The sequence below is a fragment of the Peromyscus leucopus genome, chromosome 12 (genome assembly GCF_004664715.2).
Source record: "Peromyscus leucopus breed LL Stock chromosome 12, UCI_PerLeu_2.1, whole genome shotgun sequence".
Lineage (NCBI taxonomy): Eukaryota > Metazoa > Chordata > Mammalia > Rodentia > Cricetidae > Peromyscus > Peromyscus leucopus.
In genome coordinates, this window is record NC_051073.1 from 44,414,724 (window position 1) to 44,669,360 (window position 254,637).

Genomic DNA, 254,637 nt, shown 5'->3' on the forward strand with positions numbered 1-254,637 from the left:
GATGAGGACTGAGAGATGCACTAGTCTATGAGTGTGAGGATAAGTCATTAGTAGTCTAGTCAGTTTAATACAATGTACCTTAAACAGAAAAAAAAATAGTACGTAGTAGGATCTTCCTTAGTTTAGGGCAATCCATTTGTTTACTGTTGTACCTCTGCTTTTTAGCAGCCAAAGAGTTTTATATTAATTTTTTTAATTTTTATTTTTTCATTTTATGCACATGAGTGTTTTGACTGCCTATAAGTCCATGCACTGTGTGTATGCTGGGTGGCCTTTGGAGGTCAGAAAAGGGAGTTGGCGCCCCAGAGACTGGAGTGAGAGATGGTTGTGAGTCACTCTGTAGATGCTGTGAATTGAACCTATGTCTTCTAGAAGAGCAGTCACTGTTCTTACTTGATAAGCCATCTCTCCAACCCAAAATTTACATGAATTTTAAAAGCACAGATAAAATACAGATTTACCTTAAGTGGGAGAGTTAATCCTGATCAAGATTGTACAAATCAACTAATGGCTAGTCTGACTTTACAATGAATAAACATGTTAAAGAATCTAACACTGATCTAAGTTTAACATTTCAAAGCCCCTTATACATTATGAGTGGTTCTTGTATGTATTCATGTACAGTGCATCAGGAATCAATAATAGATTAAACATCATCACTATGGAAGATAATATATTATTATTTAGCAGTAAAATTTATTCATGAAACTGTGAACATTACATTTTGAGAAAATATATACAGTAAAATGCCTTTCTCTTTTGAAAATAGACAAAATATTTCTCAATGTTACTAAACAGTTTTTAATTCATGCTGAAGTATGTGTTTGACATTTAAACTAACATAGATATGGTCTTATCAAAGTGTGTTAAGATACAGAAATCCTTTTTAAAATCATGTGTAGATATTTTTCAACTTTAATTTTTTTATTGTTTGAAAATTTCATACATGCCTATAGTGCTCATAAAGTTCCACGCTTACCTAAGGAGCTACTGGCAATTGATGACTTCTGGAGAAGGAATAGTTTGTTTTCTTAAAGGTGTCTCTAAAAGGCTGCCTGTGCTACAGTAGATGGTTCAACACCCATATACATACAGGCATCAGTTATTTTATTTTTTTTCAATTAATGAGATTACTGAAAAAAAAAAAACAAGAAAGAAACCTAGAAGTTAGAAGATGCAAATGAGTATTTCATAAAAATTTTAAAACCTAGAGGAATAATATGCAAGTATTACTAGATGATTTTAATCCATCACTCATATTACATATGTACTTCCATTATTCACAACATTTTATACTACACAACTATTACTGAATTGGACTTGATGGCTAAGAACAGGCCTTTCTTTGGTTAATTTAATTTATAAAAGAATAAGTTACTCTTAAAGGGATTATAAACTAACACATTTATGTGTGACTTCATCTGAATTCCAATTGAGGTGCTGCGCCTCTAATTTGCCAATTATTTTAATTACATTTTATACTATTTTTTTTAACTTCCTTGAAGTCTTGATTAAAATATGGGTCTGGGAAGCATGAGTTAGTACACAATGGTCAAGATACATTCAATCCTCCTGTAAACCTACCTATAGTTATCACTAAATGACAGCCTAGAAGATTTGTTGAAATTGCTTAGACCTAGAACACTGTTGACCAAGAGAGAGCAAATCTGTCCATATTAACTTTCTTTCATCTTTCAATTAGACTAATAGAATTATGGCCATTTGCAACTGTAAATAAAATATTTATTTCTAGAATCATGCCAACCACAATTGGTAGTTGTTAAGAAATAATGTTAAGCTTTTGTTGCAGACAATCTTTAGACATGTTTCATAGATCATGTGTTGGTATGATAGCTAATCTTTCTTGTCAATTTAATGCAACTGGGGAGAACGGACCTCTACTGAGGAATTGTCTCCATCAGATTGGCCTGTGGATATGTCTGTAGGCCACTTTCTTGATTATTAATTGATATAGATAAGTCCATCCCAATATAGGCAGTACCATCCCTAAGCAGATAGGACTTGGCTATTTAAGAAACATAGACAATCCTGAGGATTAGATCAAGCTGATAATTAATGTTCTTCTGCAGATTCTGCTTCAAGCACCAGCCTTGAGTATCTGCCTTGGCTCCCCTCAACAGCGGTCTGCAATTTAAAATGAAATAAACCTGTCTAGCTCAGATTGTTTTCAGTCAGGTTGTTTATCACAGGAACAAAGATCTAATTCGGATAGGCATTGGTACCAGTAGAGTGGAGCTTTTATTTGAATGGACCTGATCATGGTGGGTTTTTGCAATTGTGGAAATACTTGGAACTTTGGTCTAGAAAACCACTGCATGATAAAACTTAACTTCTAATGGGAGCCTGGAGGATGAGAATGCTGAAAAGAATGCAAACAATATAAGCTTAGTTTGTGATCTTTCAAAATGAAGTGAAGATTCTATGGGAGCTGTCTCTGATACTTTGGATTAAGAATCCATGGAAGAAAAACCTTTGCTTTATTGGAAACATGACACTCAGTGCAGAAACCATGGAGCACAGCTGCTGATCAGCTGGGGTTAAGGAATAATCTGTGATTAATCAACATCACTGAGGCCAAGTCTGGGAATATTTCCTCAAAATCAGAAGAAAATGTGTAGACTATGGGGCCAAGGCTGCATCTCTAACAGGCAGCTTAATTTGGCAAGATCGAAGTCTCCTATGTACTACTGGTTTTGGACCCATGAGAGATGAAAGTTTGAGGTCTTTATGGGGAGCAGCTGAGTCCCTACACTGTGTGGTCAGACTGAAGTTCTTGAAGAGAAGGTGTCACTTCAGTTGCAGTGGAGAGCCTAGAATGTTTCAAGATGTCAAGACTATAGAATGGCCTTGAGGAGCGTAGGCTGTTGTGGAGAGGAGGTGACCTGAGGCTACCAGTTAAACTGTGTGTGCAACTGATAATAGTGCTGAAGGGGCTTCCCAAGACCTTGGAGCCAAGGAGATCTTGAGTGTCTCACTGATACCAGACATTGAAGAATAGGATTTGATTTGCAGTGCTGAATTTATGGGGTGACGTTGGTCTTGTTTTTAGACTGTGGTATATAATTTGTTTTTTGTTTGTTTTGTTTTATAAGAGCTGGCAATTATGGAACTTTGAGTTTTGAAGATAACTTGGGCTTATAAGTCATTGGAAAAAAAATTTTAAATCATGGAAATTCTAAAATCAGCCTGTGTGGTGGTATTATGTTCCCCAAAATATTGTGTACCTTAATAAACTTATCTGGGGTCAGAGAACAGAAAAGCCACTAGTTAGGCAGTGATAGCACACGCCTTTAATCCTAGCATTTCAGAGGCAGAAATCTCTCTGGATTTCTGTGAGTTCAAGGCCACATTGGAAAAACTCGGCATGGTGACTCACGCCTTTAATTCCAGAAAGCAAGCCTTTTAATCCCAGGGAGTGGTGGTAGAAAGCATAAAGGTATATAAGGCGTGAGGACCAGAAACTAGAAGCATTTTGGCTGGTTAAGCATTCAGGCTTTTAAGCAGCAGTTCAGCTGAGAGCCATTGGGATGAGGACACAGAAGCTTCCAATCTGAGGAAACAGGACCAGCTGAGGAATTGGCAAGGTGAGATAGCTGTGGCTTATTCTGTCTCTCTGATCATCCAGTGTTCACCCCAATACCTGGCTCTGGTTTGATTTTATTAGTAAGAACCTTTAAGATTCATGCTACAAGCCTGTTTTATTTTTTGTTACTTTTGTTTGTTTGTTTTAAAAAGTGATATTAACATGTGATCTTAGGGACTAGAAAAGGTCATAATTTAGCAGTGATGTGTTTGTATGTAAAGTTGACAAGGAGTAGATATCCAATGGCTAATCTTGTTGTCATTGTGATTAACCTGGGAAGAGGGAACCTCAACTGAAGAATTGAAGGTTTAGCCTGGCCATAGTTGGTAATAGCATCCCTAGGTAAATAGATGTGGGCCATATAAGAAAAACAGCTGAACCAGAGCCTGAGAGTAAGCCAGTAGCCAGCATCATTCCATTGGTTTTTGCTTCAAGCTCCTGCCTTGAGACTAGCCTTGACGTTCCTTGATAATGGATCATAACCTGTAAGATGAAATAAACCCTTTTCTCCATAAGTTGCTTTTGGTCTTGTTTATCAGAGCAACACCACATTTATGTGGAATGAAAATGAAGTATTTGCATAAATGGAAACCTCAAGCAGATGTATGTTCTTGAAATACAATGAATCTGAATAAATTATGTCATCTTTATGTGTCACAGAAGAACATGAACAGCATATGCATAGAAATTGGCCACGGTATAAAGTGAAAATACCATCTCTTCTCGAATCTGTCCTCATGTGTGTTTTACTGAATGTCTCTTCCATAAAGCTCTGGCCAGCATCATTTATCTGAAAACAAGTGTTGGCACACTCTTTACCACGTTGACTTCTGCAATGAATGGATAGAACATTAACTACAGAATTAGAAGCAAAATGAACCTATCCTATGCCAGATGATTTCCTATAAGAGTGTTATTGTTGCTTGTACATTTCTCTATCCACCCTGTCCTCCAATATCTTCCCATCAAGTCCTCACCCTATGTGTCAAAATTAAGTTTATTAGATTTGTCTGAATGAAATGCTTCCATTTGCATTAAACAGTTTTCATTTGTTTGTTTTGGCTTGAGACTCTGTGATCATTGAAAAATGCTAATGTCACATAGACCAGCCAAGTGCTTTTGCTCATAAATATTGGATGTGCTAGAATTTTGCCTGTTTTTCACTTCTTTGGAGCTTTAACACTTAACTGAGCACAGTATTATTTGCTTTCATTGTTCACTAAACTAGACACAAAGGTGAAAGGGATGATCTTGTTACTATGAAAAGAACTGTGTTATGTAATAGTCAATAGGAAAAAATATATAGTTTTCATTGTGCTATAAACAAGCAAGAAAGGCCTTAAAAAAACAAACAAGCCGGGCGTTGGTGGCGCACGCCTTTAATCCCAGCACTTGGGAGGCAGAGGCAGGCGGATCTCTGTGAGTTCGAGGCCAGCCTGGGCTACCAAGTGAGCTCCAGGAAAGGCGCAAAGCTACACAGAGGAACCCTGTCTCGAAAAACCAAAAAAAAAAAAAAAAAACAAATTGCACACTGACATTTAAATTGCCAAAAAAGCAAGTTATAGTGCTAATGATAGTACTCTTTTCCTTACTAAGTATTCTTCTGTTTGTGGGGTTGGGGCATGAATGTTTGGGAAATCCCTACTTTTATAGCCTAGCTTCCCTATTACCTACATGCCATGTCCCTCCCCCAAGTATAGTGTAGCTAGTTGCATAGTCTAGGCTTTGTAATCTTATGTGAAGCTGCACACACTCCAAGTGGCTGATAGTATCCTATGTTTTCTGTTGGTGTTCCAATCTGTGGCTCACATTTCAAAATAAATCTAAGTTGAGTTAATAAAAAAATCACAAATATGGATCATGTTTATAATCTGACTATAACAAGTATGCTATAAGTGAATAAATGCATAAATAGGCATACATTTCAGCTTTTTATCTGAATTTCCAAAATGTTTTCACTCTGATTCTGTATGTGCATATTTTCCGTTGATTTCTGACTCCCTATGAACTGAAAGCACTGTGCAGTAGTAACAGTAATGTAATGCTATAGTCTTGGAGTCAGCCACCTGGACCTTCATGGTAAATTATGTGACCAAGGTTTTTCAGGAGCCTTTTGGAGTACAGTTTTTTTTTTTTCAAGTACTGAGGAGAGGCCAGGAATAATAGGTATATATCTTTAATAATTGGATTTTACTGTGAAGTTACAGAAGGCAGTGGACAAGAATAAGGTCTAAACGCAACTGCATATGGTCCATGTCTGCAAGCATATTATGTAACTTCCATGAAGCACCATTTCTCCATCTCTAATGAAAGAGAAAAAAACTAGCATCTACTGAGAGTTTTCTGATAATTAAAAAAAATAGATGAACAGTTTAATTGATGTTATAGTTTCAGGAAATGCCAATTAGTAGTGTTTACCATTATAATAGAATTAAAGATGTGTACAGTAGTGTAAGTTGTGTGTCTGAAATTTAAGTTGCTAATCATCAGTTCAGAAACATTTGACATGTGTTTTTAAAATATTCACACACTTCTTCATTTTACTCACCTTTTTGGTACAGTTTCTTGATCATGTATTTTTTAAGTGCAAATGTAATAATAATACAAGGTTAAATGCATCAGTATGGTGCAGTGGGAAAATCATAGTTTCAATATCATAGGTTTGAATGCTTAATGTATCCTTTGTGCTGTGGTTTGGGATAAGTAAATAGTTTAAGTTTTAGATGGATATACTTAATTATGATGTATTAATGGGAATGTTTTAGAATTGAAAGTATTGATTTTTTGTATGGCAAATACTACTACAGAATAGAATAAGGATGAGGCAGAGTAAATATATGATGCAAATCATGCAAGCAAGAACTACTGAAGAAAGCATCACCATAAAGTCAATTGTCATTCTTTGTGGAATAAAATTAGGATTTAATAAAAGCACATGTGTGGTCAAAATGCCGAGGTAAATCAATTGAATTTACATGTGAATGGTCCAATGAAGAGAGAATATTCAAAGAGAAATGAATAAGGTATATAACTAATGGGAATAATGTGGCATTTTAGGATAGTCGGTTTGCATATGTGAGGTGTTGTACATTATCACTGCCTGCATAGGGAGCCTATGATGTATAGAAGGTGGGTCAAGATAAGGAGCAGTTAGATACAGGAAGAGTAAGAAAGCAACAGCAATTGCTGTTAAGGTGGAAACATGAGTATCAGACACAGGAGAGAGCAGCAGGATCTGAGCTCCACTTGGAAGCACATTAACCTGATGTGCTTCTTTACTGCTCTGTTTGGCTTGCAAAATTATTTGTATCTGGAAGTAGAATTTTAAAAAGAAGCTTATAAGAGCTGACTGAGAACCTAATCAGAGGCAGAGGACAATGGTGAGATTGAAGAGCATGATAAGGCTAGCTATAGATCAAGTTTGAGCATATTTATATTGATGTAATACAATTGGACTGGCCAATAGGATGCTCTTACAGAATTACTGTTATGAACTGGAGATACTTTGTATGTATAACCCACATAAAATCCACTAAGAGTATTAACTTAAATATTACTTTTGCATTGAAAAAATACAAATAATATGCTTCTGATTTGTGGAGAAGATGAAACAGAGGAAACGTGAGGGACAAAAAGAGAAGAGAGGAAGTTGGGAAGGAAATGAGGGAAGGAAGTCAAGAAGAGTAATGAGGGAAGGAAGGGAGGGAGGGAGGTAGAGGGGAGAAAATAAAGAAGGAAGATATGAGTGAAGAAAAGAAAGAAGGAAGGAAGAAGACAAATACAGAGCTTTCATAGAAACAGCATGAAAGAAGGAGGCAAATTTGTTTGAGTTGGGCCTTTGTTGACACCCTTAACTTGAGAGAAATAAGGATCAGGCAGGGCTATGGAGTTGATTCACACAATTTGCTGAGGAGAAAGCCTTACCATCAGAAACACTCTGAAAACGTCTCAGAGAAGACAGACAAGAAGAAAACAGGTAATAATTTTAGATTCGACAAGAAGGACTCCACCACATGGCCTCCGTGGACTAGGAAAGGCTGAAACCTCACTTAGAAACATTAATTTGAGAACTGGAGTTGAGGAGCTTGTTTCTGAAACAAGAGACCTTCAAACATGAGATCAGCTCCAGGTCTTCCAGGCAAATACAAAATAGAAAGTCAAGTACCTGCTCAGGTTATTTTCTGGGTATGGATAAGTCACCTACTACAGCTCTTCATAACACCCTCTGTTTTACAGTGTCACAGTCCTTACAGAGGGTCCACAATTTCTGAATACCAAAACTAACTTTTGTGAGGTTGCAGACAGTGAGAAAGATGCTAATTGTACTTTATTCTCTCCAGTTCACCATCCAGGACTGCCTTTGAAGCCTCTTGCTCTGAGCTGGTTTTACCTATCTCAGTGAGATAGCTTCTAATGCCCTCGGGGTAAAGCCTACAAAGCAAATTGATATCTGTGCTTTCAATTTCCTGAGTGAAAAAGAAAAGGTTGTACGATGATTTAGCATAGTAAAATTCAATATGAAATAATATTTGGACAAAATTAAGGCTGTAATTATTTTAAAAATCACTTCATGATATGATTCAATCTTTAAATTGTATGTTAGTTATTTTGTTTAGTTTTGCATGAAACACCTTTACTTTCTCATTTTCATCCATTCCTCCCTTTCAAGAATGATTTTCTGCACCTCTATGACACAGGATGAAATGATTGCCCCAGGCTCACCAATTAGAGTATGTTCACCGCATCACAGTGACATGTCCATCAGTCAACTAGTCCATTACTGGTCCAGAGTGCAGCCCCTAGTAGAGATGGATCATTTAAAGAACCATGAGGATTCTCCTTTTAGAGAAAAAAGATGGACATTTTTATGTTCTTTTAATAAACTATGAGGACTATGTCAGCCTTGTCACTGGAAGGAAATGGAAAATCAACTCTTAGGACTGAAAAAAATATGTCTAACAAAGTTGGCTGTGTTTTGTAATAGTCTCTATCATCTTTGAAGGGCTGGAAAGATAGCTCCATGCTTAAGAGCAGTGGTTGCTGTTGAAGAGGACCAGCACTCAGTTCCCAGCACCCACATCGTGGATCACAATCATCCACAAATCCAGTTCCAAGAGATCCTAAACTCTCCATCTTCCATAGACACTAGCACGTATGTGGCACGCATACCTACTTGCTAACAAAACACTCAAAGAAATACATAAACCTAAAAAAAATATTTGAATCATTTTTATTCAACCTGTCTTAGTTAGGGTTACTATTGCTGTGATGAAACACTGTGATCAAAAGCAGCTTGGGGAAAAAAGGGTTATACTTCCACATCACTGTTTGTCATCAAAGAAAATCTAAACAGGAACTCAAACAGGCTAGGAACCTGGAGGCAGGAGCTGGTACGGAGGCCATGGAGGAATGCTACTTACTGACTTGCTTCCCATAGCTTGCTCAGCAAGCTTTCTTATAGAACTAAGGACTACCAGTCCAGGGGTGGCACCACCAACAATAGTCTGGCCCCTCCCCCATTTATCACTAATTAAGAAATTGCCCCAAAGGCTTGCCTACAGCCCAATCTTATGAAGGGATTTTCTTAACTGAGGTTCCCTCCTCTCAAATGACTTCAGCTTGTGTCAAGTTGACATAAAACTATCTGGCCCACTACCAAGATTAACTGAATATGTGCACAGGAAACTCACGATTTGACAAGTTCTCTGCATTTCCAATAATACATAGGGCAACCTGCTTCTGAGAGCCAGTAGGTCACTTGATAACACAGGTCATGTCAAAGCCTGGTGTCTTTGGTTTCAGTGGTGTGTGGGACATAGGTTTTCATTTCCGTTTTCAACCTAACAAGAATGAACTCAATTGATATCTCTTGTGTATGATTTCCAGTTTGTGAGTTTGGAAACTGCAGGGGGTAAAATTCCAAAATGCTGTCCAAAAGAGTATTCCTCATGTTCTTAGTCCCTCAGAGACACATCACTGCTTCTAAGATCTCTTGTCTGGGATATCCCATTAATTTATATATATATACTGCTTAATGGTTTAATATTAATGGTTTCTCAAGAATTGATCTTTTAAAAAGGAGTCTTTCAATGCTGTGGTAATACAACTGGGATTTAATTGGAAACGATTATGAAGATTACCTCGGTCTGAAAGAGTTTTTCAGACCCATTGCCATCATCGTACTGATGTTGAGAAGCAAGGCCAGCGCTGCACTACTGAGCATCATTGATCTTCTGAGTGAGCCACATAATAGTGTGCTCATCACAGACACAACCTCACCCGTAGTTCAGTATGCTAAGCTGAAGGAGTTTTACTGTAAATGATAACATGGGAAATTCTGAAATACATCATAGCAGTCAAAAAAGTGTTCTTAAATACTTTTTAAGTGACAGAAACTGAAAGAGTAATCACAATTAATTAACATTAGTTCCAATACATTTTAAATCACTAGAACATGACAGAATACTCAGGCACAAAAATATATAGCCTGAGTATTTTCCTTTAGAGTGCTTGAAATTAACATCAATTTCCTGTCAGTAAAATCATAATGCTTCATCCGTTGTTATTTGCCATATTACAATTGTCATATGTGCCTCATTTTAAAATACAGTACACATTACTCTTTTGAAAAATCAAAAAGTTTCAAGAACTATAGAAATGTACTATAGGATGCATCTTTAGCAATATCTAAGATGGGATATAAAACCAGATATATTTCTGTAGTAAAAAAAAAATATATAGAATTGTATCTAATAATTTGGCTAGAGTCCTGTTTTCAAAAGAATGGGGAAACTGAGGATAATATAAAGGTTTACTTTATGGCATGATTCCTGTAAATATGAATATGAAAACAGGGAATGATGTATGAGAGTCGATTAAATTTCTCTAATTTAGTCTAGCTAATCAAGGTTGATTATCACCAATATATAAAGGATTTTAAGTAAAGGAGAAAATGTATGAATAAAAGTCACACATTGTTTTGATAGAGTAACTGGTAATTTATAACACCAAGTAACTCAGAGTAAAATTAGGAACCATAAAACACACCCAGATGTAGGTGGCTAGTTGTTCCCAATACCTGCTTCTCATTTTTCTTCTAAATATATTTGATTCTTTCTCTCTGTAGTACAGAAAATAATTTTTTGCGGCTACTTTTTTACACCAGGTAAAAAACCTATTTTCTGATTTTGTTTGTGATGATAGAAAGAAAGGGACTCAATCTCTCCTTTCAATTCCTTGATGCCTTTCTCCCTCACAAGGCACTTGTCGGGTAGACCAGTTAGGAGTCGGTTCTCTGACTGGCTCTTCCCAATGCTACAATGTCTTTTGCTTTATTGTCTTGGCAATAAAATACCTGGATAGAAGTTGTTTTCTGGGTATTGATACATCATCAGTGTCTTGGTTTGCTTCCTACTGTTATGAAAGAGACATAGTGACCAAAAGCAACTTGAAGAAGAAAGGGGTTTGTTTCACTTAACACCTTATACTACATCATGAAGGGAAGCAAGGGCAGAACTCAAGGAAAGAATCATGGCACAAAAGTGAAGCAAAGGTCCTGGAGGAACATTGCTTATTGGTTTCTTGGCTAGCTCAGCCTGGTTTCTTATAAAACCCAGGACTGCCTGTAGACTGATTTTTCTCTGAGCTGCCAGCTCACACAAAAAAAGATAAATAAATAACATAGAGACTTATTATCAATTATGAAAGCTCAGTCTATAGCTTAGGCTTGTTCCTAACTAGCTCTTATAACTTAATTAAAACCATTTCTATTAATCTACATCCTGTCACATATTGCCCATCCTGCTTCCTCCATGTTTCCTCCATCCTCTCTCTCAGGAGCCTAGATTCTTCCTCCTACTTTCTCTCTCTGTCCAGAAGTCTAGCCTATACCTCCTGACTAACTATTGGCCATTCAGCCTTTTATTAAATCATTCATAGTACTATATCTTCACATAGTGTTCAACTATCCTACAATAACTACCTGCCTAGAAGTGGTATCACCCACAGTGTGTTGGGCCCTCTCCCATTAGCCATTAATAAAGGAAAATGCTCTATAGGCCTGCATACAGGCCAAGATTATAGGAACATTTCTTTGATTATGTTTCCTTCTTCCCAGATGAAGGTCATGTATAGGTGACAAAAAAAAAAAAAATCCTAACAAGAACATTTGAACCTTTGTCAATTTGACACGCAAATAATATCAAATCAGTAAATTTCCTTTCAGATTGAGCCCCAAGATCTCATGTAAATATCAATATCTCAATATCAAAAACATTCCAAATTTTTTATGAGGCCCCAGGCAGTAGGACTGGGACCTGTCCTTGGTGCATGAGCTGGCTGTTTGGAATCTAGGGCCTATGCTGAGACACTTTGCTCAGCCTTGGTGTAGGGAGGAGGTGACTGGACCTGCCTCAACTGAATGTACCAGATTAGGCTGACTCCCCAAGGGAGACCCTGCCTTGGAGGAGGTAGGAATAGGGAGTGGATTGGGGGGAGGGCTAGGGGGTGGGAGGAGCGAGGACAGGGGAATCTGTGGCTGATATGTAAAATTAAATTAATTATAAAATAAAAATATTTATAAAAAATACACTTCCATAATTCTATTTTAATTCTATTTAAGGAGAATGAAAATTTCCAAATTCTCTCTAAAAGTCAAAAATCTCTCTACTGTGGCCCACTGTAAAATACAAAATAAGTTAAGTTCTTCTTATTCCAAGAGTGAAGAACAAGGCACAGTCACAATCAAAGCCAAGCAAAACCAAAGTCTAACAGTGTAATTTAAATCTTGCAGCTCAGTGTCTCGCAACTTGGATTCTCTTATGGTGTCCTGGGCTCCAAAGGGCTTGGGGAGCCCCACCTCTTGGGCTCTGGCATTTGCAGCTTGTCTCCTAGTTTCAGGCCAGCTCCACTCCACACCTGTTGCTGTCCTTGGCAGTCATCTCATGTCCTGGCAACCCCAGTATACTACTAAGTCTACACTGTAACTGGGCTGCACCTTCACCACTACCTCTCCTGGGCTTTCTTCAGAGATGCTACCCCTCACACATGGTGCTAAATTTCAGCTTCTCTCCATCATTTCTTCAATCATGGGATTTCCCCCCTGCAGCAGAGGCTGGACCTTCACCAATGGCCTCTCCTTACTTTTGATGGTGCCAAATATGGCTGATCTCCATGACACCTAAAACCTATAGCTCCCTGCTGCCAAAACCAGTAACGTGGGGGACTCTCACATTACCAAGCTCAGCAACCAGCTTGAAATGTAGCCTTGCCCCCACTGGCCCATAGCTTCTGTGTGATGACCCTGGCGAAATACTAATAAGAAGAATTTCCCTCAGAAATGCTGGGTTTTTCTCAATTATAGCTGATTTTTCAGCTCCAGCCAACCAGCATTCATAGTCTCAGTACAGTGAGTTTCACTTCAATTGTGCTTGTCTCTTCTTAATCATATCTGATTCTTCAGCTCTAGCTGACAAGAAACCACCTATTTTTAATTTAAAGCATCATATAAATGACTTTGGCAGTCTTTGAGGGACTTTCAAACTTCCTCTGAAACATCACAGGCCCTCTATGATCACTACTGCCTCAGCATTATCTTCCACAGTCCCACAACAGCGCACGAAGCTCTGAATACTCAAGAGCTTTTCTAGCCTGAAGTTTCAAACTCCTCTCACAATTTTCTCCCAGTACATGGTCATTTTTGGTATAGTAACTCCCCACAAACCTGGTACCAACTTCTGTCTTAGCTTGCTTTCTATTATTATAATAAAGACACCATGACCAAAAGCAACTTGGAGGAGGAAAACATTTGTTTTACTTCCCAGCTAACTGTCCATCACAGTGGGAAGTCAAAGAAGTCAACAAAGGCAAGAACCCAGAGACAGGAACTAAAGCAGAGCCCATGGAGGAATGCTGTTTACTGACTTGCTCTCTGTGGCCTCCTTTCTTATACAACCCAGGACACTTTACTCAGGAAAGGCACAATATACCCCATCAATCATTAATCAGGTAAATTCCCAGATGCCTGCCTGTTGGTCAGTCTGATGGGACACTTTCTCAATTGATGTTCTTTCTTCCAAGATGACCCCAGCTTATATGAAGTTGACAAAAAGAAGAACCAGCATAATCAACAACCTCAATTATTCAGACTTATTGACAAGCCTTTAAACACAATAATCCAAAATTTTTATTTAGCATAAGGATTTCTTTTTTAATTTCATTACAATATTCTGCTCATACTTTATTTGTTATATATAATCTAATTAATTTTTTCAGATATATTCCAACACATTAACAATTCCAATTGATATGTACCTACTCTTTCTGAATTTTCTCTTAACATTGGTTCTCAGTCACTCATTCAATATTGCATCTGCTCATTATCCAATATACCACCTCCTTTATACCTACACAAAACCAACTGGGAATTAGGTTTAGTAATTATGTGCTGCAATGACAAATTAACTTCTGCTTCAAGTCTTTTCCCTATAGAGTTATAATAATCTGATTACTGCAGGTGGGCTTTAGACTTTATATAGTATTTCAACCTGCTCCATTTACCTGAAGGGATATTCAGGTACCATATTTTTGGACATTGCATTATTGTCCACCTTGAATGCAATAAATTTTACATGATCATATTATCCATGTATGTATTTTTTTACTTATGGTTATAAAAAATGTTCAATTAAAAATTGAACAATTAAAAATTCAAGAAGTAATAGTTAACCTGGATTTGACCAAACCATCCTGAATATGCCTGAGCTCATCTGATCTCAGAAGCTGAGAAAGATCACTTTTGATTAACACTTTGATGGGAGAAGTACTTTAACTGTGAGAGTTTGACTGTCTCCCCCAACTCCTGTTGAAACTTAAATCTCACAATAATAGTAAGAAGCAAAAATGGCTTCAGGATGTATGTCATGAAGTCTCCAACATCACGAATGGGATTACTGTTTGTATAAAAGAAACATTACACTGTGTTGGTCTCATTCTTGCCCCCTTGCCATGTAAGAACACTGTGAACAGATGCCATCTTGAAACAGAGATGTCACCCTCCTCAAACTCTGGACCTGCAATTACATTGGTATTGGAAGTTCCAGCCTCTGTAACTATGAGAAATAACTATGTTCTGTGGACTAAGACACAACAAAATGCAACACAAACTCCAATTAAAGCCATATCATATGTAAAGAAAATTTGGAAGAGTAGTAAAGAGATCCTATTATTGTGCCTCTACTTGAATATTGGTTTCATTCAGAATATTAACTGAAAGGTTAAGATATGGTTTACAAGTAAGACTTGCACATAGACTTTGTTCTTGATATTCATCTATAAATCTATAATTCTCATTGAAATGGGTGATTTAGCATGGCATGTTAATTTTCTTTTAAGTATAGTGGATATTTTTCAAATATTCTAATCACACTAAGCAGTACAACTCCTGGAAAAAAATAATTAAAACACATCACAATAGAAGGTGTGTTTTTATAGCAATATCAGCCTCTTGTTTTTGTAGCCAAATGCTAAAAACATTTACTGAAACCAACTTAAACACTGAATGAATGAATATGGAAGAATGAAGAAAATGCTTCAGTGTGATGAGCTTTCTTTGCAGCCTACTGAGGTTTGATATCCTCATCAGGTGATACACTAAATTCCTACTTCAAATGAGTCCTGGGATGAACAATTCACATGTGTGTCAATACAGATAGGCATAGGAGGCTTGGGATGGGGTAAGAAAGTAAGATCTTGTTTCAGGAACAAAAATTCTAAGATTACAAAGCCTCAGTTATCACTTAAAATGTACATTTTTTTTTTTGGAGCTGAGGACTGAACCCAGGGCCTTGCATTTGCTAGGCAAGTGCTCTACCACTGAGCTAAATCCCCAACTAAAATGTACATTTTAAAGGAATATTTTTAAAGTCCAAATTATATACCCAATAATGCAATTTATTGGGAAAAATATCAATGAACAAAACATAAAAATATTAAATGGACTCTCCCCTACTACTTCATTAACCAGATGATACAGTGCACTGTGTACGTCAAGGGAAAAAACCAAAAGCAATGCCCAAAGTATGTAAATTTAGTGAAAGACAGAAGACTTGAAGAGGCACATTCCTGATCCTTATTACTCATACAATGACTTCTCTAATATGTACTTTTCCTTATGAGCTCTGTAGAAGACAGTTTATATAGGATGAGCAACCAAATATGGTGCCTTGTGAAGCTATGACCAACTTAGGAAAAAATAGCTTTTTTATGTCATTTACCATCTTCTCTTCCCCACTTGCCTTTTCATTCAATCCTGCCCTGCAATTATATAAACAAGGTTCTTAGTAGATTTGTTGCAACAGGGAATAAAAACTCAGATCAAAGGTAAGAAGCCAGCTCTTGCCAACATTTTAATAGCCAAGTGACTCTGACACATATGCTCCATTAGTGAGTTAGATCTAGAGTTCACTGCTTGTGAGCATTCACTATGGGGAACTCCACAACAGATGTGACCAAAAAGTTCTGAAGAAGGAAAAATAGCTACACATAAAGAATCCACAGTTTAAATATATTCCAAGAAAAGAAATTAGGAATGAAAAAAAAGCATGGAAAAGTTCATAGAAAAAAATTTATCCTGAGATTTATCATTCCGCATACCTACAAGGTACTTGCTTGAAATATGTTTTTTGGAACCTGTGATGGTTAATTTTGGTTGTCAACTTGTTAGGATTTAGAATGACCTTTGAAACAAATCTTGGAGCAATTCTGTGTGGTATTATCTATATTAGGTTAATTCAGGTTGGAAAACACATCCTCAAAGTAGGCTGTGTTGTTCCATAGATTGACTGAATAAACACAAGAGAGCTAGCTCTCTCTGACTCAAGACTGAAAATGTAGAATGGAACAGGCTGCCTTAAGTTTCTACTGCCATGACTTTCAAATCCTGATAGATTGCCACCACACGATGTGAGCCAAAATAAAGCCTTCCTTCTTTAATTTGAAGTTTGTCATGTATCTTATCACAGCAACAAAACAAGTAACTAATGCAGGATTTCATTACAGTAAGTTCTAAAATGAGGTTATTACAGTGTTTACCCCCACAGTATTACCTTCTGGCTTGAATAAGAGAATGCATGAAATATGCTGTTACAGAGCCCAGTCTCATTCAATACATCTACAAAAACACTCCCACACTTAAGGCTCAGAGAACATTGAGGAAGAGGGGAAAGAAAGAGTGTAAGATCCTGAGAATCAGGGAGTTTGCTGGGAGATTGTCAAGTAATATCAGAAGCTACACTCTATAACATGTCTCCCCAAAATGACTGCCCCAACCTGAACTGAACAAGGATGATACCAACAAGTTTGCTAAAACCTGGACTGGGAAAAGACCTACAACCTACAGCCTCAACTTTATACAAGAACTACAGGCAATTGAGGAAAGCTGGAAGTGGGAGAGGTGATCCTCCTCCACAGGAAAAAGCACATCAATTGGTTGTCCAGTATCAGATGGTTAGTAAGACTACAGGGATTAAAGAGGTCATATTTGGGAATACATATGTCTATACAAATACATATATGTGTGTAAAAACAACTGATGAAAAAAAAGGCCATAAACTTGAGGAACAGGAAGGGGAGTGTGAAGGGAGGAAAGGGAAGGGAGAAATGTTGTAATGAAAATGCAATCTCAAAAATACATTTTAAAAAGCACTTAGATAAATGTCTGGCAGATACTTGAGTGCCTTAGACACTGTAACAGTCCTGTTTTCAAAGGAGCTCACCCCATCTAGTCCTTTCCATTTCTAGATAAATTGCATTACATGTTAATAATTTGAACTGTTTTAATATGCATCTCCATTTAAAACTGACTTATAAATATCTGTTGAACTGCCTAGGAAATGGACTTTCAGAAATGAACTAGTGATTCAGTTTAATAATATTCAAAGAATCATATGGCTATCAAACCTCCAACTTGACAAAAATGAAATGTTTTTTGACATTTGTGTTTCTCCATTTTTACTTTTTGATTAAATATATCTGTGTTTGTGTTTTATTAAATACTGAAAAAACCACCCATGAAGCAAGTCTGTACTCTCCTCACTACCTTTAAGTGATAGTCTGAAATTATTTTTAGCACATACCTTATTATTTATTTTGTAAAAGGAAAATGTCAAATAATTAGTATTATTTTTCAACAATTTTTTACTTCAAATATCCTTAATAAATTATTATATATATACTTTTTTCTACTACATTATTGTATGTAGCATCAACATAATTATGAAGAGGCTTTATTTCCTCTAAATATTTTTATCTTCGTTACTTCATCAACCAAAATTAACTATGAAGATCAGTGGAAAGTATCTCTCAAAAATATTCATTGCTCCCTATTTTCTTTGTTTTTTGAAGGATTATAACCTTATTTATGGAGTCCAAATGATTCAAATGATACACAGCTGTCCACAAATCAGTGCAAAAAATAAGATTTTAGAGTTCAAACTAAGATACAACAATGGAATGAATTGAAGAAAGTTGACTCATGGAATATGAGCAAATATAGTTATAAAAGTTATAGTTACAAATTAGGAATACAGAATATCTGTCAGATCATTATTGTCTCTTTCTCTCTCTCTCCACACACACACACACACACACACACACACACACACACACACACACACACACACATATATATATATGTATATATATATATGAGTGTATGTATATATACATAGGTATGTATTTTATATATGTGTATATATGTATGTATATATGTATATATATATATCATTGTGTTAAGGTGAAACTCAACAATATATACAAGTGAACTGGTAATAACATTGGGCAATCCATGTGACATAAATATTTGAAAATCTTCTGACTACAGACATTCTACTATTAGTATCTGAATTTATATAAAACCAACTAGCAGGCCCTTAAATAAATATGAGAGTTTGTGAGAAAGAAACTAATTTTATGAAATATACCTTGTGGTTTAGAAGTCATCTTTCTTCTCTTCTTTTCCTCCTATTGATTTTTTTTATTATATTAATATAAGGAAACAAGAATAATACACAATCTATAATGGGCTTAATTTGTAGATCTTTAATGTGAATTCTAAATAATCTGTGCTTAATTTTTTCAAGAATTAAAAAACAGTAATAAACACTATAAGTTTTTTTCTAACATTCTTATCTCTACCAGTCATTAAAATCAGTATATCTAAAGCAAGTTGCCGTATTTGCTCCTATGCTATAATAACAGGTATCTGTAATCACAGCTTAGAGAGTTAGGAAAGGATTAATGGGATTTTTAATTTCAATGAAAATTAAATTTGGAATATTCTACCATTAACTATATTTGACCGATCTTTATATATTTAGTTTTTTGTTCCATTTTTTCTTTTCTTCCTTCCTTCCTTCCTTCCTTCCTTCCTCCCTCTCTTCCTTTCTTTCTTTTTTATTTTCTTTAGGTAGAATTGACTCCCATTTGTAGATTATATAGAGACAAAGCATTTTCTGATCATAAAGGGCTCTTCATTCCTGCTCTCTTACTGACCAGCTTATCATTCAGACCTAGAGGAGTAGATGAACAAGACAGTGAGCTCATACTGTTATCCTAAACGAGATCGTCTTACTTTACTGTTATTTGCTCTATGATTCCCGATTCCCTAAGTTCTTAGGTCTGACCTTCCTCATCGAAAGATGGTTTGTGAAGTTTATCTGAAGATGTCATCACAACATGGGTCACAGGATTTAGTAGAAAGCATAATGTCATATGCCATTGGCACAGGGTTTAGCAGGATGCATGACATCATCATGTCACGTGGCACAAGACTGAGAAGAAAACATGATACCAAAAGAATTTTAAACATTATAACTTTTCCCCAAGTGTTATTCATTCCAAAGCTGTCTTTTATTATTATGAACGCCTAAGTAATAAACAACTCAAGCAAAAATAAAACAATTGCCTTTTATAAGATACTCTGAAACATAGCTGAGTAACCTTAGTTTAAACCTTTTCTTAGTATAAATATAACTCCATGCATATTAAGATTAAGGCTGTTTTTCTTTTAAACATTATCCAAGCAGCAACTTCCTTTATATTGGAGTAGATGGTTGAAAGATGAGTAAAATAAATAATGGAGAAAACAACATAATTGCTTGAGAGAGCATATTCATGAACACACTAATTTTGACACATAAGAGGTCTCAACTTACAGTGATTTAACTTTGATTTTGCTGATAGAAGTGAGATATATTTAGTAGAAGCTGTACTTTGAATTCTGGCATTTTTGCAGGGTGGACAAATGCGGTACAATATACTCTTGAGGCCCTAGACAACAAGAGTGGACCTCAGCTCCCAGTTATCCATGCCAATGTTGAATAAATAAATAAGTGGCACTCTAGAGAGGATGGTATTGCTTCCGAGGGTCATTAGGTTAGAGGTATGAAATGTACTTTCAATTTACAATACTTCCATCTAACAGTGCTTTTATTAGAACATGCCCCATTTTGAATAACATAGCATTTGTGTTTTCAGATTAACTGCAGGTAACCAGGACGAACTGTCTTTCAATTCATTTACAATTCAATTAGAGATAGTATCAACACATAATTTAAAAAAAATATAGCCACTGTTGTCTGCTGTGGATATTGTTCTATATAAATAAAACACTGGCCAGTGACCAGGCAGGAAGTATAGGTGGGACAAGGAGAGAGGAGAATTGAGGGAACAGGAAGAAGGAGGGGGAGACACTGCCAGCCATGGCCAGGACAAGCAGCCTGTAAAGACGCTAAGCCACAAGTAAGCCACAAGCGACATGGCAAGGTATAGATTTATAGAAATGGGTTAATTTAAGATATAAGAACAGTTAGCAAGAAGCCTGCCACGGCCATACAGTTTATAAGTAATATAAGCATCTGAGTGATTATTTTATACGTGGATTGTGGAGCTTGGTGGAACCTAGAGAGAAGCCCTCCAGCAACAGTTGTCTAGTGTTTAAACCAGTATCTCCCTCCTTCTTGTTTATTAAATGAGTGTGTGACTCTCTCTTTGAGCAGAGCATACTGAGGATCCTAAACATCTGAAGATGACTGGAAGAAGGAATAGAAGTAGAATAATTAATCCCCAAATGATTTCCAAATTAATAAGAAAACTCCATAAAGAATTATCATTAACAAATTTTTTAACAGAATTGGTAAAGTAACTAGTTCTAACTGTTCTAAAGTAACTGCTCTAAACAGGATATTTGTGTAGCCTAGAATGACCAACAGCACTAATCTGAGAATGAAGTATGTCCATATTGATAGTAAGCTGAGAACTATTCTAAATACCTTGTAGATGTATCTGTACTTGATCCCAGGACATCTCTTATCTACTGTAAGGCAGAGGAGTAATACACAGTGTATGTTAGAGTAATATATCATATTTCCTTTCCTGTACCTGATAATCATTAGGGCTTATGATGATGTACTGTGAAGCTATGAAAACTTAAGCTTTGGGGCCCCTTGTGTGCAGAGGCCATCTCAAGACTCTATATTTAACATTTTATGTATAATTTTATGTTTTGTAATTTTAAAAGAGCATCCTATGTTACATAAGCCTTCGAATCCACAAACTCTGCATATGCCCTCTGAAAGCAAGCAACATCAGGATAGTATCAGCACTGGCCTCTATTCTAAAATGAGAAGACCACCTTGCCTAAAGGACTTACACATAGGTAAGCAAGAAATGAATCCACATGGTTTCAAGACCCTGAAATGTGGTGTTGTCATAGGAGCATAACCTAGGTTACCTCAAATAGTATAATTGGTTCAATAATTTCCTACAGAGAGGGAATACGCAGTCAGGTCAAAGCAAGCAATTAATTGGCCTGACAATTATATTTAATATATGAGTAAATTGTCTAGAAATTGATTTCATCGATGCTTTATAAACTTAAATAACAAGTAAATGACTCGGTGTCTAAGACCTTAAGAATTAAATCAAATCTGTAGCAAGGAAAGCTATGGCTTGATTATTGGAAACTGTTCAAGCTCAGTGGTTAAGAGCTAGAGTGTTGTCTTTGCCAGGAGTTCAAGTGAGATCCATCTTGAACAGTATCTAAGACATTAGAACAGACCCTATGCCTCTGACTCATTTTCTGTTCAATTTTATTACTTAAATGGTAACCAGATGCCAATTTCTATTCTCTCTCTCTCTCTCTCTCTCTCTCTCTCTCTCTCTCTCTCTCTCTCTCTCTCTCTCTCTCTCTCTGTGTGTGTGTGTGTGTGTGTGTGTGTGTGTGTGTGTGTTTTGTTGGACTGCATTACGTTAAATGGAATCAAATAGCACCAGTGGACTGCACTCTTAATTCAATCACTTCTTAATTGTGTAACCTAATGTAAATTGCTTTAGTCGCTGTAAGCTTTCATTTATTTACCTGCCAGTGAGGTGCATAATCTCACGATTTTGTGGCTGGAATAAAATGTGATCCTTTTAGTAAATAGAATGTATAGAAGCCATTTGAGAGACTAAATGTAGCCATTATCCTGCCCCGGAGCACATACACTGAAGTTGTTGGCATTTGTGGTAGCCCACCTCTACGGTGATTTCCAAAGTATAGTCTCCTCCTGGTATTCATACCCTTCTACAGTTCACTTTCCAATGACTAAGGCTTATCTGCTTGCCAATCCAGTGTTAACGAAGCATCCTTGTGATTTCTGCAGCTAAGCTGCAAATAGCATTACAGCTATCATCTCAAGCTCTCCAGTTTCTCCCTAAGAAGAAAGCCAGGTAATGAGGTGCAAGCAGCACAGAGAAAAGACCAAGAGAAGGAAAAACCGAGTCCGTCTCCCATCAACAAGTGCCAAGTTGTCAGTCACCTATGTGAGGCAGAGTTGACGGGAAGCGTCCAGGCCTCAGACAGCAAGCATCACGGGAGAGGAAAAGCTGCTCACCTGTGCCACTCTCAAACCATGACCTACAAAAGCAAAGATAACAAATGTTTGCTTTTCTTTTAAGCAACGATAACAATTACAGCAATTCTTGTGCACTGATAAGGAACTAATGCCATTCTGCTTTGAGTTTTGTTCCACAGGACTGACAATACAAACCATCTGTTGATTAAACAGCAAATTTGTATTCTCGGAGACAAGGTGATTGAACTTATACGGTCATCACAGAACAGTCTCAAGCCTACATCCAATAGGAGCAGGGTTCCCAACAATAACAATTTACTCAGCAATGAACCTTGTGATGGGAAATATGTGGGCAAGGGAGCAAAGGAAGGCAAAGGTCCTCCAAGACCATAAGAAAAGCTGTTTCGAAACACTTACCTTTGGCTATGGGGATCACTAGCAAGTGTGATGTCAGTTCAAGGTTGGACTGGCAGTTGCTAGGCAGACATCTTTGTAGACCCTGTTTCTGTTTTAATTTTTGTTAGGTTTACGGTGGTTTCCCTGGCAGTTTATGGCTCTGGCAGAGAGTTCTGTGATCGTTTTTGTTATCAGGCACAGGTACATGATATTCCCATCCCTCAAAGCCTTACATCTTTGTCTATTTTTGTTAGGGTTTGACAAAAGTCGCTCTAAGTTCATTCTGACAACGTCCATAATTTCCACACACCACTATCTTTAGTACAGCAAGCCAAGGTTCCATCACAGTGTCACCCAAGGTTCTAATTTAGTTCAATGTTGTCAGTAAATGCAGTATTACCTTTCTGTTTCCATTTCCTTCTACTTGTCTATTAGTATACACCAACTTTAAAACCCAGCACTGTGGGATGTTGCAGCTATGGACTTTGGTATCTCTATTTTAATGCATTTCCTCATAGCTTTAAAAGGGGGCTTTTGCTCAAAAATGGGGAAGCTTTTAACAACAGAGCCTGAAGCTGCATATCATTTACCATTCAGTTCTTTTAAGTTGAAAAGTAAGTGTGCGGGAGAGATGGAGTCCTTCAGTCTCCAAACGCCACTCTTGGCATAGTGGCCCTGAGGCCTCCAGCCAAGTGCTCCAAAATGTTAATTGATGAGTACCCCAGGCTCTGATTTCTCTTCCTAAACAGCTCTCCCTTTATTAGCCATTGATGGGATACACTGTTGTGTCAAATGCTGGGTTAAGCCTGTGACTCTGACAGTGCTTTGGCTTTCTTTTCCTTCATCGTCTTTTCCTTTTTTTTTTTTTTCTCTTTCTTGAAAGGGACCAGAGATATATTTTCAGATGTATGTAAATAACAGATACAGACAAATGCCACAGTCACCACATATAGCCTAGCGTTCCCATTCCTGTGTATTTCCTGCTACAATTTGAATGTGTGATCACATGACACCAATAGCCGGCGGTCACAATTAGTGCTAACTGAAGCTCTAACAGAGAAGTGGCAATAAGGCGGGAGTCCAGTGGCAGATAGGAAACCATCACTGCTCTGTGGCCAATAAAAGTAATCAATGAAATGAGCACAAGGTGGACAAACTGAAAATTGTGAAAGTAAATGGACCATAAATGTGTAAAAGGACTTGAAGAGATTTGTTTCTTATTACATTTGTAGATCTGAATATCTTATAAACAGGTGGGATTTTGTCCTTCTTATTTTTGCCAAACTAGGAATTCCATGTAATGCGCATTTGCAGAGTGATGATACTTCCATGTCTGTAAATATGTTGTGATTGCTCTATCAGGTTTCAGGCTTCCTCCTTGACCTGCAATAAGAAAGCATTTGTCTGTTGATGGGGGAGACATTTCTTAAATCTGTTGAATGGAGCATATGATTAAGAAAAAAAATTCAAGGCGGTTAGTTATCCTGTAAAAGCCCTTAACTCTCTGTTATAGATATTACAGACAGATATTATTTATGTTGCCCAAACTACCTATGCTTAATGTCCAAATAAGTGTTACCAGGACCATGAAATCGATTGTCATACTGTAGGCCAGCCTGTGTAGATGTTCAAAATAGTTAACAAACTGAATGGTATTGGTATAGACAATCAGAATTGGTACTGGAGATAACACAAAGTATTGCCCTGGGATAATCTGGAGCAAGTAGTTAGGTGATTGAACTAATCTTATGTGGGGGAATTGAAAGGAGTGGCTGTAGGTAATCAGCATGGAATTATTTTTGTACTTTAGTAGTTGAAATGGATGTGCCACAAGGAACTGTTGTCAACAGTACTTGGTGAGATGATATGTTGTTGCCATTATTTCAACATGTTTATTTTTGTTTATTTTATATAATGTTTATGACTGTTTGTACCACATATCCCTGGTTCTGGCATTATGGATAGTTATAAACTACTACATGGGTGTGGGGAATTGAACCAGGTTCCTCAGGAAGAGTAGCCAGTGCTCTTAATCACTTTACCATCTCCCCAGCAGCACCCCCTTTATTTCAGAGCTATTGTTCCTATCTGCACGATGTGTGGAATTCCTCTCTGCAAATGCCTTAAGAGACACTTTACAAGCCAGGCAAAAAGTCTCATTAATTTCATCACAACATTTTCTTTACCAAAAATGGTCTTATACAGCTTGCTCACATGCATTATTCAATACTGTTGGCTCTGAGAGGGTTTCAGCTATTTCCAAATATCAGACTTAAGCTGCAAAGACAAAGACGTGTTAAGCATGCATTTTATAGTCTTTGGTTCAGCATTTAAAGCAACTCCAAATGAGGAAAAGAAAAGAGAAAAAGAGAGTTAAAAAAATAAAAAGACTACGCTCTTATTATACATCATTACAGTACTGTAAGTTTGCATGCACTTATTTCATTGAGTTTCTATTCTTTTAATTTAAATCATTGATGACTTAAGTCTGAAACCCAGACAGAAAATTTTCAGAACAAATATCCACAGTGCTGTAAAGAGACTGACTATCTTTATGAGGATAGTCCACCTCCTAATTACAACTTCTGACTCTAATTACTAGATGCATAGATAATAACACATTGAAAGAAAACAGGGACAAAGTTTCCAAATACTTTAAAATAAAAGGAAGCTAAGATTTATTGCATGTCCATTGCATGCCAGGGCTACCACATGTCAGAGCTAGCTTTTGCACATATGTAGTAAATTTTAAAGGACTATATTTGGACAGGCAATGTGTTACATTTCTACATAATTTACTGTTAACTAATTGCTGGCTGGAAACAGAAGTTTCCATTAGTATGTGTTTTAACTTAACACCTTAGAGTCCCTACTAGTAAATATATAAAATAATTATATATTATTTTGTTTAATTCCCCCAATAATCCCATAATGTAGACTCTATTTAAACTCCCACTTTATAGATAAGGAAATGAGGGCTTTGTGGTGTTAAGATTGTTTATGATGACTAGAAGGGGAGTTAAGGTAGCCTTGTTGTGGAGCTACCCAACTGTGGTACATTAAAGGGATTAAGTATACTGACAAGGCTTGCATTGGAGAGTTGCTAAAACTAAATACACCACAAATTGGCTGGTTTCAAACAGTTGAAGTTCCTTACACTTTGGGAGAACTAGGAGTATAGATGATGCGGACATGAACCCCCTTAGGATAGCACCTTAACCCAACTGCAGGTGACATTAACATTGATTCTTCATAAAGCAAAAGAGAGCTCTGGATCCCTTCTTCTAGAAGCTCTAATCCTACTCAAGAGGGTTCCACCCTTGTGAACTAATTAAGGACTCCTCTTCAGATATAACTCTACTTAGATTAAAGTTTATGTAAAATTTTAGGAGACACACATTCAGCACATTATACAATTAAAATCAGAGGACCGGCAAGATGGCTCAGTTGATGCAGGCCCTTGCCACCAAACATGATGACTTGAGTTTTAGGCCCCAGGACCCACAGATTGGGAGGAAAGACTCCCTCAAGTTGTCCTTTGACTTCCATAACCACACCATAGCATGCTCCTCCCCGTCTCCCACATAAAGAGGTAATATACTAAAAAAATAAAATTTAGAACTGTGGTTTTATGTTTAGAATGGCATCTACCTTGTTGAGTGTTGTGGGTACAGGTGAGCACAGGACACTTATTCTGAAGACAAAACGGAAAGCAGGAAACGGTAGGTACTCAGTGGTAAAAAGAGCAGTCATTTCTCAGCATCTCCTAAATGTGTTTGCTGAAGTCTGAGTCTAGAGTGACTGGAAATCTCAACATGAATCTGTCTTCTTGAAAGTGCAAGAGTTGTGTTGTTTTTAGTCATATTATGCAAAGTAGCTATCACAAACAATTGGTAAACTCCATACCAGAAATACATGACTTGTTCTTAACTTAGTTTGTGCAAATGATTTTATTGCTCAACCTATATACACAGAAAACTATAGTGCATGGACAAAGTCATCTATTATCCATGTATGTATATGTGTACACATGTAATAATGCATGCATAAAAGTAGTAGGAACTTCAACACAGTTTTTAAAAAAGTATTTTAGAGTGATTCTTAAAGAGTCACATTCTTTCTTTCTTAAAAAGATTTATATTACTTTTCACTATGTGTATTTTTGTGGTGGGGAGGTGATGGGGCATGTGAACACAAGTACAGATATCCTTAGAGGCCAGCATGTAACATAGAATCCCATGGAGCTGGGGTGTTACACAGTTGTGAGCAACCAATATAGGGGCTGGGCAACAGATTGTCTTTTTAGGAAAACAGTATATTCTTAGCCACTGAACTGTTGCTCCAACACCTTCTTCATTTTTTAAAAGTTTTTAAAGCATGTAAAGCGTGTGTGTGTGTGTGTGTGTGTGTGTGTGTGTGTGTGTGTGTGTGTGTGTTTGCTGTGGGTCTGTGCATGCTGCCATGTATTATGCCTGCATGGAGGCCAGAGGACATCTGGAGGAGTCAGTTCTCTTCTTTCATCATGTGGGGCTGGTAATTGAACTCAGGTCTTCAGGCTTGGTGACAAGAACCTTTAACCACTGAGCCACCTCACCAGCTCTCTTCTGTAATTCTAACCCAGTTAACAATAAAGCAAGGACATTACTGCTGAATGTTTTTCTCCATGTTGGCTCCTTCTGTCTACCTGAGCGTCTGCTGCTCCTCATGTTGACATGTGTGATTTCATTCTCTTGCCTATCTTCAGTTTACCATTCACGCAGGTGTCTCTAAGATTTTGTATTTTTAACACAAATCTTGTTGCCCTTTTTAACTTTATGTAAATGGAGTCATTGGCCTGGTTTCTTTTAGAATATCTACAAAACTTGGCTATGTTGATTAGCATTGAGGGTTTTTTATTTGCAGTTATATAATATGTATAATCCATTTATTCCTTTCATTTTTGATGAACTGAATTATTTGCAGGCTCTTGGTCATTGTTGCTGTCAGTAAGACCATGGTGCTCTATTTCACATGGCCCTCATTAGAAACATTAGCTCCTCACCTGGAGTAAAATGCTTATGTCACAGCTTCTGGTGGAGACACTTCATTTCTACCCAATCCTCTTTCACTCTTTATAAAAAGAAGACCCAGGAAAAACATCCCCTGGACTTCTTGCAGCCACATGTTGCCATGTGACCACGTCCTTGATGAAGTGGAAATGCAAAGTGAGTGAGAAACCTACTCTTCTAGCTCCGAACTTTCCGGACACCTGTGCTCTCTGTGTACTTTTCTCCCTTCCCACACACTGTGACACTGATGTACCTACAGTTCAGCCGGAGGGTATTGCCGGATTGGAAAATAGCCTAAAATAAGAGACTGACCAAGTCATGAGACAGAAAACGTCACTGATCCTTAAATGAACCTGGGGAGGAAGTCACTCGCAAAACTGGAACCTTGATATAGAAGTGTATCCATAGCCTAAAACAAGAAACTGACCAAGTCATGAGACAAAAAAAAAAAAAAAAAAAAAAAAATCACTGATCCTTAAATAAACCTGGGGAAGAAGCCACTTGAAAAACTGGAACCCTGATGTAGAAGTGTAGCCATGAGATAAATACCACCATCGCTGTTTTCGCAATCTGAGCTTGTCTTTTGTAATGTGTTGGGCATGCATGTGTTTCATTTGAGTAGGTGTTGCCAGAATGTATTTCAAGGGGGTTTTGTCAATCTGCACTCCCACCACAAGTTACCACAACTGCACCTCCTAGCTCACATTTGCTCTCGTTAGTCGTTTTAATTTTACACCTCCTGTGCATGCCAAATGCTATCTCATTGGATTTTGCCACATTCCCCTGGCCGATTTGCTTGTGTGTGTGTGTGTGTGTGTGTGTGTGTGTGTGTGTGTGTGTGCGCGCGCGCATGCCAAGTTTAGCATGTGAAGTACATGCTAAAGGCTTTTGGTGCATTTCTCTGACTTTTTTTTCTTAATACTTTTCAAGAGGGTTTGATAACTCTTGAAAATAGGCTAGACTATTGTTAATCATATGTGTTGCAAATAAGTATAAACCTTTCATTTCCTTTGTGGCATCCTGATAATGTTTTTGTTTTAAGGAAGTAGCTGCCTCTAATTTTTACTTTATTATTTGTGATTTCTTTCTTTTTTTTATGATGGATAAGAAGTTCTCTGTCCTAATATCATGGAGATGACAATCCAGGCTGGTCTAAAAGCTTCAGACTCTGTTGCCTTTGGGATTTAGTTAACTGTTTACTTGCTCCTTTTCTGGTGTACTTTTTTCACAGAGGAGCAAAGAACAGGGGCACAACTGGTTGTTGTGACTCACAAGTCATCACAAGTGTGCCTGTGGGTGTTTCAACTTCGGATGCATGTCATCACTCCTGTGTACTGAGTGGGGAGAAATGTTGGGACTCACAGACTGAAGACTTTTTTTCTCCACAAGTTGCCTTGGCAGAATTTCAAAAAAACAAAGGTGAAACTTTTCTGTTGAACACACTCTTGTTTGCTTACCTGCAGAACAGGTTCAACCTGCTGTAGAAGGACTCATGTGCAAAAGACATGAAGTTCTGACTAGTGGTCAACAAGCTACACAGGAAACCGAGCATGTCAAAAGACTGTTAGAAATCTGAGATCTTAGCTTCCATTCATATGCCAAAGAACAGAAGCACCAGGTCTTAGGAAACACTATCTCCCTCTCTGGCTAGTACTCAGTAAACAGTGAGTAGATTATTGCAATTTAATTTGGAGGTATTTTTAAAGAGATACATGGGTAATAACAGGCAGATGTTGACAAGATGGGAAACCACCACAGTTGACAATTAATTAAAGAATTTGAGATGCTTAGATTAAGTAGATAAGATATGGATTATCAAATATCTGTGTGTGGGGGTGGGTGGGTATGGGTGTGGGTGTGGGTGGGTGGGTGGGTGTAGCATGTAACTACCAGAGATGATGACCAGAAGCTTTAAAGTAGATTTTTACTAATTACAAAGGGCCTTACACCAGTTGGACAGTGTATCTTCCCAAGGAACTGATTGACTAAAGAATGCAGAAGTCTCCTTCCCCAATACTGAGGACATTGAAATGGAATCTGAAAGATCATTTATCAGGGAAATTACCAGTAATGGCTAATATCTATTAATGCTTCTACTGACAAGGAATTATTCAATGTGCTTTGTCTGCATTTTCCTACTCCATCCTTACAGAGGCCCTACAAGACGTGAAAGATTTTTGTCATTCTCTAATGAAAGGGCTGAAGTATAGCGAGGTTAAGTAATTTGCCCAAAGTCATACAATTTGTAAAAGGCAGAAATCACATCTATCTTGTGTTCAGTATCTGGATTTGCACACCCTGCCCCACCCCGGCTTCTCACTTGTCAATGCTGTAAAAAGATTTCCTGCACCAGGACAGAAAGTCTTCCATGGGGCTTTCTGATTCTGAGACTACTTGGTTTTAACAAATTAAAAAAGTATTCCCCTTATGCATAAGACAGTAGAGAAAAGAAAAGCCAGGAAGAATGTGAAAAGGGGCAGGTAAAATTTCAGGAGGGAGGAAAATGTCTGGAAAGTTCTTACATGCAGGGCATTTGTCCAGAAAAAATACATTCCTGACAGGGTGTAGACAAAGGACACTTCCTGAAAGTTGTGCATACATGATGTGATGAGGGAGTAGGAAGTAGCAAAGGTATAAAACACACAAAATGTTCTTGCCTGGCAGAGGAGAGACTTGGTAATCTGAAATGAGGTTCCAAGAGTCACATGTTTTGTTACAAGTAAGAAGGAACTAAGAGAAACATAGCATTTGCCATCAAGTGTCAAAGGTCCTACAATGGTTTTACTTCAGGACATTTTTTTTTACAATTAATTAGCACTCCTCTTTATCAGAAATTAATAGCAAGAGGATGGTAATAAGATTCAAATGGAAATTTTTAGACATTCATTCACGAGCACATTCATGTCAGAAGCAATGACTGTGTTAATACTATTTGCACTTTTCTAGGAATTAGGGATAATGGGGTGAACAAAGGATTCCTCCCTATTCCTCACAAATCTGTCTTTACAAGTGTTAGTTATATTCTCTGCATCAGGAAAGCACACAAACTGCTGAGCTATGTAAAATCTAAGCTGTGGTAAGATAGCCAAGAGATGAAGAAACAAAGAAAGAGAACATAGAAAGTGAACGCATATGAAAAACTGTTGAATCTTCACAGAAGTTCAACTAAACATCTGAACAGAAAAGAAGGAAAACTGTCTAGAAAAGAGGATATGTTCCAAACCACGAGAGTGCAGTTCATGCTTCTGAGTCATAAGCACCGTGAAAGTCTCTCCACAATGTGAAGAGGGTGGTGGGCGAGTCACTTCCCTTCCCTTGACTCCATTTCCTCATCTCAGCAACGTCAATCCTAACATTAGCCCTCTTGGTCATCTGAGACATAGTTGTGCTTCAAATGAGCCACTGAACTTGGGTGTGGCCTTCAAAGTATGGCATCTCATTTTACTGTAAATATTATTAATATCCCCAAAAGTTCCCTCTAATTGTCTGGATCACCGATACATGCAGTCTTCCACACAGGGAACAGACACATATACAAAACTGGATAGAGAATTCTTCCGTTGAGTGTAAGGACATGTACACATTTGGGCCCAATCCAACTCTGATTTTATAAAATCAGAGTGACCACCTGACTGAAAGAATAAGTATGTCTGTGGTTGAAACCCAAGAACAGTGTACTAAAAAGCTCACAGGAGCATGTGCACAGACCTGGGTAATACATTTCCTCTCCATTCAGTCTCCCTGGGTTCCTAAAGCCCTAGTAAATCTCTCTCATTCACCTCCCCAAATGTGAGTTTTTCCTTCTATGTCCAGAAGACCCAACAACATGGAACTTGTCAACTCTGCTTATGGTAATAAATCTCTTTTCTGCAATTCTCCTGACATTCTAATGCCTTCTTGAACATAATAAAAAGGTCATTTTCCACCTGAATTCATCTTCTCCAAGCTGCCTTATATTTCTGCAAATCCAAGTTTCAACAAGTTAGATTTCATTCCATCTCGAGTATTTTATTTGCTTTAACCAAGTAAAAATCCCAACTGCTGCCTGAAGCTCTATTCTAATAGCTCGAATGGGGATTATATTTTATTGTCTGACTGTATAATGCAGGTACATTTTGAGAGCTGAACTGCTTCTTTTTTCTTGAGTGACAGAGAATTAAATGCCCCTTTTCAGATATTGCCCAAGGATTTCTTATAATTTTGTTTCCCACATCAACTCAATAATTTTTCTATGTATCAATTATGCCTCAGCCAACAATTCTCCTAAATTTAAACCTAAATTTAAACAATCCCCCAGAATCCCTAAGACCAAACATGTCTTTTACATTACAAAGTCACTCAGCCATACTGCCTTGTATTTTACAATCCTGTCTCTAGTTTCCCAAAGAATGGATTCCAATAGCAGCCTTTAAAGAGTTTCACATTCCTCCTAACTGAGAATTTCCTTCCTGTAAAATTTAATAGTGTCTCCTTCAGGTAGGTTTAGATATTGATTAAAATGTAATGGTCATTTCTAGAGAAGATTATCCAGAAGTTAACTTTTTTCCTGTTTTGTTTTGGTTTTGTTTTTGCTGTGTGGGGTATGATTCTCAGGGGCATCTCTAGGCATAAGTTTAAAATCTGGGAAAACCTTTGACTCCTTGTCCACAGTGTGGGAAAGAAAAGGCCTCCACTTGCTTATTTTGATGAGCAGATCTGTGAGCTTGTTTAAGTAGATAAATCCCTCCACTTCCCTAAAAATGATTGGTCAAAGCTTTGTGATTAGCAAAGCAGAGAGTGGGCTTTCCCGGGAGGGAAGACACCCCAGGATGGCTTGGGGAGTCCATACCATCACATGCTGTCTTCTGCATGAGGCAGGACACATGGTCCTCCTGGGGACAGGTAGTTCACCCAGCCTCCCGAGAAGCCTTGTCACTGTTAAGAGCAATGCTAACTTCTGCACTGTAGCTGCCAGACAATGTCTGGGTCAGTCATGGCCACGTCACAGCCGAGCCTTGTGCTCTGTATGCTTCCTGGGTGAGGCAGAGTGGTCTCAGTCATCAAGAAGAGGAAGAGGAAGGACAGTTAAGAGACACAGACAACTGCTCAGAAGTATCATGTTCCCCTCCTCCCGCTGCTGAGACAGCAAGAGACAGGCGGCCAGGGGAAAGTCAGGAGAAGAAGTCAACAGGGCAGCCTGTCAGTTTGCTTACCTGTTTGGAAACTGGCTCGATGAGACTCTGATTTGCTGAAGAGAAGCTGAGAGTTAGCTGCATGAGGCATGCAAGTATGCAGGGCTTTGAGTGTCAAAGGGCAACATAAACATCAGCAGTAACAAACCTTTGCCTGTGGCCTCCCACACTGAAGAAAGGTTCACTTTAAGGAACCAGGGTACAGAAAGACCAGCAAGAAGCCATTTTGTTGCTGTTGCTGTTTTTCCTTTGCTAAGCTCCACAGAGAATCAGCCAGAACTGACCTGGAGACCATATGCTATGGTTTTGTTTGTTTGTTTGTTTGTTTGTTTTTAAGTGAGCACGGCTTTTTCTTCGAAATTAAAACAATAGTACTTCCTTTATCCACTTGTTCTGGAGTCAACTGTTCCGTTTCTCTCTTAATTCATGCTTGCTCTTAACTGATGGAGAGAACTTAACTCAGTTGCTCTGCTCTGTGCATTAGGTATTCATCTTCGCAAATGCTTCCTGGGTATGCTATTCACATGAAAGTCCCTTCCCAAGGGACCTCATCCTTCTCTAGCTACTGTCTATGTCCCTAATATAGGTGAAGTCATTTCTTCCTCGATTCCTTCCATAAGAACACAGATTTTCAAGGCCTATCCCTTGCATTCCATGACCTGATTGAGTTGCTGTTTTGCCTTCAGGCTGTCATAGGACTTCAAAGGAGGCTAGCTTTGAATGCACTTAGACCAAAGTTGGTACATAAAGCAGGGCCACTTTCAAGACCTGAAAGCACACATTAGAAACAACAACAACAATACAATGTCAGCGTCTGCTGATAAAACCCATCAAGAAACCAAGATGTTGACACAAAGCTCTGAAAAAGCAAAGTGTGGCCAGTCTTCTGCACCCCTAAATAACTCTTACTCTTCCCCCTCCCTTTCCTGCTTTCTTTTCCTCATCTACTTTCTGCTCTCCACTAGCACTTGAGATTCTGGCATTCCAAATTGCATTCAATGCTGTTGACTCTGATATGGAAAAGGATCTAGTTTTAGTTATTTTGGCTTTGCTGTAAGGTCACACAAGGTACTACCAACCACTTGTTCTATAAGCAACCATCAAACACTTCTTAGGTGCCAGACGCTGGGAACTGGTCCAGGGGCTAAAAATATAAATGCAATGTCTTTGGCATCACCTTTCTTCTCCCACTGCCCTGCTTGCTATCGCCTCCATCAGACTCATGACCACTTCCATTAATATTCATGAATATATGTCAAGCATTGGGTGGGAGCTTTACATGTGCTTTGTCATTTTTGTTATTAGAAGGATCCTGTGAGACCAGTAGGATATTAGCTCCTTTTTATAGGTGAGAAAACTGGGGATTAAAGAAGCCAAGCAGCTGCCTCCAACTCATATATCTAATGTGTGTTGATGCAGGTGTTTGTAAACGAGACAGTCTGACTCCAGGCTTGTGGCACATCCCTTCTAAGGAGTCACTGTTTTAGTGGAGGAGTCAGACGTGTAAACAGATAAATATATCAAAGAGGTAAGTGCCAGAGCCGTAGAAATATAGAGGCAGCAATGACTAACATTGCCTAGGGGAATCAGGGAAGGCTGAACAGACAAATTGACACGGGAGGTGGGTTTTGAAATATGAGTAGGAACATCTCAAGCAAACAAAGGCCCCAGAGTGTGGGAGGTATGTTTCAGGCTGAGGGAATCGCATACGCAAAGGCATGGTTGAGAAAGACTGCCATGGTATGTTTGGGAAACAGTGAGTTCATGAGAGAATGTTGAGATGTGAAACCAAAGAGAGGCAGAGATAAAACTAGATGCAAGAATGTAAAAATGTTCAGAGTTTCACAGACATGCTTTCACTGGACTTTTATTGGGAAGGTACAATTACTCCAGCATAGGTTTCTGTTGTTGTTTTGTTTTTAGGAGACTATCAAATGAGTATGTGTGTCTCTCTTTTTTGTTTTTTGGTTTTTGTTTTTTCTTTTTGTCTGCCAACCTTAAGATGAGCAGAATTCTAGAGAAAGAAAAGAGGAACTCAATAGTATGACAATGGTTATAAATATGTACAAATGTATGAAATGACTGGGGTCTAAGATGAAAACAATATAAAAATGAAGGATTGTGTGCTCTAAAGAATATTGGCATTCCATCTGGTGTGAGATTGAAAAGCTGGAGAAACCCCACAGAAACTCATGCAAACTAAGAAGGCCTCTTGGTCCTAGGCCTCACTCATTGTCCCTCTCAGTTTTTGTAATGCTGAGGATCTCACACATCTTAACCACTGAGCTACATCTCTAGCCCAAGTTCTCCATGGGCTTTAGGGAAATGAAATCCATGCCTTCAACCACTGAGGAATCACTGCTGTCACCTTCTGTGCTGAGACCACTCTCCAGACATTATTGTCTGTAGCTAGAGTTTTCCTGCCTTGCCCACAGTCAGGACAAATCTTTGTCACCCGCCAGTCCCACAGCCGCTCAGACCAAACCAAGTAAACACAGAGACTTATATTGCATACAAACTGTATGGCCGTGGCAGGCTTCTTGCTAACTGTTCTTATAGCTTAAATTAATCCATTTCCATACATCTATACCTTGCCACGTGGCTGGTGGCTTACCAGCGTCTTCACATGCTGCTGGTCATGGCTGCGGCTGGCAGTGTCTCTCCGCCTCAGCCTTCCGCTTCCCAGAATTCTCCTCTCTCCTTGTCCCACCTACTTCCTGCCTGGCCACTGGCCAATCAGTGTTTTATTTATTGACCAATCAGAGCAATTTGCCATACAGACCATCCCACAGCAATTGTCCTTTAGTACTGCTGACCCACAGGATAACTTTGCAGCTGTCCCGCGCCCGTGCACGCTATGTGCTAAGATTAAAGCTTACCCACGGCCTGGGAGAACAGTTCAGTTGGTAAAATGTCTGCTTTGCAAGCACAGAGGCTGGAGTTTAATTCACACGAACTACACGAGGAACTAAATTTAAAGCACTGAATCCACATTAAAGGGGGAAAAAAAGGGGGAGATGTTGGCAAATGTTATATCAGGACTGCAGAAATGGGGGCAGGAAGATCCTAAGGGCTCACCAGATAGCCTAGGCAGACAACTTCCAAGCCAGTAAGAGACTCTATCTCAATAATCAAGGTAAATGGTGCCTAAAAAAAATTGACACCTCATGCTGTCCTCTGGCCTTCACATGTGTGTACAAGCACACATACACACACACACACACACACACACACACACACACACACCACATGCATGCACAAGCACATATGTAGACACATATGCACATGCATTAATAAAAATTTCAAAATTCCAGGCCTGGAAAGATGACTCAGAAGTCAAGAGCACTGCCTGCTCTTCCAGAGGACTCATGTTTGATTACCATCACTCACACATAGGAACAACCACCTGTAACCCCAGTTCCATGGGATCCAATGCCTTCTTCTGGTCTGTGGAAGAAATCCACACAAATGGTACACAGACATAAATGTAGACAAAACACCCATATATATAAAATATAAGCAAATACATTTTTAAAGTTAAATACCTTAGGCATTCTTATTCAGTCACATTCTAGTGCTGTCTTCAAAAATAAGTTGCCCTTATCTCTGCTCAATGTGTTCCAGTCATTACTGGCCATGAATTCCTTACTGTCAACCTATGCTAATAAATGGATTGAGTTTAGATTTTGTCCCTAAGAAACACACTAAGAAATGTACTACCATAACCACATTGAAGAGATAGAGCAATGGTTCTCATCCTGTGGGTTTTGACCCTTTCAGGGTTACATATCAGATATCCTGCATATCAGATATTTACATTACAATTCATAATAGTAGCAAAATTACAGTTATGAAGTAGCAACAAAAATAATTTTATGTTTGGGGATCACCACAACAAGAGGAACCATATTAAAGGGTCACAGCATTTGGAAGGCTGAGAACCACTGAGCTAGATTTTTATGATAAAAGGAAACAGGAAACATCTATGATATCCAAATGCAACAAGAGAAAAATGTTTTATGTTACTGAAGAAAAGTGACATGGGTAGTTGAAATAAGTCTCTTAGCGTTGCAGAGATCCTAAATGAACGAGTTGAACATTTACCTCACACCTGACTCAGGCTCACAAGCACTGCTTTGCTCATTAGTCAAGATAGCAATCAGTTCCACAGAAGGAGTCCTCAAAACTCAAAACAAAACTAAAAAACAACAACGAATAAAGCAGACAGCGACTTCGAAGTGCTCTAAGAGAGAAACTATGGTACGGTGTTGGTCTTCAAGCTGCCTGCAGGAGTGGAAGTAGCAGTGAGGACCTGCGTACACCTCCAGCTCTGGAAACCACTCCACCATGCAAATGGAGGAAGAGGTCCATGAGCAGTAGTTTTAGAGGCAAAGTGTCCAAGAACTGGGGTAATCTTTGTAGCCATAAAAACACGGCATGAAAGCTGGACTAGGGGTTCCTTTGCTACTTTCAGGAAGCCAGGCAGATGAGCCGGCTGCGATTCTGTGAAGTAGAAAGATGGGTTGAGGACAGTCTAGGCTGGTACTTCCTTACTATTGCTATTTTTGAAAGGTTGACAGTTTTTTAGAAGACAAATAATGACTTGTATTAAGAACGTTTGCCAAGTTCTTGTTTTAATGACTATTAAAACTGACAGCGTATGACATTAATCTAATCACAAGGCTAGATGAATCAAAAAGCTTAGCCCAATCTGAATTTATGTGGGTTTTTGTTTTTCTGCTTTTCTCATTCCTTCTGGCAAGGACAACAGAAAAAGAAAAAAAAAAAAAAACAATGAAGATAATATATTGATTAAAAATGTGCCTTAGGAAAAAAGTGTAGCAAATAAAGTTGAACGGAGTTACTTAGTTCTCAACCTTCCAAACCTACTTAACATTGACCTTGTATGCAGGAGAAAGAAATACGTTCCCAAATACTTTTATTTTGTCACCTTATTTCACATGTCTTAGAGAATAAAACAGTGACAAAGCTTCCTTATTGCCCACAGGATCAGTGCCTACAGCAGTGACAAGAGCAAACCACCGTAGCTGGTCCCTGTACATAATGCCTCTCCTCTGCACCATTAGTACGGAGGAAAAGAAGAAGGTAAAAGCAGGACTCCCCAGTTGTGCAGTATTTCTGTTTTGTGTTTTGTCTTTTGTTGTTTGCTTGTTCTTGTTACCTTGACCTGCTAACCAAAAGGTTCTGTGGTGCACAATCTGGATGGAAATATATATTGGGCCTTAAAACCATTGAAGCATAAACAGGAAATACATTTGATGTACCTCATTTTCCCTGGTTGGCCCACAGATCACCACACACTTGTTTTTCATACGTTCACATATAAACTACCATGGCTTTCTCATTGAACTCAACATGCTACCTCCCTAGAAACATACAAAAACATAACATTAAGTTGGAAGGAAAAGAAGGCAGAAGATATATTAATGGTTTTGAATTGAAAGGGCAAATCAACACCAGGAAAAAAATTATTTGAAATTTCAGAGCAGGAATTGGTATGGATGGAAAGAGCTACCTTGAGGTTAGAAAAAAGAAGCTGCTGAGAGTTTTCAATCCTTCTGTGAATATCTCAGAAGCTACAGAGGGTAGTCAGGGGAAAATGAAAATATGGGACTCAGTTCTGAGTGTGAGGAAAAGATCTGAGTAACTCAAATCTGTCTTTTTGTCATGCTGAGGGGTGTGGTCCCCTCTATACTCATTTCTCAACCTGCCCCTGGCTAATTCTTCACCTATACTGGGAGAATTGATAAAAATGAATGTTCATTTAATCCTAAACTCAATATTTACCTCAGCCTTAAAAATCTCAAGAAACAACTGGAACACACACACACACACACACACACACACACACACACACACACACTCCATTGAAATGTGCAGTCTTAAAAATTTGAGAAGTATATTTATTGAAGATTTTCTAACTGGCATGTTAATCCTTGGACTGAATTGTCAGCTTTATTAGTACTGTCATAGTTTTGATCAATGTGACTCAAACATTGACATTTCTGGGGAGACAAAACCTCAAAGGAGAATGTGCCTCTATCAGAAGATCCTATGGACATGTCTATGGGAAGTTTCTTTGATTTCTAATTGATGTAGAAGGGCCCAGCACACTGTGAGCAATACTGTCACTGGGCTGTGGACCTGGGCTGGGGAAGAAATGTAGCCAAGCAAATGAGAGAAAGGAGGACAGACAGCACTATTTTCCCATGGTCAGTGCTTCAAGTTCCTGTGTTCCTACCCTGGCTTCCCTTGGTGATGAATTGAAACCTTCAAGCCAAATAAACCTTTTCCTCCCCAAGTGGCTTCTGGTCAGTGTTTACCACAGCATCAGAAAAATAAATGATACCAGATGCCATTCTCTATAACAAGAGAAATCATTCTTAGGCCCAGAAATGTTTATCAACTAGTTAGAACAAAAAAATAAATCCATAGTCATTGGTCAAAGTTCCTATCCTCTACCTCCTGATAGTTAGCTAGACTAAATGACTAATTCTGCTCATGTCAATGAAAACATGTTCACATTTTTACATCTTTGTCTGCACAGCTGTTTTAATATGCACTGCATTTTCTCACAAGCTTCTCACCTTGAGGTACAATCATTAGGTGAATTTCCTGCCCTTACAAAGAAATATAAACATATTAAGTATCTGCAAGAAATCTTATAATGCTGGACAATAAGTTAAATTAAATATTTGTCCTATAGCAGTGTGAGCCGAATAGGTTATGAGTCATCTAAGTTTGTGGAATCCATTCCTCAGAATTATAACTGTACCAGATTTACTCCATAAAGAACACAGTATAAAGAACACCAAAGCTTAAAATCTTTAATGCTGTACTAAGTCTGTAGACCTTGCAATATTGGTACTGAATCCATAATCTTGCCTTAGTGAAATGTAATATGGAACATTATGCAGAATGTTTGCTCTGAAAAGAGTTTGGATAAATGTGCTATATTTAAAATTGATTAATGCAGTCTGATATACATCTTGATTTTTTTATTATCCTTGAAATTTAAACTTAAAAGTTACAGGATGTCTTATATAGTTCCTCTATTTGAAAGGGGTTCACTTGCATCTAAACAAGAAGGATAGAATACCCAAAGCTATGGAATTTCTGTTATATCCTTGACTCTTGAGACCTGTATTACCTCATCTGTTCTAAGAGCTACTCTAGAAAGACTAAGAGCAGTGGCTCTCAATCTGTGTGTCGTGACCTCTTTATAAACCTCTATCTTTAAAAATATTTACATTACAATTCATAACTGTAGCAAAATAACACTTATGAAATAGCAAGGGAAATAATTTCATGGATGGGGGTCACCACAATATAAGGAACTATATTAAAGGGCCGCAGCATTAGGAAGGTTGAGAACCACTGCCTTAGCGTGTCCACAAAGTGAAGTAAAGCTTCAGGCTACATACTGAAATTCAGCCAAAAGAACCCCACCTTCATCTGATTGTTAACTACCTTGCACAATGATTTATTTGTTCATCCACGTATTATTGAATTCATTAATCAAATAGTAGCATTTGCATTTGCATTCTCTATGCTATCTGTTTCAGACAGAAAATGAAACAGAAGCAAACCTCTCTGCCTTCCTTCCCTGAGCTTCACTGCCACAACAAGACAGACAATAACCATCAAAATATGTGTTTAATACAGTTTATACTATACGATAATAGAGTCTGCGGGGAAACATGAAGCAGGAAATACAGGAAATCAGTATCAAGGGACTGGGATTCAGTTGAAAGCTTTTATGGTTGTTATTGGAAAGCTTAACTGAGAAGGCAAAATATGAGCAGACGCCTCAAAGGTAGTAATGTAATGGTCTCCATCAACAGCTGTGGGAAAGATTTCCAAGGACTAGAAACACCAGCTGCAAAGGCCCTGGGGTGAGTGTGTGACTGCTATAATTAGAAGCAATGAAGAGAATACTCTGATTTGAAAGGCTGTAACAAAGGGGGAATAGGAAACTGGAGTTCAAAGCAAGCCTATATTAGAAGGAAAAGGCCCATTTATTTTATTTATTTAAATGTATTTATTTAAAATAAAATTTGAAGTTTGTTAAATTTCTTGAATGGCCCTGGACAGTATTAAAATTACAGTATTTTTACTTGAATTATGTGATCAGTGAGTCTTGATTCAGTATTACCAACCGGTTTTGATACTTAAAAAGTTTTTGCTGTTTAGAAATTATAGGTTTATCCAAAAATTGATTTTTAATACTCTCATGTAAATTCAAATATATTACTTATCATAGGGAAAACAGAATGGATTACCAAGGCTATTACTTAAGATGACTTTTCAGAAAGTCATGGTATCTATGGTGATTTGTTTGTTTTTAACAATGAAATATATATTATTATAATATATTGGAGCTATTATTTGTCTAACTGGTACTATTTAAATGAGTGATTGTATATAACAAAGGAAGGGTTTAGTACAAAACAAAGAAGTAGAGATGACTGTAGTGAGCTTCTGGAACTGAGTTGAAATTTCTCATCAGGCTTTATACTTTTGCACATACACTGAGTCACTTTCCGCATTCTCAAATCTAATAGAGCTGTTGATCTCAATGGAAAGTCTAAATCACCAAATGACCTTTGAGGAGAAGCTCTCACATTGTGTTAGAGTTTTGGATTCAGTTCTATGCACTTACTGAAAACACTAATGAGTTATGAGTATTTAACACACTGGGAGTTTCTAACATCCGTTTTATATAGTGGAAGTTCCATGGCCGAATGGCTTTGCTGGATTCTTTCTCCATTCCTCATGTCTGAGGCAGGAAGGCAAATGACTAAGTGGATTTGTAGTTGCACTGAAATAACTATGTGTGTTCTTTTGTACCTAACATAGAACACACTGCAACCTGAAATAACTGAATATTTACCAGACTTTGAAAGTTTTTGCCTTCCTGAGCTTTTATGGTATCTTTATTAATACTGAGGGTGTGAGCAGCTGCATCTTAATTATTTATGAACAGTGCTACTTTTAAAAAATAAAATGATGTAATAAGCCCATTGGAATGTGTCTTAGGAAGACAAATATCTATGTAATTTCAATACATATCTAGAGAAATTTGAAAAATAAACTACTTAAAAACAAAAACAACTTTGGATCCTGAAACAAAGGAGTTTTATCTTGTATTTAGGTAGTCTCTGAGATGCTTCAATTTTTTATAACTCCCAAGGGTTAATATAAATCCTACTTAGATTTCTGTATCAGTCTTTGCCATCAATGTATTGTAAGGAATTTACAATGGTTAGTGTGGTAGTTTGAAAGAAAATGGCCACCAAAGGGAGTGGCACTATTAGGAGATGTGGCCTTATTGGAGGAAGTGTGTCATTGTGGGGGCAGGCTTTGAGGTCTCTGTAACACAAATATCTAAATAGTCTTATTAATAAAAAAAAATAGAGCCAGACATTGGGGTAAAAACTGAGAGAGCAGAAAAACAGAAAGAAGACAGGCACATTCTTACCACTTGGAAATCCTCAGCCAAAGAGGCCTGTATACCCACACCTATATGCCTTTCTGTTCTGCAGTCTTACTTCCTCTCTCCACCCAGCTACATCACTTACTCTTCCTGCCCAGCTCTGTCACTTCCTGTCTGTCTGTACAGACCTCCAGACCTTTATGGTTAACTAGTTTTGGAATTTAAGATGTGTGCCACCACACCTAGTTCTGTTCCCAGTGTTAATCTGGATGGATCTCTGCCTCCCAAATGCTAGGATTAAAGGTATGTGCTACCATTGCCTGACTTCTATGTTTAATACAGTGGCTGGGTTTTTCCTCTGATCCTCAGATAAGCTTTATTAGGGTGCACAATATATTGGGGGACACAATCTATCACCACAGTTCTCTTTTTCTCAAGCTTCCCTCAGTAGGATAGCCGTCAACTTCCTATTGCCTGCAAGATGTATCACTCTCAGTTCCAGCACCACCTTGGCCTGCATGCTGCCATGCCCTCCTTCATGATCATAATGGACTGAACCTCTGAAACTGTAAAGGAACCACCTTCAATTAAATGTTTCTTTATAAGGGTTGCTGTGGTCATGATGTCAGTTCATAGCAATGAAAACCCTAAGACAGTTGCTTACTAACTCAATATCTGGACCCTTTGGTTTTATTGTCCTAGATAACGAATTATTTTTTCTATTCTTTTTCCCCCAAAGATTGTCACTTCATATTATATAGGTTGAGTATCCCTTATCCAAAGCATTTAGAACCAATAATCTTGGACTTTGGACCATTTTTGTCTTGTTTCAGAATATTTGCAGAAATAAGGAACTATTTTGAAGATGGAATATAGGTCTCAGCACAAAATTTATGTATTCATTATAGTTTATTGAAACTTCACCCTTACTTCTTATACATTTGATCCTATCACAAATGTCTTGAACTCACAGCCTGAAATAAGATTTAGATAATATTTTTGGTGCTCCTGTTTTGACTTTTACTTGCAACCTGAGGTCAGGCATGAGATCTACTATACCTGACATCATGTTTGCACTTAAAGAGGTTCATTTGTGTCAGGGGCATGTGGGGCTTTTTATTTCTGGTTAGGAATGATAAACTTGTAATTGGCTGAGCTTCCCTTGAGGTTAAGGACTTAGTGTCATGCTTTATCTGCATTCTGTAAAGAAAAACTCATCTCCACTGGTTGTCATTCATTCTCAAATATTTATAGGATGTACAGCCTATTGGAAAAATACACCTTGCCTTATCTAAGCTCCTATCCCTGTGATGAAACACCATGACCAAAAGCAACTTGGAAGGAGGCAGTTATTTCACTTACACTTCCATATCACAGGTCATCATCCAAGGCAGTCAGGTCAGGAACTCAAACTGGACAGGAACCTCAAAGCAGGATGCAGAGGAAATGGAGGAGTGCTGTCTGTTGGCTTGCTCGTTATGGCTTGCTCAGCCTGATTTCTTATAGCACCTGGGACCACTAATTCAGGGTGGCACCATCCACAATGGACCAGGTCCTCCTGTATCAATAATTAATTTTTTAAAAAATGCCTTACATGTCTTTGTATCACCTGATGTTTTAGAAACATTTTCTCAATTGGGGTTTTTTCTCTCAGATGACTCTAGCTTGTGTCAAGTTGACATAAAGACTAGCCATCACACACCTAGATATGTGGATTCACAAATAGGCTCTGTGGTGGTATTCTAATTGTACTGAAATGTGATTTTGATTGTATGTTAATAAATAAAGTTGCCCGGGGGTCAGAGCTATTAGAGCCATAGACAGAGTGTGGCGGTGGTGGCACACGCCTTTAATCCCATAGATCTCTGTGTGTTCAGGGATACAGCCAGCATTGGAGACATATGCCTTTAAGACCTAGGGGGCTGTACATTCAGACAGTGATGAGGCAGTCACGTGTTTGGGTTTACAACCAATGAGAAGGCAGAATGACTGGAAAATCGACTTACACACAGGAAATAGCTCTCTTTTTCGGGAAGCTGGGACAGCAGAAGGAAGGGTGAGATTTTAGCTCTGAGTTCTGACCTCTTGGCTTTCTCTTTTACATTGTTTCTGTGTTTCTTATTTAATAAGACTGTTGGTTACATCTACAAGGCTCCATACATCTTTGGCTAAAACATAGAAAGACACCCAAACCACTCTCATATACTAGAGTAAGGAACACATTTCTCCAGGTTCCAGACTTTCCTTGGTGAAATTTTATTTACAGCAAGAAGCAGTTTGATTAGTCAGGGTGTGTGTATGATGGAGGGAGTCCTGTCTACTCATTAAATTCATGCATACTTTCCAGGGAATGCTGGCACACAATGATGGGGTTGTGGTTTTTATAAAGAAAAAAGATCATGGCTTGAGTCTTGGAAGTGGGGTGCTGAGTTCTGATCTCAGTAGACTGTAAATAGGAAAATGTCTTTCGTATCAGATCACTTCTTTGAATACACTACCCTGACTGATGACAAAATATTTTATGCTCTATAATGCAAAGTTTTTCTTATGTTTTGGGCAACATGAAATATCTTGATCCTGGATGAGCTTTTTTCATTTTACCTCTTGCAGTAAGGAATACCAGTGAGGATGCTCTGAGCCAAGACTAAACTGACAAATATCATTGGGTGTTATTTCTTCTTGATCTTCCCAAAAGCGCCCTTGATCTTGATACAGCTAACAGTTTTCCTCTTAACAACCAAGAAAGGAGGTTCTTATGCCCTGTTTCCTAGATTCTGGAAGACAAATTCTCTCCTGTGATGGTACTAGTTTTAATTACCAACTCAATACAAGCTAGGGTAATCTGAGAAGAGTGCTGAGGAGGGATTGTCTAGGTTAGGTTAGGATTGTCTAGATTAGGTTGGGATTGTCTAGACTAGGTTGGGAATGTGTAGATTTGGTTGGGATCGTCTAGATTAGGTTACCCTGTGGGAATGACTATGGGGGAACTGTCATTATTGTTAATTGATGTGGGAAGACCCAAGTTATTGTGGCCAACACTATTCCTCAGGCAATGTTTCTGAATTACATAAGAAAAGAGAAATCCAGCTGAGCAGTAAGAATGAATGCATTTATTATTTTTTTCTCTATTCTTGACTATAGATGTGATGTAACTGGCTGCTTCAAAGTAGTGTTTTGACTTCTGGGCAATCAGGGACTGTAACCTGAAATTTTTAACTGAGCTCTTTCTCCCTGTTCTGTGTCTGCTATTTTACCACTGCAAAATAAAAGAAAATAGAATGCTTCCTACTGCATTACTTGTGGAGTTCACATTCTCTTGTTCACTTCTGACTCTTGTCTACTATTCATGAATGAGCATCAGTTCCTTTAGAAAAGCTCTCTCTCTCCCCACTTCTCACACAGGGCTCCATAGCCCAATCAGATAGTGCTAGCCCCCTTATTAATTTCCTCAATAAAAATGTTTGACTGTAGCAGACTTTATTAAAATTTTGAGAAGACGAAGAAATTTATGTTTAAGTGGAGACCTCCATATTCCCAAAGGCATAAAGCTATTTTAACACAAATTCAGTAAGCAAGGTGGGTAGGAATTCAATACTAGAATCAGAGGTTCACGTCTAGAATTCCAGCTTTGCTGTTGCTATAAATCATTGTGTAGCCTTGAGGAAGCTACTTCTTTTTCTGGCCTTCAGTTTCTTGCAAGTAAAATACTGATAGGGATTTTTTTGAGGGTGAATAATGTTTACTGATTCATAAAAATTGCTTGGAATTTTCTAACATGAGCATTCAGTAAAAGTTCCTAATTAACTGAGATAATTGTAAGGGCCTCTGATCATTTCCAAATTCCAGCTAATATAATCAGACCTTGTCTCTTCCTCTGTCCTTAGTCTCATCCCACACTCTTCTGCTAAGTTCCTATCTTAATATTTTTTTCTAGTACAGAGAAATGCCACTATTACTTTTTGTGGTCCTAGCTATGTATGAGCCATGGTCTTTGAAGTTATTATTTATTCCAATCAGTTTACCAAGACATTTTCCTACAGTAGAACATATTCCTCTCTATAGAAATTCTGAAGATAACTAACTATAATTCAAATATATATATGCATATATGTGTGCATAAATATGGTGTGCATATTATATGTGTGCATATCTAGTCAGCTGCTTCCAGAAATGTGTGCATACTTAATATCTGCAATTGATATATTTTGATGTATCTTTAAATGTGACTTGATGTGTCATCACAATTTAATTGTGTGTGAGAGGCTGACTTTTGATGAAGGTTACTAAGTGCAAATCAGGGTTCTCCCTGGGCTCTATCTGCTCCCTAAAACCTTCTACTATGCCTGACCAGTGTCCTATGCTGTCTCATTTACTCACAATCACCACTCCAATGATCCTGGAACGATGGATATCCCCTTTTGCAAGTGAGGAGACTGGGTTTTCGAGAGGTTGAATTGGCTATGCCAGGGTTCTGCCTTTTGCCATGCAGCTATATGCTATGATAACTTCCCCCTCAAAATAGTCTGAAGATCCAGCAGGAATGCAGGATGGTTTGTTCTAAAGCATCCAACTTAAGGCTGGCTACAGTTAATTCCCTAAAGGAATCTAGTAGGATTCCCACGAGTATGCCAGCAGTTTAGCTCTGTGCATGGAATACAGAGTTAAGGGGCATTTGCCTCCTAGCATTTAGCCTTCTGGTTGATTCATAAGATGCAAATGAAATGTAAATGTTAAAACCATATGGGAAAAACTACTTATTTTCCGAGGAAAAATATACGAGATCAATCCTAGAATACTGTAAAACACCGCGAGGAGAACTAGACAGAGAGGCGCTGGGGGGAAAAAAATCACAACTGAAGATGGAGCTTAATAATTTCAAGCACGAAAGGAAAGGAATTCAAAGAACAGTGTCTGTGCGTGCGCTTGCGCGCTCGCGGGTGTGTGTGTGTGTGTGTGTGTGTGTGTGTGTGTGTGTGTGTGTGTGTGTGTGTGTGTGTATACGATGCTTCTGCCTGCACACTCGGAGACCCCCATCTCCATTCGTAGGTGACTGGTGGTTCCCAGTCTAGTGAAGACCGAGCCCTGTGTGACTAGTTAGCATTCTCTGCTGGAGACTGGCTTCTCACAGGGGATGACCCTGTGATGCACGAAAGACTATTTAACCCTCGCGAGGTGGTTCAGGAACCAGAATTTTATTATGCTACCGGCATAAGAGTTGTAATCCCGCATTCCTGAGTTAGAGCCACTTAGGGCCCCAACAGCTCCACCCCGGTGTTTCAGAGGAAAATATTCCTTCATGCTTTCTGCCTGAACTGAAAGCGACACGGCTTCCTGATGCTAAGCCTGGGAGGTGGTTCGAGCTTTAGAAATTGCCTGAGAAGCCTGCCCATCTGCTGGGTGCCTCGCGTTCTGGAACGGACCAGGAGGAGTTGATTTTTAATCTGAGTAACTCTGGATTTTGTTTTGTAATTTAAAATCGCCGCCTAATTAAAAATAAAAGTGACACTTTTTAAAAAGGGACGTTAGGAAAATCCGTATGATGTGGTGTGGTGTAGAGTCCTAATGCTCACCGGGAGGGAGATGCGGAGTGGGGGGAGGGAGGGCAGAAATCTCTTTTGGTTTCTTGGTACTGGATACTTGACTAAATGTTCTGCTTTCGGGAGGTGTGCGGGAGCTGGGACTAGGGCTAGAGAAGATAGGCGAATTAGAGAAGGAAGGAAGGAGTTTATCCCTGGAGGAGAATTATCCTGAACCAGCCAGGGACTCTTTCCATCTTTTCCGCCTCCCTCAGTCCTGGTCCAAGAGGACCAAAGATGCTCTCCTCACCCCCACGGTGCTGCCCTCATAACTCCACAGAAGCCAAAGGCGCGAGAGGAGAAAAATCCCTAGGCGTGAGCCAGTGAGTACTGAGCTGGGCTTCCGAGTGCAAGAAGACAGCTATGTGACTAGGCGGGGCGGACAGCAGATGGTCACAGATTGTGTGTCTTGGGGGCGCTGAGAACCTCGTGGCCAGAGCCAGTCCGGGGCGAACTCAGCCCGCTGTGCCCGGGGGGTTTCTCAAGCCCGCTCCTTATTGGCGGGTGTGTCCTTGGGAGGCGGAGTCAAGGGCAGCCCCGCCCACCCGGGCGCAGGCGGGGAGGCGGGTAGAGGCGGGGGGCCGTCAGGCTCTGCTCCCACCCCGGGGCCGCCAGCTCCGCTCAGTTCCCGGACTCGGTCCTGCAGCGCCTCTAGGCTGCGGATCCGCGCTCCAACCACCTGCTCCGCGCTGCCGCCAAGGAAGCTGGGCGGGAGGGAGGAGCGGGAGGAGGAGGAGGAGGAGGAGACAGGCCGCTTACACACGCCTTCCAGCCCTCCACTCAGAGCAGCCCGAGCCCGCGGCCGCCGCCACTGCTCCAGCTGCCGCCGCTCCAGCCAGTGCCGCGGCTGCCACCTGAGGAGACCCACACGGTGCGAGCCCAAGGCGCTGCTGCCCCGCCGACCCCTTTCGAGGTCCCCCGTGATCCGTGCGCGCTGCAACTCTCACTGCTCTTCTTATCATCTCCTTTTTTTTTTTTTTTGCAAGAAGAGAAACTAACCGGAGATTGCAGCCAAGAAGAACCGCGTCCACCTGGACTGACTACTGAAGCGTCTCCTGGAATTAAGAGGGTCGGTCGCCCGTCCTGGGAGGAGCAGCCAAAGACACCGAGGGAGGGCGTCCTGGAGGGGGAGGGAGGAGTTGCGGGTGGCGCGTGGAGGAAAGTTGCGTGTGGTGTGGTCTAGACCCGACGGCGCAGCGCCACGATCCCCCGGGGGACCGTGTGTCTAGGAAAAAACGCCGTTGCCCCCTGAGTCGGGACCCAGGAGCGAGCGGGCCCCGTGGGCCCGGGGACGACGCCCCCTCCTGCGGCGTGGACTTTGTCGGTGGACCCTCGAGGAGGAGGAGGAATATGGCACCTAAGGTTTCTCCTTCTGGCCGTCTGGTTTTCTGCCTCTTGATCTCCGCCGCGGTCCTCAGACCAGGTAAGCAATGGTGGCCTCTGGGCAGCCGACTGTCGCGCTTGTGGTGGCCCGGGGGCGGTTCCCTGGGTGGCCTGGGACTGTGTGTTCCAGCGCGTGGTGGTTGGGAAAGTCAGGGAGCTGGAAAGGCGCGCGGGGACGCGGACCTGTCCCTGGGAACAGTCACTTGTGTCACACGTTTTAGGCTTGACTGGTCAGATCAAGTTTGGGCAGAGAGAGAGAGAGAGAGAGAGAGAGGAGAGCGAGCACTGAGGAAATCTCCAGGAACTTTGGATGAGGCTTGGCTTTGAGGCTGAGGAGCCCCCAGGATTTGCTCTACTCTCTCCCCAGCACGGTCCCTCCGGTCTCGGGGTGTCAAAGTCCACGTCACTGAACCCAGGGCAGTTTCCTTTCGCTGGGCTTTGAGCTGAAATAACTGCCGGTACTTTGTCATGATAAATCCCCTAGTAACTTCCTCTTGGTCATAATATGAAGACCTGGGAGGGAAGGCCGGGGGCAAGGGAGGGCTTTGCCCATCTCAGAAAAATAAATAAATAAATAAATAAATAAATAAATAAATAAATAAATAAATAGATGAACACTGAAACAGCAGCTGCATCGTCTGGTGGGTGGTGAGTTGTAGGGTTGATGGCAGCCGAGTCACGCAGCGTGGACTGGGTTAGCAGCCAGGTTTGTGAGCCCTGTGTGAGGGATTTCTTGATTTCCACCCACCCGGTGATAGCGCCTCAGTTCTCACTTCTACGCTGAGTCTTCGAAGGAAAATGATAAAATTCCCACCAACCAGAATATCTTGGGGGGGAAATCCCTTTGCTCACCCTAGGGGACATCCCTGGCCCTGGCGTCCACCAGCTGGCCTGCGGGCTGACACACCATAGTCCTGCCTTCTCGATATATGCTCTCCCAGTCTACTGGCCCAAGGGGCAGGCACTTTTCCCTGCGGAGCCCGAGGATCTAACCTTTTGAAGTTTTGATTTTCTACCCTTTAGTGGCTAGTTGGGGGTTAAACTACTATTCCCTGTTATTTTGGCTTCTGCCTGCTCCCCCCACCCCACCTCCCCTTTAGTTTTAAATCAAGAAGGAGGGGAAAAAAGGACTGACTTCCTTTTCGCATCTTTTATCCCTGTACACCCCTTCAATTGTTGGCAAGCTGAAGCCACAGAAGAGGGTTCAAAGGCTAGGAATCTTTCTCAGGAAAGAAGAGAAAGTAAGGAGGCCACAGGAGCCTGAGATTCTCCTCCTCCTTCTTCTCCTCCTCCTCCTCCTCCTCCTCCTCCTCCTCCTCCTCCTCCTGCTGCTGCCGCTGTGTGTGTGTGGGGGGGGGACGTTGGGGGGTTGTCTTCACCATATCTCTATATCAAAGTTGCATTTGTGAGGTAATGACTTTACTGTTTCTGAGGCTGGGAAAGACACCGGGTGGCCAATCTCAGGCTCTGGGGCGGGGACCCTCAAACCTGAGTAGCGCCGGATTTAAGGCAGGTAGGGCAGAGTCACAACACTCAGAAGATGAGCACCGGCCCTCCTCTCTTGTCTTGCACAATGAAGACTCACTTTTTCTGGATCCCAGTGTAGGATGGGGGAAGGGCACCTTGGAACCCTGGTGAAGAGTCAATAAGGGAGCTTGGGAGTCAGTGTGAAATGTGACAATACACATGCCTATGTCCGCTCTTGGCTTTAACCCTCTCACACCAGGCTCCGAGGCTGTCACACTTCCACCCCCGGACTGCAGCACACAGCAGTTAACCTTTCATGCGGTCGCGCTGGAATTTCTTTTCAGTTGGCCCCGTCGAAAAACAGGTTTTTCTTCACTCGGAACTGCCAAGGGGGGGAGAGGTTCCTCTTTCAGACCTGATGGCAATTCTTTCTGCACCGCAGGCTCCAGTCCAAGCCACCAGCTGTGCGCTTTCCCGCAGGAGCGCGCCTGCTGATCGGGGGGGGGGGGGGGGGGGGGATCGCAAGCCACAAACCCCAAAAATTCACTTTTCCCCTGAATGATAGCGCTGACGCAAACTTCTCCAAGGGACCTCAGAGTGCTTTCAATGGGAAGATCGTGGTTGTTGTAAAGGCACAGGGTCTCCAGCAAGTGAGTTCAGGACAGAGAGTGCGCCCCTTGCAGTGTCTTCTGCAGGGGGAGCCTTGAGAGTGAGGTACTGCCTAGCTTCATCCTTGGGGCTCATTTTCCTGCCTGCCTCATTTCTGAAGCAGTTTTAACAGTATGTGTCAGGTGCCAGAGGACAGACGCTGCTCCTGCAGGTCTTTTGCCTTGACGAGGACCACAGTAGTGACCCATATGTTTTAGGCCTCTTGTATAATCTGTTTTGAAGGAAAAGGGAGGCAAGACTTCCACCAACAAAATCTGAATGTGATAAAGGCAAGGAAGTGTGTGCTCAGCATCCTAGGTGGCAAAAATCTCATTATTCTTGCAGAAAGAGCGTCAGCCTGTGGTGACATTTTGTACTGCTTTAAAGAAAGCTTCCCTTGGTTGTTTGCAAGGAGGTGTGGTATGGCAGTTAACTGTTTCTTCACTTGAGCCATCTGAGCACAGCCCTCCCTGGGATTTTTTTTTTCCATTTTTCATGAGGATACAAGGTTCACTCTAAGACTTTAGGACGCATAAAGCTGTTCTCAGTGGGGTACCATCGTTTATCAGTTTATTTCATTAGTTCTGGGAGGGGGGAAGCAGCCACTGAAGTCATGTCCTTTCAGATCTCTCACATGGGATTATTAAAATTTATTAATTTTACAAATACAAGCTGCCACAATAGGTTGTTGTTTGCTTGGTTTATTTAATCCAATAGCAATTTACAATGTAATGGAGTACTGCTTGCAGCAAATTGCTTTTCTAGGCTTGGCTCAAAACCTAGGTCTACATTTGGGCGCTTGAACATGACAAGAAACCTTTTGAGGCTTCAGCTTTCTCCTGTGAAAAGTAAAAAAGAAAAAGGAACCATGAATCTATTCCTTGAGACTTCCTCCAGCTCAGACACTTTTTTTTTTTTTTTTGTATTGAGGTAGAAAAACATTTGGACTGACAGAATCATTTTCCAATAATGTGTTTCTTATTCTCTCCTTCTGGACAAAATTTATTGCTAGAAAGATTTCAGTGTGTATCCCTACTGATAACTTTCTCTCTTTTTCTCCTTTTATAAATTCATGAGAATGTGTTGTGCTTATTCTTCCAGGACCAATCAGGACAATCAAAATAACATGAGGCGGAGTAGGGATGGTGTGGGGGGTTATTAGTCTCCCATTCACCTAGGAGTGGGAAAGGTTTTAGACCTTAGAAAAGCCTGGTAGTGTAGCCATCTGCCTTCCTCTTAACTGTGTGTGTAGTTCTAGAATTAGGTATAAGCTGGCTGGCACTAAAATGCACATATAACAAAACTTGTTCTACTAACCTAATAGTGCTCATATGATACAGAGAATACAACACACGGAAACTTTCATGTCACTTTAAAAGCTATAGAAATCCAAGCTATTTTGCATTGCTAATTCCCAACTTTTCTGACATTTTAGGATATTCAAGCTCACTTTTTTTGTGATAGAAATTCAGATGGGAATGCATGTATGTCATTGACTTGTTAAGTAGGCAGTCAACAAGAGCCCACTCAGTACTCTTAAGTACTATTTATATTGAGGCTGGCATTCCAGAGTTCAGTTTCTTACCTATTGCATCTAAGAATGCTGTGGCATGACCTTGAGAGCTATTGTTCTGCCCCTGTTTCTCATCAACAGAATTTTCTTTTTGTGTAATTCATGGTTCTGATTGTAGTGAGATTAATCATTCCACAGAATTGCATTTTTAAAATGTGTAGCTGTAAGATGTGCTATATTAAAATGCAAAGATATTAACAAAATATTTTTAATCTATTCCACTTAGTTATCTCTTTATTGTTTTATTAAAAGGCGCCAAAATGTTTCTTTCTTTTCTTTTATCTTAGTCCCTTTTTTATGCCCCCAATTCTTATGCCATTAAACCCAGATCTTACCGGAACTGAGTGCTGATTTGTAAACATTTTTTCGTGTGTAATAGCAGTATTTTTAAGGCAGTGTTTTAAATGCTTTGTGATCATTATGTCTTATATTCCAGACACACCATTTGTTTAACATCAAACATGAAAGAGTTCTTTAACCCAAGTAGACACATCTGATTTATATCTGGGAATATGGAGAGGAGCCACACAGGTTCCCTATTTTAAATATAAAAGTGCATTCATGTCTTTGTGTGTACAAAGAGAATCAGTCACTTCAAAGTGTTAATTTTGTTCTTTGTTGTTTTCACACAGGTCCATGCCATTGCTGGCATAAGACTTTTGTGACGTACAAAGAATTACATCATTCACTGAAATAACAAAAACTACCAAGAATATTTTCTTAGGAGTGGTGATAAATTAATGTGTGTTTATTATTACTTTCAAATTTTAGTTCATTTTCTTCCCAACGAGAACTAAAAAGACTGGAAATGTGTCCATTTCTACCTTTATTTACTTTCTTATTTGAGTATTTCCTTTCCCTATGGAAAGCAAGGTGAAATTTGGAAGAATATATATATATATATATATATATATATATATATATATATATATATATCATGCCATTTGACAAAGCTGTAGTCTACAGTTATTCAAGTATTCTTACTATATGTAAAACGTTACATATTACTAGAGTTATAAATATTTTCATTCAGCTATTTATTTAAACGACAAATCTCATATTTTTTTTTAACTTTTTTGTTGTTGACTAGAGTAGCATATATTTCAGAAAAAAATGGTTCAGAAATGTTGTGATATTTAGTCATTGTCTTATGGTAACCTATTATCATTGCCCATTATTGTAGTGTGTGTTCCAGGAATGAAATTAGCTTTTAATGCTTCTTCTTATTTATCTAGTCAGTTCTCAATTACCCATTGTATCAATGGGAAAATCAGAGTTGCATGCAGTGCATAGCAGTCCTCATCAAAGGATTATTTAATGTGACTCTAAGTTGAGTTACTTAATGATCATGCCTGTATTTGGTCTTCTAAGGGTTGATTGTATTTAAAAATAATGAAATCAAGCTATGTGGGGAATAGATGGTTCAGAAACTGGGTATCTAACTTCTGTGTCTGGTTTCTCCTTTCTCCTCTCTGTTTTCTGTGTCCTTATGAAATCTTGGTCAAAGTAAGACTATAAGACTAAAAACATCATGTTTAGATGTAATTAAGTTTTTACAGTCTTTTCAAATAGTAGAAATGTCACGAACTCTTGACAGTCACAAGGAAAACATCCTATGGTTACGTTATTTCATCTAATCTTCAAATTTGTCCAGTCACATGTCAGTCACTTAGATGGGCAAAGTTAATACTTTCCAGATTGGGTAAGAGTTTGCCTTCCCTAAGCAACCACTTTCTTTGCAAGTTTGTCCCGTTATTTTATATGAGTTTCTATGAATAAATAAAGAGGTGGTTCCTTTTTTCTTGATGTAAGTTGGCTTGACAACTTGGTACATTGATTCCCCAAAGGCTATTTACATACCTGCTCTTAGTAAAAACAGTAGTACTTTCAGTGGATTTCAAGGTCATTTTAAACAGTGGCAACCAGTAATGTAAAATTTATAAATAACAGAGGGAAACTGAATTAAAAGAAGTTTATAATTACTGAACACACAACAATGGAATAGCTTTCTGCCCCAACCTCCTTTTCTTCTCCCTGGCTCATGGCATAGGCAGTTTTTTCCTGGTGTCCTCCTGCCATGAAGTACTGTGTCACTATGGGCCCAAAACAAGGGTGGCAATTGCATTCCAACTGGAAACTTCAGAACTAAGATTCAAAACCTTTTCTCTTTTTAAGTCGAGTTTCTCAAGTGTTTCATTATAGTAACAGAGAACTGCCAAGCAGAACATAATTATTACTAACTGTTCCATCTACATATTTACCTTCTAATACTTAACTATAAAAAATACATTTGTCATCCTGAAAAAGTCCATATTCCTAACATTTTAAAATTTAAATGTCAGTTATAGTGAAATATCATCAAGAGATCTGAGCTTGATTCTTGTCCAGTACATGAAAGATGGAGTTATAGCCTGCTTTTGTAGTGAGTTTGCTGGCTTAGATTCATAGTAAAAAAAAGGGGGGGGGGAGGCAAAAAAAAAAGTGTGTGTGTGTGTGTGTGTGTGTGTGTGTGTGTGTGTGTGTGTTGGGGTGTTTGAGAGAGACAGACAGACAGAGAGACAGAGAGGCAGACACATACACACACAGATTTACCAGGATCTTCCATTAATTTCTTACTCTTAAAATCTTAACCTATTGAATGAGAAGATGGAAAGTTTCATGTGGGAGAGAAAAAACAGAGATTGAGACCAAGACTCATGCTTTGGCATGTCAAAAGAATGGCATAGAATACTGTGGGACCTCTACATAAAGAATTTGTTACCAGTCAAAGGGCACATTGTTGGCCAATCTAAATTCAAAACTCACATGACTGCTCAACATATAAAACATTCAGTAACTGCTGAGTCCTCGGAGTGTGCAGAGCAAAGGGCTGTACTTTGGGATGAGGAAGTAGACTAATTACTCGACAGCTAAGAGGCCATCCCTCCAGCACCGTGTTCTCTGGGAAGCAGAAACTTGAACAAAGTGTGTGACTAGAGCTAGGGGGATTGCTAGGTGCTGCAAAAGAATAAAGAACAGTTTACATGGCAGCACCCTGATCTAGTTGGGGTTAGGATAAACTTGGAAACGGTTTAGCAGTGATAACTGAGGCATGTGCTGAGGAGGAAGCCAGTAAATCTATAGGGTCAGAGAGTAGGAGGGATAAGGAGACTGGGGGTGAGGGGAATGGGGCTCTGACTCAGAGACAAGTGGTACCTGTTCCTTTTTAACGAAACTAAACAAGCTCTAAAAGTGGTCACAGACGCTGGGGGATTCTTGAGGTTGTTTAATACTTCCCTGCTACCTGCTAATTTGCTTGCCAATGTGAGGCTCAGAAAAATCTGTTTCATTCAAGTACTCATACAGTGACAGATAATTGCACAAACACTTCTCTCCTTGAGGAGGAGTAAGGACTCATTATATCCACATTTTTGCAATTTTCCTTTTCCTTATCAACACAGTTTAGAGATGAAGAAACTGCCATATCAGAACATTTGTTCCACCTCACCTAAAACCAAAAAAATATTATGCATTTACTTAAATTGGGACACTGTGATGAACATTTTGCCATTCTTGGAAGTGTAGCTATTCCTGTATCTTTATTGTATATAGAGCAATGAACATTCTTTTAGATGCTACCTTCTATATGTACAATGATATTGGAAGGAAGATATGTTGAAAGTGAAATTCCTGAGTTATATAACATATACATTCATCATTTGAAGAGAAAGTCTAAAATTACATTTCAAAAACCATCCTCCTTCTATAATTGTGCTATTGCCATATAGCAAACATAAAGAACTGATTTCATATAATCAAAAGATATTGTAAAATATAGTTATGAGTAATGGACATGCATAAACAATGTACATATAGAGAGCAGAAGTTACAAATATATTACTGCCTGACTTCATTGTACACAGATGGAGCCATTGATGATGGGAAACTTGGTTCATATGGTTTTTTAAATTACCGTTCTTTACATATAACTTGACACCTAACTTCTAGAACACCTAACTTTTAGAACACAAGCTGTAGTTGGGAGCAATGTTTTCTTCCGCTCACAACTGTGGAATCAGATTGGCTGGCCCGAAAGTAGATTCAGAGGAAGCCACATGTGTGCCTTCAAAGTATTTGACACTGCTTTCCCTTACACAAGTGACTGCCGAATATTTGTATTCATTCCCTGAAGGTACAACATACACTGTGGTGATGTAACTAATGTCATTTGCAATGCCCCTGCAAGAGATCTTACTAAAGCAAACTTCACATATTTTTAAGTAAATCATATTTTGAACATTTCTTCCAGCAATTCTGTGGATCAGGGTCATCATTTAATTTTTTGTTAAAGCTGAAAAATAGCATTATTTACAAACACTTAAGAGGTTAATAAGAGTAAACACATTTCACCCTGTAATCTTTGGACCTATTAAGAAATATGGGAGTGAAATATACTTCATGATGACTTTTATATAGAAAGAAGCATAGCAATCTCTATTTGGAAAGTTTCCACCAAGAATATACTGAAGAAAACGTTTTTAAAACAAGGAAAGTAATATTCACAATAGAGTTAAGATGTAGTTTCAAGCTCTTTCTGCCTGTTATTTATGCTTTTATGTCACATTTATTAACTTAGTTAACGTGTGTGTGTGTGTGCGCACGCGCGCGCGCGCGCGCTCACAGTGTGAGGATGGAGGTCACAGAACAACTTGCTGGGGTCCATTCTCTCCTGCTATTTGGGTCTTGGTAATCAAGCTCAGATCATCAGGATTGACAGTAAGCACCTTTGCCCCCAGAACTCTCACTGAGTTCAAATGTGTGGCTGTATACTTTATTCTGAAGGCATAGTGGTGACATTTTAACACACACACACACACACACACACACACACACACACACACACACACACACACATATATATATATATATTTGATTTTGTTTTGTTTGTTTGTTTTTTAGATATGGCTTTCTGTGTGGCCCTGGCTTCCCTGGAACTTACTCTGTAGACCAGGCTGGCCTCTGACTCAAAGATCTGCCTGCCTCTGCCTCCTGAGTGCTAGGATTAAAGATGTAAGCCACCACTTCCTGGCTGACTGTTTATATATTTATAGAGTTAAGCAAGATTCTTCATAGGATAGTATTCTTGGTATCAGGTTAAGGAGAAAAATAGAATGGATATTTGCATTTATCCTTCTAGATAAATAACCTGTTTGACTCAGCCTCTGGATGACAACCTAGTTCTTAAATATAAGTTATTTAAGAAATGTCTGTTTAGTGAGGAACTCAATGTTTATATATATATATATATATATATATATATATATATATATATATATATATATAATTTTACAATACCATTCAGTTCTACATATCAGCCATGGGTTGCCCTATTCTCCCCCCTCCCACCCCCTCCCCTTACCCCCAGCCTACTCCCCATTCCCACCTCCTCCAGGACAAGTCCTCTCCCGAGGACTGCGATCAACCTTGTAGACTCAGTCCAGGCAGGTCCAGTCCCTTCCTCCCAGACTGAGCCAAGTGTCCCTGCATAAGCTCCAGGTTTCAAACAGCCAACTCATGCAATGAGCACAGGACCTGGTACCACTGCCTAGATGCCTCCCAAACAGATCAAGCCGATCAACTGTCTCACCTATTCAGAGGGCCTGATCCAGCTGGGGGCCCCTCAGCCTTTGGTTCATAGTTCATGTGTTTCCATTCATTTGGCTATTTTTTTCAATAATTGAGTAAAACTGAAATTTATTATAAGCCATAGTCATCCTAGGGACCTCCATGCTATATATATAGCCTCTATGGTTCTATGGGTTGTGGTCTGATTGTTATTATACTAAAATATTAAATAAGTATGTTTATGAAACAGACTATGAATCAGTTATTACCCCTTTGATGATAAGAAATGTCCCCCATTTTAAAAAACTACAAAATAGAGGGAGGGAGGGAGGGAGGGAAGGAGGAAGGGAGGGAGGGAGGGGAGAGAGACACAGACAGAGACAGAGACAGAGAGAGACAGAGAGAGGAGTTGAGATTCACAGGATTGTTTTGGAGGTATGATATAGAATTAATCCAAAACGTTCAGAGGGAAATCATTAGAACTCTTTAAACAGTAACTTCCTGTTGTAGGTTGTATGATACACACTTGGTGTTAAAACCTATTCTGTACTTGTGACAGCCATGACTTATGGCTTCAGGACTGGATGTCATTGAAAGAAGAGCTGCAGCTGTGCTCAGGCGTTTTTTGTTTGTTTGTATGTTTGTATGTTCATTTTTGTTGTTGTTTTCAGGTAGTTTTCTAGCACTTGTCTGTTTTCTCATTCATAAGTTGAGGATGATAATTATCAAATATATTTGATGTAAATATTCAAGAAGGTAATGAGTTCGTCTGGCATTTCCCCATGCCTGACACACAGTGGACTTTCAATAGTTAGGAATGGTTTGCATTCCATTTTCAGAAATAGTGTTAAAGCTATAATGAAAATTGAACATTATTCTCCTTTATTACTGGAATTTAACAACTGCTTCTACAAATACTATGCATTTTAAAACTCAATTAGTTAATAGGTTTTGTTGTGAACAACAAATTATCAGAGGAAATTACCACAGGTAATAGATAGGAAAGGTACAGCAATGCATGAAGATGATATTTATTTCTATTGACAAAAATATCACATGTCTTTATAATAATCTGTGATAAATAATAAATTAGAATATAATTACCTGAGTAATAGAAAACATGTTTTCCTACTCTCCTAGATTTCTACAAGACTTACAGTCTACTTGCTTCTTATTTTCTCTAAAATCCCCGTAATTCACACAGCTACAGCCATATTTTCACTCTGTGGAGTCTACCATCTTTACTTTGTAATTGGATTATAATGAAAGATATTACTTGTGTTTTGGCATGAAAATTTAGAATTTTTTTTCACCACTGAAAGTCTAATTTATAACAGATTTCTATAAAGTAAGTGCTCATTTCATTGTGTCCTCCATTATAGTTTAGAATTTCAGAATGTGGCTTCTCAGCTGTGAAACTTATGTCTCCATGCTTTGCTATCCCATCTGAGTGGAACAATTGCTTTGCTCCCATCTCTGAAACAGCCTATGCCCTGAGGATGTGTCTCCTGAAGTGAGGGCCACAATAGAGTTGTTGGGAATGAAAAGTCATTACTACACATAAACCTCAGTCAATTCTGTGGCTGCCAGAGCATCGGCTCTTAATAAATGGGACTATAATTTATATATTTTATCTTTAAACTTTTCCCTCCAAATATAATTGATATGCGTCCATTGGTTCAGAGAAGAGAAAACACAGATTCTTCAAAATTGTGAACCTGCCAGCTCTGGTGTCTCTCCACTTGGCAGATTGAAGTGGAGCACGGTGACGTGGCTATAAAAGGAAGCGAGGAAAACAAACGTGGTGTGACTTTCCCCGAGTGTCATTCTAACCTCCCTTTGATCAAATCCTCTCCGCTGCCATCAGAGGGATACCAATGTGAATCGAGTCGTGTAGCTGCCTGCTTACAATACATCCATTGCTCTTCTGTACAGTCAAGGTAAACTTGAGCTTTCAGTTTAGCATTTAAGGTTCTTAAAACTTTCTTGCACAGTCTTCCTTGGAACCCATGTTGGAGCTTTATTTTTAAATATGCCATGCCCTTTCCATTCTCTGGGTTGCTTACACACATCTCTGGCCTCTGTCTTATGCCACACTCTCCCCTCCCATCCTCCCACAGAACCTCTTTAACTGAATGAGTTGTGTTTCCATCTTTCGGAACACTGGTGAGACGCTCTTTCCTCCAAAGACTCCTCCCAGATCTTCCCCAGGCTCATTTCATTATTTCCTGTTGTTTATTTATTCTTGTTTCTCTTTCTCAAGAGTCTTTCTGTTCCTGGAGATAAGGACTATGATGTCCTAATCTTTCTCTACTCAGTGTATTCTGATCTATATTTCCTCAGTACCTGTGCCACTGTGTAATTGAATTAGTCAAAATCTCAATTCTTTGTAAAAAAGGGGGCATAATTTTATAAATTCCCATTTATTTATTTAGAAGATAACTCATGTATCATGGCACACATGGAGTCCAGAGAGCAACAGACAGAAATTATTTTTTTCTTTCCACCGTGTGGATCTTCAATATGGACTTTTGATCATCAGCCTGGGTGGCACATTCCTTTACTAGCTGACCCATCCCACTGTACTAGAAGTGTAAGATGAATTGCTAAACGGTCTTATTAATAATAATAATAATAAAAAACCCGGAGCCAAATATTGGGGTGAAAGCTGAAAAGCTGAAAGATCAAAGAAGCAGAAAGAAGCCAGCCACATTCTTACTGCTAGGAAATCCTCAGCCAAGAGAGATCTACTTTCTTTATGCTCATGCCTATATCCCTGCTGTGCCCTAAACCATTTTACTTCCTCTCTCCCCTCAGCTACATCACTTTCTCTTTCTGCCCAGCTCTACCACTTCCTGTCTGCCTGTATAGACCTCCAGACGTCTATGGTTAACTAGTGCTGGGAATTAAAGGCGTGTGCCACCACACCTGGCTCTGTTTCCAGTGTGGCCTTGAACCCACAGAGATCCGGATGAATCTCTGCCTCCCTAATGCTAGGATTAAAGGCTTGAGTTACCACTACCTGACTTCTATGTTTACTATAGTGGCTGGCTTTTTCCTCTGGTCTCCATACAAGCTTTCTTTATTAGAACACAAATAAAATATTACCACACAGAAGCATATTTTAAATAAGAAAATATATTCTCATATTAATTCAAAATAACCATAAATGAAAGTTTCCATTTCCTTTAAGAATTTAGGGGGAAAAAATAACCTTCTTTTAAAACTTATGCACAACTTTACTCCTAGCACTTTGGAGACCAGACAGGCAGATCTCTAAGAGTTTGATGCCAACCTGGTCTACATTGTCTACATAGAGATTTCCAGGACAGCCAGTGCTACATAGTGAGACCCTGTCCCAAACTAGTAATTAATAAGGTAAAATAAAAACAAAATCATTACCCTAGTCAAATGAAGTGTAAATATATGCAAATGAAGTATAAAAACAAATGGAACATTTGTCTATCTAATTGTTTTCAAGTATCAATACGGACTAACATAAAATAAAAGCATCCATAACTGGGAAATAGTCTTGAAAACTTTCTTCTGTTTTATACAGTCTGTATATTAATATGAGGTCATCTATGTCTGTAGGTTTCTGAAGATAGTCAAACTAACTATACTTCTGTTTCTAGTTAGTAGCACATACTCAAAATTGGCAATGAATGCTTGACATTACTCCTATTTTTTCAAGTGTTAGTTTGTATTTTCTTTGTGTGTGTGTGTGTGTGTGTGTGTGTGTGTGTGTGTGTGTGTATCTGCATACAAGTGCAGCTGCCTGTGAGGGCAACTTTCTGGAGTCAGAGATTTCATGAGCAAATTAATCAGCCACTTAGGCACATAAAACACATTTACCATTAATGCTTTTCAAAAACAGTGCAATAAAAAAGTTGGAAAAACACCGGATGTTCCATTTTGCAAGTGAACTGTAATGATGACTAGTTAACAAACCTTCAGAAAATACACAAAGTTGAGCATGCTGAGTAATGCCTATAGTTCCAGTACTGGGAAGACTGAGGAAGGAGATCAGGTACAAGGCCTGTTTGGGATAGGCAGTGGAGTCTTGTCTCCACAAAAAGATGATATTTGATTTTTACTGCAAAATAACCCTAGATCTGGCAGGATGGATCAGTGGGCAAGGATGCTGCTACCCAGACTGGTTAGGACAGTTGTCTTTGTCTGCTCTGATTTAGCTGCACAGTGGCTTAGGTATCCCTCAATACCAGATTAAGCAGAAGTTGGGGTCTGGGTGCAGGCTCCCTTTCTGGGATTTATTCATAAATAGAACTTAATTAAATCCATTCTCAGGAGCTTAGGACATTACTCCTTCCACTTATTTTTTTGTCAGACTTTTTCCCTCCCATCTGCACCCTATATTCTTCCCTCTTTCCTCTAATTCCCATGATTCCTATTGCTAAACTTTAGACCTTGCTTCCTCACAGGCCTGCAATCCCAGAACAAACTTCTGTCTCTGTTTTCCTGCAAATGGTGGATTTTTCTTTCAAAACTCAGTTTTATAAAACTTAAATTCTCTTCTTTATTATCAAGCTAGGCCCATGTATAAGCACACTTGTGGGCAAAGTTATACAGAAAGGACAGGTAAGAACTTACATCTTTCTACTCTTTGTCCAGCTCAGAAATGTCTCCGGTTCAGAAAGCTTTCCAATCCAAACTCTATCCTATAACTCTAAAGCAACCAAAGGTACGCTGAGCAAAAATACCTAAGCAACTTTGTTTTTCCAGGTTTAAATCTGTCTGTACTTAAAGTCATATTAATTGATGATGGGTCAAGCTGATGAAGTGTTAGTTTCCCTCTTATTTATTATTATTATTATTATTATTATTATTATTATTATTATTATTATTTACCACAATTCACTTTCTAAAATAGAAGTTTGGTGATTTCTCCATGAATAGAGAGAATAACATGGGACTAATTATGTTTTCCTCAGTGGTAGGTAGTAGTCACTCAGACTGTTTCCAAATGAGGCTATTACAGGAATGTTAAGCAGAAATAAAAATAAAATAAAGAATCCTTTCTGTCCACACACATGCACACAAACAATACAGAAAAGAAAATAAAAAAGAATGAAACCTTCATACATAACTCAAACTCTTGAGCTGTCAGATCTTTTATTTACCTTTTCTTGGTTGTTTATTTTGCCTTTCTGAAAATATTGCCCAACCTATTAGCTTTTCCTCTTTTAGATGTTTCAGGATACTTAATCTACTAGAAACTTAACTGCAGAACTTGTATGTGGAGGCCCACAAAGTTTTCCTAGTGAGATCTGAGTTTGCTTTACCCAGCAGGGCTGCATTAGAGGATTGCTTGACCGTGTGTGGTTACCAGGTGATTGGAAGGATCTACACTTGGCTGAGCTAGGGGGAGGTCTTTTGCCCTACCCCTTCGTATTCCTATAAATAGCCCTTTAGAAGAGACAGGAAGGGGCGGTGGATAAGGACCTGGGCCCTCCCGAGGCTATCCTGTGTTTCTGTTTCTCTCCCCTCTATCCGTCTATCTAATATTTCTTATCCCTCTGTCCTCGAGAGTTCCCTGTCATAAAATGTAGGAGCCAGGCTCCCAGCTGAACTCCCAAACTTGTGTGCATGTTCATGAACCACAAATCTATATTATTAACTGAAGTTTCTTCAAAAATAATAAAATGCAAGAAAAAAAAAAAACCAGGAAACTGACCTTATGCAGACATCCCATTACTCGGTGATTTAAGGAGGAAACATATGAATGTTGATTTGTCACTGTTGAGATTACAATGGTTCAGGATCATAGTTGTTCCCTGGCTACTCAATGACTGATGGGGCAGTGACATGGATGATTGGAGAGGGAACAAAAGACTTGGCTTCAGTTCTCTACGTAAGTTGGGTTAGTCACTGTGTATTTTGCTTCTCTAAGTATTCACTTGTTCAATGGTTATGTTAGACTACAGCCTAGTTGGCTCTCTTCCATGGTAATTGTATGATTTTGCTCTACTGCCATATAAAAATAATCACTTCATCATCTCTGTTCCGTATTATTCGTGCTTTATTTGTCCTCATAACTATGCATTATTAGGAGCTAACCATGTAACGCTTTGCAGATTGAGATCCCCAGTGATAGTGGACCATAAATAAAATAATTGAAACGTTGAAATAAAAAATATGATACAAGCAGAGTGTGAAATTAGGTTAGACAAGGAGCAGTGTAAGTTTTCCCCTATGCCATTGCTAAAACAAGGCTTCTTTTATGATTTGCCTTTTTTTTTTTTTTTTCTGTTTAAGACAAGGGCTTGTTATGTAGCCCAGGCTGGTCTGGACATCTTCTTGCCTAGTGTCCTTAGAGTTGCATTTACTGACATGTACCTCTAAGTCTAGCTAAACAAACTTTTCTTAAGACTGTAGTATAATGCTTTATTGAATGCTTTACAATTTTAATGAAGCTGTATAGAATCAGAATTGGCCTGCAGAGAAACAATACAACTGATTGATTAAACATATAGAGTACATGTCTGTAAGGAAAGAGAGCTGGAGAAGGAAGGGAAATAAATGGCTGCTAACAGATGAAAGGCACGTGGTTGCTGAAAGCAAAAGCTCATCCCCTGACTTTGTTGGTTTTCAAAGAAAGATCAGGCACCATTATTCCTGACAACATTGCAAAGATCTAGCCATTCTACTATTTGCAACTTTGATGTGTTAGGATATGCTAGATAGATATTCTCTGACCTTTATTTTCAACTTAAAAATTCATATGAAAGAAGGATAACTTTTTGATAAATTTACTGACAGGTGCCTTGTTTTCCTTATCCATAAAGCAATAAGAATGGCAGATTACAATTTCTAATTCTAGAAATTTTTTCTTGGATTTTGAGCCATTGAACCTAAATGTTTGTGACTACAGAAATACTTGCTAAAGAAAACTTACATTGAAATAAGAAACTATGTATTTCTTACTTGTTCTTTTTAGCTATAGAGTGAATTCACTTCTAACTTAATTATTATTAGATTCCAAATGGTTTTCACCACACCCTGTGGATCTGACTCTTGAGGATTTGAACTCAAGAGGCTTCATGGTAAAATTTCTAAAGAAAGGGATAAAGAAGGTGTGGAGTTGGGTGGGAGGGGGCAGTGGGGAGTTTCTGGGAGGAGTTGTGGGAGAAGAAACAGTCACCAGAATGTATTGCATAGAAAAACATTTTCAATAAGAAATACGACTTACTCATTATGAGTGAAATGACTTTATTAAAGATTTCATGAAAGAAAAGAAAGAAAAAAAAACCATTTAAAACAAGTTATGTAATTTGGCAGGTCCCATGCTGTCTCTAAGCCTATTTTTTATCTGCACAAAGAATAATAGTAATTACTGGAGACAGTTGTTGAAAGAACGAGGTGAGATAATGTTTGGAAAGTGATTAGCAAAGTGAAGGCAAGTAGGATAAGCCTGGGATTTCTGGCTATTGTTGTTTTTACTTTCATTGTTATTAACATCTTAAGGAGAATGTTTTAGCATAATAGACCTTCTAAAGAGAGGTTAGATATTCAATGTACTCAACCATAATAGAAAAGGAAGGGATCCATACAAAATAGAAAATTTTGTTGTTATAATTATGTTTGTCTTTGTTTACTAAGATATAAAAAAGTAAGAAAACAGAGTGGCAGAATTATGTGCATATATTGGATGGTAGCAAACAAAGAGTGGAATACATTCACAATCAAAGTCATTGCATGTTAACTTGTTCTTCCACAAATGCTCAAAATAGTTACTGTTATCTCTGTAAAGGATACCTGGGAGTAAGTATCATTTTTAACTCTAAAATCTCTGAATTATTGTTATGTTTAATTCTTTATTAATTAAATAAACTACTAATATCAAAATTATTGTAAAAGAGCTACCATCAAAACTAGAGACAGCAATATTGTCTCCAGTACTAATGTATTTATTCTGAAATAAGAAACCAGGACACAAGTAGATATGATTCTTTAAAGATTTGGTAACAACCATACACATTTTTCTTTGTTATTTTTTCCTTCCTTTCCCAAGACATGTGATAACATTCTGACTTATAATAAACTTAAGGGACAGAATTGAAGTGATTTTCCACTTTCATAGTATTCAAATATCAGTCACGTAGGATGAGGTTGCTTTGATTACTTTTGATTGGTTGGTTAATTGATTTGTGTATAAAAATTTAGTTGAAAAATATTACCAAACTATGAAGAGCAGAGCATAGATGCATTAATGGCTGAAGTCCATATGTGATGGTATACAAAAGACTTGAGAAGAAACTGAGAAATTGGGGCTTTAAGCTTTGTATCAGTGACTTCTGAGGCAAATATCAGATTGTGCTTAATGGAGTGGATTATTTTACAAGTTTCCATCACACTATTCCAGGAGAAACTTTCCCTCAATTCATGCAATCTTAATTATTAGACTTTGATCCAGTCAATTAGTAGACAGCATGTGCTTACACTCACTCTACAATTCTCAAATAAATTGAGTTCTGATGATTCCTGATGTAAGTATATTTGCTTAACATTGTTTAATCTTGTCCCCTAACTTAAGATATTCTGAAAGCCAGTGTTTGAGAGACACTGTTTGCAATGAACTATATTATACAACAAGATATGGTGTTCAGATTTGGGGTTATTTGGTTTCCAGTATCTTCTGGAACTATATTTCTGTACTATAAACAAAAACATACAGAAGATTGTTGATGTAATCAACAGTCTTATTAAATAAGAAACACAGAAACAATGTAAAAGAGAAAGCTGAGAGGTCAGAGCTCAGAGCTAAAATCTCACCCTTCCGCCTGCGGTGTCCCAGCTTCTTGTAGCTAGAGTTTTCCTGCCTTGCCCACAGTCAGGACAAATCTTTGTCGCCTGCCAGTCCCACAGCCGCTCAGACCCAACCAAGTAAACACAGAGACTTATACTGCTTACAAACTGTATGGCCGTGGCAGGCTTCTTGCTAACTGTTCTTATAGCTTAAATTAATCCATTTCCATACATCTATACCTTGCCACGTGGCTGGTGGCTTACCGGCGTCTTTACATGCTGCTGGTCATGGCTGCAGCTGGCAGTGTCTCTCCACCTCAGCCTTCCACTTCCCAGAATTCTCCTCTCTCCTTGTCCCACCTACTTCCTGCCTGGCCACTGGCCAATCAGTGTTTTATTTATTGACCAATCAGAGCAATTTGACATACAGACCATCCCACAGCACTTGAAGATCATAGCAACTAAAAATAAAACTACTCTTCATTTCCATAAGCAACATGACTTTCAATTTAAATTATTCAGGACCTAATCATAAACTCATTCAAGTACAGGCAATCATTAATTGTGGAAAAAGACTATAATAACATTATTATTGTTGTGAAAATTTTCTATTGAGTTAGATACCTTGTCCTTCCTAAATGAAGCAAGACTAAGGGTTTTCATGAATACACCTGACCACATAAGTTATAGAAAAATTGTATTGCCAAGCCATTTTCATCAATTACATACCATTTCAAAGTATAGCAATCTAGAGTATAAAACATTTCTGTTATTCTAAGTTACTGTATAAGACTTGGGAAAGTATTAAGTCTCATCTTTTTGTGGGAGATTCATGGCAGCAGTGTAACCGACTTAAACACCATGAGATCTAGAAATGCTTGTAACAACAATGTTCATTTTTATTCATTTTAAATTCATTCGAAATGTACGCATAACTCACAAAATTCAGAGAGGCTCCACGCTGCCTCATTCTCTGCATGACTATTGTCTCTGGAACCTTTTGAAAACATCACTCGTGAAATGACTCTCAGATGATAGGCTGCCTGGGTAAAGGCTTCATACTTTCAGAATTTACTTTGGCATTGAGAATTCCAAATTATCCTTGTTTCTAGGACTTCTTTTGTGTCTGACATTTTGTTCACAGGTAAGGAAAAGCTAATTTAAAAGATATTAGACAATAAAGTATATGTCAACATGTTTATAAAGAAACAACTAGGAAACAGGACAAAAAAAAATACCAGAAAGAAAGATGATAAAATGAAGACAAGGTGTAAACTTGTACTTTCTAAAATTTAGAAATACAACAAATACCTGCAGGGAGGTAATCTGCAATCCCGAGGTGTTTTAACTGACCTCACTCATCAAGTATTGAAGCGGGGCTGATTCGAGTGAAAAAAAAAATGCTGTCAGTTTATGAGCTGAGCTGCATGTCTTCCAAGGCGTTATGACTCTGTTCAAATCACAAAACAAGTCTAACTGCTGCCAGGGCAAATGGCACATGTGTTTTTACAAAGCAGATCAGTGTGTTTTCTCAAGAGTGCCATGCCAGTGGCCAGCTACTGTGCTCTAAGTAAATACACGAAGAGGTTACAGGTAAGCCATACGCAGGTGAGGGAATTCAGATTTTAATTCTTTGATAGAGGAAGCCACTAGAGTACAGAGCATTAGGGCTGTGTTTCGTTCCATTGTGTTTCTCCGTGATTGCCCATGATGCATGTCTCATTTCCTGTGTGTTGATACCTGAGATAGTGATACAGAAAATGGTTGCTGGGGGTGGGGAGCTAAGGGCAGCTTACGTGTCCTAAGACTTGTGTCTGCTCCAGTCTGGAAAACACTACCCCACAGTTCCGGATGAATATCCACTGCCCACACTTCTCTCCACCCGCTGTTCCCCCTGCAGCAGGCCCATGGACAGGTCTCTGCTTTGTTGGTATAGTTTACATCTACTGAGGTGTCAGAGATTTCCTGAGACTCTTTCATTCCATGGAGCTTGTCAGTATTAAAACACGCAACAAAAACAAGGTATTAAGCAAATTCCACAGTGTACACATAGAAATACCATTCCATATTTTAGAATTACAGGGTATGCACTTGGAACCACACTTCTACAGCTCCCTCAGCTATGTCTAGAACCATTATCAAAACAATATTGGCTTTAGGTAACGCCATATCTTTCCCACTTTAATATCAACTGCAGCCATATGAAAACTGCATCAAGCTATTTGCTATATTCTGGGAAAAAAAAGTCATTTAATATAGTCTACAGCTTACAGATACAGCCACTGTTTCTACTGGACCCCTCATAATGGCCTTGTGAGATCTGCTCTATGTAGTGGCACTTTTCATTAATGCAAAAAGTAGTAGTCATTTCATAATTGCTGAGGTAAATATGAGTTTAATATTATTGACCATGTTACAGTGATTTTTTTATAATTTGTCACTGTGATTTTGCTAATGAGAAACATAAGCAAGGGATGCTATAGAAGGTAGAAAGTCATCCTGGGACCGAATTAGAATGAGGTCGGGAGCAGCATCAGCTTCCTCTCCTCACCTTTTAGACTCTGTTCCCTTTATTCATCTGTCTTTCATCTGTTTATCTTCTATTTTTCTGCATACTATCCTACCTTGATCATAAGGGAATATGATAGCTATTCACTTCTAAATTTTGCTTTTAAAAAAAAATTCCACTCAAAAAAAGTAATCAGCATGTTTTTGCCTAGTTCTTATTCAAAATTCACAGGGGAAGGAGTCTCATTGGCTCATCTGGAGTCAGGTGTGCCAAGTAAGACCAAAGGACTAGGAACGAAGCAGGGAGAGTGGGCTGGTTTCTATGTAAGTCGAAGAAAAGTTCAAGAAAACCTAGAGAAAGACTGGGAAGGAAAAGTAGCTTAACTGGTAGTTCTGAGACAGTCACTGTGTGGATAAAATGCTGTAGGACTTGGGTCTGCTTGCAAAACATTCAGGAGTACAATATCTCAAGAAGCTGTGTATAGTAAGTAGCTAGGAGATTTTTGTACTTCTGGAATATTTAAACAAAAAATACGTATGGGGTGAAAATGAAACAAATGAGCTTGGAAATAAAGGAAGACTGATTAAGTCTGATAGGCAGGCAAAAACATGGTTTACAACTGTTTTGGGCTTAGTCCTCAGAGATAGAATCAAAAGACTGACAAAGAACGCAGTACAAAGGACAAAGTTAAGTTAAATTCACTTGTGGGAGACATGAAGTTTTGGATAATCACCAGCAGTATCCAGCGAACAGGAGTAAATTGACAGCCGGACTCCAACTTCTCCACTCTCCAAGCCTCACTTTGTGTCTGTTTCCTATCCTCTGTCATGCATACACGGGAAATTTTACCCTAACTGCAAGTAAAAATTCATTCAGATGAAACATTTTAAGTCAGCTGAAAAAAATTGTTATAAATGAAATTTATTTACCAGTACCCACAAAATACCAATAATGACTTGAAATACCTGTTGAGACTGAGAGTGCTTGAAATATTTTTTGAGTAACTTCTAGGATTCAGCCAATGTACTGGGTTAGGTTCTGGCCAGACATCAGTGAAGAATGTGTGTGTGTGTGTGTGTGTGTGTGTGTGTGTGTATCTTATATTTTGGTAGTCTGGTGGTTCTCAAACTTGGACATATATTCTAATGAATGCAAAGCTTGTTCAAATTGACATTTTGGCCCAACCCCTAGAGTTCCAGACTCACTATTTCTGGCATGGGAGTGGGGAATTTGCATTTCTAGCATGGTCCATATGCTGCAGGTAAGGCTTGTCCTGGTCACACTGTGAGAGAAGCTGTGTGAGGAGGGACAGCGCTGCTTATGTGTCGAGACTCTTGTTAATCTAGTCTCTACTGGCCCAAGTCAGTTTAGTTATTTTTTTATCCTGTTTAGTTATTTCCATGAAGAGAGAATATTTTCTATAAATCTAATCTGATTTCTGACTATTGTTCAGCTGTATAACTTAACAAAATTATTGATAACAAGGTCAAGTAAATACAATTTCCAAAGACTTGTTTATACAGTAAAAATATTTCTTCAGCTTTATGGCCTAATTTCTAATTTAATTGTTGCTTTATTTTTAACAGGAAACTTTTCTTTCTGATTATTGGTAAACATCCAGTCTTCCATACTCTTGTAGATAGCCAGTGGTTCATTTATTGCAATAATTAAGATGGATAACAGCATGCCAGCTGGAGTGACTGTGCTTGTGTTTAGTGTGTGAATGATTTCACTGGTAGGAAAGCCTCTTTTGCAGCTTTTGCTCCAGTCCTGTCTCTTGCATTCTAAGCCATTAGCCACAGCATGTTTTGGAAAGCTATTTAGAAAGAAGTTGGACATATTTACCAATTTTTGGTAACTATTAGTTCATATCTTCAGTTTTCTTGGTCCTGAGTATTGCCTCTCACTTTCATTATGCCAAGGAATAGGGTGAGAAAAAGAAAAGCCTTCTAGGATTTGTAAGTCTAATTTTTGTTTTCTTACATTCATAATTTTATCTTGTCCTAGTTCTCAACTCCCCAGTTTATGACTCTTAAGTGACTGTAGGCAGTTTACTCTCAATACCTACAAGTGCAATGCTAATGTGAATTTCTCATAAGATTCTGAAAGCCCATTAAAATGGAGATGGCAAAAGACTTGTAAAAATACTACTTGCACTTGGACACCATTTTTATTTCAAAATAAATGTACTTCAAGTTCTAAAAATTTTATTCAGATAAATTTTGGACAGTGGTCAGGTAATGTCTACTTCTATCTCTCTCTACATCCAGCATATTTCAGTAAATAATTGTTGACCTAAGTTTATTTTTCCAGTTTAACTTCAAAGGAAATTGAACTCCTGTTACCTTTCTGCATTAGAATAGTTTATTGTTCTGTGTTCACAATATGAATTTTTCCTTTTAAACATTATATATCTAAAAAATATACTATAGAAGTTGTCAAAATGGTACTAGTTAGTACCCATGTCAATAACTCACTAAAATACGCCAATAAACTTAATAAGGAATTTCCACAGGTAATGCATGCATACTGTTCATATTCTTATTAGCCTACTAATATTCATGGTCTACAATCCTTTAATTTTCTTACTGGGTTTCACTAGGAAAACAAACAAAAATCTAATGAAATAAACCAAAGACTCTATTGGGTTAATGCCTGTAGTATTTATTTGTATCATCATTATGATTTAATGTTATATCTTGATAGTCTTATGATTTCAGACTAATTTTTTAGGTTGTCTTTTCTCAATGACCCAAACAGTGAAAAAAAAAAAAAAACAAAAAAAACTGGTCTTCCCTGGAAAATATAAACGAGCTGCTTATACAAAGAAAACAAGACTCACTCTGTTTGCCAAACTTTGGCTCTTTTTCAGCATTCTCCATGGGCCTGAGAACACAGAGCGCTCTCACTTACCGGCTAAAATTAACTTGCTTATCAGACAGCCTGTGTTCCTTTGTATGAAAACTGTTCTGAAGAGAAGCTAGATTCGCCCGAGACCTCCACACCCTCTTCCTCACTGCCACTACTTCTTCTCTGTCAAAGACTTGTTACTATCTTTATTTTTATTCATCTACTAGTATTGTAGTGCTAGGAATAGAAGCCAAGGCCTGGCCCTTTCTAAAATCACTCTGTCAATTAAAAGAACTCCAACCTATTTTGTCGTTATTTTTTTTTCCTTTTTTTTTTTTCTTTTTTTTTTTTTTCTTTTTTTCGAGACAGGGTTTCTCTGTGTAGCTTTGCGCCTTTCCTGGAACTCACTTGGTAGCCCAGGCTGGCCTCGAACTCACAGAGATCCGCCTGGCTCTGCCTCCCGAGTGCTGGGATTAAAGGCGTGCGCCACCACCGCCCGGCTTGTTGTTATTTTTTATGGTGATTTTACATCTTCTTTTTTTGAAATCATAACAGTTGATAGGGTAACCACATTGTTCTGTATAGGATAACAAACACTCTATAGACAAATTTAAATAATGAAAGGAAGAATCAGAAAAGTAAATATCCCTATTTTGAATCCTCAATGTTATGATGGAGTGTATTTTTTATAGCATGTTCAGAGGTATTTGAGAGCTTCTATTCTGCTACTATAAAACAGACTTTTTGTTTTGTTTTTAATCAGGTTTTAAAAACTGCCTTTGAAGCCCAAGTATCTAAATATTCTAGATGCAATTTCATTTTTGAGTAGCAAACTAAAATATGTATATATATTACTGTTTTTATATACATATAAATATACATATATACATACATATACAAATACTTTAACTGAATTCTAAATTTTAATACTTAGAATGTTAAAGTAGTCTAGAATAATAGGCTGCTCTGACATAATGCATCATTTACACTTATATAATGAGTTTATTAATATCCTTCTGTAACATACATTTGAAACCATGATACAGAATGAGAAGAATGTCTATAAGTTCTTAGCCATGTTATCAGAGGTGAGCAAAAGGTTATTGGAATATATGCAGAGGGAAAGAATCAGTCCTAGATAGAATTGAAGAACTAGTTAAGTGAATGTTTCTATGTGGTGGGGTTGAATTTTCCATGGTCAAGCAGAGAAACTAATTTATTCATTTTGGATACCTTAAGAAGAAAGGGAAAAACTAACACTAAAGATGTTTGAGAGAATCATATGGAAACTGACTATTTAATAAACTTTTAAAATATACACATGCATATACACAAACACATACATATATGCAGACATACATACACATATATGATATACACACACATATAAACACACACATATCACAATTATTCAGAGTGCAGAGAAGAAGTGTCAGTGGCATACTTGACCATAAACGTAACATCTATACCACACTATCTGTGAGTATATGGGAAGTATAATTTGTTCTTGTTGGATTATAAAAACAGAGGTCAAGAATTGAGGTGTTGTGTGATGGATCTGGGTTAGTCAGAGGGAGAAGCTGGGTTTGAATATTGTATGTATGTATGAAATTCTTTAAAAAAATCAATAAAATGTTATATTCTGAAAAGTATTTTTTTACAAAGTATGCAAGAGCTATTCCTAAAATGTATTTTTTAAAGATTTTTGTCAATAAATTTAATCATTCATAATAGTGGGTTTCATTATGACATGTCCATACATATGCATAATGATTTTTATAGTATCAATCCCTCATTATTCTGTCTTATCCTCTTCCCAATCCTACTGAACCCATCCCTCTTCTGAAATTATGCTTTGATTTCTTTCTTTCTATGTGTCTGAACCAATAAGTTTAAATATGATTATTTGCAGGAACATAGATGAGGGGTAATTTACAGAATCAAGGGTAACTTACACATATGTTCACCACCAAAGAAAGTGACAAGTTGTAAGCTGATGACACAATGAATATGTTATAAAATATTTACTGATATGAGCTGGTACTCAGTAGGTACAGGCAATTGTCCCTAAGCCTAACAACAAGGAGAGAGAGAGAAAGAACAAGAGAGAGAGAGAGAGAGAGAGAGAGAGAGAGAGAGAGAGAGAGAGAGAGAGATGTGTACAGGTGAGTGTGTACATGTCATAGGGAACATGTGAAGGTCCAGAGTACAGATTGAGAGTTGGTTCTCACCTTCTACTTTGTGAGGCCCAGGAAGTGTGCCTAGAACTAGAAAGCAGGTCTAGTCGTTGACTTCATAGTTATTAACAATAACTCTAAAAGAAATATTTTTTTTTCAAAACACTCTTATTCTCTGGATGATATTGTTTATCTTAGATAGAAGAAATCAAGTAAAAATTTCAATGAACCCCACTTTTCCTGCTTTTGATTATGTGGTGATCTAGATGCCCCGAGGCACAGAAAAGGGATCTAATTCAGTGATTTTCAACTCTATCTATTCCTCATGATCATCTTGGCAGTGAAAATAAGAGTAACCAAGTATCACCAGTCAGTTATGTACTAATCCCCAGGTCTGGGACTCTGCCTTATGTCTTTATTGGGAAAGTGCAACAGACTCTAGAATGTAGCTCTGGTTAAGAACCACGACTTCAATGAGACAAACAGAGAGATGGTAATGACAATGTGATTCTGTGATGGGAGTAATGACAAATGTCATGAGAAGCAAGTGACTGTTAATAAGACCAGGGAACTTCACCAGACTTCCCCATTTCAAGTAAGTGCCATATACAGCAGGCAAGTAAGCAACTTCAGTTAGATTACCCGATGACTACATTTATACTCAACGGGAATTTTTTGTTGGGAAATATGTCAAACGATTTGTCACATTGATAAGAATTCCCTGTCCTAAGCATGAGTGATTATTATGTCATACAGTGTCAATGGGAACTATATGAGTGCAGTGAATTTAGGCCAGATCATTCTGTACTTTCAGTAGGTTCATTTTTTTAGTTTTAGAACTTTTAGTTTCACAGAAAGTGGTAACGGATGGTGCAAAGAATCATCAGGTGCCACTTTCCCTATCACACACCTGAGTTCCTCCACTGCCAACTCCCCTCTCCAGAATGGTATGGATGCTACAACTCAGGAACCCACATTGAAGCATCTATATCTCCCAGAATTGATAGTTTAGAGTGGTTTTCATTCCTGAGGAACATTTTCTGGATGTATGTAATGCATAATCCCATTGATATGTATTTTTTAAGTAGAGGTAGCCACATGATTTTGAATTTGACATTTGTAACCTTAAAATACTGGATTTATTATATCTTTGGATGTTATGGAGGTACCTGAGTAGCTGTACCACTGGCAAGTTCGGTCTCCAAGATTGCCAGTCTGGGTAACCCAGAATAACAAAATGGGAAAAGCTTGTTGGGCAGGTTGAGACAGAAACCACAAAAGACATGCTGTCTAGTTAAGAAAAGGAAGAAGAGTGTGATGTGATAGTCACTATAAAATCCATCCGAGGATTAGTTGGTCCAAAATTAATTGGGGCAGGTGAGTTTTTGTCCATTTTGAGTGTGTCAGTGTTATGTGTGTGCAGGGGGAGGGGGTGTATATGTGTTTTCCTACCCACAGTATTGATATCAGGTTCTGCTAACTTGAAGTGCTATCCACTGTTGATTCACTAATAAATATAAATGTTAACTCCTATATTCTGTTTGCCTGTCAGAGGCAGGCAGGCTTCAATTGGCCTAACAGCATGCTAGCAACTCCTAGACTGAGAAATCTAATTACATTTTGACCGTTGTTAAATTGCCTTATCTAAAAGCTTTAGGCTCTTTGTGTATGTTAGATGAAGACTTTCTTTAGCCAAGGGTTTTCTGTGAGGAACAAATCCTAAAAATGATTTCTGGGTACTTTAAAAGTTCAAGTTGTTATGAAAAAGTTAATTATTTTTCACTATGTCCATTGACATGTGTACAAGTAAAAAAAAAACTAATATTTTTCATTATAGAGTTGTTAACGGAATTTAACATTTTGTTTATCACTCAATTCTTAGTACTCATGTACCCTTCTTCTCCTAACTCAGTATTGGAGTTGGTTATCATCATACAATATTCGAATGATATTTCTGCTATATAAGCTTTCACATATCATGGTAATGGAAAAATTTAATGCATATCTTACAAGATGTCAGCCTGACAGAGAAGGATCTCAGGAAAGAGAAGGGCTAGAGACCTGTAGTCCCCAATCTGAAAAGTGTTGCAGTATCTTTGTCAAGTGGCTAATCTTTTTCTTAAAGATTTGGGATGAAGGAGAACCCAGCTGAACCACCTGTACAATTAAGAGGAATTGGGAGTACTAAGCAGGCATTTCCCAGTTCCACAAGGCATTCCAAATTCCAGTTCATTTGGATGTCCTGCTCAGTAGAAGAAAATGCATTAGCCAGAGTGTAAATAGAGTCATGGACAGCAGAAGAAGCAGAAATCATAGCAGCAGTGCCAGTAGTAAACCAATACCAGAGGCAGAGGCTTCAATAGCAGCCATAGACCACAGAGACAGGAGCCACATAGTAATCACAACTGGCCAAGGAGAAATAACAGTAGTGGTAGCTGAAGCCATGGATATGATCTATTGACAATTAACTGTGTGCCAGGCATCATACAAAGATGTCTGCGTGACGTGATTCTTTCAATTTTCCCAATGGTTTCTGTATCATGACACCCTTCATTTTAGGAAATATTTTCATTTGGAACATAGTTCATCAAACAACAAACAAACAAAAAACAAGCAAAAGGCCAATGGGCAAATATATAGTACTTATATGAGGTGCTGGCTAGTCACCTTCCTGGGGCTGGTCAGACTCTTCCTAGTGCTGCCGTCTTCAGAGGTTAGCTCAGCATCTGCCCGCAGAAAGCTTCTGAAACTAAAGAGAGGAACATAGAGATCGCTATGTAATACAGGTTTCTCAAACCAATAGAGGAGAGAAATAACAGCCAAAACAGAAGAGGAGAATATTTTTCACAGAAATATAGAAAGACTAAAAATTGACCTACTTACATATTAACGTCCATATTATGAAATGAGACAAGGGGGAGGTCTACTAGTGGTGAGGGTATCTTTATAAACTAAAACGAATTGCTAAAGAGAAAATGGAATCTTCAGCCCTGGAGAAATTTAATGGCAGAACTAATAGCTTCAGCAGCAAACGATACAGGTAAAGCCTAGAGAAGGAAGGAGTAAGCCTCCTGAGTATTTTTTTTTTACTATAATTTTATAAAGTAATTTAATTTTTTTATATCTAAGAACTGTGTTTATGAACAGAGAGAGGGATCTTTGTGTCCAAGTAGTTGGAACCTGTTTCTGTGAAAATTCATCTTAACGACCTTGAAGACTGTAACAAAAGAACATAAAGGTCAAAAAGTGTTAGGAGCCAATGCACTTCTCACTGTGAATTCATATGGTAGATAATACTTGAGAAGCATCATTATAATTAACTCAAAATGCACTGTTCAACATTGATGCAAATGAATTGCTTTAAAGGTTAGATGTAAAATGAAATACAATTAATTTTCTATTTCCACAAGACAAATTAATGATCCGTAGGTATCTGATTTAATGCATGTAAATATTAATTCTGTGGTATAATTTATGTTTAAGAAAGGTACAAGCTGTTGTTCAGAGTTGGACTTTTGAAAATCCTATATTGTTTCTTTTCCATTTGGGATGACTGACAGTCTTCAACACTATCCTCTTCAGACGGAAAGTGATTTACACATAGGGCTGAAGTCAGTATGAGCACAAAGCAAATGATGCTTTTATTTCACTGAGAAACTTTCCCTACCTCAATATGTTGGTAAAATATTATGAAAGCATATATATATGTATATATATATATGTATGTATATATATATATATATATATATATATATATATATTCATGTGTACCTGGTAGGTTTAAGTTTATATATTGGATCTCAGTCAGTACATATGTTACTGAGGTTAAGAACTGGAATTCTCCAAAGATATATTTCAAAGTAAAACCTTGTAAATTTCAAGAATAGATACTCCTCCTCATATAATGAACACTGATAAAGTATTTTCATAAATTTAGTGTTTCAAATATTTACATTTTGTTTTTCTATGAGTTCATGTACAAAATTAGGGAATATATCCTGTCTCAAACAAACCTTGTAAATCACAACTCTGCCACTATTTAACACTGTGAAACTGTTACCTTAGATATATATGATAGCTCTGTTTTGTGTCTTCATTTGTAAAATATGTATAAAGTTAACTCAGTGCTCTTGTGAGGATGAAATCAATCCACATTTTTACTGTTTCATAGAATGAATGATATGTGATATACATCAATGAAGATCATATTTTTAATGAATATCTGATGACAATATCATGTAGTTTAGGCTAAGAATTGGCTAGACAGTTATAAAGGAACACAATTTTCCAGTGTTTCTTTCTAGCATTAGTTTCTGCCTGGATAGACTGATGAACACAGATATAAAATTGTTTCTCCATGTTCTTTCCATACATGTTACATATCATTCCAATCTTTCAGATCTGGGGTGCCGTGTAGTACTTTAAAGTGTGTAAATTCTAAAATCAAACATATAATTTTTATTTTCTTCTATCGTAATTAATAGGAGGTTAAAAAAGACACTTAATCCACCTGTAGCCTTTGCTGTCATAATATCTGTCTGTTATATCAGAGAATTGATTGTTATCTAATATGTTGTATGGTATTATGGATAAAGTCAAGTTAGTGGTTTCTGTGACTAACACAGAACAGGCTTGCCATTGACTAAGTAATGTGTTCACAGTCCCTCTTTATTGCAATGTGCATTTGATCATTATAGGACTCCTAGTAATTACAATCTTCTCTTGAAGGAAAGCAAGAGAAACATGAATTGAACTTAATATACACTTTCTTTTTACTGAAAATTTGTACTTATTAAAAAGGCAAATGGCCTAGTAATTAAGGTGTTCATATACTTAGGCCTAGAATGTCACTCATTAAATATTATTTAGTTCAATTTAGGAGATTTAACGCCTACCTTATGCATAGCACCATGCCCAATATAGGCAAGAGGAGAAAATAAATGTAAATAAATTAGACACAGTTCTGGTATTTAATGGCTTAAAACGCAGTTGTTAACAGAGACACAGTTTAAGACGAGCAATGAGAGCCCTTGAAGAGGTATGCATTCAAAGTACTACGAGATTAGAAGAAAGAGGTTTCCTCTAAGAGGGATGAACTGGAGAGCCCCTGGCACAGTTTGAAGAAAAAAAATACAGCTTCAATCCAGTTTAGACTTGAGGATGCATAGAACATTTTCAGGGGAGTGAAATTCAAGATGCCTTTGTGCATCTTTGTTTGTGTGGTGTCTTTAGAAAAGACAGAGGTCAGTACAGTGGTAGACAAATACCACAGGTTTAAGTTATAATTACAGTGAGGAAAAGTTTGAATTCTAGGCCAAGGCCCTTTGAATTTACTTTGGGTATGTTAGGAGCACATCAATTCTCCTAGAGCAAAGGAAAGAAAAGATTTAATGTTTGTGTGAGAGAGGTGTCTATGATGCTGGTATGTCATGTGTGCATAGAATCCTTTGGGAGGCATAACACAATAGTGGGCACTAGAAGATGCATGGTCTAGGCAAATATCTACCAATGTCTCTTTATCTTTGCACCAAAGATATAAGTAACAGATAATTTGACATTCATTTATAAGACTACTTAAAAAGAAGAAAAAGACTTAAAAGATAAACAAAATATCAAAACAATAACAACAAAATTATTAGCTTCTGAAAAATATGTATAATTCCATCAGGTATAAGGAGTTGTAGTAAAATAAAAACTAATTTATAAACAGTCACTTTAATTCCAAGTGCCCATCCTTATGGTTTCAGGAGAGAACTCATAAATGTTTTCATGGCTAACCTCCCCATGGCTTTGGGGCTAGTCAGCTGGTTGTTTTCTTACAAAATAAAGATATCACTGGAAAAAAAATCCATTTCCTATGCCAGAGCTAGTCCAGACGAACTTGCTATCAGTGTTTCTTGTTTATCTTTAACTACACAGGGTTTCTGTTTTTCTTTTATTTACTCCCCAAACACAGGCTGAGGGGTATGTAGAGAATTTGCTGATCTCAGGACAATGGCATTTTGTACCTCAGGTCCACTTTTTGGAAGAACTACATCTCACCTAATGAATCCTAAAAAAGTGAAATCCAAAGTGAAGATCCATGAATTGAGCTCACTGGAAATGAGCATGGTTGGTTTGTTTGGTGGTGGTTGATTGCTTTGTTTCTAGCTTTGTTTCTAGCCTTGGGAATTCATGGTTAAACTTCCTCAGAACATTTTAAGAGCTGCATTTCTGTCTATTCCACGTGTGAAAATGAGCACATTGAGGCACCTTGCTTGCTTTCCTCAAATAAGCATGGTGAAAATGTCACTTGTCACATATTACGCCCTCTATAGAGCAAGCAACACTTTCAGGATCCTAGCCTCCATGTCATGCAAGATAGCAGACCAGCTGGCAATATGTAAGTGGTCTGACTGGTGTCAGTGCCCTGTCTGTGACATCTGTCCTTCAAAATCGTCTCACTACTGTTTTTTCACTGAGGAATAAATTGTTTGGAATGTCTTGGTGTGACTTTAGACCCTCACCAGAACACTTGGACATCTTCAAACACTGTGACGTTTAGTGTCTCCTTCACGCTTTCTTTCATACATTCTAGCCAGCTGGCAGTGTCATTAGCAGCTGTGTGATAGGGACAGAGCTACATGCTTTTCAGTTCTTATTTATTCCATTGGCAACATTGAGAGAGTCAGAAAAAATTAGATCAGAGGTGATGTTAAAAGGAAATTGCATAAATAGATACAGATGTATTATAGCTTGAATGTGTGTGTGTGTGTGTGTGTGTGTGTGTGTGTGTTTCACTCGGTGATCAGCTATTTACTGAGGCAGAATCTCTCAAGGGACCAGAGGCCTGCCATTTCCACCTTGTCTAGCTAGTCATCTTGCTCTCTGCCTCTAGGTGCTGGGGTTATAGGTGGCTACCAGATATGTCTGGCTGTTTAGGTAAATACTGGGGGTCCAAGCTTCAGTCTTTATGCTTGTCCAGCATGTGCTTTATCCATTGAGTCATCTCCTTGGTCCCATGTTCCTGTTTTTACCACATTTTTGTTTGATTAATTTTGGGATTATAATTTCATTATGTTTTGACCTTCCCTTTCCTTCCTCCAAACCCTCCTATGTACCCCTTCCAGCTCTCCTTCAAATTCATGACCTCTTTTTCCATTAATTGTTATTGCAAGAATATATATTTCTAAATATAACCTGTTGTGGCCAAAAACATTAATTGCATGTATGATTTTGGTGATGACCATTTGGCACAGGACAGTTAACAAATTGGTTATAATTGGTGTTCTCTTCCCTGGTAAGAACCCCTTCTCCTGGTCTTAGCTTTTCTAGGTTGCCTGTAGTTCCTTGGGTGACTTTGATGCCTCGTGGACTTTCTGCTGTCTGGTTTGGCATATTCATTTTTTTTTTTTAACCAGACTCATTTTTCTGTTACCTATCTGGAAAGGTGGATGGCACCACCATCCAACAATCTTTAGGCCAGGGTTTTATGATGTATTACAGGCTGGCCTGACCTTGAATTCACCTTCTGACTTAACCTTGCAAGAGCTGGGACTAGAAGCATGCAGGTGTGCACCTTGGTGGAGCAGTCTCTTAAATTATTTTCCATCTGCCTCCACCCATCATATCCTACACACAGTCATCCAGATACTTCTGCTTATTCTTTCCCTAGCTACCACTTGCAACTCCACACATTCACTTCGAGGTGAAGCTACCATCATTTCTTGAATTAACTACTTTGGTAGCTAGCTCTTTTCTCCACATTTCTCTTCCGTGATTTGTAATTAATAAATCATAATGTTTCTGGAGAGAGTTTTGGAAAATTCAAATCTGGTGATGTTACATCTTGCTTAAAAGGTTTCAGTAGCTTCTTACCTCTAGTTTAAAGTCTAGAATTATTGACACCAATTATATTAAAAACTCTGGCACTTCTTTCTCTTTGTTTAATTTCGTAGTGTTCATTTGCTCTTTAGCACCTCTGCCCCCAAGGATCATTTTACTGAACTCCCTTTGTTTCCTCCCAAAGTCACCCAGCCCTCTCACTCAAAGCCTCTGCCCACCTCACTTCAGCTGGAAGGCATCTTTGAGACCCTAGCTCATCAGGAGGCCTAGTAACTTTTTCTGAAGTTCTCCTGATACTCCCCAGGCTCTGAATCTCAACCGTGCTATGCTACTATTAGGTCCTATGGGATTTGATAGTCTAATGCCACATACATCATGTTTTACTTTCTATTTCAACATGGGATCTTTTTTAAAAAATGATTCTAAGATCTTTAAAGACAGAGACAATTTCACTTTTCTACTAATTTGGACAAAATATAAAAAAATGGCTGAAAATTAGTATAAAATAATTATACTTAAAGCAGTATAATTGTTGAGTGAACTGGAAGGACTTTAATGAGAAGATTGAATTCTGTCAGATGCCATCTCAGATTTCAGCTTGACCACTTCATTATTCTGCTACCATGAATGTGTGGTTTAGTCTGTTTGGTTTTTCTTAGATCAGGAAACAGTGAGACAATTATACTTGGTTCATATTCGTTGTGAGAGTTAAGAACGAGTAAGCATGCAAAGCAGTTAACTTTTTCAGAATGTGTTTTCTATAAATGGTACTTCTTCTTTTTCCCATTTATATGCACAGTAGTTCTGTTGACATGCCATCATTCTGACTGGGGTGAAAAGTCCTGCCACTTCATTATATATTCTCTTTCAACATATAGATCATCATGTTTCCCCCCTTTTTTGTCAGTATTTGAAAGACTGTCAATGAGTCATTTTAGTGTTGAGGAACTTACCATCACGTTTTTTTTCAGGGATAGTTTTTGTTGTTGTTTGCGATGGTTCAGCGGAATGGCTGACCTAATGTTTCAATGTGCCATAATATTATCATTTTGCTGCTGTGTAGGGCCTGACTGTTTACTGCATTTGTGCTGACACACTCAGACTACATACTGTGCTTCACTCTATGTGGCCCTGCACATTGTTCCACACACAGTTGAGTAAATTCATTACATATGATCGCCAGTGTAAACCCTGCATGTTTTAAAAATGTTTCTAATCTGTCCTTTTAAGGGTAAGACCCAGAAAAATAAGGTAGAAGGGGTTACTCTTGGTTTTAGTATTAAAATGCCATCTTCACCAGTTGTCCATTTTCAAATGGGTTTTCATTTTCAGTCATAGGGTATTTTGTGTGTCAGCTAGCTGTTTTGTAGGAATGTAAAAGTGCAAAAGGCTTTGAAGTTAGTTCTCTGTTCAGAAACAGCAGAGAAGTTGAACATGGTACTATATGTTTCTCCTTGAATCTGTAGTCAAGCAAATGTGCCTCTTCCTGTCAACCTCGACTCCCAACCATGAGATTGAAAAACAAACAAAAAAAAATAGTTAATGAGAGATCACATTTGTTTCATAAAGCCAAGTGTCCTGAGGCAGCATACCATTATGCTGAGGAACTAGATCACTTTTTTTGCAAGTTTGTATTTCTTTTGGCTTTATTTTGCTAAGTTAATTTGGTGCCTTACAGCTCATGTCCCTCATAATGTGATGGGGAGCTACCATTTTAAGACAAACCCCAGAAATACAAATGAGGGATTAAAATTGTGTTCGTAAAAAGGAATATACTTACTACAAAACCCAATATTGCTACTCTATTTCATTTTAACTTCAGCTTCCTCAGTTACCTAGATGTTCACTGTAGAAGGCAAGAGCTGCTAGTTCCAAATGGAATTTCCCTTGGGTTCTGTGCTTTTAAACACCAAAATATAAGACCTTCTGTTTTTGTTTTTGCATTTCTCAGATACCATTTATCCACCTATTCTGAGTATTTTTCCTACAAATATAACTCCTTTAGTGATTTCTTTACCTGGGTTTCCTTGAACAGTTAATACTTCCTACCTTCTGTTCTGATCAAATCCCAGAGCATGTATTGAGCCTCTGAGTTCTGTAATTATTGGAGATATTATTACATGGCATAAAATTATAACATACCTTTATATATGAAATAAATTCTCCTGCATTTTTCTCTGAAACATGACACAATGTGACTTTATAGCTTAAAATTGGTTTCCCTTACTGAATTCCTGGAAATTGCAGTGAGGTCAGGGCCACTGAGTTCAAGAACAACCTGCAACATGTGGTCATTTCACAGCTATGATTTCTGAGTCACATTCAAATTGATGCCACCTATTATCATGGAGGCACTTGAGTAAACACTGTAATAAGACCAGACTCGATAAGGGATGGCTGATAGACATGAAAACAAAGAGCGAGAACCAGGAAGGCACTAATAATTCTGGAGTACTAATTGGGAAAAGAGGAAGGATGTCCAGAGAGAACATCACTGTTTTCACCTTGGCAGCTGGTAAAAGCAATGTCCCAAACTGCATTATCCAAACTATAATAAGTCAATGGCATTTTGATGTTCATTTTCATAGGGAAAGTCCAGAGGCAAAGAAGGAAATGAGTATAAAGTGCCAGATTTTGTTAAGCCTTAAAATAAATAGTAATGAAATTTCCCGTAGGATTTTTTTTAAATAACAAAATAGAAATTATCAATCCCAGGGGCATCTTATTTTTCCAGTTGAAGTGCCTGTAACTAATCTGAGTTAGCACTATATTGTGTCCAAAACAAGCAAGTTGTTGTAAGAAATTAAATTTCTCTGACCAAAATAATAATAATAGTAATAATAATAGTGATCAGTAAGAATTTTTGATATCACACAGCAATGTTCTCAACACAGTCACATAATGAATCAGGTCTCAAGGTCATTCTTTCAAAAGAACTTTGCTTTTCAAATGCAGCTGTATGCCTGACACAGCTCACAGACTCAATGTTCTACACATGAATATGAGAGATAGATGGGCTTAAAAGGAGGTCAAGTCTTTAAGTATGTGTAGGCACAATATAACTGCACTTTTGGAATTGTTACAAAAGGATTGTAGGCAGAAAGATTAGCAACCATGGAACTCTTAATTGTGTTTTACTATAATGCAAATATTCCAAGTTTATCATAGAAGAGTTGCCTTGTCTCACATCTTACAGGGAATTTCTCTGGGATTCTCCCATTTCTCTCTCTTCTTTCTTCTCTGTCTCTTCCATCTTTCATTTTCACTTTTATTTATATTCATTTTTCATTCATATAAATAAGTTGAAATTACTTCCAAAATTAAACTTATGTCGAAAGTGTATTTTAAATATAAGACAACAGAAAAAAATCAGAAATGATTAGAAAAGAAAGCAGACACTATTAAATCAGGGATATGCATGAGGTAGTATCTGTTATTATTCATAAAATATATTGTGGGGCAGCATGGAATATTAGGAAGGAATTTGATGGTGTCTCAAAAAAGCTGCCATGATGAATACGAGCTGCTTAGCCACCAGGCCTCTCAGTAAAGTCATGTCTAAAGCAGGGTCAATAAAACATACTTTAGCATTAGAACAAGAGTTACATAAAACAAATATGTACAGCATCTTATATCATGTCCTACACATGCAAGCACTTATAATGTTCTGTTTACTTCCCTTACACTACTTTGAACCCAAACAAAAGAGAGTAATAAGCTGCTTGTACAGCTTCCAGCTTTAAAAATGTAAATAGGAGAGTATTAATTTAAAGACACTCTTCTTTATAAGACTTGGAGGAATGTAATGAACATAGATTTATCTGCAGCTTGACACAGAGGTAGATTCTTTAGGTGATCACATTTATTTTGATTCCCTTAACAACTGCAGAAGAGTCTGTTGGCATGTAACTGATTTTGAATCATGTTTGTAAACAGCTAAATTGAAGTTCCTACATTATTTTGGTGATCTGTCTTAATGGGAATAAGGGGGTCTCATGTGAACTCCACAGACAAAGTGGAGTGTCTGTAAGGTCTTTGACAAAAGTTATAGCGCCTGCTCGTCTTTAATTTCTGAAAACATTTTCATTTCCCTGTGCCTGAGGCGATGACTCAGTCACTAAAGGGTTTGCTGCACAGGCAGAAGGACCTGAGTTCTATCTTAGCACCCATAGATAAATCACCTGTGGCAGCATGTACTTGCAGCCTCAGCACGAGGGAGGCAGAGACAAGAGCCCTGGGGATTGCTGGCTAGCTGGTCTAGCGTAATTGATGAGCTTTTGACTTAGGGAGAGACTCTGTCTCACAAAATGGGGCTGGCAAGTGACTGACAAAAACACTAGATCCTGATCTCTGGCCACTGAGTGTACAAGCATACATTTGCATACACACCTGTCCCTGCAACACCCATATATACATCACCACACACACACACACACACACACACACACACACACACACACACACACACACCCTGTAGATCAGAAAGAAATGAAGTCAATATAGTCAATATCATGGAGAGCCCAAACGTGAAGATCCAGAAGGGACAGCTCACGAATTTCTGTGGCTGTCTTTGTCAAGTATCACCTTCTCTGCAACGCCATGGATAGGAGCAGTTGCAGTGTCATGCTTCCTAATAGCCACAGACATCCCCTTATCACACAATTAACAGAAAACAAATACAAGGAGGAAACACTACCCTAGTGTGGAGTGCATGTCGGCCTTTTGTCTTTGGTTTAGAGGGACAACTTTCTACTTTCCTACTCACCATATATGTAAAGTCTCCAATATCATAGAAAATCTACCTGCTTTTCTTTAAAATATAATTAATAAAGTGGTATAAAATTCTCAATGCATATATAAATAATGTTCTTTACTTCATTCTCATATTTTGAAGATGAAAAAGGTTTTGAAATCTATTTTCAATAAAAAGAAATCCAAAGACATGTTTAGTTCTGGCTTCTACTATTTAGAAAACTGGTTTGCTTCTGAGAATGTTTATCCTCTATATGCATCAGACAAGATGAGATAACTACAAAAAGAAGGTTAATGAATTAATTTACTGGATGTATTAAAAGAATTACATATCTGAATTTTGGGAAATGCATGTCCTATCAGATGACAAATGTCTTCATAATGCCCTCTATTTGTTAAGGCATGCATTATTCAGACAGATCCTACCATAATCCACACAAGTACCAGATTCTCAAGAGCCTGTGATAAAGCAAAGGGATTGTTTTTGTGTGATTGACAGGGCAGTAAAAGAGGACTTGTTCTCAACTAGTCATGATGCTCTGCAATTGAGGCCAATGGTGGAAATACTGCTTTAGGAAATGAAACAGGGAAGCAATACATTTGAGTAGAGGGGTAGAAGCTGTATTTATTTGCTCAAAAGAAGAAGAAAAAAATCAAAGAGCTTATCATCTCTAGAGGCATATAAGGAAAGAAGACCAGTGGTTTTAGGCAATCTTTGGTTGTATTTTAAGTTGAAAAATCAGTGATTGATTACTGGGAACCATATCAGAAAATTCTATTTTTAGGATTGATAACTGTGAACAAATGACCTGTAGCAGTGATTCTTAACCTTCCTAATGCTGCAGCCCTTTAATATAGTTTCTCATGTTGTGACAACCCCAACCATAAAACTATTTTGTTGCTATTTAATAAATGAAATTTTGCTACATTTATGAATTGTAATATAAACAACTGATATGCAGGATATACAATATGTGATCCCCATTAAAGGATCAGTCAACCCCAAGGGGTTGTAAGCCGTAAGTTGAATACCAATGATCTCTACTATATATAGGTGCCTGTTCCTCAGACTCTATACAAGCAGTGGTTTCAAGTATTTGAAGTTTTATTTCTGTCAAAAAAAAAAAGCGAGTCCTCTAGGGTCAGAGTCAGTTGCTTTTGTTATAGATGAAGAAATCATTTCAGAAAACCTGAGTGTGGGGTTCACCCTTTAATTATTGCCATTAGATTTGCTCTGTGAATTAAATGAAGGAGAGAGACATACAGAAATGAAAAGACAATTGGTGGTATTAATGAGAAAAGATAACAGGATCTGTTGTGATTTGAAGTCTATAATAAATCAGTTTCATCATTGTATTGAACATGGCATTAAAAACACCAGATTTCAATGACACTTATTCTTTTCATAATAAAGTTTCATTGTAAAGTACCAATGAAATTTGTAATCCCAACTTTTAAAATAAAAGAAGAAAAAAAGTTACTTTTAATAACATATTTTCTCCCACTCCATCTCTTCTATCTTAATAAAAAAGTGAACAAGGAAAGACGTTATGACAGGGAAACATGGAACTCCTCACTCATGGAAAACTGAGATTCTACAACATCAAGCAATCCATGGAATTCAGAATAGAGCTCCCAAATCCTGACCTAGTGAAAAACGTTCCAGAAACATTACTGTCCATTCTTGAGTCAAAAAGCTGATGTACTTCAATTTTGGGGAAGGGTTCAGTTTTGAACAACTTTCATCTAAGATAAACTTTAAAGCAACTACTGATTTCAATATTACTTCTAGTGATAGTGGTAATTCATTCAAGCAGAAAATTTGGTTGGCTTTCTCAATTTATTTGAATCAGTGCACCTTTGGAGTACCAATTAATAAATTTGATACTTACAAATGTTTTCTTTTTTGTGAAATAATTTGTAGACTTTTGCCAAAAGAAAATTGACTCTTTGAGATCATAAATGATAAATAGAGAAAACAGTATCTTTCCTCTGTTGTGTGGGCTGTAACAGTTACCCTAGCATGTGCAGTGTGTTAGGTGTTATCACATCATGTGTTAAATTGGATGTCTTTGGTGCATTGTGGAGCAGAATATTGAACAAAGACAAGATGGAGCATTTTTTTTTAAACAGCCTATGTTCGAACTACTGCTAATCATGAAATTATGCCAGATGAACTTGCTGTGTTCTCCAGCCACTTCTTCAAGAATTCCTGGTAGATAAAATATTGAGTGAAGAGAAGCATTAATGTCAGGAGGAGCAAGCATACTCATTGCACTAGGGAATGACGGTTCACTGCTGAATATTCTCTTCAGAAATGATTAAATTCATAACTAACAGTTGTATGAGTTGTGCTCTGAAAATATAGTAGCTATTTCATTTTACAGCATGGTATATAGTTAAGTCATATAATTTTACTGGAATCTTCTGGTATAAGTTCTTACTCTAAGCACTGAAAGAAACAACTGGCCACAAGGGCATTTTCTGAAACAGCAGGATAAAATAGAAAATTTGCACAAAATGTTCATTCCTATAATAGAGAATGTAATCAAAGTCTTTAGAGTGAGAATTTTATTGTTATAATTTACTGCCAACATATATTAATAACCATAGTTCTTTACTATAATATTTTTGGGGTTTTGTGTCTAAAATGTGTCCCTTACCACAACTGAATAAAAGAAACTAAAGCAAATTTAAGGAGATGACTCATCAGGTAAAGGAATTGCTATGCACACACAAGAACCAGAATTCAGATTCCCAGAGCCCACAGAAAAACTGAGTGTGTGTGAAACCCCACGTGTTATCCCAATTTACAGGAAAGCAAAATCTGTTCTGGCCAGACAAGCTGTAGCTGAGATCTCTGGCTTCAGTGAGAGACTCTGTTTCAGTGAATGAAGTAGAGAATTATTAACAGATTCCTCGTGTCAGCCTCAGGCATCCACATCTCCCCCCAAACAGACTTATGTGTATGACCACATAGGAGCAGATATGCACACATGCACCACACATATACATACATAATAAATTACTCTTGTATGTATGATAGAATGCTGTATACATGATACAGCCAAGGAAAATTAAATTTAGTTATTTGAGACAACATAGATGTAACATGAAGATATTTTGTGAAATATAACAATCAAGTCACAGAAGGATAGATGTCACCACACGTATATGTAGTGTCTTAAAAGGATGACCCTATTAAAACAGAGACTGCATACCAGAGGTTGCAGTGGAAAAAGAAGAGGAAAACGTGAGGAAGTTGTAGATGAAATGGTCTTATTAAATAAGAAACACAGAGCCAAATGCAGAGTTAAAAGCCCAAGAGGTCAGAGCAGTAGCTAAGAGCTGAGACTAAAACCACCTTCTTATCACTTGCTGCCACTGCCGTCCTTCCCCTCTTTTTATTGACTTTCTGTTCTGCCCAACCACATGACCTCCTCATCACTGCCTGTCTATACAGACCTCCAGGTCTCTATGGTTGGTATTGAGACTAAAGGCATGTATCTCCATGCTGGTGGTGTCCTTGAACACACAGAGATCTGCCTGTCATGTGATCGGGATTAAGGGCACGTGCTACCAATGCCAGACTTCTGCTATGGCTTGCTATTAGCTCTGACTCCCCCCAGGTACTTTTATTTATTAACATACAAATAAAATCACATTTCAGCACAAATAAAATATCATAGGAGGTGTTGATCAAAAAGTTCAAAGATGCAAAGTGGAGTTAAACCTTTTAGTAATCTATTGCACTGCCTGATGACCATAGTTAATGATAATGTACTTTAGGTTTTGCATATAAAAGTGCTAAAAATGAGTTTTGAAATACTCTACCGTCAAAAATGGTAAGTTAAAGATGTACTAGATAGGTTGATTACTTGGTTGAGATTTTCCACACAGAACAAAACATCACACTGTACCACCTGAATATGCACAGTTATTATCTGTCTATTAAAAATCATGACCTTCAGAAAACATTTATTGTTGCCATTTCTTGCCTTTTCTATTACCAGAAACTGGTGGTTGTCATTAAGAAAGACGGGAAGAAAGAGGGAACTGGGGATGGCAGAGCCCTGGTTTTTCTCAGTATCCATGGCTCTGCACCTGTGTTGCCTGGCTTGTCTGAAAGTTGCCTGGAGAATAATTTTTGAGCTCCTGGCCATCCTCACATGAATAACATGTTGTCCTTTTCTCTATGATATTGTAGGAAAGGATTCCATGTGTTTTAGATTACACCATTTTACTAGATTCTTAGATAGTGGACTTTATTTGCTTCAGCATGTCCTATTTGGAGTACTTTGGAAGTCTGTTGCTTCACTTTTCCTCTCTAAATCTTCATCAACTTTGACTTTGCATGTATGAGCTATGCTAAGTAACCTTATAACCATGTCCACAAAGGCTTTATGTGGATTATGTGGCCCCATGTTGGGAGCCATGTGTTGGCTGATTTTTTGTCCCACCAACCCAAATAACCACACAGAGACTTATTATTAATTATAAATGCTCGACAGATAGCTTAGACTTGTTACTAACCAACTCTTACAACTTAAACCAAACCATTTCTATTAATTTACATTCTGTTACATGGCTCATGGGTTGTTACCTCATTTTCTACATGTTCTGCTCCATCTGCATTTGGCTGGCAACTCTGCCCTCCTCCTTCCAAGCGTTCTCTCCATCTGGCTTTCCTGCATAACCTCTTTCTGACTAGCTATTGGCCAGCTGGCTATTTATTAAGCTAATGAGAGCAAAATATTTCACAATGTACAAAAGGATTATTCCATAGCAAAATACCTTTTTGTAAGTCTATTGTGTGTCAGTTAATTATTTCTTGATGTGTGGACCATTCTGAGAAACAAAGGTGGTCTAATACTGATATCTGCAAGTTGACACAGAAACTAGAAAGTGGTAGAAAGGACATGGGAGAAAATGATGTAGTATTTCAATGCACTGGAGTTGGCCTCCAGACTAGAACTGACATATGCTTGAACCCTTAAGAGAAGAAACCCATCTTTTATTTTTATGACTCAGTTATATTTCTTCACTTAGGTTGCACAAATGCAAAAGAAACATCATCAGCAAATTTACATTGGCACTTATATGAATTAGACAAATCCCAAACTAAATGTGATCCATCATAACCTATGGTTAGACTCTGCAAACAGAAGTTGTCTGAACTTAATACACAGAATCTCAAGGTTTCGCTGCTGATAATCCTAATTCTACCACAAAACTCTATTTATCCTCTTAGAAATTAACATTAGGTTTAGCCACAGTTTCTGTGACCTGTCTTTTGGTTGCCATGTCAGTAGACTCTCAATCTAAGAATTTCCCTGAAGCAAATACTCTGGAGTTCACTATCAAACAGAGTCCCAGGAAACCAAACAAAGAGTGTTCAAAAAATTAGAGAATTGTTTTATTAAATGTCATCTACACCTGTCTCAGTTATCATTCAGATATGTTTACCAATGCTCTGTGGATGCCCTAGGTTGTCTGAAAGCTACTGAAATGTGAGCTGACAGCTGGCTTGTGGCCATGCTGAAATTTTTTCCTATAATATTAAATACTACAAATAATTGCATAGTATTAAAATAATAATAATCCACATGCAAGAATCTCCATGAAAGGTTCTTGGCTGCAAGAGGTTATAGCTGGTAAGCAGATCTGTGCTATTAAGCTAGCACTGTAAATACAAAGCAGTATTGAAACAGCTGGTGTCTCTGTGGTCATACCATTAATCTTCTCCAGAGAGAGTGTGACAAGAAGTGATAGTCAATAATAATTTTAGAAACTGTTTGCAAAAGCCAATTGATGATGCAATTTGCATGTGATTTCAAAAACTGAGTGGATTCTATTCATTTAAATGCATCATAGAATTAAACTGATTTCATCCATGAAATTTACATTATGTTTTAAACTGGAATATTATTTTATTTACATGTAGTAATTAGTTGTCTGCTAAATTCGTTTCTGCATTGGCACTGTTAGGTAAATCAAATTTTGAAATTCTTAAAACGACACTGGAAAGTCCAAAAGAACTTGCTTGACAATGGAAGTGATGATAAACAAGAAATCAAGAAATCAACAGTGCATAAAAAAATTAGTCGAGTATAATCATCCCCTCAAAACTTTGAATCTACAGAGGTTAGTGACTATAAAAGTACATAATTTATTGTACATAGTTTCATAAACACTATAGTTTTTTTCTTTTTTATATATGTGTGTGTGCATATGTGTACACAGATGTGTGTTTGAACAAGTATGAGTGTGTGCATGGAGACTAAGGCTCAATATTGGATTCTTTCCTCTGTTGCTCCCCACCTTACTTTTTGAGGCAGAATTTTTCACTACTATCTGGAACTCTGTAGCTTGGTTTAACTGGTAGGCCAATCAACTTTGGAAATCTGACTGTCTATCATCTCCTCCACTCCTCAGTTTAGCTGAGAATACAGATGTGTTCTACCATGCCCAGCTTCTACTTGGATATTGGGGATATAAATTTAAGTTTTTGTGTGCATGCACCATACTCCATGAGCACCAGCCCCTTTGGACAATATATTTTTAGACAAAAAATTAACTTCATTATATTTTGTGGATTTACACAGTAAGACCATATTTCATTGTCCATAGCAAGTTTCTCCTACCACCAGCATCATTTTTATGGTACATTTATTACAATTTATGTGCAATACTTATGCACTTTATTAATGAACTAATATTTTCATTAATTAATTAGTATTGGTGAAATTAATACTTATTCACATTTTCTTAATTTCAAAAGAGACGATCTTTCTAGAGGACATTTAATTTCTTGTCTCATTTGCTGATCTTGTCACATTAGCTTCTGTTTAGATATAAGACTTGCTCAGATTTTTTTTTGTCATCTTTGTCATTTTGAGGGGTACTGGACAGGTGTTTGGAATAATATTCTTTTGTTGTGAATTTGTCTAGTGGTGATATTGGGCTTGGAGTAAAGCTAGTGCAGGAAAACCATGCAGGCTAAAATGGTATTCTTAACATATTATACCCAGTGTACCTAATCTCCCAGTCTCTGTGTCTCTCATTATGGTTGATACTAACTTAGATCACTTGGAAAATCAGTGGTTGTCAAAGTTCTCCAGTTACTCTTTTCTTCCATGATTTTCATGTACTTTTTGGAATGAAGTCACCACACAAAGCATATATATATGGTGATTGTATGCAAATCCCACACCTCCTGTCCCAAAAGCTGTTCTTTCCAATGGGTGAGGTTTCAGTATTTATATGCTGCCTCTTGGTAGGTAGACCATCTATTAGAGTTTTTTCCTGTGGAAGATCTATCAGTTCTCCATTTTAAGTCTTAATCATTTAGTGTTGGGAAGGGGTCATGGAAATTTAGTTACACTTAGGGTTTCAGTTCATTATTGCTGTGTATTTTGCTTTCTCAAGCATTCAACTTGCTGTTGGAAGGGCTTATTTGTAAGTGAAATTCCTGGTAGCATTACAAAAACATTGTTGGTATTCAGCAAATTATCATTTAAAGTAAATCTAAGTGTAGAAATGGGCTAGTAGAATTCTTCTTAATCTAAAAGAAGAATCATGCTCTATCCAGATCCACTGGATCCTTATTTGGAGATCACCAGCTACACTCATGTGGGAATGGGAGGAGGTTTCACAACAAGATAAAAGTATGAAACTTAGATAATGTCACAGTCATGTGGGATCACACGCAGCCATCAGTCTTGGTCCCAAGCAAAAAGGATCAACTGACCTGAGCTAGATCTGGTTGACTTTGCCTCTTCTTGCAGATATCTGTGTGGCAGGGACAGGATGGTGGGTTTGCAGTCAGGTTTAGTCACCTGTTCCTGGTTATGCCTTTGGTGGCATAGCATGACTCAGTCAGGGTCAGGATTGTCTCTCATCAGGGAATAGGCAGCCTGAGCATAGCTTCATGGAGACAGCCAAGAGCGCAACTGAAAAGAAAAACGTAAGTGATTTTCTCAAGCTGTGGTATCCAACATGCTTGCTAGCGTTCCTGTCAGCAAAGCAAGATGATCTCAAATTCAGGAGTGTTTTATGACTTGTGCCTCATCTCTTCAAGTGTGAGGAGAAACACAAAGTCTCGTGGCACATGTAGTGTATGTAGAAAGGAGTAAGGAATGGGGGTCAATGGAGATGTCAATCTATCATAAGTACATGAGGAAAATGCCTCATGTATTTCTCATGGGCATGTTCACTGTTTCTGAAACCAGTGTTCACTTCATTTTGTTATGAATTATGACAGCGAGTGAAATAACCAAAGTTATCATTAAACCATAGTTCAGGAGTTGATTTATCCCAACTGATGATGAAATCACTTCAAATGTAAGACAGTAATTTACTCTGCACAGTATAATAAAATATTAGCTAGTGAATACTTTTCATGGACATGTGCTCCCAATATGAATGAGTTCAAGCAACAAAATTTGAAATGTAATAATGACCAGGTTTGTAAAATCAAAGAATTGATTCATACTATAAATTTTGTCTATCTGTATTTAGACCAGATACATACAGAAGTGTTCCGTAAAAAGGAGACTCTTGCATATTGAGAGTAGCTTTCCAGGGAAATGCTTTTACAAATAGAATTATGGAGAATTGTAGAGAACACAAATTACAAAAACAGTTGTTTTAGGGTTTGTGTGAAGCCTCTATGAATTCATGCACATACAATTTTTTTTTGGTGTTATAACTCAAACTGAAAAGTTTTTCTGAAAATAATGTATAAAGTGTAATTAAGCATAGTTCATTGTTTACATTTTATGTTCTAAATACAATCCTGAATGAAACAGTGTCTACCACAAGACTCTTAGAAAGTTGCTTCTGAGTGAGGTAGTAGTTTGTAGTGAAAATGTCTGCAGCTATAGATTCAGGCAACTTTGGTAGAGATCCCAGTTCTCAGTCTTTTATAAGGTAGATGTAGATAATTTTTTTTCCTCACAAGCATTCAAGCCTCTGTCCCTCCTTTATGTACAAGAAGTAATATGTCTACCTCATAAGATTTTAATGACAATTAAATGATGAGTAAAATGCCAAACAGCCGTAGTGCTTTGCATACAACAAATTCCTTATTAATATTTTGAATTCTAGGATACCAACTTCTATTTCTTCAGCTAATGTTTTCCCCTCAATTGCTGCCTTTTCCATTCTAGAACACAAATGGTCATTTTACAGTGAGTACAACAAATGATTTCTCTGTAGTTCTTCCTGGCCTGAAACTTGCCTTGTAGATCAAACTGCCCTCAAACTTAAGAGATCTGCCTACCTCTGGCTCCCAAGTCCTGAGATTAAAGGCATGTGTCAGTTTGCCTGGCCCAATACATCTAGATATTAACTATGTATGTATGTGTATATATATATATATATATCAGCATTAAAAATCTTTTCAATTATATTAAGCTGAAGAACTTTGTTAACACTATTTCAAGACACTGGCCGCATGGGGCAGTGGACATTTAACTGTAGTTTACTTATCACCTTTTCATCTTGCAAAGACAGTGGAAACTTGTGTTTATAACTATAATGACCATGTCACTGTATGAGATAAATTCCTACAATCGCTATAAGTTTAGTTCTTCTCCAAACTCAAGATGCTTGTTGCAGATACTATGATCAATGACTAAGTCCTTGATGGCAAACTTAAAGATGAAATGTGCCAAATTGATCAATAGATGTTTAGTGTGCAGTTTTTCCATCAGAACATACCCTGAGTAAATCACTCTAGCAATTCAACAACTTGCTTTTCATGAGAACTTGAGAAGCACATTACACAGAATACATTCATAAGAACAATGTCCACCTGCCAAATTCCTTTTTTATCTCTAATGGATGGTGCTAAGAAGGCTGAACTTTTTAAACAGAGCTGAGTATTCCATTCATCACCTCAAGAAATGATATGCACAAGCTGACATGCCGAAAACTGAATGATAGGCAATGTCTTCAACTTGTGTGATGGACATCTGATGATCTGATTACTGCCCTTTTCATCACAGAACAAAAATGGTCTTTGCATAATATGAGCACAACAAATGGCTGCCACAAATTGGTGTTATTACAGGGATTAATACACAAACATATACATACATTTGTGTTTTGAGACAGGGTATCTCTGTGTTAGAGTGAGTCTAGAATTCAAGTCGTCTTCTTCTTCTTCTTCTTCTTCTTCTTCTTCTTCTTCTTCTTCTTCTTCTTCTTCTTCTTCTTCTTCTTCTTCTTCTTCTTTCTGGAGCTGAGGACCGAACCTAGGGCCTTGCACTTGCTAGGCAAGCGCTCTACCACTGAGCTAAATCCCCAACCCCAGAATTCAAGTCTTTATTCCACTTCATGGAAGTGCTTCTGGATCTGTTGCTAGGAAAGTGATTAATTAAGAACAATGGAAGCAGTTAGTTGGTACTCTGTTTCTGTCTCCCCAGATATCAACTACTTACTGTTTTTCCAAAGGAGCTACTCAGAAAGCTCTTAACTGCAAGGCTTATAGTCCTTAAATATAAGACTATGGTTGCATTCATATGAGGAATTCTTTATGATTCATATAGGCTTTTAAATCATGTCTAGTTTCTCCATGAAGTGAATTTCTCTTTAAATCCTTTGATATTCATGGGGTTAATAATATGTTATATTAACACCAAGTCTTTCATCCAGGAAACTTCAAAGTACTCTTTCACTGACATGCACTATGTTTATTTCGTATAGCTGCCAATTGTTTTTATGATTGATATCGAATGAGGAAACATTAAGAAAGATAAAGTATAATTTGGGGTAAATTTTCAAACACACAGCGTTTCATCTTAACTAATTATCTTATCTCTTTAGAGTTTGTGATAAATTAGAAGGAAATCTACTTCCACTTAACAGCTGGCTTTGTAACATCTGCTTTTTTTAATTGGACTTTAATGTAAAATAGCTTGTCTTTATTTTAAAAATATATTATAGGGAATATTTTCTCTCAGACTTAAGGTTCCCCAGTAAAAATTTCATATATTAATATATGCAAATATATTCTACATTGGCCTTTTAATCCTCTTGGGCAATTACTGAAATAATTCATAGACCTGTTCTTACCAGTAAGGAGGGATAAATTAAATTTGTCAGGACACCAAAGAAGCATTAGATAAATTATGTTCCATCAACCTAAAAGATAACTAATTCTACAGAAATGAATGTTTATGACTTAACTCTTGGATTAAGTTTATATTGGATTTTGAGGGTGCTAATGAATCCACTGTTTAGCCAGCTCTTATTTAGTGGAGCACACTGTAAAATTCCTTGCTACTCTGCTCACGCATTATCACAGGGATGGAGAAACTAAATTGGATTTCTACATGTGACTAGAAATCTAAGATCCAATCATCTTTTAAAATTCTTTTGTGATTTAAAAGCATCTCTCCAAGAAGCAGCATATGGGAACTAATAAAAATCACAATGTGCCTTGTCACATTACAGTATTTGCCTCTGCCACTAATCTTGACACTGCATCAACCTGTCCCTTCACTGCCTTTAATTGTAAAGTAAGGGCACGAATGAATACATTTGAATACTCTTCTCAGAAGTCATTGTTCTTTCAGGTTCTAAAACTTGCCATGGTTGTTTTCTATTGGTCAAACAAACTAGGGCTTGATCATAACTTACCTCACTGCCCGTGTCCACAACACTGGCAAGTTGCATAAAGATGAAAATACCACCCAAAGCTATTGGCAGGAAAATGAATGCTCTTCCTCCTTAGAAATTTAGTCGGGGTGAACGAGAAGGATGACACAAACATTGCAGGCCACTTCTGAGTGGAGACTAATTCTTCCCATCATTTCTCTCCAGTTGTTATTTCAGGACTCAGCATTGACCTGGTGCTGATCATTCTATTGTGGAGAGGGACAAAAGTATTAAATAAAATACTGGAAGAAGTATTTCCTATGGTCAAGTGTTGAATAAGAGGACTCTATTTCACACATGAGTATATGAAGGCAAAGTTTATTGGGTCACATAACTTCATAATAATAATAATTAATAATAATAATAATAATAATAATAATAATAATAAAGAGGCTATATCCTAAAATATAGAGCTTGCAAGATGGCAAGATAGGCTGCTTGCCACCATTTGGCCAGATTTTCCTTAACCTGGACAACTTTTTTTTTTCATGATGTTTTAGAGGGTCAGGCAGAACAAAAATTCCACTCAACCATATTTATACAATGCTATTTCTTTAGCAGTTAGTACAGAGTTCTTCAACCATCAGCTAGGCGTGGTGTTGGTGACATGTCCATCTGAACAGCAATGTAGTTCATTCAGTGAGACATAATCTACCCACGGAGCTAATGAAAAACATACTCAACTCTGGAGTTTATTGAGCTAGATGATGGGAACAGGACAACCTGCTTGAATTGCACACGTTGAGTATTAGGGAGGAAGCCTGGTGCCAGCAATGAGTACTGGGCTGCCACTAGTCATAGGTAATCCACATAAGACAAGAGCATCAGACAATGAAGTACTGTTCTTTCCTATTTTTCTTTAATTTTTTTGAGAATATTAAATACAAGTACTTTATTTTATATCATTCCCACCCCTTCCTCTCCACCTCCTACTCCTGCTATGTCCCCAAACTTCCTCTCAAATTATTTACTTCATTTTTTGTTTTGTTTTGCTTTTTTGTTTTTTCGAGATAGGGTTTCTCTGTGTAGTTTTGGTGCCTGTCCTGGATCTCGCTCTGTAGACCAGGCGGGCCTCGAACTCACAGAGGTCCACCTGGCTCTGCCTACTGAGTGCTGTGATTAAAGGCGAGAGCCACCGCCACTCGGCTATTTACTTAATCTTAATTATTATTCACACACACACACACACACACACACACACACACACACACACACACACACACACATTCCTATCACACCACCAAAATGTATATAAACCTAGTCCATTTAGTATTAGTCATACGCATACATATTTAGAAGTACTGCTCTCTCAGCATATTTTGAGAGTTCCTATTGTTCAGAGTTAAGGACACAGATGTCATACACAGGCAAAACTCCTGTCCTTACGTAGTTTACTGTATTGGGAGAAGCGGAGTCCAGGCAGTATCAGTGCACTATTCACAGTATGAAAATTATTGGATTCAGAATTTTCTAGAGACTGGCTTTGCTAGATTAATTCATTTCTGACTTGTAGACACCCTACTTTTCTGTATGTACTAAATTACTAGAGATTTCTTTTTTTAATTCTCCTCATAGCTGAATATTGCCTGTATTAGACACCAAATCTCTAAAGGTGTAGTTATATAATTTTAAAATCCTTATAATATAGATTATCAGTCTTTGGATTTCATTAGAAAAATGATGATATCTCATATGCCTTTTGAAGATTTCTTCAGCTGTTCTTTAAAAAACCCTTTCTTCCTTTCTTGAATGCTAAATGTTTCTGTGAGAATAATATGACTTTGTGGCAAAGATAAAATTAGTTTTTATTCTCTTTATCCTCCTACTCCTCCACCGCCCCGCAGTGCCTCATAGTCCCCACGACCAGAATGTTTGAAAAAGATGACTCCTTAGTGATCTTGTTAGTACCTAGGAGGATACTTTTTTCTCCTTTTCCGAGTGAATAAAAATAAAACAATTTTTAAAAATCTTCGGGCTCTTTGTGAAAGAAGCGCTAGCTGGTTCTTGCATGTTGAAGCATCAGGACACTTCATTCACAGTGGTTAGAAGGGAAGAAAGTTTTCAGGCACACAAGCATCCTGATTAACTACCCTGTATTAGATGAACCTAGTACTGCAGTTCGTAGATACTCTAATTAGCTATAAAATTTAAAGAGCCACTCTTGTAATAGGTTTAACACCTTCCTGGGATAATGAGCTCTTCCAGAATCCAATTTTTGCATCCCACCCACCTCCAGGAGAGGAAAAGGGATATAAATTAACATGAAAAAGATATGTTTTCTACATATTCCCTAAAAGTCTCTTACAATGCTAGGAAGGTGTTTTCAAATGGCAGGTGAATATAAAATACCATTCTTTAAGTATACTTAAATCAAAGCAACTCATTTGTACAGTTGTGTTTATGAATCAAGTCCTAAATGCTCATGTATTATAGTAGGAAATGCATCTTTAAAACAATTATTGTTAAATCCAAGTAACATACATATTTTCAAAGAAAATGTATGGTCTAAACTTAAAACTTGTTAGTAAATAAATAAAGATACCACACACCCCTTTATATAATGTGAAATTATCTTCATGCTGTAAAGTATACTTTCCATCTTTTAAAAAAAGCAATCTTCCCTCCAAGACAACCTGTGGGTCATGACTTTTGGGGGAATAAATAACCCTTTCACGGGGATAGCACAGCCTAAGACCATTGGAAAACACAGATATTTTCATTATGATTCATAACAGTAGCAAAATTATAGTTATGAAGTGACAACAAAATTTAATTTATGGTTGGGGTCACCACAACATAGAGAACTCTAATAAAAGGTTACAGATTTAGGAAGGTTGAGAACCACTGCCCTAAAGCATGAGTTTCATGTTGCAACTAAGGATCTATTGCTTTAAAAGTTGATGGAGAATCTTTTGTTTTCATAGTCTGTACAGAGGTTTACAACTAATTTAACATTTTTGAGTTTTCATAACTTCCACAATTTCTGATATAATTAACTTTCAACATTATAATGTTTTGGCATTCTACTTATCTTTGTATCTGAGAGACATGTTTCATCTTGTTTCGATGTTACTATAACTCAAAGTTGTTCAGAAAAGTGTAGCAAATCTCCGCAAATTCAATAGCATTTCTATGAATTTCTATGCAGTTTCTATGAGGGGGAAAACGAAAATGTTTTCTCTCCTCAGGGATTGATATGACAGTTAAGGTTGAAGAGATGGCTCAGTTAGAGAGGACTCAAGTTCAGTTCCCAACATCAACATTAGGCAACTAATAACTACCTGTAATTGAGCTCCAGGGAAACTGACACCGCTGGCTTTCATAGATACCTGCAATTGTTTACACATATCCATACACATACACACAACTAAAAATAAATTATTGAATATCACATGACCATGAATTTAAGTATTATACAAGTATTCCTTATTAGATACAAACATTATTATTCTTTGAATATTATCTTTCTGGTTAGTGCTGAAATGAAGAAAAATATTCAAATATATGTTCCTTTAATGAATGATTCACCTGGGCAATGATATAGGTAATGACACTGTGTAAAAACATATTGGAATAATGTTATAGTATGGCAGAGCAAGTTATGAGAATTGAATACACAGTAATTTCAAACTAGTCATTGACTTTGCTCCCATTGTCAAAGTGAAGCAGTTGAAGAAATGCCCACAGTGATTGTTTCAAGGAGAATAACTATCTCCTCACTTGCTGGAATCTAAGGCCATGACTGGAGTAAGGATAAATGTCATCAATCCTAATTTCTCACTAATTAGGCACCAAATAATTTTATAGTCATTAGTTTAGCATATAACAAATATATAGGTTTCATAGCTTTTATTTAGAACTATTTTTAGCAGATACATAGGCGTCAGTTTTTATTTAAATTATAAACATATATTAAAATCAATGACTTGTTGTAATAATTCAGTTGGATTGGAATTCCTGATTGGTCAATTGGATTATTTGAGTGGCTCATGGAATTAAAATATACTTTAGCTTGTTATCAACAAAGCATAAATAAAATAGGGTACTCAAATGCCTTCATATGTAGTAAATATATATGTTTTTCATGTATAGAAAATCAAATGGAATGCTCCTGCTGTATAAGTGCTCAGTAAATCATTATTACTACCACGGAGATAAAAATTCATTCAATTCTAAAATAAGCTTCCAATTCAGTTTGGAAGAAAGTAATAGCAATGAATGGAACCTGAGAATGTTGAGAGTCTGGGCTTAGCATGGAATTCTGAGGTTCCTGTGTTTTAAAGAGGGAAACTGGAGCAGTTTTGTTCTAGACTCACAGAAGTCAGGCACAGTGAGACCAGGAAGCAAGTGTTTAGGACACAAGAAACACAACCCCAGGCAGAGGGAATCGTTTCTGTGGCCCATTTTCCTTTTCTGAAGGAGACTTCTTGGCTAAAGAGCAGGACAAAAAGTTGTTTCCGGAGAATAGGCTCCTGTGGCTGCAGAACTTGCTACATTTCCTTCTGTAATGTGGGGTAAGTATGGGACTGGAGACATTCCAATTCTAATATATGGGAATCATCAACAATCAGGTCGTGCATATTATGATCATTCCAATGCAATAATTCGTTTTTCTCAAACTACATGTAGAATCGTTTCTCAATATCCCCAGGAGATTGGTTCTAAAAGGCTTCCAACTTAAATATCGAAATCCATGAACAGGCAAGCCTCTTATGTAAAACGACATGATATTTGCATGGTCTCTATAGATCCTCCTGTGCAGGAAAAAACATCTCTGGCTTACTTATAGTATTGAATGCAATGTAAATGATGTGTAAATAGCTGTTCACTGCTTCGGGAATAATGACAATAACACAGGTCAGGTTCAGTAGAGATGCAGCTTTCTTCCAAAATGTCTGTTTGTGGTTAGTTTAATGCACAGGTGCAAAAACCTCTGATCCAATGGCCATTGTATGGCTTTTTTTTTCTTTCTATGTGTTTGTTAGTCACAATATAGCACAAGTAGTCCTTATGTTTGTGTCTAACAATAATTCTTCTTGACTCTGAGATTGTATTAAATAAAATGTTGTAAAATTTTCTAACAATCCTTGTAGAGTATAATCTACTCTTCTTTTGTTAATTTTCTGTTTACCTTTCCTTTTTGACAAATCATCACAGAATGCATATCAGGAATTATGGCTTCATAAGTAAAAGATGTAAATTGAAATATAAGTTTCCATGGCTAAGAAATAATGAAAGTCAAATAAATAAAAAAGGAAATTAAATTAGTTTATATTTTTCATATCACTTCTAATTCTTTTTTTTGAAAAGAATGAGAAGAGATAGATGGATAAAAATAAATTTCATTTTACTTTTAAACATGAAAATTTAACATGAAAATTCAACATTTTTGTTTTAGTAAACTTTAAAAATCACTTTTGGCTCACTCATAGTAATTTCATGTATTTATACTGTACAGTGTGATGTCTAGATTCATATATACTTTGCACAGTGGAAAAAATTCCTGGTAGCCAATATAATACCTAAAGCATGTTGTTATGTACAAGACATTCAAAGTCTTCTTTTGGTATTTTGAAAGTGCAATAATTATTAATTCTTCCCACACTACTGTGCAACATAACATCAGAATTTACTGCCCCCTATTTTACTCCAACATCTTATCTCTTATTAGACCTCACTGGTTCCTCCTCCCACCTACTTTCCTTATCATCTGGTAAACGCTGTTCTACCTTCAACTTCTTTGAGGGTGAGCATTGTTTAGATTCCATACTAAAGTGCCTAGCTTTCTGTCTGTACCTGGATTGTTTCACTTCACATACTGACCTCCATGCCCATTTGTGGCAGGTAAATGGATTTTAGCTCTTATGACCTAGGACTCTTTTCTTACCTATTCATTCAAAGATGGACATTTAGGCTGATTCTACAGCTTATCTGTTACAAATAGTGCTGTGATAAATACCATAGTGCCTCTATCTCTTCACCACATTATTTTATTTCTTTTGAATAAGTACCCAATAATAAGATTATTGGATTACACATTACTTAACTTTAACTTCTTTTTGTTTTGTTCTGTTTTGTTTTGTTTTTTCGAGACAGGGTTTCTCTGTCTAACAGTCCTGACTATCCTGGAACTCGCTTTGTAGACCAGGGAGCCTCGAATTCATTGAGATTCACCTGCCTCTGCCTCCCAAGTGCTGGGATTAAAGATGTGTACCACAACTGCCCAGCCACTGTTTTTTATAGAAGCCTTCATACTACCAATTGTTATTGCTATACACCAATATGTTTTGGAAATTTTCTAAAAATATGTTTTTGTATGTGATTATTTGTTACTTTGAAAAGACTTTATTTCATTATCTTTTAAATTACATTTTCAAACCTTTATCTAAAAGTAATCCAATGAATAATCTCTAAATACGCATGGTGTGTTATTTCTTTCCTTTCATGACATTACCGATTTAATTCAGAACATAAGTCAATACTTTTTAACAAAAGGATCCAACTTGTTGCATTGACAATTATAATAATATTTATTTCCTCTGTTTAGCTTTAGAGTTCAATACAGCAAATGAAGCATACTACTGAGTTTAAGATGCTTATAAATTTTGCCATAAAATATGTAGAAGTAATTTCTTAATTATGTGATTACTGACACTTTAAACACAGGAGACACTGCTTAATGATGAAATTCATGAATGACTGCAGGCTGCCTATTGATTTTATTTGTAAATATGCAAGAATTTAGAAAATATTCTTTTCTACTACAGTATTTGTGAACATAAACATTAATGCCTCAGAGACAATTTTTACTTGAAGTTTGAGTAAATCTTGATTTATTTTCATTACCTAATAAATTAGTTTTCTTAGATTGTATATATTTGGTAATAACTTATGACTGGTCATCTTGCATCCAAAGTCATATGAAAATATGGGTTTGGATTAGATACTTTTTATTTCAAAGTACTGTTTATATACACATCTAATTTCTTATCTGTAGGAAACTGTCAGTTATTCATTATCAACTCAATGGTAAATAAAGGCCATTTGATATTTACACGAACTGTACTAGTCAATGAAGATAAAGTTGGCCAGACTAATAACATTCTTATGAAGATAAAAAGTAAATAAACACAGAATTAGAGAAACTCTGTGGGATGATTTAGAAGGGGAAACAGAATCAATAACCCTTGTGTGAAATGAGTGACAGACAGGTCAAGAGAGGACCAGAGAGGAGGGGAAAATCCCCCTAGTAAGAGTACCTGAGACACGAGAAATTATCGAGTCCTTGCACAATCTGAATTTGAAGAACAAGTTGTCTACTGTCTAGAAAAGTACAGATGAGCTTTGCTGGCTTGTTTTATTCTACTTATATTTTGGAGTGATGCTTGAGTGGGTGGGAAGATGAGCTCTGAGAAAATGTTCCACGCTGTAGATTCTCAAAGGCTAGAAAGAAATGCCCCTGGACTGAGAATATATCTTGGGAACACCAGAATGGAACCTTTCAGTCAAAAGCAAAAGTTGGTGTAGTTCCTGGCAATCTTTAAAGGGTGAGGTTTCTGTCTTTTATTTCCAGTGTGCCCTAGGGAAGAAGTTAGCAAAGAGCACAAACACTGCCATCTCCAGTTACTAATCAAGGTCTGTGCATGTTAATAATCCTTGCTTAAAATCAGTGCCGGGCGGTGGTGGCGCACGCCTTTAATCCCAGCACTCGGGAGGCAGAGCCAGGCGGATCTCTGTGAGTTCGAGGCCAGCCTGGGCTACCAAGTGAGCTCCAGGAAAGGCGCAAAGCTACACAGAGAAACCCTGTCTCGAAAAACCAAAAAAAAAAAAAAAAAAAAAAAATCAAAGAGGCAGGAGAGCTGTCCGTTCACTGTGACAGTACATCACCTCCACCAGGTAACCAAATTGCTTTTCGTTTTAATAATGGGGGGCTCTTCTGCCTTTGTGTATGTGTTTTGTGGTGGTGGTTGTTGTTATTGTTATTATTTGCGGAGGTGTGGCGTGAATGTTCTTGGGTATCCTGGCCCTGTAGGTTTTTTTATTGAATCTGGTTAATTGAGAATAGAAATGGTTGAGGACAGGGAAACAGAAAGGAAGGTGGCGGCAGAGGAGAAAGCAACCATGAAGTAAGACACTGTCTCTGATTTTTATTAGTGCTTATGGTATTTTTAACCTTTTCCAGAATGTTCACTATAAATTTTGTTTGAGTGAATGTAAAATAATTAGGTCTGGATTTTTTGCCTCGGTTCTGTGCATCAGTCATAACCATTTGATTATTAACAGAGGTGCAAGTACCATTTAAACATTTGCAAAAGGTTCAGGGGACTGTGCCCAAACACAGTGGAGAAGAATCTCTAAGTTCTCATATCACAGCCTTTTGAGGGTTTTTAAGCCTTTCCCTTAGCTCTGAGCTATTCACTTAGTTTTCTGTGTATGCATAACTTAGCAAACCCAGTAAACTATGTGACCCCCTAGTGTTGCTACCATGGCTGAAGTTCCTGGCTTAGATTATTAGCCCATGGTAAGTACTGATTGAGGTTCCTGCTCTGCTTCCTTATTACAAGAGAGGAGACTGAGTAGAGGAAAGCAAGGCCACCTTATTCATTATGTATAGCTCATTAGTTCCCTGTCAACTTCCCTTTCCCTTTAATCAATTGAAAGAAAACAGCCTTACAGATTTTTAGGAGGAAACACATGGGGCTGTAGTTCATCAGCACTGTGTGAAGTTAAATTTAAAGGTACAGGCGACCTCGACTCTGAGTTTTCGCCATGGTGCCTCGCATACATCCTGTGATCAATAAGAGGAATGGTATTCCACCCCCTCACAGCTCACCTCCTCCTGTCTTGTGCTTTCCAAACAACAGTTAGTCATCTCCAAAACATGTTCCCCTTGCAGTAGGCTCCAATCTTTGCTATACATTTCACAGAAGAAAGACAACACATCTCATTAGTGAAATATGCCTGTAAAATAATGAACTAATCAAATTAGTCATTCTAAAAGTCTGGTTGTTCTCAAACATCTGTGTGAATGCTGTATTGTTTTGAAGGGGTTGCCCTGAGGGAGGTTGTATTTATTGAGTGGGTGTTGCCTTTCAGGAAGGTTCTTTCTGTTATTGCCTTTGGATTAATATTGTTTAGTATTTATTTTAGAGAATTAGAACAAAATTAACAAACAGTGTTTGCCATCATCGCTATATTTTTTCTGTATGCATTTGTGAATATCTTGGGAAGAGTAATAAAAAAATACAAATAGGTTAATACTGACTTTGATACTGCCTATGATTTTATACTGTTCTATGAGGTTAGAATGCAGCCAGAAATGACCTATCTTGGAGACTGTAGCTCACTTCACCACAGAGATACAGATGTGAGTCATCAGAAACATCTTCCTCTCAGAGACTCTTTGGCTTAAGTAGAATAAACTTAAATGTTTTTTAAGTATATTAAAGAACTGCAAGATGCTGGACAACTAAATTTTCATATGTCATTGAAAATATCTCCTCTGTGTTGCTTAGCATAGTCAAGAGGGGAAGATGAAATATTTGGAAAAAAAAGATTTTTTTAATGCAAGAATTCTAGGAAAAATGAACAAATTATGTCCTCATGTAGGAAGAGGCATCCACTGTATCAGACATTGGTAAAGTAGACTTAGTGTCTCACACCTGTATCCAAGACTTGGAAGCCTGGAGAAGAATTGCTGTGGATTCCAGACCAGTCTGGACTCCACTGTGAGGCCCTGTCTCCAAACAAACAACATCCAAATGTATCATTATAGAAAAGACAAACTGCAGCTTAACACCAATGGATTCTTTCCACTTTAAAATGTTTTGTATTCATTTTCTGAGTGTAGTATTCTCAGACTTCAGACACAAAATTAAGATTTTTATGCACTATTCTGAAAATGAGATTAAAACATCCATTTATACACTAGTTCTCACATGAAGACAAGTACATGTCAAAGTATTTTCTAAAACTGTGTTTCTACCTCACTGGCCTTCTTCCAATTCCAGTAGGCTTTCCCATTTCTCCATTTCTATTGTGTTGAAAACCATACTTTGCAGTGTACAGAGATCTGAATGGAGTGGGTTGTGCAAGTTAGCTTCCTAAAGCTGAAAAATACTGAGAATCATTGAATTAAACTGTAGCTATTCGAAAGATATTGAATAACAATCACAGGTTTACAATGGATTTAATTGTCCATTAATAAAAATTCTATCCGGGGTTTTAAAAAAAATAGACATTTTAAACCAAGAAAAATACACATAATGAAGACAGCTGCTTTTGAAATGATGATAAAACAAAGGTGCACGTGCTTCTGTCTTAAACATTAGGCCACTCCATTACAAAAGCTCTTTGCTGTTTCAAAGGCACAAGCAGGCTTCACATATACTTTCGGACAAGCTTACTCTCAAATCAGGCCAGTTAATAGCTTCTTCATTCTTTGAACCAAATTCAAAACTCTTACTTTCATGGTATTAAATAGATAAATCAAATGTTCCTGTAACGCCGACTTTCCTTTAATCCATCCCCGCCCAAGTTTAAGGACTGCTGTCACAGTGCCAGAAGATGTAGACCATAAAGAAGACCTGGGGTAAGTTTTGTAACACAGTCTCAGTGCTGTGCCCATGGAATGCCTTTCAAGACAAACAAAATCATCTTTAGTTCCTTAAAGGACCTTTTGAAGATGTAAGAGAGTAAAATGAAACATACACCATATAGCAAGAAGTGCCACTTGTATTAAGTTTCAAAAATAGAAGTGCTTGTGTTTTCTTTTACCTTGCATCCACTTTATATGATGCGGAATACTGTGATTACCATCCATAAATAAGCAAAAAGTATATTGGCCAAGTATAAAAGTGATACAAAAGGGCCTCAGAAATCATCCTATTTCTCCTCAAATCCTCCCATTGTGAAAGAAAAAATGTTCCCAATTAAACCAAAACACTTAGTAAAGTTGTTAATTAGTTAAACCTTTAAAAAGTACTCTTCTATGTTCTTTATCTATTAACTCTGTTATCTTGATTAAGATATAAAATTTACCAGCTAAGCAATCCCTGATGCAGATTTAAATCACAATAAATTATGACACCAAGATGGATTCCCTCAACAAATATAAAGTTACCTTTCATTTGGAATATTGAAAGCATCCCTAGAAAGAAATCACATATACATGCAGTGTATTCATACACATACAAAGGTATAGTGACTTCTAAATCCAGTGTACCTACAGGAGACAATCACCAATTTAATCATATGTAATATATGAAACTATTTATCTAAATGAAGATCACTTTCCTTTACCTATAGGTTCTAAGATTGAGACTCCCACATCCTCATCCTTATTGTATCGTAACGTTCTCAAAGAGTGATAACTACAAAAGAATTGGGGGAAAAAATTTCACTGAGATCATCAACAGAATCAACCCATCACGTATTTTGTGTTTATTCAGGTCCTGTGAATGTTGATTATTTAAGGTATGCACAGGCCATTTTCTCTTAAAAATTTACAAAGGTTACCTAACAAGCCGATACTTTAAATGGAAAACAAACAAACAAACAAACAAAAAACCCACTTTCAGTGCAAAAGAGAGTTCCAGAATTCTAAGGAGACTATATTTTTGAAGACAAATTACCACCAGTCCTACAAGAGGATTATATTCATGTTTGTAAGTTTTTTTGGTATAATTCTGAAAAGTTTTGCATGCTTTCGAAAAACATTTTGCTTTTGTTAAAAAACTACACTGGTATTTGCCAGTGGGAGAAGGCCCAGTCTTTCTTCCTGTTGTCATGATGTCAGAATAAGCATATCAAAAGAATGAAAGGCTGTAATCATATTTTTTTCTTTTTAATGCCCTAAGAAATAGGTCAAATATATAAGGAGGAAGGTACTAGACATTTGCTATTTCTGTTAATTACATTTTTTTTTTAAATTAAAATTACCTAATTTAATCCTGGTCTCCAATTTTCCACAACTGTATTTTTAAGCCATGAACTAATAAAAACACTGCTCAAACCAACCAAACATAAATACATGACAATAAACAAAGAAAAATTCAAATGTACAAATTTGAGAGTTGGGGTAGTAGTGGGTGTACTTGGGAGGGTTTGGGGGATGAGTGGGAAGGGAAAAAACTATGTAAATAGACTATAATCCCCCCAAAAATTAAAACAAAGAAATGAAATTAGGATTTTGGTATTTTAAACATAGTTTTGAGTTATCTAAGTGCCTAACCAAATTATTACCATAAAATTCATAAGATCATTTCAGTCCTGACTAAATGTCTTTCTTTGATCCATTTAGTCTAATTTTCACTTATAGATTCTACCATATTTACACCACTTATAAAACCCCAACAATAAAAGACAAGAAAGGGTAACACGGATGTGAAAGGAGCAAAGTAGGTAACATATATGTGTGAAGGTGTCGAAATGAAGCCCGTTATTTGAATGTAGGTTTTAAAGTAATAAGAATCAATAAAGGCTATAATGGAGCACAGTGTCATTAGTTCATCAATACCTTTCTGGAACACCTTTAAACTCAAAGAAAAATAAAATTTCCTTCATTAAATAAAAAGCTCCCTTTTATTCTTTTCACATTTATTAAAAAATAAACCCGTAATCTTCTAAATCCTTTTCCACTGACAACCTGATAACGTCTGTCTCTACACATGTTGCAGCCCTTTGGTTGATTCCAGCTTAGAGTGATGAGTAACCATGGCTCCATCCTATTTTCCACATGACATCATTGGCAGAGAGGCATTCACCGGCCCTGTCTCCTGGAGAGCTCTCCCTGAGGTAAAACTGGAGTTTCTGTAAGAGTGTTACTTACAGGAATCCAGTCTGGACTCTACATTAAAGCTAGAAGCTGCCAGTGCTGTGAGGTTGACAAGACAAGGTTTCTTATCTCCAGGATTTTATGCCCTTCCCCTAAGAAGCTATGCTCCTGCTTCTTGGCAGGGAATCCATCTCTGGGCAAGAGGGTGACAGACCCCCTTTGATGATGGGCGCCCACAGGCACAGCGGGCAGGCTCTTGCTATTCATCGTGCTGCACAGCTGTGGCAGTGGCCTCATGTCAAAAATGGGGGAGGGCTTCAGTTTATGTGAAAGGGAAGACAGTTGAAGAGTGAACTGCTTTAGACTCTGGATTTCTGGCCTCTGAGAAGTCAGAGATTCAAGATCTAACCTCTGTTTTACTGAAACATCATAGTTATAATGTTGCCTCTTCCCTATAAGCTCACATTGAACAAAGTTCCAATGGCCATGTTTTTATGCTCCCAGGATATATTTGCACATATGACAACCTTCATGCTTCCTCAGTGTTGGTAGTTTTATCACTATCCTCTGCCTCCATCGTTCTCTCTATGTCTCTGTCTGTCTGTCTCTCTTATTAAATCCTATGCTCACCATGAAATAGTTTGTTGACTCATTTCCATTAGTCTTACATGCCCTGCTGGATTTCAGGGGCATCAATTTGGAAGATTTCTCCAACCTGAGAACTTGGGAACAGAATGTTCACACATGAAAGAAATGATCTGTTCAAATCTTGAAAAGTATGGAGGCATGTTCTCCAGACATTTTTACAGTTATTGAAAGAGAATCTATAGCTGGTGGCTATTTCCAGCCAGGCAGCACTAAAAGCACATAAGGAGTTAACCCAAGTGTATAAATGAATATGCTAATCAGTGCATAATTTATCTCTGAAGAAACATATTTATTGTGTCCGCTATTTGATTAGATGGCTTCAATGTTCAATTAATCAGTTGCCTTTCAATATCATTCTTGAGCTGTTTAATTAATCTGTAGCTCCGCAACCCTATTCATCCTCACAGCAGTTTCTTGCCCTGCTTCCAATGACAAAACCCAGGAACTGTGCCACATAAAGACTTTATGTCAATGTCAGGTGAATGTTGATAAGTAGCAGGCTTCTTTTTTCTCTATCAGGTTAATCAAACCAATCAGCCTTATAGGTTTTACATTTGTCAGAAAATTTTAATGGGTTGAAACTAATGAGAAATAGAAGAGAAAAACGAACAAGAGAATGTTGGCTCTGCTTGGATACCTCAAGGCGGTATACTACTTTTTATTAAGCAGGGTGTTTTCTCCTGATTTTCCAGATGAGGAATTTAAAACATACCACTGATTGAACCAGAGACCAGTTTCTGAGCAGCTTCTCATTAGCTAGTGAAATGTGATACAAACCCCCATCTTTGAAAACAACCTGTGATCTATGCACTTATTCCCTTCTGGGAACCATTTAATCCTCCCCTAATGCCATCAATAGTTGCAGTAGAAGTTCTATGAATGCTTAGTCCCTTTGAGGTGATCTATGCGTGACAGAAGCACCTAAGATATCCAGAATTTAAATCACATCTTCATTGGATCTTGATATCCTGATTTAATGCCATTACATTCAGCTATTAGAGGCCAAGATTCACAACAACAACAAAAAAACCAAAGAATGATGAAATTATAACTTTGATTTTAATATATATGTAATTCTGAAAACTGTAGCAGCCTTTTGACAAGTGGTTTTCCTTTCCTTAACAAGTAATACTTTATACAATATTTCCCAAATTTCACTCATACCCTGAAAAGATTACAGATTTTCTGAGATTATCGGGTGGTTAAGTTGGTCTCATTTTGTTAGCAACTAATTCTAAGCAACAAAGAGAGTGAATTGGCTTAGAATATTAGGAAGTATAAGGGTTCAAATCATCTGACCCACTGACTGACGGCACTAAGTATTGAAACATATCACTTTAAAAGTCATCTTTCACAATTGTTTTAATCATGTTTTCCTCTGTATTGACTTCATTTTTAGATGTGATCCGAGCAATGGTCTCCGAGGTTTAGAATGTAGACTCTAAGTCAATGTGCCTTTCTTTCAGCATAGTTCCTTCTCCTGTCAGCCACTTGCATCCAAATAAAGTCAGAATTCATTAATAAGATCATCCTCATTCTACACTAATAGATAGCATCTGAAGTTGAATAGGCACATAATAAATGCTCATGAAAATCTGTTGTAGTAATGGTCCACTATATTAAAACAAACCTTTGTTAAGTTGCTAAAATAAATAAAGGCAAATGCTTTCCTTTTATAGTACTTGAACTGAAGTACCATTCGAGGAGCCAGCAAGATGGCTCAGAAGGTAAGGACACTTGCCAACAGACCTGATGATTTGAGTTCAATCTCTAGGGCCCATGTGGTGGAAGCAGAAAAGTGACTCTAGCAAGTTGTCCTCTGACCTCCACATGTGCACCATGGCACATGTGTGTGTCTCGTGTGTGTGTGTGTGTGTGTGTGTGTGTGTGTGTGTGTGTGTGTGTACACATTAAAGAAGTGTAAAGTACTATTTTTGAACCTTATGATAAGTATATTGAGATATTTTTCCAAAGTCTAGTTTATATAAAGAAATATTTGTTAGAGATAATAGTTTAAAATATGAAAACCCAATGTTGAAATTGTCAAGTAGATAACAAACAAGGATGTATATGTAAAGTGGAATGTCTTACAGGACACAAATTATCATTATGAAGTTATTTGCTAAATTGAACTTTAAAAATAATTTCAGTGTATTAGGTACAAGCTTCCTTTCATAGCGTTTTCTGTGTATTTTTAGCAAAACTATTATCACACATTTGTAATGACTGTTTATACAAGCTTGAGTAAGATCTATCAAGCAACTTTGCATCACATTCTTGGACGTCTATCCATTTCTCCTGTGGAGCTAGAGGAAAGCGATATGCATTCAGGTGCCAAGAAAATGAGGAAACAAGCACATTAGTGCATGAAGGCAAATTGGGAAGATGTGTGTGTGTGTGGGAGTGCTGTACCAATGCGGTATGAAAACACATGTGACGAGTACCCCAGTAAATAGGGAGGTGTGGTGGGCTGCTTCTTCGATTTCAAAGATCCAGAAATCAGAACTCTCTGTTACTGGTGCTCTTTCCCCTGTCCTCACGTCTTCTCACACACTGTCCGCTCTTCCTGGAATGCCCTCGCACCCTTGAGTGGTGACTCAGAAATCCCTCTCGCATTCCAGGAGGGTGTTGTCAGGAGTGTCTTCCCTGTCAGAAGGCCAACTGAGTCGTGTCATTATCACCATACATACAAGCTTGTACCAAGAACACTTGTGGAGTCACTTTGAAATTTTAATGATAGTGGCTGTGTAGGGTCCATATCCATACCACCAAAACCTGGTAGAGTCTTAGGAAAATCACAGGTAAGCAATACATACAACTTGGATGAGTGAAAGGATTCTAGTAGATGCAGAAGAAACCTGCTAGACATACTTATTATATAAAAACAAATATCTTAGAGCTCTTTTGGGTTTTTTGAGACAGGGTTTCTCTGTGTAGCTTTGTGTGTTTCCTGGAACTCACTTTGTAGCCCAGACTGGCCTTGAACTCACAAAGATCTGCCTGCCTCTGCCTCCTGAGTTCTGGGATTAAAGGCGTGTGCCACCACCGCCCAGCCTTAGAGATCTTTTATAACCTTCTTTTCTGTACACTGAATTTTCACCCATGCATATGTGAATGTACACACACACACACACACACACACACACACACACACACACATTCGTGCATGCACATGTACACATTTGTTTGAACCAGCACAGTGTTTTCCAAAATCTCCAACTTGAAGACTTCCATCTAAGTCTAAGAAGCTTTTCAACACATTGCAAAGTATATGTTAGGCCGCAACAAGCTTAAGATTTCTTCAGGATTCCCTGAGCTCTGGCTAATATTTGGCTGTGGGTCTGCATCTGTTTCCATCAGTTGCTGGATGACAGTTGAACTAGACACCAACCTGTGTATAGCAGAATATCATTAGACATCATTATGTTGACTTATTCTTTTGTCCAGTCATGTTTGGTTCTATCCTAGGTCTCTGGGTCATCCAGCCTGTTGGTCCTGGTGCTCAAGGCAGTGTCAGGGGTGGGCTTACTCTCATGGCATGGGTTTTAGGCTTGACTGTTCATTGGTTGGTCACTCCCTCTATCTCTAGAACACCCTTTATGCCAACACATCCCACAGTCAGGACAGACTGTTGATCAAAGGTTATATGAGTGGGCTGTTTTCCCATTCCCTCCACTTTGTTTTACCTGGTCAGAAGGGCAGAAAGGATTGTAGGAACCAGAAGGGTCAAGGACACCACAAGAAAATTCACAGAACTAACTAACCTGGGCTGATGGGGGCTCACAGAAACTGAACTGACAATCAGGCAGCCTGCATGGGACTAATCTAGGCACTTTGCATATATGTTACAGTTGTGTAGCTTGGTCCTCTTGTGGCACTCCTAATAGTGGGAACAGGGGCTGTCTCTAACTCTTTTGATGGATTTTGGTCCCCTACTTCTCATACTGGGTCACCCGGCCCAGCATTAATATGTAAGGAGGAGGTGCTTTGTCTTACTGCAACTTAATATTCCATGTTTTGTTGATACTCATGGGAGATCTGCCCTTTCCTAAACAGAAATGGAGGAGGAGTGGATTAGGGGGTGGGAACAGAAGGGAAGAGTGGGAGAAAAGATAGGGAGGAAAGGAGAGAGGGGATGTAAAGTGAATTTAAAAAAGATTTTTTAAACTCTGGTGATTCCGTGTTACTCCTTCAAGTATAAAACATGAATGTTACCTGTGAGACTGGATAAATCACTGACTCTTCTTTTTGTTTGTTTGTCTGTTTGTTTGTTGTTTGTGGTTGTTCAATAAAAAAAAAAGGCCAGTCAAATCATGCACCTTTACACAGGCCAAGGGTAGAGCCTATTCCAGTAAGTACATACATAAAAATGTCACTAAGAATGCCAAAAATAAGGATTGCTTTAGATGGCTCTTTTGTGTTTGTTTTAGGGGATCAGATTTTGCTTTGGGGAATTAACCCATTGTCTGTCATGTGTGTTTCCTGGATACTTAACATACTCAAAATTTTAGTTCCTAATACAGATTGGATTGACAATTTGTAGTTTATTTCAAAAATTACCTACATAAAAATAAGGGCTACCTTCTTTTGGTACCTAAGGTCCTTCTGATGAGTATATGGTAAAGTGGATACTGGACATGATTTTTTCCCTTGCATCTATGAAAGCTAGCACTATCTATTCATAGCTGAGAAAATCTTTAATTTTAAATCTTCTTTTGCATCTCCTCATTCGGCTACCCAATACACTACATTTTACTGCTGAAATAGCTCTGCTGTGAGATTTCCAACTGTTCCTGTATCTGGAAATCATATTATTTCTCAGAGCAAATTGCTCATCTAGAAATGCCTTCCCTACTTACATACTGTTTAACCACAGTGCTTGTAATCATGCCCTGAAGTTACCCAGGAGATAGGTCACAAAGGATGTCATCTAGTTCATCCTATTTCAGTGATGAGCAGCAGATATAAAATTAATGATGTCTATTGAAGATAATAGTGAAAAACTCAGTGCTTGCTTTACATCAGGGTCAACCTGATGGAGGACCAAGATCCAAGCCGTATGATACAAAGTTGGGTCTTGGTAAAATTTTTACTTTGCCTTCCAATTATATCATAAGCTACAGAAGAAATAGTTTATCGCCCATGCGGCATATTATGCTTTGAAAATGTTTGTGTGTAGTAAGGACTCAGTTGGTAATTACTAAGTGTTAAAAGCACATCAACAAATTTTCCTGTGGCACATCAAAAATTTCAAAAATAGAGACCCCATTGTTGTATGATTATAAAATAGCTACACTGATAGGATGTATCAACTTCCTAGGGAAGTCTCTCTCCTCTTAGATGCTGTTCTCCTCCAGCTTATACAACACTCTAATTGATCACAGGGTTTGGACAGAGAAGAAATAGTATCCAGTGGGGGCAAAGGCTTACCTGGCAAAAATGTCATAAACACATTTTCAATAGGTTGTCTGATAGCGGAAAGGAGCATAAGAAAATCTTCTGGAAACTTAACTCAAGAAGCATCTTGGGTAAAAGAGGACAGACTCAAAACAGTTTGGGAAAAGAGCAACCAAGTGAGATAACTTTGATGGACCGTGGTGGGCACTCTCTTTGCCATGACTAATTGAGAATTGATTGGGCATGCAGAAAGGTTATGTTTTATTAAGGGAAACCTTTCTCCCTTTTGTCGTTATGAAATCCGCTCTTCTGCAAATGTTATTCCCTTCCCATACTAAACCCTCATTAATTTATAATTTACCACATTGCTTTAAGAGTGCTGCAGAGATTTCCTGTTTCTCTCACGTGTCCTGCCTCTAATAGAGAAAGTCAAGTCGGATACAGGTTAAAATGCCTCTTGTCTCAGGGGCCGCATGTCAGACATGCCGGTGCCAACACTTTTCCCCAACAATCTTTAGATGTTGTAAATGTTTCAGAATGCTGTGTTGCAGGCACCGTGAATGTGACTTGGGCTCTACGATTATTTCACTCCTGACTATAAATTGACAGTGGTTGTCAGAATCTGGAGTCCAAGAGAGACAGCTACTTAGGGAGTCTGTATTAAATTTGAGGACTAATCCTCATGGGGTGGGGGCTCACAATTTCATCAAGTATGGATCTAGGGTCAGAGGCAATAGAAATGGAGAACAGGAAATAAGCACTGTTTCCCTTCATAATTCTTCTCTCTGCCAGTGGATTTGACAGAATCTGGGAAATCATCAAGTAGAAAAGAAGTCAGAATGGCTCTCCCATTTCTGTTCCTTCAAAAGAAGAGAAAGGAACTCAGGAAGCAGGAGTTTTAGCATCCATGTACTTGGAATTCTAGTTTGCTAATATATAGGGAATAGGAGGATAAATCAGCAATGCAAACATTTTACTATTCTCAAATGTAAAATGCCTAAGAGATACATAGATACAGTTCTAAAATCTTTTGTGTGCTTTCAAATATATTTGGAATATGTATGCATGAGTGTGTGTACATTTGTGTGTGAGCATGTGTTTGTGTGTGCATGCTTTTGCATGTATTCATACATGTATATGTTTTTATTGACAATAGATTCTTTTCTCATACCATATATGCTGATTATAGTTACCCCTCCCTCTACTCCTCCCAGTTGCTCCCCACCTCACCTTTCCTACAGATCCACCCCTTTCTGCCTTCAATTAGAAAAGAACAGGCTTCTAAGAGAGAATAGTCAAACATGAAAAAATAAAATAAATAAAATGTAGCAAAAACATTCATATTGAAGTTGGACTTGGCAACGAAACAGGAGGAAAAAAGTACCAAGAGTAGGCAAAGGATTCAGATATCAACTTGATCTCATAGTCAGGAGTCCCATATAAGTCCCACACTAAGCTAATAGCTGTAATATACCTATGCAGAGGACCTGGTGTAGACCTATGATGGCCCTGTGCTTGCTGCTTCAGTCTCTGTGAGCTCATATGCACCTTGCTTATTGGATTCCAAGGCCTGTGTTCCCCTCAAGTCTTCCATCCCCTTTGACTTTTACAATTGTTCTGTCTCCTCTTCTATAGGATTCCCTGAGCTCTGGGGTGAGATATTTAATGGAGACCTATGATAGACTCTCTCTCTCTCTCTCTCTCTCTCTGCATAATATCTCGTTGTGGATCTCTGTATCTGCTCCCACATGTTGCCAGCAGAAGCTTCTCTGATGGTAACTGGATAAGACACTGATCTCTTAATATAGCAGAATATCATTAGGAATCATTTTATTGATTTTTGTTTGTTTTTAGACTAGTTTTGTTTGGTTTTACGCTAGGTCTCTAGGTTATCTAGTCTCTGGTTCTTGGTTACCTAAGCAGTGTTCGCTACGGGTTCCTTCTCACGGAGTGTGCCTTACGTCAAATCAGACACTAGTTGGCCACTCCCACAAGTTCTCTGCCACCATTGTCCTAGTGTATCTTGCCAAACAGATTGTAGACCAAAGGTTTTGTGCCTGAGTTGGTGTCCAGGTTTCGCTTTTGGTAGAGAAGTGAGTACTGCAGAGCACATTCCCACACCAAAGAGACTAGACACAGTGGTAAAAGGTCCATGTAGGCATCAGTTTGACTTCTCCATGTTCAATGAGTTGTGCGGTTGCTTTTATCAGCAATGGGGCCCAGCTGTGAGTATGTGGAGAGCATCACTTTGTCTTAGCATCAGCCTGGGTTGTTTGGGGAATTCCATGAGATCCCTTTGGTCGACCATTTAATTAAATACAGCTTGGTTCCTCCACTGAAAGCTTTGCCTGGCTACAAGAGATGGCCTGTTGAGACTCTCAACTCCCATTACTAGGAGTCCTCATTAGGATCACTTTCATAGATTTCAGGAAGTTTCCACTGTACTAGGTTTCCATACCACAATCCAAATGCCCCCAATTCCAGCCATCTCTCCCTGTACTCACCCTCCATCCCATCTCTCCCCACACCTGATCCCTCCCATTCCTGTTCCCCCCACTCCCAGTCCACCCACAGCAGCTATTATTTTCTCTTTCCAGGGAGATCCATGCATCCCCCCAGACCCTTCCTCTTTACCTAAACCCTCTAGGTCTATGAATTGTAGCTTGTTTATCATTTATTTAATGGCTAATATCCCTTTATAACTGAATACATGCAATATTTGTCTCTCTGGGTCTGTGTTACCTCATTCAGGGTGATTTTTTTTTCTAGTTCCATCTATTTGCCTGCAATTTTTATAATGTCATTTTTAATTAAATTAATTAATTTATTTTTACATCTTAAATGTTTCCCCTACCTGCTCTCCTTCCACCACCCCTCAACTTCCCCTCTCGTTTTTTAATAGCTGATTAATATTCCATTGTGTAAAGGTACCACATTTTGTTTTTCCATTCTTCTGTTGAGGGACATCTGGTTTTTTTTTTGTTTTTTTTTTTTCAGTTTCTGGCTGCTATGAACAAAGCCACAATGAACATGGTTGAGTAAGTGCTCTTGTGGTAGGATGGAGTGTCCTTTGTATATATGCCCAAAAGTGGAATGGCTGTATCTTGAGGTACATACATGTGTATGTTGGGTATATTAGTATGCTATATTATGAAGGGTTAAATCTTGCAGCTACACAAGGTCCAGAAAGATAACGTAAATATATGAAGGAAGCCAGATGTGGAAAGACAGTGCCCAGATCAATTCTATAGTATCTATTCAACTGAGGTTCATAATTGACAAATAAGAACACATGTTTAGTGTTACTTAACCTAGTACTTTTTTTCTAGGAAAAACTATAAAACTGCTTTTTTTTAAAAATTTCATGTGAATATTTCAACTTATTAAGAATAAAAGTTGTATGATGATCGAATTAAATATACATTTGATATAAATTTATTTTTACAGGCTGATAAAACCTCTGGATAAAAGACTTATATTAAGTAATTCAGGAGTAGTGTAAGCCATCATGTAATTGGATGTCAAAGTAAAGTGAAAGTCAGTGGGTGAACTGGTAAGTGTGCTGGACGAAGGAAGAAGAATGTTAGCAGAGTTTTAGCTAGAGTTCCGTGAAGAAGTTGGGATTACCCCGGAACCTGAAGGTTATGTTGTTATCAGCTGGAATAAACGAAGAAGAAATAATAGAGATAATAATGTAAGCAGAACATAAATGGCTTACCCTGAGCAAAAGAGTGGACTGGAGACTATCTACTCTAACTCAGGACATTGCTTTATCTCCTCCAACCTGGCTTCAATTTAAAAAAATACTGCATACTTACTTAGAAAATGTTTATTGATTACATACTATGTGCCTAGCATTGTTTCAAATCCTGACGTAGACATCAGATTGATTCTATATGTATGTTTTCTCTTGTATGCAAACATTTATTGGATCCAACTTTATTCTAAATTGACCACGTGATCAGCCTACTCACCATGCTTTACATATTCTAGAAAGAGATCAAGTTCCTTGAGAATTCCTGGAGTCCTAAGAAATAAACTATTAATTCTGTACCTTATCATATACTTGTTTCCAACACTCTGGAAGCAAAGGAGAATAAGGCAATGTCATAATTTATATAGTTTATATAAAAGTAGGAGTAGCCAAATTCATTTTCTATATCACTATGCAGCCGTTGAATGAATACTTACCAAACATACTAAAATCAGCATGGTAATATTTTAATAATTCATGGCTTTAGGTCCTATATCCATTTGTGTAGGGAAGCACATGGATATGCAGAAAGATAAATAGAGAAAATAAAAAAATGATTTCAGAAAAGCAATACTGCAAATATCAAGAAACACTCTTGAATATATATCATCTACATTTCATTTTATAGAGAATTAAAATTGTATCCATGTATATGCATCTTAAATGGCCCTTCAGCTACATCAAAGGCTTGCAACATTTTTTAAAGTATGACAGTCTAGTTTATAGTCAAGTACATTAAATAATCAAAGGACAATGGGTACATAATCCAGAGTGCACATCATAATGGGGTTAAAAGACAATAACTCGCCGGGCGGTGGTGGTGCACGCCTTTAATCCCAGCACTCGGGAGGCAGAGCCAGGCGGATCTCTGTGAGTTCGAGGCCAGCCTGTGCTACCAAGTGAGTCCCAGGAAAGGCGCAAAGCTATACAGAGAAACCCTGTCTTGAAAAACCAGAAAAAAAAAAAAAGGTAAAGACAATAACTCAGCTAACCAGTGAATGTGAGTTAGCACTTGGAAAAACTTAGCCCAAGCATTCATTGCCAATAGCACAGTAGTCTGCAAAATATAAAGTCAGCAAAACATCTATACTGATATCTCAAATCTAGTATTACTTTTAAAACACCATCAAACAGTTGAGAGTCATGCCAAAAGCTGGAAACTTCAGGCAAGTTAGTATAAAATATGGACTTACAAAGCTTACTGTGTGTAGCATTCCATTCAAAAATTGCTATTGCCAGCCTAATCTTGACATCTATTTCTCACAGATATCCTATCCAGGCATGTTTCCAAGACACACAGAATATAAGCTCTGCACTCTTGCAATTTAACTTGAAAATCAAGAAAGATCAGATCCATATGCACAAGAAAAATAAAGTGTCAGCGTGACCATCTTGAATATTCTTTTTCAAAGTGGCTTCTTCATAACTGGCATACTACATAACAATTATAATGCAATTTAGACTTATTTTGTTGCATACCTTTTGAAAACCATACTTCAGTCATGAAAAGGGATAAGAATCAATATTCACTTAATACATTTGACTTAAAAATGTATACCCAAAGGGAATTCCAGCCTCTGAATCTCAGTCATATTTCACTTCCCTCTGCCCCATTTCTTCTGCGTCAGCACAACATTATCTCAGGCCACAGCCATTAGGGTGGTTTTCTTTCTGTTGCTGACTCTCTCTTGCATTCATTTTACTGCCTGCTCTGATGGAATTTTTATCTTCATAAATGTGTTACCTAATTTGTCTATTTCTGTGCCCCATAAGCTTTAGTCTATATGCTAAAAAGATAAAGTTAATGTCTCTTCAGGTTATAAAACACCAAAAGTTGAATTTTCGACAGTGATAACTTCATGTACTTTATTGAGGTACTTTTATGAAAAACAAAACTTTCTGGTTAATTAGTTTATAATTTTTAAAAATGTGGATTTGAAGCGTATGAGGAAAAGAAGATTGTTCATGGACACCTGCATGACAAGGCTAAGCTAATAGATCCTTCTTAGAAGTTAACCTGTGTGATTGCTTTAAAAACAATCTATGCTTCACTTTTGGATATAATACAGATGAATCCTTCACTTTCAAAGTAAAGGTGTTATAACCTTCCCCTTGGAGTACCGAGGCCATGGATTCAGAGAAAGCAAAGCTATTCAGAAAATTTAGAGTTGCTATTCTTTTTATGTCTAAGCTGCTTTACCTGAAGCCATTTAGTCAATGGTAACATAGTTTCTAGGGGCAGCAAATTACTTTACGTTGATGGTTGACAACTTGTAAATTTGCACCCCTCATGAGGAAGGCCTTTTTAATGCAAAGATATTTTATTCATTGTGAGTGAAATGAATCAAAGTCTGAAAAATACTCGCCCGCCCCATTTATGGCTTGTGAACTGTGTTCTCACAAAACTGACCTGTTAATCTTCCCACCACTGCCAATGAGTGCATGAAGCTAGGACCAGACAGGATATAGATCTTGCATATATTTTTTCTTTTCCAATTATATTATTAGAAAATACTAATGAAGTACCTCATTCTTTTCATGAACATTTTCAATGACACCTTCTACTCAGAGGAATATTAGACTATGACATGAAGAATAGTGGAACAATTTTGAAAGCATTAAGAAGCTTTCATTTTCATATTATATATGATATCAATTTCAAAACAGGTATAATCTCTGTGTACAAATTTTATTTGTGGGAGACAGGTGAACATTTCAGAAAGGTAAATTGTCCACTTAGCACAGATACTTAGATGGCTTTCGTTTTCTCAAGACAGAAAAATCTCAATCATCAATACGGTTAGTGTCTTTGAGTGAAGAAACACAGAATTTCTTTATATTTTCTCTTTTGCAATTATAGGTACATTAGGAACTAACATTAACTTTTGACTTATAGGTGTCCTTAGAATAATGTGAAATATTTTATTCTTTGGAGGAATCTGTATGTTACCATCAAAAATGTCCCATCATTTATGGAATAACCCTTTCTAGAAGAGGTGACTTAATTTTCTGACTCAGTGGAATTTTATCATAAGAATTCTTTTTATTAGGCCCAGGTAAGAGGGCCTATAGTTGTTTGAGGGAGGAATGCATGTCACCATCTAAGAATGCTTTTTGATATCTGGTTTGCAATTTTTGAGGAATAGTCTCCATTTCTGTCATCAAATAATGGGTACCTATGTTCTTATAAAAGAAATAATGCCATATGTGTTTAGAAACATTGATTATTAAAGAAATGAGAAGAGGTAGCATCACATAATAAAAGAGATGCGGATGGTTTTGTCAAAGTGAAAAGCTACTTGAAACTGCTAAGAAGCACAGACAAAAAGAGGCTCTGAAAAGACGTTGAAGGTTTGAAACATGGCATACACAATGGAATAGTTTTCAAAAAAGGAGAAACATCTGAGTTGTTATCAGTGTTCTGAGTGGAAATGGACTTTCACAGAAGCATTAGTCAAAACTATTACATGACATTTTCTTCTCCAGAAAATTCCAAGCAGCTAGGGGCTGGATGTAGGGAAATCTGAAGAGGTGATGTGGCTGAGATGAGTCATGGGTACATAGATACAGCAGATGATCAAAGCGCAATGATAATTAGGGCAGAGAAAAGTGCGTAAAGAGAAAGTCTGCTTGCTGAGGATCAATGGGATGGCAGTGCTCTGACTAAGACACTGGTTGTTTTTTGATTGATCTGTTTGAATGTTCTTCTTCAGTTTTCACTCCACCTTCAAAGAAGGACCATGTTTTCATTAGCTGCTTTTCTGTGATAAAATACCTTAACAAAAGCAACTCAAGAGACAAGGGGTTTATTTTGGCTTACAGCATGCTGAGGACATCATGATTGCAAATACTTGAGGCAGATAAACACATTCACAGACAGGAAGCAGAGAGTGATGAATGCCAGCCCGTAACTCACTGTCTTCATCCTCTTCATTCCAGGACCCTCCACTTGAAAGTGGTGAATGGACATGGGAGGGGTTCAAGGGTAGTTAGGTGAGTGGAATGAGAGAGAAGAAAGAGGGGAGAAAGTGACGCGATTCTATTTCACTTAAAACATTAAAATAAATATATTAAGAAATAAAAGATGGTTCTTACTATCTTAATTAACCCAGTCTTATGGTGCCTCACAAACATGCCCAGAGGCTAACCTAATGCAAATGGAAGCCTCACAGTTTTGTCTAGAGCCTTGTCTCCTAGGTTGTTCTTGATCCTGTAAAATTGGCAATAATATTAGTCATGACTTTTCATCTGAATGCATGGGTGATAATCTTCAATGGGTTTAGGGAATGTTTCATTATAGTTTCTGCCCCAAATATTTTTCTTTTACTATTTCTTTTATTTTTGAGATTATAAGGTATTTACATTTTTCCCCTCCCTTTCTTCCTTCCAAACCCTCCCATACATCCCCCGTCCTCCCTTGACCTCTTTCCATTAATTGTAATATGCACATATGTATATGCACATATATTCCTAAATATAATCTGCTCAATCTGTATAATGTTACTTGTATGTATGTCTTCAGGACTGACTATTTGTTATTGGGTAACTAATTGGTGTGCTCTTCCCTGGGGAAGACCATGTCTCCTGCCCTCAGCATTCCTTAGCTGCTTGCAGTTCTTTGGGTAGGGCTGAACCCCCATGGTCTTTCCTGTAAATGGATGTTTTCTGTCCCAACCTCCCAGTCCCAAATAACTGACCCAGAGGCTGAATATGAATTATGAATACTCAGCTGATAGCTCTGGTTTCTTACTAGCTAACTCTTACATTTAAATTCACCCTCATTTCTGTTTACTCTTTGTTACATAGCTCATAGCTTGTTACCTTATTTTCACATGTCCTGCTTGCTCAGTGGCTGGCTGGACAGGTAAAGATACATCTCTTCTCACTCCACCCTCCTTCTTCCCATCATTCTCAGTTGGTCTTTCCTGCCTAACTTCCTGCCCAGCCACTGGCCTGTCAGCTTTTTATTAACCAATGAGAGTAATACATATTCATAGTGTAGAAAAGGGTTGTTCCACAGCACTTTCCTCTGTCCATTTTGGCAGGTCTATTGTTGCTGTTCTTTTTCAATTTATGTTTAAGCTACTCTGACTGTTTTATAGGTAAGCATTCATATACACTTGTTAATGAAATACTTCCAGACACATAGGATATTTCTGTAGCTTCTTGTTCTTTACAAAAACCCGTTGCTCTCAGAGCAAATCAGACCAGAATCTTGACTATTGCACATCCACTGAAATAGATCTGAGTTTAAGTACAATAAGTCCGTGGTTTTTTTTTTTTTTTTTTTTCAAAACTCTACACTGGATTCACTAATAAAGCAATGCTACCTTTGAAATTGTCATGCTTTCTATAAGGGTTTGTCTTATTTTCTTTAATTCAAAGCAGTCTGTGCATAGTTTCAAACACTTTTTTTTTTTTTTTACTAATTTTCCTTTTACCATTTATTTCTTGGCATTGGCTCTCTAACTTAGGGATATAGTGACAGCTGCCTTGTTATTCCTACTGTGTTATCCTTTCTTAAATCCTCAGGACTTTTGGAGGGAACTCTTGCCCTTGAAGGTTGAGATTCTCCTCATTTTCAGTACATTCTCTATCTAATAAGGGCCTTTCTGGTCAACTTGAATATTCTCCAAGGAAGCATGGATAAATAGGCCTGGGTGGCCATGCTCTTTTAAGTACAAGTAGCAGACATTTCACCAATTGGGGGCCAGAGACCCTGCAAAGGTATTCACCCATCTTCACGTTTTAATTTAATTGTTATTCAATTATTATGTTTTCACTCTATTCTGAAGATTCCAGTCCATGCACAAGAAGTACTTAAGCACTTTTTCTATAACCATTTTTTTGGGGGGGGTTAAGTAAAAAAACCTTTTCCCCACCCAGTTCCATTAGTTATCAAAGCTATTCTTTCTCATGTGCCATGTGAAACTCAAAGGTTAACTTGTTCATAGAATTTAATCAAGAGGTGACTGTAGTCTCGTGTCCTTAGACATGTAGAATGAAAAGGTTATGAACTCAGAGTGTCTAGAACATTGTTTCAGCGCAGACTAATTAGTGGCAAATGACCTGAATTGATTCTGTCTACATCTACTCAAATGAACAAGTAGACATTTGATTTGCAGTCTCAGATGCTAGAAGCCTGGCTGTGGAGTTCTCCATCAGAAGTCCCAGTGTTGAGTCTTAACAGTTGGAAGGAGTTAGACTTTGTTTTAACAGTCCCATGCAGCGAGTCACCTGCTGGGAAGAGATTAATACTAAACAAGCCATCGGAGTCTAGTTGGTGGGGAAAAATGTAACTGTATTGATTTGAAGGTGAAATAGAATGGTATAGACTTTGGAATGGCATAGAATTCACATCCTCATTTAAATAGGTATGGAGCTTTGAAAGTGTCACTTAATCTCTCAGAATTTAATTTTTTCATTTGTAAAAGGAGTATAATACTTGTTGAATTCTGGAGAGAGTTTCCAGGGGTTGAGATGAGAAGTTTTTGAGATACTCTGGGAAATACATTATGTAACATGTAAACAACTTCTTTTTCTCAAGCCCTGTGTTTAGAAGAAAAACATTTACATAGCAAGCATGGGATGCACTTGTAACTAGATTCCTTCAGAATATGAGGCTATAGTTTCAATGCTTAGGTCACAACATGGAATTGCACTAAAATTATTATTAACCGAAGTACAACTAAGGAATTTTCATATTTGTCAGGAGTGATTAATATGTGGTTTCTGCAACTTTATTTAGTGTCACATGACTTTTCAAACACTCTGAGATATGTTTTTTGTGGCTGTAGCCAGAACAGTTAAAATTGAACTCATAAAACAATTGTAATGAAGTATCTTACTTTTCAACATACCACTGTGAGTCCTGCTATCACACATCACGGGCCAATACTACCTTGGAGGTCTTATACAACTTCATCTTTCTTCGTTCCCCTTCAGTATTTCTGGTTTGCTGAGGTTAGAGATTAGGAATCACAAATTAAGGACCCTCTTTCATGTTTATGGACTAATGAAAATTAGTGGTAATTTATAATATTACTGCTCAAGTAGTTTAAATATAGTAGGAGATACAGGCCATAAAACAGTAGTGATGGGCAACACTAATTTCATCAGTGAATTATGAATGCAGAATGGGAGAGCAATTATGAATGCAGTATGGGAAAAGGACGTCTGATTCAAACTGAGAATATACTTGAAGTTAGACCAGACTGTTGGCCAGAGTGTTTTATTTTCCTACTGTCTTTTTTCTGGTACCACATCAAAGTGTTTTAAAAAATTTGAAAGGGTGCTAAAAATACCTTCAAATTTTCCATTTAATAAAGGCAAGTTAAATAGGAATATAGCTGATTGGCTGCTGGTTGATTTGAGAGTCATGCTTTGATCCAATGAATGGTTTTTATTGTTTAATACCTTTCCAGAGGAGTAGAGAGAGAGAGTCAGTCCTATGCTTTATTATCTTGAGGTCAGACCATATTGGAAACTTTGGCCATCATCTATCATTTTAGATGTCATGAAAAAAATTAAAAACTAAGCACCATTTTTCAACTTTCCAGCATTGCAGAAAAATAAACTCACCAATATGCATGTTGCACACTGTGGTTGAGAGTCACATTAATGGAAGGTGGCTTGTACAATTTACGAGGCCATCTCTCTTACCTTTCTAAGAAAGAATTCCTTACCACTGTAGTTGAAAGGGAATATAAATAATGACTAAATGTATATAAAATAATGCTCGGTTTAATTTGGTGCCATGTTTTATTTAAAATGTGAAGCTGCTTCATCTAGATGTGTTGGTGTTTATTTTAACAGGTGTTAAATACCCACAGCAAACTTTTCAACTTTTGATATTGTATTTTCAGTGTTAGAATTTCATTTTTTTAAATTTCCCTGAAATCATCTTTTTATTTACCTTTGAACATAAAATTTCTTGTCCTAAATGTTGTTATAAAGTGTTTTAAAACCGTTGCTCACTATCGGAGCATCTGGGTCCCAGGAGAAATGGTCTCTTCAGTTAATTTTTATCACAATTGCGGATAGCAATGCCTTGCTTTTATTACATGTGTAGCAATTGTGAGTTTTATACTGGATATTGTGAATTATTGAACAGATACCAGATTTGTTGCTTTCATCCAAAGAGGAGTGAGGAGTTTGTGTGTGTGTGTGTGTGTGTGTGTGTGTGTGTGTGTGTGTGTGTGTGTGTAAAATTCCATATTTACCACCACCACCGTGGGCCACAACTGAAATACCCATTCAGAGCTTGTTTTTTTCCCTGGGTATCTCAGAGTCCTGCAGTTTGGCAGCATTCATACTTAGCGTCTGCCCCACTTCTCCTTTCTCTACAGGCACATGGCATTCCCTATTCTATTTTGTAAACCAGTCACACTAAGGGCATTCCATTTATTTACATGACTTGAATGCCCAAGAAAGATGCCAAAGCAAGTGCTACGTAGAAAGTAGGTGAAAGTTACCACTTAGAAAGTGAAGTGCTATGGTTTCACTCTTCTACATGAGGAAATCCAATTTTCCCATCACAGTGGTTTCGTTCATCTCCAGGTGGGTATCCAGTTTCCGCAGTATCATTTGTTAAAGAGGCTGTCTTTTCTGCAAAATGTATATTTTCTTTATCAAAGCAGTCACCTGGTTGTAACTTTGTGAGTCTATGTGGGTGTGTTCTATTCCATGGCTCTACATGCCTGTGTTTGTTTTGGTATCATAGTGCTTTTTTAAAAAATTAATACCATGTCTATGTAGTATAATTAACTGAAATCCACATGGTGATAGCTTCAGTGTTTGTTTATTTAATTTTTACTTTTATTTATTGTATTTTCTGAGAGAGAAATATATTCATGCCTAGTGGGAGAGTGGAGATCAGAGGACAACTTGCAGGAACTGGTTCTCTTTCTACCACATGGTTTCCAAGGCTAGAACTTAGGTCATCAGTATTGGTGCAAAGTGCCATTACTAACTGGACCAACTTTCTGGCCACCCTCTGCCAATATTTTTTTTCCTCAGGATTGCAGTGATTATCCATGATCCTTTGTGCTTCCAAATAAATTGTAGGGTTGCTTCTTTCTATTCCTGTGAAGAATGGCATTTAAAATTGGGTGGGAATAATGTTGAATCTGTAGACTGTTTCTGATTGGGCTGCCATTTTCACAATATGCTTTTTTATAGTCCATGATAGACCACACCTTCTTTGTAGCTAGCTTCTCTCTTGAGTGTTCTACAAGTTTCATTATAAAGGTCTTTTAACTTCTGCAGTTCATTTTATTCCAAAGGTTTCATTTCTTCTCAACTGTGAAAGAAAGAGATTGCTTCTTTGATTTCTGTCCGATTGTACTTATTGTTGGCATATTGGAAGGTTACATATGTGTAAGTGTTTATTTTACATCCTGACAATTTTCTGCAAGTGTATACCAGTTCTGATAGTTTCTATGGCATTGGTTTAGGGTCTAATGTGGATAAATCATATCATTTGTAAATAAGATACTTGGACTTCTTCATATCTTATTTCTATCTCTTTTATTGTCATCTCTTACCAATTTAGTCATCTAGTAATTTCATCACCACACTGAATTAGAAAATGTTGCCAGAGGCTTCAAGGACAAAAAGGGAAGAGATCATTTGACAGATTTCTGTGTGATCTTCATCTTATATTGTAACAAACTCACTATCACACTTGCCCTCTCTGAGCTCAATTTTCATATGTATAAATAAAAATGATAATTCTTATCTCATAAAGGACAGTGAATAATAATAATAATACCATGAATATAATATGCACATGTTATAATATGCAGACATTTTACTATGGCTGACGTGTGACAAACGCTCAGTAAGTGATTTTAAAAATTCGCTCTACAGCTTTTATTTAAATTGAAAGTTCTACATTTTTCACTTACTATATAAAGTCTTAGAAGTGGTATCTGGTATCATCATTCAAAGAGTTTATTCACAGTAGGTTACAAATATATTAGCAAGTAAATTGAAAGTCTGGATAAGTATGCAGCTGCTCTTACTTCTTTTGGGGGTGACAAATTCATCTTCTGTTCATTCCAGATTAAGAAAAGATGTAAGCCCTCTTACTGTAAAATTATCCTAAAATTTTCTTTCTTTCTTGCCCATTTTTCATCACTTTAATGGAAGCCTTGGAGCTGGGTATTTTATAAAGAAAGGATATTTCAGTTTATGATTCTAGAATTTCAAGGATGTGGAACTGGTGTTGTCTTAATAGTAATGAGCACATTATGAAAACTGGCGCCACAGTGGTGGGGGCATATCTGGGAGTTCAGACCATACTGCAGGTCAGGAATTAAAAGAGCGACTCAGTGTTTAGGCTCAGGATATCATTAACACTACCTCTTAGAGGATCCACATAGTCTCCCAGGAGATGGCATCCTCATAGTTCAAGCACATCTTACTTGGCTCTGAAAAGTCCATGTACATCACCACCACTCTGGGGACCAAACCCTCAACACTTAAGTCCTTAAAGGACAAGTCACACCTGAACCATAGCAATCAGAATGAAAAAGAACCTTTGGAATTAACTGATAACTCAACAGGATGTTCATGGGTAAATGGATTTTGTGTATGTATGCCAGTATGTTCTACATATGTATCAAGAAATGGCTTAATGAATAGAGAAGGGACCTCTTGTTAGAAGTTAGATAACAAATTAGTGGTTAATTATGATCAAAATAATTCATCTCTTGTTAAGTGGAAATTATCTGTTACCTTTAAGGTTAGTGTACAGGTTTCATGAGTACAATTTAGTATAGTTTTCTTTCATCTGATTTTTTCAAGTAAAGTAAAGAGAGAAGTTAGACAAAAAGGCACGTGATAAAGTTTATTTAGAAAGTTGAATTCAGTAAGTCCAAACTTAAACCATCATCTTCAAACTCTACAATAAATATTGTTTTACATGAGGATTCTGACAGACCATTTTTCTCTTAAGATATGTTCATTCTCCTCTATAGATTATACTTAATAAACCAAGAAAGAGACTACATTATTTTCAAAAGATTTTCAAGAATGATCAAAATGAACTTGTGCTATTTTCATCTTTGTGTATCTTAAGTTCATGAGAACATACAATGGCCAGAAGATCTCATTCTCTGAGCATTGTAGTATGTAATATTGTATGGAGATGTTTTTTCAACCAACAAACTGCTGTATGGAAGGTTTTAATTAATTTTATTCTAACTTTCTGTCCTGACTAGAAACTTTCACCTGCCCAGCAGAGAATGAAAGTGGAAAAGGAAACCCCAGAAAATATGTGAGCTGTTCATTCTCACACATGTAGGCAAATTATTGATTTGTGAGTTTTAAATTAGAATATTGCTTGAATGGATTTGATATTTTGAAACAGATGAATTTGATAGCATAGGGAATAAAATTCTTTATAGTATAGTTGTTAAATAGACTGAGTTTGGCAGGCAGATTTAGATCTAATTTTGCTAATTGGGTTTGCTAATAGAGTAGAAAAAAATCAAAGAAAAAAGAAATTTATAGACATGAAAAACAGCATTTTCTAAGAATCTCTTGGTTGTAAAAAGCCTGATTATTATTCTATAAAAAGATCAGCAAATGAAAAGGAGGTCAAAGTAAAGTGAATCAACCTTATAATGAAAAAATGTAACGATGTGAAGGACTTCTGCAAACAGGCTACTTAATTGTGGAATGGTATTCTTCCAGAGAGAAGCTGGAGTTGGTCATCTGAAATCCGAATTGCAGCATCTCTGCATGGTTAATAAGAGAGAGATTTATTTTGTGCCCTTTGGCAAAATAACCAGATTAATAAAGTAAAACGTCTGTAGAATGAAAATGTGTTTTTTCTTTCCATTCCTTTAATTTTTTAAGCTTTTTTTTTTCTTTCACAGGAAATTTCTAAGTCAGAAAAAAATGTAGGCTTATCTACAAAGGTAAAAATACACTTTTATAAGCTACTATGATTATTTATAATTATGTAGTATATATAGAAGTGAATATTACCCAAAATGTGCTGCAAAACCAGACATATGAGATTGAGATAGTTTTAATATAGATTTTACTTTATTCTTTAGCTTAAATTTATTTTAGTGGTCACAGACTTTAGGATTAATTACGTTTTGTCATAAATACAGAAAATTATTTTTACAGCTTTATTAATCCTTGTCTAGAAAAAGCTGGTATGTGTCTAACCCATTATCTGAGAAAGTTCTAGCACCACACACAGGATAGCATTCTCTAGACTTGGATGAATTAGGAGAATTACAACAAGCAGCCATATTTAGCCAGCAGGTTTCCCACCAACTTCATATTCTTCGTGGCTATTAAGTTATCCCCCTGTGTAGGCCCTCTTCTGACCTAATAATAGGTCAGAAGAACTTCTATTGCACAATTTGAATCTTTCAGAATCTGACTTAATATCATACAGTCCTCGGAATTAATTAGAAGACAAGTTGTAGTGATCTTCTTAGAACTGGTTTAATTCTACCCTGACAAAATACATTAGCTAGTACTTTCTTAGTTATATTGACCTCTTACTGTTTTTGATTCATTTATTTGTATATTATCTGGACAAAGGAGCACAAAGAGTGATACATATGTCATAGCTCTAGAAATTGAGAAGCAAATGATATAAAATACTATCAGATCTGTCTGTTTAGTTCCCATCCCAGAGAGAAAACATCCTTGCCGGGCAGACAGATGATTGAAGAGTCAATATACTGAGTAATTTACCAAAGACTATTCTTCAAATACTAAGAAGTAAAACATGGGATCTCAAGTATTATTTTATTTTATTGCCCTCAACTGTTTCTAATATGTTCTATACTTTCTCATTCATGATGAAAGTTAGAATATTTAAAATATAGTTGGGATGTCTAAATGAATAACCTATGAAAAATGACTAATAACATATTAATTCCTGTATAAATAAGGATATTTACATTTATGTTAAATAGCTATTGTATTTTATAGCAAAGTGTATTAAAAACATAGAGCTGTTAAAAGAGATAAAACTTGATATTACATTAACCCAAAAATAATTTCCATTTGGGTTTCAATGCTGGTTTACATAGCCTAGTTTCTAACTAAAATAGCCTATGCTTATAGGTTACTTTCATTAATTAGCTTAGACCCAAACAATTTGACATAGTAATAGTAAAGTATTTCAACCTTTTCCCAACAGACTTCCTGTTCTCTAACCTGTATTGCCTGAGCCTTTATTGTAGTTAGAACCTTATAAACTTTTACTCCTTTATCTATTTCTTTTCCCATGTTTCTTTATTTAGCAAGGGTTAGACTTCTGTTATTTAAACCCAGCTATCCATCTATGCAGACTAACCCGCAAACTGATGACCATAGCTGGAAGAAAATAAACAACTGCTCTGACTTGTTCCATGTAAAATGCATGACCTCAAAATGTCAGATGATGGATAGTGCTATGGAATTCTTTTTCCAAGTGCTTGTGTTTTTCACCATACATATCATGACTAAGGAAGGTGTGCTTAGATCTACACAGTTTTGTGGTATATTCCATCTCTTAAACCATTGCCTCATATAGAGGTTCTGGAAAGGCATTTAGTGCAACTAAACTACTAAATAACAGCTTTTTTTTTTTTTTATAATGAGAGGGAACAAGATTTTTAAAGCTATGATGACTGGTGGTCTGAATAAGAATGGCACTGAAAGTTAAGAGTTTTGAATACTCGGTCACCAGGGAGTAAAACTATTTGAAAAGCTTGGGAGGTGTGACCTTGTTGGAGGAAGTGTGTCACTGGGGATAGGCTTTGAGCTCCTTCCAAGTCCAAAGTCTCTGTCTTCCTGCTGCCTGTGGATCTGGATGTAGAACTTTCAGCTGCTTCTCTAGCACCATGTCTGTCTGTGTGCTGCTAGGTTCTCGTCATGATAACAGTGGACTAAACTTCTGAAACTGTAAGCAAGCCTCAATGAAATGCTTTCTTTTTTAAGAGTTACTATGGTCATGTTATCTCTTCACAACGATAGAACACTGACTAAGACATTGACTATCTTTAAGTATCTACTGCATTCAATTATTCCAAAGGTTATTGTCATTTGAAACTATGCTTTTAAAGGATAATGGCCAGATAATTAGTAACTCTATCGTTATGACTATGTACCTGTGGTTCTATCAGTTCCTGTAGGTTTGGGAGCATTTGGTTTCACTGTCAGTAATTGGGAAACTATCCTTTGAGGTTTTAGCAATTACCCACAGCATGTGCTGTTTTTCCAACAACATCAAATAGATTATGTAGACTTTGTTACAAGAATCTTGATGCTCTTCTGTTACCTCCCCCCATACATTTGAATTAAAGATGCAATTAGGCGCTGAACAGACTGGCTGGCATGCACTCTGCATGCCAACTCCTCTCTGTGGTATGCATGAGGCAGCTTCCTTCATCTGTGCATGGGCTCGTTCAACAAAACCATTCTTGCACTGGATGGAGGTATTATGTGGAAAATCTTCTACTAATGTATTTCTCTGGTTACATGGGAGGATGTTCAGGCTGATTAAACTGTTCCTGGAACAGGAGGGCAATACCTAAGAGATTTACAGCAACCATATGGAACTTCATTTATAATTGGCCTAATTTGCTGGGAAACTCTTTTTTCAATGACAAATTATTATATTCCGATGTTGTCCTTTTCTTGTAAAAAACAGAGAGAAAGAGAAAGGTGAGAGAGGGAGAGAGAAGCAGCATTATTATCTCATATGCATAGTAGATTCATATTAATGAAATATGATGTGCATCAAGTGCATTGATAAAAACTTTGAGTGCATTGACAATGGACACACAAGCCTTTAAATCAAAATTCTTCCATTCACTCACTATAATTTCGCTATAAGAATTACTGTTTTAAAGCTGGGGAGATAGCTAGATAGCTCAGTGGTTGCTGCTAGTTAGCCCACTTGCTGCATTAAGTGTGAGCTTGGATATCCAGAACCCTTATAGTGCTAGGTATAGGAGCATGCATCTATAGAGCCACAGCTTTTTCAGCAAGGGTGGCATGTAGAGCTAGTAAATTTTCTAGAAGCTCACGTGGCAGGTAGCATTCCTAGCAGAGAATAACAAACAGACCCTCTCTAAAATAAGGTGGACAGCCGAGATTGACACCAGATGTTGTCTGCTGACCTGAACAGGTGTGCTGTGACATTTTTATATATCTCTAGTTACACATGAGTGCCTGTGCAGGCACACATGCGCACGCGCGCGCGCGCGCGCGCACACACACACACACACACGCACACACATATGCACACGCACACACACAGATTTTTAAAAATGAATATTTTTCATAGCAATCAAATGACTCCTAATGATATTCTGTTATGATCATAGATCAATAATCATCAGAGAAGCTTCCTCCTGAAGCAGACGGGAACAAATAGAGACCTACAACCAAATAACATGCAAAGTGAAAGACCTTGGAACATTCAGCCCTAAATGGAATGTATCCGTTAAAACCCTTCCCCTGGGGCTCAGGGAACTCTGCTGAAGAGGAGACAGAAAGAATATAATAGAAGCCAAGAAAACAAGGCCCTCTAAATCAATGTTCTCAAAGCTCATATGAACGCACAGAGACTGAGGCAGCATGCACAGGGCCTGTGTAGGTCTATAAGTGTTTGCACTATGTCTCCCAGTTTAGTGTTTTTATGGAATTCCTGGATGTGAAAATAAGTGGGTCTCTGATTCTTGTGCCTTCTCTTGTTCTCTTTATCTTCTGTTTGTTTATTTTGTCCGATACCAATGTGTTAACTTTTGCGTTATCATATTGTGCTGGTTTGAATAGGAGTGACCCCATAGACTCATGTGTTTGAATGCTTGACCCATAGGGTATAGCACGATTAGGATTTATGGCCTTGTTGGTGTAGGTGTGGCCTTGTCAGAGGAAGTGTATCACTGTGGAGACTGGCTTTGAGGTCATATATGCTCAAGCTAAGCCTAATGTGACAATGTGTCTCCTGCTGCCTATGAATCAAGATGTAGAACTTTCAGCTGCTTCTCCAGCACCATGTCTACTTGCACATCATCATGTCCTGTCATGATAATAATAGACTAAACCTCTGAAATTGTAAGCCACCCCAGTGAAATACTTTCCTTTATAAAAGTTGCCATGGTCATGGTATCTCCTTATAGCAATAGAAATCCTAACTAAGACACTATTATATTATATCATATCATATCATATCATTATATTATATTTATTATATTATATTATATTATATTATCATCCCTTAGAAGTCTGTTTGTTCTCTAGTGAAAGGCAGAAAGGGTGGATCCAATGGGACGGAAGGTGGGGAAGGAACAGGGAGGAGTAGAGAGATGAGAAGCTGGAATCAGAATATATTACATGTGAACAAAACCTATTTTCAGTAAAAAGTAAAAATATCAGAGGGAAAGTCTCATACTTAAAAAAAAGAAAAGAAAGAAAAAGAAAAGAAGAAGAAGAAATACTACTTTTTAAGTCACTTTTTCCCAGATTCATTTTTTATTTTGTTGCCTTTTAAATGCTTTGCCAGTTTCAGCCCATTCATGTATTCTTTGTCCATTTAAAGAACATTCCTATAGTAGCTGAATTGTAGACAACAATATCTGACTCTCTAGCTATTCAGTGGATAAGATACAGCCAGCAAATAGATCTCATCTCACAAGGTTCTTCACTGTTCTTATATACTTAGCCACACTCTCCTGCATAGTCCTCTGCTGTGGTTGTAAACCAGCCAGGCATCTTCTCGCCTACCTACCTCCTTGAAGGTGTTTGCTTACACAGGCAGAGTGGTTCTTTGAAGCGTGAGTTTTAATTTCAATCATCAAACAAGTCGACTGATGTTTACGTTTATAGTTTATGTTTATAGTTTAGTGGAATAATACATTTGAAAACGGTACTGATGACTAAATGACAGCCTTCAGATGAATTCTGTTTGCATACTGGCAAAGTTTAAAATGAGATTTTAAAAATTCTATTTTTTCTGAGATGAAATCACTCAGGTAACTTTGCAAAAATAAATAGTAAATTGCTGTATGTTGTCTGTTCACCCATTTCTGTTGTGTGCTTGCTTGAAAGTGATTTTCAAGATAAGTTTGAATTTTTGTCAAAGGCTTTGCTGAATTAAACAAATGCTATACATAACTTTTCATGAACTGTGGCATAAGTTTTAAGTACAGAAGACTTAATCACACACATAATTTAGTAATAAAGTTTTTCAGGATTAAGGACCGCTACATTTAAATGTCATGCTCAGCAAAACATTCATTTGTGTAAATCTGAGGGGAAAAGTACTTGTTCTTAAATGATTTTCTTGTTGGATTAACTTGAAGTTGAAGCAAGTCAAACCTGCCGTAGCCCTTATTCTGCACCTTCATTCTCTAAACTAGATCTGCCCGCATCATCATGCCGAGAGGCGCCTATGATGAAATCAGTCCCAGAGCACTCCTCCACCTCACCCTTCTAAGTGCTACCTCTTTTCACCTTCTTCAGGTCAGACACTGTGGCAATAGCAATCTATAGTCATCGCTACCGTATCTTCATTTTCTACACATCATTTTGAGGGTTGTTCTTGTTCATTTGTTTGTTTTGAGTTTGTGTTGGTACGCCCATTTACTAAGCACAAGGTCTACCATGATTGTACCCCCTGTTACTAGAATCTGCTTTTGCCCTCTTTCAGCCCCTCACAAAAGCATCAGCAGTGGCCTCTAATATTTCATATCTATTAAGTTTTATGTCTTATGTCTGAAAGGCTTCAAGTTCAGATATAGACATCAAAAAGAAGTTTTTTATAGTTAACCACATATTTGCCTTTTCTAATGCCCATAATTGTCTCCTGAAGTTTTGAGTTTATTCGCTATCAGTTGTCCTCAGAATGAAGAACAAATGCTAGCAGTCCACTCTATAGAATATTTTTGCTCACTATGTAATTCTGTCTGAAATGACTTTCTTCCTTTCAATATTTTAAGGATGTTGATTTTCTGTCTTCTTGCACCAGTTGTTTCTAATTAGAAAACAGGAGTCATATGACTCATTATTCCCCTCTGAGCAAGGAATCAATTGTCTCTTGCTGATTTCCAGATTTTCTCTCTGTTTTTAAGATCTTTAATAATGAAGTCTCTAGTTCTCACATTGTTTTACTCTGAGTGCCTAGGTTTGCTGTCTTTCCTCTCTCTCTCTCTCTCTCTCTCTCTCTCTCTCTCTCTCTCTCTCTCTCTCTCTCTCTCTCTCCCTCTCCCTCTTCCCCTCTTCCCCTCCCCCCTCTCCCTGTCCCTCTCCATCTCCCTCTCTCCTTCTTTCCTTCACCCCCTCTCCCTGCTTCCCCCCCTCCCTTTACTAGACAAGATTTCTCTGAGTAGCCTTGCCTGTCCTGGAACTTAGCCTATAGACCATGATGGCCTCAAACTCAAGATCTGCTTGCCTAGATCTCACAAATGCTGGGACTGAAAGCATGAACCACTGTACCCGGTGTAGCTTTGTTGTAGTTCTTAAAGCTGCAAACGTAAGCCCTTCTTTCAATTGAGAAAATACTCAATCATTATTTCTTCGACCCCATATTTCTCTGCTATCTCTTTAGGATTCAAAAATATTCATATTATAACTCTTTGTGTTATGCACAGACTCTTAAACACTATTAATTAGCTTCATCATTTTTTCTCTTTTTAAAAAAATATGATGAATTGAGGGGTGTGTGTGTGTGTGTGTGTGTGTGTGTGTGTGAGAGAGAGAGAGAGAGAGAGAGAGAGAGAGAGAGAGAGAGAGAGAGAATGTGTGCATACTGTGAAATCTGAAATGGATCTTAAGAGGTGGTTTTGAAATACAGTAGGATTCTGAGCCTTTGACCTAACAGAAAATCAGAGAGCTCACATCCAAAGCCTCCGTGAGCCTGGATTCAGCAGGACAGTCATTGGAGATTTTTAAGGGCCATGCTAGGCTAACGTGCCGCATAAAGACCGTGTCAGGGTAAGAACTGTTGCCCGTGCACAGCATGAAGCTTGACTCTAGATGTTTTCTTCCTTTTCTTGTTTTACTTTTATATGCTGGTATTTAAACCCCTTGTGTGTATGAAATAAGATTTCACATAAAATATATTTCCTAGGAACAACGTATTCATGCTGGAAAGTGCTTACTAGGGAGACGATGCCTGCCATTTATTACCTCAGCCCCACAAAGTGATTCAACAGAATTGCTTTTGGGGGGTCTTTCCATTGTTTCCACTCTAGTGCAAAGAAGGCACGAGAGAGCAGAATCCTCTCATCTGATGGATGAGACTGCGTGCAGGCCATGGCAGGGAATCACTCCTCTCACTGCCCTCTCTTGACCTCCAGAGAGGCCCGAAGTAGCACAGCCTTGAGGCATGAGAGATTTGGGGATGTTTTCTTTTTTCTCTTGCCATGACTATTTATAAATATAGGAAGCATCAGCAGCTGTGAGAGAGAAAAGTGGAATGAGTCTTTTATCCAAAAAGTTAAGACAAAATTGCTGAATGCAGTTTGCTGGACAAGGCCAGAGAAGCAAATATTACTAGCTTTAGAATTTACATACAACACTAAGAACTGTTTATTCCCAAACCCAAAACTAAATGATGACAGTAGCCTATAATCTATAATTAGATGTTACCATCTGAACAGAAGGAAGTTGAGGCCAGACTTAGATTATCTCTTACTTGTACTCATTTTCCCATATGAGAAATAACTATAATTTCATCTTTCACTAATGGAAGCAGTAGTTTACAATCTCCTCCTGTGTGAGGAACATTTACAGCATTGGTTAGCGGTTCCCATGTTAGAGATGCAATCGCAAGCACTAGAATACTTAAGGATAAGTGGATTGAAGTGGCATTTAGTTCTGAATTAGTGGATTTTGTTTGTCTCTTTCAGGAAGAATAATGCTCTGAAAGTCCAGAATTCAGACAGAATTTACATGGTATCTTTTCAAAAAAAAAATCTGAATCAAGAAGTGCTTTCATTTTACTGAATTTCTGCTTCTATTACATTAGATAAATTAAGACAGAGGATGAAACACACATGTGTAGAAATATAATGAAGCCCATTACTTTGAACACTAAGTTAAAAATTAATAATGAAACAAAGAAAACAAGCAGTATATCTCAATGTAGTGAATGTTGAGATACATAAAACAGCTCACTTAATAGGCAATAAAATGGTATTTTCTCATCTAAGTCAATGAAAAAAGAGGCTTTGAATTTGAAAAAGAACAAGGATGGGTATGAAGAAGGGTTTGGAAGGAGAAAAGTGAAGGGAGAAATGATTTAATTATATGGATAATCTCAAAAATAGAAGAAGAGAGACATAAAGTTACATGTAACTAGACATGAAAGGTGATTTTTTTTTTTTGCTATGTTTTGTTTTGTTTTGTTTTTCCCAGTGCAAGGGATCAAACCCATGACCTCTAGCATGCTGGGAAAGTGCTCGGTTACTGACCTGTGTCCCCAGACAACAGAGGTTTTCTTGATAGAATAAATATAAAGTTACATTTTCTTTGGTCTTGTTATGTCTTAGTCTTTATAAAATCTTAAGGGTATTATTGGTTGGTCAATGTATTAAAGATGAACAGCTTTAATTGTGTGCTCCAATATGAGAAATGCGTTAGCTTCTCCACTACTTATTGAAATATACCGGGAACTTCTGGATTAAATAGGGTTTTAAATTTGTTTCATGGGGTTTGAGGATTTAGCTCAGTGGCAGAGTGCTTGCCTAGCAAGCACAAAGCCCTGGGTTCGGTCCTCAGCTAAAAAGGAAAAATTGTTTCATGACTATAAACTACTTCTGAGAAGGAAGTTTAATAAAAACTCTAAAATCTTGCTGAAAACTTGTTTGTTTTTTTATTAATATTAATTAACATTGTAAAGAACAATGTTTATGAATTCTCAAAGGATAGCTTTTGTAACATAGATCTTGTGTTAGGCAACAATGAGTTGTTATTATGGTCAAGACATAACTTGTCCCTTTCAGAATAAACATGTCATGTAAAAATTATCAGATAAGCTTGCCATTTCTAATAGAACCACATGGGTGAGACCAGGCCAAAAAGGGGGCATACATTACAATAAATCTGAAATTGGAGTTACTCTGTAGCTTGGCTGGGATATTTGTACAGCCTGTAGCTTATTTTCAAATATGTGGCTCACTTTAGTTACTTTATTCAGACTATGACTTTTCATATAAAGTTTATAGAACAATGTAATTTAAATCTTTGTTTCACGAACTATAGCTAGAATCTGTAGTCAGATTTTCACTGTCATTAACTTTTCACAACAAACACTGAGCTGCTTTAGAAAAAAAAAAACTGAGTCTCAAGAGATCATGGCTACCTAGAGAGAAGAGAAGCTATATTGGTCATTATGGAAACCATTGTATTTCTCATTGATCAGGTAGTCATTCTAAAGGTATTTATAGAAGACAAGCTAGAATATAAATTTCATTTTTTTTTGTCTAAGATTTCATCATTCAAAACATTTCTTGAGATTTTAGCTTGAATGAAGACTCTCCAGTGGTAGACAATCACCACAGTGGAAGAGAGCACATACCATGTGGGTATGTATTCCAATGAACAAGATGAAGTCTGGGACAACACAATACTCATTTACTCACTTTTATTTTATTTTATTTATTCACCAATGCACCATTTGTGAATTGTTAGGCATTGCAGTGCATTATGGGATAATGGGGGAATGACAGATCACTTGACAGGCATAAGTAAACGATAGTAAGAGGGCTTTGGACTTAGTGCTAAGGCTATTGATGGTGGACAAATCCAGGGAGATTCCAACATCCCCCATAGATGGCCAATTTTAGTAACCAACTGAAAAATGTCAAAGGAAAAACCCACTGATGACAGTATGAGGAGAATATGAAAACATTTTGTTCAATTGCAATGCTATATTGAGTTTAGGATGGCTGGGGACATCCAGGTGAGGTAATTCTGGTCTAGATCTCAGAAGCAACATTGGGGCTGCATATACAGACTCAGAGAAAGCCCTGCAGGAGATGATACAGCCAATGTCACCTGGGAAAGCCACAGAGAAAGAACAGAGGGTCTGGGGAGATAGCTCAGTCAGTATATTATTTGCCTTGAAAGCATAAGAACATGAGGCGAATCCCCAGAACCCATGTGAAAAAGCAAAGTGAGGTATGAGGGCACACACGTATAGCTCTAACTGTGTGTGAATCTCTGGGGTTGTTGGACTACGACTGTAGCCTACTTGGCAAGTTCCAGAGTTAGTAAGAGATTTAGTTAAAAAAAAAAAAACTTGCCATAATCTAAGGCATGATACCTGAGATTGTCCAATAACCTGAACTTACACATGTGTACATGCACCCACACACACATGAACATATATACATATGCACAGGCATGCGTGTGCACACATACACACAGAAAGAGAGAGGGAGAGAGAGAAAGAGAGAGAAAAAGAACAGAAGAGGAGACCAGTAGAATAAGAAGAGACTAGGAGAGTGTGATCCACAGAGGACAAGTAGAAAATGTGAACAGAGAACACAGTAAACAAAGATTAAAGGAGGCAAGAGAAGATGAGATGGATGGCATATAAAAATAAAACAATTTCTATCAAATTTATAATTTGCCAAATGCTGAATGCGAGGCTGTAGCCTGTCGGCAGTTTTGCAAAACTCAATTACATTAGGAAGTCTATTTTAAGTGGTGAACTGTTAAGTCTCTCAGTATCACTCTCTGTCCTTTTTCCTTACTTTAAAATCAAAATGAGGAGGGTTGATCAAATAACATGCAAGTTCCCTCCACATTCCAATATGTTACATGCGGTCTTGGAAACAGCAAAGAAGACACTATTGGTCAGATGCAATCTTAGGCAATAAACAAATGTAGCCTTCGGCTATCAAATGTCAAATTCACATTTTGTATAAGAGAAGCAGTCATATATAAAAGCATCTTCAAACAGTACTAGCAGGAAAGTCCAACAACTGAGTGTCTTTTTGCTAGATGCATGACTTCTATTTTGTAGGAACTGGGAAAATAAATCAAGAAGATCCATAATTGGTATAGGTGACATGTAGTTGCCACACTGAAACTGTAACAACAACAACAACAAAATCAGTCTGATTTGGGATGACTAAAAGGTCAGTGGATCATAGGACTGGTCAATATTAAAATATGACCTCATGAGACAAAATGGTCTCTATTTTTTTTCTTTGTACACTATGCTTGAAGTATGTATCAAACAGCTTTCTTAAGGAAAATCCATGTGGGCGACTTTCGGACAGTCATCCTCACCATGAAGACCCTAAGATACTGTATCTATTTAGCAGGATGAAGGCAATGATGAGAGAAGGCAGGAGAAGGCATTAGCTTCTGAAGGCATTTGTGCGGGGCAGCAATTATCCTCAGGTGCGCAGGCTAATATGATTTCAGTGGAAGCATGTGGAATAAACAGATGTCACAGCTATGTCCCCCATAATGAAGGCTTTGCTCAGGCAGAAAAACAATTGGCAGGTTAGTGAACTGATACCTGCTCATACCTTGGGAAAACAAAAAGTTTTTAAATGAGCCCACAGACAAGCCAGAAATGACTTCTTAAAAGGGGTAGAAATCTCAGATTCTGAAATTGCCTAAAATTAAAATATAATTACGTGGGTTTTTTTTTTCATGGTTCTGTCTTTACCGACTAAATCTTGAGTTATTGAAATTATCTAGATGCTGTTTCACACACAAAGGGGATAGAAATAAAAACAGATATTTTTTTGACCACACCAAGCTTTGTATCTCTAATGAAGCATAGAGAAAAGCCATGACACTGTGTCCAAACCATCACTATCCAGGCTTAGACACAAGCTGGTCCTGGTCAAGTAAGCCTTTGTGTTTTGCCTTGAGGGTGGTGCAAATAAGGGTTTCAAATAAATCTTCTACTACAATCCAGAAAAAAAATCTCAGTAAACAATCCTTAATTTTAGGTGACAGTTAAGACTACAGTGTGTGTGGGGGGGGTGGGGGGGAGTTATGTGACATTATGGGTGGCAGAGTGTGAGAAAGAAGGAGAGGATGGAGAGATTGTACCTAACAAGAAAATTTAAATGATTTGCTTCATAAAAATAAAACCCAAATCAAGTCAAGCAAGATGAAAGGCAGGGATGTGAAAGAGCCTAGCACACGTAAGGGCTTAGGTTTGAGCCGAACAAAATGCACACACACACACACACACACGCCCAGAGAAGGGGGCAGGGAGAGAGAGAGAGAACTAAAAACAAATCAGAAAAACATGGGTAGACAAAATGTTTTCATTTCTTTTAGATGGTGTTGTCCATCTGCCTATGCTATTGAATGATTGTGATATTGAAATTATGTATTTACTAACCTTGATTTTAGGTTAACCAATGTGAAATTACCTACCCATGATCATTTTAAATGAAAAGAACTACTTTATATTTTGAAATGGCATTTGATTTATCACTAAGCACTCTAATGATAAATGTTAATTTCATAGCTTAGGAGGGTGACTTAAAGAAAGCATAAAATTATAGTGAATCAAAATAACGCCATACAGTGTTAAGCTGGGGCTCTGCTGCATAGATTAGCACAAATTATATCAATTTGCCTAAAAGAATCATTTCTAAAATCAGACTAGTGAGGGTTTATTCCTCTTGAATTTTTACCTACCACTAGACTGATAACAAGGTCAGATTTCTTATTAGAAAATTATTACGTACAAAATTTGGGGCATTAGACAGTTGTTTCAAGAACTTTTGACAAGTCCTGAAGATGAAGAGTTCATCTCTTTTTAGTCACTTTGAACCTGTCTAGTTTGAAAGTCTTTAGATGAAAACTCTGATCTTCTCATGTTTCATAAACCAGCACCCCACGGGGCTGTCATGGCAATAATAGTCCTACTGAGAGAGCTAGCAGCCTGGCGTATTGAATAGAGAGCTTAAGACATCATGGATCCTTCTAAAGCTCAGCTTGAATTTTAAAAAGCATTTTCTACATAGTGCATGCTTACTGTACTCAGCTATATGAGGTGCTGGAGCACTTAGGAAATTTTCACATGAATTACTGTTCTGTGAATAAAACTATTGTAGTAGCAGCTTATAAAGCCCAGTACATATTCTACCTTCCAAATGGGCACCGGGCAAGCTTCGATTGTGTCTTCATATTATTTTTTTTATGAGATCCCACCGCTCTTCTGAAAGAAAGAAGGTAGAAAGGGAACAAAGTGCACGACAAAATTCATATTAAGAGGAACTGAGCTTGTTGGTTGCTTGTTTCTTTCTTTCTTTCTAATAAGGAGAGAATGCGTTCTATGACATTGTGTGTGTTATTGTATGTTATGTGTATGTGCATTCATGTGCAGGTAGGTATATATGTGAGCACAAGGGGCATAGGCTCAGAAATCAAGTGTCTTCTACAATCACTTTCCATCCTGATGGTGAGTAAAGGTCTTTCACTGAACCTAGAACTCAGGTCTCTGTTGGTCTGGACTGGCAACCCTGGAAGCCTCAGGGATATATCTCCCTGTCTTGGCCTCCCCAGTGCTGAGATCAGAGTCGTGTCCTCTCCACGTGGCTTTTTACTTGGATGATAGGGGTCTGGACTTGGGTCCTCAATCTTTGCCCTGAAAGCACTTCACTTTTCTTGTTTGCCACTCTGCATCATTGTAAATTCTCATCTTGTATATCTTAGAGAGTGCACGTCTGTTAAAACTGTATTGTTTTTTAGGAGGCAATTTATCGTGAAACAGGATACATACACAGACAGATCATTAATTCACTAGATAAGGGGTATTTAGGGAGGTTGGCTTCTGACAGGTAACTAGTCCAAAGGAATGTTTGAAATTATAGTTGGAAAGCTTGCTTCAGGAAATAACTTCCATTTATTTTTTAATGCTAATTTTAAACTTAGTAGCATAAGGTTTAACTTTAAAATGTACAGATTATATTTTTAAAACTACTTGAATTAAAATTAGGTAATTTTAAACAGTGAATTGCTCGAATACTATCTTTCTAAACAGAGCACACAGCGTGCTTACTTATTTATTTATTCGGTTGTTCTGCTAGGCTAAGATTCAAAGTAGGTTACCAGTGAAGCAGGAGAATTTCTGCCTAGTTTTGCAAGAGTTTTATCTATAAGGCCCTAAAAATAGGGAAAGCTTTCATTTGGGAAACTAGCTAAGATTCAAGAGTCATGAATTTCAAAGACAGAATAACCAGTTGTGGTTTTCTTCTTTAATTTATTTAAATCAAACCATGCAAAATGTTCATGTGTCCACTGCTACTTTCCTTTACCAAGACTTCTTCCATCGTGTTTCAGCTGTATCTAACTCACAGATCCTTATAGAGAATTCTTTCCAAGTGTGACTCCAGATAAATTAATATCCCTTGTTACAGATGAGTTTGGGTTTAACTTTAAATCTTTAAGTAGTCTCTGCCCTTGGCTAGCATTGAACTTGTACCAAACAGAGTATGTATGTATGTATATATCTAGGAAGAGCCTTAGACTGAAATTCAATTTAGCAGTGCCAGCTTCTAATTTATGCTATACATAAGCAATAAGGGAATGAAGTATTCCTCTCCTATGCTCCTCTATCTTCTATACAGAATGTGCAAGAAAAACAATACAAAGAGGTCGGATAATCCACGAGCTGGAAGGGATCTCATGAAGTGAGAACTGGGGAAACAGAAGAATTCTCAAGCATGTTTCTTTTGATAGAAGCTATAACTTCCTAACAATTGTACTTTTGCCATTAATAACACTAGTACTTCTTTAAAGTAAGCAGGCAACAGAGAAAGTATAGAGCTGAGTCTTTTTCTCTTAACTCCAAAGATGAAACTATAAAGACAGAGTTGAGAAACAAAATGTATTTAGAGAGCTAGTGACAGAGGTGAAAAAGATTGAGTTGAAAAGTTAAAATGAGTTACGCTCCTAGATTGAGCCAACAGTGCTTAAGGAGCTTGGAAAGATACTTCCAACCTGACTATAAAGGAGGCTGAAGTGGGAACCAGAAGAACTCCAGGGAAACAAATTCTGGTTTAGACACTGCTCCTACAGCAAAGACAGAACTAAATGTAAGCTATTAATGAATCAGAACTTTAATAAAAGTGTTGACTGTAGTAGGAATCTTAAAAGTTCTTATTAATAAAATCAAACCCGAGCCGAGTTATTGGGGTCCATGCTGGTAGATCAGAGAGACAGGACAAGCCACAGCTATCTCACCTGGCCAGATCCTCAGCTGGTCTTGTCTCCTCAGACTGGAGGCCTCTGAGTCCTCATCCGGAATGGGTCTCAGCTGAATTACTGCTCAAAAGCCTGAATGCTTAACCAGCCACATGCTTAACGAGGCCAAAATGCTTCTAGTTTCTGGTCCTCACGCCTTATATATCTTTCTGCCTTCTACCACCACTCCCTGGGATTAAAGACTGGCTCTCTGGGATTAAAGGCGTGTGTCTCCATGCTTGGCTATTTCCAATGTGGCCTTGAACTCACAGAGATCCAGAGGGATTTCTATCTCTGGAATGCTAGGATTAAAGGTGTGAGTGCCACCACTTTCTAGCCTTTGTATCTAGTGGCTGTCTGTTCTCTGACCCCAGATATTTTTATTAGAGTACACAATATTTTGGTGAACACAATACCACCACAGTTGACAGTGAAGATATGTTAGGAGGAATATGTCTTCCTAAATCCATTAAGGATTGTTTACATTAATTTGTGGGGAAAGATGGAATGCAAGAATTTCAACACAGAATAAAGGGGAGGAAAGAATTGAATTACAAAATGAATATGTAGGCCTATATGAAGAGATAATACAACACATTAGTGCATGATTAATGTGAGAAATGAATCACTCAACTTTTTACATTTGTTTCCTATCTTGGGGGGATTGGACAGTATGAATTATAGTGCCACTTGCTGTTTGAAAACAGCTGATTCAAGACAAAAGCAAGCCTAGCAACAGATCCACTTGTAAGCAGTCAAAACAACAGCTTGTTTAAACCATATTTATCAGTGAAGTATTTTTTCAAGGAATATAATGTACAACAAAAAGACTCTATGAAAGTGGACTGAAGACTATCAAAAGGAAAAATATGAGATGTAATAGCAGGAAACCATGATGTCTTGAGTACAGACAGTCAATCACTGTCAAGGCTTCTGTTTAGGACTGCTGTGTTCTAATTCAGGGCTCTCAAGCTTGACCTGCATACAAAGCATCTGTGATATTGCCAACATTCTGATTCAGAAGGACCTGGTGGCAGGAAGTGCTGACAATTTAATTTTCTATATGCACTCCTGTGATGTCAATACACACCACTGTGCTTTCATACTGCAGTGCACATTATATTTTGATGACTTAAGGTGAAAAAGCAAATCTGTGTGTACTGTATTTATTGAAATGCCAGGCACTTGGCATTTGGTGACAGTAGTCATCCAGAACTAGCTGTGTACCAAGACATTTTTCTCAAAAATACAGGACAACAGTTATCAGCACTCTCATGAGACACAGAATACCAAGTCTGATGAAGAAATCAATGGAATGTTCAATGCCATCTAGAAAAATTGCCACTCAAAATGTCAAAGCATATTTTGTTAGTATAATTCTGTAATTAAATGGTTATATTTTGGTTATTTTGAATTTTTTCTCCTCCATCACCCAGAATATATATCTATATAAAGAGGTGTCATGTAAATACACACATTTATTATGCCTTTAGGCACGATTTGATCTGCTATATTGAGATGAATGTGAACTTGATTCTCTTAACGCTCTGCAGGAACAGAGGGGACAAAATCTTCCTGCTGTTCAAAAAAAATAAAATCTCCTTTGTTTTTACATTCTGAGTATCACTGGAACACACTGGCTGGGTCCCCACCTCCTGGTTTTCACCTGTGTTGTTTTTCACATTCCATTGACACTGTAGAGAGTGACCCAAGTGTTGCTGCCAATGTTTCCTAACACTCTGATTGGACAGTGGTGTCTATTTTAAGATACTTTGTTCACCTATGGAAGACTTTTAGAGGAATGAGATTCAAAACTAGCCTTTCACTCGTGTGTTTCTTTTCAGAGAGGTTCTTGGTTCCAAGTCTCTTTTTACTTAGGCACTGTAGACAAGTTTTCATTATGTTCCTTTTTCTAGATGCCAATGTTATTTTTTGTTTGTTTGTTTTGTTTTTCCTTTTCTGTCCCAACCCTTTCACAAACATTCAGCTGATGGTTTGCACCAGAGGAATGAAGTCAAGTGACCATGCTAAGTCAAATTGTTTTAACTCCACAAAATAAACAGTAAGCAAATGTCACTTCTGGCTTGCTATGAGACAATGGAACACACAACCCTCTTGACCTTAGTATATTTTAAAATAGAGAAAAATATTGTTTTCCCTTAAACATATACGTCCAATTTCTGACTCTTTATTTCTGATAAAACTTTAGTAATTGTTGAAATATAATTATGTGTATTTTGTGTGTGTGTGTGTGTGTGTGTGTGTCTATGTGTGCTTCTTTGTGTATACATGTTTGTGGAGTGTGTTTGTGTGTGCTATTTAGGAGGAATAGTTGAGAAGAGAGTTAGAGATAGATTGGAAGTAAGCATTGTGGTTTTGGGATAAACATTGTCAAACTGTAAAAGTCACAAAATATTTTAATGGTTCATTGAACCAATATAGATTTTTTAAAGAAATATTATAGTATTGCATTGGCAATATAGCACTATGATAAATTAGAAATGAAATTAATTATTCACACCTCAGAGAGTCATTTTTTCCCTCACTAAGTAATTATGCTAACTCAAGACTATGAAAACAAAAGAGGAAAGAAAATAAAAAAAAATAAGCAAAGAAAAATAGCTTAGAAATTTGGACTATAAAACTTTGCTTTATTCAAAATTAAATTCTGATTTCATGTCAAGTATCTAGCAATTAGAAACATTTGCCTTAATATGTTTTAGGATAACTTCTATGCACTGTAAAAGTTTAGCTTGATATTTTAATATTATTTTTAATTCAATTTCAAACTCCATATAAGGAACAGAATAAGGATTCCCCAGTCATGTCTATGCTTTGCACCCAGATCTTGGAAATATATAACTTTAAGTGCCCAAGGAATTCTGTCATGTGAGTATGATGAGGACATTGAGGTAGAGTGGTTATCATGGGTTATCTAGGAGGTCTCCACATAATCACCACTTAAAAACAGGGAAACATGGGGCTGGAGAGATGGCTCAGAAGTTAAGAGCACTGGCTGTCCTTCCAGAGGTCCTGAGTTCAATTCCCAGCAACCACATGGTAACTCACAACCATCTCTAATGAGATCTGGTGCCCTCTTCTGGCATGCAGGCATACATGCAAGCAGAACACTGTTATAAATAATAAATCAATCTTTAAAAACAAAATCAAAAACAGGGAAACATTCTGGCCACAGATAAAGAGATATAGATATAAAGTTAGTTCCTGGCTTTGAAGGGTAAGGAATTGGATTTATAAACAAGAGATACAGTTCAGAAAAGTTGGAGAGAGCCAGGAAACATTCTCCTATGAGCCTCAAGAACTAAAGATGGACCACCTGACACCTTGGTGCTCGCCCAGTGAGAACCAGGTCAGACGTTTGACCTCCATGGCTAGCACTGAACTCCCACCAAGCAGAGGATATATGTACATATCTAGGAGGAGCCTTAGACTTCAAGTTTCTGCCTTCATTTGCTTTATGGTAGATTCAAAACATATTTTCTCTTCTCTAACAATTGCATGCCAGAAGGAAAGCCAATGAGAAAATTCAAAAACCTGAAGGGCCCAAGAGGAGAAGTTTATAGGTGCTTCTCAAATGAATCTTAACTCCTATACTAAAATCACCACTGAAGGGCTCCCTCTACCAGGCCTGAGCATGCAAATATGGTGCCCATAGATTTTTGCCCTATCTCCCCTTTCCCTCTTCCTTGCTCCAAACCATCAGATTGCATTCCTAAAGCTAGCCTCCAAGGTCCATTCCCATATTCGGCCACTGACTCACTCCTGAGACGAAACACCAAGGTCCAACAATCAAAATTCATTATTTGCCAATGCTGACTAACCTGTCCAATTAGGACTCAGCTCAGCACCTTAGCACACGCTCCCCCTTTTTATCTCTAAAAGCCTGCTCCTGCAGAACACACCTGTTGCTTCTGCCTGCTGCTGTCTGATTTTGCCTGATCCAGGAGCAGGCTCCCCACCCAGCCTGCACATCCAGGGTAATAAATCTACTTTGTGCTGAGAAGTCAGTGTCTGGGTAAGTCCTGTATGGACTGGGGAAGGGGGCGCTCCCTTAAAACCACCTTTCATTTTCTCAGGAACTCAATGATATTAAGTATTTTATGAAAGAAGAACCAAAGTGATGTACCCAGTCTCACATTCTCCCCAGTGGAGAAAAAATATACTCTGTCTTGTCGGGATTTACTCACCCTCCCATCCTCTCTCCTTCTTTCTGTCTCCCTCCTTCCCTCCTTTCCTTTCTTCCTTTTATAATGTTTTCACACAATATATTTTGATACTATTATTTCCCCTCCCCTAACTCTTCCCAGATTCTCCCCACCACCTTGTCACCCAACTTCATGTTTTCTCTCTCTCAAAAAAAAAAAAAAAAAAAAAAAAAAAGATCAAAACATCCAACAAAAAACTCAGTAACACAAAAATTACCCAAAACAAAACAAAACAAACAAATGAAAAACAAAAACATGCAGTTCGTTTTTTGTTGGCTAAATACTTCTGGGCATGGGACCAGCCCTGGAGTGTGATGCTCCATTGAAGAAAACCAATTTTTCTCTTCCCCAGGAAGTATCAACAGCAAAAAGCTCCTTTGTTAACAAGTGGGATTTTTGTGTCCACTTCCCCTTCTTCATGCTGGAATTTTATCTGGTTTGTGCATGGTGTCAGTCTTGGTGAATGAATTCATATGTGCTTCAGTCCTCTCTTATTTGGACGACACTGTTTCCTTGAAGTCATCTATCACCTCTCTCTCTCTGAAGATCTTTCCACTTCCTCCTCCAAGTAGATCCCCGATACTTGAGAGGACGGGGTTGATAGGAAATCCTATTTAGGACTGAGTGTTACCGAGTCTCTCCCACTCTGTGCATGGACCAGTTGTGGGTCTCTGTGCTAATTACCACCTTCTGCAAGAAGAATCTTCTCTGATGAGAGCTGAGCAATACACTCATCTGTAGCTATAGGTCATTCAGAGTCACTGCCATCCTTTTTTTCAGTTAAGTCAATTCATTCCCCAACAATCAAGGAAAGCAGAGTTTGTGCCCTCCTGAGAAAGACATTCATTACTGATTTTTGAGGCTATTGTGTCTCAAATATTTATCATCTCATTCTCAATGCTTCTTTACTACCTTTCATAAATTTATGCTTAACTCCCCTTCTATCCACTCATAGTGAGGGCTGTAAGTTTGCCTGGGAGCTCTGAACAGTTTTTAACCTTGTCACCAAAATAACACCTCTGCATCTGTGTCACATGATATGAAGAGCTGGTGAAAACTACCTGGTGTCCTCCTCATAACACGTGACACCACATTCCACATCAGGAAGCAGGAACAGCCCCCAAATGGCCCAGCTTGTTGGGTTCATCTTTGATGCTGAAACACTTGAAGACACTTGAGGCTGCCAGCATCTTGGATTCCTTGTCAGCAGGACAACTTTGATAAGAACTGAACAGCAAGAAGAACATTTTAACTTGATAACAGTGAGAGTGAACAGGATGATCGGTTGGGCTTTCAGTACAGAGAAAAAATAGAAGTATTTAGAAAAGGAATGTGTATTGGTGGACTCCTGGTTGAAAATAGAAATGTCAGACACCAACTTCTATTTTTTTATTTATTTTTTCTTTTATTAAAAATATATTTTTTCTCATATATCTTAATTATGGTTTCCCCTTTTGCTATTCCTCCCACTTCCTCCCCACCTCCCCTCCCAGTCAGATCCACATGCTTTCTGTCTCTCATCAGAAAGCAAACACATTTCTAAGGGATAATAATAAAATAAAATCTAACACATCAGGATAGGACAAAACAAACAAACAGAAGGAAAAGAGCTCAAGAAAAAGCACAAGAAACAGATATAGATGCAGAGACCCACTCATTTGCATACTCAGGAATCTCATAAAAACACTAACCTGAAAGCCATAATATATACACAAAGGACCTGTAGGGTAAAAAGAGAGAAGTAATAAACAAACAAACAAATAAATAAATGTTTATAAAATAATAGCAATAAATAAGATATTTTTTAAAAGTCCTGACACAACGTTATAAGCCACGAAACCTCAAAAGATGTCATTGAATTCATTTATATTATCCATCTGCTGCTGGGCATGCAGCCCACCCTTAAGAGTAGTTTGTTTCCCGGTGAGACTCCCTTGGAGAAAACTAAATTTCACTTACAAGTGTTTTATCAATTGGAGACAGCTTCTGGTTTAGGGATGCGTGCAAGTATCCACTTTTCCTTTCAAATCTAGGAGCCCATCTGATACAGAGGCTTGTCAGCCCTGTGCATTCTGCCTCAGACTCTGTGAATTCTAAGTGCTTTGATCATGTTGATTTAGAGGGCCTTGTTTCCTTGGTGTCCTCCATCCTCTCTGTCTCTTATTCTCTTTCTGCCTCCTCTTCCACGGGGTTCCCTGAGACCTAAGCGTAGGGATTTGATGGAGACATCCCATATAGGACTGAGTGTACCAAGGTCTCTCACTCTGCATAACATCTGGTTGTGGGCCTCTGTATATGCAGACACCAATTTTCAAAAGAGAAAAAATATGGCACTGTAAGTAATAGTTACCTTTTGTATAAAGAAATGGAGGTTTTACTCAAAGTGCTCAAGACAGAGTAAGACACATGATGGTCAGCAAGCATTCAGAACCAGTTTATACCTAAAATTAACAAATATTAAGTTGCTTTTATGATTGAAAACAAATGATGGCCCGAGACTAGATTAATGGTTATCTAAATCAAAATAAATGCTGAAGACATTAAAAACTGTAGTGCTGTCTTAAGTTAAATAATGTATGCAGACGTTTTGCAGGAGGTAGAGTTAGGGCTGCCTTTTTTTTCATGTTCACTCTTCATTTTTAGCGACAGATTTTTGTCAAAGTGTAAACACCTCTGTTAATTATAAACTTCTAGTGGTTAGCAGAAGTGATGATAGCTTCCCTTCAAATCTCTTTAGAAATTGGTATTTTAAAAATACTCCTTTTTCTCATGGGGCACTTTCAAGAAGATAAATTGAGAAGTGTGATTAGTAAGTTTCTCTACACATGTAGACACTTCACACGTCAATACTCAAGTTCCATAATGCACTGTAGCTTAGTATAAGTAAATAATATTTGGGATATAGACTACTTTACAAGTGAAGGCCAGGTGGTGGTGGTGCATGCCTTTAACCCCAGCACTTGGAAGGCAGAGGCAGGCAGATCTCTGTGAGTTCGAGGCCAGCCTGGACTACAAAGAGAGTTCCAGGACAGGCACCAAAACTACACTGAGAAACCCTGTCTAGAAAAAAAAATTTACAAGTGAAGAAGGCCATAACTAAGAGTTCCAGCTTATAACTAAATCAAAACTCTATGGTTGCTCCTTGTAACATAACATCATTTTATGTTATTGTCTCAGAGTCATTCTAAGTGAATGGGTAAGGCTAGGAAGGTGACTTATAGATAGAACAGTTGCAAGGCACACAGAAGGCCCTGGACTTGACCTTAACTTTCATGGAGAGAAGGATAAGAGAAGAGGGGAGGGGTGAAGAAGGGAGGGGAGGGGAGGGGAAGGGAGGAGAGGGAAAGAGAGATAAAGAACAGAGAAAGGAGGGCAAAAGTCAAAGTTTAAAAAATAAAACAGAAAGAAAAAGGAGGGAAAGGAATAAAAAAGTGATGATTATTCTCCAGAAGAGTCAACTCTGTTCAGGAATTTGCAGTGAGCTTTATGTCTTATTCTGGGTACTCAAGAAAAGATCCAAAGCCATGAAAAGGTTAAAAGCAAGGGGGAAAGGAAGTTGGCACTATAAACACCAGCACCGAACAGACTGTTCTAAAATCTGTGCTTGTCCACACTGCAAAGTCAATATTGGTTTTCTATCTCCTCCAACATCTACAGCTTTATTAGACTTCTTGTCACAGTCACCACAAGCATTGCTCAGCAAGAATGTCAATGAGACCTTTTGACATTCTTGGTATCCAACTGCTTATCAGAACAGGGTGACTGGGGTTGATAAAAATTATCTTTAAGTAAAACAGTGGCATCCGTTGTTATCAGTAGAAGAGTTTCCTTCAGACAAGATGGCTGCTCAATTTACTCAGTGAAGTTAGATATTCTTGTGGCCCAGTTAAAACTTGTCTGTCCATGTTTAGGGAAGACTGGGCTACATACAACAGGATTCATGGAAATGAAACCAGAGGGAGCAGTCCAGTGAAGGTGAAACTGGCCTAAATAAGGAAAGAACTAACAGGATTTTCTCCTCTCTGCTGTTCCTCATTCAAGCTGATCTTAGCTGAGGAAACTTTAGAGAGAAGAATTTGGATGAAGTGCCCTTCTCACCTAGACCAAGGGAAGCATGAGAGTGTTCTCTTCAAACAACACTGACTCATTCTTGCCGAACAAGGAGGACTTTGAAACCTCCCTGAATGTTTTGAGGATGAGAAATGGTTTCTCTCTAGATACTCCAAGGAAGAGAAGCATTCCCCAGATATTCAAAATGCTAAAGCCATGTCCATTGCACTTTTCTATCATTACATGAGAATCTGTATATATTTCTGAATTTGCCACCACTTCAATTTATAATAATGTGATATAGGCAATGCATATTTTTTTTCAGAGAAAATATTTTCCCTACAGGTATTATACTTCAGAGGACATGATGTTGTTTTGTTTTGGAGTAAAAACAACAGAGGTCACTAATAAATAAAACTTCATTAAAAACAAATAGTCTTGGCTACCCTCCTGTTGTCTACATTTATCATAACATAGTCAGCAGTTACTCGAATTACACAGCAAAAATTGCACTCAGATGTCTGTCTGACCACTGTCATCGGTCTTGTCATGAATGTTCCAATTTTTCGTTATAAGATTTAATAATTGAACACGTTTGTTTGCCAACCGAATTTCTTGAGTCTTACTGTTTAAAAAGAAGATGGGTTTATCCCTTGTAAAGTAGCTAACATGGGTAAGAAAGATTAATTTCTTACATTCATCATCTACTTACTGATGAAATATAGGTATAATAACTCTTATTTTATACTTTGTAAAGGAGATAAAACATAGTGTTTAAAGTATGGTTAAGATTATACCCTTGGGAAGTCATAAGTACCAGGGTTCTAACCCAGACATTTTAAAACAAAGTATCAGATTTTGTTCATACCATCTATATAGTATTATACCTCACCATCTGTATCTTCTGGTCATAAAGACTAAAATATATAAAATATTGGGAAGTTGTCTAAAGATGAATATGTGACTGCTCTGCTAGGAGACTCGGGAGTCAGAGAGTGGAGAAGAGTTACATTGCAGCTTCTCTAAATTGGTAACCTAGTCACTATCATGTTACAGCTGTATGCCTGCCAAACAGGAGTAGAAGTTATCTCTTTATTATCATAATACATCTTTATTAGTCTTGCCATAATATAGATCAGTGTTAGTGCCCTTTGGTAAATTCTCATTGTGTGATAAAAGAATATCACATGGGAACCAGAAAATTGGTTCAACAAATAAGGCACTTATTGCCAAGGCAGACTGTCCAAGTTCGATTCCCAGAACCCACTTGTTGGAAGGGACAACCAGCTCTTGAAAGTTGTTATCTGATCTTCACAAGTGTGCCATATCATGCTTGCACATGCACAAACTCACACACAGAATAAAGGAATAAAATGTAATTTATAAAATCATCGCTTTTCCTTCCCCTTTCCCTAACATATTAGACAAATGTTAATACTTTCAGGGTTCTCTTTACCATATAAATCATGTGTAGGCTCAGACATAGGAAAATTTCAATTCTCACTTTCCTTCAGGCAAATGAATAGCAGAAATTATATCAACACACTACCACTGCACTACTTCTGAGTTAATGAAAGTCATTACAATGCACCAGCCAAATATAATGTTAAATCACCATCAAATCTCAGTAGAGTAGACTGGGCATGTTGTTCGGTGTAGAGCGCTTGTCTAACATGTGTGAGGTCCTGGATCCTGTTCCCAGTACTCCAAAGAAAACAACAACAGCAGCAAAGTAGAATTTTCAAAGTTACATAGAATCCAGGGTGCTATTATTTAATATCTAAGAGGTACAAAGTCATTTGAAATGTTACATACATTGCAAATATTTATAAGTATTTTAGGTAAGAATAAACAAAAATATGATACATGTGGTACCAGTAAGTTTAAAAGATACATTTAAAAGTCAAGTTAGAAAGTCAAATTATAGCTACTGGAAAATATTGAAAGTATAAGAGAAAAAAGAATCTACAGAATTTTTCCTGCCATAGAATTAACTGACTTAGTAAATGAACCCATAAATATTTTAGTTTTGTTTTCTTTTCAGGGTGTGTTGGTTGTTATTGTTGTTGTTTTGGGTGGTGCTTGTTTTTTTTTTTTTTTTTTAAGGCATGGTTTTATTATGTAGCCCTGGCTGGCCTGGAACTCAGTGTATAGAACAGGCTGTCCCTGAACTCACAGAGCTCTGTCTGCCTCTCCCTTTCCAATCCTGGAATTAAAAGTATGCATCACAAGCTGGGTGTGGTTGTGCATAATTTTAATCCTGAAAGCAGAAGCAGGCAGATCTCAGGCTAACCTGGTCTATACAGTAAGTTCCAGGACAACCAAGCTGTTACACAGAAAAACCCTGTCTTGAAATATAAGAAGAAAAAGAAAGAAAGAAAGAAAGAAAGAAAGAAAGAAAGAAAGAAAGAAAGAAAGAAAGAAAGAAAGAAAGAAAGAAAGAAAGAAAGAAATAAAGAAAGAAAGAAAGACAGAAAGAAAGAGAGAAAGAAAGAGAGAAAGAAAAGAAAAACAAAAGTATGCACCATTAACCTGGTAATACGTTATTTTTTATCAATTCTATTCAAATTCCAGGTTAAAAAAAATCTCAGGTAACTTTGCATAGTACTTATTTCCAATGATATATTGAGGATTTCTAAAATTTTATATTGTTTAAAACATTTATTTGATCAGCTGGGCGGTGGTGGCGCACGCCTTTAATCCCAGCACTCGGGAGGCAGAGGCAGGCGGATCTCTGTGAGTTCGAGGCGCAAAGCTACATAGAGAAACCTGTCTCGAAAAAAAAAAAAAAAAACATTTATTTGATCTTTAAAATGGTTTATGAAACAATTCCTGTCTGCCCTACATACCAATTATTTCCTATTCATTGATTAAAGTCTACTGGGATGAAAATGTAATTGTTTGGTACTATTGGTTTCTCAAGCATAGATGCAAATGATTAAGTAGGGTAAACATTAGAAAGGATGGCAAATAAAACCCAATATGTTTTCTCATGGTCCTTCTGGCAGAGAGCTGATGTGATCTCTAGAAAGAATGGACAACTTGCCCAGAAGTACACAAAATTCAAACATAACTGACTCTTTTTCCTATGTGCTTCCTATTCTATATCCAATAAATTACAGAATCCTCAAGCTAAACATATTTTACAATTGGAGTTTTAGAACTGCTATAGTCTTAATGGGTTTTGGTCCCTTTAAATTAATATACATTCTATCATTTTTAAGTCCAAATTGCTTTTTCTAACCGCTGCTTTGTTTCCAAACCTGTTTGCTGAAGGTCAGTGGACTTCACTTATGCATTCTACTTAAGGTCCTCATCAAAGGCTTGCTGTCCTAGGACATGCTTCACCTGAAATCTCCTAATTTTCTCTTTAAATATTATGTGTGATTTATCATCATGTTCTTCATATTCTGTAAAATAGAATTTCATCTTCACAATTTTCCTTCCAATAACAAATACCTGAATCATCTTGAATATGGAATGAGTCAGTATGCAAATTTGTCAGACAAGTTTTACTACCAAGGTTAAAAAAAAACAGTAGTTTTCTTTTTAAAAGTTTATTTTGTGTGCATGGTATGCATGTGTATGTATACATGTTCATATTTGTGTGTGCTGGCTACATACACAGTTGTCAACATCAAATATCTTCTCAAATTTGCTACACCTTCTGTTTTGAGACAGACTCTCTCTCTGAACTTAGAGCTTACCGATTTGGCTAAATTGACTAGATTCGAAGCCCAAGGATTCTTTTGTCTCTGCCTCCCCGGGGGCTAGAGTAACAGAAATGGGGTACAACGGCCATCGTTTCTTTCACTTAGAACATATTTAAGCATACAAACCTGTTACAAAGTTGTTAAATAATAAAACACCAAGACTCTTACTTTGATGTTACATAAACTGACTTTATATCAAATGTTTCATTAAGTATAATTTCAAGAAGGTTGTTCCTCTGTTCTTTTGTTCCAGCATGACCATTTGGCAAAGCAAGACTGCACTAAGGCTTGCCATGGACAATAGTTGGCATCCTGTTCTCAACTCCAATAAACGAATTGCATGTGAAATCAGAACAGGCACTCATCTCAGCACCCAGATGCCGGCTGCTTCTGTTAGTGATTGAAAAGCGAGGTACTGGAGGAATGATAGTGCTGTGCAATCAAGGCATCACGTACAACAAACGTAGCATATTTTACTACCCTTTCCTGGCCAGCCAGATCATAAATGAAAGGCTTAAGCACAAACTGAAAATGGGAGAAAATTACTGAAGTAACAAACTGTCTACTTCTGCAGCATTGTATGCAAACGATGACTGAGCTCCCATTACTGTTACCTTCTTTTTCCTCCCGTCTCATGTCTCATTCTCTAGTCCCCACCTCCCACCCCACACCCCACACACACTTTAGGCTTCTGTATTTCTAAGATCTAGTTTTGTGTGTGGTGGGTGGTTAGTTGAAAATTTTGTAATTCACTTTTTTGTTATTCTCTAATTTTAAGAAATATGAAAAAAACACCAAGTATCTCCTAGTGAGGAGTACTTAAAAGAAAAAAAGTCAACTTAGAGGATTGCAAGCTGGAAATATTAGTGAAAAGAATATGGGACTAAGAGTAGTAAGATTCATTTTCTTGACTGAGTTCTGACTTAAACACATGAGATTATCCTAGTCTTCCACATCTTTAACTATGCAGTGAACAACCTGCATTAAATAAACTCTGAGTGTGTCTCATTTGGGTGTGTGATGACTAATTTCCAAACCTTTATGAAAGCACAGTAATAAAAATATTTCAAAGAGATGGCATTTGCTTATTTACCAACCCCACCCATTCCAGGTCCAGCCAAGAGTGTTTGGGAAACACAAAAGGTCCCTGTAGCCAAAATAAATGCTAATGTTTATGAACTAAGCCTTGTTCTAAGGAAATGCCAGGGGCCTCTCACTCAGGGTTTGTTTACTCTTTAAATAGCCTCTCTTTTTAAGTTTGATGATATTGTTTTCAAAAGCCTGGCACTTCAGTGGCAAATTGGAAAGGGACTTGGAGAGAATACACTGGAAAGATGTTTGAGAAGGTGCTTTGTCAGCTCTCAAGTGCAGATGTTAGTGGCTGTCATTAGCAAGACTGACTGACACCTGGCAGGATCTATGATGGGAAAGATTAACAAACTGGGTCAGAAACAGCACAAAAAAAAAAAAATGCTAACGTCCTGTTTGGGTGGGCTGCTCAGAACATCAGTGAAAAGGTTTACTCATTTCGATGATTGCTGAGGTAGTCACATATCTGTAGCCCTGTGCATGTGCACAAGGGTGGAAAGGACTGGGTTATCAAGGAAAAGCTCATTCACAGCCCACAAGATATGGGTGGAAGTGCATCAGAAAGCACTCTGAAAGCATCTTCACTGCCATGCCTTTTGACCTGACGTCAGGAAAGCATACAACCTGCAGCCTGCCCCAAATGCTTTCCTCTTGAAGAACTAGAGAATGAAAAATGCAAGTGATTCGAAAGATGGGCTACATTATAAATACTTCAGAGGTTATTTCTTCATGGTCCTGAATCCTTAAATACTCGTGTAGGTGAAGAGAAGTGGAACTTTTGTTGTCCCCAGTGAAAGCAATTAAGAAAATAATTTACCCCGTTACTTTTGGAACAAAGTGACTTTCTACTTGTGTCAAGATTTTCTCTGATGCCGTTTTTACCCTCAGAAGGGATTCCAAAGGTTAAAAACTGTAGGGCTCGCTGACAGTCAAACTGTGTGCTAGGCTTCAGCCATGGAATAAAATATTTAATAACTTGTAAGCGATAGAAGCCAGCAGTCTAAAGGAAGCTCAAGTCATAGCTCGGAACATTCCTCAACAGATTCACAGTCAGGACAAGCATGATGTCTCAGCAGATAAGGGCCCTTGCGGCCAAGCTTGATGACCTGAGTTTGTTCCATAGGACCCACGAGGTAGAAGAAGAGAACTGACTCCTCCTAATTGGACCACCTTGAAATAGCACTCAATACACAAATACACACACACTAAAAATAAACAAAATGGAATATATATATTCGATTTTGACTACTTATAAATTTAAATTTCAATATTTATGTATGATATATACAGCCAGTCAGAAACTCAAACTGAAGTACTTTCAGTGGCATAACTAAGCTGTTAGCAGGGAGCTCCTATAGTAAATTAAGAAAACTGACACAATGTACATTTTAAGTACAGTCAGCCAAGTCATAAAAGCAATAGAATTTCGGATCCCAACAGAAAGCAACTGCATACTTTCCTCTTAGTGGGGAATGTGAATCTAAGGACATTTAAACTGTTCATTCTATTAACCAAAAATTAGCTGTGGCACAAGAAAGCAAATATGAGATGGCAAAGCCTTGATTGTTTAGTATCTTATGCTGGTGTTCTTTCAGCTGGAAGTTATGGGACTGGTATTTCCTGTTATGTTTCTTAAAAGATTTATTTTTTTTCTATTTTATATATCTGAGTGTTTTGCCTGCATCTATGTATGTGTAACAGGTGTGTGTGTGTGTGTGTGTGTGTGTGTGTGTGTGTGAGAGAGAGAGAGAGAGAGAGAGCGCATTCATACACGTGTGTATACATTCATTCTTGTGCAAGCCTCCCACCCACTGAGTCCATAAGAGAGTGTTAGATCTGCTGGAACTAAAGTTACGGACAGTTTGGAGGCACTGTGATGGTGCCCAAAGGGAACCCTGGTCCTCTGAAAGGGCAGGAAATGCTTCTAACCACTAAGCCATCATCTCTCCAACCCCTATTCTGGATTTTACGTAAAGACATCGTATCTGTTATCCGAGCTCAGTTGCAGTCATTTCAGGAGGAAAGCCTGTGGGGTTGTCAGACCCTGCCCTCCTGGGTGCTTGATGCTATGCTTTGGGAAATCATTTCTCAGAGTCAGGGCATCCGGGGAAAGAATACAAAAGTGACTGAGTGGTAAATAGGAGAGAGGCCATCAGCCAGGCAGCTGCAGGTTAGACAGATGGATTGACTTTCAGGCAGGCCAGAACACAGTTTGCTCAATTCCCCTTTTGTACAGCTTGGACAGAAACACACAAACAGGATAGATGCTAAGCCCCAGTTAACAATAACATTCCAAAGAGATTTTTTTAAAGATATAAAAATAAATCATTCCATTTTCCCCATATAGGAAATGTACACTGCATCATGTCACTTTTGAAGTTCACGCGCAAGGGAAGCTAGCAACAGTTGTCCTTGGCAACCAACTTGGTCACATGACACCTTGAACTGGAATACTGATGCCACACATCTGTAATGTCTTTACACTTGACACTAGAGACTTGCAGCATCCTCCATTCAAACAGAAGTGTTTTCAAAATACCCTGTAGTCCCCAGTTAATCCAGAAACTTCTAGAAAAGAAAAAAAAATGTGAATTAAAAGCACAAAATTCTAGTGCTTTGTGTGCCTTTCAATTTGGGCCCCTTTGTCAAAAGCTCCAAACTGGTAAACACAAAGCTCAAATAAAACAGAGAGGGAATTATTTAAATTCTCCGTTTTGGTTTTTCTATTTCCATTATCTAGAGAATACAGCAAACAGGGGTTGAAGGTGTTAAAGCATTTTGCATTAACAATTTGCGTTTGGAAACCCAGGCACCTAACACCGCCCGAGTTAATATTTGCTTTGGACTGTTCTGCGTATTTAGTCTCAAGCTTCTCCACAGAGCTAACACAAAAAGTCTGCATTCCTATTTGCCCAGCTCGTGTGTGATTTCACACATTGTGTATTATATGCTCCCACAGAGGCAGAGCATTAGCTGTTCTTCAAGTGAGCAGTGTACTTAGCTCTGTTGGGAAATGTGAACTTTGTAGTTTCAGGAACCAGCAGACTTACTGAAACTCACATTGATTTCACTTTGGAAACATTCACCCCATCTCTCTCTGTCTCCTTTTTTTTTTTTTTTTTTTTTTTTTTTACTATGTCTCCCTTTATTCATCCCCACTGCCCTATTTCCTGACTATTGTATAAGCAATTAACGTTTCTGATGGGGCTCTCTGATTCTTGGGCCTTCTCTATCTGGTTTTTGCCCAGATTGCTGGTAACCATGATTATCAAGAGCAAAAACCTGTGGACATCACTGCTATCCTCAACATAGCCCCAAATTCCGTTTCTTGCCTCCATATTTATTGTGGGATAAAGTCTGAATTCTTTAAGCTTTGGTTTAACCATTTCCAGGTATCTTTCTCATATTCCTCTCAGCTAGGTTACCTCTCCATTGCCTCTCCCTGGTCCCAGGTCTCAGCCAGCACCAGCTATAGAGATGAGACCTTGTGCTCACAGTGCACCGAGTCTTTGTAGACAAAATTCTAAACAAATATTCTAATTAAATAAGAAACACAGAGCCAAATACAGGGTTAAAAGCCCAAGAAATCAGAGCACTAGCAAAGAGCCAAGACCACCTTATCTTACCACCTGGCCGCCATCGCTTTCCCAGAGAGAAAGATCTTCTTCCTGTGTGTCTTGTTTTATTGCTTTACTGTTCTGCCTTCTCATTGGCTCTAAGCCCAGACACATGACTTCCTGATCACTGCCTGTCTATACAGACCTTCTGGTCTCAATGGTTGGTACTGGGATTAAAGACTCCTGTCACCATGCTTGGCTGTGTCCTTGACCACACAGAGATTCTACCTGCCATGTTATCAGATTAAAGGCGTGGGCTACCACCTGACTTCTATTCGTGGCTTGCTAATGACCTCTGATCTCCAAGCAAACTTTATTTATTAACATAAAAATAATATCACATTTCAGCACAATTAAGTATCACCAAAAGTGTCTTGCAGTTTCCTTCCACCTGAAAAACTTCTCATCTGTGAGGACTCAATACAAACATTCCTTTCAGGGCAAGCCCTTCTGCATCTATCCATCAATCCCACATCTGCTCCTACAATGCTGGTCACACTGTTTCTATTATCCTAATAAATATAAGCCAGGCAGGGGCAGTGGCTAGCGATTGATGAGAGCGTGATGCCTGGCAAATACTTCTTAACTTATACATGTTCATACATGTTCATCTGTTAGATTAGTGGCAACCTTGTGGGTTTGATACTATCATTGCCCTTAATTTTATAGTTGGATAAGATAAGCACACACCAGTTAAATAACTCCTAGATATTGCCTGGCTTGTTAGGAACAGAGCTTAGTACAGGCCCACACATCTGAGCACAAGGATCATATTTTAGCTATTATTGCTATCTGATGTATGTTGTATTAGAGAATGCATTCTCCTTGGGAAATGAATCGGCCATATTGTAGTGAACAAACCAAAGCTTTGTGTCAATTTTATAGTTAACATGAATCAGAATGCTTTAAATTAAATTTAATTTCTAAAACATTATAGAAATTTTGATTTTTATCTTATTTCTTTAATTTTTATTTTCATATAGTGTACTCTGATCATGCTTTTTCTCCCTTATCCAGCTCCTTCCAAATCCTCTCCATCTCCCTACCTACCCAACTTTATGTGTTCTCTCCCCAGCCCCTCTCTCTCAAAAAACAACAAAACAAACAAAAATAAGACACAATGACAATCAAAACAAAGCAAGAACCTACTAAAAAATACATGGAGTTTATTTTGTGTTGGCCAACTACTCCTGGGCATAGGACCTACCCTGGAATATGGCTAAAATATCCAGTGACACTCTATTGAAGAAAACACAAAACTGATTTTTCCTTTTGCCAGCAACTATAAAGATAGCTACTTGGGCCAGGTGGTGGTGGCGCACACCTTTAATCCCAGCACTCAGGAGGCAGAGCCAGGGCAGATCTCTGTGAGTTCAAGGCCAGCCTGGTCTCCAAAGCGAGTTCCAGGAAATGGCACAAAGCTACACAGAGAAACCCTGTCTCGAAAAAAAAAAAAAAAAAAAAAAAAAAAATAGCTACTTGGTTAGGGGTAGAACCCTGTGCCCTGTGTCCATCTCTCTCTCTCTCAGTACTGGACTTCTTCTGGCCTGAATCCACACAAGACTTCTGTGTATTGCTGTAATGGTTCAGTTTGTCTAAGCCTCTTCTAAGTAGCATGAGTGAGCCGTGTTTCTTTATGATAGTTAAGCACAGTAAATCCTGTCGGTTTCAGGGAGTTCTTGAAGGTATTTTGAGATGTATACATCCTCTGTATATGTCCTCTGTCTTTTTTTTTCTCCTCCAACATATTGTTCTCATTAATTATTTGAGAATTTCAGTGTGTAGTGTGTTCTAGGTGTGCAGTTTTCATATGCTATATATCATGTTAGTTTGGAGTTCCATAATGGCAACAGTCTTTGAGTTCCTTTGGGTAAGCGGCCTCTTCCACATATTGCTGTAAGTAACCCCCAAAATATTCATTGGTTCCACAAGAAAGAAAGGGGATGGGAGAAACATGCAATATTTGTATTTTTGGCATCTGGGTTACCTCATTCAGGTTGACTTTTTTTTCCTAACTATATCCATTTAATTACAAATTTCACTTTTCTTTCACTTATTTATTTATTTGTTTGTTTGTTTATTTTTAGGTTTTCTTATTTATTTAAAGTTTTTTTTTTATTTTACATACCACCCACTGTTACCCCTCCCTCCACTTCTCCCAATCCTCCCCACACCTCCCCCATCTCACCCCCACCCATTCCTCATCGGTGGTAAGACCTCCTTGGGTATTCAACAAAGGCTGGCATACCAAGCTGGTGCAGGCCCAAGCCCCTCCTGCCTGCATCAAGGCTGAGTAAGGCATGGAACAATAAGAAAATGGGCTCTAAAAAAGCCACTTCCTGAACTTGAGATGAGTACTGGTCCAGTTACCAGGGCACTCACAAACAGATAAAACCACATATCTGTTACCCTCACTCAAGGGGCCCAATGTGGTCCCATGCAGGCTCACCTGCTGTCAGTCCAGAGTCTGTGGGCTCCCATTAGCTTGGGTCAGCTCTCTCTATGGTTTTTCCCATTATAATCTTGTCTCCCACTTGTTCTTATAGTCCCTTCTCCCTCTCTTTAACTGAACTCCAGGAGCTTGGTCAAGTGTTTGGCTACGGGTCTCTGCATCTGCTTCTATCAGTTGATGAATGTAGGTTCTATGATGACAATTAGGGTAGTCACCGATCTGAGTACAGGGGAAGGCTAGTTCAAGCACTCTCTCCACCATTGCTATGAGTCTTAGCTGGGGACATCCTTGTGAGTTCCAAAGGAATTCCCTAGCACCAGATTTCTCCCTAACCCCATAATTTCTCATTCTGTCAAAATATCTCTTTCATTATTCTCCCTCTCTGTCATCTCAAGCCCTCATGTTCCTACCCACCCCCAGCAATACCACTCTTGAGCATATACCCAAAAGATTCTCAACCATACCACAAGGACAGTTGCTCAACCATGTTCATAGCACCACTAATCGTAACAGCCAGAACCTGGAAACAACCTAGATGTCCCTCAACTGAAGAATGGATAAAGAAAATGTGGTACATATACACAATAGAGTATTACTGAGTTGTTTAAAAAAATGACATCATGAAATTCGTAGGCAAATGGATGGAACTAGAAAAAATCATCCTGAGTGAGGTAACCCAGACCCAGAAAGACAAACATGATATTTACTCAATCATAAGTGAATATTAGATACAAAGCAAAGGATAACCAGGCTACAACCCACAACCCCAGAGAAGCTAGGTAAAGAGGAGGACCCTAAGAGGGACATGCATGGATGGTCCCATGAAGGGGAAAAGGGAGTAGGAACAAATTCATTTTTCTTAACAGTTGAATAATATTACACTGTGTAAATCTACCATAGTTTCATTATCCATTCTTCAGCTGTAGACATCTAAGCTCTTCCTAATTGTTTGCTATTGTGAATAAAGCAGCAATGAACATGGATGAACATCCCTGTAGTAGTGTGTACAGTAAATTCTGAGAATTAATGAGTCTTTGGCATGATCAATAATAAAAATGTCTTCAATTTTAGTGAGATTTCCCCCATGCTTTTTTCTATATATTCTTTACAATTTTTTCATCATGCCAACAAAAAGTCATTAAATTTAATGTATATTTACTGTGTTCTTTTTTCAGGCATTTTCCCCATATTATGTAGATTTCAGTGATCTATCCATCTATATATACACACACATATACATATATTTACATATATATATATGTGTGTGTGTGTGTGTGTGTGTGTGTGTGTGTGTGTGTATGTATATATAATCAGGAATTGTTTAATGTTACAAAGATTTCAGGGAAAATAGCAAATTTCCGCAATGATATTTTTCAGAAATTAAAGTCTATCCATTATTTTCATAGAACATATATTTTCAAATCGATAGCCATTCATGGAGATATTGGGCTAGACATTTTCTCTGTGGAACATCTCCCAAGTTTTCAAAGTAGAAGTGACCACAGAAGAAGAGGCAGAAAGAGCAGAAGAGCCAGAGTGGATGGAGGACACCAAGGAAGCAAAGCCCTTTAAATCCTGATAAATAAAGCTCACATGAACTCACAGAGCCATGCATCTGGCTTGCACAGGTCTGCACCAGGCCCTTCACATGTATATTTTGGCTTCCAGTTTAGAGTTTTCATGGGAGTTGTAAGTGTGAAAACAAGAGGGCCTCTGGTTCTTCTGTCTTCTCTTGGACTCCTTTCATTTGGCTGGTTTGTCTTGTCCACGTCTGGTGTGTTAGTTTTATTTTATTCTGTTATTATCCCTTAAAAGCCTATTTGTTTTTTAATGAGAGGCAGAAACGGAGTGAATCAGGATGGGGGAGGAGGAGGAACTGAGGAGAGGAGTAGAGGGAACTGAACTGTAATCAGGATATAGCATGTGAAGAAAAAATCCATATTCAATAAAAGGAAATTATAAAAATAATAGGTGAAATCTCACAGATTTCTGAGCAAAAAAATATCTAAAGACATCTAATGACCTGATAGGCATTTGGTGTATGTATATATTGGCGGATGTGGTATATATTGGCAGATGTGTACCAATTATCAAATGTATATACTAAGAATTCAGTTACTTCAGAAAAGACTTTAAAACTAAATGAGCAATGTTCTTGTCTATTCTAAACTTAGAGAGGAGACACTAAGGCTGAATGAAATTCACCTAGAGGAGAGAGAGAGAGAGAGAGAGAGAGAGAAAGAAGGAAAGAAAGAAAGAAAGAAAGAAAGAAAGAAAGAAAGAAAGAAAGAAAGAAAGAAAGAAAGAAAGAAAGAAAGAAAGAAAGAAAGAAAGAAAGATCTTTTAGAACTCTTGAGAGAAAACTAACTTGAAAATTGCCAATGGGTTTTTTCTGCCAATGGCAGAGTCCAAGGATTTTCTTCTCTGTGTGGTTTGTTTGGTTTCCAATGAATCACTTCCTGGGGGACAATTTAGTTCTTTCCAGATGAGATGCATAAACAAAACATGATATAACCTGCAGTCCTTCCTGAGACTCTTAATAGCTCATGTCTATAACCTGGCATGCTTTGAATGTGTGAGAAAAGTGAACTTTTATTTAACCTAAATGACACCATTGCTTTTAAAAGCTGTTAAAAATAGCAGTGCCAAAGAGGCAATATTATAATATCCAGTTAGGGGAATTTTGAGTATCATTATCTCCCTAAGCAGCAGCCATGGGCAAATTTTCAAAGACATTGTGTCTTTTAAATGTAAAGATGAATCAAATCTATTTTCACCTCAGTGGGATGGGTGATATGTGGGAAACATCCTCATAAAACAGCAGTAAAAGAGCTGTAGTCAGCCAGGACCCTCCCACCAGAACTGCATGGAGGCTGCTGACTGTCAACACCAGCCCAGTTGCCTGGAAATTAAGGCTCCCTCCCTGAGACCAAAAGAATTTAGATGAGACTCTGGAAATATAGTGTATCCCCAAAGCTAAAGAAATTATGTACATTGTCTCTTTTCAACTTGGCCAACTACTTTGTGTAGAAACAGACTGGAAATGAGAGTTCCCATAGACTCCTCAGCCACCCCACCACTGCCCTCTTTCTCTTCTCATGATTAGCTTTGCATTAGAGTGGTGCATTTGTTAAAATTGATGAACCAACATCATTGCACTAAAGTCTGTAGTTTATCTTAGGTTTTCCACTTCGGGGAAACATTTAGGCCGTTGATGCCTATTTAATAGCATTTATGCTTCTTATGATGTCAGAAGAACTTCACAACACTTAAAAAATATCTCCTGTGCTTGATCTTGTTATTCCTTCCTTCCTCCCAGGAACCAATGCCAACTGGTCTACTCTTTACCTTCCTTTAGCTTTGTCTTATCTACAATGTCACATGGGTGAATTGTACAGTAACTAGACAGTCTCTTCAGTTGGTTTCTTCCATATAGTCATGTACATTTCAGGTTGCACTATGTCTTTTTCATAGCAGGCTGGCTAATTCTTTTCAGTGCTGAGTAATATGCTCCTGGGTAGATGTCACATTGCTTGTATTTAAATTATAGAAGGACACTTGGTTGCTTACCAGTGTGGGAAATTAAAACTGAAGTTTCTACAAAAGGTTTGAGCATGTTTATGTGTGGATATATAATTTAAAGTCATTTAAAAGTCACAATCATGGGCAGTATTTCAGACGCACAGGAATAACAGTAGGCTTTGAAACTGGAAACTTCTAGATCCAATCCTAAGTTTGTTATTTGGATCCTTCAGAGTTTTTCCTGGTGGTCAGCCATGCTGTCTCTGCTACGCTAGGTGTTACAAACACATGATGAGCTCTTCTGTTAGTTGACTGCCTTTTCCCCATTCTCCTGCCTCCTCAGCTCTCTGCTTCCTGTTTGGAAAATGCCTAAAGTTTGGTCAAGTAAAGGTTTTGACTGGTCTTCTAATGACTGGTCTTAGATGAGCTGTCTGTGGCAAAACTTAAGTTTTTGAGAAAGATGATCAAATAAAACAGCTTAAGCCCTTTTTAAGCCCTTACACCTATAGTTTTCAAAACTACTTTGGGATGAATATGTAAAGCTTTTAAAATACATTTGAAGGGTATAAATGAATTGTACATAATAGAAAATAAATTAATGATATTTAATTATTCTCGGATAAATATAAGACTCAAACTTCTTTTTTGAACCCTGGATTTATTGTGCTCTGGTTTGATGATGTTGGTTTAGTCATCATTTTAGTCAGTCATTTATTGTGCTCTGGTTTGATGATGTTGGTTTCGTTGGCTTTGTATGGTAGATGCTGTGCTACTATTCAAATGATGTTATCATGATACTTGCTCATTATACAAGCCTCTTTGCTCATCTTGCTGGACTTTTCTGAAGGCCAACTCCTTCTCAAAATGTACAGTGCATGAGATTGTTACAACTTAGAAAATCTGATAAATTGCATACTACTTGTGTAGTTATTATTTACATACTTTAAGATTACTTAATATGTTGTTTCTTGTACAACTTGATACATGCAGCAGGATGTTAATACATATATATTTGTAGATAGATAGATAGATAGATAGATAGATAGATAGATAGATAGATAGATAGGTATATCTGCAAACCAATGAACATATTCATCACCTCATGTAGTTATTGTTTTGGCGTGTGGAAAGAATATCTGATTATCTACTCTATATATTTTATCTCTACAATATAGATTTTTAAAGATAGTATTATTAACTCTAGTCATCACTATCATATTTTATAGAAATATAAGGTGATAGTCTCTCTTGGGGTTTTGATTATCATCTCTCTACTTAGAGACATTCAGGACTTGTACATGTGCCTGTGTGCCATTTATATATTTAGGTAAATGTGTCTGTTTGCAGCCTTTCCCCTTTAAATACAACTGTTCCTTTACCATTATTTACAATGAGTTCCTTCTGAATTTTGGATTTGGGAGATTTTTATTTGTTTGGGGTTTTTCTTTTTTAATTTTAGATATTAATCTTGTGCCAGATACAGCATTTGAAGTATCTTCTCCTAAATCTTAGAGTTATTTTAGATTACAAACATTACCATCCTACTGTGTGATTTGGGGTACAAGCTGTATAGTTTGATGTAGTTCTGTCTGTTTGTTTACCTAGAATTTGGTGTCAAATCCAAAAACAGTTTGCCACAAACAATGTCAAGGAGGTCTCATCTCTGTTCTCTTTAGTGCTTTTTTGGTTTTGGGTGTTTTCATACACTTTGAACTTGTGTCAAAGTATTGCTTAATTTTAAATTCACTAACCCTTTACAGATTCATTTTTTTAAAACCTTAATTTTTTCCATACTGAAATCATATTTTTTTTAGAATCTATTAACCTACTTATTAATTTCAGCAAGTCTGTACCATGGTCACTTTCCTGGTTTCTTCCATGTGTTAGTTGAGATACTCTTGGTGGCAGGTGGCAAATGTACTTTGCCACAGTGACATTGTGGTATTGACGGCATCTATGTGAGAAACAATGAGGAGGGAGCTGGTGGCCTTACAGGAGTCATCAGAACACAATGTAAATACAACCCTTGGTGGAAGAGCAGGGGCAGAAGGCTGAGTGAAGGCTCTCCAAAATGCCTTGTGCCCTACGGTGTCATTGGGCGTTGAAGAGTGAGCTAGGTGGTCATCAGCATAGGAAGAAACTCCCATCTGATGAACTTGCCATTTTAGTATCTTTGTTACACTCAGCCCTCTGCTGGGAACAGCTCATTGAAAATGTGGCATTAGCATACATGATTTGTGCAGAGCCATAGCCACGTGGTGAGTTAACATTTCCTGAAGCTAGAAATTGGTCTTGTACATTTTTATATCAACTATACCCCACAACTGTACCCTAAATAACAGCAGAAAAGATAAAGCCTTTTATTTTGTCATGGCTTCAACTTGGGCATATAACATCGAAACTGATGACAAAATAATGTATTCCACAACTACACAGAAAAATAGCTAGCAGCAGGCACACCCTTGTAAACAGATAGGAATTCGTGGGTAGGGTTTGATAACACTGTCCACGTGCTCAGACTGCTGTGCAGTCACAGATGACAGGCCATATTTCCTTTACACACTTCTTCCTTTCTCTGCTTTTGCTTTTGTTTTGGTACCTTGTCTGTAACAACCAAAGAGTGTAAAGATTCTTAAAAGGAGAGGATGTTAAGTCAGTTTGAAATCATAGGCTAGATGCCTGTCACTTATGAATAAGAACTGGATTTAGGAACCAGAAGATGTAATTTTTAAAGAGTTAAAGCTTTGGGGAATAAGGAAAAGTTTTAAAGCTGGAAGGAACTTTAGGGGCAGATTTCACCCCATCTCACAGCATTTCTCTATTCTGACACCCTTACAAATGATAAAATTACCTTTCAATAGAGCTTCATATATTTCCTATTCTACTCATCACCTTCCTAAATTATCTTGTTCTCTTTCCCACTTTTCCTCCCACTCATCAATTAAGAATAATGACTGTCAGAGAAAATGGAATATATGAAAAGTTATTGTTAAAATATTAATAGATGTCAGCATTCTAAGTTCATGCTTCCTAGTGTTGCTCCAGTGAGCTCCATTGTAGGAAAGCTACAATGGACATGCTTTCCATTCCGATTCAGTACTTGAGGCTACACAAGTTCTCTTAAGATGAGAAAATGATTTCAACTTCATATAAATTCTCATAAAGCACAATACTTGCTGATTTCTTAAATTTCTTTTTAAATTTTATCTTCCCTGTACTTTCATTCTTTTCAAAAACGTATCTTGGATACACTTTCCCATTTTTCTTTCATGTTCAAAGCTGAAAATAATTCGTAGTTCAGTTTGTAAGGAATAGGGAAAATGTCATAGAAACATAATTTTCTTCCTAAGAATTTAACTTATATTGAAAATGCCCTGAGACATGTCGATTAAAAGCATGTAATTTACAGAAATCTAAGTTTTGGAAATCAGCCAGCACACTGCACCAACTATGTGGATCATCTTATTAAATAGCTTTTAACCTTTATGATTTATCATGTTTGATTGTACAACTCTATAGCCCAGGGAGATATAGGTAATGTAAATTAGGATGCATGAGGAAACATCAAGAAAGAATAATTTCAACCAATGTAAACATTTCTCAAACCAACTCAGATACTTACTGTGAAATATGCAAAATACAGTATCCCAAACAGGATAATTCAACCAACCCTGAAGCAGAAACCTACTAAACTCATTTAGAATCCCGTCAATTTACTGGTTAGCTTTAGTCCTTTATTACTTCAATGGTAAAATAAAATTTGTTCTGTCTGTTATTCCAGTAGGGTTGTACATTTCTTCAAATGCTAATGCAAAACAATTAAGCAAGCTCTTATTAGTAGATGCTGTCTGTGAAAACAGTGGTGATCTTATTGCTTAAAAATCTTCTGAATATATTTTTCTAAGACACTTTAAGGACTATTAAGGTTATTAGAAATTTGTTGTTTGGTAGTTTGACAGAACTATCAAGGAGACCTTTGATTTTTCTCCTATCAAGATGTCCTTTGTTGTCATGGTATTAAGTTATTTGCAGAAAACAAACTAATTGTGTCACAATAGCTATGAACTCTTTCTGAAGACAGACTCTTCTAAATTCCAGAAGTTTCCATTACTTCAGATGATGCACTTAAAGTCTTTTGTGAAGCCTTGGGACTGCATTCTTGTTGATGGTGTTTGTGTGAATACAGTACTGCTATTCTTCTTCTTCTTGCTAAAGTAATTCAACTGTATCCACAGTTTCAATTCAACTTACATGGTAAATTGTACAGGAAAAGTATGATTTCTATCCACTAACATAGCAATGATACTCTTAAATAGTTAAACCTGGAATTTCTTGCTGAGAAAATGCACAATAATGGAGCCTAAATATCTGCGTTATCTAATCCCAGAGAGGGTTCAAATATTATTTTCTTCCACTTCTTCTTTATTTAAACTAGCTCAAATAAAGTCCCCAGGATTCAGACAGAACAATATAATATGAGAAAATGAATTGAGGGAATTGACAAATATAGAAAGTAATATTTTGCTAATTATTTTCATTAAATTGGCTAAGTATCTCAGTAGAGAATTCTTCTTATTTAGTATCTTAAAGATGTAGCATCAAGTCTAGAAAAAAATACCCTGTAAGCAGTTCATATAAATCCCTAATCACATACGTAATTTTTATTTTTATCATGAGTAATATGCAAAATAAAAGAAAATATACTTAAACATTTCTCTTACTTATTTTCTTTAATCGTGAGGATCTACTTTAAAATAAGAATTAAAGTGGCTATACTTTTTTTACACACAATCTAAATTTTTGGTTCACTGTGTATTTCTTACCCACAAAGGAACAAAGCATGAAGCATTTTTAAGTGTTTTGGGTTAATCTTGACAATAGCTGAAGAACCTGTGCTTTGGCGCACTGACATGGCTCTAGCTTAATTATAATTATATAGCTTATGATTCTAATTATATAGCTTAATTAATTATAGTTTAATCTAAAACTCGTCTCTGAGGAATGAGTGATGACTTGTAACACAGGGATCTCATTGTGGCACAAGCATGTGGGAATATCATTCCCCTTCCTAGAATGAATTATATGTGGAGTTACTGGGGGAAACAAACACCAACACTAAAATATTAGAGCCATTAGTAACATTCCAAACGTAAGTTCACATCTGTTAGTTTTTTTGTGTGTGTACATTATAGTCCATTAAATAATTTCTAAGCTAAATTAGTTTTTGTTGATGTGAGCATTTTACAACAGTCCTTTTAAATTGCCACAGTGTTCTCATCCCCAAACTCTGATGCTAGGCTTTCTCCTTCCAGAAAAATAATATGTGGACTTATGGAAGTTTCAACATGGAGAAAAGATGTGAGCTAGTTGATGTTCAGACTTTCTCTCGGTGTTGTATAGATGGACTTCAGCTTGTACTTTATTTGGGGATGAGGTGGGAAAGGGTCTTATGTAGCCCAGGCTAGCCTAAAACTTGTGATACAGCTAGTATTGTCTTAGCTCCATCCCCCAAGCTCTGGGATCATATATGTACATCACCCTGCACAGCGAGCTCAAACATTATCATTGTGTTTCTTCAAACTTTAAGGTGCTTCATAACATTTCAAACTAAAATGTTGGGAATTGCCACCAAATAGTTCTCTGGTTAGAGAAAGAACTACAATGGAAATTCCTCCTACCTTAATATATATGGTTGTATGTGTTTGTGTAACTTCATTTATCTTACCGCCAACTGCATTTGGCACCGATTGACTGCCCATTGCTCAATGAGTAATGATTGTGTAGTTTAGATTTTTAAACCAAAATATTTACATAATGAAGAAAAGTAGTATATTTGTTCTCATTACTTCCTAAGATGTTTGTAGGGAGAACTGTCTCCATGGATACTCTCTTTATATTAATATGCATTTCGGTTCTTTCAGTGTTGAGCATTTGCAGTAATGCTGCTCTATATAATCATACATATATGCAAACATTGTTGTTGGAGAGACCCCCTGTAAGGGACATGCTAGGTAGAAGGGTGTTTTATCCTCAATACTAGCAAATAGTGCTTACCTAAGTTCGGTTCAGCTTAGAGTGAATTTAGAGTTTTTATTCTTCCTCTGAATTATCTGTTAGCAATCTGATTCATTATTTATATCTTCTTCATATAAAGTATATATTTTAGCACTCCTTTATCTAAAATACATTTGAATAATATTCAAGAGGACTCACAGATGTCTTAAAGTTCATTCATGGATTTTCCAGAGTTAAGAGATTCTGACAAGTACAGAAAAATCTATGTCCTGACTGAAAGTTCAGGAAGCGACTCTCAATAAAGGAAAGGAATGGTTCACAAGTTTTATTTTGTTTCATGTTTCTCTGAGCATTATAGTTGCCTGTAGTTGTTTCTGGAGAGTTGAGGCCTCATGGTCTTTTGCTTGCCTATTGTGGTCCTTGTTCAGCTTATGTTGAGGCAGTCATGTTAGTGAAACTTCATGGGCATAGCTTCTGAAATTCCTAGAAGACATAGTCTCAGAACAAACACCCTGCACATCTGGCCCTTACAGTCTTTCCACTCCCTCTTCCACAACGTTCTCTGAGCCTTAGGTGTGGGAGTTGTTTCATGGATGTAGGTCATTGAGACCAGGCTCCACAACTCTGCATTTTGATTGCTTAGGGTTTCATGAAATGGTCTCTGTTCCAAAGAGAGGTTGCCTTTTTGCTAGTGAGGGCTACACTTACCTGTGGGTGTAAGGACAAAAATGGAGAGAGCAGTTCCGGATTCTGCTGCTGTAGTGAGGTAATGGTTGTAGGTTCTCCCGCAAGATCCGTGACTACGCTTCCCCAGGGGAGAGCACACCAGTTGGTTGTCTAATATCAAATGGTCAGATCTGAAAATGTACATACAAGTTATATTATACTGACTGAAGTTATATTTAGAAGTTATATTTAGAAGTGCATGAGTGTGTGTGTGTGTGTGTGTGTGTGTGTGTGTGCATGTGGCAACAATGAATGAAAAAAGAGGCCATGAATTTGAAAAAGAGCAAGAGGGGTTTATGGGAGGATTCAGAGGGAGACAAAGCAAAGGAGAAATTACGTAATAATTATTATAATCTCAAAAATGATTTAAAAAATGTTGTCTTAGGGTAATTTCTAAATAAATTCTCACTTAGAATTTTAACCTGCTCTCAATAGAAACTCAGTGCCAATGTTGATGATGAGAGCAAGAAGAAAGAGGCAATCTCCAATGTCTGTTGAATTTCATTAGAGAAGCTTCTTGTGCATTTGTGAGCCCAGGGAAAGGGCTTGTGTTAGTCATGTGAAAATCAAAGCTCTGTTCCGTGGGGACTAACGAAAAGCTGAATTTGCCTTAAGAGAAGAAACCATGTCACCAGCACTTCTTGCAGCCTCCTCCTGTGATGCCCCATTGAGGTTGTCTGTAACCTCCCACTTATGGAAACCTTCTTTCACTGTGCCAGCCAAATGGAATGTCCTCCAAGGCGCTTTCACCAACATCCCCAGGCTCATTGTTGGGATTCCTTTCTGCACATTCCTGCAGCACATACTTTAGTTGATATGCACCTAATATTAATTCAGCCATGTTCCCCAAGGAAACAGCCCCCTTATTTCATTTATGTATTCCCTTCACAAAGAAGCACACCTAGCACTTTGCCTGAGGTAGATGTTTAATAAACCCTTGGTGCATGAATGAATATATAAACAGACAGTCTTTAAAGGATGCACAAAACATCAATCAGAAGAGACAGGCCCAAGGAGTGATAAAAAATGAGGTAGCGATGGAGCAAAGCCTAGAATGGTAGAGGAATCTTGACTTATGCTGCATTATAGGACAGGCCATGTTTGCTTATGGTGTACATGTACAGGTAGGCTAAAAGGGTAATTTTCAACACAAGAGTGCAAGTCCCAATAAAATATTTTGAACAACTTTTATGTGGACCTGTCACATAATAAGGAGTATTAGGTTGACCTATAATCTAATAAAGTGATAACTACTTTGGAGCGTTATAAAACACCAATTTTGCAAGTAAAATGAAGAGTACATATCTTAAAACACAATCTCAGGTACTAATGTTAATTTATGGTTTTATGGGATGGTCGTTTCCTTCCAAGTATTATTCCTTAGTGGCCTGATCATTACTTTAAAATGTGTAATGTGACATATTTTTTTTAATTATAGGAAGTGGAGAGAAAAAGGAGTGGAAGAAACGCTATTTTTCTTATTCATAGGAATAGCTCAGACATATGTGAGTGATAGGACGTGTCACTTGTGAAAGGGAACACTGAAGGTGAGCTTTGAGCAAGGATTCCTGATATCCAAATCCAAGTTAACCTCTAAGTACCCAAGTGGGTTGAAGGGAAATGACAAAAAAGAATGGAGAAGGGAGGAAAAATTCTTCCCTCTATTTGTCAAAATGACATTACATTTTATCAGATGTCTTCTCCCATCCATCATCCATTGCAAATTACTTGAAATTATAGCTTCTTATACTTCTCATGCACATGAACATGCACACAAACACACTCTTTAATTTACATATATGCATGTGTTGTGGAATATTAATTGAAGATGTGTTACATTCATGTATGCTGTAGAATATTTGTTTGTGTTTTTTGTTTTTGTTTTTGTTTTCAAGACAGGGTTTCTCTGTGTAGCTTTGCGCCTTTCCTGGAACTCACTTGGTAGTCCAGGCTGGCCTCGAAGTCACAGAGATCCGCCTGGCTTTGCCTCCTGAGTGCTAGGATTAAAGGCATGTGCCACAACCACCTGGCAGAATGTTTCTTTAATGATGCAAAAATGTGTTGCATTCTTTTATGTTGCATTTGTTTAATTCTGTGAAGCTGTGTTACTTTGCCTGTCTAAAATACCTGATTGGCTTAATAAAGAGCTTAGTGGTGAATAGCTAGGCAGGAACAAGGATAAATTGGGCTGGCAGGCAGAAAGAATAAATAGGAGGAGAAATCTGGAAAATAGAGAAAAAAGAAGGGGAGGAGGATTCCAGGGGTGAGCCACCCAGCCAAACAGCCAGACACAGAATAAGAAGGAAAGAGAAGATATACAGAAATAGAAAAAGGTAAAAGCCCAGAGGCAAAGGGTAGACAGGATAATTTAATTTAAAAAAAAAAGCTAGCTAGACATAAGCCAAGCTAAGGCCGAACATTCATAAATAAGAAAGAATAAGTCTCCACATCTATTTATTTGGGAGCTGGGTGACAGGCTCCCAAAAGAGAAAAGAGTTAAAAAAAAAAAAAAAAAAAAAAAGACTACATGTATGATTGTAAAGAAAATCTTAAATTCTAATTTAATGAGATAATTTACCAAAGCAGAACTGAGATGGATATCTTTCAGTGACTGAATCATAAAATCATAGGGTTAGCCAACACTTTCAAAATATCTACTTCACTACATATCTATATTTTCTTATATTAAATAAAATATATACAATATGTATGGTTTATAATTTATTCATGGTATTGATTGATACTGACTGTGGTTTGTGAAGTGAAAAAATAAAATTTGTCATTTCTATAAAGATTGGAAATCAAATTTTAGAGTCTGTGCACCACCATGTAATAGTTTAATGTGTTTATATTTATGTGTAATGTGTTTATTTATATTTATTTAAATTTTATTTATGTTTATTTATATCATTAATAGTTCAATATCTCTCCACATTAATTCAGTCATTATTTTGTCCTACATTAAGGTTCTATTTTACTTTTAAATGTCTCCATTGATAAGCACAGTGTCATGGAATCTATGAAGCCCGTGGTTGCAATTTAAACCAAGTCTCTAAGTGAATGGGGTTTGGGGTGATTTTGCATATAAAAGGACATTTATCACTTCTGTAGATTTTGGACTTTCATAGTGGAGGAAGAGTGGTAGTATCAGAGATGCTCCAAATGCCTCACAATATGCAGGCCAGTCCTCTTACAACCAAGATAGATTTAACTTTAAATGTCAGGTGTAACCAACACTGCTATGAACTGATATTAGAAATCATTTACACTTCATCTAGAGCTTCGCATATCCGGTCATTAATAAGGTAAACAGGAGCATCACCGCAGTTGTATAGCAAAATCAATCAAGTAAGCACAAAGGTCGTTTTCAATGACAGATATCTTTGTATCTAATCCCTCCCCCCAGCAATTCATTTGTTCAAAGTAAGTGTGAAATTTCTGTGAAACTGGAATTTAGTTCTTACATCACAAGTTTTAAACCCATTATAATTTAGGTTAATCTTTTCATGGAACCCAACAGCGCTGCAGAGCTCAGCAAGGGCATCTAAGGACGATGATGCTATTAAAATATCAGAGCAATAATAATAATTATACATGCTAGATTACAACATGCAGAAGGATACTGGTTCTGATTCTCATCCTGTCCTCCATATTATTGTTTTTCTGCTTGGAATGTGACAGCAGAGCCTGAGGTCCATCAGCAATATAAAGAGAATCATTACTCTGACCTTTAGAATTCATTTATATAGAAAAATCATTTGCCACTCATATGCTAAAAATCATTATATTCATAATTATTTCTGTTGGAAGTCAAAAGTGTGCACCTAACTTATATTCTGTATATCTCTTTTGATATCTGCTTTAAATTGTTTGATGTAAAAATACACAGTTACACTCATTGTGTATATTATGCTCAGTTTTTAAGATTATCAGGATTATTTGGTCAAGAGATATTTTTATATCCTTTGTTTATCCCATTGTATTTTCTTTCCACTTCTATTGGATTTTTTTTTTAATTTTTGGCTCATAGCACTTTATAAAAAGTACTTTAATTATACCCTGCTTCTCAGGCATAAAAATTTCTGTTATTTTATGTCATATTTTTGCTAGCAATTATAATGCACCAAAGTATCTTGAATGTTCATAGCACATTTAATATAGATAGTTCTCACCCAGTTAAAAGCAGGTACAGACATGACATGGCTGACTATAAAAGCACATACTTGGATGGGGAGGCTAATCTGTTGGTTAAGTGCTCACCATGCAAGTGTGAGCATCTGTGTTAAGAAGGAACTAGGTAGGATGGTTCATATGAGCACTTGTAATCTGTAATATCAGCACCAGGAAGGTGGGGGTGTATATATATCCCTTGATCTTCCTGACCAACTCAACTACTTGTTGAGTTGCAGTCTACTGAGAGTTCATTTCATAAAAAAAACTGCATGGCACCTGAAGAGAGACACTTGAGGTTGTCCTCTATTCTTCACATAAACACACCCATTCATACACATGTGCAGTTGCATGCACAAATACATATACACAGGCACATGAATAATCATGGACATACACACAGCCACAGTCTACTGCTTTAGATTGCATTTTCAGTCTCTTGGTGGAATATGTGACAGTTGTTATTTTCAATAGTTCCCAATAATCTGTAGACCACAAAACTCAATAATTTAGTCAATGACTGTTACAGGAAAAAAAAAAAAAACTGCAGGAGATTTCTAGTAAGCTGAACTCAATTTTCAGATTTGGTAGTTTAAAGATGAAAGGCGTTTTCTTCAAGGTGAAAACAGAATCACTCAGGATGGCAAGTGCTTCAGTTCTTGCTGTCCCCTTCGCTCAAAGATTAAGACATCTCTAGGAGTTAGGATGCTAACTCGTCACCAAATCCCAGTGCTCTTTGTAGTTACTGTATCTCTAGCAGGTTAGGCATGCTAACTCGTCCACAGATGCAAATCTTTCATCTTTCTCTCAGATGAACCTAGGAGTCATATACACTTAATAGATGCAGGTTGATGACTGTAGCCAACTCAAAAAATGATTCCAAAGGAAGCACTATTATGGCTCCCTGTGCCATCCAAAGTACTTCTGTTCTGAATCTGAGGAACAGGATTCCTGTCTGTGACTGTTGGTCTTTCTCTGTCATCCTTATTCTTGGCATGGGTCTTATTTCTTTTATCTGTTCTCTCGTGACCTTCTTGTCCTGGCTAATTTCAATCTGGTATTGTCACTATAAGATGCGATCCATGAATCTTCAAAACAATTACAGCAACACTTGGACTTGTGGTCGTTCAAAATGAAAGGGGGTGTTTTCTGGTATCATTTGTAAATCAGAGAGCAGAAATAGTTCTTCATCTCACTGGAGAGGGAAGAGAGGCTTAAGCTTTTTCTTTCCTGGAGTTCTATGCATGAACTATCATGAAATGTGTTTGCTTTTAGGTTCTTTTCTCTTCATGACAGTAAATAACATAAGAGGACAAAGTCCATGTTCTCAACACATCCAAGTTATAATGAATCTGAGGGAGCAAGAAGAATATCTCTAAGTTCCACGTTCATAAGTTCTTTCTGATTTTCAAAGCTATTCATCTGATCATCAAGATCGAAAGGGTGCCACCACGTTCAAATGAGAAATCATTTCACTGAAGTCCCTAAGTGTCAGGCATTGCTATTAGATACAAAGTTTAAAACTGCTTGTTCCTTTCTCTGCCACACTTGTGCTCTGATCATGATAATAATACAAGATATACTTCAGATTCACGCAGCCTTAAATCCTGTCATGAATCCTGGCATATGTAGAACACATTAATATTCTATAAGGGTAGAAGAGAAAAATAGTCTCTGAAAAGAGCAATGATCAACGTTTTGGGAAAGGCCTTTGCTTACTTCCCTTTACCTTGTGAAAGATTCACCTCATAGGAATCTAATCTCTGCAAACTGTTTACATTTCCTGGTCCACCTTGGAATCAGTGTCAGTTGTCAAAGGAAGGTGGTTTTAGAACAACAGAAGCATTTTGAAAGGTACACCCTGACATAGGTGAAGGTGAAATGACAATTCACCATTATATTCAAGTGCCTCACTATAGAACAATGAAAAAAGCAACAAAAGGTGAAGTCATAGGCTTTGGCTTGGTTGACCAGCACCTATGCCTGGCCACAACTTGAAATACATGGTGAAAATTTCACATTCAGGAGCCTAATACAGAAAACCTAATGGTATCATGAATTAGAACAGTTCACTCAATGTTAGTGTGCATATCTGGGATCACACATCTAAAACTCCAGCATTAGAGCTGGTGTGCTCACTTATAGAATACTTGCCTAGCATGCCCAAGGCCCTAGGTTTAATCCCTAGCACTACAAAATGCATAAAATAAATCTAAAACATAAAACATTATTTCTTCTTTTATGATCCTCTGAGTTATATAGTTTAATGTCAAAGGGAGTAATAACTTCAGCATGTGGGAAATGGGAAAGTTTTAAGGTTATTTTAACAGATATTGAGTATATAATAAACAATTTTATGTATGCTTTCATTATTAAATTCCAAATGAAAATATACTCTCACTGTTTCTGTATAGTATCCTGTATCTTGAGGGCGGGGGGGGGGGGTGAGACAGAGTTTTTCTGTGTTACAGCCCTAGCTGTCCTGGAACTGGCTTTGTAGACCAGCCTGGCCTTGAACTCATAGAGATCTGCCTGCCTCTGCCTCCACAGTGCTAGGATTAAAGGCGTGTACCACCATGCCCAGCTAGTATCCTGTATATTAACAGTGGTAAAAATGTTAAAATATTTTGTGCTACATATTTTCCCCTTAGATTCTTATTTTCAGAGACACGTATAAAGAGGAAGTAGCCTCCTTAACCAAATGTATTTTAGAATAGGAATTTTGTCAAGATTTTTATTCCTTTTGTGTGTACTATGCAATTAATAGTTAACAGTGAAAGGTGGCATCCACCAGTAAGGTGGATGTTCAGAAAGTCCCAAGATGGTTTTATTTATGTTCTGCAGATTGCATTAGCTTTACCCTTTAGCACCACCTACTGGACGAAATAACATCTGCTTATGTGTTTCCACGACAGATTAAATTAGCCCCTTCATGCTCTATACCTATCTGCGATTTACCTTGTGGGCATTCACCCAGAAACTTTTCCAACTTTAAACAACTTTATAAGCATCATAAGCCAAAATGTCTGAGAGTTTCACTGATACTGTTGCCAATGAAAATATCAAAATGATTTTTCTTTATAATTAGCACATTCGAGTATTTAAAGAGAAGGGTGTGATGTGTCAACATATGTACAGAATATGTTCGGATAGAATCAGAGTAATGAGCATTTCCATTTTTTTTCATAACTCTTTCATGCTTGCCAGCTCCTCTCATCCAGTTCTTCATAAAATATATGGTAGGATATTGTGGACTCCATCATCCTGTTCCATTCAGCACTGGAAATTACCTCTCTTATCTGTTTTTCGGTATTATTCCTCCACTCTTTCCTCTTCCTCTTAACCTTTCTAGGCTACCGTAATTACTATTATATTTTCACATTGACCTTTTGTGGGAAGAGCATATGGTATTTGTCTTTCTATGGCTGTAAAACCTTAAGATTTTTTAAAAACACCCTGACTACGAACAGATATGAAAAGTATTTTACATTGTTGATCAAAATTATCCTTTTCATGTTTTAATTATTTATTACATTTCTCAATAAAGCATGAATTGACCTGTTTCTTTTTTTTCAATCAGATTAACAAACACTGGTTTAAATTAGATTGACTCCCAAATATAGCTAACTACATTGTGAATAATTCTTTATGAGGATTTTTTACTCTATAATTTTACCATGATAATATTTTATAAAAAATAAAATTTAGTTTCATTTATGCAGATAAAATCAGCTATTTGAATACTGACTTTTCTCCATCCAAATAAAGTTAAATTTTTCTCTTGCTTGAACCATTTTTTAATTCTTGATACTTAATTTTCATTTCCTAAGAGGTAAATTTGATAAGAGTTCAATGAGAATTATCTTAAGCTATTTTGAGAATTTTGAATATGTTATTTTTGGTTGGCCTCGTGTTTCTGTGAAATATATTCCTAGTAAATACAGTGAAGAACATAATTGGCTTGTAAATTCCCCCTTGTGTCTCTGCTATAGCTTCAGGACAACACTCAAAATCTCTTTTCCCTTTTGCCCAAAGGCCTCGGATGGTACACTGTCAACTCAGCTTATGGAGATACCATTGTCATGCCTTGCCGACTCGATGTACCTCAGAACCTCATGTTTGGCAAATGGAAATATGTAAGTGTGAGCCTCCTGGGGCTTAGAGAACTGCCTCCGGTTTTTAGAATATAATTCTCTCTCTCTCTCTTTTTTTTTTTTGAGAGTGTATGAGTATGTAATACTGACATAATGCTAATACTCATCTGTTCACACCTGTATAGAAAGAATTAATGTATTAAATATGTCAAAAATATTCATGATTATATAACTAATGCTATTTTTAAATATACCCAATAACTCAAAATTTGTACATCATCTTTATCAGAAAATTCCATACTTCAAGTGTTAGCAGCAGAGGGAAAGTACATTTTGTGGAGGAGAGCATTGTCTCTCCACTAGTTTCTGTGTAATGTGGCTACTGCAGTACCTAGAGAACTCAGATTTCCATGGGGAACTGGCAATCAGTTTTGTTTCCGTTGCTGAATCTTCTAAGTGTGTGCTGATATTACAGATAACTTGTACATTTAACATTGTTGATTTCATCCATTGCTTACCCTTGACTCCATCGCATTTTGTCAGGCATCAATGTCTGTGCAGATGGATCTGGAAATGGAGATCAGAGATCCTAGTAGGTGGGCGTGGTAGTCCAGTTAACTGTAATAGATTAATGCCTCAGTTGAACACAGATCAATGAAAAGTGTCTTTGTGGTAGAGTTTCTCAACACAGGGCCACAAGAGACAGCAGTGAACAAGCTTCAAGTAGATGGATGTTTCCTGGAACACAGTAGCATGTTTCCCTAGTCCCTGAATATTTGCAGACATTTGCATAGGGGAATGTTGTTAGTTACCAGGTGATTTATTAACTGTTTGCTTATTGCAGCATTTCTCAGAACAGTAGGTATGTTAAAATGTACTGTGAATTATATAAGACCTTGGTTAGATTAATTGGTTAGATTTATTTGACCACCAACACTTTTACCTAAAATGTCTCCATAAAAATTATGTTATACTAAATACATTTTGTCAGAAGTGCCTATGCGTGCACCCAAGGCGAGAACTGACATGGCCTTTTACAATGTGAGCTCTGAAATACAACCAACAGGGTCTAGAGTCTTCCATGAATAGGTAAATTAGGCATATTTTCTTACTATGAAAATGAGATATCTTCCTCACAATGTTGTTATGAGAGCTAAGTAATTAACTCATAGCAAAATGCTTACTAGTACTTGGTAGGTAGCAAATAGTTTTAAGAAGTCAGCTGTTACAATGCTAGGGTTCAACACCCCAGCCACACTACACATGTGTGAGTGTCAAAAAAAATAAAAGGAGGTGACACAAGACACAACACACTGCATCTCTGTGCTCATTGTCAGATCAATCCAGGTAATTCTGAACTCCATCTAGTTCTCTATAAAAGTGGAGGAGTTCTGATCAGGAAAGAGTTTATTCAGATTCCTCAGGTTCCAAGTCTCAGAGTCTACCATGCAGTGTACCCACTGAACCAAATTCACCATCAAAATAAACAGAATCAACTGAGAGAAATATGAACATGTGTGATCATAGTACATCCTAAGGATAACATAGGGACTAGATTCCACACAAACTAAATTGACACACTGGTAGAGACAAGTGTTCCTGGCACCATTTCCCATGCTGGACTACATATTAGTTTGATCACGTTTTCATATGAAAGCTTTTCAAAGTAAGTTCTAAGCCTCAAATAAAAAACCTCTGGGTTTCAATGGTCAATCTGGTTCTCTTTTAGTACAGAGGATGGTTGGCAGAGGTGAATATTGTTCCTTCATAAAAACTGAATGCATGGTGTAAAGGACTACCACCACACCAATGCTAACTGGCAAACAGGAACATTTAAAGTGTAGGGATTAAAGCAATGCATGTTTCAAACACAGCTGTCTGATACTGCTGAGGCCGTATATCAAGCTCAGCTATATGACCACTTTGGTTTTTTATGTGGTTTTTATGACCACATGATTTTTTTCTGAAGATTAATTTTTGTATTTTTATGTTTGTTTGTATCTACTTTTTAGCTGTATATTAAACAAGACTGTACCATGTCCCTTCAAAACAGCTACCGATGTCCCATAAGTGTGAGATGAGCTCCAACTCTGAGAGCTTTACCCTTTTGTTTTCAACCATCTCTATGAACCTATGAGTGAACCAACAGGTTCACTTCATGTGAAGTGTGATTTTTCTGTAAGCAAAGAATTATGTGATACTGATATCTAAAAACCACTGCTCTTTAACACGACCACCCACAAAAGCCCATCTAGAATAATATGGCAAAAGAAATCATACTATTCTGAAACATTAATTATGTGTATTTTCAACATGTATTGCTACTCTATTTTTTAGGAAAAGCCCGACGGATCCCCAGTATTTATTGCATTCAGATCCTCTACAAAGAAAAGTGTGCAGTATGATGATGTACCAGAATACAAGGACAGATTGAGCCTCTCAGAAAACTACACTTTGTCTATCAACAACGCAAAAATCAGTGACGAAAAGAGATTTGTGTGCATGCTAGTGACCGAGGACAACGTGTTTGAGGCACCTACATTAGTCAAGGTGTTCAGTAAGTAGACTGTACTAGCACGGCTAAGCGGGGTTGGTGGCTGTTATGAGAAGGTGTTCTTCAGGTGGAAGCTTGAGCTCTCTGCAATGCCTCTCTCCACAGGAAACCGTGTGTAAGGGAGTTTCTAGAGCTCTTTATTCTATTTATGCATGCTGGTAGCAAGGAAGATAAGTCTGGCATTCAAGTAGGAGATGCACAGTGAGGAGGTAGAACAATAACGTTAGAACAGTAACTTTCCTTGGGATGGGGAGTGCTACTGGTGATAACTGACTAATGACCTCTAACTTCCAATGATTTGTTCAAAGAAAAAAATCATAATGTTTTTGCAGGTATAGGATACATATATAATCATGTATGTCATATAAATGTGTTCCTATAAAATTGACATTTTAATATATAAAAAAGAATAAAATACAAATTTAAGGTATTCTGTAATCTAGAGATCTAAGAATTCAACTTGTGTATACGTGTGTGTGTGTAACATGTTTATAAGTGTGTATGTGTTCATATGTGTGTATGTGTGTACTTTCTAGCCTTGAATGCTCGTTGATGCAGTTTTTAACATGCTCACATGGTTCAGAAAATTTTCACTAAAATAATGAAGCTCAGCACACTGAGAATGCTCCTGGGATTGCAAAGGTATTTCACCAAAAAGATAAAGTAGGGTTGGAAAAAAGAAACTAATGGAAGATACTCAACATAATTACTATAGTTACCATGGCACAATGACTTCACCTGATAATATATAGTTAATGTTACTGTGCAAATAGCTATGCAAATGAATGACTTGAGATGTATAATTAAAGTAGTTCTTCTTTAAAGATTCAAATAAAAAGTCCCACCTCGGTTACATCATAATGTTTTAGAAACTACAGGAGGAAAAATCAAGTCTAAAAAGTTTCAGAATCCCAGTCTTTCTTAATTGGGAAGAATGTCTTACTTTTTCACTTCCCCCCTCTGCTTTCTGATGAGTTGACAGCTCCTAGAAATGATTAAAATAAACAGTAAAGAAGGAAACCCTGGAGGCCTCCAACTGGAGCAAGCAACCATGGACTATTCGTGTTTCTCTTTAATAACCTATGCAGCTAAGTAGGGCTGTCCCTTAAGTATTTATGTAGACTTCAAAGATCCAATGGGTTCATGATGAGTACTCAAAGAGCACTAACACTGTCAAAGGAAACCTTTGTTCTCCAGAAAGGCCTTGTAAATATATATTACATGTTTCAGTTGATTATCCTTTAGCTTAGAAGGCACTTTCCAGAAGTCATCCACACCTCCCCATCATATTTTAATCAAACCAAGTCCCAGCTGCTTACCAGCACTGCCTACTTCCACAGGGTTTGGGAAGAGCTAGTGTTCCACATTTGCCATTGACCATGTTGGCTTTTGAGTTTCCTTTATTTCCCTTACTTTCTTTTATTTCGTTTTTATTAGAGAGATGGATGGTAGATTTGCTAAGGGCATTTTTTCCCTAAAAGCAAAATAACAGCAGCAACAACAAACTTACCATAGGCTTTGATATCATAAATACCAAGAATGTGGGTAGACTAACTCACAACATTAACCATTATGTAAATTAATTTGCCATTTTCAAGTTTCTATAAATTATGTTGAAATTATTGAACTTCAATGTAGTACACAAATAAGCCACGAACAGCCCGAGTTATATTTAGAAGAATCATTTGTGACATTTTCCAAATTTTCTTCCTTTATAAAACTGCTACATCAGTATCTAAAAGTAAAAAAACCAATTGGTTTAATTTAATAAAATTTCTAAGCTGCTTTAGAATACAGAAGCTTTCTGTCATGGTGAAAACAAACTCACATGCAGGGGACCCCTGCCCCCTGCTCTTTTGAATGTTGTGGAAAACAAAGCAATTCTCAGTAACAGAATTTGCATTCCAGGCTGTGGGCCAGGGAGAATTTACATAGGAAGTTACACATTCTTGAAAATGGCGTTGATTCTGAGAAACCAAGAAGGACCCACCAAATGCTAGAAAATGAATGACATTTCAAATGATCATGACACCCCTACAAGATCGTGTAGGAATTATGAATTTATGTCTAGCCACTTTTTGCGAATCCAGCAGCAGCTGTGGCAGAGAGGCTTTCATCCTCTGCGTGTATATATTTCAGTCACTTAAGAGTTACTGTGCTCATCAATCAGTCCTCTGTTTCCCTCTATTGAATCACCTAGCAACGTGAACCATGTACCATCAGCCTTCTGCAGACTGCCTTTATGCAAGCCAGAGGAACTAACTGATGATTTTGACTTCAATGCATGTTTGTTTGTTTAGTTTTAAACTACATCTCTGAAGTAAGAAATCATATCCCCAAGTCCAAGCAAGTAACAGGCTTGGTTACTACTAATTAGTTCTTGAATGGCATCAAAATCAAACTGCCTTTGTGTTTAGTGCACATTTGAGAGTAATAAAAAGTATTTGGAAGCAAAATTAGACCACTGAAACTTCCCAAAGATTCATTCCAATGATTGTGCAAAATGCTCAGAGGTCAAACAGGTGCCCAGAGAGCCAAATGGCTCTCAGTGATGCGTTGGGAAAATCTTTGAGCTGGTCACCGGAAGACCTTGCTTTGTCAGGGCTGCCACTAAGTTCTGACCTTGGCAAGTCTCTTCGCCTGCGTGGGATTAAAATGACCTCTTGAGTACAGTGAGTGTTTTAGATTACGTGGGAGGCTTTCTATTCTGCTACTAATGCCCTGTCCAGGAACTAAGGAGGAGGGTCCAGCATTGTAAGAAACTGCTTCTATTCAAGTGGTTAGAATCCTAGTCACTGTTTCAGTTATTTACAATAACTTGTGGATGAAAAGAAAAAGAAGACAAAGAAGAAAAGTCAGCCTGAGCCACTTAGGAGATCAGGCCTGACTCCAGAGTCAGCATGGAGAACATAAGAAGACCCATCTGGATGTTTTAAGGGTGTGGGGCAGCTCTTGGTGAGCCTTTGAACACTACAGTCTTAATTTGTCAATTCTCTGTGTTTGGTGGTGTTCTCTGGTATTACAAGAAAGCCCAAGACTTAGTCCATGTAAAAGTGGTCCAGTCCTCAAGGCATTGGCCAGTGTGTGCAGGCTCTACACATCATTTCACAGTTCCTACTTGGATATGATTCTTAATGCTTCATCGAATTGGAAAATTGAGAATCTCTCCTCCCTCCAGTGGAAGACTGTTAAATCGGGAAATAGTAAAGGAATATTTTTCAAGGGGAAAGAAATAAGAAATGAGCTATTTAACAAATAAGATATGAACTGTATGTTACAGTTTGATTCTTTCTTTTTGGAGGATGGTGGTGAAGGAAATTGACACTGGGTCTCACACAGCCCAAGCTATTCCACAAACATGCTATGTAGCCACACCTGGCCTCGAACTCCTCATTCCCCTCCTTCACCTTCCAAGTATTAAAATGATATGTGTATCACTGTACCCAAGTCACTTTGATTCTTAAAATACAAAAACAAAACAAAAACAAACAAACAAAAACGTTTCCAATCTAACGAGAAAAAAATACATTATTCCATGGATACACTAGCTTACGTGCTTGGTGACTGGGAAGGAATTTGATTGTCAACAGGGATTGAGAGCCTTGCCTCTGCATAAACCTGCCATAACATTTTCTCCTCTTGTTCATGGGCTGAGCTAGCCTTTGTGTGGTTTTACAGTAATGCTAAGATACCATGGGTGACAAAGAACACTTTTGTACCCAGCACTACATCTTCACCTGTACATTAGATGGCTGAGTGCCCAAACTGTAAATTTTAGTAAGGTATTGATTTCTACTTTTTTTCCCTGAAAAATCAATATTCATAGCATTCATTAACTATAGCCTGAGAGTTAGAGCTAGGAAGTGGGCTATCTATTTTAGTATATTTATTCCTGATCAGTCCTTATCTCTATTACAATATCCTTCTCCAAAAGAAAAAAAAAATCTCTTACAAAAGAAAAGCAGTGACTTGAAGAGCAAAGCTTCTGTCTCCAGAACGCTTGAACTTATGCAGCATTTTATATCTAGCTTAGCCTTTAATTATCTGTGGTAAACCTTCAAGGCTTTAATGAAAGCCTGTGATCTCTTTAGTTAAAAAGAAATCACTTCAGCTTCAGAATTATATTCCATTATATTCCATTGTTACAGATACTATTGTATGGCAACACACACACACACACACACACACACACACACACCTGCACATGAAGCAAAATACTGCATCGTCAGATGTGCCAGGGTTTACTATATGATTTATTTTTAAAATCTTAAAATTTCCTGTCCTATAATTTTTAATGTGCCACCATATTGTGTCCCTAGGTTGACATACTTCTAGCTACTTCAATTGAGAGAGCCTGGCCAGCAAGGAAGGAAACTATGAACTAAGATGTAATTCTATAATTGATACATGGTCACATACGCGGTTCTAGAGAGATTACTCAGCAATTTTCTGAAGCAAACTTTGGCTTAATTTTAAATTTGTCACCTTGACTAAATTAATGCTACAAGCAAATTTGTGGTGTTGTTTTTCTTTAAATTTTATACTTGGTTATGAATCCTTGAATCATATTAAGATATAATTCACATGAAGTGATTTTCTTTCTTTCTTTCTTTCTTTTTTTTTTTTTTTTTACAAAAACACTACTTGGGAATCGATATGCAATTTTGCTAAAATAGTATGTGTCCTTTTAGTGGTTCTCCAACTAATATCCATTGATTGCTACAAGCTAATATAAAAGAAAATTACATACAAAAATGTAGTTAATACAAAGAGCAAGAATCTAAGGAGAAAATAACTCAAGGGAATAGAATAAGTACTATTATTAAGTTATCATTAAATCACAAAATTCACTGGGATCTTCCAAAGAAAAGATGAATAAAAATTTAAGAAAGACCAGAAGTTAAGCACCCTTCCACCAGGTCCTTTTCTCTCTCTCTCTCTCTCTCTCTCTCTCTCTCTCTCTCTCTCTCTCTCTCTCTCTCTCTCTCTCTTTCTCTCTTAACTACAACTTACTTTCACTAAAACAATGATGAATTTTAGAAATAATTAATGCAAGCAAAGGATTTCACAAATTCGACATCCATGAGGCGTGTGTGCTTTTGTGCCTATTGATGACATGTTATCAGGTTTAATTAGAAATAGGAGGTAAATGTGTTGGGTAGTAAGTGGAGGCTCAAATATGAGCTCAGTCTTTTTCTGTAGTGCTCAGTGAACTGGAAAGCAGTAAATTTTGTCAAAATCACCCAGTAAGCTTTTATACAGCGCCTACATTTGTGTGATTTGCAAACCTCTCCATATTTTCCAAGCATATCACTATTGAAGGAGAAATTAAATACCAGTTGTCTTTTCCTTTCTGTTAATTTTGACCTTTTTAAAAATCAGATAAATTAATTAATGTGTTCTGTCGCTTGAGTTTTTAAGGGTTTTGTCACTTAAGGACTTCTTGGGAGCTTTGGTTTATTCAATTAAGGCCCAAGAATTTTCATTTGTTTAAATATTCTCCGTGCATTTGTCTCTCAAACATATTAAATGTTTGTCTTTGGCAGCATGGATTCCTAAGCAAAAGTCAATGTTTGATCAATAATTCAGTTTTGATTTGAAGTGAGTTCCATTAAAATGCTGAGAGCTTTAAGTTGTACTGACATACGAAAGTATTTAACCTCCACGCCATATGTTTCCCCCACATACTTGTGACTATTTCAAGGGGAAATTTTGTGAACGTTTTCTAACCTGTAGTCACTTTCTCAATTCTCAGGAACTTGGGCCTCACTTCTTGTTTGCATTAACCTTGATTGTCTGCCCTGTTCATTTGTATTGCTGTTTTCCTGCTTTCCTGAGTTTTGTTCCCAGCTGCTGTTATCATTGTAAAACTTTGATTAGTGGAATCATTATATAGCAAATAAGATCTATAAGCAAAGTGCATGGGGTCAACACACAAGTTCATTATATTCACTGTTTTAATATAAAACACACCTACAAAAGGAAAATTAATGATACCCTAAAGAATGTTATTTTTTTTTTTTATTCATTCTAGAGTCAACCATTTTGTAACTCCATTTGTGTTATGGTCTGGTGAGGTAATTCTTTCAACTGAACCTAAAATTGAGTAATACAATACAAAAATCAATTTGATGAGAATCAAAAATCTTTAAAAATAAACATCAACACTATGAAAGGAAATATGATTAGTTTCTTGTGTTTAAAATAAAAGTAATTCTACTCTGAATGATAATGAGTCAAGTTACATTCTCTATAAACTAATTAGTTGAGCTTGTTTGTTTGTTTATTTGTTTGTTTGTGACATGGTTTCTCTGTATAGTCCTGGAACTCGCTCTGTAGACCAGGCTGGCCTGGAATTCAGAGATCCCCCTGCATCTGCCTCTCAAAGTGCTAGCATTAAAAGCATGTGTCACAACAGCCTGGCTTAATTGAACTGTTTTTAAAGTATAAAATTTATCGTTAATAGAAAACTAAAAGAATATAAATCCTTTATTGAGACTATATAAAAATCTCAAAAAGAATACCCCCCCAAAAAAATCTTTAATAATCTAATTGATAACTGGACAAACAAAATAGACAGTTCTGAGAAGTACAATTTACCAATAAATATTAGATTAAAAGGTATTACATTCTTGGCCACCAAGGATTGAAAGCCAAAACTAGATTCCCTTCTATCCTAGTGAGAAAGGCTGTGACTAAGAAACAAAACAATAAATTCTCGTGAGTACAAGAAAAGAGAAATCTTATATAAAGCTAGTAGCAATGCCAATTAGTCCAGTCACTGTGGAAACAGAATGATAATTCCTCAAAGAATAGAAAACAGAACCACTATAGGATACAACTGTACCATCTTTAGGTATGTACTCAATGGAATCCATGATAAAACACAACAGAGATACCTGCACAGCCATTTTTATTATAGCACTACCCCAACAGTTAAATTGTAGATTCAGCTCATACGTCCATCCACACATGAGCAGATATAGAAGATAAAGTCTAAGTCTAGATGTGATTACTTATCCATTAAAAAAAAAAAAAAATTATGATTGCAGAAAATGGGGAAAAGATCATCATGTTAAGCAAAATAATAAAGGCTCAGAAAGGTGAATGTCATGTTTTCTCATATATATGGAAACTACACTTAAAAATTTAAGATTTGAAGGTATAGAGGGTACTATTAAAACAAGAAAAATGACAGTGGGGCCAGTGCAGAAGATGACAATGGGGATGAATAAGATAAAATTTCATAGTATGGTTATATGAAAATGTCACAATGAAAGTTTCTATTATATTGAACAATGAATATGTATTAAGAAGAGCAAAATAACTTAAAGAAATCATTGCTGAAATTTTAATCAATTTTCTCTGAAGCTACTTTTAGAATTTGTTTAAAGAACTTTCTAGAAACTCTCTGTCCTCTCTTTCAAGTCTCAAATTGGAATTTTTTAAAAATATTTTCATAATTTCATAAGGTGAGATAAGAGATAAACATTGATTTATTTAGGAAATTGGGGTATGTACACCACTACATAGATTTCTCATTATTTTACAGCTGTATTTCTTAGACTTCCTTGTGCCTAAGAATCCCTAAGGAGCTTGTTAAAAAGTATAGACCAATGGAATTTTCCCTGGAGATTCTGGAAGCTTCTTAAGCCTCAGAAATGTGTGTTTCAAATTAAAACCTTTGTGATTTGGATTCATATGCAATAACATCCTCAAGTAATGAATTAGAGGTCTTATACTTAGTAAGTAGAAAGTACCATGGTAATCAACTAGAAATATCCTAATGTTCTAATATCCTAATTAGAACTAATGTTCTAATATTAATGTCTATATTTACCATCAAATCCATATTGACCTCACAAAACATCTAGAGAGTATTGAAGATATTTTATTCAAAGGAGTTATAAGTACTTAAAACAATACTTCAAGTCATAAAACAAGTACTTGATAGGTTATACCTACTGCATTCCATAAATCTGGATTATTGTAAATAATCCATTCTTTAATCTATTGTTTATCCTTTTGCTTTGGGTATACAGATTCTCTTTTTTTTTCATAAATCATTTGTGTCCTTTATCTCTTCCAGTATACTTAAACCTTTTTCTACTTATATTTAGAGCAACCCTCTCAACCTGAAATTGTAAACAAAGCACCATATCTCGAAACAGAGCAGCTAAAAAAGGTGAGAACTTGTTTATATTAATGGCTTTAGCCAATTTAGGTGCCCCTAGATGCCCAGACAAACAGGATGCACTTGTTTTTATGAAGTTTACAGTGCTTCAGGTCAAATCAGAGAGCACAAGAAGTCACAGTAACAGTGTGAGCACTGTCGGTTTGATCAAGACAATGGGCATGTGAAGGAGACATGGTCATTTATCCAGAAGAGTCTTTCTGATGTGGATGGACCAAATACTTGATAGAATCAGTGAAGAGAAAGTGGATTTCCTCCAGGCCAACCTTGAGAAAAGCTTTCCAACTAAATAAAATCATGGGGTGTGAAGAGTGTGGTCTGTCTGGTAAACATCAATTTTTGGTGTTTCAGAAATTTGGGGTGCTAAAGTTCAAGGCAAGAAAGCCTAGGAGATAGATCTGGAGAGGTAAAAAGTTCCCAGATTAATCAAGACTTATGTAATATTTAGACTTTATTCTATTAAAGTAAGTTACTGTAGGTTTGAAGTACATGGTGAGAGAAGACAGATACAATCACATTATCACAGGTGTGAAAGAAAGTGGAATTGATAGTCAGGCACAGATGGAGTTCCACACATAAGCACATCAATTAGGTAATAATCTCATCATTAACCAAAATACTTCAATATTCCCTATGTTTGTGGGGGTGGGTAAGATCAAGTTTTTTTAACCCTATTTAATTTTACTACCCAGTATTTGATAAATGTTGAATAATTTACTTAAAATGCACTTGAAGACTGAACTGAGGATTATAGAATATGGCAAGTATTTATCCTGTGAAATGAAAATGGAATTGGAGAGTTGCCACATTTTAACACTAAATGTTTCTTGCACTTAGAGATCTATGAACCACAGAAATAATCAATATTAATATAGTTATAATGTCATTTAGTTAATATTAAAAATGAATAGCATCAAAATGAAATTGGTAATGCCTTTAAATGGATGTGATTTTATGTATAGTCAAAAGCTTTATTTTACATTTCAAAATGGGTAAGACTGTAATTTTTAATACGAAGCCTTATTTTTATACAAGATTCAAAGGGTGTTTCTTAACCAAAGGTGAAAACTAAATTGTTTAAGACACTTCATTTCTTGAAGATTCTGAGGCTTCCATGAAATAAGGATTTAAAACCATTTGGAATGAAGAAATTTTCTTTTGCATTTTTCAGTTAGGTGACTGCATTTCAAGAGACAGTTACCCAGATGGCAACATCACATGGTACAGGAATGGGAAAGTTCTGCAACCCCTTATAGGAGGTGAGTCTGTGTCAGGCAATGGGTTCCCATGGCCTTTCGTATATTGTATAGACTAGTCATTCTATGAGCTGTCCAGAATTGATCATGCTGTCCCTTCTCTATATACAACTCTACACTTGAGTTACACTAAGTGCCCCTTAACTCATTGGGTGATTTCTTTAGACACCATTTTATCCATTGTGTGGAAGAATCAGAAGCAGAAAACAGTATTTCTATATATGGCATGTTCTAGAAGTTAATTAAATTGAGTGGGAGATAGGATTTGAGATTCTATTTTTGCCTATGCTTCTGAATCACAGTTTTGAAATGACATCTTACCTTATTTAGTATCAATTTTCTCTCTTACTAAATACAATTAGAAGGACAAATTCACCTCTCAAATATGTTGGAATATATAATTATGGATTGTGGCTTTCCAGTGAAACATCATTGGTGTTCTTTACTTTCTTTAGAGGTGGTCATACTTTTTAAAAAGGAAATTGATCCAGTTACTCAGTTGTATACTATGACTTCATCCTTGGAGTATAAGACAACCAAGGCTGACATACAAATGCCATTCACCTGTTCTGTGACATATTATGGACCCTCAGGCCAGAAGACAATTCATTCGGAGCAAGTAGTCTTCGATATTTACTGTAAGTAACTGAATATATAATTGTGTAATTGAAATATATTGGAAACAATATTCAAATTTCAATCTTTGAAATCCCGATTCATTCCTCTTAATATTCTGCTGTCAATCCTCACCCCCAAACTTTGATACACAAGTAATCTCCGCTTCCTTGGAAAACCTATAGAAAAAAAGCTTACCACTAAACAATATACTCTGCTTCTTCACATATTATTTATATGTATTCTGTACTCTATTAGGTGTTACGTTCTTTAAAGATTTGATCTCTAACTTGATCAATTCTCTCTATTACCCTCCAGTCATAGCATACTGCCATGTTTTTTTATAGGAATTCCTAATGCCTTCTGACCATTTCCTTAAAAAATGATGGACAAATACTACCTTATGACTGGCTAGCTTCCTAAATTTAAAATTGGGAAAGTGAGTATTAAGACTTGGGAAATTGGCTTCAGGAGGAACTTGTATGTATGTGAGTACCAGGTATACTGGTGGATGAATCCTTGGATGCATAAGGATGACACAATATTATATATATATATATATATATATATATATATATATATATATATATATATGGAATATTTGGCAATGAGAAGACAACATAGGCACTATAGAACCTCTTGATGATGACACAAAGCAGTTCACTCAAAGAGGTTGTTTTTCCACCTGAGAATCAAGACACTTATATCAAAAGGAAATTGTCAGTGTGAGGTTGCGAGTGAAAACTGTCAGAGGAACAGAATGGTAAGTCTTGAAAAGTCATATGTCTCAGGACAGTGATTCTGGAACTGTTGAACACATTATTTGAATATGACGGAGTTGCTAGAACACAGATTACTGAACATCACTCAAGTAACAATATCTAATGTTGGGGGAGGGATGGAGTGGAAGAGCGATGAAAGAGATATCTTGATAGAGGGAGACTTTGTGGGGTTAAGGAGAAACCTGGTGCTAGGGAAATTCCCAGGAATCCACAAGGATGACCCCAGCTAAGACTGCTACCGATAGTAGAGAAGATGTCTAAACTGGCCTTGCCCTGTAATCAGATTGGTGACTATCTTAACTGTCATCATAGAACCTTCATCCAGCAACTGATGGAAGCAGATGCAGAGATTCACAGCCAAGTACCAGGCCAAGCTCCTGGAGTCTAGTTGAAGAGGGATTATTTGAGCAATGGGGTCAAGATCATGATGGGGAAACCCACAGAGACAGCTGATCTGAGTTAGTGGTAGTTTAAAGACCCTAGACCGACAGCTGGGGAGCCTGCATGGGACCAAACTAGGCTCAGTCTGTTTGTGAGACGCCTAGCAATGGGACCAGGATCTATCCCTGATGCATGAACTGGCTTTTTGGAACCCATTCCCTATGGTGGGATGCCTTGATCAGCCTTGATGCAGGGAGGAGGGGCTTGGTTCTGCCTCAATTTGACATGTCAGGCTTTTTTGACTCCCCATGGGAGGCCATACCCATTCTACAGAGTAGATGGGTGGTGGGGTGAAGGGAAGAGGAGGAGTAGGAGGAGGGGAGGGAGGGAGAACTGTGGTTGGTATGTAAAATGAACAAAAAAAAAAAAGATCCAGTGGATAAAGAGGTGTTTCACAGGGAATTTATTACAAAAATGATATATTAATATTATTACTGATCATCTATGGAACATATGTAGAAAACCACTGCTGAAGCGAGACCAGAGACAGAGCAAAATGATAGAAGAGGACATTCAAAAATGAGAACTGGATGAAAGAATTCAACAAGCGAGAGCCTGAGAAAGATGTATTAGTCCTCCCCTCTTTAGTTTTTATGTTGACCTGATTTCTGCCTGTGGTGCTCACTTTACGCAACCATTCCCAGTTCCCTGTACTTCCTGCAGTGATCACCAAAATGGTATTCCTGACTCCTTACCTTTCTCTCCTCACCCTAAACACACTGCTCATCAGGCTGCCATCAGAAGTCTCTTTCTAAAACTTAAATCTGCAGTGTTCCTACTGTGCCTGAACTTCTTCACTGACACCTCAGATACTCAGATTCATCGTCTTCATGTTCTCAGCTGCTGTATTCTGGAACCTGCTTCAGTCACAGTCATGCACTATGTGTCAACCTTCATCATCACACTTTACACACTGCGCTCTTTTCTACTGTCCACATTCCTCTGGGAGGATACAATTCCGATGCCTGCCCATGTGTTCTCTTTGCTTGCCTTTATCCTGTAGCAAGCCCCTGCTTATTCTTTAAAACAATAGGTCTGGAGGGGAATCCTCTTGGAAGCTACCCAGGCTCGCACATCTCTCTCTAGGTTTTACCTTTGGTGCCATGCTTAATTTAATAGTCTGAATGGCTAAATTTGTTTTTCTCATAAATAGAGAGAATTCACTGAAGTGAAAAGCACAGTATTTTCAACTTTATGATTCTTGCACATTACTTAAATAATATTCATACTAAACTAATAAATCTTTGAGTGGGTGGAAAGATAAGTGAACAAATAGATATGTGTAGGAAAATGAATAGACTAATTTGGTAGAAGTTCATGTAAAGTGGTGAAATATAACAATCTCACTTAATGTAAATTCTAGATAACCATGTATAGTAAATTATGGAATACTCATTTCAAATGTTTATGTGTAGGAAATGTATGAAGGATTTTGAATATCCTTACAATAGTCAAAAGATTATCTTAGAAAACAGTTATAAAAGATGTGAAATGGAAAGGAAGGCTCAAGGTGAGGGAGCAAATGAGATGTGATAGTATTCTGTCTGGTGTAGGTTAATTAGGGCATAGACTAGGAAAGTATTAATTGAATAGAAGGGGAGAATCAAATGTAAGATATAGCAAAGCATTCATCACTGAGACTTGGTACTAGAGTGGATTGGAGGAGGCAGAGCAGAAAGTCAGAATAATGGGAAGAATGATGACTTATTAATAAGCAGATTGAAATCCAGAGTCTGAGGCAGAAAGACAACAAGTGGTCATCAATTTGTTAGGCGTGTGAGTGGCCCAGAAAGCTACTGTAAAAATGCAAATATGTTACAACAATCCCCTGATCACACTTTAGTCCTTCACCTCTCTAGTACAGAATAGATTGAAAAGGATTTCAGAGAAGGGATATTGAAATAGAAGAAGAGGTCAGACAGGTCATGGTCCTGGCTGTCCTAGCATCAGGTTTGATCATAGATGTGCCATTGTTTCTTTCTGAGAAAGGGCCACGTCAAAGTGTGAACCTGACACACATTACCAAAAGAGTCATGATGAATCCCACTATTTCATTCAACTGAGGTATTCTAACAAATAATGGAAAGAAAAAAGGAAAGAGAAGGGAGGGGCATGGGACGAAAACCCAGAAATGGTGGCTGTCAGTAGGATGTCAAAAGCGAGCTTTATTCTCTTCTTCCACTCTACTGAGAACTGCTGGTTAGAGAACTACATGTAACAAATCCAGAAATAAACACATGCAACAAACTGAAAGCAAAGTGTGAATCTCACTGTTTAATCTCAGGATTTGGTGATACCCAGATATTCACCTGTAGATCAGTGTCAAAGAGGCAATCTAAAACAAACTTTCTAAATTTTCCTGTGCATTTAATTTAAATGACTGCAAGAAATGTGGAGTGGAGGGCTTCTCAAACTGCAACTTTTTACTTTCACTTTATTAACTAATAATAAAATAGGTATTTGCAGCTAGAGTATTCTGTTCATAAATTTTAAAAGTCAGATAACTCAATCATTATTCATTTTGTCTATCTTCCTCAAAATTCATCCTTCATGGCATTATTCAGCTATGTAAAGCATGGATGCTAGAAAAAAAATTGTTTGTAAAGCCAACATCACTTCCTTTTACTTCCCATTTACTAGACAATGTTCCATTGTGTGCAGCATTTAATTCACTTGACATTCGACTGTTGAGTAGTCCTATGTATTAAAAAAATACTCAATACCTCTATTTTTATCTGCAAAAATGAACCAATGTGTAATGAAGTTATATCAGGTCTTGTTTTTTTGTTTTTTGGTTTTTTTTTTTGGTTTTTCGAGGCAGGGTTTCTCTGTGTAGCTTTGTGCCTTTCCTGGAACTCACTTGGTAGCCCAGGCTGGCCTCGAACTCACAGAGATCCGCCTGCCTCTGCCTCCCGAGTGCTGGGATTAAAGGTGTGCACCACCACCGCCCAGCTCCAGGTCTTGTTTTAAAGAACAGAATAAAATGGCAACAACACTTATGGTCCTGATGACTATATAACAATCTCAATCTCTGTCCTTCACTATCTCTGTCTGTCTTATCTCTCCATGTGTCTGTCTGTGTGTTCATGGAATTAATTTTTTTGAAGTAGATCTATCTGCCTGTGTGCCAAAAACACTGCTGGTGTTGTTTAGCTCATATATCTTCATTTGACTTTCATTATTGTATAGTAAGGGTGTGATGGCATCCAGCAGCTTTAGTGACTTTGCTGCCCAAGTGAGTCTTTCTATAAGCGTCATATAACACCATTCAATTTCCTCATAATGAAGTCACACGGTGAGATTGTTCTACTGGTCTTTTACACATAAAATAATTACAGTCATTGCCACCTCAGTTAAAGACATTTTGCTAAGAAGAAATTGATTTTTTTTTTTTTTTATGTAACACGGTTCTTTGTAGTTTGCTCTAACTAAGATTAGTACTTGGTATAGCAAGTGGCTATTAACTTCAATCCCTCTATAAAAAGATACATTTAAGTAATTACCATTACTAGCTCCTTGAGAAAATTGTGTATAATTTAGTCATTTACATTGTATGCACAGAGTAATTTGGTACTTGACAAAAATGGTTAACTTCTGCTTGTGACTCCTGCAGATCCTACCGAGCAGGTGACAATACAAGTGCTGCCGCCGAAGAATGCCATCAAAGAAGGAGACAACATCACTCTCCAGTGCTTGGGGAATGGCAACCCGCCTCCTGAGGAGTTCATGTTTTACTTACCAGTAAGTGTGTAAGCATTAGTTGAACTTGACGACTATCATTTTGTCCTGTTGTCGGGCTTCTAACTGACGCGAACAATTGCATGAACTTGGGTAGCTTAAGAGAGAAAAACGGGTGATTCTTGAGAATCCAAACAAAACAAAAAAAAACCCACCACCGGTAGAACGTCCATTGAAAGCTTCTGTGGCTCCATCCCCTGCTCTTCCTGCTTTTCCTCCGTGTTTCGAGAGTTCAGCGATAAAGAGGAAAAAGGGGCAACCACAGGAAACCGTAACTGCAAAAAACTCAGGGTATCATCATCCAAATAAGACCCAAAATCTGCTCTTCAGAAGTAGATCACTGGGAAATCAAAAGGCATGATTGCAAATGTTCTAATGTGGATGAGGATCCACCCACAGGCTGCTCTGAACACGCTTGGATCTTTTGAAGCAAAGAGAGTTCTATCGTGTAGTTCAGCTAACTTGGTAGAATAACCGTGTGGGCTCCTTGTCACAGTACTTGTCATAACTGAAAGGAGCGGTCTGCACAGGGGACACTGTGGGAAATTTCCTCAAGTATTTGCATTCTTAGTGATGTGGAGCCTGGCTGGAAGAGCGGTGCGTTCACCACCATCGTTTTTGGTTTTTCGAGACAGGGTTTCTCTGTGCAGCTTTGCGCCTTTCCTGGAACTCACTTGTAGCCCAGGCTGGCCTCGAACTCACAGAGATCCGCCTGGCTCTGCCTCCCAAGTGCTGGGATTAAAGGCGTGTGCCACCACCGCCCGGCTGCTAGGTGCTGCTAAATAGTGCATTGACTACAACCATGAGATTATAATGAATTTTATACTGGGAGTATTTCACAACATCACCCACTGCGTTACTGAGAACACCTGTACAGGAAACTTCTTACAAACGTAAATGTTAGCAGACAGCATTGTTTCCCCTATTAAATTGATGTATTAATATTTTCTCATTTACAAATAAAAGTTCTGAAACTGGGTTTCCGCTTTGGCTATGGCTGAGCCAAACTCGCGTTCTGTCTTTACAAATAACGTCTGCTGGCTGTCTTGGCTGCTGTTAATGGGTGCTCCTGCTGTCTCTCTGCTTGGCCTCCTCGGTTTGCTTTTCTTTCTTTCTTTCTTTCTTTCTTTCTTTCTTTCTTTCTTTCTTTCTTTCTTTCTTTCTTTCTTTCTTTCTTTCTTTCTTTCTTTCTTTCTTTCTTCCTTCCTTCCTTCCTTCCTTCCTCTCTCTCTCTCTCTCTCTCTCTCTCTCTCTCTCTCTCTTTCTTTCTTTCTTTCTCTTTCTTTTTTGCTTCCCTTTCTTTTATTCATGTTCCTCCTTGCTCTTTTAGTGCTCTTCATTCTTCTCCCCGCTTCCTTCATATCTGTCTGTCATTGTTATTTGGGTATATGACTGGCTTTCCCGTTGGCTTGTGTGCTTTCTCTCTGTCCCTCTCCTCTCCTTTTCTCTCCCCTCCTCTCTTCTCCCCGTTTCTCCTCTCAGATCTGCTCTTCTCCCTCCGTCTCTCTATTGCTCTCTCTGTCTCTGTCCTTATTTTTCTCTGTCTGTCTCTGTCTCTTTCTCCCCCCAGCCTCTCTCATACTTGGAATGAAACCAAGTGCCTGGAACGTGCCAGGCCAGCTACATCTCCATTCTCTGGTTCATTGGCTCACTATATAGCTTAGGCTGACCTTGAACTCACTATGTCACTCAGACTTTCCTCAAACTTGCAATCCTCTTGCTCCCAACTCCTGAATGCTTCAAGTATAGGTATGTATCCCAAGACCCAGTTAGAATTTCTCCAGTCTTTTTGTTGATGTAGATAAGGTATAGGGGAAAAATGAACATTAAAAAAAAAACAAACCGCTTTAATTCAAACTCAAGCTATGCTGTCAAAAAATAGATATCATCAATACAATATAAAATAGCCCTTCAAAATTTAGCACCAAACTATGAATTGTTCCTCAGATGTTTGTAATTGCAATCATTTTTGCCTAATCAAAAAGTATGCTCACTTTTTTCTCTTATCTGAGAAAATTGTGCCTTCCTCAAGAATTATAATCTTTCTTATTGTAGCTACCAAGTGTAACCATCTGACATTTTGCTTCCATCCAAAGGGACAGCCTGAGGGAATAAGAAGCTCAAACACTTATACACTGACAGATGTGCGGCGCAATGCCACAGGAGACTACAAATGCTCACTGATCGACAAAAAAAGCATGATCGCTTCAACAGCCATCACGGTTCATTGTAAGTCACCTCCTCAGGACCTGCTGCATCTCAAAGGCCTCTGATAATATTACCTAGCTAACTTTTCTAAGTGCAATTGTATCTTTCTTAAATAACTTGGTTTTAGTTAACTCCATAAAGAGCATCAGAAAAAGTTCAAATTCATGCAGGTTACCACTGCGATACTAAATCCTTGCAGGAGTCTAGGAACCACAAACTTGTCAATGGTAAAACCCTTTTGTCTAAATGCCTTCAGCTTGTTGTAACACTGAGTCATTTGGATATGATCCTTAAATAACTCATTATATATTTAAATATATGTATACAGAATGTATAAATAAATATAATATACATAATTTATTTTATGCAGTTCTGGAGATGGAACCCAGGGCTCTGTACATGCTAAGTAAGCATTCTGCCACCGAGCTACACCCTTAAGCTCTTTTAAGATATTCTTGATATTAACAAGATTTACATTTTACCAGGAAGAATGTAGATTATATATCTCCATTTTAAATTACAGGATAATATTAGCACCCACATCCAGGCAACATGAAGTTACTACAGATTTAACACTGGAAGATGAAGTAGAAGGGACTAAAAGCTAAAAGATAGTAAATTGATGGAAAGATAACCTCTTCAAAATCACCTTGAGTGACACCTTTTATTAAATTTTAATCTGCTTGGAGAACTCCGGAGACTCCAAAATTATATTTAGTCTCAAATAATATGATGGGGGAAAGATCCATTAAAAACAGCCATGTAGGGGGCTGGAGAGATGGCTTAGTGGTTAAGAGTAATTCTTGTTCTTGCAAATGATCCAGGTTCAATTCCCAGCACTCAATGGTCAGCTCACAACTATCTGAAACTCTAGTCCCAGAGGACCTAATGCCATCTTCTGACCTCAGAGGTCACCAGTCACACACATGTTGCACATACATACATGCAGGCAAAGCTCTCATCCACACAAAACAATAAAATAAAGAATTCTCCAAAAAAGAAGAAGACCAGCCATGAAACTTGAGCTCTTTATTTTATAAATCTTGAAAGCACATATTATTAATATATCAGATGCTTCTTAAAAATAATGATTGATTTATTTTTATTGACACTGCCACCTGGTAAGAGTAGAATTCATACACTCTTTTGAATAACTGTGGGTCTTGTTTGGGGATGTAGACTGAATGAACCTTTCACCCAACAGTGTGATCAGAAAGATTTCTCCTAGAAATGATCTGCTCTAATCCTACAGAGCATGAGGTGACTTTGTTTTGTTTTATTTTGTTTTGATTAAATGAGTTTAAGCAGGAGTGAAGAAAGGGGACTGAAGGTCATCAGAGAAAATGGCCTGGGATATCTAGTATAGGGTCCTCTGCAGCACAGGGACGTGGAGGAACTCAAAATATCTGCAAGCTTTAAGCGTGGGACCTAGGCTGTCCACCTTGACCACATTCCCTGCGAGCAAACACCAAGCATTTGTCAAAAAAGCATCACTAGAGAACAATATGGAGGACATGGAGCTCCTGTGCAGTCAGAATTTGGTTACCCAGAGGAAAGGAAGGAAACAAAGTCAAAACACGTTAAAGGAAACTGCCCTAAGCCCATGCTGCTGTGTCCTCTATTTACAATGCTTGAAAAACATATAGGTGAGGAACTAAAACTTGGAGGGAGACACAGGAGGACTCAATGGGGAATAATACCACCAAATGGCTGCTTTTGATGGTCTGAGGGCCTCTGTGGTAGTAGTGAAGTATTGAAACTGTTCACAGCCAGGCCCTTTCTTTGAGTCTTCTGTCCTTGTTGCTCATTGGTCTGAGGGTGTCATCATCAGGTGCTAGTTAGAAGGACAGTAGTGACCACTAAGTAGAACAAGAATGATGTTTATTTTCCTCCTCTGGGGTTCAGTCAGTCATGAGACCATTTATCTAACCTTGTTCTATGATGGAAATGGAAGAAATATAGCCAACAGATACAAGTACCTGTTAATAGTCATGTGACAGCCTTGTCAATCATATCTTGAGGCTAGTTACCAATATTCCAGTTACTTAGCTATGTGCCTATGTTTAAGATATGTTGGGTACACAGGATCTTAAGAGGAGAGAGCTATTCTGTGTATGCCATGTAGAACAGGCAGGGAGGACTGGACTACAGATCACAAGGAAGAAGACTTGGTGGCAGCCACATCATATCTCAATGATACTCTGTAACAGGAAGGAAAAAATATGGGGGAGGGTAATTGAATTGGGTGCAATTTATTATTCAAATGTATTCTGATTTTGACAGATTGACTGGAACATTGGTCTTAAGGCCTTAAGACCTTAAGGTCTTCTTTAGAGCTAAAGAATAATTATGCTCATCATCATCTTATTCTACATTATATGCAAACATGAAAATCACATTTTGCCCATTTATCTTTGGCTCCTTGTTTCACAAAAGTGGGGTTTGTTTCTTTTCATAAACAATTAAGCAAAGTGTTGGTGGAGAAACAGGATCCATCCATAGGGATGCAGAGCAGACCTCTTAACAAGACCATATTGCTACAGATCCTGAGTTACTGTTAAAACAGCTACAATTGCTCTGCCAAATGTGACAAAGATTTTTCATCAGACCCTTCAAAGTTGATTCTATCCTTTAAAATCTCGTGTCTTCTCAACTGACAAGCTCTTGACTCTACTAATAAAGGCTCTCAAATTTCCCTTCTTACTGTTTTCATACAAACACAAATCACCCAAACATTCAAATTTAACTGCTTTTATACAAGACAGCACAGATTAATAGTAATGTAAACTAGAAGCATGTGTATTCCATCATTCATTTAAAAACCGTGCCTAAGAGTCTTGATATACCAGGTCCTGTGGTTATGTCAGAGGAAATCAAGGCGTGGTCGTTACTCTCCTGTTTACTGCTTCACAGCAAAGACAACCCCTGAGAACCATTGATGGGGTGGGAAGATGCCTGAGTCAGTACACTGCCTACTGCATAATCATGAGAACTTGAGTTCCAATCACCAGCAATCAAGTAAAAAGCCATGCCTAGGTAGAAGTCTGCAACCGCAGAACTGGGGAGGAAAAGTAGGGTGGGCAGATGAAGGTCCGCCAGATCTCTGAAGCTCATTGTCTCCCCAATGTACAAAAATTGTTGAGTTTCAGATTAAAGACTATCTTAAAAAATAAAAATGGAGAAATATAGGAAGACAGCTGACATTGACATCTGCCCTGTATATGCACCTACACACAGTGCATAACACCACATGCACACGTACACACATACACACACACATACACACACACACACACACACACACACACACACACACACCAACAAGTATATTACCACATCCATGCATCATACACATTTCTTATAAAGAATGACACAGAAAATGATTGGCAGCCTAACAAAACCATGAAAGAGAGACAAATAGCACAACTTAATCTATAGTTAGATATACATTCTATGAGTTACGACCATCAGTAAATTATCATTCAACATTGAGCAGCCTAATGAGTTCTCTAAATTTTTTTATTTTGTCCATGTGGAAAGGTTTATGCTATGTCCCCACCTACCAAAGCACTTAGTTGTCAAGAGGCTACAACAATGTAGTGTCTTATACAAAGCCTTTCTGCTTTGAAACCCAGTTTGATTTTTCTTCTCTTTACTCCTGCAAGTCTCTGTGTATGCTATGGCTTAGTATTTCAACAAGTAGTTACTGATATCTGAATGTGTAATAGATTTGATACTAGGTTCCAACTTTATAGGTAGTGCCATGAATTGGAGTGCATAGTAACTCCACCTCCATCATCATGTATGGATCTCCCATTAGTGCCTAGAACATAGTAGTTGTATGACAATATTTGATCCATTGTGTTGAATTTTCTTCCTACAAATCACATTGTAAGTTTTATATTTAAAAAATCATTTTTCACCTGAAAGGCTCTACATCCTTAGACATGCTTATCCTGTGCATTTTTAAAATTATCTGTTGAAAGTGTACCTAATAATAGGTCTTATTCAAAATTTCAACTGCATGGATAATGGAATAGCATTTCAAAAATAATTCAACTATTTGTCAATTTTCACTGAAGAAACATCTGCACTATCTCATAGTTTTTCCACTTATCACCTGCTGTCTAAATATATGTGATTTTCCAATGCAATGCTTTATCAATGGCTTTTTATATTTACCTACTCATTTTTATTTCCTTCCTGAAGTGAGTTGATTTTTTTCTTAAGGTGATAGGTCTCAAAAAGAAATATTTGTAGGCACCCCCAACATCAATTATGTTAACTGAAAATCAATGCATAATCAGTTAGATTGACCATATGCTGTCCAAGTGGCCATCAGTGCTAGCTTGTAAGGCTAAGCTCAATCTTCTGTAGTCTAGCTGTTCTACTCATAGAAGTCGGTTCTGATATTCAAGTACAGTTAGAAAAAAATGTTTTGTTTTGTTTTTATTATTTTATGTTTCCTATCTTGCTTTCTTGTAGTTTTCATTTCAAGCAGATTTTTCTGTCTCACAGATTTGGATTTATCCTTAAACCCAAGTGGGGAAGTGACCAAGCAGATCGGTGATGCCCTACCTGTGTCATGTACAATATCTGCTAGTAAGAATGCAACTGTGGTGTGGATGAAAGTAAGTTCAGGTCTTTGCTGCTGTCCTGCTGCTTAGACGGAGTTCTTTGCACACCTTGTGTATTTTGTTTTACGTTCTAAAATGCATATTCATGCTTGGCTTGTATGCTCACATCCATGTGCTCTTCTACTCCTTCCCTCTCCAGTGTTTGTCAACCCACAGTAAAACTGTAGAGGCACTCAGCCTCACTGCGGCATCGTTAATGGATGGGCTGGAACTCAGCGTGATGCATTGTTTATGATTATATAATGAAGAGTGATCCACACATGCATGCGCACCACAAGCACATGCAATTATGTACTTTGAGGATAAACCTTTTAGAGTCCATTTTAACTGCCATTATTCTGACATCCTGCCTGTAGCATCTTTGTGAAAAATGCAGCTCGTTCATTATTTTTTCCCATCATGTATAATGAAATTCAAGCCGATAAAGCAGAAAAATTCACAAGTAGCTCAAGCTCAGGCTTTCTGAAGTATGAATGTTGTTCTGTGGCCACAGCATTTTTGCCTCCTCTTTGGTGCTGAGACAACTTTTCAGTCTCTAATAGCAGGCCCTTATGAATGATGAGCTCTTTGATGCTAAGTAGCTCTTTCACTTCTAGACCTTAGGAAGCAACTAGAACATTCTGTGATCTTGCATAGGGTCTCCTGTATGAGCTCATGTAGTCATATAACTCTAAAATAAAGACTGTGACTTGGGGCCCAGTCATTTCTACATTTATGGAATTGGAAAGGAGGGTATATAATTGGTGCTTTGAGTCAAGCTTGTCCTTAAAAAAAAAATCTATGAATATGGTACCACAGCTTACATCTTTGGCTTGTGTTTCCCAACACTCATAGTGCAGCATGGACAGGTGCAGCTAATCAGTGCAATTCTGAGAAAATAAATATTCACATTGTTTGAAACAGGGGTTGAAATTATCTTTATAACAATCATGCAGAAATTTTCTTACTAGGACTTCTTGACAAAATATTATTGTATAATGCTGTTTTCTAGTCTAAATGTTAGATTCTCTCCTCTCTCTCTCATCTATCTATCTATCTATCTATCTATCTATCTATCTATCTATCTATCTATCTATCTATATCTCCTACTCTCCCCTTTCCCTCTCATCTCTCTGAAACAGGGTCTCACTCACTAACCTCCAACAAGCTATATAGACCTGGCTGGCATCCAACTTCTGAGTACAGGATTAAAGGTGTGCACCTCCACATCCAGCATTCTCTCATTCTTAGAACTTTCTCTTAGGCACAATGTTGTTACTATTTGTTCTTCTCCCAGATGATTACAATGTCACTCTTCATCGTCCTTATTTGACATGTACTAGTTATATTACTTAATGCTCACAAAGCTAAATAACATATAAGCAAGTAGAATAGTCAATGATTGTACAAACACATATCGTGTGTTTTATTTGAGAAATAAGACAACTACACTAAACATGAAATGCAGTCACTATAGTTGGTTGAACCCTAATGTCAGTATTGCTAAGCAACATTCTTACATCAACATTAGTTGATGGGAGAATGGGCAGAAGGAAAACCCAGTATACAAAGATCTATAATTTTAGAATTTTGGCTTGTTAACTGCTTTTGAATTTCAATTCCCAAAAATGTGATTAACTTCTGATGTCAAGAAACATTTAAAAGATTAAATATTTTTTCTTTGTAGAAATTAGAATAATAAAGTTTTCTTACTGATTGAATTTTTTCATAGTTTTTGTCATTTTGTAGTGTAATCCCAGTGTTGATAGCCATTAAGATCAAATAAGTTTTGAACATTTATGCCTACCACTCGCTGTTCAGATTCCATGAATGGCTTATGGAACAGTCCTACAAATAAGTAGGGATTGACAATTGAGACTTTCATTCAGTATAACCCATTGTTCTATCCATATAGTTAAATCCTTCAAACAATGAGATACAGTAAGAATAAGACCCTATTTCCCAAATAAAAGAAACTCAGTCTCAGAAAATCATGAACTTGTTCCAAATTACCAATTCTAGAACAGGAGACTGTACTATAATTCTACTTTGCCTGACTCCTGGACTATGAAGGAAAAAAGATATCTACTTTTGAAAGCATCTTAAAGGTTTATTTTTTTAAGTGTGTGTGTGTGTGTGTGTGTGTGTGTGTGTGTGTGTGTATACATCAGACCCAAAATAATAACTTTGGACTTAATTATTATAGGACACATATGTCTTAAGTCACAATTGTGGGGCTAGAGACATAGTTCAATGAGTAAGAACTCACTCCCTCCACTCAACACATGAGGACCTTGTGTGAATCCCCAGCACCCACCAAATATTACTGTGTGTCTGAAACTCGAGCATTGGAGGTCAGAAACAGACTGAGTCCAAGAGCTCCTGAACCAGCCAGCCTAATCAAAACTCAACCTTCTGCTTCAGTTAAATACTCAATCTCAAGGCAATAAGACAGATGGTTAGAGGAGGAGAAGAGATGGCCTGCTTTGGTTTCCCTGCACTCATACACAGGAGTAGTCATCCATGCATCCAAGTACATGTACCACACACTTAAACTGCAGACACACACACACACACACACACACACACACACACACACACACACACACACATCATGCACAGTGATTAAAAATATAAAACAATGAAAACCAAAGTTGTGCCCTCTGAAGTAATGTGCTCTGCGTTTAACCAGGATAACATCAGGCTCCGATCAAGCCCATCGTTTTCTAGCCTCCATTATCAGGATGCCGGGAACTATGTCTGCGAAACTGCTCTTCAGGAGGTGGAAGGACTGAAGAAAAGGGAGTCACTGACACTCATTGTAGAAGGTATGAAGTGATGTAGCTGCAGTTCTTTTTCTTTAAGAACTTGACATCTGGTTTCTTTTGATATTTCAGCTGTAATGTTTCAATTGTAATACTATTTTAGGAAAACCTCAAATCAAAATGACAAAGAAAACGGACCCCAGCGGACTGTCAAAAACCATAATCTGCCATGTGGAAGGGTTTCCAAAACCAGCGATACAGTGGACCATTACTGGAAGTGGAAGCGTCATAAACCAAGCAAGTGTTTTTCTTCCTCTGAGCTGCCCCTGCTCCCAAGCTGAGTTTTATTTAGGTAACTGAAGTGTAGGCTGGTGTGGTTAGCACACGGAACATGCAACCTATGCTCAGAGAAAGTGCTTGCTGACATCTTAATTTTCTCAGAAGGAGAACATGCCTCAAAGAACACATTTAAATCCCAGGCCCATGGAAAATATCAAAACCACCGTGTTATGGTGTCTGCTTTTAAAAGAATTAAAATTGGATGTTTCTCCATGGTCATTAATTCCTGAGACATGGATAATTAAATCATTAAGGTATATACTTTTCTGCACCATAAACTTATATGTCACAGTATAAGTAGCCTCTGTTACTTTTCCTGTTTACACGTGTTTAAAGGATATAGCTTATTGAATCTGGACCCCAGGGTAGTGACCAACATAGTCACTGCTTGGAAACACATGGTCCAGTTTGCTTGTTACAGGGCTAGGACCAGAAGAAGGATGCCCAAGTGTAAAATCTAGGTTGTGCCCTCCTGGACAATAGAGGACATTAATCTAAACTTAATATCTGTTGTCTTGGTGGGATACTTCAGTAGTCACAAAGGTTTTCAATTTACAAATGCTGTGAGTATTTTCTTCTTCATACAAAGTCAGACACAGAAAGAGGGAGACAGAGAGACAAGACAGAGAGAACAGCCTATTGCTAAGTGTTCAGAACTTTAATCCCATTAATTAATCTCTTTGGGGTACTACTATAACGTTAGTTACATTTTCCCTATAGCTGTCCTCAAGTCTGCTTAGATCATTAGAACCAGTTAAAGAGCCACAGGACATGGGCTCTCCATTTAAGGTTTCAGCAGACACATATAAAGCAAAAAGATGCAAATTAATTTTAGGTTGAAAACTCCGCATTCCCCTGTGGAGAAGTGAGCCACTGGTTCAGCTCATATAATATCATTTGCTAAGCATGGTGGATCTGGGCTCTTGCCTGTGAGTCATAGAAATACATTTGCATATGTTCAAGCACAGAGAGCCCTCGGAGTGGTCACGCTTGAAGCCAATAACTCCTGACTGGATTAAATACATTTTGAGACGCCCAAGTAAAAAGACCATACTTAGGAAGGCAGAGAGGCAAGGAGACCGTCAAGCCTGAGAAGATGCATGCTTCTCTATTCAGAATAAAGACCTGAATTGCTGACACTGTGCAGAAGTACTTTTTAGAATCAAATGCTAAAAGAATAGAAACGTTTCCTTCCTACTTTACTTTTTTCTCTCTATATCTCTAGTCCAGTTAAGTGCCATTGAAAAAGAACCTGTAGGTATTGGTAATGCTGACATGGAAAGCAGAGAAAAGGGAAGAAAAGCACACATATATCTGATGAATAAATGAATATAACAATGAAAAAGGCCAGGCTAGAAATCAGAAAGTATATTTTGTAGAGATTGAAGTAGCAAGCACAAAGACTCAGGGAAAATAGCAGGCACACTTACCGCAATGATAGAAATAATAATGCCATTCTTCATTGTCATAGAGAAGGATTGAGTCTGGCCTCAGGGACAATATGTTAGTTTTCTTGTTCTGGGTCTGAGATGATCCATCCATAATATTTTATTTGTTCTCCCCTCCAAGGCATGACGAACCTACCAGTGTACAGCCATGAGGTAGCTCCCAGGGAGCAGAGGCTAACACACTCTTATCCTCAAGACAGTTACAGTCTAGTTAATAATAAAACCAAGAGAGAAGGACATGGGACAGAGTGCAAGTTAGTGACCAAGAAAAGGCTCCGAATGCAAACTAGCTTGAGTTGTGTTACATTTGTGTCTAATCCCAAGAGTGGCCCAATTACATTTTTTCTTTCTTTCTTTTTCTTTTTTTTTTTTTTTTTTTTTTTTGAATTTTTAAATCCTTTTTAAAAGATTTTTTTTGTAGGGTTAGGCAATAGGTAACTTTTTTCTTTTTTCCCTATTTTTATTGAAAATGTATCTTTTCATGCAATATATTCTGATTATAGTTCTGCACTTTCCCCTCCTCAACTCCTCCCAGATTCTCCCACCTCCACTTCCACTGAAATCTACACCCTTGCTTTCTCTCTCATATGAAAACAAACAGGCATTTAAAAAAATAACAATAGACTAATGACATAAGATAGAATAAAAACAAACAAGCTGGAATTGGACAAAACAAATGACAGAAAAAGCACAAGAACCATACATAAATGCAGAGGCCTGAGTTCTGGCTGCAGAGATCCCATAAACATTTGTGCCTCAGGACTGTCAAATGTATTTAAATTAAGTCACCATTAAAGGAGCCACTTTTTTTTTTAATTTAGCACAGGAAAATTCTAAAAGAAACAAATGGTTTTATTTACCCACAAACAAATCTTACATTCCTTGCACTTTGATATAATATTTTAAAGTAAGAGAATAGATGCCCATTGCAAAGAATTAAGGTAATAGAATAGATGTCTACAGCAAAAAGCATTGAGCCTTATTCACAGATAATTAAATGCTAATGTTCACTGAAGGGAAGCTGGTGATTATAATGACTAATAACATGCTTTGAAATAAGTATCATGGGAAAAGTTTGAAACTGAGCATTTATCCAAAAAGAAAAGTTTGATTGATGTATAAAAATTCCCCAGGGAATCACAGACACACAAATGCTATTATTACTTTACTGATCTCTTTTCTGCCCTCCGTAAAGCTGTGGACGACCTGGATGGTCCTGACCTGTAGTTCCCACACATCCTTAAAAACAGACAGTAGGACATCACACCTTCCCTGTGTCATCCACCACTATTCTTTCCCAGACTTGTAAAATGCATTTCCACTTCTAAACTCATCTTCCTTCTTCTTCCAGACAGAGGAGTCTCCTTATATCAATGGCAGGTATTATAGTAAAATTATCATTTCCCCCGAGGAGAATGTTACATTAACTTGCACAGCAGAAAACCAACTGGAGAGAACAGTAAACTCCCTGAATGTCTCTGCGAGTGAGTATTTCATTTCTGGCATTAAAACCGTAAGAAAATTTGAAGTTATTCTTCATTAGCTTAACATCTTCAGTCCCATCTCCCTGTACTGCATCATGGTAAGTTCCATGCATTTGTTTCGCATTTGATACCATCCCCATGAGGTTACTTTTTCTTTTCTTCCTGGTTTCCATTCTTCTCCTATCCTTGTTTTCACAGTTTAAGTCACTTCGTATGTTAGGGCTCAGACACTTTCCCCTACGATAGGAATCCTCCCAAAAGCAAGGCAGAATAAGAAATGGGTTGCTTGTGTTTAATCCATAGTATGGATCCAAAGTCAGATAATTCAATGGTTATCTTAAAACACGTTTATAAAAGGTACACATTTGACACATTTTTAATTCAACTATTAGTTTGCATTACAATTTATTGTATTTTTATCCTACCCTTACTTTACACAGAAATGTCACAAACTTGTCCAATTAACAAATTAGTAGTAAAAAAAGATATGAGAGTTAATGAAATCAGCTTATCAGTTTCGAATCATAATAAAAACAGATGAAATTTATCTTAGAGAAAATTGAAGAATCTGTCAATATTGAAATCCTAGTTTATATGTTTCTGGAGGAGAGAAAACATTTTGAAAAACATGATTTATTGGGAAATTAGACATTTTCAATTCTGTTACTATTCCTGTTGCTATGTTACTATGGCAACCTTAAATCAGGATTGGCCTAGAGTAAGGTTCACTTTTAGTATGTTAGCTGACCTGCTGCCAAATGTTGATTTCTTGATCAGTTGGAATCCTTGCATTAGTATGTTATGAATATAATAGCTAGGAGTTTATGGGATGAAACAATTTTCAAAAGATAATGGCCTCTAACAGATGGACTAGAATATAAAGTCCCAATGTATTAGCTGGAAAACAAAACTAAACAAAATTAAAATACATTCATTGACTTCTCACAATGCAATTCCAAGAGTATTGATTTGTACTACCTAGAGAGAACTCATCCTTTTTCTTTTCTTTTTCTAGCCAAACAGATCTTTTTAACACTAATCTGTTGGATGAGGTACTTCAGCTTTCTCAGTATTTAAAATAGTCATTTCAAACTTTGTACTCTCTGAGTACTTAAGATGAGGAATGTAGGACTTTGAATTTTACCTAACATCATGGAGAATTCTGATGCAGACTTGTGCACACTGAAGAATGTTTATGTAATTTAATGATAATCAACAAGAGCACTGAGTTTTAACCAGACTAAGATCATAACACAATCAAAAACTTGGAAGTCTGGCAAACATCAGATAAGGCAGGGTGCTGTTTAATGTATAGAATACCACATTTATAACCTCCGTCCCAGCTCCTGCTTTGAGAACATAACTAATAGTGTCCTTGATACTAGCAAATGAAAATGAATTCTCGATGGGCAGTAGTGGCGCACACCTTTAATCCCAGCACTTGGGAGGCAAAGCCAGGTGGATCTCTGTGAGTTCCAGGCCAGCCTGGTCTACAGCTCAAGATCCAGGACAGGCACCAAAACTACACAGAGAAACCTTGTCTCGAAAAAAAAACAAAAAAATGATTCTTCGAAATAGGGGCAGAAAAAGTTGATCACAGTTGAGAAACACAGCATTGCAGACTTCATAGGGGCCAACTTTTTTCTCCTAAAAAGAAGTTCTAGTGAAAGATACAGACAATAGGAAATTAATATCAACTTTAGATAAATACTGTAGCTTGTTGGTTGTAAACGTTCTCTAATAGATTAAAATATTTGCAGGTGAGCTACTCTCCTTAAAACAAGATTAATTCCTTTGTAGGGAAGTTCTTACTCTGTAAAGTATGGTTTTCCTTTTCTTTATCCTTAGTTCTAGAATAGCTGTTTTATCTAAATATTATTACATCATACAATAATGGTAAAGGTGACTTTCATTTATCAACAAATTTTGTTTTTAATTTCATATTAACATTTTTCATTTCAGTAAGTATTCCAGAACACGATGAGGCAGACGATATAAGTGGTAGGTACTATACTGTAGACTCCTCTTCCTTGACTGTCAGCTCAAGATTTACGAAGTGTCCTTGTCTGAGTGATTTTCTTAGCTGTCCAAAATTTGACTGGAATTACAATACCAAATGAGACAAGATAGTCAAAATTCTGAAAATTTTTCCCTTTACAATCACAAGTTTGCATGTCAATCACCGTAGTGAGCCTTACTCATCATTACTGAGTTAAAACTACACCAGCTTCGTTTGAAACGCCTTAGCACTGGCTGTAATTGCATGGGCTTTTCTTCTTTGTTGTAGATGAAAACAGAGAAAAGGTGAATGACCAGGCAAAGCTAATTGTGGGAATTGTAGTTGGTCTCCTCCTCGCGGCCCTCGTGGCTGGTGTCGTCTACTGGCTGTACATGAAGAAATCAAAGTAAGTGGTAGGAAAAGGCTCTTGCTGTTCACAGCCTCCGAACTGGATAAATCCAATGTGCTGATTGTGCTTCTCCCTGCTGTGGGTGTAATTTCTAGAATACAAACACATCATCATCAAATTGGGCATATCATGTTTTGTTTCACTTCACAGTGACTACAGGACTGACATTAGGGATGTGGCCTGGGGTGTGCTTGTGTTGATTCTTTTTCTTTTTCTTTTTCTTTCTTTTTTTTTTTTTTTTTTTTGGTTTTTTTGGAGACAGAGTTTCTCTGTGTAGTTTTGGTGCCTGTCCTGTAGATCTCACTCTGACCTTGAACTCACAGAGAGATCCCCCTGGCTCTGCCTCCCAAATGCTGGAATTAAAGGAATGCTCTTACTACTGCCTGGCCTTAGTTGACATTCTAAACTCAAGTGTTTTTGTTATTGTTGCTTTCTGCATGGGTAGATTTTTTTTAAGCACATACTGCCTAAATGGAAAACATTCTAAGCTTTTTGTTTGAAGTTGATTAAAATTAGTTAAAAGAATCTACATATTTCAGGAACTGTAAATGACTGAGTAGTGTCTGATCTGACCAGAAATAAAATTACCACTGAAGTGAGGATAGAAGTGAGGATATCTCCCTCTATTCTAATTAAGGGATTTTATTCCATGTAAGGACCTAATTAAGAGGTAGAAAAAATTATTACTTTGGCCTTAATGAAAACATTGATTAGACAGAGTACTACAAATGCATTTAAAACACTTTATATAAGGTTAGGTAAAAAAAAAAAAATGATTGGAATTATAAAGTAGTACATGCAAGATGGACCTTGATGATCTTCTAACATTGGTTATACTGAATATGGCTAAACTAATGAAGATAATCAGTAAGTACCCCTTAAGTACACCAGCCCTCTTTATCAGATTAAGCAAGATTAAGATGCATATAATTTCTATAAAACAGACACATCCCTCAAATCAGGCTAATGGCATTATGTATGAGTTCACAGTGACTACATTGTCAGCACAGGGGGAAATGGGAGTCTGGCAATTTACATGTTTTGAAAAGTCCCATTGGTAACTGTAGGCCCCACTCCTGGTTTCAAACAAAGACTTTAAAACAATATTTTATAAGTGAATAAACTGTTTTTACAACAGAATATCTGTAGCTAGTACCAACCTGGAACATAATTTTATGCATTCACTCTGAGTTAATTCCTCTAAAAATTCAAGAAATATATCTTACTAAGAGAAAGTTGAAAGATAAAGTGAGCTCAAACCTATGATCATAATCTTACTCTGTGAACATGTGGAGATCTGTGTGGAGTTTCCTGGGAGGAGGCACAGCTGAAAAATGTAGACGTCACCAAGCATGATAACCATACACTGACCTTTAGTTCACAGCACATCTGCAAAGTAGACACCATTGTTATTCATATTTTACCTTTGAAAGAGACTTTCTTGTGGTGACTAATTATAGTGAACAGAATTATTTGTCTTAAAGGCATGATAACTAGGCCTTCTGTTTTGCATGTTTTTCATGATGTTTTGCTGTCCTTTTTCCATAAAAAGTTTTCTGTTGTGTTTGTGACTGAGATGCATGATGTCCATTTCCATATGGGGGGCATAGTCACTCCTTTTTATAGTTAGATGAATTTCAAGTCCTAAGAGAACTCTTAACACTTTAATCATATTACGTTAATGGCCAGTAGCTCATCAGACATCAAATGTTCTGTGAATAAAAGAAATGTGTCTGTGTGTTACATTAACTGCTATCATATAGCAACCAAAAATTCAAACCACAGATAAATAAATGCTGGACACTTTGTTTAATAATGTCATTAGGGTAGGCCTCAAGCCTTCCTTTTAAAGTTTGTCATTAAATTAAAGGACAGTCTTACATGTGACTGCTACTTAATTGAAACATGTACCAAATTTGGTGGACTTAGTATTATTGGTAATCAATGTAATAAACTGAAGCACTCATCATCTCAAGTATCAGAGATTTTTATGAAGAATGTGTGGGGTGCTTCTTCGGATTTCTAAATGCAGCTAATCCCTTGCCTGAGCCTCTAGTATAAGCTGACATTTGTGCACTGTGAGTGAGTGTTTAACCCCTTAAGTCACTTGCAGAGAAAGTTGAGACTCATCATTTCAGTTCAGAATCTCCAAGGCCAGTTTCTGTAATGCAGTTAGTAGAGCAATGGATTTTAGCAACATTGGAGGGATGGTCTTTGGATGTGTTACGTTAAACATCATCGGAAAAATAAGAGAAACATTTTTTTTTTCCAAAGTAGAACTGGAGTACATTCATTTGCATATTTAGTATTTTTTTACATATCCCGTATAAATTCATGTACATTTTGTTACCTCATCAGTACCGCTTTCAACTGAGATTCCAGATGTGACTTTGCCTTTGTGCATTTAACATCCTGCCATGGAGAAGGAATATGCCCCAAGTTCAGGGATGGGATGGACACTCCATTTGTATTAAAAGACAGGGTTATCCAAGTTTGGAGTTTCTTCTTTCTTTCTTTCTTTAATTAATTAATTAATTTTGTGCTTATAATTTGGCAAGCATCCAGAAGGGAAAAAAGAAAATGTCCCATTATCCTCTCAAACCACAAATAATAAGCTAAAAGGGAAATAGGATAAAGAGAAAATGTTGGCATATCTAGCTAATTACAGTGTCAGTAAGTGCAGAACCAGGTCTCCCCTCTATCATGTTGTTTTGACCTGAAAGTCCTCAGAGGAAAGGGCTCACATCAAAATAGAGCATTTATAATTATAAAAGATCACGGTTCGCTTCCTGTGGAAAAATATAACTACGTAGCCCTGTCATGAGTAACCTTGAATCTGTATGTATTTGCTCACAGACTCAATTTCTGCACCTCTAGCATGTAAGACACATATGCTTTTTAGTATTAATATGCATGTAAACTTATAAATTAAATGCTCAAAAGAGCAAATTATCAGTTTTTGTTAGCTTTTCTAAGGTAAGGGGAAAACATCCTTCCTCTTGCCGTGAGCCAGGTTGTTTTCTGTATAAGTGTTATGGATGCTGGCTAACACAGAGCCATGCTATGGCATGCAACAGGAACTTCTTGTTTTCATGGAGTCAGGATTTTTAATCTTCATTTTCATCTTTCAATATTCTGCTTACTGTGCAGTCTACAGACTCACTGTTAGCTAAGATGGAAAGGCTATTTCCTGAATATTTTTTTTTTAAACAGAGGACATAAGCATTCCTTATTTTAGTGAGGAATTTCACAGTCTCAAAATGTAGGCATGGCAAATTGAAAGTGGTGGCAATAAAACCTACTGTTTATTCTTCTCCAAGTCAAGAAATGGCTGCCCACTGTCAGCTAGGATTAAAGCTCTCTCCTCTGCCTCTAGCTTTCCATTAAAGTTGGTCCAAGAGGAGACTCGTTCCGCTGACAGCTGTGACCAGGGAGTAGGGGAAAATAACTATTATCTTGGATGTGCCACTAATCACTGGCACAGGTGTCAATGGTCAGCCTGCTTGAACTGGCAATTTTCCACTGTCAAGGTGCCTGTCCTGAAAGTTGTAGTCATGGCACCTTTATGTGGTGTAAGTTGGGCACACTTTAAAATATAAATCACAGGATTTAACCCTGCAGTCAGGAAGAGTTAATATTTCCTCACATTCTAACAGGGTTTTTAGTTGATTGTATACATGCATGTCTGTTTTTGAAAACCCTAGAACTTATTAAATAATTTCAATATAAGTTGTTTTCTTTTGCAAATATAAAATTGTGGGGTTTTGTTGTTGTTGTTTTATTTCTCTTGGTGGTTGAACCTATCTTCTCAAGAACCCTCTTCGATTTCCCACTTCCTCACCCACACTAAAGTATTGTTAAATAAAGCCATCCATAGAGGGCAGTAGAGAGGACTTCTCTACCTTCTCTCCTGAAGACCTCAAAGCACATATTTAATCACTTAGCAATATCCCTGGAAAGAACTCTGAGACTTTCTGAGAAGTCATTGCAGATGGCTTTAGCTCCTTCACAGAACTGCTCTTGCAGATGAATTGAGATGTAGATTTGCACTGGTCTGCTCAGTAGCCATGTGGCCTTTGGCAACAGCTCTGTAACATCAGGTTGTTGAGTCCTGTGCCTCACCTAAAGCTTTCTCATGAACGTTCATGTTGATCCTCATGCCAGCATTGTGTGTTATTCTTTCCTCTATTTATAGAGAACAAGACGGTTTAGGAGGAAGGATGTGGCCAGGGTCTTATAGCTCAAAATTTGCACACTTTCTTAGTTAGGGTTACTATTGCTATGCTGGAACACCATGATCAAAGATATTTGTGGAGGAAAGGGTTTATTTGGCTTACACTTCCACATTATAGTTCATCATTGAAGGAAGTCAGGACCGGGACTCAAACAGGACAGGAACATGGAGGCAGGAGCTGATGCAGAGATCATAGAAGGCTGGTACTTACTGACTTGCTTCCTATGGGTTGCAAAGCCTGCTTTCTTATAGAACCTAGGACCATCAGCCCAGGGATGGCACCACCCATAATGGACTGGCCCTCCCCCATCAATTACTAATTAAGAAAGTGACCCACGGGACTTCTTACAGCCCATCTTATGGAGGCATGTTCTTAATGGAGGCTCCCTTCTCTCAGATGACTTTAGCTTTTGTCAAGTTGACTTAAATCTAACTGGGACATCCACTAAGCTCAAGACACTGACCCTACCTCACAAGTTACACTTCATGGTCAAGGCTAGAGTTCCTTTCCATTCTTGTCTTAATTTACTATGACTCTATTATTTAAATTTCCTCTTACACTCAAAGTAACCAAAAAAATACTGATGAAAATTCAAGATAAGCAGTGATCATAATTTATAATTTAATCCATTTATAAAGAACACATGCTTTTTAAGTGCTTTGTCCTTCAAATAGATGATAAATACTTTGCTAAAGAGAGTGATTTAAGCCGGGCGGTGGTGGCACACGCCTGTAATCCCAGCACTCGGGAGGCAGAGGCAGGTGGATCTCTGTGAGTTCAAGTCCAGCCTGACCTACAGAGCTAGTCCAGGACAGGCTCCAAAGCTACAGAGAAACCCTGTCTCAGAAAAAGAGAGAGAGAGAGAGAGAGAGAGAGAGAGAGAGAGAGAGAGGGAGGGAGGGAGGGAGGAGGGAGGAGGGAGGAGAGAGAGAGAGAGAGAGAGAGAGAGAGAGAGAGAGAGAGAGAGAGAGATATTTAAAGAAAAATTTGTCTTTGTCAGTTGGAGATGGAGTTCTAACCCCTGTAATTCTTTCAAATCTCTGGAAACTTTCCAAAATTTAAAGATATTTATTCCATCTAAATTGGAACATCATTCTCAAAACAAAAACTAAAGTACCCAACATAATTTTTAAAGGGAAGAGAACTCTCAAACTGCTGAACAGAGAACTATGGGAAACTAATGAAAGTCAAGAGTAGAATTAGTCTTTCCTAGGGAAGAGCATGCCAATGGGTTATCCTATAGGAAATGGTCAGCCCTGTGATGTTTACATACAAGTGACACTATACAAACTGAGCTAGTTATATTTAGCAATATATATATCTCTATGCACATGCAATTGTGCATGTAACAACAATTAGTGTAAAAAGAAGCCATGAATTCGAAAGAGAATAAGGAGAGGCATATGGTGGAAGGGTTTAAAGGAAAGAAAGAGTTAAAGGAAATGATGAGATTATATTATCACCTCAAAAATGAAAGGAATAATTTTCTTAAAAAGTAAGAATGAAAATTGAGAAAGAAGCTCTCAACAAAGTGCATGCAACTCTTACCTGTACATACTCAGTCCAGGGTGTCCAGTCCTCCCACCCCAGGATCAGCAAGTGTTTCTACTTAGCACTCCTGACAGTGGTACATGTTAGCAGAATTGCACAGCTGTGCAACACTGTACAGAGTCTGCATCCAAAAGGCTGGAATTCTAAGCCTTTGTTACTTATTAGCTGTGTGACTGCAGGCAAGCTTATGAGTTTCCCTGTAAAATCAAAATATACTAAGAAGAAAACAGTTTCATACCTGTGAAGAATGTGGTTTATAAATTTTAAGAAGTCATCATTCTCAACATATTCTATACATACATTTCAAGTTTGTGTTATACACAGCAGCTCCTTTCCCCATATTTCAAGCAAGGATGGTTCCACCTGGTTTAGCCTGGATAGACAGACTGAAGGACGCAGGGATTCATCCTGAGGCCCACAGCTTCCCTGGAGAGAATTTGGTCACCACCTTCATCTTGGTGCCTCTTTCTTTTCTCTCTTATTTTATGAAATTACCTAATTTTACAATGGCATTTTGGACAACTGTAACCACCTAGACCATAAACAGGATTGGAAATTAAAATGCTATCAGTTGTCTCATTGTCCTGTTGCCCAATTCCTTCAATTCTGTTCTTTTCAAGCATTTATGTTTTCAGTCCTGTTACTCATGACACCGCGGCCTCAGCATCTCTTTTACTGAGATCAAAGGTGTTTACCACCATGCTCACTTTATTATTTCTTAAAACGATGAGGAGTATTCATTTCAACTTATTTAGCTGTTAGTCCTTCTAGAGCTGCAGTTAGATAGAATGCATCTGAGATGTGTGTGACATTGTTTTATTCCGGCGGTTCTCAAGATGTGGGTCACATCCCCTTTGGGGGGTCAAATGACCCTTTCACAGAGGTTGCATATCAGATATTTGCATTACAATTCTTAACAGTAGCAAAATTACAGTTGCGAAGTAGCAATGAAATAATAGTATGGTTGGGGTCACCGCAACATGAAGAACTATATTATTAAGAGGTCACAGCAGTAGGAAAGTTGAGAACCATTTCTGTACTCTGAAACTCCTACCGTAATGGGCTATCTATTGATAGGAAGTTGCGTCATGATCTTCTTTCACTTTGTCTCAGTTGTGAACTTTTGGAATATTGGGCACTTTAATGATGTCTCACTTTCTAGATTGTATTTCTTTTAATCAAAAATGATTAATCCTTTCCACTTTTCTCAAAAAAATTGGACTTCTACCCATTTTCTATTCATGAAATCCCAAAGGTCTGTATGTGGGATGGTTTTAACTTATCCCACAAGTTGCCAAGGCTTGACTAGTTTTTAAAACCTTGGTCTGTGCTGGGAAGAGAGCACAGTTGGTAAAGTTCTTGCTTTACAAGCCCAGTGACCTAAGTTCTGTCCCCAGAAGCCACACTTGTGACCCCAGCATTTGAGAGGCAGAAACAGGTGAATCCCTGGCACTCTCTGGCCAACAAGTTCCAGGACAATGAGAGGTTTAGCCAGAGAGAGAAAAGGAGAGATATAGGTGGATGGTACTTCTCTAGGGACACCCAAGGTTATCCTCTAACCTCCATATACAAGCACACACAGAGATACATGTGCATACATGCATGCACACACACACACACACACACACACACACACACATCCACATCCAAAAAAATTTCCTTTTTTAATTTTAGAATTTATATTGAACTATTTTTATAGTTATGTTTTCATTTTCATTTTTTTTCTATTTTAATGCTTGAGGTATTAATAAGCTCATCTAATGAGTTACAATGATTTTGTGATTTCCAGTTTCTGTTAATTGGCTCAAGGTGTTTGGTTTGCTTTTAAAATTTCCTGTTATATATATATATTCCTTTACAATTTTGCAAACATATATAATGCCTGCTTTATAAGCCTTTTCTGGCTATTTAATTGTTTGAGTTTGTATTCACCTAGTTTTCGTGTCATTACAATGACATCATTCTGCTTAGTTTTAGTGATTTTCCATTAGTTGCTGGGCATTTTTATATTATGTTGTTATGCACGGAGTTCTGTGTGGAGTAGTATTCAAACTACTTGCCAATCAGCTTGTCCCTTTGAAACTTTTTTAAATTTTATTAGGATAGAATATCTGATTTAGGAGACAGACCAAGCATCAAGGAAACCTCCTGGGAATTCCCCATGCTCATCTCTGCAGTTTCTCCTGTCTCCAATAATTCTTTTCACCTCATTCCCAAGAACTGGTCTTTCCCTCTTTAAATCACTGAGATCAAGATATGCTGCTTGGGCCCTCGTTTTTGAAGCACAGTCCAACAAGTTCATACTGGCACAAAGTCCCTGTGATCAGAGAGTACAGCTCATTTGGTTTTCTTCTCTTAGAAATCACAGACTTTTGCTTATTCCTGTAACCACCCCCCAAAAAGGTGAAGTTTTCATTTTTATGTTTTAATACTTTAACGCATTTATGACCAGAAAGTTAGGCTAGCACATATTATTTCCACATGTTCACACATACTAAATGTTCATATAAGTGTCAACTCAATGATTGAGAAAGGGATATTGAATTCTGCATTTTATCTATTCACCCCTATAGTTCTTTCAATTTTGGCTTTATATTTATATTAGGCACATATACTTCTAATTTGTATGACTTCTTAATACATCAAAATTTTATCCTTAGAGATAAAATAGAACCTTTCAATATTCCTCATTATGATTCTCAAGTTGTCTGATATGGACATAGCTATACTAAGCACACTGAATTTTTATAAGTATGCCCTTTTCCCTATTTTTATCTTCAATTATTTCACTATATATTTAAGAAGTATCTTTTTTTATTAAGAATTTTTTTATTCATTTTACATACCAACCACAGATCCCCCTCTCATTCCTCCTCCTGCTCCTAGCCAGCCTCCCCCTACCCCAAACTCACCCACCCCTCCTCCTAAAAATAAGTCCTCCCATGGAGTGTCAGCAAAGCCTGGTGCATTCAGTTTAGGCAGGTCCAAGCCCCTCCCCACTGCATGAAGGCTCTATAAAGTATCCCATCACAGGTAATGGGCCCAAAAAAGCCAGCACATGCACCAGGGATAGATTCTGATCCCACTGCGAGGGCCCCTTAAACAGACCAAGCTACACAAGTGTCTCCTTTATGCAGAGGGCCTAGTTCAGTCCCATGCAGGCACCCCAGCTATTGGTCTAAAGATCATGAGATCCTACTAGTTTGGTTCAGTTGTCTCTGTAGGTTTCCCTGTCATGATCTTGATGTCCCTTGCTAAGATGCATCTCACATATCACTTATAAGGTAAAAAGGAAAGGGAATGAAGTAATGATGTAATTATACATATAATCTCAAAACATAAAAGAAATAATTTTTACAAGAGGTGGTGCTGAGATAAGATATGCTTTCTCATTTGCCATAATTTCTTTAATGTATAAAAACTATAGTTATTAAAGTATATAGTTAGTAGCTGAAAGGCTACTCAGGATACCCTTTCTATCTTTGTGATCACAACACCTCCTGAAATGGTGGAGTCGGATAATATTCCAGCTCTGTCATTTCAGTGTAGGACTTTTTACTTTCCCTACATGTGACAGGAGCTGTATTGGACAATAATATCATTAAGACAAGAAGAAGGAAATAGACTGATGGGCTGGTCAATGTAGTAAAATAGATGTCTCCTGTGCTCGGGTCATATTCCATCCTTTATATTATGTGTTGTGGATAAAATATAAGTAAAACATGCCCTTTAATCTCAAAAAATAATCTAAGGGGCTTATCCATCTTTGACACTTTGCTTGGCAGATGTTGAAGAAAATGTTGTCTTTTTCTACATTTTAGGGCAGAGGGTCTCAGGATGTCCTAAGGGACAGACCACAGATTGAATAAGCCTCACTCAAATTGCACCTAAGCCCCACACTAGCAGAAGCTATGCTGATGTCCCTCATTATCTCTGTTTAACAACAGAAAGGCAGGATCTTACCTGCTACAAACTACATTGCATGGAGCCAATATATTATTTAAAACAGTGTCAGCATTAAAAAAAAAAAAGATTGGACAAGCACAGAGTAAGTATGTACAATAAATAATCAAGACAAAATTAGAGAGGGAAAACAAATAACTAGCTAATGGGAATACTACATTTTATCAGCAAGAAGGCTAAAATATCCATAAATGCTGTATTAACTATCAAGAAATCAAAAGAAGACAAGAGGCAAGTAAGAGAATAAGAAACAGGACAGACCCACAGGAACAACCTAAATTATGTGTATGAAACCCGAAGAGGACTAAAGAGAAAACCGCCTACTAGTCAAAGCCCAACCCATGACTACTTTACCACTAACTTTGAATGTTACAGACTTATGGCTGAGTTTCAATAAAAGGCAAATACCAGTGAGTACATATGTTATGATTCTGTTAATCTATAAATTACATGAACAGCTAAAACGGTCCTGTGGAAACTGAGGTTGTGTTACTTTATGGGGACAGCAGTACCTGTGAGGGAATTTAAAGGTCTGCCACTGTTTTATACTCTGAGCCCAGTACTATTTACGTTTATGTAGGTAGTTTTTCAAATTTCACTGGATTTTCCTCTTGATAGGTGCATTAGCATGGGTGGGTGTTATTTTTCAACACAGCATTTCGCAAAGATTCACAGGTTTCCTCAAAGTCTAAGAAATCATCAAAACCAGTCTTCCCACCTTTATAGCTATAATCTGTATTAATCAAGTTTTGGGGAGGGATGGAAAATCTGAGATACACAACAAAAAAAGGAAAAATGACTTTGGCCCCATAGTTTCTGTGGCTTCCACACTGGCTGGGCCCACTGATTTGTTCCTGATGAGATTCATGGCAATGCATGTCTATTGAGATAATGGGGCTCCCTCAAAAACAATTTATTTTTAATGTCAAAGAATGGAAAAGCTGGCTAAGAAAGGATAACAATTGCTTCTCTGGCACCATGGGGAAAATTAATCCAAATTACACCGGAGTCCAACAAAATTGTACAATCTGGTTTCAAAATTGTTCTTGTCTCATCGATTATTTAACTCTGTCCTACTTAAGGACTCGTTTATTTTTTCTTCCCGATGTGTTGTTATGTACCAGTCTGTACAGGTGTATAATTGCCCACCCTAACCCTTACTTCTCAGAAATATTTTCAAACTAGAACAGTATTTTTTTTTTTTAATTTGAGTGACTATGTGATACTTATTTTATTCTCCTGAAGAACTGCATCCAAACACGTAAACAAGGATCTTGGGAATATGGAGGAGAATAAAAAGCTAGAAGAAAACAATCACAAGACAGAAGCCTAAGAGAGGAGAGGTTCCAGGTGTTCAGGTAGGTGGGACTGGGGGCGTGGTTTGTAGAGGCAACTCCTGGGAAGTGGGGAAGCCCTGGGGGGTGAAACCCAAGCTTCACTTGCAGATACTTCTTAATTACAGCTCCCCAAACAGGAAGAAGGTTTTCAAAAGGGAACATCAGTGACTCATTGCTTTCAGAAGAATGGATTCTTCCCAGTCTCCTCAACCTCCCCAACATAATTATTATCCACTGAATAATAAAATCCATTTTGGAGATTTTTTTAACATCTCATTTGCATTTTGTTTTTTAATGCCAAAAAATTTTCCTGCACACAAAGAAGCTTTATTTTATAAGTTGGTATTTAGGTTCAGTAAGCACAAATACTAAGTTTATTTTTAAAACCCATTAGAATAAATTTTAATATATAAATACTTTAATCCAAGGATATGGCATAATTTTTGAGTGTATTTATACAGTCATCTCTCCAGTCATTTTAATGAAAAGGCTGACAAGCTTGTACACACACACACACACACACACACACACACACAGAGGCTTTCTTCTCCATAGTACGTGTATATTATGTTGTGTGAGTACACATGCATGCAAGTACCTACATATGCACATATGTATGTGCTAGTGCTAAATATGTTGCATAAATTCATACATATTAGTGCATCTGTAAGATTTTTAAGGCAGCCTTGAAAAAGTGTATGTCTCAATGATATTGCCGCATACACCTTGATCATTTTCTTTTTGTTTGTTTGGTTGGTTGGTTGGTTTTGGTTTTTGGTTTGTTGTTGTTGTTTGAGACAGGGTTTCTCCGTGTAATATCCCTGGCTGTCCTGGAATTCACTTGACAGACCAGGTTGGCCTCAAACTCAAAGAGATCTGCTTTCTTCTGCCTCCTGAATGCTGGGATTAAAGGTGGCATGGGCCTGACTCATTTTCTTTTTGGGTCCCCTTGAGACTAACAAAGGCATCATTTGGATTAACTAGTCTGTGTGTCATGGAGATAATTGTTACTATGAAGAAGGTGTAAAAACCCCAACTGTGCCAGGTGGTGGTGACACATCCCTTTAATTCCAGTACTTGGGAGAGAGAGGCAAGTTGATCTCTGTTAGTTCAAGACTAGCCTGATCTACAGAGTCAGTTCCAGGACAGCCAGGAAGACAGACAGAGAAACCAAAAAAAAAAAAAAAAAAAATTGAACAAACAAAAAAAAAACAACCAATCAACAAAAGACCAAGTGCTGTGAACTTTAGGTGTAGTAATTAACTTCAAGTTACAATATGAATGGGGCATTGAGTTCATTTCATGGCAATGATGAAGGGCATGGGAAAGAATTACAATCAGAAGACTGTACCCAAGAGAGAAATGTGGCATCATTGAAATGAGATCAGTTGGCAAAGTCGAATAGCTGGACTCTCAAAGAGATAGAGGAGTCAGAACTGGACTCATTCTCCCAATCTGCTCACTGGGACCCAAATACCTGGCTAGTAATTTCACACTTTCTTCTCCACTGCTCTACCTTCTTTTCCTCAATTCCATGTAAACACACTCTTTGTTTGTGTCAAAATTGGGTTGAGTTCCATCTCACTATAAAACTGAAGACAAGTTCCATGAATTAGACTGTGATTTATAGGGATGGGTGCATTTTAAATTTGAGGAGAAATGTCATGAAATATTGTCATGGAACAATATTATTCTCCTCTTATCTTTATGTAAAGTAATCATGTCTTACAAAAGGAGGGAGGGAGAGAGGAAAAGAAGAAAAGGGAGTGAAGAAAGGAAGGAGAGAAGGAAGGAGGAAGGAAGGAAGGAAGGAAGGAAGGAAGGAAGGAAGGGAGGAAGGAAGGAAGGAAGGAAGGAAGGAAGGAAGGAAGGAAGGAAGTCATCAATTCCAAAACAATATTCTAGAATGAATAGGGCTGGGTTTACAGGTGGACTCAGGACATCGGAGTTCTACAAATAATACCTTCTATGATGCAATCATTGTCACTTTTAATGCAAAGGATCTGTTGAGGGTGAAAAATGGCTGTTACAGTAACTTATCTTCATTATGTTTTTCATCATTTCAGAGAAAAACCATATAGACAAACTGAAGCATGAACGTGGATGTATTTAAGACATATACAGAGACAATGACAGCAATTCATGGTTCAAGTATTACGCAGTTCACCCTACCAAGCTGTCACAGGATCTTAGAGAATTATCTCAAGTAAAACAATGAAATAAAGTTATCAAATAAAATAACAACAAGATTTGGCAGCCATGATAATAGGTCATATGTGGTATTTGGTTCGATTTTTTTTTCTGTAAATGTCTGCACTAAGGATTTCCTTTCAGTTTGCCTTTTGTGTAAATTTTTTACGTAGCTATTTTTATACACTGTAAGCTTTGTTCTGGGAGTGGCTGTTAATTGGATGTATAATGTAATGTTTTATTTCAGTTGTTTATATGGATAGTCTGAGCAGGTACGGTTCTGATTCTGATTGCTATCAATAATGCCCCAAACGTCCTTATGAGGACCTGAAACCCAAAGGTGGTAGTTTGTGAGACTGGGGATATATACCTTGCCCAAACAGAAGTTGGTTTCTTCATTCTGAGGACTGAGGAAGGGAGGCCAGCGCGAGAGTTGGGAGCACTACTGGATGTGATGGCCTGCGTGCTGCCATCATGCTCTCAGAAGCAAGTGATGAACACAAGCAGTAACCCCACATGACAATGGCATTCCCAAACTGACAAATTCCTCTTCTCTGAGAAAGACATACACAGAATTTGGGTCACATTTGCTTAATGACGCCTGCTAGGAAATTACATTCAGTCAAAAAGAAAAATTAGAAAAAAAATAATAAGGGAGACAAAAACCTAATGCGTCAGAGAAAGTTCTGAAAAATGACAGCTAGCGTTCCCATTTTCACAGATCACAATGTAAATCACTGTAATTAAAATTGGTGTAAAATCCTTTGGGTTAGCCACTGCCTTAAAATGACACTTATTTCCTTTTAAAAAAATAAAATAAAATAAGAGATATCAGTCAGAATTGCAGATTTTTAACAGTGGTCATTATTAAAGCTGTGTTATTTTCCACAGAATATAGAATATATATATTTTTTTCGTGTGTGTTTTTGTTAACTACGCTACAGATATTGAATGCACCTTGAGATAATTTAGTGTTTTTAACTGGTACATAATTTATCAAGCAGTACATGAAAGTGTAATAATAAAACGTCTATGTATCTTTAGTTACATTCCGATTTGTAACTTTATAAACATGTTTTCTGCCTGATGAACTTTTTAAGGAGGTAGTGTACGTGGGAACTTTCTGAAGTAGACTGGATAAGGGCCATTAGCAATTTGTGACTAGACTTTTACTCTTTGCTCTTTCAAGTAGAAGCTTGGTTTCTGGGATCACACTGCACAGCCATTTTGTCCCAGATTTACGTGGATAACTTTAACTGATAAAAGAAAAATTGATTATTAGATTTCCTGGTATAGAACTATGTTCTTTGAGAGGAAAAGGAAATACGGTGTTTGCTTTTAGACTCAAAGAATAAACTGTTTGGAAGGCAATGAGAAACTAATCAAAGATTAATCTCGGATGGAGGTTGGGAATAATCTTTTGCCACTTCTGCATACTGAGAGATGTGTCTTTGTACATTTGTAACCATTTGATATCTGAGCAATAGTGTCTCAGCTTAATAAAAGCTTCCTATAGTACATTGGTATGGATTAAATACGTAAAATATTCTATTAGACTCAATGCTGTATAAAATATGGGGGGAAAACATGTTATTTTGCCTCTAAACTTTGATTTATTGAAGTTTTATTTGGCAAGAAGAAAAATTGAATCTTGATCAATATTTAAACCAAAGGGAAAAGGGAAAAACAAAACCAAACCAAAGTTCTTTGTTTTGCATGGCTAAGCCATTCTATCTCTGTAAATAATATGATTTCTTTTTATTTTCTTTTTCCTTTCTCTTTAGAATTTTGTTAAAGAAATTCTAAAAGTTTTAAACACCTTCTTTCCACAATAAGCCATGAACACTACAGTGAGATTAGTTCCGTATTAATATTTTTTGTTTATTTTGTTTGCTTTTTTTTTTCCTTCGGTATGGGAGATCAAAGGTATAAAGTCTTACTCCTAAGATGTGTTTGCAGAAAAGTAACAGGGCAACAAAAAGAGAGTGTTTACTCTAGTCCAGCGTGATGTACACTTGGAATTGTAACTGAGTCCACAAACAGCTGTGAACAACCTAGACGGCAGTGTGAGAGGCTCAGGAGCAGATGTTTACAAGAGAGGACAAGATGGCCACTGCTGCACCAGTGTCTGCACAAAGAGGAAGCTCACTTGTGTCAGAGCAACTCTGCATGCTGTCACACTGGAAGGATGCTCATTGACAGTCTTCAACTTCTGGGGTTTCTTCTCTCCAATTGTACTCGTTGGCAACAGGATACAGGTTTTTTTAGCCAGTTCAAGGTTCACTCCCTATATGTAATTATAGGAATTGTATGTGGAAATGGATTAACATATCCCTCTATGCCTAAAAGAAAATAAAATGAAATATGTCTTCACATATCCCTCATAGCTGTCTGCCTCTTGTCTGCCATAGAATGTTCATGTACAAAAAAAGGTGATTTTTCTTTAATAAAAAGTGGAAAAAGTTGATGTGACTGTCCATCCCTCTAGAAATGGATTATGAAAGAGTAAAAATTACCTGGACATCTTCCTGTCATGAGGATACCTTGAGTTTTCACCAGTGACAGCTTCTCAAGGTGTCTTTCCTCACTGATAGGGCCACGGTGCCCCAGGCTAACTCATTTTACTACCCTTCAGTTTTAATTAAAAGATACTTGACTTTCATCTTTCTTTACCTCACTTTAGATCATCGTGTAAAATTATCTAGGCATAATCTTTCACAGAAATGTACTTTCTTTAAAAATCAAATAAGCTGGCTATATACATCAGAGGTGAAAAGCAACTTTTTTTGGAATAATTAGCTAGCTGGCCATAGTTGCTCAGGCATGTAATCCCAGCCATTTTGGAGGCTAAGGTAGGCTCACCAGGAGTTCCAGACTAGTCTGAGCTACATCCTGTGTTCCAAGCCAGCCTGCATTACAGAGTAAAACCTCATCTCAAAAAGTTAAAAAAAAAAAAAATTGGACCCACCTTCTCCTTTCCAGCCATTCATGCATCCTCTACTCACCAAACACAGTCAGTAACATGACAGATCCTTACTTTCCAGCTGGAAGCTCAAGGTTGAATTCTGGGACTCCCAGGAGCATATTTCTGCAAAATTGATGCCAGATGCTTTGACCCAGACTGCTATAGACCTCAGAGTGTCTCAGAACATACTACTTTAAGTTAATGAAATGGAAAGATAGTAATTTACAGATCAGTTGATGGAACCAAAAGATAATTTTAAGATGGTTATGTAATAGTATCACATAATTCAACTATATGTAAGTGAATGCACTGGAATGTTTTTTCTTTTTGATATTATAATATAATGGCATTTCTCCCACCCATTTCCTCTCCATATCCTCCCATATATTCCTTTCTGCTCTCTTTCAAATTCATGACCTCTTTTTTCATGAATCATTATTGTATGCATATATGAATATATATACAAATATATTCTTAAATCTAACCTGTTCAGTCTGTATAATGCTACTAGTATGTATGTCTTCCAGGTTAATTGTTTGGCACTAGACAACCACACTATGCTCTTCTATTGGTGAAATTATTAAGGCCACTCCACGTAGTTAAAAGGGAGGTTTATTTAGTGGAGTAACTTGCAAATGAAGGGATAGGTAAGTTGCAGGGTCTAGGAAAGGCGTGATGCAGTCCAGTGGTGGTCTCTGGAGAACTCTGCTCAGTCTACTTCCAGTGTCCAGGGTCCAGGAACCAAGAGAGATGGCGCATCCCGATCTCGGTTCTTCAGGGCCCTCTCTTGGCCCCGCCTTGTAGGCGTGACAATTAGGAAGCCTCAATGGGGGTTGGAACTTCCAGATAAAGGTTGGAACGGCTACCCACTATACTCTTCCCTGGGGAAGATTACCTCTTCTGCTTCCTATTTCATTCAACATCGCTTTTAAACAAACACATAATACTATCCTACTTAAGCAACTATAATAGGACAGACATGAAGTAGATGTGTTATTTCACTGTTGACTTTCTCTCTCACTATCTTGATAGAGATGATGCTATAACCCTCAGCTCACAGATGGAGAAAAACCGAATAAATTTATTTACATACACAAATGGGTCAGGTGGGTGCAAGATGGTCCAGTACTGTTGTGGGATGTCTTTCTGTATGCTGTGAATATGTGTTGCTCCCACTGGCTAGTAAACAAAGTTCTTTTGGCCTATAGCAAGACAGCTTAGAGGCAGGTGGGAAATGCAAGCAGAGAGACAGAAAGAAGGTGAGGAGAGACGCCAGCCTGCAGCCCAAGGAACAACATGCCAGCAGACAGGTAAATCTATGGAACATGTGGCAAAACATAGATTAATAGAAATGGGTTAATTTAAGATATGAGAGCTAGGTAGTGAGAAAATTGAGTCATAGGCCATCCAGTTCATAATTAATGAGAGCCTCTGTGGGACCTGAGTGGCTGTGGAACCAGGCAGGACACAGGAAAACTTACAGCTACATAGTACTTATGTCCAAGATTCCAAGGTGTAAGCTGTACCCATTGTACATTTGTTATCTCTCTTGTAAAATTTGACATCTCTGAGTATAGATGAAGACTCCCAGTTAGACAGGTTAACATTCAGTACCCAATGTTTCCTCTAATAAATGTCAGATTCTCTTTGAAAATACGATAAATAAAAAACATGATACCTTTAGAAAACATATTTTTGTGTAAAAGATAGTTGCTTACAAGTCCTAAATCAAAGGCATTCTATAGTAACTAACTGTCTTTATTTTAAAATAACTATGCTGTCTTTATTTTTAAAATTAGTGCAGTGTACTTGGCATTATATGCATCTCAAAAGAATTCATTTCAGTTAAAAGTAGGATGGGTTTCTTATGTAAGCTTTTTTATAATATCCATTCCTAAAATACACTTTATTAGGGAAACATGAAGGCAGAAACCTGGAGCTCATTTTCCCTCAGTTCTCTGTCTTCACCAATTCATCATCCTCATTCAAATCCAATTCATTTCCCCCTAAATTGCCTTTCTCATTTTTCCTTATGAATGCCTTTTACATGCAAAAATATTCATTGGAAAATGAATGTATGGGCACAGAACTTTAAAAGCACATCCCATGCTCAGGTTATTTGTCTTGTCTCTCTTTGTTACCAGTCTCTGGGGGAGGTTTTACTTTGTAACAGCAAGCCAGCAGAATGTGAAAAAAGACTGCCAATTATCTATATAGATGTGTAAGCATGTATGTCAACACACACACACATGCTGACAGGACATTTTAATTTTATTATCTGTATGAGGAATCAGGATTGATTATTAAAAGATGAATTCTTTTAAATAATCACAACATAGGATGCAGAAAAGGAGTGAAGATAATCATGATTCTTTGGGTGGCAATTCACAGTAACTCAAGGCCAGCAACATAGAATAGACACACCTAAACATAATTGCATAAACTCCACACCATCAATAAGCATATGAGTGCCTCAATGTCCTTGAGGCCTCACAATAAGGTACTACATTTTGTAATCTAGACATCAGGTGCTATGGCATCCTGAAAGCAAAATGTTTGATAAATATATGCATTTGGAGGTTGTCATAAGTCAGTTTGGACTATTTGTCAGCCAAATAATCAAAATGAAGTCTCAAATCTTCTCATAAATATTTTCTCCATGATTCCTTTTTTGGGGTAGGCCATGGCATATTGAGCTTAATTAGCTACTGAAAGGAAGTACCTGGATTAACAAAGAGATGAGACGTTCATTTCCACAGAACATAGTAGGTGGAATTAGACAGTCCTTTGTAATGCTTTGAATTCTCAGCAGTGGGGCAAACCACAATTCTTTAAGCAGAAGATAGTTACTACTAGAAATTTGATTTGTAGCACTCCCCTAAGAGTGGTTGATTACAGAAACGGGATGTTTCGGTTAAGAAAGGGTTTACGTCTGAGCAATTGAGTCATTCCAGAGATGCTGAGCAATTTCTGAAAATTCCCTTTACTCTGAAAGTTGAGTGTCTGCAACTACCAGGGAGTTCCACCCCCTTGGTTTGATGCTCTTTGTCCACTGTCAGCTTTGCAATAGTATTTTATAGGAAAACAAAGGGCATCATTTATTGAATCTGATTTCAAGGGAAATGGCTATTATTTTACACACTTTAGGTTCACATACAATAATAATCTTCCTCTCATTTTTCTTGATCTAGAGGCCTTTGTTTTTCATATTTAATCGTTGTATACACACCATTTACATAATAATGGGCTTTCCTTCACATTTGCAACAGCTTCAGGTAAACAATAAATTCATCTTCCCATGTATTCCTAGCTGGTGAACTGTTTTAGAAAAATGTGACTCAAACATCTCCTGCAGCATCTCTGTTATTCTTCCTTTTACTCAGCTTTAATTTTTTAATAAACTCACTGTATTATCAAATGCATACTCCAAAACTGTCACCACCACAATATTTTATTCTTGTTGACTTGCTGACAATAGTAATGAATATGACTGGTGTACAAAGGACACCAGAGATCAAGAAATGTTCTTGTTTTGTGAGGTTTCTGTAACAGCGAAGGTGTGATGCTTAGATTAGTAGCTTCAGAGTCCTTGTCCAGGTACTCCTAAGGCCCAGGTGGGAAGCAGCTAGTGTGGCTTCAGTCCCATGGCTGCCTAACCTTACCACAATTCATAGGGCCCCACTCTTAGACAAAGAACTGCAGGCGACTACGGGATGCTGAAATCAGGAGAAATGGTCTTTCCCAGAACTGAGCCCTCTACTCTGTTACCAACACCAAGGGGTCAGCCCTAAAATCATGTACAGGCAAGTAATAATAAATGAACTGAACAGGGTGAGCTTATTTATCTAGGCTTAAGTGTGTGTGTGTGTGTGTGTGTGTGTGTGTGTGTGTGTGTGTGTGTGTGTGTAAGAATAACAGAAAAAGAGGCCGGTGCTGGGGATGTCTTTTTGTATGCTGTGATTGTGTTGCTCTGATTGATTGATAAATAAAATGTTGATTGGCCAGTAGCCAGGTAGGATAAGGAGAGAGGAGAATGCTGGTAAGTGGAAAGCTGAGTCAGGAGATGCTGCCAGCCACTGCTACCATGAGAAGTAAGATGTAAAGATACCAGTAAGCCATGAGCCTTGTAGCAAGGTATAGATTTATAGAAATGGGTTAATTTAAGATATAGGAACTAAATAGCAAGAAGCCTGCCACAGCCATACAGTTTATAAGTAATATAAGTCTCTGGGTGTTTCCTTGCGTCTGAGCAGCTGCAGGAGCTGGGTGGACACAGGAAAACTCCAGCTATAGGCCATGATTTCTGGGAGAAAGAGGAGCTGCATGGAAGGGGTTGGTGGGGGGAATGAGAGGGGGAAAATTGTATAGTTACTTTAATTTAAAATTTTTAATTAAAATCTTCTAACTTTGATCCAATAGGGTAAGCACATTGCTGAATTGAAATGGGCTTTACTAGCACATTTTGTCTTCTATTTTATAAATGGAAGAACAGAATGGAGCAACTGAAGTTTAGAAAGATAAGCAGGTATAGAGAGGAAACTGTGAGTTATGAATCAGGTCTCACAATCAGCCAGAGATTTTAGCTGTAAATCATGTGAATTTATAACCACAGTTAATTGAGTATTTGATATATGATGGCCTTCTGAGATGAATCATGCAGTTATACGGTCCTTCCAAGTCTACATGGTCTTTGATATTTGCCCCACAAATATCACAATATCATTCTAGAAGAAATTACCACAGTATTGCTCTTCCTCATTCATACCACTCTGCGGAATCCAAGACTCCTTTCCTATTGAAATATTTTTGCAGAAAGTGTTCTGTCCTGGATTTGTATGTCCACATGTTGCACTCTACAGTGTTCATACTTTTTTTTTTCATTGACTTTATAGCTACTCTTGCAAAAGGGCCAGAGTCTGTGTTCCTAACATTGACATAGAATGATTTGCCTCAGCCACTAAAATGATGTGGAAGTGAAAGTTTGCTACCTCCCCAACAAGTTTCTTCTTGCTCTTTTACGCCTCTATCACTACCCTGAGAAAGGCCAGCTGATACATTGAGGATAGGAGGGGTAGAACAAGTGGCCATACCAGGTTAGGTGCTAAGCCATAGCTCCATGACAGGGCCACCCAAGATCACCTGAGGCTAATCCAGATACACGTCTTCCAGATGACCTAAAGATGTCTGTGATGCATTAATAAATGATTAGTGTTCTAGGCCACTGAGGTCTGAGTCTGCTGTTACTCAGTAACAGCTAATTCATATTTGCCTTCAGAGGCAACTGAGTTTTGAAATGAACAACTGAGTTCCTGATTTGCTTATTAGATCAGGAAAATACTAACATTGTATTTTTTACCAAGTTGATGTATATATTTTGACTTCATAGGAATGAGTCCTTTTGTACTTTGAAAATATTACCCTCTTCCCTGAATTTTCTGGAAACAATACTTACCACTTATGGCCCTCAACCTTTAATATACTGTCGTTACCCTTTTGAATTAACATTTAAAGTCAGTTTTAGTCTTACCAGTTAAGTAGCAAGACATCTGTCTACATATAAAAGTATGTGATCGTGATGTATATGATGTGCCTGGTTGTGACTTGCATTTGTCCCTTTTCAGTGTTCCAAAAGTTCATTATTCAAGATAGTTTTGTATAATTGCTCTTTTTATCTGCCCACATAATTACATGCCAATACCTTTCCTTAAATTAGAAATTATATTCGGCTCAGATATTCTGCTGACACCACAATCCTCACTAAATGTCAGAGTCTTGAAAAAATATTCTCAGCTCAACAGGCCTAATTAGGTTTTCAGTAATTCATGCCATTGGTCATTAGGACAATCACACAAATCAGCAAGCACTCAGGTCCCCAACCACTGAATCCAGACATGAAGCTAAAAGATGCCAGGCAAAAATCTTAAAAGAAATTTCACTAGTTTCCTCATTGTTTTCATTAACCTTTTCCTTATGGTTTCACAGGTCAGCTACTTATTTCTATTTCCTATAAAGTTGCTCGGTGGTAAGGCTCAGGAAAGGGGTAGAAATAAATAAAGATAGCACTGTTTAAAAACAAACCATTGTAAAGGAGCTCTAAAACATGCCTACACTTGGGTCAACTTTCACCAAATGTTCTTTTTTTCTACCACATCCTAGATAACATAATGGTGGTGTTCATGTGAGGGCAGAGAGAGGGATTTGTATTTTAGTGTCCTCAAATGGCTAGTCTTATGGGACACATAAGCTTATTGATTTAATGGAAAGTAGTAGGCTTTGCTCTATTGGTTACCAGCAGTAAGACATGGGACATAACACCCAAACCCTGCATCTTTGTTACCTCATCTACAGAGAAGCAGCAAGACTAACAACATCAGACTTCGTCCTTTTCGGGATACAAATGACCCAGAATCTTTTACTCTCTGTACATTGTCCAGTTGTGAGTCCACAACTGGGTAATGTGCAAGGATGAGAGACCTTGGAACATTCAGTCCTGAACGGGATTTCTTTATTGATCCCCTTCACTCAGGATTCAGGGAACTATGCCAGAGGAGGCAGAAAGATTGTAAAAGCCAGTGAGGACAGACGACACCAAGGAGATGGTGTCTTCCAGACACAAAAGGACAGATACACATATGAACATGCAGAGATTGTGGCAGCATGCATGGGGCCTGCAGAGGGCCAAGCCAGAGGGGGTCCCATCACTGAGAGACTGAAGTGGACACTATACCCCATCCCTAACCAAAAAGCTATCCCTAACTGACAACTGCTTGCAAAGGAAAAGTTAGTCTTCTCCAATGGAGTCTTACTGGGTGTATGATTGACACTTGAGGGTAGGCTCCATGCCTGGGAGTAGTCAGCACTAAATGAACTCAAAGCCATCTTTTTTTTTGTTGTAGAATATTATTTTAAGGTGTGTTTGTGGTGATATTGTGTTCCCCAAAATATTGTGCACCCTAATAAACTTATCTGGGGTCAGAGAACAGAACAGCCACTAGATACAGAGGCCAGAAAATGGTGGCACACACGCCTTTAATCCTAGCATTCCAGAGGCAGAGATCGTCTGGATCTCTGTGAGTTCAAAGCCACGCTAGAAACAGCCAGGCGTGGTGACAAGAGCCTTTAATCCCAGGAAGTGATAGCAGAAAGCAGAAAGGTATTTATGGCGTGAGGACCGGGAACTAGTACTGGTTAAGCTTTTAGGCTTCTAGCAGCAGTTCAGCTGAGATCCATTCTGGATGAGGATACAGAGGCTTGCAGTCTGAGGAAACGGAATCAGCTGAGGAACTGGCAAGGTAAGGTGGCTGTGGCTTGTTCTGCTTCTCTGATCTTCCAGCATTCACCCCAATACCTCGCTTCAGGTTTGTTTTTATTAATAAGAACTTTTAAGATTCATGCTACAGTGTGCGACTTTTGTTTATGTTGCATTTGTTTAACTCTGTGAAGCTGTGTTACTGTGCCCATCTAAAACACCTGATGATCTAATAAAGAGCTGAATGGCCAATAGCGAGGCAGGAGAAAGGCTAGGCGGGGCTGGTGGGTAGAGACAAGATATGGAAGGAGAAATCTGGAAGAAGAAGGAGTAATAGAAGGAGGAGGACTCCGGGGCCAGGTACCCAGCTACACAGCCAGCCATGGAGTAAGAGTAAGATATACAGAAGTAAGAAAGAAAAAAGCCCAGAGGCAAAAGGTAGAAAGGATAATTTAAAGTTAAAAAAGCTGGCAAGAAATAAGCCAACTAAGGCTGGACATTTATAATTAATAATAAGCCTCCATGTGTGATTTATTTGGTAGCTGGGTGGCAAGCCCCCTAAAAAAGCAAAAACAAACAACAACATATCTTTGAAGATTTTTTTGTCTTATATTTTTTGTTTGGGCATGCTTTACCTTATTGGTCTTTTGTGTGTATATTATACTTTCTGATTTTGTGTTTTATGGGTGTTTTGTTTGTTTTGCTTGGGGTTTTTATGTATGTGTGTGTGTGTGTGTGTGTGTGTGTGTGTGTATGTGTGTGTTTATTCTGCTTTTGTGTCTCTTTTTCAAAATTCTGGTTTGTTTGTCTTACTTTCTAAAAAGAGAGAAAGAAAAGGTTTGGAGATGAATGGGTGGGGAGATGTGTATGCTCTGAGAGAATACAAGAGAGTGGGAATCATGGTTAGACTGTCTGTATGAAAAAATGTTTTCAATAAAAAAAATAACACAAAAAAGTTAATAAACAAAGCACAACTTCTCTGCTGATGGCTGATAGAGATGCTGATCTCTGGGTACAGAAGATGTCCTTAGAAGTCATTTCATTGCTATGTTTCTTTCTCACTGGGAATGTTAATCACACTTCTGGGTAGGCCTCAAGCCCAGTGGTAGATACCCAACACAGAATGAATTCAGTAGCATTTTGTCTCAAATTACTTTGCTTGGTCTTTTTTTTTTTTTTTTTTGCCTAATTGGTATTTTTTTTCGATGAAAAAAAGAATGCATAAGCACCCATTAAAGAGAAAGTGACTCTGGAGTTCACTACAAAGCACAAATTAGGCTACTATGCAAAAGAGAAACCCAACTCACCAGGGTAGGTTCAAAGCCTTTTTTCCCATAGGGGGAAATGTCAGACAACTGCTGATTTGATAGTAGTAACTATCCCAAATGATTGATTCTTGTACAAATGTCAGCCTAGCTCTTCAAAGTTATTTCTGGAAATAATTTCAACATATAAACAGCACTGATTTTAGCTAAAGTCAAGTCTGAAGTGATATTGACCAGTAAGATCAAAGTTTGTCATGGCTAAAGAGATGACTGTATGTCCTTCATTATAGGTACTTATTACATAGTTCAGGTCCTTCACTTTTCTCTCTCCTGTAATTAATAAAAAAAAAAAAATGTGGCCATTCGAGATTCACTGCAGCTAACATTCATGGAGGGACATTGGTATGAGGTTTTCTTTCACTTCAGTTGAGTTTCCGGCTCCCTCTGGATCCAATTCTATGCAGTTATATTATCTTGTGTGCTGAGTTCTGGGAAATGTGATAGAATGAAGCAGCTTTAACTTTACACCACAGGATCCTTGAAGGCATCAGTAAATAAAAACCTCCTTTGCTTTCTTCGCTTTTCCTTCCTTATTCTCCAGGCTCCCATCATAGAAGACTGAAACTTCAGACACAAGGGAGGCATGTGGGGGGGGGGGGATGGAGAAAACAATCAAGATTCCTTTCGTTGCCAGACACCAAGGACAAAATCTACAAAACAAAGTCTTCTCTTGTTTTGAATGTTATGTTGCTGACTAACAGCTGGCCTGGCATGCTTACTGATGCAATCGAAGATTTCATAATGTCATGTGGCTATAGAATTAGTGTTACCCGTGAGAGATGCAGAAGTCTGTGTGCTGCCCAGGTTTCCACCCAGGGCAGGAATTCAAAACATGTCTGTCTTCTGCTTGAGTGTCTGCTTATTTGAACTAAAAGTCAAGACGTAGACAATAACAAATAAAACAATTATTCCTTTTATCACATTATTACATTTACAGATAGCCTTAAAAAAGAAAGAACGATCAACTAAGGTATGGCTTCCATAAGAGACAGCAAAAAAAGAACTGTGCTAAAGGTAATCTCTTTCTGGACTTTTATCTTTCAATTCTTATTCATGTCTTACTCACATACCAGCTAGAGTGCCACAGATTATCTGATCAACATTGTGACTCAAGAGATTGTCTTCCTATTATGGGTATTACAAATTCTAGTTTGTAGTGAATCTGTCTTCTATTGTGACTTAATATGTAACTTAGTCTTATAGAATCCTTGGCCTCATGTCACTGAGAGTGGTTTAAAGGATTTGTTTTCTAAGTCAATCTGAGTCGATGCTTGGTTTGATTAGAAAACGAGTTACAATGCAATCCAACCATTACTGGATTTTTCTTTACAAAATTAAAATAACACATGGCTAGAATCTCCTTCCTTGACCGTCCCTTTATCCCAGACAGTATATAATTAACATGCAAGGACAGTCATTCCAAATGCAAATATTAATACCAATGACACATTCCTCCCCTAGAAGCTGCAACTTTAATCCCTTATTATTAATTTGATTAATGCAAACTACTATGTGGACTATGGAGGGACAGAGGCAAATCAAGGTGAGCACATTGAGTCATTTAAATTTAAATTGCTGAGGAATTTATATACTCTATAGCATGTGAGATCAAGCAAAGAAAAAATATTCTTGTGTATAATAATAGATTTTTCTCCACAGAAAAATACAGGGAAATACTTGTAAGTTCAAAATGACTATATGCATTCTTGTTCTCCAAGGTTTTAAGAGAAGAAAAATAAAATACATAACATACCTGACTGTCAGCAAAGGTGGCTTAGTTGGCCAAAAACCATATGCTAAATGAAAAGGTCATTTGGGCTACAAACAACACTCTAGAGACATATAAAAAAGATAATTATAAACCTCACTTATACTTCATTTTCTATGTAAATGATCTTTTTATATGTCTCTGCCATCATCTTAAGTAGACATACCATTTTTCTTTTTCACCTTGAGGAATACAGAATCATTTATCAATGATAGCTTGCAATATACTTCGGTTTTTAAAAGTAGCATGCATGTTTTAAAATAATTTATTCAGGTAATATGTAAAAACAAGAATTTCAATTCAAGCATGAACTTTCTGAAGAGTCTAAGTCAGTAGTTGGAAAGACTGCAATTTATTTCAACATTAATAACCTGTTTGCATGTTCATCTAAAATGTCTTCTGTTTCCCAGTAATCATTCTTACAGTTTTAAATCTTCTTTCTTTAAAAAGCAAACACCATGAACCTTTTAAGATTGATTTGGTTGTTTTACATGCATGAGTGTTTTGCCTGCGTGTGTGTATGTGCACCACATGAGTACCTGTTGTCCACAGAGGTCAGCAAGGGCATCAAATCCTGTAAAACTAGAGTTGCAGATGGCTGTAAGTGGTGGTAGTAATAAAACCCAGGTCCTCTGTAAGAGGAACAAATGCACTGACTGTTGAGGCAACTCTCCAGCCTATGCTCAGCATTTCATTCTATAAGGATTTCCAAACATTGATATCTGGTTTATAACAGATACTTAATATAGGAGAGGAGGAAAATAGAAAAGGTAGGAACAAGTGGTACATTGTTGCATGATACTCAATTGAAGAGTGGTCAGTTGTGCAGTATACTAACATGATTCTGCCTCTACAAGCTTGTGATAGCCATCTTTTAAGCTATAATATTTCAGCAATCTTAAGGCAATCATTTTTCATTCTCACATTTCATCATCTCTGTAACGGAGACACCAGTTCTGGTCAATGACCTCTCACTTTGCTGACAGCAACCATGAAAACATTATCGTTTTATATGAAAACATCAAAAGTTTCAGCATGGAAACTTGCAATATGAAATTTGAGTATGCTGCAGGTGAAATCGGGGATGCTATTGGCTTGTGCAAGCTGTATGGAGCTCAAGGGTGAAATACCTCTATTTCATTGTAGAATTGACTTAGGAACTTAGCGCCAATGGACTTCAATTATATTATGCCCTGTAATATGACAAGGGAAAATGTGCAAAGAAACTCAAACATTGATAGCTTTTCATTGAAAAGCAAGGTAGAAAACTCATACTTTGGATTTTAAGAAATTTTAGGAATTCTTAGGCACCTCACTCTGCAAATATGACTTATTTAAATTAAGATAGAAGTGGCATATGTCTAAAAATGCATACCTAATCAGGCACAGGTGCAATGGGTTATATCTATAGTGCTGCTTGGGAGACCAAGGCATAAAAATGTTTATGTCTGGCATTCACGGTTAACCTGGTCAACAAAGGAAGATTCTCATATTTTAAAACTGGGTATCTAAGAGCTGCCCCTGCCCCTTGATAGCCACCACACATAGGAGAGCTATCTTTGCCCATTACTAGGGCAGTTCAGAGAACATGTAGGCCAACTCCAACTCCTACCCCATATATGAGCTTAAGGGGGCACATTAAGGGTCTGGTCCTACAGAACCATAACCACAGGATCTCCGTGACTCTGGACAACAGCAGGATATCTGAGAGGAGTCTTTGTGATGATCCAATATGGATCATGTGGCAGAAGCCAGAGGCCTTGAACCAGACCAACAACTCATTGCAATGAAAGCTGTCTAGGCAAACAGGTATACTGTGTGACACACCATAGCACCCAATGCCACCATGACAAACATATATGTGATGGAGAGGCAGATAAAATGGAGGAGCTGAATTGTACAAATACAGCAACAGCTATGACTGTTATGAGAGAAGGTTGAAATTGATAGAGGAGCAGGTGTTGCCCTGAGAGGTCAGTGAGTTTTTTTTTTAACCTTAATTTTTATTTTTTATCTTTTCTTTTGTAGGGGAAGTAACAAGGGTGCAGAGCAGAAAGACTGGGAAATGAATAGGATTGGGCTACATGATGTGAATTTCCCAAAGGATCAATTAAAAAAATTATGTTAAAAATAATAAAGTCTGTGTGACAGTAAAAAGAAATATGGATGTCTAAATAATACTAGTGGAGTTATTTCACTATGTAGAAAACAAAATGTGAATGGATAAACAATGTTATAAATGGATTGAGAGTCTTTTTTACTTTTTGGTATATGAAATAGTTGTGAGTCTTACAGTTCATTAAATTTGAGTCAGTACAGTACCAAGAGCAAACCAAGGACATGTCACAAAGAATGAATAGCATAAGCAGAGAAATATAAACAATACTGTCATTAGTGAATTTGCTACTCTATGATAGAGAACTCATTGACAGTGGACTTTGGAGGTTCTGGGTGTCCATAGGAAGTTCTTAACTTTCCTGATGCCTTGGGTTCTTCACTTATAAAATGATATAAGTAATCTGCTGCACAAAGGCTTGTTGTAGGATGGAAGTGAGAACCAGAGACTACGTGCCCAATCTCTGAAAACCATTTATTAACAGTAATTATTTTTTGCAACTATTTGCAATTCTATAGTTTTGGGTAATGCATTTCAGGACTTCCAGCATGCAGTCTAGATGTGTTGTCATGGAAATGACTTTCCTGCTCTCTACTTGTGGCTCTACCCTCTTCTAATACCCCTCCCCTATCTTTCCTCTTGTCAGGACTATAAAGTTCTGCTCAGAGCCACATATTCAGGTCCTTTGTCACCCTGTAGTCTCTGTAAACTTGGAATTAGGTTTGGATGCTTGAATGGATTTAGGTGCAACTATTTAGGCAAATATGTATTATGCCTTGTACGTGGTTTGCACCCTATCAGGAGGCTTGCAATATCTGATTGTCTCACTTGTTTAGATCTGCAGTTAAAGTGTGGCAAAATGATCCTTTCCTCATGACATTTCCAACTAGGGTTTTCAATGTTAGTTTAGCAACCATTGATCAGCATTGACCAGATTCATTTTTAATTTAGAAACTGAAAGTTTATGATTTTCTAATTCTTGCTGTACAAATTAGAGGACACTCTTTACTAAAAAAAAAAAAAAAAAAAAAAAAAAAAAGCCACATACACAACTACTTAATTTACTTAATTATCCCCAAAATGAGTTTCTACACAAAAGCAGTGAGGATGCCTGCCCTTTTTCTGTATCTTTTTCTATAGTAATGAAATCAGAGCTAGTGAGCTCCATACAGTGACCAAGGACTATTTTTCCTGTGTGACTCATAGGAATTCATGGGATTTTTATGTTTTGTGTATTTAACGCCATGATAGTTGCTCATTTTGAAGCTCTAATTATCCTAATTTCAATCAATAGAAGGGGATAGTTTCCATGTAATTTTTGTTTTCTTGTGCAGTGTAACTAGTATTCTAGATACATCCATATCTCCTATTATGATAAGGTGTCTATATTATTTTTATGTTCTCATTTGCTGTCCTAGACCTTACTGGAATCAGCTACTTCACCACTTTCCTGGGATATGTTTATTGAAAAAAATCATATTTACAAACCATATGAGTTTTCATTGCTACAGGGACATTTTTGTGGACCAAGTTTAAGAGAAAAAGATGAGTATAAATTTCACATTTCTGATCACAACTTTTTGTTTAACTTGGTTAAACCAAGTATTGCCAAGTAATTTAATATTTACTCTTGTTATTTTAATGTATAAATGTATAAGAAATATCTTTTTAAAAATATTTATTAGCTTCTTTTTTTTAAGTTTCATTTATTTTGTATAGTGTTCTGCCTGCATGGATGGCTGCAGGCCAGAAGAGGGCACCAGATCTCATTACAGATGGTTGTGAGCCACCATGTAATTGCTAGAAATTAAACTCAGGACCTCTTGAAAAGCACCCAGTGCTCTTAACCTCTGAGCCATCTCTTCAGCCCAAGAAAAATTTCTTAATTTAGTTTTATCTTCTCACTTTATTTTACTGATAAATGTATTACTTTTACCCACTTTAACTTTGGGTATTGGATACTTTCTTCACTTAGATATTCTGTTTTTGTACTTTGTCTTATCTAAGATTTTTGAGAGAGATACAGTTTATACCACTTGTTATGAATTATTACAAGGGGACTCTGAGGGTATTCCATGCATGCAAGGAAAGATGTTGGCATGTTGGGCAGATTCAGCAGTGGACTGGTGGGCAACTCTTTGCGTGCAGGCATGGCAGCAGTAGGGCAGCGGGTAGACTTTTACCACAGACACCACATCCACATGGAGAGTTTATTATAATAGAGAGATGAAGAGGCAGAAAGACAGAGGGAGAGAAGGGAGAGGGAGAGGGGAAAGGAGAGGGGGGTGCACACCTTGTGGGAGAAAAAGCAGAAGGGAGAGAGAAGAGGAGAAAGGGCAGTACCAAGGGGCAGATCAGAATATTAACATTCCTCCACTTTGATTATTATAAAAAGAGGTGAGTTATAGAAGCAAGTGGAAGAACAAGGGCACGGAATTCTCGAGACTGCTTCAAGCTGACAAGGGCAAAGTGGGGAAGAGGGAACATGCAAGACTCCCACCTTGACTTTGCTGTATGGGGCAATTGATCTTCCATTGTTCCTCTTGTTCACAGTCTGGACAGGATCTCAGCTTTTCACTGCATGGCCACCCTTGCCATGAGCATCTGGGTGGAAATTCTTCTGTAGCCATCTATCTTCTTGGAGGAGATACAGGATGCTGCCAAGGACTAACATGCCTTTTTATCATAAAAAAAGTTTTTTTTATATTGAGTGCCATATTCTCAGATCTCTATAGGTGTTTGAGGCCTGGGAAAACAAAATCTGTTAGATGTATTTACAACTTTGAGATATGACTTAAATCTGAATATATAGGTTTCCCAGTTGCAGCTTAATGAAGTTAGCAAGGACAGAGTGGTTGATCTTTGAGTACAGCCAGATTATAATCCTGAATGGCTTATGTAGAAATAATTATTTCTTAAGCTATCTCCTGAGAAGGCAAAGAAGAGTGGCAGGGGAAAGATCCCAAAGACAAATGAGAACAGGAAAAAGGTGGCTTGAGTCCAGGTACAGCCCAACTCTGAGAAAAGGAAAAGGACCTTTTGGGTGGACCAGAAACTGATCCTGAATAATTTATATAGAAATAATAACTTCTTAAGGTTATATAATACATCTCTGGTTCTGCATAAAGAAGGTCAATCTTATTGCAGAGCCATGTTAATTAATAAATATCAGTGGCCATTAGATAGCCAATCAGTCCTCTATTCCAGGGGGTTTCCTTTTGTCCCAGCATTTCAGCCTATTCTGGACAGGAAACATGGGAGGATATATTCTCATCTGGAACTGCTTCAAGCTGGCATTAGGGCATTGTTGTCAGGGCCCTCCAAAAGTCTAAAAGGCCAGTCAAAGGCTTAAAGGCCAGTCAAAGGCTGAGCAATTGGGCATTTGTTAGAAGCATGTGGTTGTCTGACCTGGCTGTAGAGGCAGAAAACAATTACATTTGGCTGAGTTGGTCCATATTACATAGAAAAGAATCTCTGCTGGCATCTGTAGCAGGGAAAGTGCTGCAGGTTGTGGTCTACAACTGCTGCTTTGATGTTTCTTCCAGCCTGCTGAAATATATAGACTAGAGATAGGAGTTAAAATTTATGAATTTATTTGGAGCCTTTTGGCGTATGGTCTTAATAATTGAGAAGAGCAGGAGTCCCAAGACCAGGAGAGAGAGAAAAATAATACCATCCTTAGGAATACACAAGTGAGGAAAAAAATAAAAGTTTTAGATAAATTAGTATTATCAATCAGTACTGAAATTCAAATCATAGAAAAGCAGGTAATGAGTAACCAAGAAAAATTTAAAATCCTGGGCTTGTGACCAAAGTGTATCAGAATTGTATTAACGTTAAAATCTGAAATTTAAAATCTTAAATATTAGTGCTGCTACCCTATCCCAACATAGGGGTGTGCCGTCTCCACCCACATGAGCAACCACAGAGGAATGAATGTTAGACTGTGACTGAACCTCCCTCCACCCAGATGGCTGAGGCCTGGGACAGGCAGCTGGGGAACACCAGGCCAAGGCTGGAGGACTTTTCCTTTGCCCATAAAACAATGGTGAAATAATGCATGGTGAGTGATTCCCTAACCTCCCTCCATACTGATGGCCTGAGGGCTGGGTGCCTCACCCACGCTTGCTTTAGTAAAGATGGCTGTGAAGTCATATGACTTGCCTGTTTTGACTTAGGCAAGATGGCAGCTAGACCATGTGGTTTCCCTCATTTAAGATGGTGCTGTCTGATCACGTGATCTCTCCTATCAAATATATCAAATATGGTGCCTGACCACATGTTTATGTGGGGTTTTTGTTTGTTTGTTTGCTTGGGTTTTTTGTTTGTTTTGCAAAATAAACTGAGCAGATAAGTGCTGTGGGATGGTCTGTATGTCAAATTGCTCTGATTGGTCAATAAATAAAGCACTGATTGGCCAGTGGCCAGGCAGGAAGTAGGTGGGACAAGGAGAGAGGAGAATTCTGGGAAGCAGAAGGCTGAGGCAGAGAGACACTGCCAGCTGCCGCCATGACCAGCAGCATGTGAAGATGCCAGTAAGCCACCAGTCACTTGGCAAGGTATAGATTTATGGAAATGGATTAATTGAAGCTATAAGAACAGTTAGCAAGAAGCCTGCCATGGCCATACAGTTTGTAAGCAATATAAGTCTCTGTGTTTACTTGGTTGGGTCTGAGCGGCTGTGGGACTGGCGGGTGACAAAGATTTGTCCTGACTGTGGGCAAGGCAGGGAAACTCTAGCTACAGATAAGGAACAGATAAATTGAAACATTTAAAACATTCAGTCAGAAAGAAGTATTGATGGCCATACCAATCATACATTTCCATTCATACATAGGAAATAGACTTTGTGAAAGAAAGACAGAGAAAAGATGGAGCTCAGAGGCTGTGGCTGTGGAGGGCGGGAATCGGAGTAGCAGTGCAGCCAGATGAGAACAAGAGACACATAGGGGTGGGGGGCTGTGGTGGTATTGTGTTCCCCAAAATATTGTGCATTCTAATAAACTTATCTGGGGTCAGAGAACAAAACAGCCGCAATATTAAACATAGAGGTTAGGTAGTAGTAGCACACGCCTTTAATCCTAGCATTCCAGAGGCAGAGATCTGCCTGGATCTCTGTGAGTTCAAGGCCACACTGGACGCAGCCAAGCATGGTGACTCACGCCTTTAATCCCAGGAAGTAATGGCAGAAGGCAGAAAGGTATTTAAGGCGTGAGGATGAGGAACTATAGCTGCTTAAGCTTTCAGGCTTTTGAGAAGCAGTTCAGCTGAGATCCATCTGGATAAGGACTCAGGGACTTCCAGTCTGAGGAAACAGGATCAGCTGAGAAACTGGCGAGGTGAGGAAGCTGTGACTTGTTCTGCTTCTCTAATCTTCCAGCATTCACCCCAATAACTGGCCCTGGGTTTGTTTTTATTAATATGACCATTTAAGATTTGTGCTACAGGGGCCAAGGAGCTATGAGCCCTAAAAACACATGGTGCTGGCACCATGATCAAGAGAGATGAGCGAATCCTCAATTGTGGGAAAATGGACAAAAGGGAGGCTGACCGAAGTGGGAGAGGGCTTACCAATTATGCAGTTGTTGGATGAAGTGAGTGTTGAAAGTTCCAGGGCTCCTAGAGTGTCTCAGACTGCTAGTAGGTAGAAATGCACCAGGAGAACCCCTTCTGAGTCACTAGCACCAATATTATGAATTGTTATGCAAGGACCCTGAGGGTATCTTGCATGTGCAGGGAAACATGCTGGCATGCTGGGTAGATGCAGTGGTGGGCTGGTGAGCAACCCACTCCATGTGCTCATGGTGGTGGGATGGTGGGTAGACATTTACAACCTAGACACTACATCCACGTGGAGAGTTTATTATAATAGAAAGATGAAGAGGCAGAAAGACAGAAAAAGGGAGACAGAGAGAGAGAGAGGAAGGTGGGGTGCACACCTCATAGGAGGAAAATCAGAAGAGAGAGAAGGGGGAGAGTTTATCCTTACAATGATGCTTTTTTTATCAGGAGGCAGGACAGCACCAAGGGGCAGGATTTCAAGAGGCAGATCAGAATATTAACACCACCAAGAGGTCTTATTTCCATAATAGTACCATTGAGACGTGGTGGCATCTTCAAGAGATGGAGTTTAGATGAGATTCTCAGATTATGGGGTATGCCCTGTTTGGATTGTGGGATCCTAGCTTCTCTCTCTCCCTTGCTACTTCTTTCTTTCTCTCCTTCTCCTTTTATCTCTCCCCTTCCCTGATTCAGAAACTTATTACGTGCACTTTCGGTCTG

The 254,637-nt window shown here is 37.6% G+C and overlaps 1 protein-coding gene across 4 annotated transcripts; it reads left to right on the plus strand.

Annotated features, from left to right (window-relative positions):
• The first annotated feature begins 48,877 nt into the window (after positions 1–48,877).
• Positions 48,878–235,397, plus strand: Alcam (activated leukocyte cell adhesion molecule). Of its 4 annotated transcripts, XM_028867485.2 has the most exons (17): positions 48,880–49,016; positions 49,132–49,568; positions 186,750–186,850; positions 189,146–189,365; positions 197,483–197,547; positions 198,728–198,815; positions 199,268–199,450; positions 204,264–204,391; positions 206,485–206,617; positions 211,115–211,227; positions 213,905–214,040; positions 214,141–214,274; positions 217,116–217,248; positions 219,211–219,249; positions 219,536–219,653; positions 230,651–230,763; positions 232,809–235,397. In XM_028867485.2, the coding sequence occupies exons 2-16, from the start codon at positions 49,496–49,498 to the stop codon at positions 230,736–230,738; spliced, it is 1,752 nt and encodes a 583-aa protein (XP_028723318.1). In that variant the 5' UTR covers positions 48,880–49,016; positions 49,132–49,495; the 3' UTR covers positions 230,739–230,763; positions 232,809–235,397. The 4 variants fall into 4 exon arrangements, with proteins under 4 accessions (XP_037065607.1, XP_028723318.1, XP_037065608.1 ...); XM_037209712.1 differs by lacking the exon at positions 232,809–235,397 and adding an exon at positions 230,868–231,009 and having other exon boundaries at positions 48,878–49,568; XM_028867487.2 differs by lacking the exons at positions 48,880–49,016; positions 49,132–49,568 and adding an exon at positions 103,303–103,876.
• The last annotated feature ends 19,240 nt before the right edge of the window (positions 235,398–254,637 follow it).

Bases quoted from the DNA above. Each gene is read 5' to 3' on its own strand.
- Alcam (XM_037209712.1), top strand. From the start codon at position 49,496: ATGGCACCTAAGGTTTCTCCTTCTGGCCGTCTGGTTTTCTGCCTCTTG. The intron at 49,569-186,749 runs GTAAGCAATGGT...TTTTGCCCAAAG, and splicing joins CGCCGCGGTCCTCAGACCAG to GCCTCGGATGGTACACTGTC. The intron at 206,618-211,114 runs GTAAGTCACCTC...TCTGTCTCACAG, and splicing joins AACAGCCATCACGGTTCATT to ATTTGGATTTATCCTTAAAC.